Source organism: Pseudonaja textilis, chromosome 1 (genome assembly GCF_049901715.1).
Source record: "Pseudonaja textilis isolate UNSWEBS1 chromosome 1, rPseTex1.2, whole genome shotgun sequence".
NCBI lineage: Eukaryota > Metazoa > Chordata > Lepidosauria > Squamata > Elapidae > Pseudonaja > Pseudonaja textilis.
In genome coordinates, this window is record NC_141990.1 from 58,381,219 (window position 1) to 58,669,576 (window position 288,358).

At 36.9% G+C, this 288,358-nt stretch overlaps 3 protein-coding genes across 6 annotated transcripts; all 3 read left to right on the forward strand.

The window, feature by feature from the left end:
* The first annotated feature begins 6,082 nt into the window (after positions 1 to 6,082).
* GLO1 (glyoxalase I) lies at positions 6,083 to 15,761 on the forward strand. Its single transcript, XM_026695590.2, has 6 exons — positions 6,083 to 6,193; positions 8,864 to 8,946; positions 10,028 to 10,168; positions 11,844 to 11,911; positions 14,109 to 14,198; positions 14,794 to 15,761. Exons 1-6 carry the CDS (start codon positions 6,113 to 6,115, stop codon positions 14,880 to 14,882), a joined length of 552 nt encoding a protein of 183 aa, XP_026551375.1. The 5' UTR covers positions 6,083 to 6,112; the 3' UTR covers positions 14,883 to 15,761.
* A 2,776-nt stretch (positions 15,762 to 18,537) lies between these two features.
* On the forward strand, positions 18,538 to 173,755 carry BTBD9 (BTB domain containing 9). Of its 4 annotated transcripts, XM_087935180.1 has the most exons (12): positions 18,538 to 18,652; positions 23,293 to 23,504; positions 24,646 to 25,009; positions 25,834 to 26,098; positions 27,526 to 27,745; positions 28,976 to 29,095; positions 107,314 to 107,423; positions 126,843 to 127,032; positions 134,041 to 134,148; positions 160,845 to 160,923; positions 161,439 to 161,499; positions 172,035 to 173,755. In XM_087935180.1, the coding sequence occupies exons 2-12, from the start codon at positions 23,320 to 23,322 to the stop codon at positions 172,055 to 172,057; spliced, it is 1,725 nt and encodes a 574-aa protein (XP_087791306.1). In that variant the 5' UTR covers positions 18,538 to 18,652; positions 23,293 to 23,319; the 3' UTR covers positions 172,058 to 173,755. The 4 variants fall into 4 exon arrangements, with proteins under 4 accessions (XP_087791306.1, XP_026551374.1, XP_087791298.1 ...); XM_026695589.2 differs by lacking the exon at positions 161,439 to 161,499; XM_087935190.1 differs by lacking the exon at positions 161,439 to 161,499 and having other exon boundaries at positions 18,579 to 18,652; positions 23,293 to 23,355.
* Positions 80,522 to 82,297, forward strand: LOC148127630 (uncharacterized). Its single transcript, XM_087923483.1, has 2 exons — positions 80,522 to 81,034; positions 81,143 to 82,297. The coding sequence occupies exons 1-2, from the start codon at positions 80,522 to 80,524 to the stop codon at positions 82,295 to 82,297; spliced, it is 1,668 nt and encodes a 555-aa protein (XP_087779609.1).
* Positions 173,756 to 288,358: the final 114,603 nt, after the last annotated feature.

Below are 288,358 nucleotides of genomic sequence, written 5' to 3' on the forward strand. Positions count from 1 at the left end.
ATTATGCTTGTAAGGTTATTAGGGTTATTGTCATGGCAACAATTTATGAGATTTGTACTTTTGCCCACATGACTGCCTCAAATTATACAGTAGCATGTAATGCCAAAAAATATTAACAGAGTACAAAGAACTTTAAATAGTTAGATCAACAGGCAGGAATCAAGCCTAATTTTTGAGAGTTTAAAAGTTATTGCTGTGTTCATCATGATTACAAACCTGTTTTTCTTTCAGAGTTTCCTGCAGTGACTGAACTCCACTGTTACTTCGCCGGAATTTAGACATTCTACGGGATGCAGTTTCTCCACTTGTACGAACAGGGGGTTTCAAATGGGAACGGTCGGTTGAATCTGCATCTTTCAGTTTTGAGACAGGCTCATCCTCAGGTGATCCAGGGCCAGGCTCTATAACCTCTGGTGGAGCAGGGTCTGGATTGCTATCTGTTGCGTTCTCCATTTTTATTCCTGTGGTTTATAAATAAGACTTTTTGTAATTGTTGCAAAGTGACAGTTTAGAATAGAAGATACCAAATGTCTTAAAGTGTGTATCCCTTCCAAATAATTATATCTTATACCTAAACCTACATTCTTCAAATCCACCTCTAGGCATCTACCATAGCATCCTTAAATGAACACTCCTTCCTCCTGGTGTAGAGAGAACATCCAGGAACGGTTCAGATCTACTGCTTGACCATCGTGTCCTTTCCTCAATAGCCCACTGAGGAAAGTGATTGAGGGAGAAAATGAAGGATTGGTAGAGAAAGAAAGGAACACTTTGACCCCCTTTGTTTGTATCTGGCCCTGAACATAAGAGTCATGGTGGCACACTGGTTAGAATGCAGTACTGCAAGCTAACTCTGCCCGCAGCCAGGAGTTCAATCCTGATCAACTCAAGGTTGGCTCAGCCTACCATCCTTCTGAGGTCAGTAAAATGAGGATACAGATTTTTGGGGGTAATATGCTGACTCTTTAAACTGTTAAAAACCATTATGAAGCAATATATATGTCTAAATGTTATTTCCATTGCTATTATGTAGCCCTCAAAAATTTCCCTTTAGAATAATGCTTCTCTCCAAAATAAATAATTTTTGGTGGAATGGCATACAAAACTGCAAGGACTGTTTTATTCTGTTGTGTTGACATTGGGTGAGAAGACAATACTAAGGTTTTTCACATCAAGAAAATATTCTGAAAGAATACACTTTCTTGGCACTTGCTGCAGTGCAGTGATGCCATTTTGCAAAAAAGCCCCATAAAAATGACCTTTTAAGCAGTCTTCAGAATTTACAACTTTTCAGATCTTCCACCACATGCTAGGAAAAAATGCTAGTTCACATTGTTTTTTTCTGCAGAACAACACCTACTGGTTCCCAAAAATACTTTTTGGAAGCTCGGGCCACAAGGGTAATGCAACCAAAAGGTATAATAAAATAACAGTCTGGAATAATTGATTTCAGCAGATGCTGCAGAGGTGGTATTCAGCAGTTCTGACCAGTTCTGGAGAACTGGTAGTGGAAATTTTGAGTAGTTCGGAGAACCAGCAAATACCATGACTGACTGGCCCCACCCCCATCTATTCTCTGCCTCCTGAGTTCCAGCTGATTGGCTGGGTCTTCTTTTGTTGCCCTGCCCAGGAAAATGGAGCTGGAAAGCAGGTTAGTGGGGTGGGGAGGGAATGGGCATTTTACAGTATCCTTCCCATGCCATGCTCATCAAGCCACGCTGCACCCACCAAGCCATGCCCACAAAAGCGGTAGTAAATTTTTTGAATCCCATCACTGAGATGCTGGTATATCAGAGTGTCAATTCCATAGTTCAGCCATGAACTACAAATACTTTTTTCTATTAAGACTATCAAGTATGCCCAAATAACTAAGGTATTCTGTTGAACACCTCTCTTTTTAGGTCCTTGGTTTTTCTGTTTTTCTTTTAGAAAATATCTTCTTTTACAGGTAAAAACAAGGACATCCAATTGGACTGGAAGCTTACTAGCAATCAATACAGCTACTCTAAAACTGGTGTTCTTTTGCTAAACCTTCTCCTTCTGTTCAGCATTGGTGGCACTGCATTTTGTGATCAGTCATATGTCAAGAGCTACCTCTGCATGTTTTTGTTATAGAGAACAAAAAAGGCAATGTATGAAACAGTATATGAATGCACTGGAAGCTTGTTAGCAAGGACAGGGAGATATGAATGATGATGTAAATTAGTTTTAACTATATTCCCTTTTCTTTCTTGATGTCATGACTTTATTTTTTTTATTTATTGTTACTTGTTTTTTGCTCTTGGCAAAATGTGGTTTACCCCAATATGGAGCAGGATGATGGGTGTGTAGCAAAGAATTTTTATTTAATGCTGATTTATTCTATATTTGACCCTCTGAGGTATTTCAAAATTAGAATACTGAAAAGAAACGATCAGTTGCTTTAAATAAAATATATTTAAAATAGTTCTTTTCCTCTTGTAATATTTAAGATGAGATGATCCTTCACATATTGGAAGATAGGAAATTGATCACTGGAAACTTTAGAGTTGCATAAAACTTTAATTTATACAATTATCTTTAAAGAGCAGCACAACAGGCTATTGGTAGAATAAGAGGGCAATGAGCTTGTGTCTAAATGAACCAACTTTTCTTATCTTTTTCTCAAACCAAACTCAAATCAAAATTCTTTCTTCACTGACCTTGTTCAAAAGATGCAAGAAAATCGACAGACTAGGAAGTTCACTTCATCCACTGAGTGTTAAGCAGTTTCCTTCTTGAGCTAAAAAAAAAAGAACTCTAATAAAGATGGGCGGAAGAATTCAGAGAGAGCACATTTGCAGCAAAGCTTCAAAAGACTTCAAGCACTCAGCTGGGACTATAAGTGGAAGGACATGGAACTTTTAAGCTGTGCAAGGGCCTCACTGGCAGTTAAGCGCAGACTCTATCAATCTAATAATGGGATGGAATCAAAATGCAGCATTATTGCCCAGCAGTAGGAATATCTCATAGGTATTGTGCTGTTGCTGAAACAGATGACTCATGGAGTGCGGTCTTTTCCAACTTGCAAATATTCACAACATGATCAAACGAAAAAAAAACCAACACTTGAAATCAGCATATTTTTTTCCTGCTAACCACTGTATTATTGTACTCACTCTTGGAAGAACTATATGGAGATTTTATTTTATCTTTGCTTCTAACTTATTTGAACAATATTATAGAAACTTGAGCATTTCATTTAATTCCTAATATGTTCTCAGAAATATTAATTTTATATTGAATAATAAACTCCACATTTCAATTCTCCATCATATAATTCAGAGGTGGTATTCATCAGGTTCTGACCAGTTTTAGAGAACCGGTAGCAGAAATTTTGAGTAGTTTGGAAAACCAGCAAATACCACCTCCGACTGGCCCTGCCTCTATCTATTCTCTGCCTCCTGAGTCCCAGCTGATCGACTGAGTCTTCTCTTGTTGCCCTGCACAGGAGAATGGAGCTGGAAATCAGGTTAGTGGGGTGGGGAGGAAATGGGATTTTTCAGTAACCTTCCCCTGCCACAGTCACCAAGCCATGCCACGGCCACCAAGCCACGCCCACAGAATGGGTAGTAAAAAAATTTGAATCCCACCACTGATATAATATATAATAAATAACTCCTTCAAAGTAAATAATTTGTTGGTTAGCGTGTCATTCTAACCTCAAAATTGGTTTAGCTAAATCATGTTTAATCATGGGCATGCATCCTATTTTAACACAACCTGAGGTTGTATAAATAAAACATTGTCATTTATAAACCATGGTTTATTGTCTTATTGTAGTATATTAACTCAGCCAGTATCTTGGCATATCCTTCTAATCCCTTTAAATCTAGACTCTCTTGATCAAGCCTGTTATTTTGATTAGTGTCTGCTGATAAAGGATGACAACATGATTGCAAACACTGTATTATGTTGTTATGCAACTTTTTCAAACATCTTAACAAACATTCAGTTTAAGACTAGGGTATGTCTCTTCAGAACCTTCTGGAAAGTTTGTCATAAAGAAGCTAAAATTTGCAGTAAATTTGACTCAGATTATTAATCCATTTTACTCAATCTAGTTTGACCTGATTATTATTCGCTTTTGAAGTTTTCAGGTTATAATTTTGCCTCTCATAATTCTGCAGAGAATTCTAATAGATCTTTGATATGATGACTTGCAGTGCCTTGAATTAAAGGCAAAAATGTGCTTCACTGCAGGCAGGAGTGCAAGCATCATACTTCTCTGAATTCCTTAAAGCAGACACAGTTTTTTCTGAGATTGCACTGCAAACCCAGCTGCTTTAAGGACTTGAAAACATGCACTCTCCAAAGCAACTTTGAATCAGAAGCCCTGTATAGGCTGCTCTTTATGACAGTGGTCAGTGACTTTTTCCTTCCTGTGTGCATTTTTTTTACACCATGATGTTTTTTCCTGGGAAGTTGGAATGATTCAGAAGAAAAGTACACACAAGAAGGATCAGTCAAGAGAAGTTTAAATTGAGTGACTGAAAGACAGTAGTGTCACTCAAACAGGAAAAGCCCAAGGGGAAGATCAGGCCAGCCATAAAACAAACTTACATAGGAAAAGGAATCAAATAAAAGGTATTAAAGAATCCCTATAGACAAAAGCCTAAGTAATTAAGAAAAGTAGACAAATAAGAAAAGGAAACCCTTACAAACACAGGACAGACCAAATAAGCAAAACAAACAGACAAAAGACACAAAAAATATAAATTACAAAAGAGACAGACAGGAGATTGCCACAACACAAATATGAAAAAACCCATTATAAAGATAAAAGAGATTAGAAAAAACCGATAATACAATCTAACCACCTCGCGTAGTTTGCCTTCCGCACCCCGTGGAGTTTGCCCTCCGGCAGGAATAAAGACAAACTCAAACAGCATTTGAAACATTAAGCACAAATACAAACATTCATACGAAATCAACTCACAAAGGGAGAAAAGTGTATAAAAACCAGGGACTTATCATAAGAAGCTAGCTAGCCCAGGAACGCAGACTTCTCGCTGTCCACCGCCTTCCTGAAAAATAAAAAGATCCAGCTTTCAAGCAGTTGTCTGTATCCTTGCGCCGGAGCTCTCCCAGCGGGAAAATCGAATCCTCAGAAGAAAGGCATTTTGACACCTTTCAACGTTATGAATACATGAAATGGGTACATATAAGAAAAATAAAAGAAACAATAGGACAGGGACAATAGGCACGTTGGTGCGCTTATGCAAGCCCCCTACAGACCTCTTAGGAAAGGGGTGAGGTCAATAGTAGACAGTCTAAGGTTAAAGTTTTTTGGGGTTTGGGGAAGAAACCAGAGTCAGGTAGAGCCAACTGATACTTTATTAAGCATTTGGGCAATGTGTATGGGGACAGTACTAAGTTGGAGAGCATTGCTTTAATAACAGTTTCTTCAATTGCAGACTTCTGCTCAACTATTTATTACCAGATGCCTTATTTGCTATAATAAACACTGATTTTGAAAACCAATACTTCACAGCTACCATTAGATTTCAGAAAATTGGATGTTGTGAGAATACCAAACAATTTTCATAAAATTTTCCATTAAGTCTCCTGAAGCTGTGAAGCATTTTACTCTTTGCTTTTGAAGAGCATGAATGTGGTTCAGATTTGATCATGTGTATCAAATTGATTGCGCTTTATTGGATGTACGATATTAATGGAGTTTTTAAAAGTTTTCCTAGAATTCACACGCATAATTTTGTTTTGTTTTTTAAATCTATATTTCTTTTCTTTCAGTTCTCTGCAGTCGACTACTCTTGCTGTTGCTCTTTCAACTACTAGTCTAATTTTCTGGGCCGTAGGTCAAAAGTGAACTCGCGGTAGCCCTTAGCTTCCTCATCACTTATAGAGGATGAATCATCTTTTCTTTAAAAGGAATTGGGGACGCAAAGAAGGAGGGTTGAATTAAACCCCCTTCTGCTGCAAAGAATGCTGGGAATTGTAGGAACAACGGATTTGCCCATTTGTATGCCTTGCCTCTATTGGCTGGAGAGCGTCTTCGCCTCTAAAATACGCGACAGGGAAGGGACGAGAAGGGGCGTAATTTGCAGTGGCTGTTCGGCTCCCTGGTTGCAGCATGTCGGAGCAAGGCGAGGCGAGCGGTCTGACCGATGAGGAAGCCTATAGCGCCTGTGCCGACCCCGATCCCAGCACGAAGGTAAAGGGAAAGACGTGACTTGCAAGGAGGAGGAAACCGTTGAACAAATAGCGAGAGATTGCTGAAAAGTGGGAAGAACGGGAACACTTTTTGATTTCACTGCGAGCGACTTTCGCTCCGCCGAAAGAACGGATAGAGCTCGCAGGATTCAGGAATTGCAGAAAACTCTGGTGGAAGAGAGAGCCCTTAGCCAAGCAAAAAGTGACCTCAAGTCTTGGCTGCCCGAGGATCATATCCTGCCCGGAATGCTGTTGCCTCATATGCCAGCCTTTTGCAGCCTGTGGGGTCCTTGGTGGTCTCTGAGCTTGCTTGACGTTTCGTTATCCAAACTAAGTAATATCATCAGTGCTAGTCCTGATGTTAGCAGTGATGGTGTTACCCTAGTTTGGGTAATGAAACGTCTGCAAGAAAACAAGGAAGCTCAGAAAGCACCAAGGACCCCTCCTTTCAACCCTGAGCTGCAGATATTCTTTATTTCCCAGCCTGGTCCGTGTGCTTGGCCAGCACTTTTCATCATCTCAAATCTTGTACAGCGAGAGTTTAATTCAAGGGCCTTCAAACTTAGTAAGTTTAAGACTTGTGGACTTCAACTCCCAGAATTCCTGAATTAACATGACTGGAGGAGGATTTCTGTGAGTTGAAGTCCACAAGTTTTAAAGCTGTCAAGTTTGAAGACCCCTGCTTTAATTCTTATCTGGAAAGCCCCAAGTTAAGGAAAGCAATCATTTGTTAGCTATCCTACTAATCATGATAGATATGCATAGCCAATAAAGAATATTTGTAACTCAGAATTGAAATGAAGGGTCCTCATTTCATTTCATTATCCAAACGAGTGCCAGGCCTGATGATAATTACCTTTTTTCGGGTAATGAAACGTCTGCAAGAAAACAAGCAAGCTCAGAGAGCACAAAGGATCCCTCCTCCTCATATCTGTCTAGGATTGTAAGATTACACATTGCAACCTGAACTGATTACAGGTAATCCTTGACTTACAGCAATTCATTTAGTGACCTTTCAAAGTTGTTTTTCAGTTATGACCTTTGTACCATTCCCATGATCATGTGATCAAAATTCAGATGCTGGACAGTTGGTTCATATTTATGACTGTTTCTGTGTTCCAAGGTTATGTGATCACCTTTTATGACCTTCTGAAAAAGTCAATGGGGAAAGCATATTCACTTTACAACTGGGTGATTAACTAATTAACTGCAGTGATTCACTTAACTGTGGCAAGAAAGGTCATAACAGGGAAAAACTCATTTAACATGTCTCACTTAACAACAGAAATTTTGGGCTCAAGTGTGGTTGTAAATTGAGGACTATATTCTAGATGCCTTCTCAAGTGTTATCAGAATCCCTTGAGGTACTTTATATTCTTCTCTGTTAATAACATAGTTGTGTTGGTATTTCTACCAAGTTTAGGAAGATTTAACAGGGTAGTTAGTAGATTGTAATCTTATTTACACATACCTTGGGGAATTATCTTCATTTAACATAGTATAATATGCTTTTGAAAAGATAAGATAGAAGTATGTTGCAAGAGTTATTTAAACCAAGGCTCTCTCACTAATGGTTCCTCATCCTAGCACTCTGTTGCCCAGGAGCTCCTCAGGAGAAAAAGTGGTGAGAGTAGGAGTGACTTATGGGACTTCCTTGCCTTCCCCATTGACTTTGCTTGTGGAAAACTGCCAGGGAAGATCACAAATAATGATCACCTAACTACAGGACCCTGCAACCTTCTTAAGTGCAGGACAGTAAGATTACATTATCCGAATCACAATCATGTTACTGCAGGGACTCTTTGAGGACGTCAACTTTATAGATGGCTCATAGGTAACTTGAACAGTAATCGTAACCTGAATTTAAACAGTAATCATAACTTGAACAGCCACTGGACAAATGGTTGTACCTATCTGTAATTCTTTAAGTCAAACAAATCTTTTTGGGGGATTGCATTGCAGATGAAAGTACTTTAAGGAATAGCAGGCAGGCATTATTTGAAGCATCTTAGAATCTGAGCACTCTACAGCCCTTCATTATGTGAGGCTCTAATTGCTTATCTTTGCACCCCAATGCCCAATATTTTTTAAAGAAAGTTGGAGTAAGTAGAAAGAAAACATTTAAGAAAAATTAGGGAATGAATTTCAAGTCTTAAATTGAGAAATTGAAAGAACTGGGTTCATTTAAGTTGGAAAAACAAAATCTAAAGATAGCAAAATCACACTTTAGAAATCCCTGAAGGGGTGACATACAACTATCTTTTCTGGTGTTCCAGAGTGTACCAAATGGAATAATTTTCCTGAAGGCTCCAGTGAAAGTTAGAAACATTCTTATCAGTAAGAACAGGTGTAAATTGAACCAGTTATCAAGTAATATGATGTATTTAAGGGGCCCTGGTGGACAGTCATCTTTTACCATATTTTAATTTAGATTCTTAGGTTGAGAAAGAATTTTCAGCTTCAAAACAATGGCTCTTCGATTGCTATTCAGTACCCTAGGCATCAAAATAATAACATCCACCAGAATCCTGCTAAAACCATGCAAGTACTGACCAGATAGTTTTGTGCCGTCAAAACAAATACTTTAGTCTTGGCCATTTTTTTGTCTCAAGCAAAACTATATTCTATTTTGTTGAGTCTTCGGAGTTACCAAAGTTGTATTTTTCTATAGGATTTTCTTATGCAGCAGACAATGCTAAGAGTAAAAGATCCTAAAAAATCACTGGATTTTTATACTAGAATTCTTGGGATGACGTAAGTAAAAACAATTTACTTGTCTTCATTAGCATTTTAATCATTTAAAAACAAAAGAGTCTTGGATCTAGTCCTCCACTAATGAAAGATTTTAAGCTGCTTTATATTGCTCCAATGATAGGGAAGGCCTTTGAGAAAACTTGGCACAGAAGAGAAGAACTACTAAAGAAACAAAAAATATTTTCCCTTTGATGAAACCTTCAGCTGAGTAAAAGGACTCTTTGTTTGTGGGTGTAATATTTTTGTCAATCACTAGAGTGAGAAACATGTTTAACTCTGCCTTTTCTCCAAGGTTTGAAACAATGTTGTTCGTCCCTCATCAACCCTACCAGTAGACTGGAATATATTTAAGTATGAGGCAACATTATTGAGTGTTCTATTTGCTGCATGTGACAAAGGAATGTGCACCCTACATACTTGATTTTCTAAGAACAATAACTAAAAAACATTTGAAATAACAAGAAATCAAATGCCTTTGGCTACCATACTTGTTGTATGTAGTCTAAATTAAAACTGATTTGACATATTAAGTCAGGATTTGGGAGATATATTGTGAAGTGCACATAAATTGTTCCTCACAAATGTTCCTCCAAATATTTTCTGAGTGAAAACTAAATTTTATATAAGCAAAAGTAATGCATTTTCCTCAACATTGCCACAGTAAGGGTCCTTTTGGATTTGATCTATATAAGAAAATAATATCACTTGTATGCTTTTGTTGTCATTGTAAACCTCAGGTTTATTTTTAATTGATTTTTTTTAAATTTAAAAAATTGCCAACAGCAGTCCTAAAGCTGATCGTCAAGGGGCTTGTTACTATGTTACAATGAGGAAATTGGGAGGTGGGGTGGAATCAGCTTTATTTTGAGAAAGATTTGATTGCCTTCAATTTAAAGCTGTAGAGGTCTCTGAAAGCTTACGCCAAATGAGTTTATTGATCTTTTGAGGTGTGATGAATTTTGCTTTCTTGGTATATATATTTTTTACTTCAAGAAATCAGTAAATTTGCAAGCATGTGAAACAAAGTATGGCAAATCACTTCATGTTTAGGATGAAATAATTTGTGTATTTTTTTCCTCAGTTTACTTCAAAAATATGACTTTCCTTCTATGAAGTTCTCCCTCTACTTTTTGGCGTATGAAGATAAAAATGATATTCCAAAAGATAATAATGAGAGGATAGCATGGACCTTTTCTAGGAAGGCCACAGTAGAACTGACACAGTGAGTGTATTCTCTCAAATGTAGTGATTGTTGCATATTGGTTTTTCCCCAGTCCCCAGGTTTTCATGTATTATATCATCTTCAAACCTGGAGATTCTGAGAAATGAATAAGGAATGATTTTTTTGCAAACTATGGATCACCTTTAAAATGATTTTTAAAGAGGACACCCTTAAAATATTTTTTTTTTAAAAAAAGGTTTGGTTCCTGTAGAGCAGGGGTGTCAAACTCGTGGTCTGTGGGCCGGATGCGTCACACACTGGCCATGCCCATCCCGGTTTAGTGAAAGGTTAAAAAAAAATGCAATATGTTATGTGACAACAATGTGATGCTGCAAATTTAACATCCCTGCTATAGAGGGTTCGAAAATGGTCTTGAAGAAGGAAATCAACATCCATTATGCAAGCAATAATTATATTGCTAAAGCAATATAGTACTGTTAAAGTACTGTTCAAAAGTACTGTTCTAATAATTTATATTGTCTATGTCATAATTTGCCTACTTAAAGGACAGTTCCATACAAAGGAATAAATATCCTGCTTTTAATGTGTGCTGGATCAACTTATTGTCAGATACGGATTTTTTTCAGTGTGTGTAATCGCTTTTAAACTGGAACAGGTGTCTGACTTACCAGCATTCAAATAAAATAAATAAAAATGCTGGCCAAAGAATAAAAATAGCTCCCAAATCTACTCAGAATGGAAAGAAATTCCAATAGCTAATTGCTTAGCAGCTACAATTCATCACACAAATCATGTGACCATCAAATTAAAATAAATACTGGTAGTCTTTGACTTATAATTGGTTGCTTAACAGTCATCAGAAGCCTCAAAACTAATTATGGCCTGTTTCAAAGTTTCTATGACCATAATCCACCCATCTCCCTGTTAAATAATCACATTTTGGGTGCTGGGCAACCAGATCACCTTTCCAGTTACAAGACTGAGTTTGCAATGTTTATTTCAGTTCCCTGTATTTATTTCCAGTTCTGACAATTGTCCATTGGAGAAAATAGATTTGCTAATGACCATGGTGGCTGGGGGTGGCTGCTGCCCAGTGAGAGGGTGTACAAGCAGCAACTGTGGTTTTGGGAAATTGAAACACCCCTACAATTGTATATGCAAGTGGGCTGCCAATCACTTGAATTTTGATCCCCTGACTGCAGAGGCACTATATCAGTTGTATATAAGACTGGGTAGGGCCATTGTAACTCAAATAGTTACTAAATGAATGGTTGTTAAGCAAGTTCTGCCTGTAGTTTTACATGTTTGGGTAACAGACTAACTGCAGTGAAGAAGCAGATTCCTACCCAATGATTTACTTCCAATTTTATATCAGCGCAAATAAATCCCTGTTCTTTATAAGTTTATTTGATGAAGCTCATTTTTATGTGGATTCTTTTAGTATACAGTAGCTTTAATTTCTCTAGAGCAATAATCCCAATATAATTGAATGTAATTTGCTAATGATTCAAATTTATATATTTACTGTTCTCTATATTGAATTTAGGATTTTCTTTAGTTTCTTTAAGTTTTTTCAAAAAGTTTAGTTAGCCTCTAATTTATGCTGGAACTGCTTAATCAATATATATTTGTCCTCCACTTTTTCCATTTGTCTCCTCCCTTCCTTCCTTCCTCCCTCCCTCCCTCCCACCCTTCCTTCCTTTCTTCCTTCCAGCAACTGGGGCACTGAAAATGATGAGAATCAGGCATATCACAATGGCAATTCAGACCCCAGAGGATTTGGTATGTTTTGAAAAAAGCCAAAATGTATTATATGTGTGTCTCTTATTTCCAGAAAAGTGTATTAATCTTTAAAAAGTGGGGGGAGGGGAAAAAACTCTACTCCAACTTCATATTTTTTTAATCTTTTCATGGATGAAAACTTTCTCCATGAAATACAGCAATGGCATTGGCTCTAGGATCAGCTCTCCCCAATTTAATGCATCCAGTTGTATTCAGTTTCCACAATATGATGGCAGCATAAATTTCCTTCTAGGTTGGGCTTCATTTGTCAGAGAAACCATGTTTACAATTACTATGTAATTCTACTGGAGGAATTTCAGACAAAAAGAACATTATGCCTGATTATCATATTCATTACATGTGGATTGTATTAATTATTATTTTCATAGCACCACACGTTCTATAGGTAATTCACAAAACAAAATTACAAAACAGTAAAATCATAAAACTGCATTTCACAGTGAAAAAAGTATAATTGACAGCATATTACTAAATAAATGATAGACATACCACAACTCTGAAGGCTTGTCAAAACAAGTATGTTGTAATGGCTTTCCAGAAGGCAACTAATGTAAAAAATAACTGAATTTTGGAGAACAGGTGAGAGTAAAGATCAAGAATAGACCCTTCATAAGGTCAAGCCAGCAGTGCAGTCTGTAGTTAGCTCTACTTTTACCAGGCAGTATGTCTGTTTGAGCATTCTGTATATACTGAGGTGTCTTCAAGGCAGACAAAGGAATAGTGTACTGCAATTTATTTCAATAATAGTTTGAAACAGCTCCTTTAATTTTTTTTATTTGTCAGTTGACCAGAGTCAGATAAGGGAGATGGGCAACTATATAAATTGAAATAACTGAATAAAAACTAAACCGGAAGGAAGGAGACGGGTATAGGTTTGAGTAAAGTAGCATTTTTATTAAGAAGATGGTGTTACATGATGATAGAGTTGACTCTCCTAGGTCTAATTCTGACCAATAGGGAGATTGGTCAGAATTAGACCTAGGAATGAATGAGTCAGGCACTTTGAGGCCAAATAACTATGTTGTTCTGGAATTCACAAACACAAAGGAAGAGAAAAATGGTGAAAAATTAGCTAGAATTGAATGTACTAAGGAGAAAGATGGGCAGCGTGCTATAGCTTGAAATCTTAAAAACAAACAAATGTGGGACACCCTTAAAAACAAGATACTGCAAGCTCAGATCCAAGCAATTCCCAGGGAAAAACACACTGAATAAGCTTCAAGTGTGCTGCATGGGATTTGGAAACCAATTTTTAGGAAGAATAGTTAAACTTTCTGACTATATTTTGCTTACACAAGGAAGACTAAGGAAAGCCATAATGGTCTTCAAATATTTAGAGAAAGCCTGCTGTGTACAAGCATAGAGAGGACTTACTCTTTTTTTGAAATCAAGGACAGGAGAAGGAGTAATGACTTGATATTTTTAAAATGAGTAAAATAGAGTATTTGTTTACAACAATAATAGATGTTGCCCAGACATCTGTTAGAGACAATTAAAATGCATATCTAAACTGATACTGGTCCATGATCTGTTAGAAACCGGACTGCAGAGTTGGAGGTGAGTGACAGGCAAGTAAGCAAAGCTTCAATTGTTATTTGCAGCTGCTCCCCAGTGCTATTATCACCATCTCAGCTCCACCTCAGATAATCAGGCATTAGATTCATATAGTGCAAACCATACTATAAACTGCACATGCAGGGGATTTAGGTTGCATGCTTCTTCCACTCTCCCAGTCCATGGAAACATTATCTTCCATGAAACCATTCCCTGGTGCCGAAAAAGTTGGGGACTGCTGGTTTAGCATACTGCAGAAGCTAGGGATTGGACTAGATGTAGGATCCACACTGAAACTCTGGTTCATTCAGTAAAGTTGTATCTTCTTGATAATCTCTAAATTTATTGGACTATAATTTCCATAATCCCATCATTGAGTTTTAGAACTGGACGGAAATTATAGGAGTTGTGCCACTGCCTCTGGATCACATCAGATTGGGGATGTTCCCTTTTAAACGTAATTTTGAATGCAATGAATAGATTTCTTCTGTATGTATTATGGAATAATGGTTGTATTTCCTGTTTTTCAAAAAATGGATGGTTTACATCAATGCTTTATGAACAAAGGCATTCACATATTACCAAATGTAGCACTGTTTTTGATTATTCTGCTGTTCTTTAGGTCACATTGGAATTGCTGTTCCTGATGTAAATAAAGCTTGTAAAAGATTTGAAGAACTGGGGGTAAAATTTGTGAAAAAGCCAGATGATGGTGAGTGTGCTATGAACCAATAATTGCCCTTTTCTTTGTATGTAGTATTGAGATTAATGGGTGAATACATCAATCATGTCAAATTGTATATAATTATGTAGGGTAGCCTGATGTGTATCTCCAACCTATTTATCTATCTTCGGGTTGCTTTTTGCAAATAAATGATAAAAATCTTGTAACTAGAAAAAAAATCTTGGCGAAGATATTAATCTGGGAAAGTTGTAAAGTAGTATCCAATCTGGGTCTGTCACCAGACCAGATGTTTTGTCTTCCAAGCTTTCGGACTTGTGCTAGAGCCCATCTTCAGGGAACTTCTGGTAATCCCCTCAGGGTGACTGTGGTATTCCTCGACAAATATCCATCACATTGTGTCCCAATGTCTGATTTTCTCAACATAGACCACCCTGTCCTTGAATGGCTGGATGGACTGGACATTAACATTTGAACCACTATATGTCCATGTATTTGCCGTATGCTAAATAAATTAATTCTGGTGACCGACCTAGATTACATTATCCTGGGATACACACCTTGTAAAGGCTTGAAATGAGAATTACACTAGAATTTATTAAAATTATATATTCTTCTTTTATAGGTAAAATGAAAGGCCTGGCTTTTATTCAGGATCCTGATGGCTACTGGATTGAAATCCTGAACCCTAATCATATGGTGACTTTAATCTAGATTAGAAATAACAACAATGCACTGTTAGTTACAAGAAGTTGTGGGAGCGCCATCACTTGAGACCTTTAAGAAGAACTATTATAGCTTCTTTAAGGGAAAACAATTGATGTAATCAGGAAAAAAAAAAAGTAGCTGATCCTGTATTCTGTTTCTTCTCTCCCTACTTACTTCATGAATTTGGTTGTGAACTTGAATACTTTTAGCGTAACACAGCAGAAGAATCATTCAGATTGGTGGTTAGGGAGTGAGTAGCAGTATACTGATGGTCTAAAATTCCTTTCTTTTCCTTTTATGTGCAAGAAGAGATGGAAGGCCAATTTTGGCTCTTGCATGCAATTTCCCATTTAATCTGAATACAGAATATTGTAATATTTTTTTGGGGGGGGGCATATAAACCTGTGGTTTATTGTGAGTCATTCTCAAAACCAATGTTGATAAGATCTTTATCAAGGTTTGAATTTCCAAATCTACCATAGAAAAAAGCAGAGCTTTCAGCTTTTTTTTTTTAGAAATTTACTTGTTTCTACTAAACAAAAGAACAAACCTTCATAACTGTGTTTTTTTTTAAATGGTGAACCACAATTAGTACAAATCATGTTTAAGGGAAATTGAGCCAAGTTTTTAAAAAATAATATTATTTAGCTGTAGTGCCTGAATGCAGTCAAATGTTCTGAATTTTTTTTTCTGGAAAAACGTTCACTGTTGAACTCTTTTTATGGTTGGTGAATTCTGTAATGCAATACAAATTGATTCTTGCTCCTAGCTCCAGTAAATAACGGTTGCTGTATTTGGATCATTTTGAAGTGCTGACAAAAAATCAAAATGGCAATTTTAAGACTCTGGAAGAAGATGGAAAATATTAAATATTTGCATACTAAATTGTGAAGTTGTACTCTTTTTTTATTCTCTGCTGCTGAAGCTGACTCTTCAACTTTGTGGAATCTTGTTTATGCTTCCTTATATTTGGCACTAAAAAAAATAATTTCAGGATCTGTTGGTTGTTTGCAAATCAAAAACTAGGAAGCTAGTAAAACAATATTGGTTTTGGAGAGCCAGTTTAGTATAGATATTCCTCTCTTACCAACCACTTGTTCAGCAATTGTTACAAAGGTGCTTAAAAATAATTTTACAGCCAAGTTACCGCCATTTAATATCTTCACAGCATTGCTTAGTCAAGGACATTACACTCATTACACTCAGGACATATTGTCCTATGTCCGCCTTGTGTTTTTTTCTCCCTTCCCCCCACTGCAGAGAGTTTGGAGAGGAAGGGATTGTAAGAGAGTAAGCTGTTTACTCTTCTACACATTGAAACTAATGCAATCATGCAAGCAAGTTGAATCTGAAAGCTGCAGGCCCATTATAGATAGCTTACAGTACTGTTGTGAAATCTTTTCTTCTTTCTGCTGTGAGGATGGGGAAAAGAAAACGATTTCTATAGGCAATCTCTCCTTTGTCTGATTCTTTCCCATTGTTGATGCACAAACACACTGCTTTTGATATGCAGAAGTTCATAGTACTCTATTGAAATCCTTTCCTCATCACTCTCTGTTGTGTATGAGGAGTCAGGAAAAGGAGAGCTGGCAGGGATGGGATCCGACTACTGGTTCTGTTGCTCTGTGTTGCGTGCACATGCACGAGTCACGCGTATGCAATTTACGACCTGCTGAGCTGCCTGGACAGCTGAGCAGCACTGCGTGTGGGTGCGCAGTGGTTGGAAAAGCCTTTTGCTGCTTTTTTAACCCCAGCTGTGCCGTGCAAAGCAGCTGTGGTTGAAAAAGCAGGAAGTAAAGGACAGGTAAGAGCCCGGGTGGACGTGTGGGCCAAAACAGCAGCAGACACAGAACCGGTTCTGTATCTGCTGCTCTTCAGAGGTATTGGTTCTGTAGAGCCAGACAGAACTGTTAGAATCCCACCCTTGAGATCTGGCCTATAGAAATTACTTGGTTTGCCACTCTACAAGTGGAGCTATTAGAGAGGAAGAGTTTTCAAGAGAGTATTGTAAGATGTTTGCCTGGGATGTCAGCACATCCCACCTGTGAGCTGTCAGCGCAATCAACCAACTTACTAGTCTCTTTCTAGATGGAAAGCACAGTTGTGGTTACATGATTTCCCATTTATCATCTGCTTTGCTCAGCAGTGGAGTTCCTGGTTCCAATTAGGGTCATTGAGTGAAGGCGACTTGTAGTGGTTTTATTTATTTGATTTATATAGCTGCCCATCTCAGTAAGTGACTTTGGGCAGCATATATCATAAAACAAAAACAACTAAAACTCTATGAAATAAATATATAGCAAGGCATCATGTTACAAACTGGGAGTGAGTTTTTGAAGTCTCCTGTTACCCTCAGCCAGTCACTTTCTCTAGTCATAGGAAGCAGAAGCAGGTAATAAATCATTTCTGAAAGTCTGCCAAAAAACTGAGGGTCTTTCTAGGCAGTTTTTAGGGGATCAGCACTGATCTTTGTATTTCTTCGATAATCATAAAATACAAAGATCTGCAAATAGAAGTAGAATGACTGTGGTGAAAAAAGCAAAGAGTACCAATAGCGGTATGTGCCTTGGTTGCAATCCCAAAACACCAATTGAACTCTACTGGCATTGCCAAAATGATCATTGGTCATTTGCAAAAAGCACCTTTACATGCCTTGCATCCTGTAACAGTGCCTTTAATATCATCAAACATCTACTTGGGTCCTTGAGAAGGGCTTGATAGGTAAATAAAAATACCAAATCCAGTCTGACTGACTGGTGACCCATCTGGCAGACTGTGCAATCAACTATAATTGGAGGCTACAGAAATAAAAAGGTTAGTAATAGAAGTATCTCCTGTATACGTAAATGCGGTTTTCATCCTATAAACGTTGCTGCATTCTGAACCCTATATCATGAAGGAAGGAAAGCTCAGTTTTCACTGCATTATGGCATAAAAAGGGCTACGAGATTGTGCTGTGTCACATTTGCAAGGTTTTTTTTTTTTTATGTCACTATTCCAGTTTGCTTAATGCAAAGGATATTACTAGGAGGAAAGTAGTTTATCTACCTTTTACTGGGCAGGGAAATTGCAAACTATAGATGGAAGCAAGGATTCAGAAGGCTGATGATCAGGAAGAAAGACTTATTTTCTCTGACTCCGTGCTAATCTAGACTTTTAAGACCGTGCCTATGTATCCTAAACCAGTGTGACCCTCCTATAATGTATGTTGTGAAAGAAACTCCTTTTGAGGGTTGTATCCAAAAAAAGGAAAGCGCGACTGATCTTTCTTAGTAGCAATGGGCTAATGCCGAAAACAAGTTGAATCGGGTTGGATAGTAGAAGCTACGGTCCCGTTTAACCAAAAAAAAAAAGAAAAGAAATATTGAAATAAATCTCAAATTTCTTTTTCTTAATTTTCGTCGTAGTTCAAACAAGGAAGATTATGTTTTGACCGCTCACGCTGGAGCCCGTCCGTTTGGCTTGAATTTCAGCTTTGCAATTTCTCCATTGATTTTAAAAGAGCAAATATTTCCAAGGGGAGATAGGTTAAACGAGGGATGGCTTTTTTTTCTTCCCTTTTCTTTCCCTGGAAATTACGGTACCAGACTCCAAAAAGGGACAATCTATAAAAATGTGTAATCCAGCAACGTCAGAGTCTCGCTTTCGTTTCCGTCGCGATGACGTCGACGCGCCGAGCGCTGGCGTTGCCAGGGTGACGTCAGTGCTCGCGGCGACGCCTGAACGCCACGGCCGGCAGAGGAGGGAGGGGGGTGTCCTGCTCCAGCGCTCCACCGGTAAGTCTGGTGGCGAAAGGGCTGGGGATGGGGGGGCGAGTTTCCTCGGTGTTTCCCCCCCCCGTCCCCACGCGCTCGCTCGTAGGGCCTTGCGCAGGCTGCAAGCAGCCAAGGCCGTTTAATATCGGTTCGCCCTTCCTTGCCGGGTAACCCCGCGGCCCTGAGCATTTCTTAGCATTTCATGGCAGGCAAAGGGCACCCGATGGGTATCGCGAAGGGGTCGTTGCGAGCTTCTTCTTTTTTTCCCCCTCTTTCCCTCAAGGGCTCCGCCTCGGGATGTGCAGCAGGTTTTTCGCGTCCGGTTTTCCTGGGGGTTGCAAAGTGACGATGGGGCTTCGTTCATTCCATCATGAAAGCGTACGTCTGGAATTGAGGTCTTGGTAGAAGTGGGGCGTTGTGTGCAATTGACGCCCTTTACGTACCTGGGCCTTTAAGTCTATCCTTCGGAATGCAAAAAACCTTGGTAAAATAAAAGCTAAAGTGCAACATAAGGCCGTTCATGTGCCAGGATCGTATGTTTAATTAAATTGACCAGAACATAATTACACCCCTCCAACCCCCAAAACACAAGCTTAGGAAAACCATTCTAAATAGAGTAATTAGTGATAGTTCAGTAATGTTGAAACTACATTGCCCTTGTCCCCCAAATTTCTGATCAGCCTTATGAAAAGTCACAATTAGATTCTTAGACTGCAACTCTCATCCACCTTGTTTAACTCAGTTGGGTTTCTAAATATGTATGTACGGTTAATGCTGTTGATGTTGTGTATGGTACATGTAAAACTCTAGTTTTTATCTCTTATTTTCTTTTTTTAAAAAATATGCTAAAGTTTGTGCCAATGTAATGATTGAAGTCAGATCCGCCTTTAAATACTCACCCAACTATGATGCTCGCTGGCATAAACATATACAAAATGCACTGATGAAAAAGTGACATGTACCTTACGCTGTCATAATGCAAACTCAGGCCTTTCAAATTTGTTACTTGATGTTTGTTGGGTTTGCCCTGTGACATCACAAAACATGTTTCAATCATTTGTTCTTGGTAAATGAGGGTAACTCTTACTTAACCAACCAGTCAAAAGTATGGAGTATCTAAAAGGGGGTATCTATCCTTTGATAGAACCTTTTGAACAGATTTTCTTTTCCTTTCTGCTTTTCAAAACACACATCAGCTTAATCTATCTCATAGGGTTATGAGAAAAAATTATGGGGGAACTGCATGTAGTATCTTGACTTCCCACATGAGTGTGCAGGTTTTTTTCCCCATACAAATTATCTGTCATCTATTGTCTGTGGCCAGAGATTCTAGCTTATGTATCTGCTCCAAAGAATAGTCCAACATCCAGAGCAGGTTTTGTGGACATTAAAAGGGCTGCAGAAGGAAGAATTACTAATCTAGTTGACTGCTCTGCTGCCTGAAACATTTAATATTGTTCCATATATTTGACAAAGTAACACAATAACAGAGTTGGAAGGGACCTTACAGGTCTTCTAGTCCAACTCTCTGCTCAAGCAGGAGACCCTGTATTTTACCATTTCATACAAATGGTTGACAAGTCTCTTCTTAAAAACCTCCAGTCACGGAGCATCCAGAACTTCTGATAGCAAGCCATTGCACTGATCTAACTGTGAAGAAACTTCTTCCTATTTCTAGATTGGTTTCTCCTTGGTTAATTTCCATCCATTGCTGCTGCTTCTGCCTTCAGGTGCTTTGGAGAATAGGTTGACCTCCTATATAACTCTCAATTTAACACTTTCCCTCTCCTCCTTGACAAGGAAAGTAGGTAGAATTTGTCTGTGACCTGCATTACAGCTTCATAAAAAAGTTGTGAAAAAGCTATAAAAGTTATCAATGGTTTTTGAAGGTCAAAAGGATTTTAAAAATCATGTTTTAATTTTTTGTTGCTCGGTTTTTGTTTGTTTTACATTTTGTGTCATACAGAAGGAACTACTTTTCAGAAATCAACATTTCACTCTACTTTGATAAGAACCTCTTACTGAAAGTACAAGTTGTTTTTAAATGTGCACAAAGCTTTATTTCCCTCCCCCCCAAAATAGGAGTGCGGTGGGGGGGGAGTAACTTCAAGCTACATACTGTATAATAACATGAATGGGGGAAAAAGGCAAAAGTGTATGTTTTGCAAATATCATGTACTATAATGGTCCTTGAGTTATGAAATTCATTTAACAACAGATCAAAGTTATGACAGTGCTGAAAATAGTGACATGATATATTCTAGAAGTTATGACCATCACACCAGTCCATGGTCATGTGATTGTGATTTAGGTACTTGGCAGCTGGTTTGCATTTACAGCAGTTAAAATATTCTGCAGACATTTGAACATGATTTGGTATTTTCCCAACTAGCTTCCAATAAAGCAAAGTCAATAAAGACAGATTTACTTAATGACCATGTGATTTGCTTAATGACTATGGTAAAATGGTTGTAAAATTGGGTCTGATTATCTGATGAATCACTTAAGATCACATTGCATAATGACCAGAATTCCTGTCCCAATTGTTTTTATAAATGGAAGGCTAGTTGCATTCCTTTCAGAGGTTTGTTAGACCAGGATCGCCAACCTTTTGGACCTCAGTGTTCTGACCCAGCCAAAGTTTCTGAAAGCAAACACAGATAAACTCCAAAACTGAAACATTCACGGCTTTATTCCACAAATACCTCTTTGTAGTTACCAAATGGCTTGCAGCCAAGTAATCTAATTAGAAAAACCTTCAAATAAATCAAAGTCTGTTATCATCACACTTAACCCTTCCAACGCTTTTTGCCTTCTGCAAAGGCAAAAACCATTTGCAACCAAGCTTATATTCCCTAGAGGGAGGGGCCATTACATTGCCTCCTTACTCCTGAGTTGTCTATGCAGCTTCAGCTGTTCCCTCCTACAAAACATCCTGCGCTCACGTGCACTGAGCACAGGTTCTTCTGAAACCTCCTCATCACTGCTGCCAACCCCCACCATCTCTGAAGGCAGCAGTCCACTCCCTGATGGTCCCAGCCCCTCCTCTGAATCCTTGCTCTCCTTCCCCGTCTGCACCTGCTGCCAGCTAACCACAACACTCAGGGACCACCAAACTCATAATTTTAAATCCCGTGGACCAGAGACCCTGAGAAAATCCCCCCAAAAGTCTGCAGGAAAATTCCCCACCCTGTTTTCCTACTGATCGATCACAGGATACTGTCTCCAGCTCCGTTCATGGAGGCGGGGGGAGAGAGAGAGACTTTTGGCTTCATGCAAGGAAAGCAGCAGAAGCAACAGTCTTTCTCTCCACCAAATTCTGCCAGAAATGAGCCTTTGCGAGACTTCTCGCGCTGGCGCAGCCTCTTGGAGCAGGATGCCTTGCAGGGTCCCAAAGACTCATTTCTGGCAGAGTTTCGGGGAGAGAAAGACTTTTGCTGCTTTTCTTGAACAGAAGAAGAAAGAAGTGGAAAGAAGCAGCCCAGTGGCCAGGCGAGGCATGTGGGGTGAGTGGGGCAAGTTTTACCCCTCTGCCCTTTCCTCCCTCCCCTCACTACCTCATGTTGTTCGCGATGCAAGCCTTGTGTTCCAGTGGGCCATGTGGGTGGCACAGTCTTGTGTTCCCATGCAGCCTGGATTAATTGCTTTGGGGAGTGCTTTGGGGGTGACATTTCTCTGTGGACCACCAAAATTTTCTCGCAGACCACCAGTGGTCCTCGGCCCACTAGTTGGCAACTACTGTGTTAGACTATAAATAGTTGAATTTTCATTTTCTGTGAAGTCTGTATCCTCTGAGATTGTATCCAACTAGAGTTTTACAGGAAGTGAATAGTTAATTTTGCCTTGATTAAACTTATTTCTTAGGAAAATCTTCTAATATTAATAATTAAAATCATTCTTATCTCCATTTCAGATAATTAATTAGACTCTGGGGAGAACAATTCATAAATATTCATATTCTAGCTAATTATGCATAAAAGGTTCTGTTACAACCTTCAGTAGTTGATTTGAGTGCTTCTATATAGGGCCTAACTGATCTGCTGTGGTTACAGAATCAGTTTTAACTTGTAGAGAGTATACAATTGAGCAAGTACTATAACATAATTATTTGGTTTATTTTAATTTTTAGAAGGGCCTCTTTATATGGTTTATATATCAACATAACAGTTGTAGCAATGATTTGATGAAAATATTGCTGCATTTTGTTGATGTCTGCTATGTATGAAATTACATTGAAAAAATGATTGAAGTATTTGTTTTCCGAGGCCTTAGGATAGGGCAATTAAGTTTCATTTTTTTACTGCTACTAAGTTAATGAGTTTTGTTTTTTTCTATAGAAGTCGCTTCTTTTTTAATTGTAAGTCTCTCTGAATCGCTAAGAAATAGGGCAGCCTCAAAAATAAATTAATTGAATAATACTCTGCTTTATTGTCTAGGTGGTACTTTCTTGATGCATATATTTTTTTTATTTCTTTTCCCACAAGAACATTGTGAAATAGATTGAACTGTAAGAAAAAGACTGGCTTAAGGTCACCCAGTTAGCTTCCTTGGCAAGTTAGTGGATTAATTCTGGGTCCTAGTCTACTACCTTTACAAATATGTTATGTTCAATTTAACATTTATAATGATTTTCTTCATTATTCTTATGCTGTATTTTTTAGGTGTAGCGTAAACATTTCTTGTACAACATGAGCAACAGTCATCCACTCCGACCTTACACAGCAGTAGGTGAAATAGATCACGTTCACATTCTGTCCGATCATGTTGGTGTTCTGATGAATGGGGAGGAATATAGTGATGTTACCTTTATAGTGGAAAAGAAACGTTTTCCTGCACACAGAGTGATTCTGGCTGCGAGGTGTCAGTATTTCAGGTGAAGTATAGTGTCCTATCAGATGTACTTTGAGTTTCGGGGTAACCAAGATGAAATAAAAAGCCATTAAGAAATAACCTGATATTGTCTGTCCAACAATGCCTTTTTTAAATGTAAAAAAATGAATGTACGTTGCACAGTTATACTATTACTTAAGTATCTCAAACTAATAGGCTACATTTAAGGAGGATTGAAATTCAGAGTAATCATACAACTGTTTCCAGCAAAAACGGCTTTAACAAAACAGGAGTTAATGCTGTGAAGTAGATTATGAAATTTTCCATGTTACGTCTTTGTCCCCAACCCTTCAAAATGCAAGAATCTCATAAAATTAGTTTCTGGTTGAGATCTGATATTAAAAACTGAAGAGGAAGACAGTTTGGTATTATTGTTCTTTTGCCCTTTAATTCTGTTATCTTTTTCCTGTTATTTAATTTTTTTTAAACTTTTTAAGTACATAGATTATCATGGACCAATTTATTTTTTTCCTGCAGCATGTATAATTTTCTATAATACTTACACTGTTGTGTAGTATGTAATATTTTTGAAGAAAATGTAATAGTAATGATTTCAAAATTTGTAAAAATAGTCCCCCAAATTATCCCCAAATCTAGAGCAAATGGACTGTCTGTGATGAGTAATTTTACCCATTTCCAAGGAATTTAATTTTTTCCTCAACTTCCCAGATTACATATTCTATTTGGGAAACTCCTCCAAACCTTTGAATAACCATTCCTCAAAGGCTACAAGCCTTCAGGGGAAGGAGGGAACAGAGAGGACAAATACTGCAGAGTTCCTTTCGCTAGCATAGTGTTCAGTCTTGTCTTGTTCCTTGTTTCTAATGCAAAACCTGCTGCATATAGCCTCTGTATGTTAAAACAGTATATAACTGCATCTAGGAATCAACTGCAAGTAATTTTTAACTGCTTGATACAAGCTGTCAATAGCTTCAAATCCAAACAAAATACTACAATATTTGTCTTAAGAACTAAGTGTGATGATTTTACAGCGATTAAAATATCACTTGGAGGTTTTGGAAATTTTGGAATTTGTGTTACTTCATTCTTTTTGTTTTAGAGTTTGCATGATTTTATCAAATATAAATTTTAATCACTTTTATTCTTTCTCTACATTTGAACAGAGCGTTATTATATGGTGGAATGCGTGAATCTCAGCCTGAAGCAGAAATCCCTCTCCACGATACCACAGCAGAGGCCTTTACAATGTTATTGAAATATATTTATACAGGTCGTGCCACATTAAGAGATGAGAAAGAAGAAGTCCTGTTAGATTTTTTGAGTTTAGCACATAAATATGGGTTTCCAGAACTGGAGGATTCCACCTCTGAATACCTTTGCACCATTCTTAACATTCAGAATGTTTGCATGACCTATGACGTTGCTAATCTCTACTCACTACCTAAATTGACATGTATGTGCTTCATATTTATGGACAGAAATGCTCAAGAGGTACTTTCCAGTGAAGGCTTTCTGTCTCTTTCTAAGGTATGTCAGCAATTTAGGGTTTTTAAAGTTTTTTTAAAATATATATTAGGAAAATATGGTTGAAATGGTTGAAATAGAATTTAAAACTATTTTCCAAATGTTTATCTTTCAGTGGACCAGATGGTATTCAACAATAATTTTGCTTTCATTTTCCTGCATAAGCCCTTTCAATAATCAGTCATTCCTGAAATGTATTCTACCTGAATTGTTCCATTTTTCATTCACAATTATTCCGCAGTTCTTAATATTTCCTTCTCTGAAATGTATTGAAACCAGGAAGATGCTTCTTGAAAAAGCTCTGTGTTCAGGAGGTTAAAGTTTCTGTGCTTGCATGAAATTCTGTAATAGTTAATTAGAAGGAACAATATGTACTTATAATCTGCCCCATCCTGGAGGATTCTGGATTCGAAAAAATAATATAAACAAAACCAAAAGGAACCCACATTATAATAAAAAGCATCTTCACAAAACAAAAATAAGTTTCAGTAATGGGCCATGGGAACAGTTTTGCTCCAAGTTAATTTTGTTTATTAATTTTATTAATAGGATTGTATTGAATAACATAATTTATATCATAGAAATGAATATTCTCCTCTAGCTTCAGATACCTGAAAGTGGTTAGTAAAGAACTGCTGCTAATATTGCTTTTATGTTGGAAGGATAAAAATTTTATGCAGATATGTGGAATGTTTTTATAAGCAAACATTTATTGTCAACAGAATTTATTAGCTTACAGTGAAGAGCTTGTAGAATTCAAATAGTATAGTTTTACTTGGAGCTGACTGATCTATCTTATATTACTGCCATTTCTTTTTACTTTTCAGCCAGCGCTTCTCAGTATTGTACTGAGGGATTCATTTGCAGCTCCTGAGAAGGACATTTTTCAAGCATTGATGAACTGGTGTAAACACAATCCTAAGGAAAATCATGCTGAAATCATGAAGGCAGTGCGCTTGCCATTGATGAGCTTGACAGAGCTTTTAAATGTCGTAAGACCTTCGGGATTGCTATCTCCTGATGCTATTTTGGATGCCATTAAGGTTCGATCTGAAAGTCGGGACATGGACCTCAACTATAGGGGCATGTTAAGTAAGTATTTTGATACTTGAAAGGGAAGGTTTTATACATTTCTTTTTATTTCTTTTAGTTTAATTTCTTTTAAATTAAAAAGATTTTAATTTTAAAAATGTTGTTAGCCAACTGTTGCTATTAAACCAGCAGAAATATATACCCTATAATAACTGATTGTATATGCTAATTATATTGCCTGGTCCTAATTCATCTAATCCTCAGTAAACCAGTGAAATAGCAAAACATTTTTTCTTTGTTTCTTGATATTTAAAGGTTGAGTCAATGAAAAACTATTTTTGTAAATAATCCTATTCTTAAGTGGGTTGGGAGTCTACTGCATGGTGTAAGTGTCACAGGAATTAGGGGAGTATTTTGTGAACTAGTTTTGTTTTCTTTTTATGATATAGCTTAAAGAAAGTCACAAGGAAATGGGTGGAGAGGTAAATATTAGTTTGACTGATCTTCTATTTATGGAATTTTGAGATGTAGCCATCATTTTTCTGCAAAAATTCAAACAACGAATTCATGTTGAATATTTCATAATTCTAAATTTCATTAAAGTAACTAGCTGTAAATTTTTATGGTTGGGTTTTTTCTGTTCCCATATTCTGTGTTCCTTTATTAGAATGTTTTTATAAAGGGGCTGTTTCTATTCACTAGGTAATTTTTAATTAATCAATCAAATTTGATTAATTTCTCAGGAATTAGCATTTTATGCATTTTATAATCTGTATTCAAAGTATTGGAGGTTTCTAACATGATCAAAATATTATTATTAAATTAATTTGCAGCTTATCTTACCGTGAGGCTACTTTACAACAATAAAAAAACAAGGAAATAAAAAGGAAGTTTAAACAAAATGAAAGTAAAATAATAACAATAAAATAAACAATGAAAATGTAAAAGACAGTAGATTGATATGGGTAGTAAAAAGATGAGCAAGTGAGGAGCAGAAAGCAAGCACTAGTACTAGCACATAGATTGATACACCACTTCATAGTGCTTTACAGCCCTTCTACAGAGTCAGCATTTTGCCCCCAACAATCCGGGTCCTCATTTTACCAAACTCAGAAGGATGGAAGGCTGAGACAACCTTTAGCCATTCAGAATCGAACTCCTGGAGTGAACAGTAGGTTAGTTGGCAGCACTGCATTTTAACCACTGCGCCACCATGGCAAGGGAGGGAATTTAGTGTCTGCTGTCAATCTAGCAGCCACCTCCAGAATCAAATTCCCTCATTAGGTTCCCCAGAACAACTTGCAGAGCCGAGTCTTAATCAGTCAGGCTTTGGTTATCATGACTATCTTATTGCTTTCTTATTTAGTATTTATTGAAAGTTTCAGTGTTTTAACAATAGTCACAGAGAAGAGATAATGTATTTTATCAATCAATTGGAAATGTGCCAGAAAGAAAGATTAAACCACTTTCATTGCTGTTCTTTCCAGTACCAGGTGAGAACATTGCCACTATGAAATATGGAGCCCAAGTGGTGAAAGGGGAATTGAAATCTGCCTTATTAGATGGAGACACACAGAACTATGATCTAGACCATGGGTTTTCCCGACATCCTATTGATGATGATTGCCGTTCTGGTATTGAAATTAAATTGGGTCAGCCATCAATAATCAATCACATACGAATATTACTATGGGATCGAGATAGCAGGTAGGTTCTAAGTCTTTTTGTTTTTTATTCTTGGCCTTAAAAAAAGAAAGATGAAATGAGCTTGAGAATATGATCATTTTATTCTCTTCAGACTCTGAGAACTTCAGCTGACACTAAGAAATTCAGCTGAAGAAAACGTATCTGATTGGGAGTGATTTCAAGTACATAAAATCATTAAAATGAAATAACATAACATAATGAAAGATAAAGACTTGGTAAAAATAAATGGGAATATTCAGTTATTTTAAAAAATGATATTTATATTTTGTTACACAAGTTCTAAAAGTGTTTTAATTATGTTGGTTTTTAACCATAATAAAGATTTGTTTTGAGAGTCTTTTAAATGCCTAGTTTCACTGCTGCTTTTATAAAAAATACTGTTTTAAATACTTTTATTAACACTTTAATAATTCCTTATTTTGCTTTATGAGCAACAGTTTGGTGTAGTGATTAAGGCACCACGTAAAAAACAGGGAGACTGTGAGTTCTAGTTCTGCTTTAGGCAAAAGCCAACTGGGTGAACTTTTCTCTCAACCCTAGGGAAGAGGCAGTGGTAAACAACTTCTGAAAAATATTGTGAAAAAACTTGCAGAGACAAGTCAGGGTTAGTCACCACAAGTTAATATTGCCTTAAAAGGGTACCAAAGGGCAGGAAGAGATTTATACTTTTAGTTTTGTGTGCCTTCTGAACTGTTTATAGAAGTCAGGTAGTATAAAAATGTTTTAAATAGATACAGATGTTGATAAAATACAGTAAATGACAAATAAAAATTATGGGAAAGTGAGTTATAACACATCCACATGTTCAAGCTATTTAATGATGTCTATCATCTACTAAATGTTTTCAGGTTCCTATTGATATTTTATGTACAACTTTTCTGGTTAAGTTTAAATTTTAAAACTAAAAACTCAGAGAATATTTTCTTTTGTATCTTAAGTGTGTTAAATATTTGCATTTACCTGAAACTGAGGTGGATTTGTTGTATACTTGCCTCATAAAATTGATGGGTTAATAAGATTGTTCATCCCCTTTCTCAGAACTGTTGAATATATTTTGGATCTTTGTAAGGAATTACAGAGACAGAAGGAAGCAAGATTAGCTCATTTGGCCTAAATATAGATTATTTTGGTCTAAAATTGAATGTAACGTAGTGATCCCCAGAGTGTTTAAAATGTGTGAAATTTTTAGATAGATAACGGCAATATTTTTAATTTATTTGATCTTTAAAGGTCATACTCCTATTATATTGAGGTATCCATGGATGAACTAGACTGGATTCGCGTAATTGATCATTCAAAATATCTATGTCGATCTTGGCAGAAACTGTATTTTCCTGCCCGTGTCTGCAGGTTAGTGTGATGTGACTATTTTGATTCCATATTATTTTAATATTGAAATAAATTGTTTTACTTTAATTGATTAGAATTAGCTACAATGGTTAGTCCAGTACATATTAGAATAGAGTATACTAACATTTGAGTAGATATATTGAAATAATTTTAAGATAGTGGTTCAAGCTGCTGATAAAATGTTAATAAAAGTAGCTGAAATGTTAATAAAAGTAGCTGTTAGAAACAATCTTATAAAATATGGTAACTAATTGTTGCATTTGGTTTTTTTATAAATTAAATATTATAATAAAATAAAAAATCACCAGTATCTAGTACACTTGTTTAAAAGCAGCAATGGGCTTTTCTCCTCAATTTTCTCCTTAATTTTCAGCCTTTGAAGAGGTAGGTAGGTAGTAGGTAGGTAGGTTTGTTTCATTGCATAGTGTCTTTTCGTCAATGTTACAATCCAGTCCAAATTCCTTACAGTGAAATCTCAGTTGTATGGAATAGAACAATGTTCCATGTTGATTAACAAGATTGTGTAATGATATCATTATCAAAATACCACCAGTTGTGTACTGATATTGTACAGTCACTATAGATAATGTATGATTGCAGATGATAACGTTCTGTGGTTAAATAAATATACTTATCCACCCCATTTTAGTTCACTAAAATGCTGTTTCACTGCATACTATTTTATATTTTGCTATTTCGAGAATGGAAGTGGACAGTAATGGAGAAAAATCCTGAGATGTTATGAATGGGGTTAGTGAATACTCAACATAGCAATGACATGAAGTTGATTTATGTGTCAGATATAAATGCGGGAACTGTGGTAGGAAAAGGGGAGTTGAACTGACCTTAACTTGGAATATGATTGTTCATATTTCTTATGGCATTTGATATTTTTTATGGCAGTAATTGTCTTGAATCAAACAGTGCATTTGTGATTTAGTCCTACTACTACTACTACTACTACTACTACTACTACTACTACTACTATTATTATTATTATTATTATTATTATTATTATTATTTACTTTGTAGTGTGATTGTGATGTGGTGTTTGGGGCACTGTGCTGGAGTAGCTTTCAAATTTCATTGTATTCGTGGAATGCAATGACAATAAAGGTATTCTATTATTCTGTTAAAATATGGGGAAAGGATAGGAAACGATGAATGGGTCTAACTAAACATAAGATGTTAACAAAAAAGAATAATCCTTGGACCTGAATCGTTGGGTGTATTTCTGGTGATATCCAAATGTTGGGAATAGTCGGAGGATGGCAAGAATATGTAGTTTCACAGTCCCACTGTCAAGTGCAGTTTTGGAAATTGGAAGAAAATAGGCCACAACTTTATCACAAAGGAGATGGAGGATTATTTCATGGGGAAATATCCTTTCCCAAATCCACATATAGATATACTGTATTTTTTGGAGTATAAGATGCTTCAAAGTATAAGGTGCACCTAGCTTTTGGGGAGGAAAATGTCAGGCTGTTCTCCATTTAAAAACCAAGAAAGAGGATTTTGCAAGAAAGAGGTCTCCATTGATAATAGAGAAAAGGACTTTTACTGGAAATCAAGTGGTAGCATCAAAGTACTTCACGATCTGAGAAATTAGGCATGAGGATCACATATACAAAGTTATGGTAATGTTCCTACCCATAATAGTTCAAACTGGCCATCTAATCGGAAATATGTATAATGTCATGTGGGGCATCTTCAGGCAGACTTCTGGCTGTTGACTTTGGCCTAGATAGATAGATAGCTGCAGCTGTGCAGTAAGCAAGTAAGCATAAACAAGAAAGCTTTCCCAAGTTTTACCAGCTTAAGCCTCCAGCACACTCCCCCTCCACCAAGCCTAATGTAACCTTCCTTCCTCCCCCCCCCCCATTTCTATGGCAACCAGAAAGACAGGTAGAAGACAGATTCTTAAAGGCTGACAGAAAACAAGAAAAAAAAATCTGCCTCTGCCTCCCCAGCAATTTGCCTCCTTGCAGCAAACAGCAAACAGCCTGGTCAGTTTCAGCACAGCCTGATTAGCACAAGCAGCTGATTGTCGGTAGGATCGGCCTCCCAACGTTCAGCTGTTTCAGGCTGCAAGGATTGCTATTGCCTATTGCTGCCTCCGTGTGCCCCATTTTTGGCCTCTACATCCCATTTTCAGCCTCTGCGCACTCCATTTTTGGCCAGTTCTGGGCGGCGGGGATTGGAACAGGCCAAAAATGGGATGCACTGAGGCCAAAAATGGGGTGCGCTGAGGCCAAAAATGGGATGTAGAGTCTGAAAATGGGGCACATGGAGGCAACAACAGGCTATGGCAATCCCTGCAGCCTGAAACAGCTGATCGTCGGGAGGTCGATCCTATAGACAATCAGCTCCTTGTGCTAATCAGATTGTCCTGAAGCTGACTAGGCTGTTTGCTGTTTGCTGCAAGGAGGCAAATTGCTGGGAGCCATAGGCTGAAGAGTGGGGGTGGGCGGGGCTTCGGCAATATTTGCTGTATAAGATGCACAGATATTTCCACCCACTTTTTTTTTGGGGGGGGGGAGTGCATCTTATACTCCAAAAAATACAGTACTTTTTATTTATTCAAAGGCCTTCCATAGCTGCTGCTTTGGAATTGGTGAAGATGTCTGTGATAGAAGCTATGCAAATGGATGTTAGGGTAGTTTAGAAGGAATAAAGGAGAATGGACAGATAGAATAGAAAAGGAATTGTAAGCTATCTATGTTCATTTATATCTGTTTGCTCTTTTAAATGCAGCAAAACTATATTTGATATTGGGAACGTATTTTTATAGCACTGGAAATACTGATTGTTAAACCACGTTAAAGAGCTATTTGTAATCAAATGGACTAAAAAATAAAGCCATATATATTATTTATTATTTATAACACTATTAAGAGGCTAATGATGTAGGTCAGTAAAAATATTAATTGAAATAGATAAAAATAGATATATTTGTTGCATCTCAGTCTTGCTCATTCTGCTGGATGGACTTGTTTGCCTGGAGTTCATGATGCTAGGTGAGAAGTTAAATACAGGTTGCATTAAATTCTCACTAAGCATGACATCTTAATTTGTATGTAAATATGAGTCATATATACTAAGAAACACTTAGATAAAAATAATCTCAGTGCAGTATTCCTGAGGGTATCATAATTAGTTCAATTTCATAGTGTCTTGGAAACAACAAGGAACCATTGCTTGTGCTTGATTTCATTGAAGTTTCTTTGCTTTTAGGCAATAGTTTTGTGTCTTTTCCTAACTTCTTAACTGAGTTTCCAATAATAAAATATTATTGTGATGCTAAAGAAATTTTACAAGGTATTGTTTCACATAATAAACAAATCGATAATTTATTACTTTTTAAATGAATTCTAGAATATTTACAATCAACACAAACTGATTTAATCTGCTCAATAAATCATTTGCTGGATTATTTGCAATGCATTTTAATAGTGCAAAATTGATTTTTAGTACTGTTTTGAGAAATCCAAAAAAGTTTTCTAAGATATTAATTCTCTTGTTATACTCTATGCGGAATGTATTTTAGCAGAGCCTTGCACTAGACCAAGCTATTTGCTTATGGTTATACATGTGTTATCTGTGTTTGTCATTTGCTAATAGTCATTGTATTGGGTTTTTTCCTCCAAGTGCCAATGCACAGGACAAACTTATAGAAGGGACTGTACTGTGCTCTAATATTCTCTGATAAAAATGAAATCCAATCTCTATATATTCTGCTTATGCAAATGAAAATATGAGATTTAATAAATGATATCTTACTTATATGGAAAAAAACAGAATTTAATATTCAATTTAACCTTACTTTTCTACATGCATATAAAAGGGAAATTAGACAGAAACAATAATTCAATACTATTATAATAGTCCTAATAAATCTGCAGTTTTAAAGCTTACTTATTGGAGGAAACATTCTCCAACGCATCACTTAGCAATATGTGTGGAGTAACAGCAGGAATATTTTTCTTGGGTTTTTAGCTGATGGATTTCCTTCAGCATGAATCATAAGAGTCTATTATGGGCAACTGTGTTTCTTTGGTTTATAGAAATTACTTATGCCGAAGAAACTCTGGGAAAGTATAACATTTATTCCTAAGAATTCACTAAAACATTCTCATTGAGGTTGTTTTAAATGGAATGTTAGAATTAGATAATTAATTGGACCATTTTTATATTTAAAATAGTAGGGTTCTATTTTTTTTAAAAAATCCTTCATTTTACAGGATTTTATAGGATATTCACAATTCAAAATGCTTGGGATTGTTTTTTAAATTGAAATGCATGAAGTCAACAGTGTAGTTGATAAACAGTGGTTTACAGCTTAATGTGATATATGAACCGTGTCATAATTTTGGCTTCATGTACTTCCTTTTAAATCTTATTATTATGATTAAGTGCTATAGTCTTTTTAAAAACATTCTTGGGTTTTCTGATTATCTTGTAGCAAAAAACCAGCAGAATTTTACCTGTCATTTATAAATCAGTAAATCAATCTCATAGCCAAATAGAATAATAATTTTCTTGTCAGAATTGGGAGGGAGATTAAAACTGTTGCAAATCTAAATGTAAAATAGCTGTAGTAATAGTATCAATGGTAATATTATTTTTTCTCTGTGTAAAATGAGGTAAATTGCTGGCATAGTAAAGCGAGTTAATTTAGATGCTAGATAAATCTCAGTATGCTAAAAATTCAGGTGTTAATTATATCATGGGTGTCAAACTAGCCACATCATGTTGCGGTCATGTGAGGTTTCATGATGTGTTTCCCATTCGCAGAGCTGGGCATGGGCGTGATCTGTACATGACGCATCCGGCCTGTGGGCTGCCAGTTTGACACCCCTGATTTATATCCTTCTGGATAAGATTTTAGGTTTAGAAAATAAGTGCTAAATTGGTGATCAATATGCACTTTGGTGTGACAATACAAGAAAATAAGCTAATTTGGACAAACTTCCTTCTCTAATCCACTTTATTAGATTAGATTATTGATTTATTAGTTGTGCTTCTTAAATTGTAAATCAGCAAGGTCTCTATTTTCTTTCTGAATTATGTTTCTTTATGAGGTTTCATCTGTCCTACACAATGACAAGAAATTCAATTCAGCAGATAGCAAATTGGCATGTAGCCACATGGTGTCACTAAAATATAATTCAATCATCTAATGTTTTCTTTGCTATTTGGGGGGGATATGCCTAAGAAATTTGTGAGACTCTTTGTTATTATGGTTGTTCTATTTTTATCCCACCCACCCGCTCCCTCTCCCCCCTCCACCCCTCCACCCTTCTTTCTCTCCATCCCTCTCTGTCTTCTCTCTCTTTCTCCCTCCCCCTTAAATATATCTAATTCCTGCTCATTTCACCATGATAAAAGCCCTGTTAGGCGGTTTGGGCTGTGTCAGCCCTCCCAGATAAACCACAGGAAACTCACCTATATGAACTAATTATCAGAATAACAAAGCTGAAAGGGAGCTTGGAGGTCTTCTAATCAACCCCTTATTAAGACAGGGAATCCTATACCACTTTAAACAAATGGTGTTGGTGGTATAGTTTATGGTGATATCCTTTATTGTAAGGCTACAGTAACAGAATCTTGAAAATCTGAAAGTAGAAATTTCTTCTCTTTTTTGTTTGATTGTTTCCTAGGCAGCATCTCTTCTCCTTGTCCCCCAAGGTCATCCACACATTTTATTACATCTATTCACTACAGATCACTCAAGCTTTTGGTTAACAACATGGCCAAATAGTACACATACATTCACTTCCTCATCATTCGTCAGAAGCATTCCTTATACATTTATTCATAAATGCATTAAAGAACCATGGGGAAATTAGATATCTTTGTCTTCATCCTGTTCCTTATTGAACTATTTGCTAAGCGTTCAATGTATATCTCTCTTACACTTTATTTCTATCGTATACTGCTGTTATGACATTGAGTCAAAACTTTAACTCCATATTTCTGCAAACATTTCATTATTAAAATCTTTTCACTTATCCTATACTTCGTCTTCATTAGTAAACGTGCAGCATTTGTACAAACCTTTTCATATTCAAACATTCCTCAGTGATTATGTCTTCTCCTCTTCTTCCTCTTCATCATCATTTGTCACCTCATCATTTTTTCAACATTTTTAAAGAAATCCATTCATTTTGATTCCATGTTTCCACGCATTTCCTTTATAGACTCTCAAATATTATTTCCAGTATTTTCTTAACCCATTTTCTTTCTATATTATTTCCTCAGTTTTATTTTGAAATTCTGTTCTTTCCTTTACTTACTTCCCAAATATTTTTTATTTCCATCAAATTTTTTCTGCATTTGTTGTTTTTGATTACATTCTTGCCAACTGTCCTTTTTTCACTCTACAATAATTTTCATTCTCATTTTTCCAGCAGTCATTCTTTTTTAATGTATTTTCATCTCATCCGCAGTCTTTTTTGCTTCATCGTACTACTAAATATCCTTTTAATGCGGTCCTTGGTGGTCCTTGTGCTCAGAGAGCTACAAATATTCCCTTTTATTGGCACCCTTTATTGGCATCCTTTTTGAATCACCCATTTAAAATTTTCCACATACTTAGCAACTCACAAAAGGAAAGTTTACTCTTTTAACAGTTTCTACATCCTTTTTCCTTGTGGCCACTTTCATATTCATTCTTTGAAGAGATTAATTCTTTTCCTAATATTTTTTCTATATAGGATTTGCATATTTTTTTTCTTCTGGAGCCACTTTTATTTTTTGCTGTTGTTTTCTGTCATTTCATTTTTCTGACAGGACCCACATTTGACACTACCCAATAGCATTTGGTTCCACAATAACAGCTTCCTATTATACATCAAAATCTCCCTGCTACAGGTTGCTGACCACGGAGCTTGCAGAACGCTTCTGAAAGAAAGCAGTCACACTGATAGGTTGTATCAGGAGAAAACAGCTAGACAAGAAGACCGGCTGGAGAGAAAAAGAAAGGGGAGCTCAGATTCTTGCTTTTAAAAATCTAAGCCCCTGCCACGGTACATTATATGTAAGAGTTTAGAAGGAAAGTCATATTGTGCATATAGAGGAAACAGTGTAAAAAATTGTTTCTCTTCACCATTACAGTGATTGCAATACCCTGGTGGAATGTAGAGAGTTCACAAGCTGTAGGTTGTGTACTTGTGTTTATGGTATCATGTAACAGCTCTTCTGACAAAGCTATGGTTGCTGACACTATGGTTTCACAGCTTTGTACCTTTCATATTTCTTTTTTTTTTTGTAAATTTTATTTGAGTTTTTACAAAGAGAAAAAAAATAAAAATAAAACATCTTTTTTGAAAGCAGCATAATCCTGGGTTACATTTCTTCATACAGACACAAATTCAGGTTCATGCTCATTTTTATATTCTATTCCATATCTTATTACTATTTTACATTTTCTGCATAGCTTCTCCCCTCTTTTAATTTTCTCAATTTTATTTTAATTATCTCATCTCAATTCAGATCATTATATTTATATTTTTTGTCTGTCCTGTTTCAATTATCTATTATCTTTTCTCATTAAATAAAATTTCTCCTGTAGTTACTGATTGGAGTATGACGCCTTTATATCTTTTCCCTAAAGTTGTAACATTCAATATGATACATAACTTCCATTCGGATTCTGCTTGGTACATTCTTAAAATACACACTGTATTCTTAAAAAAAAAATTATAAATGTATATAATTAAAACAACATTCCATTCCAATTCAATTTTAATATTAATATTGATATTCATTAAAGTCTTAACATCTTTAACATTACTTTTCAATTAAATATCATACTTCTATGGGAACAATTATAAGCTTTCCATAGTTAATTCCCCCCCCTTCACTTATATTTTATAAAAGATTAACTAATTAAAATGTTCCCGTTCCTTCCTAATTCAATTTTCTCATTTATTTTATTTCACTTATTTTATTCACAAACATTTCACTAAATTACACTAACTATTTTATCCCTCATTTTAATCATACGTTGTTTCCAATTTTCTAAAATTATTTCTATTACTAATATAACAATACAGTCTTATGTACCTTTACAGAACCCCTTTTTCAGTTAAATTTTCACACATTATCTCTAAATAGGCCCTGTTTCTCTATATCTTGCTCCAGTCCTTTGTAACTTCTTTTCCTTTCCTTCTTCCCTCTCTTCTTCTCTCTCCCCTTTTTACCCCCTTGTCTCTCTACCTCTATTTCTCTCTTCTGTATTCCCCTCTTCTGTTGCTTTCCAGTGTTATACTTATTTTTTGAATTATTTTTCTTTTCTTTGGTTGTTTTTTTAAGTCTTAAATTCTCCATTCTCTTTCCCCTTTCCTTTTTCTTCCCCAGATAGAATTACTTGTTCATTAAAGATGGCTTCTTCTTTGTCCCAGTCTTCTTGTTTTGCAGTCATTTCTTGTTGTTTCTCATAGTTCCAAATCTCCTTTTCTAAGAATTGAAAAACGAAGCCAAAAGAACCCTTCACTTCTTGTGCATCTTCTTTGTACTTTTTAAGTTCCATTTTCAATTCATCCAGAAGTGGTGCCTTTGTATAAATTTTTAAACAACCACCCAATTGATTTTAACCATTCAAATATAATAACCAAGGATCCAAAGATCACCAAATAATCCAAATACACGCAAGCTGTTTCTTTTTTGCTCTTTTTTTCACTTTCTCTTCCTGGGGTTACTATTTAGTTGCAAAGTTTCAGTTAAAATGTATCTTTTAGAAGTCTTGTTGAAGTTTTACTGTAGATTCTTTTTAATTCCAGGCAGTCTCCCCCTCTTCCAGATCCTGCCCTTATTCTTTTTCTCTTCTTTCCTGCTTATGAAAAAGAAAAATTTTAATGTCCAGAAATCTTTATTATCCCTTTGGCATTTTGTTTTATTTACAGCTTAATTGCCTATTGATGTCAAAGCGGATTTTTCTGATTTCTTATTTAAGTCTCTTAGTTGTCAGTATAGGGAAGGAGAGAGAAGAAGAAAAAAGGCAAACCTTTCCCTTTTCACTTTCCTTCACTGCTTCCGACTCTTCTTTGGGAGCGATGTTATTTTTTGTAACTTTAAATTCCAGGGTACCTTAGTTGTTGCTTTTACAATTTAACCCGGTCAGCCAAAACTTTCACTTCTTATCTTCCTCCTGCACATTCTTTTCCGGTTGAGTTCTTCTTTGTGGTGGCCATTTCTGACCACCGCTGCAACCACCTTCGGGAAAGGGAGTAATGGCTGAGGAGAACAGATGCGGCTCTCCTCAACCCTGCTGGCGGTCTCCCCCCTCTTCACCACCTCTACGGCGTGGCTTAGCCCCGAAACCAGCCAGCTTGGGGCGCTCCAGCAGCGAACCCAGACAGAAACAGCGCACGATCGCAGATTTCTGTCTGTCGCCGAAGCCCTTCAAACCGGAAGTCGTACCTTTCATATTTCTGAAAGGCCAAACGTACTATAAGTTTCAAAGAGAAAGAGGAGCAATACCAAAAGGGACAAAAGCACTACTTCCAAGTGCTCTAATGCAGGACCAGCACAAGGGCGTTAATGTTTAGGATTTGAGCGAATGAAATCTGATTTTTGACAGGACTGGGAAATCAGTAGGATATTTGAAACTGTTTCTCTTTGCTATCGCTCCCCGCCCCCTGCCCCCAGGAAAATACATAGAGAGTATACAGTTCTGTCTCCTGAGACTCACTTGTTTGAAAAAGCTTCTTGAGATCTATAAGGTAATTAAGAGGTCCTTAAAGTACAAAGCAAAAATTTATGGAATGAGAAAAATATGTCCAATAAACGTGCAATAGACTGCACCTGGAGGGGCCATCCAGGTATAATCTAATGGTATAGATTAATTTTCCCTGCTAGTGCTTGATTTACAAGTATAACTGAGCCTGACATTGCATTGTATATTGTTAAGCAGATCATTACACAACCAATCTGATTTTATGACATTTTTTACGGCAGTTATTAAATGAATCACCATGGCCATTAAGCAAACACCACAATCATTAACGAACCCATACTCTATAGTGGGTGTTTTTTTTGCCAGAAGCTGGAAGTAAATATTGGTTTCTAGCCCCCGTCCCCCCAAAAAGTGCATTGTGATCATATGACCATGGATGTTGCAAATAGCTGTAAATTTGGGCCAGTTACCAAGTGCCCAAAATGTGATCACATGACCACAAAAAGAGTTTTAAAAAAATCTTTTTGGGGGGGTCCATTCTAACTTCAAATGGTCACTAAATGACCAGTTATAAGTCAAGGAATTCAGATATTGTGAAAAATTGGGATAGTAGCGTTTCATCAGCTTGTTAGCTCATATTGCCAGCATGTTGCCTTGTGTTATAAAGTCCTCCAGCTGATTTGCAACAATGTTGTTTTCTGACAAGAAAAAAATAAGTTTTGAATCAACTATTCAGTATAACATTTGAGGTCTAATTATAAAGCTGCTTGAAGAATTAATTCACACATTGCAAATATTAATAATTCTGCAGTATGTCACAGGTTTGCAGATTTGTTATGTGTTACACAAGGTTATAGAACTGATTGCTGAAATGAGCCCCCGCCCCCAATTCTTAAAGCCCTGTATGTTCCCAACATTATTTTTGCTGCCAGAGTTAGCTATACTAATCTGTCTAAATTTTTAATGGTCTAGTTTCATTTTGGATTTGTCCATAACTTTTGAGTTTATGTTGGTATGTTTATCAGTGAACGCTATCTGTTGAATTAGTCTAATGCCATTAGAAAAAAAAATCCATGTATGCCCATATTTCTAAACAGATGACTATAGTTTGTTGATAGATTTTTGAAACAAACTGTATCCTGCTTAAATTCATACTTGAAGTGCAATACAGATAATGATACATATTCTTGGTGATCATGCATATTCATACCTTTATTTTAGAATTAAGGGAAAATTGATGCATATTTGTTACTTTCAGGAGCCATTTTTTTCAAGCCAGCTGTCAACTAGTATTATGTTTGCTTTAATTGTTGGCATGATTGAATAGCTGTTAATTGTACATTGCTAGGAATAAATCTGGCCTTTTATGTTTCAGCTTGATTCTCATGTGTTATTTCAATGCAGAATCCCGTAAACATATTTTTTTCAATGATACGTCCCAAATAGTTTGTGATACGTACACTGAGCAATGCATTTCTGTAGAGAAATAAACTTGGCATGCCACAGAAGAAATTTTACAGTCATATTACAAATGCTTCTTTATTACATGTATTTTTTATCTTTTCTTATGGAATCTGAAGTGGCATATATGAGGACCTTTTATTTTATCCCCTCAAGAACTGCACTGTAAATTTGACTACAGATGGTGACTGGATTTCCTTAGATCTAGTGAATGTGTGAGGGGGGACAGCCCACAGTCTCTATCCAATCTTAACTACTATAATAGCTTATGAAATAAAAAGCATCCTAAATTGTATAAATATTTATTGCTAATATATTTTTAATTTAGTGTCAGTATGTAAATTATTTATTGTGAGCTATATATATATTACTTTGTTTGTAGATTGGCATAACATTTATATTTACACTTCTGAATAATTTTGACTTCTGTCAAAATTGTTGTAGCTCACAACAAATAATATAGAGTAGAAACATAAGAAAAAAAAAGGTCATGTTTTGGAATGTCCTTTATGAATGTGTCCAAAATATGAAATCCATTACTCCCATGAGATTGAAATTTGGCAAAGTTGCGGCTGCTTCAATCAGCTGCAATCATGTAATCATTTTCAACACTTTCTACCAGTTCCCACAAGGAAATTCAATAAGTAAGTCTGAAGTTGTTCCCACTTCTACGGCTGTTGTGTCCACCAATTACTCTGTTAAGATAAGGAAATATCTCTGAAACAATAATTGGGACATGGATTGACCATTACACTCTAAATGTATGCCTTTTCTCTTTTGCCAACTTTGTTTGACGTAGTTCTCAAATGCAGAAGTTCAGGATAATTAATGAGGTAGAATTTTACAGTGAGACCAATAAAATCATGATGCCTTGAAATAAAGGAATGAAGAATTCTAACACATTTTCACCAAACTGGGACAATGAGTATTAAAATGACAAAGGCTGTTCAGCATGATCTTACAAAATGTTTAATTGCACAATGGCTTGCTAATTTCACATTGTAAACAATTTATTTTCACAAGACCCTCTTTGGAATAACAGCCTTTATACCATTTGTTCTTGCTGTTTAATAATGAAGAATATAGCCTTGGGAAATGGCCACAATTTGGTACTGCACATGCAGCATATGCAGAAAAGGCTCAGTCATAGATATTTCTGGGAATGATTCTTGTCTTTGACCCGTAACAAGGCAGCAGAGGTTATGGAACAGTTGTCTAACTGAAAAATAACAGTTTCTTGATTCTTAACATTGTATGCAGAATTTTTCTAGCTTGCCTGTATTCCAGATTGTTCCTGTTTACATCTTCTAATACAATCTTTATGGCCTTCATGTATATTTTAAATAGTTCATATTTCATGTTTCAGTTTCTATATAATTGCAATGATGGATCAGAGGTTGTATATATTTATATTCAGCCACAGTTGCTGAAAAAGGGCTTTCCTGACCCATCAACAAAAATGTACTGCTCATTAAATCATTTTTAATAGTATATTGGAGGAATTGCTATTGATTTAATAGATTTAATAGTTCATATACAAGTCTGTATCACAGAAGTAATGTTCTGCAGTTGAATAGCTGCAGATTAATCCTTTAGATAGTTTCTAGAAGTATCTGCAAAACTGGAGCATTCCTTTTATTGTCTTTTATTTGTGCTACATATATTTTCAGAATATTTCTGTTTATAGTGTATTTGAAATAAAATTAAGATGGCATGAACAAATTTAAAATAAATATGGAAATAATATAACCTACCTAATGATTTTAACTAAATTCCACCTTTCAATCTATATTATTTATCTTTGTAATATATAAAAATGGCTGCCGTACTAAGGAATATATAGAAACCCACAGAACAAATAATCATGCTATGTTATTGTATAGGAAGCTTTGTTTTTGATGAGATAAAATTCACTAAAGAGGGAACTAATTGCATTTATTTCTTTGATTTTGGGGGAGATTCTCATAATTTAAAGATAGGTATGTGAGGTTTTTTTATATGCATGCACACACACAAACACAGTTTCTGGATTGCTAGCGTGTGCTTCAAAAACAAAGGTAAATGTGTAGTCTGAATACATCAAAATAATTTACTATAAATTACATTTAATTCTTCAACTTGATACAGAGGAAAACAACATGCTTGGATTCTGAATAGCTTTTTTAATTTGGTTGGATAATATCCTCATAAATAATAGTTTGTAGATGATAAAGCTCTTTACTTCTTTGTTCTGACTGAGGCTTATTGAGACAGTAACAAACACACGTTAATCCCAAAACCTTTTTTTTCTTTATTTCAACGGCTGTAAATTTTAGACATTCACAGCCCATAATGAGTCTCACACAGTTTGTAAATAGAGCCATGGAAGTTTGCCAAAGTCCTTCAGGATAAGTCTAATAAGCACACACCTTTATCTTCCTTGAAATGCTGCCAATGTCTCAATTTCCAATTAGTTATACAAGGCCAAACGGAGCACAAATTCAACACAGAGCTTCAGGTTTCAAACTGACCAGTACAAACATAGTTGCTTCCTGCAAAATTTCCTGTCCCTTTGCTCTGCCTTTATGTCTTATGGTAGGGCCAATCACCTCCAAGCCTTACTCCTGAAGTGCCCCTTTTGTCTTAACTGTTCTTGACTTCTGGCGCATTGGGAACAACCTTCCGTTGTTCCTCTGCCTCGCTGCTGTCAGATTCTAGAGACTCTGGAGTCAGCACATAACTCCCAGATGGCTCTGGCTCCATCTCTGTATCAGACTCAGTATCCTCATCTGAATCATCCCCAGACTCCAGGACTTGCCCCACCACCCGACTCTGCTGCCATCTGTGCAGGCTGCCGGCAGACCACAACAGTCTTCAGGGCTTTTTGCAGAATGAAAGAATCATAAATTGGAAGAGATCATAGAATTGATCCAGTTGAACCTCCATACTCCCTGTTGGTGCTCTAGTGGATTATATATGGTGAATGCTCTCCAGCCTCTCTATGAGAATCTCTAGTGAAGATTCACTGTGTTATGTGGAAGCTTGTTCTAGTAATTGGTACAGTAATTCATGCAGTCAGGAAGTGCCTCCTGATCTCCAAATTTATTACAGCTTTTTCAAAAAGAAAAGAAAGATTTTCCATAATAAAGGGTCTGCATTACTGGATTAGAATAAACTGGGGTTAGTACTTTTGACATAATCAATCCAGACACAGCCTTTCCTGGATCAGGAGTCCCTGCACTCAGTCATTCAAGCCATAGTCATCTCGTGTTCGGACTATTACAATGCACTCTATATAGGGTTACCCTTGAGGAACATTGGAAGCTACCGCTGGTGCAGAAAGTGATGGTGTGGACAGTTTTGGGACCCAAAGAATGGGCCATGTAACACCAATGTTCAGCTAACTGCCCTGGCTGTACTTTTACTTCCACGTGCAATTCAAGATGTTGGGAATTACCTTTAAAGCCCTTCATGGCATGGCTACTTGCAGGATTATTTCACTCACAGGGTTTGGCCTGCCCCACCTGTGCTGGCAGAGGGGGCATGCTTTGGGGCCAGGGTATTCTGGTGGGTGGTGTCCAGGAGAAGAGCTTTCTCTGCCATTGCTCCTGCCCTTTGGAACGTTTTGCTCCCCCACCCCGAGATCAGCTCAAACCTTCCTGCAAGAGCTTAAAGATCTGTCTCAGCCATCTGGCTGGGGCTCCAGTGGGAGGCAGGTCTTCACATTGGGGATGATTGACAGACCAATAAGAGATCTCCCGCACTCATCCTACTCCCTCCTTCCCCATCTTTGGGTTAGGGTTTTACATTTTCTTTCTTTTTTTTTATTTTTTTTTAATTTGTTTTTAAAAACGAACATAAACAAACAAAACATAAAAACATCAAGCTATCTTCCATAGGTGTACATACAGTGTGCCAGTTGGTTTACAAATTGTTTTGTGCTTCCATTTCGTAGTCTTCAATTACAATTACATTACATATAATCTCATATTGTCAATCAAAAATTAAATACCTCAGTATCATTATTAATCAATCATTTGATTGTACTTTTATTCATTCGTGTTTTACAAGATAACCATAATTTACTTAGTTTATTTTATCATCCCAAATCTATCGTAAAATCATTTTGTAGATATAATAAGGAAGAACTACATCTTTATATATTTATTATTTTCTAAAAGTCTACATATTTCATTACTGTACTTTATGTCTAACCATTGATAGAAAAAATCCCAAATTTTATAAAATTGTTTATCCTCTTGTTCTCTAATTTCAGATGTCAATCTACTCATTTCAGCACATTCCAATATTTTCTTAATGATTTCCTCCTGTGATGGTATTTTCTCATTTTTCCAGTTTTTAGCAAATACAATCCTAACCGCTGTTAATACATTTACAATCAGGTATTTCAAGTCTTTACTATATATTTCAGGTAAAATTCCCAATAAAAATATCTGGTTTCAAGTCTATATATTTTTTTGTCATTTTTTCCAACCACATGTGGATTTTAGTCCAGTATTTTTTAGCATCCACACTAGTCCACCACATATGGTAATATGAGCCAGGTGTCTGACGACATTTCCAACATTTTTCGGATTTATTCTTGAACATTCTTGCTATTCTTGTTGGGGGAGAATGCCACTTGTAAAACATCTTATACAGATTTTCTTTATATGCTGTTGACATTGTCATTTTATAATTTTGAGAGCACAATTTTTGCCATTTCTCTAGATCGATCCCATATCCAAAATTCTTCCCCCAAGCAATCATAGTTTCTTTAACTTGTTCTTTCTTCTAGTTTAATTTCTAATAAATATCCATACAGTGTCAAAATCTTATCTAAGTCAGTCAGTTTATCATAGAAACCTTCTGTTTTAGAATCTTTATCATACCTTGAATGTATTTGCGCATATGAAAACCAATTCATCTTTATACCTTGTTGTTCTAGTTTTTGCATAGATTTTTCACCCTTTTCATTCAATATTTCACCATATCTAACTGTTTATTCCTTTTTGTATATTATAGGATACGAAAATGCTTCAATAGTCGATAACCAGACAGGAATTTTCAAATAACATTGTCTTTTAATCTTCTCCCAGTTTAACCACAGAGACTCCCGTATATAATGTCTTCTAAAATACCCCTGTGTTTTAGTTCCTTTGTACCATAAAAAAGCATGCCACCCCAACAACAAATCATGTCCTTCTAATGTCAGCAATCTAGTATTTCTTAGTGTTATCCATTCTTTAACCCACATCAGATTTGTAGCTTGGTAGTACAACTCCCAATTAGGCAAACCAAATCCTCCTCTAATTCTAGCATCTTGCAAAAGTTTTAACTTAATTTTATTTAAATCTTCAAAGTAGTCTTTTCCAAGCCTAATTGGAATTGTTTGAAACAAATATAAAATTCTGGGTAATATATTCATCTTGATTGTTGAAATTCTCCCTATTAGTGACAGTTGTAAGTTTTCCCGTTTCACCAAATCTAGCGCTATCTGCTGTTTAAGTTTAATATAATTATTCTCTTTTAATGTACTACATCTTGCTGTCAAATATATCCCCAAGTACTTAATCTTATTCGTGACCTGAATATTCAATAGGTCTGCCAGTTCTTCCTTTTGTCTTAATAGCATATTCTTTGTCAAAATCTTTGTCTTATCTTTATTTATTTTCAAACCAGCCACCTTTCCGTATGTCTCTATCTTTTCTATCAATTTTGATGCTGTTTCTAAAGGGTCTTCTAAGATGAAAACCAGATCATCTGCAAATGCTTGCAGCTTAAATTCTTCTTTTTTGATTTTCATTCCTTTTATATTCTTTTCATCTCTAATATTTCTGTTTAACACTTCCAAAGTTAACACAAACAGCAAAGGTGATAGTGGGCACCCTTGTCTTGTTCCTTTTCTTATATTAATAGAGTCTGTCAATTCACCCTCTATCATTACCTTTGCCTTTTGCTTATAGTATATAGCTTCTATTACTTGAATAAATTTTCTAGCAAAACTCATCTGTTCCAACAGTAATAACATGAATCACCAATTCACATTATCAAATGCCTTCTGTGCATCTAGTAATATCAGAGCCATTTGTTGTTCAGGATGTGCCTCGTAGTATTCCAAGGTGTCCAAGATTACTCTCATATTGTCTTTAATTTGTCTCTTTGGCAGAAATCCATTTTGATCAGGATGGATAAAATTATTTAAATATTTTTTAAGTCTTTCTGCCAATATTGAAGCAAAGATTTTATAATCTGCATTTAGTAGAGAAATGGGTCTATAGTTCTTAATTTGTAATGGGTCGGCCTCCTCTTTTGGAATAAGTGTAATATAGGCTTCTGACCATGATTTAGGTATCTTCTTCTTTAACATAACTTCATTCATAACTTCTAGCAATGGAAGATTCAATGATTCTTGTAATGTTTTATAAAATTCTACCAGAAGTCCATCTGGGCCTGGTGCCTTTCCATTATTTTGCTTCTTGAGTGCTTCAGTTAACTCCATCATTGTTATATTGCTTTCTAACATTTTTTCGGTCTCTTTAGGTATCTGGGGTAAATTAGCATTCTGTAAGTACTGCTTAACTCTTTCCTCATCAATATTCTCTTGCATATATAATTTCCCATAGAAGTCTCGAATGATTTCCTTCTCCTCTTTGCTACCATGGCAAACTTGGCCTTGGTCATCTATTAATTGCAATATTTCCCTTGATTCTTTCTCCTTTCTCAGTTTGTATGCTAACCATCTACCTGGTTTGTTTGCATCTTGAAAGTAGTTCTGTTTAGCACCTCTAATTTTCTGTGCTAATTCTTCTTTTTCTATTTGACCCATTTTGTGTTTAATTATGTCCATTTTTAGCTTGATGTCCTTTTTCTGTGGCATTTTCTGTAGCTCTTTTTCAAGTCTTTTATGCTCATCCTCTAGGGCCTTAGAGGCTAGTCTTTTCATAGTATTCCTTTTCCTTGTATAGTCTGTTATCAAACCTCTAACATATGCCTTCATTGTATCCCATACATTCTGAATTGATGTATCTTCTTTTTTGTTTTCTCTAAAGAAAAAAGCCAATTCTTTCTCCATCCACTGTGTGAAGTCTTTTTCCTTTAAAATAGTATTATTTAACGTCCATCTAGATCTTCTTTTTTGTCCTTTCCATTTAATTGTCATTGGATTGTGATCTGCCCAAGTACTTGTTTCAATATTTATTTCTTGAATGTTAGTCATTAATTCTGTTGACATCCATATCATATCTATTCTAGATTATGATAAGTGTCTATTTGACTAGAAGGTATATTGTTTAGTTTTAGCATTTCTTTCTCTCCATATATCTTTTTAATTTATTTCATCTACCATTTAAAAAAAAGATTTAGGGAGAGTCTTTCTGTTTTGCGTTATTGTTTTCTGTGCTGTATAGTCCAATTTATTGTCTACAATTCCATTAAAATCTCCCATCATAACTATATTAGCATAGTCCAGTTCGATTATTTTCATATGTAATTTTTTGTAGAATTCTTCTTGTTTGTCATTCGGAGCATAAATTGCAATCAGGAGTGTTTTCATATTATTGTCCATTATTTCCACCATTAGTATTCTTCCATCATCATCGGTATAGATCAATTTTGCTGGGGTGGTCTCTTTAATATATAAAACCACTCCTCTTTTCTTACATTGGGTCAAGGAAGTAAATATTTTCCCTAATTTTGGCTGTATCAACAATTGCTCATATTGTTTTTTAATATGTACTTCTTGTAGACAAATTATATCAAATTTTAATTTCTAATTTATGAAAGGTTTTTCCTTCTTTTAACGGCTGAGTTAAGTCCATTTATATTAATTGTAATCAATTTTTTCTCTTCCATGGTTATATTTTAGAGTTAGGTTTAGCAGCTCTCATAGATCTTAGTTCACGTTGTTCTTTGTCTTCTACCTTTCCACCTACTGTGCCTTCTTCTTTTTCAGTTGCCATTTGGCAGTCCTCTTGGAATTCAATTAGTGAGATCTCTTTTTCGGCCTCTTCCTCTTTCCTTCCAAAAATTTCTGTATAAAATAATTCCGCTTTCTCAGTTGAGTCAATTCTATGCCTCCGTTCTTGCCATGTGAACATTAAACCTTCTGGAATCAGCCATCTATAATTCACCTCTTTTTTAAGTAGCATTTTAGTCAGGAATCTGTATTCTCTTCTCATCTCTCTCACTCTTCTGGGTATTTGTTTCAAGACCACAATCTCCTTATCTTTGTATTTCAATGTTTTCTCTTTTGCCATTTGCAGTATTTGCGTTTTAATGGCTTTCTTTGTAAATCTAATGTGAACTTCTCTTGGTAAGCTATTTCTCATCGCATATCTTGTGAAAACTCGATAAACCTCATCTATTCCACCCATCATCTTATCTCGAGTTATTTCCAAAGCTTCAGCCAGTATTTCTATCATTATCTCAGCTAGGTTTTGTCCTTTTTCTTCCTCTACATTTTGGAATCTAAGATAGAATTCTGATCTATCCATCTCCCATCTCAACATACCACTTTTATCTTATTCCACCACCATTAATCTATTATCAATATCTCCAATCTTCTTGTCTCTTTGTTTATCTTCTTCTTCAATTTTTTTGGAATCTCTCATCATACTTCAACTTCATTTGTTGGATGTTCTCCACTTTTTCATCAGTTTTCCCTGTTCTTTGTTCAATGTTCTCTGTTCTTTGTTCAATGTTCTCTATTCTCTTTTCAATATTCTCTGATCTTGCTTGAATATTTTGAATTGCTTGCATAATCATCTGCAGAGTTACTTTTTCTTGTTCTTTTTCTTGCTTTAACATTGTCTGTATTGAATGCTGTCCTCCAGATGGTGGAGAGAAGTAGAAATTGAAGAACCAGGAGCTGTAAATTTCCTACTCATTTTAAGCAATTCAAAATCTTCAGGTTCTTCAGGGTTGTATATCTTTTTTCATATTTAGCTCGCTCCTATTGTGTATAGGGTTTGTAAAATTTTATTTTTTTGATGTTGCAAACAACCCAGAGTTACCTTGTGGTAAAATGGGTGGTCAGTAAATGTAATAAATAAAAATAATTAATTTTACATAATTAAATAGAGTGATATGCTAGATTTCCCAGAATTTGTGCAAGGGACATTTTCCAACATTGTATCAGTAATGGCAGTACATTTATTTTTATGATGTTTTCATAGTGTCTCTTAATAATTATTAAAATTCTGCTAAGATGGTTGGATGCACTAAATACAGCTTTTTGTAACCAGACTAGACTGTCAAAACAGAACAAGCGAAGTAGTCATGTTTCCTTCATTATACTATTTGTTGGTAAACTGATAAAACTCAAGGATTATACAAGACAATAAATGGGAGTAGTTGATATTTTTCCTCACAGAGCCATTTTTTGAGTGCACCATATTGTATAACTATAAATAAGATAAGAATTTATAATGATAAATTTTGTAATGATAGTGCCAAACAAAGGAATCAGTTCCAAGATGTTCTTTTCTAATACAATTCTAGGGTTAAGGCTAGGGTTAATTATATTTGTGTTGTTGCTAACTACATTATAATCATGACAGTAAAAAAGTTAAATGTTTTGCTTAAAGTATAGAAACATTCTAATAATAAAAAGGAACAATGAAAAATTAAATGGTGTTTTTTTAGAAGACTTACTTTTGTTCCTTGTTTTACTCCTACTGCATTTTCTTCATAAGCACAAAATAACAAACAGCAAGTACTTCTTTAAAATCCAGATGAAATTGCTACCATGAATTCTCATGGTGTAAAAATGTTAATTTAGAAAAGGAAGGTTTTCTTGGCATGGATAAATTCAATTAATTCCAGCTGACAAGCTACAGGGTCCTCTGACATTCTTCTCCCTAATTCCTGCCCTTTTTCAATATGTGGAAAGTTATGATTTGTTACTGGTTTGCCTTTGGCTCTGGAGATCTCATTAAATGCTTAGGAAAATGTTTATATCTCTCACTTTGACACCTTTCTATTTTATCTCAACTTTTGCATCATCTCATAAAAAAGAGCACAGGAAGTATGAGGATAAAAAACTATTGCATGATCAAAAATGATTGTGGCATAATGTCTGAAATTATTTTAACTTTTTCTGGTATGTTTTAAATTGCCACCAGTGAAAATAATATTGTTCTTAATTCTTATGATTAAGAGTGCCCTTCTTAATGCAGGCATGAAGAAGAGATAGCATTTGACAATTTACAGACAATTCAATCAGACCTGCTTTCTAGATATATTTTACATAGAAGATTTGAAAGAGCTAAATTGGCATTCTAGTGGATTAATTATCCTACTGATTTATACAGGATTAATAATAGCATGTTGATAGTTTATATACATTAATATACAATTAGCAACAATATTGGGTAATTATCATAGTTAAATAATGTTATTTCATATTTCTTTTTACAAATTCAAAAGTACAGAAAAATATACAGAAGCAAATTACTCTGAATTGTGATTTTTATCTTGTGAAATAGGATTTTAACTTCTGCCTGTACCACTTGAGTTTATAATTATAAAATATTTTATTACTTTTAGGGAAGTTATTATAATCATACTGAAAATAAAATTAGTATATGCAGAAAATATAATATATACTGAATGTCATGTTGTAGGGAGCCTATCACCAGATTAAACAAAGCCATATTACTTACAGCTCCTTAAATATTGCTGGAGTCCATGTTTTAACTAATATGTATTAACAGTAACTACAAATGTGTGTGCACAGAGAAAAAGAAAACAAAGGCATAATCATTTGGAATTAGGAAATTAGACCAAAGATTGATGTTGCAGATATTTGTGGAGTTGAGCTGATTATGAATAATTAAACCTTATGACATTCAGCAAGGAATAAGTCACAATAGTGAAAAACATACATAGCTTAGAGTTGACAACAGGTAGTTATTGGTTATGATAATAATTGGAATTAGAATTTCTGTCATTATGTGGTCGTAAAGCAAGATGTCACATGGAGGCATTGTTCAGCAACAGCTATGCTGGCAGTTCCTGTTGCCATCTTTAATTGAATCTCATTGATTGCTAGGCAAGGACCTAATCTGAACCATTTCCATGCATTGTTTAGCAACAGCAATGGGGCAATGGTTCCCAGCTTGGCCCCCGCTTAGTCCCAAGCTTTGGTTAGATAAGGTATGCCTTCTGTGAACTCCCCCCACCTGCCTCTTCCCCCCCTCCCAGATTTCTGCCCTTTTGGCCACTCTGAACAACAGCACTACTTGGTGGCACTCCTCACAAAAGCACCACTAGAAGATGCTCACAAATGACCTTTTGGAATGTCTTGAAAGCATCACAAGAAGCATCTTGAGAAGGCAGTGAATTATTTGGAGAAATGTGCATGTCATATGCATGTGGAGAAGGGCATGCATGGCCTGAGGAAGAAGGCCTGGCACATCCAGCAGCTGTTTTGCCTCATCTGCAGCAGGTGAAAGAAGATGGTGAAGGCCAGCTGGGGGTGGCATGGCCTGTGGTGGGAATGGCAGCGACTTTATGCTGTGGTATCAGGTGGATGACTTTCCAGGGTGAGTTGTCATTCTGCAGTGGCATTGGAGCTGAAGTAGAGGCCCAGGGGTGGATGCCTGGCTGAGATTGAAGAAGGCCCTGGGTCTTTTCCAACTCTAGCATTGAGGCAGCACCACTCGGGCCAAGAAGTATCACCATGCAGGGCAGTCAAAAGGGCAGAGTTAGGGAAGAGATCGGCAGATGGAGGAAGTTGAAATACCTCTGCGGTCATGAGTGGACAAACTGTGAAGTGCCCAAATTTTGATCATGTGATTGTGGTAGTGTCGCAATGACTGTAATTTTAGGGACCATTTGTTCAGTCCTTCCATAACTTCAATAATGGTTGTTAAAGTTGTTTTTAGTTGACTTTTTTGTGTTCTTGAAGATGTTTTCTTTTGGCCTGTTCTTGTAATGAAAATCTGAAAGAAAAAGCAAACAAACATAGAGAACATACAAAAATACGCAACAGGATTAAGTTAGGTACAGTTGACTTCAATAACTCTGACCTGTATTTATTAGACCAGCATGCTAAATTTAATCCCCCATGCCAGTTATAGTTCTCAGGTAGTTCTCTTATTGCAAATATAGGAACTGTGATGATGATTTATTTATTTTTTATTCATATTTACACAGCATATCTATCCTACAGGAAATGATTCTGGGCAGTGTTCAATAATCAAATAAAAATAATATAAAAATAAGGAGGAGGCAAGTTTCCAATATTGGAAAAAGGATTTCCCCACTAGCATATCTCATAGTGTAATGAAAATCTTTGAGTTTTCTTATCTCTTTTACTCAGTAGTAAAAACTTAATCCTTTAAAAGGGCTACTATAATGAAAGTCATGTGTTAGTTTCAATCTAAATATGTAGTAACTGAAGCAGATCAAACTCAGCTGACTACTATTTTCACTGATTGGGACCAGCCACACACACAAAAAATCTGATGGTTTCTAGTTTACCAAAATACCAAAAATATTAATATTCACCAGGTTCTCTAACATTCGGTTTAGCAGAGATTAGATTTACCCAAATTCCTATCAGTGTGTATGTAATCATGAAGGATGCTGATGGCAAAAAAGGGAAGAATAATTCATACCTAACAGAGAGAATTTGTACCAGAGAAAAAAAGAAATCCGTATTAACAGAGTTGGTTCTTAATTTGCAAGCTGTACTTTGGAAGGAATAAGGAAATTTTTACACTGATTTATACAACTTGGAACTATAAGCTTATAAATAACTAAGCTTATAAAATTTATTTGATTTAATGGATTAATGGAAAAGTATAGTTTCACACACAAATATTAATGTGTAAACATAGGATTAGAATAAAACATATATAGAAACTAACATCATAAAGACTAGTTTTGCCATGAACAAACATTGAATCCAGTGATGTCCATTGAGTTCCATTAGTTGAGGGTTTACTCTGTGTCTAGATGTACAAGAATTTCAACACAAAAGGCTTGTTATTGTATTTTTCACATGTGACCACTGGAGGGTGCTGTGTCTCTTCAAACTGGTTTTTTTATTTTATTTTAAGGCTCAAATTCTTTCTTCTCTGTTCCCATTAAGGAGATAAAAAATTTATATTATATAATGTGAGACCAGTTTCTTAAATCTGGGTACTATTTTGAATAGCACTATAATGACCTTATAGAATATTAATTGAATATTTAATATTCAGCATAAAATAATTTATGGAAGATATAAAAAACTACATGAAAATAATTTACAATAACATAATTATAGCTAATTCAGTTAAAATAGTAAACTTTTTTCTCATTATGGTTTCATAATTAAGGTTCTTGGGTGCATAAACTATGAAAACACTTCATGCCATGAAGATTTTGTTAATTATACTTTTATCTTGTCTTATGCTCCTAATTATATAATATTTTAATTTATTTTGGTAAGTTGATTGTTTCATTACAGTACGATTCCATTAGAGTTGTAATTTACCTTTCTTTTGGGGGGTATTTATGAAAAGCCAAAGCTTATTTGATGAAAATAAATTATTATTGTCCAGTAAATATTAAAAAACTGAGTGAGTAATAGGAATTGCTGAATCCCATAGGATCTACATACAATTTTGTCTGTTATTTGATGTGATAGATTCATATAGTAAAATTGTACATAATCATTCAATTCAGAATTAGTTTCTTGGAGATCACTTCTGAGTGGAAATGTATGTACCTGTTGGTAGTTAATAACAGTTGCCAATTAATAACAAAAAGATATAAGTATTCGGGTATTAAAACTTCTCATTCTTCCCTTTTGACACATGATGCCTATTCAAAGGAGTAATTGCTACTGATGAATTCTGAGCTACAAGATATAGAAATGTGCTTTGATGGAGAATTGATGATTTGTAACCTTGCACTAATAAATATTCATTCTTCTTTGCTCCTTTATAAGGCAAGAATGTTATAAGTCTCTTTCTGAATATTACTTAAAATGTATTCCTATTTTAGATGCCTAACATTCACATAGTATTTCTGCAGTTTTTCTTCTTTTTGATTATTTATTTTTGCAGGGGAGGGGGGAGCGATAGAAGTTAGTGGAAATTTACCTTCTTTCTGCTGCCTCTTGGGCTGACCTCCTTTAAGTTGTAGAAATCAGTCTATGTCCAGTCTAAGGTTTTACCATTAAATTTTTGACTCATTGTTTATCAGAATCAGAGATTGTCAGGTAGACCAGACAGGAAATACGACCTGTACTGTAAAACTAATAGAATCTTGGAAATCTGCCAGTAACTGCTACTGTTTACAGCCTGAAAACTTATGGAGGGTACTTTCAGGCCTCTTGCTCCAACCGTGTGCAATTGCAGGCTATACTGTCTCTTATCCAACCATTCCCTAAGCCAGCGGCCCCCAACCTTTTGGGCACCATGGAGAGAGGTTTTTCTGCAGACCAGAGGGGGTGTAGTTTCGCATGCTGTCTGCATCCCGCGGTTGGGCTTTGCCTGTTGCATGGCCCGGTTTCTGGCAAGCCATGGCCCAGTGCTGGTCCACGGACCGGGAGTTGGAGACCCTTGCCCTAAGCAGCATCTTTTCAACCTGTCTCTCAGAGTCTTTACCACATATCATTACAGATATGTACAGAAAAAAACAGCATTTTCAAATTCTGCTAGGCCTTTCTGACTTAACACATATTGTGATTATTTCTCTTTGGTTTGGGATCCTCAACTGTTTTTCCAAATACCTTTACATACTCATTATTGTGCTCTATTTTCGTGTTTATTGACTATCTTCTATATTTAGTAGGGGTATGATAAAGTTCCAAAACGTTGAAGTCTTTAGGGAAATGATAACAATAACCATCGGATTAAATTAACACCAAAATTAGACTTTATTGAATATATATTCAATGAAATAAAAAACTTACAAAGTAAAAAACGTACTTCATTTGTTTTTAGCATTAAAGTCATCATTGCCCAATAATTGAAATATGTGGAGATTCTTTCAGTTGAAAAATAGTTTCCAAACTGAATATCCTTCAGGGTGCTTAGAAAATGTAACTGATATAAGATTGCTTAATACAGTGGTGTGTAATGCAACGTTTAAAAAAAATATATTTGGTGCATATAGAAAGGATAGTATGACAAAGGAGAAAAGTCACAGCAATCAGTAACCCAGAATATATAGTCCATAAGCAATTTTCTGAACCAGTCCCATTGTCATCTATGTCACCCATGAAAATTTTCAAAATCAGTTTCATGGTGATTATTGTAATGACAGAAAACAATCTTGAGGAAAACTTAGCATAATTATAGCTAGACGGTAATGTATGGAAAGCAGGAAAGATGATTATATAAAATGCAAATATATAAAGTAATTGCTTCTATATCAGGGATGGATTAATAGATGTGCCTGTATATATATCCATTTCTAGTTGGTCCTGCTATTTTCTGTTCTTGCCACAATGTTCTTTCAAGAGTTTCTTCTTAAATAATGCAGGTGCTTAATTTTGAATGTGAAGATGTTTTGAAAGTGAAGCTATGCCTATTAAAAGCTTTTTCTGATTTGAAGACTGAACTTTTAACAAGCTTGTTTGCATTGTTAATAAAACTGTGACCTTTAAGCTTTGAATTCTATTAGAAACATGCCTTCTTATCTAAGGCCTGCATTTTAAAGTTTTCGTATATATTTACAAGATTTTTTTTTCTGATTGGACATGATGTGCATGGGATTTGGTTCTTACTTACATTTAGGTGTTCTTTAAAATAACCTGCTATCATGCTGCTTTGGTGCATCCTCAAAAAAAAGAAAAGAAAATGTAAAAGTATTGTTTGTGTATGTGTGTGTGTGCTTGATTCTAGACTTTGTTATTTTTGATATCTAATATTACCTGCCCAACCAGAAAGAATTTATGGATTGTATTTTTAAGAAACAAATGAAAGGTTTTTTTTTTTTTAAAAAAATGCTATCAAGTAGTAGTGATGGAGAATTTCAATAAACTTGACATCTGTTGGAAGACAAACTTTGCCAGTGATCTCAAGAAATTCTGAAACTGTTGTTTTTGGATTATTTTGTTTTCAGAAAATATGGTAAGGTAAAACAGGGCCAGCTATTCTTGCTTGCTATTAATCAAAAAGTTGACATTTGAGGAAGAAGAAATAACACAACATTGGGGGAAATGATTATGAAAGTTCTTGATTTTAAGAGAAATTCATTACTTAGTAACAATGAAATGTCGGAAGAACTATATTGAAATCCTTTACACAAGATTATAGAATCATTTGTAGAGGGAGAAGATATACAGGACCGTACCCCATTAGAAACTGTTTTAGGCCTAGCAACAGATTAGCTGTCAAGCAGGAAAATAAATAGGCACAAATAAAATGTCTATAGAACTGTTTAAAATTGCAGAACAAGAGATGGTTAAAACACCTTAAACTATATGTAGAGAAATACAGGAAAAAAATGGGAAGAGAGAGTTGGGAAAAAGCCACCGGAATAAAGAAGTTGGAAGAGAATTTGCAAATTATGGAAGAGTTGCACTATGGTAATTCTTCATTGGATGTTTTGCCTAAGACAAATAAAAGTTAATCTATGTAGAGAAATGTCAGGTTTCTGAAAAGGACAAAATTAGATAGTTAATATGTGATAGATAATGGAGAAAAGATAATATGACAAAGAATTTCTGCTTCATTGATTACAAAAGGCTTTGACTGAGTTGATCATGTCAGAATAGAATAGAATAGAATACAATGCAATGCAATGCAATATAATACAATACAATATTGGCCAAGTGTGATTGGACACACAAGAAATTTTTCTTGGTGTAAATACTCTCATTATACATAAAATGGAATAAAAGCTGATGGAAGTGTAAGAATACCTGATTATTTTCCAATGGAATTTTTATAATAGAAAATAAGCTATTCTAACAATTAAATTTGAAGAAATAGAATCATTCAAAATATGGAAGGGAATGAAACAAGTATGTTTACTATCCCTATGTCTAGTTAGTATATATGGTAAATATATCATAAGAAAATTATGATTGGAAAATATGGCAGCCGGTGTTAATAAATGGAGACTGAAACTCAGTTTAAGATATGCAAAAGCCAATACTTTGTTACCTGAAACAAAACAAGACTGAGAGAATCTCATTAAGAAAGTAAAACAACGAAAAGTGAAATCTGGGTTAATGTTAAATATTAAGAGACAAAGGTCATCTTTCATGCTTAGTGAAGTTATATTTGATGGCAAATAAGTAAAATTCATAGCTAATTTTGATTTGTTAATCTGAAGAATAGATAAAGATGGACAGTGTGCTTGAAAAATAAAGAGATTAATCTTAAGGAAAGCAAGGGCAGATTTAAACAAAGTCATAAAGAGAAGGGTCATTTTTGATTTTGCAAACATTTGCACACATATACTATTGGAATAGTTAAAGTAATATTTTTTCTAGAAGTAATGCGTGGCTGTGAAAATTATATTGGTAAGAGTAAGAATAAGATGATAGATATCTTTAAAGTATGGATTTGGAATCAGTTAAGAGTACTATGCAGTGCAAAAAGCAAATGTACCAGATAAAGGTTAATTATTCCCTTAAAACACATCAGCAAACAAAAAGATACTTTGATATGAGAAGAAGATGAACTAGAAAAAGTACTATGTTTGGCAAGATTGAGAGAATAAGAGGAAGAAATTGTAAAAGGTGGATAGTAGAATTAGAGATGGATGACCATGGAAGAGCCACAAGACATGCTTCGGTTTATCAATATTCTTACTAAAATATCATGCTTAGAACTGGACAAAATATTTTAATGTGATCTGACCACCATAGAATATAAAAGAAGGATAACATCCCAGGAGATTAGATGAGCTCTGTTGCTAAAGTGGTTTTTGCAAGTTGGGGTTTGTTTTTTTAACCTTGTGTGGATTTTAATCTTTGTGTGCTGCCCAAAATCACTAGTGTGAGATAGGTGCCATATAACTTAGATAGGTAGATAGATGGGTAGATAGATAAGACAGATATATTTTAAGATGGGTGATGATAGCTCATATGTGTGCTTTTGCAGGAAAAGAAGTGAAATACAGCCTTTTGAATCATGCTTATATATTATTCAAACCAAAGCAAAATAAACTCTGATACATGCATATTCCGAAACTAGTGCTAGTGCAATACTTTGAGAATATTTTTCAGTTCCTTTAATAGTACTAATATTAAATTCTACTTTGTGTATAATAGTAAGAAATAAAAGCTTGATGCTATAAAATGTTTCCTAAATTACCGTCTCATCTAAAACTGCCCTTCAGAAATGATATGTAGCTTTAATCAGAATCCTATTACATGTTTCCCTGCTAATCAGATTAGACTGTTCTTTCTTAAATTGGAAATTGTAGGTTTCAAATATCAGGATGCTGGTTTAAATGGAAATTAAAGCTATACTGCATTTGATGTAAACATAATTCCTTTTTTATATTAAATAACATAAATATGCTAAGTTATTATCTATAGCATAAATCAGCACCCATATTTAATAGCGATAATGGAGAACATAGTTCAGTAAGTATGGTGGAGTACCAAGTTGGAGAGACTGGTTTATTTGTGCTCCAATTTGGTTATTATTCCAAAAACAATGGAAAGATATGTAGCAATCTATACTTGGCCAAGGTAGGGGAGATTCTTTACTCATCAAGAATCTTCTGTGTGAAGAAAGGAAGAATGAGATTCAGAAGAAAAAAAGAGTATCTGAAAAAGAGAATGATTAATTCTTTCTATTTTAGATCCCTGGCCCACTTTGTCCTACTGCATATTTCAGGTTCATCAATCATTGATATATTGCTCCAGTAAATTACCTCAAAGGGAATTTGATGCTAGTCTTAAAAAGATTGTATTGATTCTGGTTTCATAGCAACAACACATGGTATTAAACAGAGGTATCTCTTTTTTATGTGATAGAGTTGATTCTCAGAACCACTTAAATCTCGATTATCATGGAGTTCACAGAAATCTATGCTAGCATACCACATGCGAATTCAAGTACTGAGAACTTAATACATTCCAGTCATTTATTTTAGAAGCTAAACATTCATGATGCCAAAAATCTTTGCTTTTTTTAAAGATAAAAATAATGGCTAAACTAGAATGAGATACATGACAAATCCCAAAAGAGCTGCTTCCTTTGGGAATCACTATCAGAACCATACAGTTTGTATTTCAGGAATGCATTAATGTTCCCTTATCCACTTTACTTGTGCTTTAATAAATCTGAACTGTGTTCTTTTCTGTCTTACCTGTGGCTAGGCATGGAAATTAGCTTAGTGAAAGCTAGTTTGAAGATGAGGTTGCAGCATACATGTTCATATTTTTCTCTTTGTTCACTTATTAGTTACTGGTGGACATTGATTGTGCATAATGCCAAGGGGAATGTTTGAAAGAATAGGGGGGTGTACCTTTTTGTTTATTTCATTTTTAAATGTTAATTTATATTTACATTTTTAACTTTATTATAATTTTTTACTTTGTTTTAATTTTTTTAAATTTGTGTATATTTTTATAATAGCAAAATCCTCCCTCTCCAAATAAGTTGCACGTCTGTTTTTCCCATTGGTAATACCATTAAGACTGCAACTCTTTAAGTTCCCAAAGGATGGAATAATGAGCTTGACTGAAGCCTCTGTAAGACATTTGCTATGCTTTTTAACCTTCCTACTCTTGAATGCAAAAAATGTACAAAATTTCCAAACAAACAAAACAAAACATAAGGTCTGAAAACATCAGCCTACTTGTAACCTCATCCAACTCTTTTCTGGGCTGGATTTACAGGTAGTTATTGACTTACAACAGTTCATTTAGTGACCATTCCAAGTTACAACATCTACAGAAAAAAGTGACGTGACCATTTTTCACACTTATGACCATTGCAGCATCCCCACAGTCATGTGATCAAAATTCAAAACGGACTTGGCAACTGACTCATATTTATGACCTTTGCAGTATCTTGAGATCATGTGATCACCTTTTACAACCTTCTGACAAGCAATGTCAATGGGGAAGCCAGATGCACTTAACAACTGTGCTACTAACTTAACAACTGCAGTGATTCACTTAACAATTGTGGCAAAAAAAGTCATAAACTGGGGCAAAATTCATTTCACAAATGTCTTAGTTAACAACATAAATTTTGGGCTCAACTGTGGTCAAAAAATTGAGGACTACCTCAAATCCCACTTGTACAAAACCATAATGAATATGTCCATATATCATATTCACCTGAAAACAAATTACAATATCATTTGTATCCTACCACATTATCAACTACAAATACTGATTTAGCACATGAATTACTTCATGACTGTTTAAGGTGGAACTAATATATTTACTCCAAAGCCAGAAGTAGCTATATAGGTCTAAGTGAAAGCAAAAGCTGAATTTTATATTTGATTCCTTAATAACTATTGTATGGTTTCTTAGAATTATATATGAAATGTATGTATGTATGCATGTATGTATGTATGTATAATATTATTGACACGACCTATGGAATGATACCAAAAAAAATCTGAAAAATCTTCTTTTGCAGCCTGCAGAGTTTTAGAATTCTGTGGCCAATGATTCTTGATTAATAGTGTTTTAATCTTGTTTTTTGCTGTTGCTGATAAAAGCAAATGACAACTTTTTTGTCATGGTTTTCTTCAGTGACTTAATTATTTTTAAAAAAGTAAGCAGCTGAAAATTTGAGATTTCACTTTATACCCAAGAGGTAAGACATATTAACTTGTTTTACATATAATATGTTATTTGGATGATATAACTGCATTCAAGGTAATATAACACTCTAAAATAATATTGAAGAATTAGTACATAGATGATCTAATTGTGTCTGTTTAATTTCAGCTCCCATTCTTATATAGTTACAATATATACATTTAAAGAAAAAACAATTAACTGGGTTTAATTTTCATCTTGAGTAGAACTGACAGCTATGAAGAGAATTTCATTCTGATTCTGCTCATTATTCAGAGAGTCCTAGTGTTGTGAAAAAAAATTGTGAACAGTAATTCCTATATTGAATAGGAAGTAGTTTTCAAAACTATATCAGGAATAAAATAGAAAAGTAACCTGAATGTGATTCCTACGTTAGAGTTAGTTGGTTTTATTAAAAAACAAAACTATCTACCTACTTTTATGTGTGTGCATGTTTGCGCTTATAAGATTTTGTCTGTTCCTACAGCCAATATAAATGTAATTTATTGGTTCACGAAAGTGAAAGGTAGATAGGTCTGTGACCTGTGAAAATATAAAGTGTACTTTAGCTAACACTGCAGTACTGTAAATGCATGAGTTCCTAAATTATTATATATGTAGTTCCACCATGGTAAATTATTCTTGAATTCTATTTGAAATGCTTACACAAATAGAAACAAGAATAAGCAGTTCTCAATTTAGAATTAGAATTAGAATTCTTTTATTGGCCAAGTGTGTTTGGATGCACAAGGAATTTGTCTTGGTGCAAATGTTCTTAGTATACATAAAAGAAAAGATACATTCGTCAAGAGTCAAGAATCATAAGGTAATAATAGTCATAGGGTACAATAAGCAATCAAATCATACTAGGAAACAGTCAATATAAATCGTAAGGATACAAGCGACAAAGTTACAGTCATACAGTCACAAGTGGGAGGGGATAGGTGATAAGGAGTGATGAGAAGGTTAATAGTAATAGTAGTGCAGACTTTGTAAATAGTTGGACAGTGTTGAGGGAATTATTTGTTTAGTAGAGTGATGGCATTTGGGGGAAAAAAAACTGTTCTTGTGTCTAGTTGTTCTGGTGTGCAGTGCTCTATAGCATCGTTTTGAGGGAAGGAATTGAAACACTTTATGTCCAGGATGTGAGGGGTCTGTAAATATTTTCACATCCCTCTTTTTAACTCATGCAGTATGTTGGGTATATGGATACTCCAACTGGTTTGGGTGAATAAATATATGAACCTAGGATTAAGTGCTATGTAGCTTTAAGCACAAGAAACTGCAATGTCATTGTGGGTGCGGTTGCAGGCAGCCATATAGGTAGGAGGGGAAACGTAATAGCCCCGGCTTCTGGATGCAACTGTCTGAGTCCGGCTTCTGGATGTACCTGGTTACTGTTCCAGGTATGCTGTCTACTGTTTTTGGATCGTCTATCTGCTTACTTTGGAGGCTACTGTGCCAGATACCATTTTACCTGAACACAAGGACTGTTTACTGGTGAGCTGTGGATTCAGCGTTAGTACTTGAGAGAAGGTATCTTAAGAAGAAGATTTACAAGCAGATAAAGACATTGTATTTACTGTTTAATGGACTTGATAACTGGATAGATATACTGGATACTGATATATGGACTGAATGACTATTCTTAATCTCTGTATGAATTAAATATCTATTTACAACCACAAACAGTGTTTTTGTCTCAAGTGTGTGTATACTCTAGGGCCCAGCCTCACTCTCATTTGGCTGCCTGGCTTGACTGCTGCTGCACACTCTGCTAGGGGGTTTATCCCCAAACACTAACATTGGTTATGGGCCCAGCAGTGTGCACAGTCTAGCTAACCAGGATATACCAGTGAGAGTTTGGTCAAGAGTTACACATTGCTGTAAAGACAAACTGTTTGTTGAATAGTTATTTTTCTGCAGAGCAATGGCACAAGTTAATTTGCCAAGTCTGTCCATGATAGCCAGACTAGATGGAACAAACTATGTTTCATGGTCACTGAAGTGTAGTTTACTGCTACGAAGAGAAGGCTTGTGGGACATAATAACAAACCCACCAGATATATCAAACTTAAATCCTAATGATGAAGAGGATTATAAACTGATACAGGATTATGAAAGAAAGAATGAGCAGGCTTTGTGCATCATAGGTCTCACCCTGTCTGACCAGCAACTCATTCATATCCGTGGAGTGGAAAATGCTGCAGAATGCTGGGATAGTCTTAGAAGGATTTATGTTCGAGACAGTGTAGGAGCTCATATCAATCTTACACGGAAGCTGTTTAGAACACATCTTGAGATAAATGGAGACATGTTAACTCATTTAAACTGTATGAAAAGCATTTTTCAAGAACTGCAAGAAAAAGAGCTTGTATTTAATGAGTTGCAACAAGTATACATCATATTGTCTTCTCTGGATCGAAGCTATGATGATTTTGTGACTGCCTTAGAGGTATTGCCTAAAGACAGTTTATCAGTAACTGAGATAACTGGCCGGCTATTAGAGGAAGCCAGGAGAAGGAGTGAACGTGAACAGCTGAGGGAAGATAAATCTAAGGAAGAGAAATTATCTTCAAAGCCTGAGAGAAACCAGCTGTGTAAAGTAAAGCACCCGGAAGAAGAGAAGTTATCTTCAACGGCATACACAATTAAAAAGTGTTTTAATTGTGGAGGCAGAGGACATTTGGCAAGATTCTGCAAAAAAGGAAAAAGCCAGAATTTAAAGAAGCCAAAGAAATCCTTTGAACTGGCCATGTTTGGCAATTGTGATATTAAGAATAATAAGTGCACACTGGAAAGGGATAACAAAAAGGTAACTGCAGCTTTAAATGGAGCATTGTATGTCTTACATGATAGTAAGAAAGGGGAGGCACAAACTGTATTTAATAATATCAAGCCTCATGATGAATGTATCCATTTATTGCATAGACGTTTGGGGCATGTAAACTTTAAAATGCTAAAACGTACAGTTGAGTTATCTGAAGGGATAAGGTTAAAACCCTGTGATAAGTATTTGCGTTGTAATGTCTGTTGTGAAGATAAGAGTAAGATATTGCCTGCAAATAGGCTAAATGGTTTCAAAACTAAAGAACCTTTAGAAGTTGTATTTGCAGACATTATAGGTCCAAAGAAACCCAGTATGGGGGGTGCTCGATATATACTGAGCATTATGGATCATTACTCTAGATATGGGTTTTGCTACTTAATGAAAAGCAAAACTGAAACATATCAACATTTCTTCAACTGGTTAAAGTTTGCAGAAAGGAAAAGCAAATGGCAACTGATAACCTTGGTGACAGATAATGGCACGGAATTTGTCAATAGCAAATTCCAGAATAGATTAAAGGCAGCTGGAATAGCTCATAAGAGATCTGCACCATACAGACCACAGCACAATGCATATATAGAAAGAAGAGGACAAACATTGCAGGCGATGACCCGTACTATGTTAACTGATTCTGGGTTACCTGATTCTTTGTGGGGGGAGGCAACAATGTGTGCTAATCATTTATTAAATAATGTGGTTAACTCAACCACTGGTGAAATACCATTCACCATGTGGCATGGCAGGAAGCCTGATCTGAGTTACCTGCACACATTTGGTGCACCAGCATGGGTGCATATCCCTACACAACTCAGGCGTAAAGGACAACATAGAGCTAAACAATTATTCTTTGTTGGTTACCAAGCTAACCATAGGGCATATAGATTTTGGGAGAAAGGCACATCTAGGGTGTTATGTAGTGCCAATGCCCAATTTCTAGAGCACGTAGGATGGGATAAGTTAGAGCAGGATAACAATAAAGAGGTGGTTATTGAATCCTACAGAAATCCCATTAAGTATCCCTGTAACTTTAAGAAAGAAGTAAAGAGTGAAGTACAGGAAGAGATAGTGCCCATAGAAGTAGAAAAGGAAGAAATAGCTCAGCAAGATGAGGAAAAGGACCAGGTAGTAACTCAACCAAGCCCAGTAATACCCAGAAGGACTACACGTATTTCTAGACCGCTTGATAGATACCAGGCTAACACAGTGTGCCAGGTAAATAGAGTTCCATCTACTGTGGATGAGATAGAAAGATATCCTTCTAAAGAGAAAGAAAAGTGGTATGCAGCAATTAATAAAGAATTGAAGTCTCTGAAGGATATGAAAGTGTATGAAAACGTGAGATTACCTAGTAATAAAAAACCCATTGGCTGCAAATGGATTTTTAAAATAAAAACAGATAAGGATGGAAACACAATCCATAAGGCAAGATTAGTAGCCCAAGGCTTTAGACAAAGTGCAAAAGACTATGATGAAGTATTTGCACCTAGTCTGAAAGCAGCAACTTTAAGGGCAGCATTAGTGTGGGCAGCAAGCAAGAAAAATATAGTTAACCATTTAGATGTGGAAACTGCTTACTTGCACGCTCCACTAAGACATACTGTGTATATGAAAAGGCCTAATGGATTTAAAGGAGACAATAATAATGATAATGATTGTTGGTTATTAAAGAAGAGCCTCTATGGTCTTAAACAATCGGGCTATGAATGGAACCAGTATATTGTGAAGGAACTGAACAATATAGGGTTTAAATCTGGTTTAGCTGACCCATGTCTATTTAAGAGAGAAAAGAATGGGAAGATATCATTATTATTGTTGTTTACTGATGATATTGCTCTGATAACTAAAACTAATGATGAAGCAAATGAAATAATTGCATCATTAGCCAAGAAAGTGAAAATCAAGCAATTGGGAGAGATAAAGAGATATCTAGGATTGAATATACTGAGAACACAGAAAGGGTTTAAGATATCTCAAGAAGATAAGATATCTAAATTGCTAATGGATTATAAAATGGAACTTTGTAAGCCTGCAAAGACTCCAATGAGTCAGGATATTTGCAAAATGGATACTCAAAGTCCCAAGTTTGATAAGGAACTGTATCAATCCTTGATTGGTAGCTTATCATATATTAGCAATTGGTCAAGGCCAGATATTGCTTTTAGTATTAATCAGCTGGCTCGACACAATAATGATCCGCTTCAATGTCACTGGATAGCATTGAAAAGAATCCTAAGATATCTTAAAGGAACATTACACTATGCACTGTATTTAGAACCAAAAGGTGACCTCATATTGAGTGCTTATGCAGATGCTAGTTTTGCATCAGAAAGAGATACAAGAAAGTCGACTTCAGGAACAGCCATAATGCTGGGTAAGACATTAATTGGCTGGAAGTCAATAAGGCAACAGCATATAAGTTTGTCTACTATGGAGGCAGAATTCTCCTGTTTATCTTTATTGTGTACTGAGTTGATTATGTACAAACAAATGTTGAAGGATATGGGGATAACTGTAAATTACCCTGTAGTTGTACATGAAGATAATCAGGCAGCAATTCAAATGGCCACTAGTATTGCAGTTAAAACGAGAAGTAAACATACAGATTTGAGGTATCTTAATGTAAGAGAATCTGTACAGAGTAAATTGATACAGCTGGAATACTGTATGTCGGAGGACAATGTAGCTGATCATTTTACTAAAACCCAAGGTGCTATTAAGCATCTAGAGAGTTGTGAAAAATATGGGTTTAGAATGTAAAGGTTATATATTTATATCACCCAAAAGGGGAGAATGTTGGGTATATGGATACTCCAACTGGTTTGGGTGAATAAATATATGAACCTAGGATTAAGTGCTATGTAGCTTTAAGCACAAGAAACTGCAATGTCATTGTGGGTGCGGTTGCAGGCAGCCATATAGGTAGGAGGGGAAACGTAATAGCCCCGGCTTCTGGATGCAACTGTCTGAGTCCGGCTTCTGGATGTACCTGGTTACTGTTCCAGGTATGCTGTCTACTGTTTTTGGATCGTCTATCTGCTTACTTTGGAGGCTACTGTGCCAGATACCATTTTACCTGAACACAAGGACTGTTTACTGGTGAGCTGTGGATTCAGCGTTAGTACTTGAGAGAAGGTATCTTAAGAAGAAGATTTACAAGCAGATAAAGACATTGTATTTACTGTTTAATGGACTTGATAACTGGATAGATATACTGGATACTGATATATGGACTGAATGACTATTCTTAATCTCTGTATGAATTAAATATCTATTTACAACCACAAACAGTGTTTTTGTCTCAAGTGTGTGTATACTCTAGGGCCCAGCCTCACTCTCATTTGGCTGCCTGGCTTGACTGCTGCTGCACACTCTGCTAGGGGGTTTATCCCCAAACACTAACACAGTATACAGGTCCTCAATGGGAAGGAGGTCGGTAGTAATTGTTTTTTCTGCAATCCTAATTATCCTCTGAAGTCTGTGTCTGTCTTGTTGGGTTGTAGAACCAAACCAGACAGTTATAGAGGTGCAGATGATAGACTCAATAATTCCTCTGTAGGACTGTATCAGCAGCTCCTTGCGCAGTTTGAGCTTTCTGAGTTGGCGCAGAAAGAACATTCTTTGTTGTGCTTTTTTGATGATGTTTTTTATGTTAGCTGTCCATTTTAGGTCATGTGATATAATAGAACCCAGAAATTTGAAGGTCTCTACTGTTGATACCATGTTGTCTAAGAGGTGGTAGTATGGGAGGGTTTCTTCTAAAGTCTACCGCCATTTCTACGGCTTTGAGTATGTTCAGTTCCAGATTGTTCTGGTCACACCACGAGGCAAGTTGTACAACCTCCTGTCTGTATGTGGATTCATTGTTGTCTCGAATGAGACCAATCACTGTTGTGTCATCTGCAAACTTCAGTATTTTAACAGATGAATTGTTTGAGATGCAGTCATTGGTATATAGGGAGAAGAGAAGTGAAGAAAACACACAGCCTTGGGGGGCCCCTGTGCTAATGTACAAGTATCAGATATGATTCCGCCTAGCTTCACCTGCTGCTTCCTGTCTGTTAGGAAGCGTATGATCCACTTACAAGTGTGTCCAGGTACCGCTAGCTGGTTTAATTTTGTTAGAATAATGTCTGGAATTATTTTAAATCTGTACCCTCCTTGAGCTTAGTTAAAACAAGAGTATTGAATCTATCAAATTGTAGCTTGTATTAACATGTGTCTTTTGAAAGAGAGTCAGCATACCTTAATAAAATGTTGGACTACATGAGAATCATTCATTCAAGCCCACTCTCATTCAAGAGAAGCTCACTGGATGTCTTGAGTCTTATAGAGGGAAAAAGGGAGGAGAGTGTTATTTATACGATTTCAAGTGCCTGAAGAAAAGGTGGGATATAACTAACAAAGAAAACAAAATTAGAGATAACTATTAAAGAAGAGATTATGAATTGTAGGCTTGATTAAATCACAGTTTGCTCACCTGGGTCATCATAGCAAATTGCAATTTCCTGAAGGAATTGAAATTAGAATGTATAAATGTAGAGGATATGCACACATTGGGAAGATCAAGGTACTAAATGCAGGGGTGCTAAAAGCCAATTTATGAAAGAGCTTCATAACATTTATTTGCTACTTGTTTCATGGGAGCAATATCTGTTTATTTTGATAATTATTTCTAGATTGTCTAGTTCAACAAGAGGGCTCAAGGCAGTTAACACTAAACATAAGAATTAAAACAAACTTGAACCTAATCCAGCTAATGATTTGTTACTGAAGAATTAAATACCTTTTGTTGAGAAAGAGATTTGATTATATCTTACTTTACTATTGATTTTATTTTAAATACATGAAACAGTCTCTATGTAAACTTATCCTAAGCAGCCATACTAATAATATGGGCTAACACTTTCTGATTTAAAATTATATGGGGTTTTTTTTCAAGCAAAAAAATAAAAAAAATGAATTCTGCCTTCTGTATAAATTAAACAGGTTGCAGAATCCTGCCCAGTTCAGTTTATTTTACATATGTCATAGATATATAGACATATCTAGTCTCCTGCTCAACGGAGGAGTTTTCATCTTGGATGAATGGTTGTTCTAATTTCTTTGAAAACCTCTAGCAATGGAGCGCCCACAACTCCAGGAAGAAAGCTGTTCCACTGCTTAATAGTTCTGTCAAGAAATTCCTCATTTCCAGTTGGATCTCCCTGTGACAGGCTTTGGCCCATTGCTTCTTGTTCCACCCTCAGGTTGCTATGGAGAATAAATAAATGCCTTTCATATATTGGAATATTGCTGTCATGACTCCCTTCAATATTCTCTCCATTTAACTAAGCATACATAGTTCCTTGAGCCATTCTTCATAGGATTTAGCCTCCAAACCCTTTATCATCATTGTTGCTCTTCCCTGCAATCTTTCTAGAGTCTCAGCTTCCTTCTGGGAAGCAGGACTGCATTAGCTTTATTGGCCGCTGCAGCACACTTATCACTTATGTAAAAAAAATTGGCATGACTTGTTCTTACTGTGAGATGTAAGAACCAAATTTTTTAATACTCACAACACAAGAACAAGTCTGGTTTACAATTCAAAGGTTTATTAAAGAAAATAAGTGTTTGCAAACAGGCCTTCAAGTCCCTTCCAAAGTGGATTGGGTACAAGAAGAGCAAGCTTCCATATTCAAACAATACATTTTATACCCCTGCACAGACCATGCCATGCCTAAGAAGCCCACCCCACCCCCCCACCCCTTATTTTCTATATTCTAAACTATAAGCTTAAGGGTCAGCATGACATTGTTTTCTGTGTTTCAGTGTCTTATCTTAGTTTTGCTGCTGGGTGGCTGGGCTTTACCTTGGGAGGATGTCCCTTATCTTACTTACTTGTTGCCTAGCCCAGGCAGATCTTCCTGTTTTCAAAGAAGATTATAACAATGTATCATGTACTTGTGACTGAACACATTTTAGGTTATAGAGTGGGAGAAAAAGAGAAAAAGAGGAAGCTAATAAAAAGCATCAGCAAGAGCAAAAGAGAATCTTCTAGTCTATGTAAATTCCATTATAAAAGAGTAATTTATAATTTTTTCTCTTATTACCAAACTCATGCTGGCTTCTAATAATTACCCAATTCATTCTAGGTATTCATAAACACACTGCTTTTCCAGGATTTTGCAGATATTGGTGTGAAACTGATTGGTTTTCCATCTTCTCAAGTATTTTTTTTTTAATTTTAAAGCTGTAAATTTAGTTTCAAGTGAGTCAGCTACTTTTATTGCCAAGTGGATCAAACCTTTTCTGAAGTATATCTAATGGAGTTGCTTTCTTTGCAGGCTGTTGTAACAATTCTTTTCTCTCCTCCAATAATGCAGCTTTGCAAGTTATCATTGTGTTGCAGTCTAAAAGTGAAAGTTTCAAACAAGAAAAAAGGAAAAACAAAACTCCCCCTTTCTTTTCTTCTACTTTGTTGTACCTTTAATACCGTAATTGTTGGCACTTGATACATTTAGAATCTTCATAGTTACAGTTAGTGATCTAGTCTAGTCATGTTGCCCATATCTTTTGTTTTATAGATTCCAACAATTGCCTACAGTCTTTAAAAGAAAGCAAAAAACATTCCAGAGAATGTCTAAGTAAATTATCTAATTCAATTACAGTTTCTCTGATGCAGTTTAATAGAAAAAGTAATCTTTTAAAAATAACAATTCCCTTTATCCGTTTTAAGCTTTGTTAGATAATCCCTTATTAAACCTTATGCCAAATATTATTTTATATTTTAAATCTTTAAGTCTTCTTTTAGTTTTGTAACCCTGAAAGAAATGAGACTCACTAAGAAGAATTCTTATCTGCTGTAAAAAGAAATGGAAATGACATTAATTCTTTCAGGAAATTGGGAATCACACAAAGTTGTTGCAAGTTGAGTGGTCATCAGAGTCAAATAAATAAATAAATAAGCCAGTCAACCTAGAAATTAGACACAAATAATTTCTTATAATACTATAATTATGTCTACCTTCTCCTTGCTAATAATGCAACCTCCTTATCTATCTCAGATTACTACATTTAATGAAAATAAAATATAGTAAGGGCCCTCCAAAGAACTTAGAAATACCCCAACACACAGTTCTAAAATCATAGGCATAAATGGGGTTTCAGATTAAAAGTCATTGAATATTTTTTTAAAAAAGTATTAGCATTTAAAAATTGCTGTATTATTTGTTAATACATATGCATATTTTCTGGTAGGGCTACCATTTTCTGGGTAACAAAAAATTAGATAACCACTAGATATCATTGGTTATAAAATATTTATAAAAATATTTCTTAACTTGGTCATCCTGATTCCTGTAACTTAGATTTTGCCTTATTTCCTGAAGATAAAATTTTTATTATTTTTTTACTTGACATTATTTGTAGTATAAAAAATAATTAGGGTATCAAGAAAATGTCTTTATATTGCTAAGTATTTGAAGGCATATTCTCCCTTATTTTATTTTTTTTGTATCTGACAAAATGTCTGAGAGATTGCCAAAGCGCATTTCCTGATGCTAAGGTCTATTCAAAAAATAGAGGAGAAAAACAATAAAGCATGAGCAACTTTATAGTACCATTTTCATCTTTGGTTTTAAATATAATCTTTATATTATACTTTCTATAACCTTGCCTTCTAGAACTCATGGATTAAGTATTCACAATTCTTATAAACCTTAGAATTTTAAATAATTACAATAAAGAGTTGTATTCTGCTATAATATGAAATATTTTTATTTTTCCAATATGTTTCAATTATTACAACATTGTGGCTGATTTCTCATTTCAAGAAATTGTCAACTGTTTCTTCATCAATCAGTTTCTGTAATACAAGGTGAAACAAAATTATAAGAAGGTAGTCTATTTACCTTTGCAGTACCTACTTAATTTATTTTGTGTTTTAGCTAACCAATTACTTTAGAGAGATCAGTGCTGACTAACTAGAATCAAATGCCACCTTGGTATTTTCAATCAATTAAATTCAGAGAAGCTCTTCAGTTATTTGCTTATTTAAAGGGACTTAATTCAGAATTAATGTGAACTGATAGAATATTTGAGAAAAATGGATGCTCAGTGTGTAAAGGATGAGCATGAAGTATACCATATGTGATATTATATTCTGAATTTGTTTAAATTACACAGGTCAAGTGTGTAACAGAGAAGGCACAAGCTCCACATGCAGTTTATACATTAAGGAGTTGACAACTTGCAGCCTGCATATGACAACTGATTATCAGCAGGAAGCTGCTGATCAACAATAATTTCTTCCATTTTCAATTAACAAAAGGAATGTAGTATTCACTTAGACTTTGGAAAGCTTGAGATCTTAATATTGGAAGATACACTCAGGTTTAAATCCCTTTTTCCAGTAAATGATGCAAAGGCATTCCAAACCTTGCCCAATAATAGTGAGGTGCTTCCTCCTCCACTCGTCCTTAAAAATAATATTTTTTAAAGATTCAGAAACTTCTCCAATGAGCTGCTCCGAGCATCCAGTAGTGGGAGGTGCTTAGACTCTGCTCAGATAGGCTGGGCTTAATTGATAGGACACTCCTCCTCCACAGGCTCTTCAGCGTCCCCCAGTTTTTGCTCAGCCTTTGTTGGATAGGCAGCTTTTTTCCTTGGCCAGAATAGGAAGAAAAGAGCAGGTTTGATTCACCGTCTTGAAAACGGGATCTCTCCAAACTTTAAAGTAATTACTTCTGACAGCAATTTGGCAATTATAGCCGTGGGAGTGAAGTTTGGCTCCTCGGGGAGCACTCAGCCACTTTTGCAGTGGTCTGAGGCATTTTAAAACCACTCGCCATTGCAAAGCCCTTGCTGCCACGCTGTTTTAAGGAGCACGCAGTCAGTTTAAATCTGCCTGAGGCATTTCTCTCCCATCTCAGAACACCTACAAGGGAGGGGGCATCTGCGCTCGTGTTCTCCCTTCCTCACCTCTAAACTAACGGCACAGTTCTCCTGATTGAAAGAGGCGACCTTGCCCAACAACAATGAGGTGCTCCCTCCTCCACTCATTCCTCAAATAATAATTTTTAAAGATTCAGAAACTTCCTTTCTCCAAACATATATATTCTATGCCAGTGGCATCTTGTTAGGTTTTAAATAGATACTCTTCTTTTTTTAAAAAAAGATGGTAGTTAATTATTTAACAAACCACATGTAGGTTGTTTTAGAATATATCTCTCAACAATCACAGAGATGCAAAAATTTTATTTCAAATTATATAAATTGTGAAATGCAGTATTATTGCAGTAAAAATGCTGATTTTTAAGTTATATGTGAATGTTTAACAGATTAATGCCAAATTTAATAACAAATCCTGATTGTGCTGTTGTAGGATTATGAACATTAGCAAGGAATAATATAGTATTTAATTATGGAAGGTATGCTTTGTTTTAGTTTCATTCTTTAAAAAAAATTGAAAGAACATTCAAAATGATTATTCCTAACCTAGTGTACTTCTTAGTATTTATAATTAGCAAATTCATATTAGTAGTTTTCTATTTGCAAATCTAGGCAACATACTAAGAAGCAGAGACATCACCCTGCCAACAAAAGTGCATATAGTCAAAGCTATGGTTTTTCCAATTGCTTTGTGTGAAAGTTATACCATAAGGAAGACGGAGCACCAAAGAATTGAGACCTTTGAACTATGGTGCTGGAAAAGACTCCTGCGAGTCCCTTGGACTGCAAGGAAATCAAACCGGTCAGTCCTAGAGGAGATCGACCCTGACTACTCTTTAGAAGGCCAGATCCTGAAAATGAAACTCAAATACTTTGGCCATCTAATGAAAAGGAAGGACTTACTGGAGAAGAGTCTAATGCTGGGAGCGATTGAGGGCAAAAGAAGGGGACGGCAGAGAATGAGGTGGATGGATGGAGTCACTGAAGCAGTCGGCATGAGCTTAAATGGACTCCGGGGGATGGTAGAGGACAGGAAGGCCTGGATTGTCCACGGGGTTGTGATGGTCAGACATGACTTTGCAACTAACAACAGCAATTTATTTTGAACATCGCCCCCCCCCCCCGTTTCTTTTTTTTTCATCTGATACTTTTACATTGTAAATTTCATTCAATAGTTTCCTCTGCTTTTAGACTTCAATTAAATCCCAAGGTATGCCATCAAAAGGGAGCTTTTTCTTTTTCTTTTTCTTTTTTCTTTTACCATAGCTACTGCATTTAATGAAGCTTATGAGAGACTTCCCTCTCACATAATATATATGGACACAGAAACTTATGAACTTTTATTATAATCACGTACTCAATTTGCTATCTTATTAACAAAGAATCTCATCTTAGACTTTCTTGTAGCTGTTTAAATGTCTCATAGGCTATACGCTAAATGTTGACTGAACTCAGTGGAATTTACATCCCAAAGGATGTAAATGGAATTGGCCTGCCTGGTGACATTTTAAAGAAAAATGTTTTTTTTTTCTATTAGCATTGCACATAAGGAACATTATAATTACAATTAAAATGTCCTGGCCTCTAGCACCGTCCTAATTCTGTTCTCATTAAAACTCACCGATTCAGATCAGTTTCAAAAATCATCATATAGACTCCAGTCTTTGGGAAGTGTTGCTTAGTAGAGATGCTGGAGAGCTTGATAAAAGCTAGACTAAGCTACTAATCTCTGCCAATAATTAATGGTTAAAAGGGAGCTTTTGCTATTGGGCATTTTTAATCACCTCTTGAAGAGAGATTCTTACCCTGAGAAATTGCTGGAACTTTCTTTTTTTACAAATGAACATTTACATTTCCCAAAGAATGGACATATAGTTCAGCTGATATACATCTTATAAGCCAAATGTCACCCTATATAGCTCACCTGACTTGTCTCATTAATCATGTTTCTCTGCAGTTAACTGTTTCAACCTTTTACTAACTTTTCTTCAGTTCTTCCCCCTTTATCTTTTCAAATTCATGAAACCTGTTTTTGTAGGATTGAAGAGTTAGAATATAACACAGAGCAAGATCAACAATATCTCAGTAGGAGTGGGCAATTTTCTTCCTCTTTTTTGTACCAGTTCTGGGTTAATTTGATGAAAGAGAATAGTTGTCAGCAATGTTAAATTCAATATTAAATATCAATATTACTTATCTTTTAAAATAAGTGGTGTAATAGATAAAAATATAGTGAAAAATTTACATTATTTTGCATAAAAAGTTTATGTTTCAAATTTTACTTGCTGAGCAAAATGACCAGGATGATTATAAAAGACATACTGATAATGTTACTAGATGTTTCCAATCTCTAAAAATTTCAAAATATATATTTGAGAGAAACAAAGAGAGAGATGAAAAGATATGTTTGATACATGTGTGTATAATTCTACTGTTTTATATTTCTCGCTTTCTTTATATCTAAGAGTAAAAACTCTAAAAGTTTATGTTGTAATATTGTAAATATGAATGTACGTACAGCCATCTTAACTATTAGTAGGATTTAATATAACTAAGTCTATTGCATATAATGCTACTGGTTCTGGTGCTTTGTCTATTGCTGATTAATAACCCTTAAATATTGTATGCCATTTGTTGGCAATATATTTTTTGTAAGTCAACAGTAATTAGCTGTTAGCTGTAGACTACACTGAAGATTTCAGGAATATGTATGTTAGTGAGGTTTTGCTGAAAATAAGATAAATGATACTATAGTAAATATACATTTGGCTAGTCAAGATGAGTTGCTGAGTATAGGAAATGGGTTTTTTTCCCTGACTGGACTCTGAAAATCAGCACTTTGAAAAGGATTGATTTTGTAGTATGTTACCTTTTACATTTTAAGGTTAAAGCTTACTTGACTTCCTTAGAATGGGGTTTTGTATTATACGCAATGGCTCTTAGCTTTAGTTCATTCAGTGGATAATGTGTCCTACCTCTTCAGTATACTGTTCCAAGTATCCTAATGCATTTTAGCTCTTACTTTCTCTGCCTTAGATAGTTTTTTTGAATCAATTTATCTCCCTCCCACCCACCCAGGTCAACTTAAGTTGGTTCTTGACATTAAAGGAAAACAATTTACAGGGGAAAAAATTCATAGTGTATCTTCTTCCTACCTTACTTTCTTCTAAAGAAAAAATATTTAAAAGCAAGAGGCTAATCTGTTTCTTTTTTTCTGTAGAAAGAGAACATTTAAGAGCAACAGTCATCTCAATTGTTTCCATTTTCAATAGGCATATATAACAGGACAATTTATTTTCCATTTAAATATAATGAATTTATGTTTCATTAGTGTGTGATTGTTGTAATAGTATGAATGCCCAGTGAGGAGAAAGGCACGATATAAATAGTGAAAATAAATAAATAGTAAAACAAAACTATCGGTATAAGACCAATATTGCAACAAAATGATTGGGCTTTATTGCAGTATAACAACAGGACTATCTGGTTTTCTTTCGTTGTGAAGGAAAACTGTTTTCTATGATTAAGAAATCGTTTTATAGGGGAGGTGCCCTCATTCTCCACACAATTTCTGTGTTGGGACTGTAAATAGTAGTCTTTTCATCCCATATCTCATTTTTTATCTATTAGCAAATAATAAATCTCGTCATTCAATTTCAGTCAGCAAAAGTTCATTAAGACCTACCTCTGTGTGTGTGTGTGTGTATTTATGTGTGTGCATGTAACCAAGTAAATCAATTTCATATTCTTTCATATTCCTTTCATATTTACTTTAGTCAGCAACTTATGATTTTCTCTAAAAATACAAATACATCTCTTCTTCCCATATCTTATCTCATGTGGACAAACAAATTTTAAAGCCTCATCATTCAAAGTTAATCAGAAAAGGTTCCATTAAGGACTATCAGAAACAACAGCATACTGAAATTTAATCTGATCAGATAATGTTCTACAAATTAATTTTTTTTATCATCTTCTCTTCATCTCTTCAGAAACTCATTTGTCAGTTTAACACTTTCCTTTAATTTAAATACTAGTTTGTTTTCTCTAAAAATATTTTTTTTAATTTATTAATTTTTTTATGCTCCCCATCTCTTCAACATGGTGACTCTGGGAATCTTCCCATATCTTACCTATAAACAAAACTTTAAAGCCTCATCATTCACTCCTGGTCAAGAAAAACCTATTAAAAGCTGCTAGAAAAAAAGTATTATAGTTTTTATTGATATTTTTCCAACCTAAAGGATTTCAGTTTGTTTTTCAATTGAATTGTGTAGCATATGTGTTATATTAAAGATGGAAAAAACATCTGATTTATTGTGGTATATTTTTACATGTCAAAGACCTGCATTTTAATAGGGATGTGTAGACTTTCTATATCCACTGTATATTTTAACCTTGGTCAAATAAACAAACTTTATACTACTTGTTTTTACTTTTAAAAATCTTGATGTTAATTTCTTTTAAGTAGTATCTCAGAAACTTGATTTATTTTCATTCTTATCTTTTCTCAGGAATTCTTTCATAGGTACAACATATCTCTTTTGTAAATCCAAAGTTAACAAAGTTGTCCAAGATACTCTTCTTAGTTAAAATACACCCGTCTAAATCACTCTTCTGATTTATTACTTGTGCATCCATTTTAATTATTAAAATATTAACTGATTTCATTTGTAAATCTTGTATAACTTCTTTGTCAATATCATTCTTACATCCTGTCAATTTTAAATTCATATCCAAACAACTTGATTTTCAGTTGTATCCTCTTTTATCTCCCCTTGTGATCCATTTTTATAGTAATGGACAATCTGAGAAGAAAGTTCTGTGTATGTTGTTGTCAAATATTCTTGATTTTTCCAGAGTTAAAATACTTGTATCCATTCTGTATTAATGGACCTTCTTTAATTATGGCTAGTTCTTTCTAGTTACTTTTAAAAACTACCCTTCAAAGTCTTCTCTTACCTTGTTTTTCTCTAATCCACAAAATAATCCCAGAGAAAGATTCCTTTCACTTAAATTCAAAATCTTCATATATTTTAATAAGATTTTAAACAAACCAAAGATAGTGTTATATTTATTTAAAAATCTTATTTCATGTCAATCTGACCTGATTGTTTATTTAAAGTCTTTCCAAAATCAATGTTCTCATCACCTTTTCACTGTTTATTTTCAAATAAAAAAGCTTTTCTTTAAGTTCTTAAACCTACAAGAAACATCTTTTGCTGAGGATTGAAAGAAAATCACCCAGCATAATAAAACTTGTTATTTCTGAAGATTATTAGTATTTGAAAAGCAAATTACAAGCCATTTTCAGTGAAATCCTTAATCAAAGAAAGGAAGTATGTCTTTAAAGACTATGAATTGTGGCTTGGACAAAGCTGACTCTCGCCATGGCCAGAGCTTTTAAATTTGCTGGAGACCCCTGGTTTATGTTCCAGGAGTGGGAAATCCAAGAGCCCCTTCTTTCTGCTGTGGCTATCAGTTCTGCTCTCACAGAGTCATCTTCAGTTCACTATGCTTTCCCAGAATTAGACTTGAACTTGCTTTTAATGCCAGATTGTGTGACAACAGTGATCGGGGCATAAATCACGAATTATGGTTCAATATGTATGAACGGTGATGATTTAACAGGTGTGAAAATATATTTTCTTCTCCTGAAAGAAAAAAAGGATTGTTCAGTATTTAGAAGAATATTCTTTTCTCTAAACAGCAGTGCTTTGTTATTTTGAATAAGTTTGGTTCTTAAATTTAAAAGCAGTACTGCAACAATGAGATATTAACATGCTTCTGAATATTTAAATGTAATGAAGTATATTATGACACAATTACAATATATTACACCGAGGAAGTATTAGTTTCAACTGCATTCATCAATAACATAGTGAATGTAACTGTATTAGACTCTTTGGGAAATTACTGACTAAAATAATCTATTCTGTGAGTAACATTATGCAGAAAGGATTATGCCCAGTGATGGCTGTTTCTCAGCATATCATAGCAAGAATGTTTCACCCTTCTCCCAGTTTTGCAGGCTTTGGCTCTTTTCCAATCCCATTTTAGAGGATTAGGAGGTTAGGGTTCCAAGGCAAATATGTAAGAGGCATTTATTATGTACTATCAAATCAGTGTTCACTTTTAGCCACCATATAAATGTTCTATATGACAATCTTTCCCTAAAGCTAATTCTTCAGGTCTTCCAATGGTGCACGCTCATCATTGATGTATCCATCTGCCTTGTTGCTGGTTGCTCTCTTCTTTTGTTACACCTTTCCCAGCATTAGAGCTTTCTCCAGAAAGCAGGGCGTTCACATAATGTGTGTAAAATAGGATAATTTGAGCCTGGTCATTTCTGCCTCAAGTAAGAACTCTAAGTTGACTTGTTTGGTGATCCATTTATTTATGTTTTGGCTACGCATGGTATTCTCAGGAATCTTCTCTAGCATCAAAAGTGTCAATACTGTTTCTATCTAGCTTCTTTAAAGTCCAGTTAATTCCATAGTGTCACCGGGAATACCTTAGCTTTCATAATTCTGACCTTTCTAGGTGTAGACATATGGCATCTGATCTTTTTCCAAGGCTTCTGGCTGCTCTACCAAGTGCTAGCTTGTGGTGTATTACTTGACTGCTTGTTTATTTACTGTTGATGGTTGATCCTAAAAGGCAGGAGGTATCTAGCACTTCAATATGTTCATTGTCAATTTTAAGACTGGTTGTTCTGTCTGTTGTCATTAGACACAATCAAAGTTTTGTCTATAAACACCGAAGCACTCACTGACTTCCTTTTGATACTCTTTGGCTTTGTCAATTATTTAGCAAACAACAGAAATAAAATCTGATTTAAAAATTTTCTAAAACCAACTTGAACTGCTGGCTTCTCCACTGAGCCGAAGGGAGAATCCAGGATGGGTAGTCTCTAGTCTCCTAGCTCTGCAGACCAAGTTGAAAAACTGAGGACACACCCTCTGGTAACGGTCCCCAGTTCTTCACTCAGTCTCAGCGTGTTCAGACCACCCTTTAAGGGCTCTGAATAGTTAGGATTGTAGAAGAATATTCACCCCCTGGATTAAGCTATTTTTCGTAAAGAGGCTTAGATCAGGTTTGACAGCTAGCTGGCTTGCCAGTTTAGCACTTTCATTTTTTCGCGCCTTTTTTCCGGTTCACTTTTTTTGCTTGTTATTTTAATTTTTTGACTTTCCTTGCTGGTGGACTGGTTTTTGTTTTGTTTTCTGCCAAAAGTTGAGTGGAGGTGACCCCGAGAGCCCGTGTGGCCCGGGCTGGGGCGGGAGTTGGCGTCTTATTTAGCTTGCTTCTTCCAGATACACTTTCCCTTGCCTAGGACGAGCCACAGCTGCCACTAAGCGCTTCTGTCCCTTTTCGGCAGCAGCAGCCATTTATTTCGTTTGGGGACAATCTTGCAGTTCGTCTCCAGGATTGTCCCTTGGGGGGGGGTTGGCCATTGGGATTAAATCCTGACCCCCCCCATCCAGTCCCCAGAGCACCGTGGCAGCTGCGAGACGCTTGAGTCTGCCTGATAATTGCGGTGCAGCCAGCGCCAGGCTCGCAAGCCTCTGACCTGTCAGAGCTTGCTGCAATTCAAAAAGGCAGCCGTTTTTTTCAACTTTTTTTCCTTGACTCGGCTTTTGAATTGCGGAGCTGGGTTGAGCTCACCACTTTGGGTCGCACTGGCCTCCTGAAGTGGTAGACAGCTACTGTGGCTGTAGCTGACAGCTTAGGCTGAATATTTTTTATTTTATTTTATTTTTACTTATTTCTTCCTCTCTCTACCCTGTCAAGTGACAGTTATTTTTGGCAGGTTCAAAGATGGCCACCAAGGGAGCTGATCAAGAATTGTCAGTTCCTCAGCAGGGTAGAGAGAAGGTTGTAGAGGGATCTCCTAAGCCCAGGTCTGCTGGTCTAGAGGCAGCAGCTAGGATTAGAGCCAGGACTCTAGCCCCTAAGAGATCCTCTAGGGCTGAGGATAGACAGGCCAGGTATAGACAAAAAGCCATAGACAAACAGTTTGACAGGGTAATGAAAGATTCCAGGATGGCTGAATGCAGAGCCACCCCTCAAACTTTGCCTCCTCAAGATGACAGGCAGCCAGACCAACTGGCAGATAGGCAGTATATGACTGCCTGGTCTCCTGGGGGCTCAAGTACCTACGATTTGCAGGGTAACCTCCAAATCAGGGCTGAGACCTCTCACAATTTTTCTGAGCCGCCTCAGGGGAGCTTGATGGCGGCACCTGCAGACCAAGTCTCCAGTGGCCAGACCTGTGCCTGCAGCAACCTTTGCACCTATGGCAGCTGGCTTACGACCGGAGGAGACCCAGATGCAAGAAATGCTATCCTTCATGAGAGCCTGGATCTCCCAGACAATAAGACAGGAATTGCAGGCAGAGGTCAACCAGTTGTGCCAGCTATCTTATTTGGAACCTAGCAGAGGATCCTGCAGGGGCAGGCTTCTGCTGAACAGCCAGTCCACTTCAGAGAGCTCTCGGCCTCCCCTTCAGAAAGCAGCCAAATTTATGGCTCCAAGAGGGACCTCCTTCCAGAAAGAGATTTTTCGGATGAGGAGTCGGAGGTAGCAGGTCCCCCCTCCTTTAAGGGCCTTTTCCAGCCGGCTCTTTTCAAGACTCTGCTGGTTAAGGCCAAGAGCACGGCTCATCTCAAAAAGGACATGGTCACTCAGGACCTTCCCACTGAGGGAGAGGATCAGGAGGATTTCCTGTTCACTGAGAAAGCATCTGTGGTGGACACTGTACCTGTGCCCCAGATGTTTCTGAACCTGATCAAAAAGCAGTGGGAATCCCCTGGGATGTACATTCGCTCCAGTGGGTCTGAGTCTACCTTATTTAATGTGGACAAAGACCTTTTGGATATTATGGAAGTGCCAAAGGTAGATGGCCCAGTGGTAGCCCTAGCTTCCTCATCTGTCATCCCACCTGATGCGGAGGATGTTCTAAAGACAGAGGACCGGAAGGAGGAGATGGCGCTTCAGAGAGCTCATCAAGCTGACTCCTGGGCCATCAGAGCATCGACAACTGCATCTTTTTTTACTCGGGCGTCTTTGCGGTGGCTGAGGCAGCTACAGGACAGAATCCCACCTGAGGATCTCAGGGTGCATCAGGACCTGAATAAGATTATGGCTGCAGCTCAATTGACTGCTGATGGCACCCTCACGTCAACCAAATTTTCTTCCAGAGCCATGGTCTCTTCCATAACAGCACGCAGGCTTCTCTGGCTAAGAAATTGGCAGATGGACGTAAGAACCAAATGGAAGCTGGTGTCGGCTCCCTTTAAGGGAGAGAGACTTTTGGGGGAAGCCCTGGACCCCTTTTTGACGGAAACCAGTGACAAGCGAAAGATCCTGCCCTCCCAAGGGAAGCGCTTTGATTACAGGTCTCATCCCTACTACAGGAAGCCCTCCTTTAAACAGGGGGAAGCTGGGGCAGGCTTTCACCATCAAAGTAGGCCCTTTTTCCAGAGATCCTCCTCTCAGGCCGATAGACAGGCCTTTGCTGCCAGAGGGCATCAGAGGCAAGAGGGCAGAAAGTCCTTTAAGGGTTCTAACAGACCCTTCAGGCACAACAAGTGATGCCCGAGCCTCATCCCTCATAGGGGGCTGTCTGGGACTGTTCTGGCAGAGGTGGGAACAGACCACAATGGACATTTGGATCCTGTCAACCTTATGGTCAGGTCTCTCTCTAGAGTTTCTCTCCCCCCCCCAAGAGCCTTTGTGTGCTGCCCCACTTCCAGGGACCTCTCAAAGAGGGATCTCATGGAATCAGCGATCCACCATCTGCTGGACATTCGGTCCATCCAGCCGGTTCAGGTGGACCAGGAGAGACAGGGTTTCTATTCAGTGTTGTTTGTGATTCCAAAGGCCTCGGGAGTGGTGGCAAGCAATCCTCAACCTGAAAGGGCTCAACAGACATCTAATCTACCGAAGGTTCAAGATGCAATCCCTCCGCTCCATTCTAGAGGGACTGCGGGAGGGAGATTTTTTGGCCTCAGTAGACTTGACGGAGGCTCACCTCTATGTGCCCATACACCCCAACCACCATCAGTTCCTGAGGTTTTGCTTTCGCGGCCGCCATCTTCAATACAAGGCTCTCCCGTTCAGCCTGTCATCAGCCCCTCGGACTTTTACCAAGCTCTTGGCAGAGTAGCGGCACATTTCAGAGCCTTACCCATAAGGATCCAATGCTATTTGGATGCATCCTGATAGCATCCTCTTCCAGACCCCAGGCGGAGGAGGATCTGATGTCGACAATCTTCGAGAGCATGGGTTCTTGATAAACCTGGACAAATGCCATCTAGTACCATCAACTCAGACCTTGCATTTGGGGGCCATTATAGACACCTTGGCCGGACAGGTTTTTCTCTCACAGGAGTATCAAGACATTATCAGGGAAGTCACGTCACTGATCCTGTTTTCCAGAGAGGTGCCTATCATCTTGCTGTCTCAACTCAAGCCATGGATCAGGGATGCTTGTATAGGAAATCCCAGAGGATTACCATCACCACCGATGCCAGTCTCTATGTTTGGGGGGCCCACTTGGGAGCCCAGGTCACCCAGGGGAGGTGGTCACGAGAGGAGCTCGCCCACAACATAAATTGGCTAGAGCTCAGGGCTGCCTGCTTAGCGCTCAAGGATCTAAGGCAAGAGGTGGTGGGGAGACATGTGCTTCTCCTCACGGACAATGTGGCTACCAAGGCCCACATAAACCGGCAGGGGGGCACACGCTCCAGATCTCTAATGCAGGAAACAACTCAATTGTGCAGGTAGACAGAGAGAAACCTGTTGTCCCTACGAGCAGAACATATCTCAGGAGTATCCAACGTGCAGGCAGACTGGTTGAGCAGGGCCACAGTCGACCAGTCAGAATGGCAATTTCATCCCAGTCTATTCCAGGAGATGATGGAACGCTTCGGCCGCCCGATTCTGGATCTCTTTGCATCACCAGAGAACACGCACCTCCTGAGGTTCTTTGCTTGATTCCCTGCCCAAAGAGCAGAAGGGGTCAACGCTCTCCAGTGCAGGTGGCCTCAGGGACTATTGTATGCCTTCCCCCCATTCCCTTGATTCCGTGGGCAATCAGGAAAGTACTGATAGAAAGGGTGGAAGTTCTGTTGGTAGCCCCTTACTGGCCCAGGCATCCTTGGTTCGCCAACCTGGTGGGCCTGTCAGTCGCCAGACCCTGGAGAATTCCCCTGCACAAGATCTCCTTCAGCCAGGGCCCGCTCAAGCACCCAGATCCAGCCTGGTTTCGGTTGACTGTCTGGCGCTTGAGCAGGGGATCCTGAAACGGGAGAAGTTTTCCACAAAGGTCATTCAGACCATCCAGGCGGCCAGAAGACCTTCCACGACCAGGATATATAACGAAACGTGGAAGATTTTCAGCAGTTGGTGCTCTTGTCACCAATTGGAACCCACTGGGGTTTCTGTTGCAAAGGTATTAGAGTTCCTGCAGGATGAGTTGGATAAAAGTCTCATCCCCAATACCTTGAAGAGACAGGTGGCTGCCTGGCCTCGGTGATTTTGGTCAAGGACTCTACTACTCTGGCCCAACACCCTAGGGTAAAAGCCTTCCTTAGGGGAGCCACGAATCTGAGGGCACCGGTGGTCCACCGCTACCCCACCTGGGATTTGCCTAAGGTCCTGCAGGCACTGACTTCTCCCCCATTTGAACCCTTACATGAAGTCTGCCATCGCCTTCTCACGTGCAAGGTGTCATTCTTGGTGGCCATTACCTTGGCCAGGCGTATTTTGAAGTTGGCTGCTTTTATCCATCAGGAAGGATCTGTGCGTATTCCATGCAGACAGGGTGGTTCTGCGGTTGGACCCCACCTTCCTGCCCAAAGTGAACTCCTTATTCCATCGTTCACAGGAGTTGATTTTGCCTAATTTCTGTCCTGAGCCTACCCATGCACTAGAGAAAAAATGTCACACCTTGGACATTAGGAGGGCCCTCTGTATTTACATTAAAAGAACTTCTTTTAGGAGGATGGAAGCCTTGTTTGTTTCCTTTCAGCCATCAACTTTAGGTCACAGGGTGACACCTTCCACAGTAGATTGCTGGCTCAGAGCCTGCATTGCAAAGGCCGATGAGTTACAGAGCCTTCCTGTGCCCAGGAGGATCACAGAGCATTCAACTAGAAGTGCAGTGACCACCGTAGCCTGGGCAATGCAGGCATCGATTCTGGACATTTGTAGAGCTGCAACCTGGTCATCGGTGACCCCATTCATAAGACATTACAAAATGGACTCCTTTGCCTCAGCGGAGGCGTTCTTTGGAAGACGAGTCCTGCAGGGTATGCATGTGGACCTCCGACCAATCCAGCTCCCACCTGTAGGACAGCCATCAGCCAGCTTTGGTATGTCCCATCCTGGATTCTCCCTTCAGCTCAGTGGAGAAGGGGCGTTGGTCCTACCTGAACGCTTCTTCTCAGGGAGCCGAAGGGAGAATCCAGTCCCACCCTGTATTCTGTCTGGTCGGAATAGGGAGGAAATGTCCCTTTTTTTCGCAGTATCAATGAACTATCTGTTTGAAGACAAGGAGCAGCTGAATTCGCTTCAACGTCGTTCAGAACTGGGGACCGTTACCAGGGGGTGTGTCCTCAGTTTTTTAGCTTGGTCTGCAGAGCTAGGAAACTAGAGACTACCCATCCTGGATTCTCCAGTTCCCCAAGAAGAAGCGTTCAGGTAGGACCAATGCCCCATCTCTTCCATGTAGGGCTCTGATCTTTGCTAGATCATTCTAAGCATTATTTTTATTAGCTTCCAAAATTAGGGGTATTTTACAATAGTTTGTGTACTCTGTTAAGTTTCCTTTTTGGTATTGCAGGATATTATGATACAATTATTTAAAAAGTATAGAGTTACAGTTTTACAGCTATGCTTTTTATGATTTTAAAATACTGATCAAATATCAAGTACCTGGCATTTCTGTACAAAAGCATTATTCAAAGTAAATAATGGTCCTTCAGAAATGTATCTTTGTTATATTGTTATCCCATTTTTCAGTCAGAGGTTCAAGGTGGTAGACATAGCTCTCCTCCTCTCATTTCTCCAACAAGAGCTTGTAAAGATAGATTGGGCTGAGGGAGTATCTCAGGAAGCGTCCATGGCTGGGATCTGTCTCTCTGGTGCAACTTCCAGTACAATATTCATATTACTAAAGAACTAAAAGATGCCAACTTTTATATTAATTTTGCACAGAAAAAAATATAATCTGCTGTTGCTAATTTAGTTAATAGATTACTGATTTTGCCCATGTTACAAGTTATTTAATCTACATGGTTTAGGTTATCTGAAAGAAATTATAGATGTCACCATTCAGATACATTTAATTTTTTATTTAAATTTTTATATACTCCTCCCCCTCTGCTGGCCTCAGTTTACTTTCATTGTCCTTTTTCGCCAGCAGAGGCAGCTGCTGATCCATGCATCATTTTTATGCCTTTCCTCCTAATTCTGTAATAGACAGTAGTATGTAAAACTGAGGTTATAATACTTCCCATTGAACTCAATGAAAATAAGTCACTAAAATAAATGTTGGATTTATCTCTAAATGTCTGAAGAATGGGAACGTAAGTATTTAGTGGCATATTTCCTTGAAGTAAAGCCATACTGGTACAGTAGCCCTCACTTAATAACCCCAGTTGGGGGTGGAATTTCTTATCGCTAAGCTAGGAAACATCATGTGACTGCTTTGCTTAGTGACTGCGGTTCCGGTAGTCCCAGTTGTGATTGTTAAGAGAGCTTTGCGCCAGGCAAGTACTTCACATTTTTCCTGCCCTGCAATGCTCACCTCTACTTAACTCCACCCATCTTCCCCATCTTTCTCTTTTGGGCTGCCGTTCACTCTGTCACAACTCCCACCCCCCAACTGGCCTCAGTTTACTTCCATTGCCCTCTTTCGCCAGCAGAGGCAGCTGCTGACCCATGCATCATTCTTATGCCTTTCCTCCTAATTCTGTTTTTAGATCTGTGTTGATTTAACTCCAGATTGCCATCATTTTTCCTATACATATATAACCTTTCTAAAAAAAGACCTGTTTCCATGAATATATAAACCATTTTAATTTTCAATTAATAATTTCAACAGTAACACACAGGCTTGTAGCTGAGCATTATGAATGATTTGATAGTGAAAGTGGAATAAAGCACGACATGAAAGGTTCAGGAATTACTCAGGAAAATAGCCCAGGGTAATTTTTTTTAAGTCCCTACTAGATATAAAGGTCAGCTTCAATGTTCACTTTGTGAGCTTCTAACATTTACAAGGCAGTGATGTCCATTGCAATACAATAAAGACTGTGGCTTTACTGAGAAGGACATTTCATTTAAATGGGTGTTTTTCTAATTAATATTTTTAATAATGATTTTGTTCTTTCACATATCATCCTTTCATGTATGTGTTGATTCAGCTGTGTGAGTTATAAGAAATGTGCCCTTCATCTGGCAATAAATAGCAGCTTAGATGGTGCTGAATGACACCATTTCCTTTTTTACAGAGACAATGAAGAATTGCCTTTTAATATCCTTGAGACTTGGTCTGAACATGATGTAAATTGAAGAGCATTTCTCTTGCCTAAACAACTTTGTAAAGACAGTAATTACCAGATTGTGAATGTTGTTTGATTCTAATTGTCTTAGTCATGTCAGCAGCTCTCTATTGCTGGTAATAGCAATTGTAAAATACCTCTGTAGAAAAGAAGATTGAAAAGAAATTTGGCCCTTTTATTTCTTTGGACCTATTGATCCGTGATATATTTAAACAAAAACAAAATGAACAGCAAGATAAAATGAATGCTTGCCTCGATAGAGTGTACAGACAAGTTTTTCCCACTCATTTACTTTAACATTCTATTTCATAATGCAAAATGTATGTAAAGTAAAAAATTCCTGCATATTCTTATATATCCTCCCAATCACTGTACTTCAATTTCTATTTGTTACCAAATCTTTTATGTTTATAATATTGATATTCAACTCCAGCGTGCCTGCTTTTTAGAGTTAATACAACAGAGCTAGTATAAAGGAAATTCAGTTCTGAAATTCCTGTGACCACTCATGGGAAAATTATATTTTTCTTTTCCCAAGTCACCCCACTAATTTATTCTTCAAGAAAATTAGACTTTTCCCAAACAGGCAACTGATCATATGGCAAAACTTTTTTTGATGTCTGTTGTTTTAGTAGAGATTTGCAGAAAACAGAAAAGTATTTTGCTTTCAGCTTGGGACTGAACTGCTCCACTGGGGAAACCTGTCAAAATAGCCTGAACATTGTGCACCCTAAAGAATATAAGTGTTCCACCATTGGGAAAATAATAGGAACTTAAAAACAAGTTCTACTGTTTTATTTATTTCACTAGGGCCATAAAAGGAATCTATTCTGAGGGCTTTTTTATTATATAACTTTTTTGTGGGATGGATGGAAGGAGGTAATGGTAAGAAATTTTAATGTACACAAAAAAGAAGAGTTTTAATTCCTATCCCTAAATAATGTACTGGAGCAGGAATAGGTTGTTGAATTGGTGGTTGCTGGTGCTGGGTATGAGATGGGAAGATCTTGCTGTTCTCACTGGTTTTAAGGCCCTGACCACTAATTGCCACTGTTTTCCTATTTGAGCACAGCTGTTTATTATTTCACTGCCACCATGAAGAACGGTTACAGGAACTGGGCATGGCTAGTCTAGTGAAGAGGAGGACCAGGGCAGACATGACAGCAGTCTTACAATATTTGAGGGGCTGCCACAGAGAGGAGGGGGTCAAGCTATTTTCTAAAGCGCTGTAGGCCAGACAAAGAATAATGGATGGAAACTGAACAGGGAGAGATTTAACCTGGAAATAAGGAGAAACTTTCTTTTTTTAAAATAAAAGTTTTATTTAAGTTTTCACAAAACGTATACATACAAATAAAATATCTTTTTTTTAGAACAGCGTGACCCCGGGTTATCACTTCTCCATACAGACATAAACTCAATACATATTTATCTTATACATTCTAATCTGTATCTTATAACTATTTTTGCAATTTTTAGCAAAAAATTAGCCTTATTTTAAATGATCTCATTCCTTTCTTAATTCAATTACATATCTTTTTCTAATTTTAAAAATCTTTCTAATCAATGTTTTTATACTTTCATCTGTCCTGTTTACAATTGCATATTATCTTTTCTCATAAAACAAATTTTGCCCTGTAATTACTAGTCTGGAGTGTAACACTTTTGTATCTTTTTTCAAATCTTGTTTAAAAATTTAAGTTACACCTTTACAGTTATAACATTCATTTTTTAACCTCTATTTTATAACACATACCTATTTTCAATAGAATTCTGCTTGGTACGTTCCCTTAAAAATACACACTAAATTCTTAAAAGAAAAAAAAAGTATATATGTATATATATCTGTATGGCATTCAGCTTTGTTCGGGTATTTTCCCACGTCTTTGTAGTTGTGCTTTTAAAGTTGTAGCAACGTTTCGGCAGAATCTCATCTGCCATCATCAGGCTTCTGTATAGTGTTCAAAAGTTGTGTTTAAAAGCACAACTACAATGACATGGGAAAATACCCGAACAAAGCTGAATGCCATACATGTAAGTACCCGTGAAAACTTAAGAAAACAAGTATCTATATCTATATCTCTATCTATCTATCTATCTATCTATCTATCTATCTATCTATCTATCTATATAACAATAGTAAATGGAATAATTATTCTATTTATGTACAGCTCTGCCATTAATATTAATAACAATCTTTTACATTTCTATTTCTTTTAACAAACATTACCTTTCAGGTTTTTTTTAACTTTCTTTTTTAATCATTAAGAGCCTTATTCTCTTTACAAACAAATATTCCATTACACATAATACATTTTTTTTCGATCACTTTAATCATATAAACATATTTTCTAACCCTTTTCTATTTCTAACATAACAATTCTATCCCGTGCACCTTTGCAGAATCCTCTCCTTAAGTTAAATTTTAACCATTGTCTCTGTGTCTTTTAAATAGGTTTATACCTTTAATTCTGATACGCTTTTCCTGTAGAAATAAGGAGAAACTTTCTGACAGTGAGAACAATCAACCAACGGAACAGCTTGCCCTTGGAAGTTGTGGGAGCGTCATCACTTCAGACTTTCAAAAAGAGATTGGGCTGCCATTTCTCAGAAATGGTGTAAGGTCTCCCGCTTGAGCGTGGGATTGGACTAGATGATCTACAAGGTCCCTTCCAACTCTGATTATCTGTTATCTGCCTTCTAGATTATGTCTTTACTAAGGGTCCCTTTTAAAACTGGCATGTAAGGCAGATGGGTAATCTTACAACCTGCATGCCTGACTAGCCTAAACTTGTGAACCACCACCATCATCTGAATTATCTTACATCATCTCATCTCTTGTCTTTTAGTAATCTCCTCTGCCCCTTAGGTTGATATTAGGTTGACTTTTCTGAAAATAATGTTGACTAAAAATAAGCTAAGATGTAAGTAGCCTGAAGCAAAAACCATCACTGTTGGAAAAAATGATTCTATAGCACTGTTAAAATAATATAGAATATCAACCATGCAATGTTTTACTGGCTTATTCATTTTTTAAAATCTTAAATAAAAGAAGTTACTTTAAATTACTTAAAAAAATCAATTCATTTAGCAGACTACAGAACATAGAAAAAATAAGTTCAGAAACAAAAATCTCATAAACATTAATGCATTTAACTGATGGATACACATTAGAATAAAAGGACACCAAGTAAACAGTGTTGGAGGGTTCTTGACTAGCCTCTTCACTTATCTTACTGGCTTTGAATCATAATAATGATTGATTGATATTACATGTACCTCAGAAACTAATGGATTTCTGTCATAAAGATTCCTATCGTCTTTTCTAAATCTTCGAGACTCTCAAGTGGTTTTTAAATTTTAGTCAAATCAATTTCTTCCTATTCCTGTTCACACTTCAGCATGTTGCTTGACTCTCTGCTCCCTACAGAGATCACTTTCCTCCTGCCTCGGTGATCTGCTTCAAACTAGTCAAATATTTTTCTTACCTATATTGGAAATGGTTGCAACATCTGATTTATGTAATTCTCCAGAGGGAATTGCAAACAGACGTTAGTTGCTCATTTTAAAGTGGCAAAGTGTATTGGAATTTGTGAAATCAGGAAAGGAATGGAAAGATTGCCATCTAATACATAACAGTTATCCCTTTTTCTTATCATTTTTATTTTTATTTTAGCTTATTTTCTGTAATTTATATTTTCTATTATTTCTTTTTTTTTTTAAATATAGTTTATTAATTTTTACAATTAAAACCAGTCACAATACATACACAAATAAGCAAAAGAAAGAAAGAAAGAAAAGAAAGAAAAGAGAAGAGGAAGAGAGGGAAAGAATTTTAAGAAAAGAAAGAAAGAAAGAGGTTACAGGATTAAAAGTATTCTTATTTTAACAGTTTGCAAGATCTTCTTTTGTTTTCATCACCTTAACTTGTGTTATATAACCACACCTGTTTTTAACTTATATCACTACCTCGCTGTTATGTATTGATACTTTTCTTTTATGCCTTATAATATATTATTTATCTTTGGTCAATCCAATTATACCAACAATTCCAGCTGTCATAGTATAGTGAAGTGTCTTTGTTTTTTAGCGCCAAAGTCAATTTATCCATTTCTGCGCATTTTGAGATTTTTTCAATAATCATTTCTTCTGATGGAATTTGGTGTTGTTTCCAATGTTGAGCGAAGGCTAATCTGGCCGCTGTTAAAATGTGTATTGTTATGTATTTGGTTTTTTTGGAAATTTGCTTATCAAAAATCCCTAGTAGGAAGGACTCTGGTTTGTATTCGATCTGCTCTTTGGTGATTTCTTCCAACCAAGTTTTGATTTTCTTCCAATACTTTTGGGTTTCTGCACAGGACCACCACATATGGAAAAAGGTTCCTTCTTTTTTCCTACACTTCCAGCAATGCGGACTCATGTTGGGGTGCATCTTCGCTAACCTCGAAGGGGGAGATGCCATCTATAGAACATTTTATAAAGATTTTCCTTGTATGCTGCCGATTTGGTAATCTTATTGTTTCTGCCCCAAACTTTCTCCCATTCCGCTAATGTGATGCTGCGCCCTACATTCTTACTCCAAGCAATCATATTTCCTTTTACGATTTCTTCTTCTAGTTCTGTTTCTAATAAGTAGTTATAAAATTTTGTTATGTTTTTTTTATTTGATCCTAATAAAATTTTATCTAACTGTTGCAGTTTGTTATTAATTCCGAATTCTTTTTTGTCTTGTTTATATCTGCTTTGAATCTGAAGATAAACCCATTGATCAATTTTATGTCCTTGCTCTTGAAGATCCAGCCTCGGTTTCAAATTTCCTTGTGGGTCTAATAAGTCTTTGTATTTAATCATTTTGGTAAGCTCCAAATTGTTTGGGTGAATCATTGCCTCCATTGTTGAAATCCATACTGGTACTTTTGTATAATGTTTTTTCCTTATTTTCCTCCAAATTGTTAATAGTGCGTCTCTAATTAAATGTCTATGGAAATATTTTTGACTGGTTTTCCCTACGTCCCATAGAAAGGCGTGCCACCCCCTTTGTAAATCATGGCCTTCTAGAAATAGTATTCTTTATTGGTTAAACTCACCCAATCCTTCAACCAAACTAATGAGGTGGCCATATGGTATAACTCCCAGTTTGGAAATGCTAACCCTCCCCTGCTCTTCATATCCTGCATTGCTTTTACATTTATTCTGGTTTTTTCCTTGCCAAATAAATTTCAGGGTTGTTCTATTGAGTTCTTCAAAAACTTTTTATGTAATTTAATTGGGATCGTTTGGAATAAATACAAAAATTTAGGGAGAATGTTCATTTTAATAGTAGCAATTCGGCCTAGTAGTGAAATTTGAAGTTTCCCCACGATTCTAAATCTTTCTTTACCTGATGTATCAGTTTATCATAATTGTTTTCTTTAAGTGTCTTACAGTGTGGGGTTAGCCAAATTCCTAAATATTTCACTTTCTTTGTCACTTGTATCTGCATTATTTCTTCTAGTTCTATTTTCTGTTTTTCTGTTAGGTTTTTGGTCATTAATTTGGTTTTTTTTGTTTATTTTAAGTCCCGCTACTGCTCCAAATTTCTCTAATTCACTCATCAATTTTGGTCCCCTGTCTTTTGGTTCTTCAAGGAAGAAAATCATGTCGTCCGCAAACGCTTGCAATTTATATTCCTCTTTCTTAACTGTTAATCCCTTTATATCTGAATTCCGCCTAATTCGTGTTAATAATGTCTCTAATGCTAATATGAAGAGCAGGGAGAGAGTGGGCAACCCTGTCTCACTCCTTTTTCTATCTTTATTGGGCGGGTGCATTCCCCATTCACTATTATATTAGCTTGTTGTGTGTCATATATAGTTGTTATAATATTTTCAAATTTGGTACCCAGATTCAAATTATAAATTTTTGAATTAAAAATTGCCAATTCAAATTATCGAAAGCTTTTTCTGCATCTAGAAACATGAGTGCTACTTGTTTCTCTGGGTGGGCTTCATAAAATTCTAGTACATCTAATACTATTCTTAGATTATTCTTTATTTGCCTAGTTGGAAGGAATCCATTTTGATCTTCATGTATATACAAGTTTAGCAATCTTTTTAATCTGTTTGCTATAATAGAAGTGAATATTTTATAATCAGTATTTAAGAGTGAAATCGGCCTGTAATTGTTTATATATCTGGGATCTGTATCCTCCTTCGGGATCAGCGAGATCAGTGCCCCTCCATGAGTCCGGCATCCTAGCTGCTAGTAAAACGTCATTAAAAACTTCCACCATAAGTGGTCCGATTTGATCTGCTATTGCCTTGTACAGCTCCCCTGGGATCCCGTCTGGGCCCGGGGTTTTATTATTTTTCTGGCTCTCTATTGCTGATTTCAATTCCGATTCAGTAATGTCTTTATTTAATAGTTCAGCCATTTCTTCCCCAATTGCCTTATCCTTTACTTCATCTAGATAATTCCTTATTCTATCTTCACTGACATCCTCTCTTTGTATAAATCTTCAAAGTATTTATGAATGATTTCTTTTTTCTGTTCTATTTCCTGGTATGTATCTCCTTTGCTATCTATTAACTGGTATATCAGTCTCTTCTCTTTCTTTTTTTCAATTTATAAGATAGCCATCTTCCTGGCTTGTTGGCATGTTCAAAATAGATTTGTCTAGTTAAGTTCAAATTCATAGTCATTTTCTCTTGATCAATTAAATTCAGTTTGTGTTTGACTATACTTATCTGATTTTGCAGTTTGGATTCTTTTGGGTTATTTTGTAGAAGGGTTTCTAGCTCCTTAATTCTCTGTTGTAATTTGTTTTGTTGGGAATATTTTTCCTTGTTTCTCTTAGCATTATAAGAGATTGTTGTGCCTCTTATAACCGCCTTCATCGTATCCCAAACGTTTTGTTTCGTGGTTTCTCCGTTATCATTTTCTTTAATAAAAAAATCAATTCCTCCTTTAATTTATTAATATATTCTTTCTCTCTTATTAATTGAGTGTTTAAGGTCCATCTTTTCTTTGGTTTTGCCCTGCCCTTCCATATTACCTGTATTGGATTATGATCTGCCCATTCATTAGGCAAAATTTCCACTTCTTTTGTCTCATTTGCTATCTCTCCACTCATCCATGCCATATCAATCCGTGTCCATGTTTGGTGGGGATTTGAATAAAATGTAAATTGTCTTTTTCAGGATGTAATCTTCTCCATATATCTGTCAGATTTAGCTCTTTCATCATTTCCCTACAAATCTTGGGGCTCTCTCTTCCCCTTTTTATTCTTCCCGGCATTACTGTGATCCTTTGGAAATCAGCAATGGAGTTGAAGTCCCCTACCATACAAATATTTCTTTTTGCAATTCAACCAATTTTCCATATAGGTGTTTAAAAACTCTTTTTGGTCTCCATTTGGGGCATATATTACTACTAAAAGAATTGGAATATCATTAATCCAGATCTGCAAACCCAGAGTCCTTCCTTCTAAGTCCGACCATATTAGCTCAGATTTCAAATCCTCTTTCACATATACTGCGATTCCTTCTTTTTCTCCTCATCTGCTGGTGTGGTAAATAATTTTCCTAATTTCGGCATTCTAAATATTTTTCATCCTTCTTCTTTATATGGGTTTCTTGCAGGCACGTTATATCTGCATTATGTTTAATTAATTTAGATAATATCCTTTTTCTCTTAATTGTTGAATTTAAACCATTTATGTTTATTGATAGTAATTTTTTTTCTTCTCCCATCTATTTAGTTTTGTTTTGCTCTTTGTCGTGTAACAATTCCTCTCTCTTCTTGCGCTTGTATTGATGTAGTTCCTTCTGTCTTTTGTTGTGGATAGGTATTTTCTTGGTTTCCTACCGCTCCAGTTCTATTTTTATGTCCACTGTATTCTTCTTGAAACTTTGTGTCCAATTTCTCCCTACTACTTTGCTCCTGTGGGCCCACCATCCGTTCGTAAAAATCCTGGGCTTTTTCCATAGTATCTATTTTGATTTTCCTCTCTTTCCACGACACTAACATTCCTTCTGAATAAGCCATTTAAATGTGATTCTTTTTTATTTAAATATGCTGCCAGGAATTTATAGTCACGCCTTTGTTCCCTTATTCTCCTCGGTATCTGTTTAAGAATCACAATTTCTTTCTCTTTGTAGGTTATAGTTTTATCTCTTGAGGTTCTATATATCATGTCTCGAACACATCTTCTAGTGAATCGTATATGCACTTCCCTAGAACAATTGTATGCCTTGCATAATTTGTATTGACCCGTAGACTTCATCAAACTCTTTTTGAATTTCATCTTTATCCATCTTCAATAAACCGCCAGTATTTCTGCCATCAAGTATTCCAAGTCTTCTTCTTTTGATTCTGTCACATTTTGGAATCTTAGGTAAGTTGCTGCCTTGTCCATTTCTAGGAGGACAAGGGAGTCCTCCATTTCTTTGCTCATGCTTTTGAGATCTTCATCCACCCTTTCTAATTCCCTTTCTGTTCGCTCGGTTCTTTTCTACTTCTTTATTATAACTTCGTTTTTCTCCAAGGCCTGCTGCAACACCCCCACTTTATCCTCTACTTTAGAAATGTCCGCTTTCATTTCTGTCTTTAGTTTCCCATTTCTTCCTTCAATTCATTGATATCTGCCCTTGTTTCACTGTGGTTTTTAATCATTGTTTCTTGCAATCTTGTCAATGAGTCCTGTAAAGTTAGGAACATTGCTTGGATATTCACATTCGAGATGCTAGTTGACTTCTCTGTTGGTAGTGTTTCCTCTATTGTTTTTTGTGCCATGGGTGAAGTTGTTGTCAAAGTAGACATTATTGTGGGATTAACCTTCCTACCAGATTTCAAAGCAGTGGTAGTTGTAGTAGTCATTTCCTTTAAAATTTGTTTTTGTTGTTGTACAATATTGAATATATTATTCCAAATTGGCATTCAGTATTCTTAGTTCTGTAACTAAAATTGACCAAGATCTATCAACCTATTAAGTAGCTATATTCTTGACTAATTAGTAAAGTGTATATATTTTTTCTCTAGTTTAACTTCAATATAAAGTAACCTTAACTATAAAATATATTACATTCACAGATAAACCCACACAAAGAAATATAATATTGGTCTAGAGAGCTCTAAGCTTATTAAGTAACTAATGCTTAATATTCTTACTGTCTCCCCTATATTCCCATTCAAATTATAACAATCTCTATTAATAATAACTTAACTAAATTAATCCAATATTTTAACACTCTAATATTTCATTACTAAATGTACATATTTATCAAGAGGAAATCAGAGGGGAAAAAAAAAAAAGCAAGCATATTTCAACATAGCATACCATCAACAAGTAAGAAAGAAGAGAGGCTATTTTAGTAAGTATGTACACACAGAAAAGGGTTGAGGAAAAGAAAAAAGAAAATTCCAAAGACAAGAGTTTTTGTTTCCGCTTTTCACTTTGGAAGCTTCCACTTCTAGCACACCGGAAATGGCAAATGAAGATTTGCTGAGTAACAGCTGCCAGTAAGCAATATTCCCACTCGTTTCAGCGTTCTGGGTACTGCCTATGGAGTTGCTCTGTCTTTCCCCCCGATCGGCTTCGTTCTGCTTCTGGATCCAATTTAATAGCTTCAATCCAAATGTTAGTGATAATAGAGTCTTCAGACTTCCAAAATTCTCTTTACTTCTTTTTTATTTCCGACTCTCTTCTGCCTGCCAAGCTCTTTCACATTCACTAAACCAATTCTTTTGTAGCCGCTTCGTCTTGGAGCTCACAGCTGGCATTCACACAGTATTTAACAGCCTGAAATCAGTCTATTGTCAGTCAAATATCTTCTCTGCCACGACTCTCTTTCCCCCCGAGCTTGCAAACTTTCACTCACTTTTTTCTTCCCATCGGTGGCAGTCCGGACTTCGGAGCCTCCATTGTTAGGAGGCTGTTCTTGATCGTTGGGCTCTGGAGGGCTTCCTCTTCGTTACAGGGGGGTTGCTTTCCCCACACTGCAGCCCGAGGTTCCCCCACACCGGCACGGGTCTCTCCAAGACTCGAGCACCCCGAAAGATCGCACCAAACTCAAGAAAAGGGAGGCTAGAATCACGAGCGGATTTCTGCCCCTCTAACCGTCCTTGCCTTGCCACCGGAAGCTCTTTTCTATTATTTCTATAAGTCCAACACTTTCTAGTATTTCTCTATAAATTCTTTTTTTTTTATTTTGTTTTAATTTCTAAGCCCTATGTTCTTTTTTGTCTTTTGCTCTATATTCCTATCTTAGTTGGATTTTCTATCTTGAGTTTATTATATATTTATTGCTTATATTTTTATTGTTACCAACACCTGGGCTCTTTGAAGATGTCAATACCTGGCCTTATTGATACTTGCTGGTGCCTTGGACCTTAACTAACTTTGTTTCCAGGTTGCATGATTTTGCCAGTGAAAAAAGACAAAAGTGGAGATAGTTAGCTTTGTTGCTACTTCTGTCTATTGCTGTCTTTCTCCATGCTATGCTCAGTCCTGCAGCTGTTGTCATACTTTCTTTAAGTCCTTTAGCCCATTTTTAGAATGTTATTTTCTTTGTTCCTATTTTCCTTTTCTTCCTCCTTGCCACTTCTCCCCTCTATTTCTCCTCCTGTTGCTACAACAATTTTCACTTCAGTAGAACCTTTTTTCAATAAGGTCTCTTTCCAGAAACATTAAAATCATTGTTTCCTTAAGTTTACACATATTCAATTTGATGTTTGTGTGATCATAAATATTATGTGGCCCTGTAGATTGCAAAGGGGCAGAGTAAAGAATCTTTATTACATATCCTATAATGTACTAAATACTTATAAGTAGTATAAATATATGTCACAACTGTTAAATCAAAATGTTTCATTCAATAGTTTTGTCAACATTTTACAATTTTATCTAAGGAGTAAAAGTATTCTCCGCAAGAAGATACTGTCTGGAAAAATTGCATAAAAATGCAAAATTGATACAAGGATCGGCATTTTTGAAAAATGTCCTGATTCAGTTATCATATTAAAATCATGTTTCAGAAATAGTAACATATTTAGGCAACATAAAAAAAACCCTCATTCTTAGAATGGTGGTCTATACTGTATAACATTGCGATCTTAGATAATTATTATAACCACTATTATTACTTTATTATAGTAAGAGTCAATTTGTAATGTTGTTGAAAATCTGAATATATCTGCAAAGTCATTACTAATCCTCTGAAAATCTCCATCACTTAATTTTGTTTTTTATTATCACACTAGATTTGTGTAATTGAACTTATCTTTTGGCTAAATAGACTCAACATTGATTGAATTTGTCATTCAAATATGGTTAGTTTGTTCATAACTAAAATATTCCAAGCATGGAATTTATTTGGTTCACTAGAAGATTAGGTTCCTATTGTCAGATATTGACTTTTGAAATTATTTTGTAGTATTGACTGAATGAGAAGCTGGATTTAGTGTACTGTATGTCCGATTGAAAATTCAATTTATAAATGCAAGCATAACTGTTAACATAGTAGATTTAATTATTTTTATAGAGAATAAATTCTTTCCAAAATACTTTCTTCTTTAAGTATAATTACATCTTGAAGACTTTTTAGTATTATAAAACATGACAATCATTTTGAGAGATGAGGAGGGGGAGAGGGATCTTTACTATTTTTTCCAGGTGATTCTAGTTCTTTGAAACACTTTTTGATTTACGAAGATCTGTTGGCAGCCCTATTTATCTTTCAAATAAACAGCAAATGTGATAATTAATTTAGAGTTGTAGTTAACTACAATAGTTATTTTGATTCCATTCCTGCAGGTTATGAGATGGCAATGCTGAGACAAAAGTGTTGATTAATATAGAGCATAGTAAACATAGTGAGGGAATATTTTTGCTGAGCTTTAGGTTAGTACTTTGTGCAACCAGCCTACTTTTGTATTTTGTCTGGTTTTGGAGTGCAAATCATTTTTATGAGGATTAGATTTTATATATCTTACTGAAAGCTGCAAGAGGAAATTCTTGCCACTTAGTTTTCTTCAAAAATGTAATTTTTTAAAACAATGTTTTAAAGAAATTGGAAATGGGAAACTGAATACATTATTGTTCCTTTTTTTCCTTTAAGCTTTGGGGACTTGGAGTTACCTCCAATATTCAAATATATCTATATAGCATGTAAGAGAAAGTAATCCAAGCAATCTCTTGATCCTCAGCAAATACTTGAGTTGGTAACCTAATGACTGGACCTAGCAAAGAAGTTAAGCTGTTGCCCTTTTTTCCAACCTAACAATCTCTTGGACGATTAAAATTACATTCTGAGATAATCCAGAATGTAGCAATGCAAGTAGATGTCAGCTTGCTAACCTTTAAGAGAGCATTAAAGATCTGGTTCTTCTAACAGCTACTGGCCTGAAACTGCAGTTTGAGATGGAACCAGTTAATTTTTGGAGTTTTTCACTGGTGTAACTGTTTCTTTCTTTTATTGTACTATATTTTCTGTTTTTAAGTTAAGTGTTCTAGATTGTTAGTAAGTCAGCTGCCTTAGAAATTGAAAATATAAATAAGTGAATTTGGTGTACTAAGTTGATATATTATTGGTGTATAATATAATAATAATTTTAATAAATTAAAGAATACACACACACACACACACACTAGCAGAATTTGAGTTGGAAGATTTGTTAAGAAATTTAGAATAAATATGAATATAACAATTGTAGGATTAATGTATGTAAATAAGCTATGGGAAGAGGTAAAAGAGAAAACTGAATTTGATATTTTTTCTTGTCTCTTGAAATGTCATTAAGAAAAGCTATCTTAGTAGCTTTTAGAAAAACTATCATGATACTCAAAGTCAGCGAAAGTCTTGGGCAACAAGAAGGATGGATGGTAACTGAAAAAAGATTTCCAATGTTAAACAAGAAAGGAACGATTGAATGAACAAGAAGCGCCTAGAAGTACTTGATCCAGAAAAATACAGTGGCACAAAAACAGAAAGGGAGATAAAGAGATGGCTGTCTAAAATATTTTTAAAAAATTAAGATACAGAAATGATACATTTGGAAGAATTCATTGTGGAAATAAAAAATAGAAAGTGAAAATTTTAAATTGATATTAAATAATATAAAGTCAGGTAATAGTGCCTAAGATGATAAATGAACTAAGTGTTGTGGAGATATGAAGATGCAAACTGTATTTCTGGCTACCTACAAATGAAAAAAGTACTCGAAACACAGAGAATAGTTTGAGAAAATAAGGCTGTGGCTATCAAGATCATAAAGATGCAGAGATTTCTCTGCCAGTAAAGATCAAAATGGTTAAGGTAATGGTTTCTGTTGGTAATTTCCAGTTCTGAAAGCTGGATATTGAGAAAGAGTGGACAGAATAAGTGCTGCTAAATTAATGGATTTGGAAATGATTAATAATAGTATGGACAACAAAAAGTAGGAACTAATAAATCTTGTATAAAATGATGACTGGTTGCTACCTTGAGATTAAGAGCTAGAGGTAACAATTCACAGAGTATGGGCATGTGATATAAATCTATAAGGAACTTGATTTGGCGGGGGCTTCGCAAATAGATGAGGAAAGATAATACGAGGAACAGATAGGGTCAATGCAGTTCTTCTAAAAAATATTCTTAAAGAGTAGTGTCAATAACTGCTGAGGTAGATTCATTTGGTGAATATTGGATGTAGTTTAAAAAAATTAAGTATTGAGCATTTTAACTATTGGTATTATATTTATCTGGAGTTAAATAGTCTCTGTGTTTATCCTATTTACAACAGATGTATTGTTATTCTTACTGAAACTTTGATTTTCATCAAAGATAGGCAATCTGTTCAATATCTGCCATCTCCAGCCATGTTTAAGGTTTAATTATCTTCCGTCTGTTTAAGTTGTTCTGGTAGTCCTTGGAGATAATAAAGTATAAGCACACATTTTTTTTCTCCATGGAATATCCCCCAAAGATGGATGTAAATTGTCAGCAATGCCTTTTTTAATTTCGAATATCAGAATGCAATTGGAAATGCTATCTAAAAATCTCATTCAGATACACTATTTTATATGTTATAATATGAACTGTTATTGTCCCTGTGCCATTACCAGGGACAGAAGGTTTTAAACCAATTAGTTTTCTCACACTATTTCCCTTAACCATAACTTGCCATTATAGCATTTTATCACTTGTATCGGACAGGAATTTTTCCAGCTATTAACCTTCATTTTCCTCCCCACTTCACATTCCCTTCTCTCTAAGGGAGAAGGAATTTTTTGTCTTTGCCCAAATTTTTCAGTTCAGATCTTAATATGGTTAGATACTATTTAATAAGAACTTAATTAAACCATTGTAGACAGTAATCAGTAAGTGAAATCTTAATAGATTGTATTTATAGTCATCATCTAGCCAAAATACAGTTGCTTGTATTTCTATAAATCTGAGTTCTATTTCAGTTTGGTTTACATGTCATATATAATTAACAATTTATAGTTGACTAAAGAACAGTCATATCTGTGAAAGCATACATTTTTGCCTAGTTGGGATTGTAGATCCAATTGTTGTTATTTGTGCTTGAACATGATAGCCATACTTTATATTTTACTAATGATTTCTTAAAATATAGTTTGATTCCAATACTTTGGATGACCAAAGTATTGACCAAATTTCAACTTTCTTTCTCTTTTATAAAGCTTCCTTTTGAAGGGTTTTTAAGGTCTGGAAAATTCACAGGAGCAAAAAGAACTTTTCAATTAAAGATATATACATACTATTACTATTTCATGTAATTTTTGTAGTTTCTGGAGAAAAAAAATAATTTTAAGAGAGCAAAATGTTCATTTTAAAAGAAAGGATAGTTAATGAAGTACTTATATTTTGGTGTTGAACAGAAAAAAGAAAAAGGAATGGAAGAAATTCACAGTATTGTTTAAATAAAGGAAGAATCCCACTGAAACACAGCTCTTGAAAAAAAATTGTGGTAAATTCCCAAATATTCATAGAAAATCCAAGCATTAAAAATATTAATGAAAATCTAGTTTAAAAAACCTCTTTTCAAAAATCTATTTTTAATCTAATCTTGTCAACATTAATAGTATGGCAAATAGCCCTGAAGTTAAATTATATCATCCTCAAGGAATATGTAGCAAAATCCTAATTGTATTCTTAAAATGTAATTTCTTTTATGTAGATAGCTGTTGATTTAATAATATGCATTTTTCACTTTGGATGATAGGAAATTATATTCTAATAGTTTTGTGATTTTTTTTTATTGCACAATAAGATATTGTATATTACTTTGCTTGGGATTTTTCTGAACATTTAATAATCTAATTTCATTAATATCTGGACTCATTCTCCCATTAAGAGCAAGAGGAACATATTGATTCAAGGTTAATGCTTGTAGAAAGTTAAGTCCTAGGGCAAAAGAGCCTGCCTGTCTTGATTTCTGCAGTATGTTTCACGTAGGGCTGCTCTTGAAGAGCATTTGAAAAAGGTGCAGAATGCAGCAGCACATGTAAATTGCATAAGTTATTTATTCCCCAAGCGCCCTAGGGTATACAGAGGCCTGCTTCTGAGTTGCATTAGTAATTTGGGTTATGATGTTTCCTTCCTGCTTTGTATTTTTTTTCACTGCTTCTAATCGTGTTTATTTAATGTTAATTCTGTTTGCCACTTCTTGGGAGAAATATCCATCTGGTTCAGTTCCAAGTGAAAGACACTGGGAACATGGAGGCTGATTGAAAAGATGGTTTAATGGTGAACAGGACTACCAAGCACATAGTCCTGGTGCAGCTGATTATATGGAGTTGAAAAAGAGGTATTTATACCCTCTCTTTGGCTTTGCCCTTGAGCTTCCTGTTCCTATGGAAAGGGCATGTAGTCTATTGTGTGCTGTCAGACTCCCATGAGGCTATGCAGGGTTCATAGCTGATTTTGTAAGGTTTTCTGTCAACCTTGGTTGAAGCTGGGGCTGATGCAATGAAGGGGCTTTGTTGGGTAATTCCTATTGTAGCTAAATGGCTTTGCCCTGAAGGATAATCCAATCATCCTGGAGCTAAAGATCTTTTGTTTTGTAAATAGGCTGGCCCAGTCCTTACAAAAATATGTGCTGGGAGCAGGGAGCTGTAGCTCTGAGTTTTTGTCTTTAGAAACACGTTTCTTCTTTAGGAAAATATAATATTCTGCCTTTTTAATATATCCTAAATATTTCCTTTTTAATATTTCCTAAAATACAGTATCTCACAGAAGTGAGTACACCCCCTCACATTTTGTAAATATTTAAGAATATCTTTTCATGTGACAACACTGAAGAAATGACACTTGGCTACAATGTAAAGTAGAGGGTATACAGCTTGTATAACAGTGCAAATGTGCTGTCCCGTCAAAATAACGCAACACACAGCCATTAATGTTTAAACCCCTGGCAACAAAAGTGAGTACACCCTAAGTGATAATGTCCAAATTGGGCCAAGTAGCTGTTTTCCCCTCCTGGTGGCATGTGACTTGTTAGTGTTACAAGGTCCCAGGTATGAAGAGGGAACAGGTGTGTTAAATTTGGTGTTATCGCTCTCACTCTTTCATACTGGTCACTGGAAGTTCAACGTGGCACTTCATGGCAATGAACTCTCTGAGGATCTGAAAAAATGAATTGTTGCTCTATATAAAAATAGCCTAGGCTATAAGAAGATCGCCAAGACCCTAAAACTGAGCTACAGCACGGTGGCCAACACCATACAGCGGTTTAACAGGACAGGTTCCACTGAGAACAGGCCTCTCCATGGTCAACCAAAGAAGTTGAGTGCCTGTGCTCAGTGTCATATCCAGAGATTGGCTTTGAGAAATAAATGTATGAGTGCTGCCAGCATTGCTGTAGAGGTTGAAGGGATCAGGGATCAGCCTGTCAGCGCTCAGACCATAAGCCACACACTGCATCAAATTGGTCTGCAGGGCTGTCATTTCAGAAGGAAGCTTTTTCTAAAGATGATGCGCAAGAAAGCCCGGAAACAGTTTGCTGCAGACAAACAGATTTAAGGATATGGATTTCTGGAACCATGCCCTGTGGTCCGATGAGACCAAGATAAACTTATTTGGTTGAGATGGTATCAAGCGTGTGTGGCAGCAACAGGTGAGGAATACAAAGACAAGTGTGTCTTGCCTACAGTCAAGCATGGTGGTGGGAATGTCATGGTTTGGGGCTGCATGAGTGCTGCCGACATTGGGGAGCTACAGTTCATTGAGGAAACCATGAATGCCAATGTACTGTGATATACTGAAGCAGAGCATGATCCCCTCCCTTCAGAGACTGGGTTGCAAGGCAGTATTCCAGCATGATAATGACTCCAAACACACTTCCAAAACGACCACTGCCTTACTAAAGAAGCTGAGAGTAAATGTGATGGACTGGCCAAGCATGTCTCCAGACCTAAACTCTATTGAACATCTGGGGGGGATCCTGAAATGGAAGATGGAGGTGCGCAAGGTGTCTAACATCCACCAGCTCCGTGACATCGTCATGGAGGAGTGAAAGAGGACTCCAATGGCAATCTGTGAAGCTCTGGTGAACCCAAGAGGATTAGGGCGGTGCTGGAAAATAATGATGGCCACACAAAATATTGACACTTTGGGCCCCATTTGGACATTATCACTTAGGGATATACTCACTTTTATTTCCAGCAGTTTAGACATTAATGGCTATGTATTGTGTTATTTTGTATAACATTTACAGTGTTATACAAACTGTATACTTACTACTTTACATTGTAGCCAAGTGTCATTTCTTCAGTGTTGTCACATGAAAATTTATACAAAATGTGAGGGGGTGTACTCACTTCTGTGAGATACTATATTTCATTCTTCTAAGAGAACACTTGTTGAGATGGGTGGCCATATAAATTGAATACATACATAGTACAAAAATTGAATGGGACATTATTTTCAAGAATTCCATCTGGGTTTGTAGTGGTATCCAGGAGTTATGTTCACAATATCTTTAGCTAACAAAATCCAAAAGTTTAGCAACAAATAATAGGATTTTACACACATTTCGGGCCTTTTGTAGGATCTCACATATAGCTAAAAATTTGGTAAATATTTGTGATCCTTCATCACAACTATGGTAAAGAGATTGCAGTTGAAAATTAAAAAAAAACAGCTTGTAAAATAAAACTTTTAAACATACACAAAATACAGTGTGTGTCTGTGTTTATAGGAGAGGGGAGAAACAGAGGGAATGTATTTATAGTATGGAATGAGAGTAGGGGCAATTAAAAAGAGAAAGGTTTATTCTCTTGAGGTGAGGAGGATTGATTTATTGTCTTTGTCTTTGATTTATGGAACCTTTCATTATGATGAAAAAGTGGTGAATAATAAAATTTCTTTGTGTCTACAATGAAAAATGGAAGCATGCATCATTTTGTAGTTTGATATGAGTGTGTATAATGGGCATTAGTATAGTACAGTGTATAAAGGGGTTGGGTTAAATTGCCTTTTCTCTGCTTGTTTTTTGGTTTATAAAATTCAATCTGATTTTTTTAAACGTAACAAGAAGAAGAATAAATTCAGGTTTTATCTTTAAAAAATCCTTCTCTCCATCTTGCCAATTTATCTTTCTCTTACGAGTACGTCTTTAAAGTTTCTAGATGTAATGTGGAACATTATAATGTAAAACAAACATATATGCCTATCACACTGTACTTGCTGGAATAAGCAACACTATGCAGACAAAGAAACTAAAGGTGAAAGATGAAGATAATTACATAAAGAAACAGAATTTATATTAACAAAATGCATGTATTTCCCCTTTTCCTTACAAACCATCCCTGCTTCCACTGGGTCCCTAAAGTACTTCATATGTTGCCTTTTTTTCTTTAAACTTCTCATCTTTCTCCAGCTCACCCCAAATTTCTTAGTCTTGTTCTTCTTCTCAATCCATTCACTCTCTCCCCTACCCTTTATTTCTTTGGCAGTTTAATCCTTATTTCTTCTCTAGGTCAGTGTTTTAAACATTTTTCATGCCACAGGATACCTTTTATGGGTGGGACATTTGAGTCATTAAATTGGAAGCCCCATGACATCACAAAGTTGCTGGGACTTGGGAGAGGAAATGAAGTCAATCCACCCCATGATATCATAAAAACGGGGTGCTGACTGTGGATCACTTCCTGTCATTTGTTTTGGCTTGCTGATGTGGCACAGCCATAGACTTTTCATGGCACAGAATGTTCTACGGCCTAATGGTTGATAACTATTGCTCTAGATGATTAAAACATCATTTTTTAAACATGAAATTCTAGAATATTATGCTCTTCAATTCTTCTGTACAAATGTAAACACTGATGAACAGTGTGTATCAATAATCCAATATTGTATATCATATAGAGTTAGTTTCTTTTCCTCATGCTGATTGGTGTGATGATATACTGAATTATAGTTTTACCTCATTCCTGAGGTAAGCAGCAGTCTATCTTTTGATTTGATTGCCTCATTGGTAACTAGATTTTTTTAAAATCTACATTATTGACCTACAGTGGTTTTTGTTTGATTCATCAAGGCCTGAAATCAAGAAGTCAGAGAATGCTAGGCTTTTCAGCTCACCCTATTGTTCTACAATATAAAAATTCTGATTCTGATATTTTATCTGCGTAAAATGAACATTCTACAACTGTATATTGCAGGAATGACTTTTTAAACAGTGAAAAAGTTGGTTAAAGAAAAGTTTGCTTCTCTAATGTTATGTAATTGTTTTCTTTCTTTAATATTCTAAGTTTTGACTCATTTTTACTAAGGTTTGCCCTAAAATCTTGTATTGTTGCTGCCGTAGTACTTAAAAAAAGTTTTTGCCAAGTACTCCTTATTAGATTGGATGGGGTTGGAAAGGAGAAAACATTTCTCACATGGCTCGAATATTTATGTATGCATTTACCTACAAGCCTGTGTTTTTTATTCTCTTGGTACTTTAGTCTCTCAGTACAGAAATAAACTAAACTGATCCTTGCAGCATTTGTAAAGATCAGTGCTATGTTGTATATTCCATTCTGTTTATTTTTATTTGCTTTGTTCTAACTTACAGGTATATCAGAATAGTTGGAACACACAACACAGTAAACAAAGTTTTCCATATTGTGGCTTTTGAATGCATGTTCACCAACAAAACCTTCACTCTTGACAGAGGACTAATAGGTAAGTGATATTAATGGGAATTACAATGGCGATGATAATGCCAATGATGCCCTTTATTATTTGTTTAAAAAAATACCCAAATCAAATAATCTTTTATTATTTCTTGTAACTCAGCCTCCTTATGGTGGTCTTTGACCTTTAAGATAGGCAAAGACCAGCATAAGGAGGATGAAGTATAAAACATGCAAAAATGAAATTACTTAAAAAGCTAAAAAAAAAAAAAAAAAGAAATCTTAAAAAAATCTAACAGAACAAATCAAAGCAATGAATAGACTTGAAATATGACAAATCTATCTAGTACAAATAATAAAACAAATCTAATACAAAACACTATAATAATGGTCTAGATCAGGGGTGTCCAACCTTTCACCTTCCCTGGGCCACATTGGAAGATGAAAATTTGGTTTGGGCCTCACATAAAATAAAATAACAGTAGCGATACCTGATCATCCAAAAAAAACATAGAAAACATAGTTAACATATTAAATTTACTTGGAAATGAAGTTAGTGAGATGTTTTTATTATTTATTATTAATTATTTATTAAAAATTGTTTATTTTTTATCACAGTTTTTTATCACAGATTTTTTATCACAGTTTATTTTCCGGCCAAATTTTGCGGGGGTGGGGGTGTGGGGAAGAAAGCTCGCCCGCCTCGCGCCTACCTCTCCTCCTGCAAATGGCCCAGCTAGATGCGGCAGGACTGGAAGGCAGAAGCAGCAGCGGCGGCGGCAGCAGAAGCAGCAGCAGCGGCGGGGGCAGAAGCGGTGGCGGTGGTGGCGGGGGCAGAAGCAGTGGCGGCGGGGCCGAAACAGTGGTGGTGGGGGCAGAAGCAGCAGCAGCGGTGGGGCCAGAAGCGGCGGCGGTGGCGGGGGCAGAAACGGCGGCGAGGGCAGAAGTGGCGGGGGCAGGGGCAGAAGCAGCGGCGGCGGGGACAGAAACAGTGGTGGGGGGGCAGAAGCAGCAGCAGCGGTGGGGCCAGAGGCGGTGGCGGGGGCAGAAACGGCGGCGAGGGCAGAAGTGGCGGGGGCAGGGGCAGAAGCGGCGGCAGGGGCAGCGGCAGGGGCAGAAGCAGCAGCGGGGGCGGGGGTGACGGGGGCAGCGGGGGCGGGGGCAGAAGTAGCAGCACCCGTCTTTTCTGTTGCTGCTTGGTGTGGCGCTCCCCTCGCCCCACCTCACGCCTGCCTCTCCTCCTCCTCGTTGGCTCTGGCACGAAGGTTGGGGTGGGCACTGGGCCGCATTATGAGGTGACCTGGGCCGCATGCGGGCCGCGGGTTGGACAAGCCTGGTCTAGATCATCAAACCCCTCCGCAATCTTTTGGGCACCAGGGACCGGATTTTTTTTCCCCTTGGACTGGGAGGCATGGTTTCACATACTACCGTGTTTCTCATAAAATAAGGCTGGGTCTTATTTTTTTTTTGAGCCCTGAAAAAACATCTAAGACGTCTTTTTGGGGGTGACTTAATCCCCCCCTTGCATCCTTGGGTGGGTGGGCGGCGGCAGCGTGGATGTTGGCCTCAGTGGAGGTGGGTCATTTTGCATCGCAAGTTCTTCGGCGCCCACCGCTGCTGCTTCCTCTTGGAGCATCCTCTTCCATTTGGAGCGTAGCCACCACGATTGGTGCATTGCCACCGCGTTTGGAGCTGCTGCTGCGTTTGGCGCTCCAAACCCGGGAGCAGCAACTCCAAATGTGGTGGCGACATTCCAAACAAGGCGGCGGCAGCTCCAAATGTGGCAGCGACTCTCCAAACAGAAGATGACGCTCCAAGAGGAAGCAGCAGCAGTGGGCGCTGAAGGTCTTGCAATTCAAAATGCCCCGCTAAGGCCGACATCCACATCACTGCCACCCACCCACTGATCCAGCCTGCAGGCAGCACCATTCCCGGGTCTGCAGCAAAGGTACTTGGCGGGAGTAGGGAGCTGTCCGCACTCTGCCATTAGGAGTGGCTGGTGGAGAGGCATGGCTGCCCATAGGGCACTTCTAATGGCAAAGCCTCCCGCCCTTCCTCCCCATTTTGTATGTTTTAAAATAGGCCTAAATTTGGTGGGAGGGGCTTAATTTCAGAATTGGTAAAGTAGCAGAGAAATGTAGAATTTTCCTATAAGTCTTGAGTATTTATGAAATAATGATGAGATGAAGCTAAGGTATAGAGTCTGTCTGGCAGTCTGTCATGTAAATGCCAAATGTTGCTACAAATCTCGCAATAAAAATTGATCAGTTAAGAGGGTGGAGCTGGCATCGCGGTGGTCCGACCTGTGATCTTGATCCTCCAAGATCGCTGTCAATATCTTTGCTGCTGGACGGTCCCGACGGACCTAAACCATCCCGTAGAGACGGTGATCGACAAGGGCATGTCCTGCTGATCCCAGGGACATCACAAAGTCCCTGGTTGATCCAGGAAAAGCCCTTTTTTCTGGCGGCGAAGAGGCAGCCATTCAAGCTGCTGAAGCTGGGATAGTTCTGGAACAGAAGCAATTGAAAGAAAGTATGTCAGTTTGGTGAGATGAACTTTTACTTATTGTTTCTTGATGAGAACACCCTGAAAGATTTAAAGTGGAATTAAAAGTGAAAAGAGTTTAAGCGGCGAGATTAAGCTAGTTAAAGTGAAAGTTTTTTTCCCCCTTTTTATTGGAACTTTGAATCTGGCAAAGCTTCTTAATTTTAAACTGGACTGGTCTTTTTTAAATTTCCTATTCTCATTTTTATTTTTTTGACAATTCTCTTGAAAGTTTGTTTTGATTAAGACTCTTCTTTCTGAATTGAAATTTACCTCTTTTTAAAAGGAAATATTTTACTTTTTTTATGTTCCTGGCTTTGGATATATTAGGGGGGAGTGAAAGTGAAGAAAAATAAGTAGCACTGCCATCTAGAGGCTTAGATACATTGTTTTCTTTTTTCCTTTACTTGTTTGTGTATTTGTGTTATACTCAAGGACTCTGAGCTTTGCACTGGAAAAGATAGTGGGATGAGCATGGCAGATTGTTTACGCAGGTGCTCATCTGTGAAATTATAGATAGCTGGAGTCTGGAGTTGAAATTCAAAGAAAGAAGATTGAAGTGACCTTGAAAATACTGGAACTGGAAACTTTGACGTGATTTATTAAAGAGCCTTGGATATTTAGTGGCAGAGGCTTGCTTCACATTAGAATTGTTTGTTACCTTTTACTTTCTTTTCTACTTCCCCTCTAGTTGGATTTTTTTATTTGGATTTCAACCTTTCAACCCAGGATCTAGAATGTAATTTTTTTATTTTGCTCTCTCTTTTTCTTTTTATTAAGAGAAAAAAAATAGACTATTTTTTTTATTTTTCCTTTCCCCTACCTTCTTTTTCTCCAAAAGAAAAATATTTTATCCCCTTTTCCATATCTTTTCTTTTTTTCCTCTCTTCTCGCATATTATTGCAACTAATTGGATTAAGATATACAAGTGCCTAAAGATTTTTTTTCCTTTTTATTTTTTGGAGTGGCAATTGCCTGCCTTTGCTCTTTTTCTTTTTCCTTTTTTTTCTTTTTCTTTGTTCTCTCTCTTTCTTTACAGATAAGTACCACAAGATGAGCAGAAAGACAACAGCCCCAGCTTCCTCAGTACCAACCTCTTCACTATCTGGAGGACAACGATCTATACAAACAATGTTACAACAGCAGAAAGAAAAGGAAGTGACATTGCAGATGATTATGCAAAGAATTCAGAAGATTGAAAAGAGAATAGAGAATATTGAGCAAAGAACTGAAAAAACAGATGAGAAAGTAGAAAATATTCAACAGATGATGATGAAATATGAAGGCAGATTTTAAAAAATTGAAGAAGATATACAAAGAGAAAAGAAAACTGGAGATATTGATACTCAATTGAACGATGTCGAGAAGGGCAGGAGTGAACCATTAGGATGGGAAATTGATAGATCAGAATTTTACCTGAGATTTCAAAACGTGGAAGAAGAAAAAGGTGAAATAATGACAGAAATACTGGCAGAAGTGTTAGAGATAACCAAAGAGAAGATGATGGATGGGATGGATGAAGTGTTCCGTGTCCATATGAGATATGCAATGAAAAACAGGTTACCAAGGGAAGTTCACATCAGATTTACTAAGATTATCAAAACACAGATACTGCAGGTGGCAAGAGAGAAAACATTAAAGTAGAAAGACAAAGAAATTGTGGTGCTGAAACAGCTACCAAGAAGAGTAAGAGAGATGAGAAGAGAAGAGAATACCTATTTTTGACTAAAGAGTTACTTAAAAGAGGAATAAACTACAGATGGTTGATGCCAGAAGGCCTCTTGTTCACTGGCAGGAACAAAGACACAGAATTGACACAGTAAAAAAAGCTGAATTATTCTACTTAGAATATTTTAGAGGAAAGGAGGAAGAAGCAAGAAAAGAAGAGTCACTAATTGAATTTCAAGAGGAGAGTATAGCAATAATTGAAAGAAGAAGGTGCAGTAGGTGGTGCACCCAGAGAGCAATGAGAATTAAAATCTACTAGAGCAATAAAAACCCCTTATAAAGCTTAACATGGATGAAAGAAAATTGATTACAATTAACATAAATGGACTTAATTTGGCTACTAAAAGAAGGAAAGTATTTCATAAATTAGAGAAATTAAAATTTGATATAATTTGTTTACAAGAAATACATATTAAAAAAACAACATGAATATATATTGAAACAAAAAACTAGGGAAATTATTCACGTCATTGACACAATCTTAAAAAAAGAGGCGTGGTCTTATATATTAGAGATATAATTTTGGCAGAACTAATTTATACAGATGACGATGGAAGGATTTTGATGGTTGAAATACTGGACAATAATGTTAAAACACTTTTAATTGCAATCTATGCTCCAAATGATAACCAAGAAGAATTCTACAGAAAATTACATATGCAAAAAATAATTGAATTGGACTATGTTATTATTTGTATGATGGGAGATCTTAATGGAATAATTAATGATCAGTTGGACTATAAAATGCTGAAATCAACAAAGAAAGCTAGAAAGATATTACCAAAATCTTTCTTTCAAATGATAGAAGAACTAAAATTAAAAGATGCATGGAGAGAGAGAAATGTGGAAAGTAAGCAATATACTTTTACTCAAACAGACATGCATCATGGTCTAGTATAGACATGATATGGATGTCAGCAGAATTACTTACCAACATACGAGAAATTGAAATAGAAGCAAGTACTTGGGCAGACCAGAACCCAATGACAGTTATCTGGAAAGGACATAAGAGGAGATCTAGATGGACTTTAAATAATACGATACTAAAGGAAAAAGACTTTAAACAGAAAATAGAGAAAGAACTGGTTTTCTTTTTTAAAGAAAATAGAAAAGAAGATACATCCTTACAGAATCTCTGGGACATGATGAAGGCCTACACAAGAGACTTGATAATAGACTATATAAGGAAAAAAAAATAAAGCAGAAAAAGACTTTCAAAACATTGGAGGATGACAATAAAAGACTGGAAAAAGAATTACAGAAGTCCCCGCAAAAAAAGACACTAAAAATAAAATGGATATAATTAATCATAAAATGAGACTAATTGAAAAAGAGGAACGAGCACAAAAAATTAAAAATGCTAAACAGAATTACTTTGAAGATGCAAACAAACCAGGCAGATGGCTAGCCTATAAATTGAGACAGGAAAGAGAGTCAAGAAGGATTAGTCAGTTAATAAATGAAGAAGGACATGTTTGCTGTGGAAATTAGGAGAAGAAAAAATTATACAAGATTACTATGGAAAACTGTATTTTCAAGTGAATATTCAAGAAGAAAAAGTTAAGCAATACTTACAGAAAGCGAATCTATCTCAGATATCCAAAGATATTGAAACAATGCTAGAAGGGAACATAACGATGATGGAATTAACAAAAGCTTTTAAAAAAACCAGAATGTTGGAAAAGCACCAGGTCCAGATGGATTGCCAGCGGAATTTTACAAGCCCTTTCAAGAAATATTGAATATTAGAAGTTGTGAATGAAGTTATGTTAAAGAAAAGAATACCCAAAACATGGTCAGAAGCATATATTACACTTATACCGAAGGAGGATACACACCTGCAGCAAGTTAAAAATTATAGACCTATATCCCTATTAAATTCAAATTATAAAATCTTTGCTTCAGTTTTGGCAGAAAGACTGAAAAGATACTTAAATAATTTTATCCATGTTGACCAAAATGGATTCCTGCCAAAGAGACAAATTAAAGACAATGTGAGAATAATTCTGGATACTTTGGAATACTATGAGGCACATCTTGAAAAGCAAATGGTCTTGATGTTTTTAGATGCACAAAAAGCCTTTGACAGTGTGAGTTGGCGATTCATTTTACTGCAATTGATACAAATGGGTAAAAAATTTATCCAAGCCATTGAAACGAGATACTATGAACAAACTGCAAAGGTCATGGTAAATGGAGAATTAACAGAATCTATAGATATAAGAAAAGGGATAAGACCAGGTTGCCCACTGTCGCCTCTGCTGTTTGTGTTAACATTGGAAGTTTTGAATAGGAATATTAGAGAAGAAAAAGAAATAAAAGGAATGAAAATCAAAAAGGAAGATTATAAATTGCAAGCTTTTGCACATGACCTGGTATTTATATTAGAGGATCCATTGGAAACAGCACCTAAATTAATAGAAAAGATAGAAGAATATGGAAAAGTTGCTGGTTTGAAAATAAAGATAAAACAAAGATATTAACAAAGAATATGTTAGCAAGAGAAAAGAAAGAGTTGGAAGAAGTTTTAGAAATACAGGTCACAAATAAGCTCAAGTATTTAGGGATATACATTACACCAAGATGAAGGAGCACAGTTATTTTAAACTCAAACAGCAGATTGCGACGGATTTAACAAAATGGGAAAATTTACAATTATCATTGATCGGGCGAATATCTACAATTAAGCTGAATGTATTGCCTAGAATTTTATATCTATTCCAGACAATTCCAATCTGACTAGGGAAAGAGTTTTTTGAAGATTTAAATAGAATTGTGCTGAAATATATTTGGCAGGGTAAGAAAGCAAGAATAAAACTTAAACTGTTACAAGATGCAAGAATAAGAGGAGGGTTTGCTTTGCCCAATTAGGAGTTATATTTCCAGGCGACAAATTTGATGTGGGTAAAGGAATAGATACAGATGGTATAAGGGAACTAAAACACGGGTATATTAGAAGACATTACATTTGAGAGGTACTGTTTTGGAACTGGGAGAAGACAAAAAGACAATATAACTTAAAAATTCCACTATGGATATCTACCATTGAAGCTTTTTCCTATCCAATAATATATAAAAGGGAACAAACAGTTAGATATGGTGAGATATTGAATGAAAAGGGTGAACTTAAATCTATGCAAGTGTTGGAAGAACAAGGGTAAAAATGAATTTGTTTTCATACTTGCAAATACAATCTAGATTTGATAAAGATTTTAAAACAGAAGGTATTTATGATAAGTTGACTGATTTAGATAAAATTTTAATGGGTACTGATGAAAAGGTAATTAAAAAAATTTGTGGACATTTATTAGAATTTAAATTGGAAAAAGAACAAGTTAAAGAAACAGTGTTTGCTTGGGGGGGAAATTTTGGATAAGGGATTGACTTAGAGAAATGGCAAAAATTGTGGTCCCAAAATTATAAAATGACAATGTCAACTGCATATAAGGAAAATTTGTATAAGATGTTTTACAGGGGGCATCTACCCCCGACGAGAATTGCAAAAATGTTTAAGAATAAATCGGGTAAATGTTGGAAATGTCATTAGATACTTGGTTCATATTACCATATGTGGTGGACATGTTCAGATCTTTTTATTGGGAATTATACCAGAAATATACAATAAAAAGCTGAAATATTTGATTGTAAATGTCTTAACAGCGGCTAGAATTGTATTTGCTAAGAATTGGAAAAATGATAAAATACCTCTGCAGGAGGAAGTTATTAAGAAAATTATGGACTGTGTTGAAATGAGTAAATTGACATTTGAAATTAGAGAACAAGAAGATAAAGTATTTTATATGATGTGGGATTTGTTTTATCAATGGTTGGACAAAAAGACATGGTAATGTAATAGATTTAGATAATTTTGTAATAGAAGTTTAATAGATTGATATAAAATATAATATAGACATATATAATCATTGGATGAAAGTATAATATAAATTTTAAAACAAAATTTGGATTATCTCGTATAAAATGGTGGAATAAATAGTTTAGTCGTGGATGATTAATAATTGATAAGTATATAAGCATATGTTAGGCTGACAATGAAAATTTATATAAACTGTGAGTAATGACTACGACAGGCTAGCACAAAAGATTTGTAACCAACTGACATGCTGTATGTATATAAAATGGAAGATGTTTTTATGATTGTTTGTATATCTTTTAAAAAATAGCATTTTTTTAAAAAAAAAATTGATCACTTAATTAATATTATCCGTAATGGTATCACTTTAGATAACAAACCATGCCTGGATTAAAAGGGCTATTCATAGAGCTCAATTGTTAACCAGTAACTGGTTTGCAATTGCAGTGAACATTTGGCATGATACTGAAAAAGAGAGACTTTGCCAATGCTAGAAACCCAGAAGAATGTGCAACACTGGCAAAGCTAATCATATTTTCATAATCAATCCAGATATTATGTAAAATGGTTTTTCAACTTTTGCAATTTTCCAGAACCATTATCAATCAGAAGTTTACTTTTATATTGATGCTTTTCCTTTTATTGTACTGGAAGGATGTTATTTTCTTCTAAATAATCTTGGATGTTATCTGCTATTCCTGTGAGTATTTAAACATTGTCAATGAAGATTCTCAGTCATCCAGATAGAGTTGGGTGGAAATTGAGTCATGGCCACTGGACTTATTTTTCTGTTAGTTCAAAATATTTGGCTGCTTATTCTAATTGCTTCCTCAGTCTGAACATGTTGGTTTGGAGGATTCCATAAATGTCCTCCAGGGTGGTTTCCAAGGATGGGATTATACCGATTCAGACCAGTTCTATAGAACTGGTTGTTACGATTCTGCCAAGTTTGGAGAACCGGCAAATCATGCCCCTAGCTAGCCCTACCCCTTTCCACCCTCCCCTCCCCGCCCAGTCTGTCCTTATCATGCATGCCCGACATCGTGCGCATCACTAACTGCATTTTCCCCCGCCAGCCCCGGCCCACCCAGTCACTTCTTACAGTATTTCTTTTTTTCCTCCTGACAATCAGCTGTTCTGGGGATCAGCTGTTCTGGCGATCAGCTGTTCCGGGATCCCCCTCGCTGTCTTACTGCTTAACCTAGGAGGCTTCCCTGAGGCCCAGGAGGCAAAAAACATGCTCTGTTTTTTGGCCTCCTGGGAGACTGTTTTTGTTCCAAGAAGGCTTCCCTGAGGCACAGGAGGCCAAAAACATAGCGTTGGGGGGGGGGGCGGTGCTGCAAAAAGAAAAAGAAAGAAGACCCCCCAGTCACATGACCATGCCCACCTAGCCACACCCACAGAACCAGTAGTAAAAATATTTGCATCCCACCCCTGGTGGTTTCTCACCTAATCTGAATAGGCTTGTTAGGTGAGTAGGCAGAGAGTCATTCAAATGTAAATGTTCCAAATCTCTAAATCCCTTTCCTGTAGGTGAGCTGTTAACTGTAGCCCTACTGTTGAACCTATGAAATAGTCTTAATCTTCCTGAAGACTGATGAAAGAACAGCATAAATAAGGGGCGGATCATGGCCTCCACCTCTATTGAGGGAAGGATTTTTCACTTTGGCATAAATTGATTCCTTTACTCTTCTCTCATACTGTATTTTCCCTATCTTAAATTTAGGAGTTGGAATATTTACATCCCAACAACTCTTTGCCTACTTACCTAAGAAGCCTATTCAGGTTAGGTAACAAATGAAATTATTCTGAAGGAAATATATGAGGTCCCCCTGCTAGTTTGCTCTTTTTAAATCAGATACATTTTGTCAATTATTAACCAATTGCAGGTGTCTCCTTTATGGAATACTTCATTAAGCTGTTAACTATCATTGGATGTAACTAGTTAAACATTTGAACCAAAAGCCATGCAATTGATCATTTCCAGGAGATACCCAATTTTTAATCCCTTTTACTTGATTTTAACCCTTTCTGCTATTATTATTAGGTCTTCCATTCTGATTTTTGCTAAATTCATCTTCAACTTCTTTTATCCATCCAGCATTTATGTTATAATCATGTTGAGTTTCCCATCGATCTTTCCAAACTAGATTGTTTCCTTTTTTGTTCGGTTTTCCATTTTCAGAATTTCTATTGCCATTTATATAGAATTGCCACTGGTCTGTTTTTTGTTGTTGATGATATTCTACTATCTGCTGTATTATGATTTCATTGTGGTTGTAGCATTTTATTTACCATCCAAAGTCACTCCTGTGAAATGGTTGTTTTTAGTCGTGAAGTTGTGTCCGACCCATCGCGACCCCATGGACAACGTTCCTTCAGCCCTTCCTGTCCTCTACCATCTCCCGGAGTCCATTTAAGCTCACACCGACTGCTTCAGTTACTCCATCCAGCTACCTCATTCTCTGCCATCCCCTTCTTCTTTTGCCTTCATTTGTTCCAGCACTAGGCTTTGCTGTGAGATGTAATTTGCTTAAAAGGACAAATGAATAAGATTATTTGCTCAGAGAAGATCTAAAGTTCAAAAAATGTACAGGTTTATTTTTTTGTTTATAAAGATAATGAAAGGCATAGAAAAACATTATTTTATCCAGAAAGGAAAATTACTTTCTTAATATGTTTATGTTTTGTATTCTGAATATCTATGACATGCTGAAGAATAACAACATTTACCGAATACATAGACATGAAGAAGTGCTAGGAAAATATCTGAACTGAATAGCTAGGTAGACTAGGGGTTGCTGATGAAAACAGAATATAAAACGGAAGGTGAGGAGGAAAAAGGAATATGTTACATCTCTCCATTTCAGAAGACAAACAAATTAAACAAATAAAAAAGCAAAGGAATCTTGGTATGGAAATTGGGTTTAAACTGACTGCAGCAGAGATAAAGTTTTTGATTAAAAAACCCTCATCAACCGTTGTACTGATTTCTTGTATAAGACAAATGGCAAGAAAGACAAAAAAATAATGCTAAGCAGTGCTTCATCTTAGATCCAAAACTACACTTTTGAGGGAAGCTATGCATTCTCCCCCCTCCCCCCCAAAACCCCCAGTTGTGGACACGTGCTATGTTCACATCTTGAATGTGGTGAAATAGCTTTGGAGACTGCACAAATCTGCAAGGAAGGAGAAAAGTTGCATGCATATAATGTTTGAAGTAATGTGTAGAAAACTATAAATGTATATAATAGGATCAAGGATGTTTTACAATAAAAAAAGCTGTGGAGAGGAGTAGTGTAGTGAATGATGTTGGTGTAAATGAGTCCTTATCTTAAAAACAAAACTATATAGCAATGTTTTCTTTCAAAATTCTGGAAATTTCTGGTGTAGTGGTTTCCTGTAGTCATTGCACAATAAAACATGTGCAACCTATAGATAGTGGTTAGAAGCTTTTCCACAAATTGGCAAATAATGTCTATTTATTTAAACTCTATACACTTAGTTTGCTTTAGGAAAAAAATAGGAACTTGTTAACTTTAAACAATTGAATAACTCTTGATCATGTAAAATCCATTCAAACTACAGTATTAAAAATACCGTTTATGGTTTGTTAGATTTTTTTGAAGGCAAAGTTTTGTTTATTTGTTTATAGGCACAACTGAAAATCTCTTATCTTTTCAGGTACCCAAATTATAACCCCTTCTTTATGCTAGTTCCATAGTACTCTGAGAGAGAGAAGAGTAAATAATGGTTGCAGACCAAACAGTGGATATAAAAAAATGGGATGTCCTTGGACATCCTCTAGAGAAAGTTTTCTAACCCTTATGAATCACTAAGGCTTCATTTGCGTATCTTTTTGTGCCTGAGAGAAATGGTTTAAAATGTCAGGAAAAGGAGAAAGGGAATAAATGCTCATTTCTCTCTTGCTCAGTAGTGGTTATTTTAGAAATCATTTAAATGTCCAACAAAAGGAAGAAGTCAAATCAATTTCTAAGTAGCATTACCTTGGTGTTGTAAAATATTGCTCTATTTTTCTCTTAGTGAGGCATTCTTTGACCAATTTAATATCTTCTCTATATGAAGCTGTTACCATTCTGTGGTTGCATTTTTTTCTAACATAAGAGATTAATGCAGTGAATTTGTTACTGGCACATTCTGTTGCATCCAGATAGGTATACACTAATCTTTTCCAAATTCTGAATTACACAGTCTTCTTCAATGTTTGATGTCAAAGAGCTAATAATACTTGAATAGCATCTTCTCTTACAATTTTTAATAGTTTGATGGATCATCTGTGTCTGATGCTTTCACGTTTGATTTATTTGCTGATTTATTACCTCTTGTACTTCTACTTTTTAGGGTTTCTCTAAATGTATATTTCTTTTTGTAAAGGGATTACATGTAGTCTTTCATTCTGTATTTAACTTCATTTGCCACTGTTTTCTTCCATAATTATTCTTGAGTATCCCTGCCTTAGCTGTAAGTTTTCCCATGATTCCTCTAATCTGTTTTTTAAAAATATTTTATTTTATTGATATTTTCCTTTATTTGTTGAAATTCTTGCTTGAGGTGGCTTTCCATATTTATTTATTTATTTTGTCAAGCGATTGTTAGATAACAGGTATAAGTATAAACATGTTTATGAATACATGAAATGGATATGAATAAGAAAAAAGAAAGAAACAATAGGACAGGGACGGTAGGCACGTTGGTGTGCTTATGCATGCCCCCAACAGACCTCTTAAAAATGAGCTGAGGTCAACAGTAGACAGTCTAAGGTTAAAGTTTGGGGAGTTTGGGGAAGAAACCACAGAGTCAAGCAGAGTATTCCAGACATTGACCACTCTGTTGCTGAACTCATATTTCTATATTGAAGTCGTATATACTATATTGATAGTATATATATGTGTGTGTGTATGTTTTCTGAGGTTCTTACGGATATTTGTACGTGGGTCTTTGGTTATTTGGGTTTTCTCCCGCGTAAAATTGGAAGTATCTAGGCAACGTTTCAATGAAGTCTCATTCATCATCTTCAGGCTTGTGTCTTCGGCTCTGTGCTTCTCAGAGTAATGTGAGCTTGCAGCTGCTTCTTCCTTTTAACTGCTAGTGGGGGTGTGACTTGATTGGGTGGAGGCTTGGCTGTGTTCCTATATATATGTATGTATGTATGCATGCGTGTGTGTGTGTGTGTGTGTGTGTGTGTGTGTGTGTGTATATATATATATATATATATATATATATATATATATATATATATATATATATATATATAATCAATATTCTACTTGCTTAAAACTGGAAGTATTGATTCAGTGGCAAAATATCATTTTTGTTGCTCAGCATATTCATCTTCCCTTTGTGTATTGCATGTGTGCGCATGCATATGCTATCATACCGTGTTTCTCACAAAATAAGGCCTTATTTTTTTTGAGCCCCCCAAAAATGGCTAGGCCATCTTTTCGGGGGTGATTTAATTTTTTTTCCCCTTGCATCCTCAGGTGGGCAGGCAGTGACGGCTTGGATGTTGACCTTGGCATTGGTGGGACACTTTGTATTGGGAGACCTTCCGCCACTATTGCTTTCCCTTCTCCCCGTGCTGCCGCAGCATTTAGAGCAACGCCGTGGCGTTTGGCGCAGCCATGTGCGGCCAGCCAGGGCTCCTCCCTGCAACCGGAGCTCGGCGGAGCCAGTCAGCTTCAGGTGCTCCTGTCACCGCCTTCCCTTCGCCTTCGAAGATAAAGCCAATTCTTTTAAAAGCGACTCCCTACTACTGGTACGACAAAGCCTCCTCTGCCTGAGAGGGCAGCCCAACCCCACGTGGGGAAGCGAATCTCCCAGGGCCACAGCGCAGGATCGGCCCACCCCGGGAGAAGCATCCAGCCACCATCCCTGCCTGGAGCCAGGCAGAGGGTGAAGAGCTTTGCCTGGGGTGCCCAGTGCAGCTGACAGGTGGGCCCTCCTGCCCGCCAGCGGAGCTCTCACCAAGGCAGTGAGTGCCTCCCCGCTGGGCCCTCCACTCATCCTGCCAGGGCCTCGCCAGAGCCGTGCGGGCTGGGCAGAGCCGGGAAAGCGAGCCAGGGGTGTACGCCCACCTGCCAAGCGAAAGAGCTGGGGCGACCTGAGCTTGGCTTCCTTCCCAAGTCCCTCCACCCCAAACCCAAAGGGGCCACCAGGAGAGGCCCCCCCGAGGCAGTGATAGCGCCCACCCATCCATGGACAGGGAGGCAAGGCGACGGACTGCGCCGCGTCCTCCAAGCTGAGCCCCACCGAGTGAGCGCCTCTGCCTGATGCCCATGCCGCTGCAGCGTTTGGAGCTGCCGGCACGTTTGGAGATGCGTGGGGACGGGGACAGGCTGGGCAAGGGGGGTGGAAAGGAGTGTCTCCGCCGAGCTCTGGTTGCAGGGAGGAGCCCTGGCTGGCCACGCATGGCTGTGCCAAACACTGCAACATTGCTCTAAATGCCGCGGCAGCACGAGGAGGAGGGAAAGCAACGGTGGTGGAAGGTCTCCCGATACAAACTGCCCCACCAACGCCAAGGTCAATGCAGGCAGCACCATATCTGGGTATGGAACAAAAGTACTTCCTAAAGGCAAGCCCCCCCCCCCATTCCCCCCATTCCTAGATCAGTCTTCTTGATGCTCCTTATATATTTCCATGGTTTCCTTATATATGTCCATATATTTCCATGGTTCCCTTCCATGTTTTCCAGGACATACAGGTAATCCTTGACTTATGACCACAATTGAGCACAATTTTTATGTAGTTAATTGAGACATTTGTTAAATGAGTTTTGTTCCATTTTATGACATTTCTTGTCACAGTTGTTAAGTGAATCACTGCATTTGCTAAGTTAGTAACCTGGGTTGCTAAGTGAATTTAGCTTTCCCATTGTCTTTGCTTGTCAGAAGATTGTAAAAAGTGATTACAAAACCCTGGGACATAGCAACTGTCATAAATATGAAGCAGTTGCCAAATATCTGGATTTTGATCATTTGACCATAGGGATGCTGCAAAGGCCATAACTGAGAAAACTGGTCATGTCGCTTTTTTCAGTTTGAATGGTCACTAAAAGAACTGTTGTAACTCAAAGACTACCTGTACTTTACTATTTACATCTACTCTCTTTAAACTTCAATCCATGTATTTAACCCTAAAAGCCTATGATCTTTTCATGCACCTGAAAATAGTAACTGGATTGCATTTTTCCTTTTATTTTGTATTATGCAATCTACTTGATTTCATGTGTAGAATCTGCATTGATGTTGTATGTATTATTAGCAATAAAACCATCTCAGTAAAATTCAGGTAACCTATCTCCTATATCAGGGATCGCCAACCTTTTGGACCTCAGGGACCCCCAAACTCATAATTTTTGATCCCAGGGACCACTAACCAATTCTGTGGTGTGGCCTAATTTGTGGGTGTGGCTTGGTGGTCATGTGACTGGCTGGGCATGGCTTGTTTGTAAATATTATAAATATTTATAAAAATATTGATTTTTTTATAAAAAAAGCAACTTTTACCCCAAATCAGGCAAAGCAGGATTGAGTTGCTCACAGAATCATAGATTCATTCAGAGATCTATCTATCTATCTGCCATTGGCTAGCTCAGTCTGTCACATAAAATTTGCTTGCAAGCAAACTCATAAAATTTGCTAGCAAGCAAACTCACAAAATTAATTCACAACACACCATGTATTGTAAATATTGTTTTTTTATTAAAAAAAGAGCAATTTTTACACAAAATCAGGCAAAGCAGGCAGATTGAGTTGCTCACAGAATCATTCAGTGATCTATCTCTCTGCCATCGACTAGCTCAGTCTCTCAAATTTGCTTGCCATGAGTTTGCACTGAATTTGCTTGCAAGCAAACCTTCAGTCCTAAGGGAGGTTCGGCAGTATTTAAAAGCAGTGCCAAAGATCTAAGGACTAGATAGAAAGCAAGAAATCCAACCATTTCCTGCTTCCTAGCTAATCTAAATCTCCCGGCATAGCAGAACACATGATGGTCGGAAAAAAGGAAAAATAGCAATTTTAGCAGGCAAGTTTTCCGGGTAAAGAGTGAGTGGGCGGGGAGTGTTTCTGCGGGCCATGTGGGTGGTGCAGCCTTGTGTTTCTGCGCAGCCTGGATTAATTGCTTTGTTGGGGTGCTCGGAGGGTGAGATTTCTCTGCGGCCCACCAAAATTTTCTCAAGGCCCACCAGTGGTCCGTGGCCCACCGGTTGGCGACCGCTGTCCTATATTGTTGCATTTACCAAATCAAAGAAATTCCAATTGCCTCCTGAAAAAGCATCTTTGGGACAACTATGACCTTGATGACTAAGAATCTCTACAGACATTTACCAAATAATTTTTTCCTATGCTTCTAGAATCCTCTACTTCTACCTAACAACTAAATTGAGCTCAGAAGAGGAAAGCTTTAGCAGCAGTCTGAATTGTTGTATCATATCAGTTTTCTTTTCCATTATCTTGTATTAGACACTCAATCCCATGTTAGCTCATGTTAAAATGCTGTATCAATTTAATAATGATGTCTTCTCCATTGTAATGATTTCATTATCTCAGGGTGATTAGAGGTCTTTCTCTGTCAGTTCTAAAGAGTGATTATCTCTACTTTTTTCCACTTATTGTTCTATCCAATTACAACCAGTAGTATTGAATTGCCTCTGACTTAGTAGTTATCAATATTTCTTGAATTCCCAATTTCTACCAATTGCATATAAAAGAATGTACTAAAGGTTAACACAGTAATTATTTTTAGTCTTTAATTATAATTATATATAAGAATGTCAATTGTTTTGTTATATACAGAAATAAAACTAAAATAGATATGGAAGATGGCAGCTTAGACATTTATCATCATAAAATTGTCAGACATTGTGGGGAAACCCTGTGCTTTTCTGTTCACATGTAAAGCATAGAAGAAGTTTCAGAATGTGGACAGAACAAGACAGTATTTTATAACTCATGGAATTTATAGTTCAGCCATTGTCTAAAATGCGTGCTTTCATTAGCATTTTCCTAATGTATTGAAATAAATATAAGAAATTTTAGTCAAAATCCAATTAATGCAAAAAATATTTCAGTAAATAATATTCTGACTTTTTAAAAAATGATTGTCGATTAGAAAAGAATTAAAGATATATGTCTGGTTTTCCCCCCATTTTGCTCATTTGTCATTAGGTATTACTGAAGATACATATTTATATATGTATGTGTGTGTGTATATACATACGTACATACATACATACATATATACATACATACATACACATATACATATACATATTTATGGCATTCGGCTTTGTTCGGGTATTTTCCCGCGTCATAGTAGTTGTGCTTTTAGAATTATAGCGACGTTTCAGCAGAATCTCATCTGCCATCATCAGGCTTCTGATGAAACAACACTGTCTGATGATGGCAGATGAGATTCTGCTGAAACGTCACTACAACTCTAAAAGCACAACTACTATGACGTGGGAAAATACCCGAACAAAGCCAAATGCCATATATGTAAGTACCTGCGAAAACTTAAGAAAACATTCATATTTATATTTATACACACACACATACATAATTTTAAGGTCATGTCTTGGAAATAACATCATTTTTAAATGTTACTGTGTCATAATATATTCAGTCTATTGACTACCTGTTGCCTAATATGAGCCAGAAAGAATAATATGAAATTTATCTACCTATTTTTATTATTTTGAAATTTTTATTTATTGAATTATTTATTCAGTTTCTATAACCGTCCAACTTAACCAAGTGATTCTTGGCAGCTAACAATTCTAAAATTATAAAACAATTTTAAAAACATTAAAACAAACTTTTTGTTTCCTTCAGCATTGTATTTAGATTATTTTGGATTGTTTTCCATTCTAATGATACATTCAATTTATGAAGAAATAAGTTCTGGAAAATATATATAATAAGATATAATTCATATTCTGTTTTCCATCTTATAGGGTGTTACATATAATATTTAGTTGAAGAACAAAAAAAAACCCTTCAGAAGCAAGACAGTGTTATTTCTGGTAGTGCATTTTTATAAACAAAGTGACACAGATTGAGACAGAAATACCCTAGGGAAAATCCAAGAGAACCAAAAAACCTGAAATGCTTCATGGAATGTCATCCCTTCCAGATGGTGTTTTTAATACATTTATCCGATGGATATGAAAGACAATAATGAACATTCAAAATGGGGAGTGGCAATCCTCTCTTGGGAACTGAAACAGCATGATAACTTCTGTGTGCTGAAATTATTTGATTAATCTCTAATATCCTATTGTATAAAATAGTGCAGCAAGCTTTTCCTTGGCATGTATTAAGAAACATAATGGACAATATTACTCATAAGTAGTCCAAAAGATCATTTTTAATAAATATAGTTTGTTTTCATATAGACAGGAGACTAATTAAACAATAAAAGCAAGTTTTAGGAACACCTTAGAATAAAAACACACCTTATCAAGTTTGATTGATTAAATTCATTTATGAATGAAATCCTCTTAATATAAAAGCTATTTAGAGTAGCGATTAAGGTGCCAGCTGAGAGCCCAGGCAACTGGCACCTTAGGCATTCCCCAGTCAGTCACTTTCAGCCAACTGACCTCAGGGATTGCAGTTGTGGGCAGAATAGAAGAAAATATTGATATGTTCCTTCACCTTGTCTTATATATGCAAAAAAAGAGACTAAAAATAAAAAAATCTTCAGGTATATAACATCAATTGAAAATGTGAGAAAAATGAGTTAATAGATAAATAATTACGCTGCATCTTCTTATCTTGAATTTTGTTTCTAAAAACTGGAATCTGTACAATGCATGTTTCGATTCAATAGAAATTTAACAATACTTAAGAAGCTTGGAAAGTAACAGAAGGAGGACTGTTTAACAACCACACTTACATTGTGGCTATGTCTATTACATGTCTGGTGTGATGGTTATTGGTCTCTTTATTTCTCTCCTTGACAGTCTATTTAGCTTCATTTACTTCTTCGAAACAATTTTTGATTATGGATTTTAAATGCATAATTTAAGTTTGTTAATCACAGTAATTGTTACAATATGTCTAAACGTTTGTTTGCTGAATGTTTTGTTGTATAACTAGTTTTAAGTTAAAAGATTTCTGGCCTTCACTGCTACAATTCACTCATTGCTCATTCATTTTTAATCTTGCCCCTGAAATATATCCGTGTTTTCCTGTGTGTGAGCAACATTTTTGCTTATTTTTATTTTTCCCCAGATAGAGAAACTGATGGAACTAAGTTGCCTGTGCCTGCCTCTGATTTCTTTTGTATTTTAATTTTCAGTTCCCGCTGAGAATGTTGCAACAGTTGCAGATTGCGCCAGCGTGATTGAGGGTGTGAGCCGTAGTCGCAATGCTTTGTTGAATGGAGACACAAAGAATTATGACTGGGATTCCGGGTATACATGCCATCAACTAGGCAGTGGTGCTATTGTTGTACAGCTGGCACAGCCATACATGATTGGATCAATTCAGTAAGAAGATTTATTTTTTCATGTAAAAATAGCTCAATAATGAGAATAATGCATGCTTCCTGATAGCTGCTGTGAAAAGTTCATATTTTCATGCTCTGATAGTATTCTTAACATACAAAACCTAAGTTGGAAAGCCAACCAGTATGTGTATGCATATAGACACATTTGATATGAAAATAGTGACATAACTTGAGGGCAATCAATTTATTTTCTGCTGAGAATAGCATCAGAATCAGAATGCCTCCAGTTTGTCTTATTTTATATTGCTGTGTGATTTTTACATCTGCATAGCCTTCAGCTGATGAAATATTTATTTTTCTCCTCAAATTTATCTTATGAGTCAATGTGAACAAAATGAAATGTTAATGTGTTAAATGAGAAAAAGGCATAGAATAAAGTTCCTGGGTATCTATGAAGCTCAGTATATAATTTCTGATCAACTGCTACCTCCCTTCTAATAGAATTTTTTTAAAGCTTTGGTATGGGGGGCAAGTTGGAGGAAGATAACGCTATTTATGGAATAAACCAAAGATAAATATGTGAATTGCTTAGAGGTCTTTGAGAAGGAAAAGGGAAAGTTTTTTAAAGATGTGTGATAAGGGTTTGGAGACTACTTCAAAATATTCAACTCTAAAAAAGAGTTTAGGATTTTTCTCCATGTGTAAGTTATTATAATATTTTAAGAAACAAAAGGATTTCATCATAGTATATCTGCAATAAGAAACATAAAAAGAACACTTCCTTATGATAAAATAAAATGCAAGGAATTATGCTTTCTTTATTTTGAGTTTCTTATAGTTTGATATTAGAATGAAGATATGAGAGGCACTTACATAAATGAAGGACAAAATAATTTTTATATTTCAAAATGCTTGACATTGAAAATATATGCATAAAGATGGCATTTTTCAGATGATTTCCCACACTTTTTTTTGTAACAGTGGTCATTGTGCTGGCCACATTGACTTCAGTGATCCCAGATTTGCCATGTCTCTCAGTTCCTGGAAATGGTGCAGATCTGCTTTCTTACTGCACAAGATAGACCTTTTCAAGTGCCAGTAATGTCATTTATGCATTAATGATAAATATCATATTTGATTAAAACAAAATACTGCATTCTAACAAAACCCAGTTCTAAAGCATGATAGTAGAAATGTTGTGGATTGGCACTGTTTTACAGCCTCAACACCTGGATGATTCAAAATTACTGAGAAAACAATGAATTCTTGATTATACCAACAAATCTATAAACTAAGATATTCTCCAAGGAGTGGAGTATACTATCAGGATCTGAACTGATCTCAGGAAATCGGATCATCTACAAAGAGAAATGTGGATCATTTACAGCACCAGATCAGATGGACATAGTTCTTTTCTTAATTTAATTTACATTTCTAGTTCTAGAGCAAGTAGACCGATATTTTATTTCATGTAAGGCAGAATATTAGCTATTTTATAGCCGTCTGCTGATCTCCATTAATGTCTGTAGTTCTTCCCTTGCTCTAAATATCCAGCATAACCCATACATGTTGTCTCAGAAAGGTGACTTTCTAGAATCTTTGCCTTCATTTCTCCCATCACTTTGTGAGTAGGGGAAACCACACCATAACAATCATAATATCTTCCTTCCTTGAGGGAGGTAGAATTGCAGTTCTCCACTGATAGCTAGGTAGCCGGATGTTTCAGGGCATTTAAAATAAATCCTCTTTTTTTTCCATAACTTACAATGGGAAAGCTTATCAAAAGCTTTTTTTTACCATGCCTAAACAACCACCCAGTTTGACTTTTGCATCCTCCCCACTCCAGTCTTGACATACAGTTTCCTTGGACTTTATTGCTGTTTACCCAATCATATCTCTAATAGGAACATACAATTTACAACTCATTTTTGCAAACTATATTTCACCTTTAAGATGTAACAATTCATCTGTTTTCTGCCTCTTGTACGCAGCTACATAAAGGGACAAACGTTACTTTAGAATAATACCTTTTTGTGTATACTGACGAGACAGTTGGCTAGATCTTTTAATTAAACCTTAAATTGCTTATGATAATATAGACATATTGTTATTCAGATGTCACCATTTCAAGTCACCTATAGGAGCCATCTAAACCAGCTGCCAAATGCTTCGCAGTTGTCCACAGTTCAGAAACCTCCCATTTTTTCCAAGAATTGTTAGCATTTTCTGAAACAGCTGGATCATGCCAATGACTTTTACATTTGCTGTGCTGACCATTATTACTAGAGAACTCATTCCTGCTGCTGTTGGAAGCCACATATGGCTTTCTATCAGAGTTCTTCCCTTCAAACAACTGTCTACAAATCTGGAAGCCAACTTTTTGAACCATTCTCCATAACTACACAACGGTCCTGTAGCTGTTATCTATAACTTCCAACCACACTGAAAGCAAATTCCATTTTCTATTGCCCCTCCCTATACCTCCTTATGCAATTCTGCTCCACGATTTCCTCCCAACTTGAAGGAGAGAAACAGTTTGAAGTGGAATATATTTTGGATTGTCAGTATAGGAAAGGCCAATTAGAATATCTGATTCATCAGAAAGGATACCCAGATACAGAATGTTCATGGGAAGTAGCAGGTGATGTACATTCCTCTTATCTATTTTGGCAGTTCCATTTTCAGTGCCCTCAGAAGTCTAAATCAGCTGGTGGATTGAACACTCGGAATTCATCACCTGCCAACATTTCTGTCATTGAGGTGGGAAGAGGACATTGAAGAAGGAGACATTTGAACAAATACCAAGAGAAAAACAATTACAGTGAGATAGAGATTCCTAGAATGGAAGGGAAAATCATGACAAAGAAATACAACAGAAGAGATATCCCTCCATTTCTGCTGACTTTACCTTTTCAGACAGAGAGAGAGGCACAATGCCCAGAAAGGAAAGAGAGTTCATTGGCTTCAGCCAAAAAAGAAGAAACAAAAAGAGCAATATACCTTCTAGCCATCCATGATCAGATACGGAAAGGGGAAGAAGCATCTGATGAAGGGAAAGGGGAGGAGACAACCTCTGGTGGCATAAAGTATGAAGTTAATAAAGCATGGACTAGTGATCTTCCAGCTAGACAGAATTTTTCTATAAAGACTAAGAAGCTCATCTTCTAATCTCAAGGTCTAATTTCACACACTGGTAAAAGCAAGAAGAAAATAGACCTTGAATTCAAGCTTTGGAGAAAACATATATAAAGCTTGATTTCTGCACATATATGGTTTATGTCCTGTCTGCAATAAAACAACTTACCTAGCATTGTCATGTATGTGAACCACTGCTATAAGCAATGTCCTGATTGCAAAATAAAACATCTGGAGAGTCAAGATTTATTGCTGGTTCTGGTGTGAAGTCTGATACACTTTTCTAAAGCACACCTAGCACATAAAATTTCAGAAAGAATTTTAGTGGGAGATTAAAAGGTTGTATTTTTATCTTTGATAGAGAGAACCCTAAGGATCTTTAATCATTATTCACAAAGGCAAGAAAAGGCTGTTTATAAAGTATATAATTTATCTTAAAGCAAAATTATTGAAAAGATTTATGTGTTCAAGTATTCAAGAAACATTATTCTAGGGTATTTTCTAAGCATCTCAACTTGCCATTTCAGAATAATGAGAAAACATTCAACAGAAATAAAAATTCTTGTTCCAGAAACAGACAAACCTGCAGGATCAGTGGTCCAAAGGCAAACTATTAAAAGCAGGACCTCTGACATGTTTAGTAACACTTTTAAATGCAATCTGGAGGTAAATTGAGTCTAGCAGAATATTAGAAAGCGATAGAATTGCCAAATTTCACTGATGAAAAATATCAATAATACAAATAGTCATACACAATATATAATACGTATGGTCAATCACGTATATATTTTAAGATGGGATAAAAATATTATGCTCAATAAGTCATAGTATAGAACTGGGATTGCTAACCAAGGAAGATTAATTTAATGACTACTCATTTTTAAGGTATAGCTCTTGTGCTTCACTTTTTTTAACAGGTGTACATGTTTTCCCTTAAAGGAGTAGGCTCAGAGGGGCTTTCTAAAATGTGAGTGGATGTTATCCCATTTTTATTAGAGTCATTGTTATTTATTTTAATTAATAAAACATAAACAAGGTTGCTGCAAGAAATGCAGATGTTTAATATTCTATATAGTATATATTGATGAAAGTGAGCTGGCTGAGTTTGCTGTGCCCCCAGCAAGCTGGTATTAAAAAACAGTTCATTGTACTATTGGGAAGATTTCCTAATATATGTAGAAATACATCCTTCTGCCCCCCTTTTCTTTTGACCTTAGCCTATCAGTCACATAACTTGGTTTTTTCAAGCTCTTTATTCCTGTAATTGCTCAACATAATAAACAGATAGTATTATGCATACTGATCTTACCAAAGGAATAACAGAATTCAGAAGTTTGTAGAAAAATAGTTTATTATACCAGAACATTCCTTTGAAAGATGCAGGTGTTCATTTAATTTTTGCTCTTGTGAAAAGTTAATATATTTATTCAGCCTGTATTTAACATTTAATTGAATTGTTCCTGAGTTTAGATTTTGCATTCTATTTTATTCATTCTATCTATTTATGTTTTACAAATTACTCATTGTTAACCATGTGTGGAATCTTTTATTGCTGTCTGATCTTAACCCATGCATGCAACACTTGCCAACTGAGGAAAGCATTTCTCCTCCTTCTTCATAAAAATTTAGGCTGTAATAAATCAGTAATTTTTAACCTGTTACAAGACACTTTATACTCATCATGACATTTTGGAATAAACTGCATTTTTTACCTGACTGAATATTTATAGTCTTACACAATTGGCATACTTCCAAGAAACTAATATAGCTTCAAGCACTGCATACATTATCTATCATTTTGTTAATACGGGATAAATATTCTGTAATGATCAACCATTCTGCTCTTTACGTAAATGTTCCATATATGTACATAATCTTTTTGTTCTGAGACTCTCCCCTGCTAAATTGGTTTTTTAGTTAAGGTATTAAGCAGCAAAATCAAATTATCTACTGATGTTCAATTCAAAATAATTGATTTTTTTTTGTATAATTTCTGTTACTCTGACAATTTGAATCAAGGAAACTGCAGAGTCCCCAGTTACAAAAAATGATTTCACTAGAAAATCTAATTAGATTATTTCCTTTTTTACATGTTTTTGTTTCAGTACTTGTAATTCTTCAAAAGATTTATCCATAATTAAAACTTCTGCATTGATTTACAACTATGTTTATAAGCTCAATACACATTCGAGATTCTGTCCTTAAATTGACAGATTTTTTAATAAGCAAGTTAGCTACAGTTTTGATAAAAGCAACCAAAAGACATTTGTGCTAAACAAAAAGCCAGTGAGTGAGAAAGTAGAACTTTAGATAGCTGGATGTTTATTCTAACCAAATGTGGAGTGGTGCTTTGGGGAGCTTTAATGGAATCAGCTTTGAATTTTTAATTTGCTGAAACTCAGCATTAATGAGAACTAAAAATCTCTTTTTTCAGAGTTCTTTTATTTTGGCTCTTAAAATTATTTATTAATAATACCCCAGGTTTATATAGAGGGTTCTGCAGTAGGTTTTGGAAATCTTGTTTGCCAGTATATCAATCTAATCAATATTAAAAGATTTACAATTCTGCAGAATGAAGCTTTTTCTTATTTTATATAACATTTAATATTTTTATAAAATAAGCCCAGTTCTAAATCAGTGATTATTTCAAACGAATAACTTTCTTTCCTTAAAAAAAGCACCAATTTTTACAACAATCCTTCAGCATTAAAACAAAGCATTTAAGATAGCTACTAGTGAAGAATGAAATGGTTTTGTAGAAGCAATACTTTTTTCATCAGTTGAAAACAAACAAGGAGACTATTGGGGAGGAGGTGATTCATCATATGAAATATAAATAGTCTAAGAAGATTGTTATAATTGCCAGTGCAAATAACATCTTTTTTTCGTAGGTTTTAATTAATATTTGCTTATTAAACTTCAAGTGTCCATTTATCCAAGCAGTCATTGTTCTTCAAACTTAAAAAAATAGGAAATTTCAGAAGATTAGGGAAGGATGTTCTAGCATGCCTAATGAGTGAACTATGAAAGCTGCTATGGTTATTGTTGATAGCTTTTAAAAATCATCTATTCCTATTTATTATTTCCAAGATCTAGAGAAGTGTGTGTGTGTGTGTGTGTGTGTGTGTAGAAACACACACACACACACACAATATTTGGAATTCTGAGAAGATCTCATTGCCATTTTAATAAAAAGTGCTGCCAAAAAACAAAACGGCTTCAATTTAAAGTACCTCTTACTAATCCCCATATATACAAAACTAATTGATAAATTCAGTGCACAGTAGCTTTAATTCTTTTTCAGAATTACTATGTGCTAGGAAATCTGAAGCAGGATAATATTGGAAAGCCAGATTATCAAAAACTTCCTTAGTACAAGTAGTCCTCAACTTACAACGGTTCATTTAGTAACTGCTCGAAGTTACAACGGCACTAAAAAAAAGTGACTTATGACCATTTTTCACACTAATGACCATTGCAGCATCCCCATGGTCACATGATTTACATTTAGATGCTTGACAACTGGTTCATATTTATGACAGTTGCAGTGATCTGGAGTCATGTGATCACCTTTTGTGACCTTCTGACAAGCAAAATCAATGGGTAAGACAGATTCAATTAACAACCATATTTCCTGCAATGATTCACTTAACAGCTGTGGCAAGAAAAGTTATAAAATGGGGCATAACTGACTTATCAAATTTCTCACTTAACATAAATGTTTGTGGTCGTAAGTCAAGGACTACCTGTATTTGAAAGGCTTACCTATATGTTTAAATTTTTGGTCTTGAAAATTTAAAGCTAAATAATACATGTTATTTATGACAAATATTCTGCAATTAATTTAAAAGCTCAATTATTAATACAAAATCCCATATAGAGGTGACCTTTGAGTTGTTTATCTGCCCTTCAGATTACTCCTCTGGGATTGTGATGATAGGAGCTACAGCTATTACATTGAAGTTTCTACAAATCAACAGCAGTGGACCATGGTGGCTGACCGAACAAAAGTTTCTTGCAAGTGAGTTTCATTTAAATATCTAATTGTCTGGATCAGAAAACATATACATAATAAATACAATAGAAGTTTTTTATTTTTATTTTTTTTAAGTTTTTATTTTTTACTACAAACATACAAACAAAACATAAAAACATAAAACCCTCTTTCAATTATATACATACAGTGTGTCAGTTGGTTACAATCTTTTGTGCTATCCTTTTTTAACCATTACAAGTTATATAAATTCTCACCTTATCAATCTAGCTTGTGCTTATATAGTATCAATTATTAAACATTCATTTGGCTAACCTATTTTTCCATCATTTTATAAGAGATATTCTAAATTTCATTATGATTTAATCTTATACATTCATCCAATTGTTATATATTTTATATTGTATTCTATATTAATCTATTAACTTTTATTGTAAGGCTTACTAATCTATTTCTTTACCATGTCTTTTTATATAACCATTGATAAAATAAATCCCATATCACATAAATTGTTTATCTTCTTGTTTTCTAATTTCAAATGTCAATTTACTCATTTCATCACAGTCCATAATTTTCTTAATAATTTCCTACTGCATAGGTATTTTTTTCATTTTTCCAATTCTTAGCAAATACAATTCTAGCCGCTGTTAAAACATTTACAATCAAATATTTCAATTCTTTATGGTATATTTCCGGTATAATTCCCAATAAAAATATCTTTGGTTTAAAGTCTATGTTTTGTTATATCATTTTTTCCAACCATGTGTGGATTATAGTCCAATATCTTTTTGCATCCAAGCATGTCCACCACATATGGTAATATGAACCAGGTATCTGATGTCATTTCCAACATTTATCTGATTTATTCTTGAACATCCTCACGATTCTCGTTGGGGGTAAGTGCTACCTATAAAACATCTTATACAAATTTTCTTTATATGCGGTTGACATTGTCATTTTATAATTTTGAGATCACAATTTTTGCCATTTATGTAGGTCAATCCCATATCCAAATTTTTTCCCCCACGCAATCATTGTTTCTTTTAGTTGCTCTTCCTCTAATTTAAACTCCAGCAAATGTCCATAAAGTTTTTAAATTGCTTTTTCATCAGTACCTGTCAAAATTTTATCTAAAATCAGTCAACTTATCATAAATACCTTCTGTTTTAACATCTTTATCAAATCTAGATTGTATTTGCAAATATGAAAAGTAATTCATTTTTACACCTTGTTCTTCCAACGCTTGCATAGATTTAAGTTCACCCTTTTCATTCAATATCTCACCATATCTAACTGTTTGTTCCTGTTTACATATTATTGGATGGGAAAAATCTTCAATAGTAGATAACCATAGTGGAATTTTTAAATAATATTGCTTTTTTTATCTTCTCCCAGTTTAGAAACAATGCGTCTCGAATATAATGTCTTCTAAAATACCCCTGCGTTTTAGTTCAATTATACCAGAGGAAGGCAACCCTAACAGCAACTCATGTCCTTCTAATTTTAAAAGTCTAGTATTCCTTAGTCTTATCCACTCCTTTACCCACATCAAACTCGTCACCTGGTAGTATAATTCCCAATTGAGCAAAGCAAAAGCTCCTCTTATTCTTGCATGTTGTAACAATTTAAGTTTTATTCTCGCTTTCTTCCCCTGCCAGATGTATTTTAGCACTATTTTGTTTAAATCTTCAAAAAATTATTTCCCTAATCTGATTGGAATTGTCTGGAATAAGTATAAAATTCTAGGCAATACATTCATCTTAATTATAGATATTCTCCCAATCAATGATAATGGTAAATTTTCCCATTTTATCAAGTCTGTCACAATCTGTTGTTTGAGTTTAAGATAATTATCCTCCTTAAGTGTGCTACATCTTGACGTTATATGTATCCCTAAATACTTAACCTTATTTGTGACCTGGATCCCCAAAACTTCCTCCAATTCTTTCTTTCGTCTTGCTAACATGTTCTTTGTTAAAATCTTTGTTTTATCTTTATTTATTTTCAAACCTGCTACTTTCCCATACTCTTCTATCTTTTCTATCAGTTTAGGTGCTGACACCAATGGATCCTCTAATATGAATACCAGGTCATCTGAAAAAGCTTGTAATTTATACTCTTCTTTTTTAATTTTCATTCCTTTTTTTCTTTTTTCTTCTCTGATGTTCCTATTCAACACTTCCAGTGTTAACACAAACAGCAGAGGCGACAGTGGACAGCCTTGTCTAGTCCCTTTTCTTATATCTATAAAGTCTGTTAATTCTCAATTTGTTATAACCTTCGCAGTTTGTTTACAATATATCATTTCTATGGCTTGAATAAATTTTTTACCAAAGCCCATTTGGTCCAATTGTAGCAGCATAAAACACCAATTCACATTATCAAAAGCTAATAAAATTCCACTGGCAAACCATCCAGACCTGGTGCTTTCCCAATGTTTTTCTTTTTTAAAAGCTAATAGAAGCATTTTAGAGATGGTATTCAGCAGGTTCTGACCAGTTCTGGAGAACTGGTAGCAGAAATTTTGAGTAGTTCAGAGAACCGGCAAATACCACCTCTGACAGGAGAGTTTACAGTATCCTTCCCCTGCTACGTCCACCAAGTCACGCCCACAGAACCGGTAGTAAAAAAAATTGAATCCCACCACTGAAGCTTTTGTATTGTATTGTACTTAGGCCAAGATTAAAGTTAAGAATTAAAATTTTGTGAAAGAGCTTTCATAGTTATTCTATAAGCATTCATCCTTTGAATCACAGTACAGAAGGACATTTCTGGTGAATCCAGTTTAAAAAGTAAATTTTTAAACAAGGACTGTTTAGTTCTGTGGGTTTTTTAATGTTCTTTACTATGTGATTGGATAATGGTATTCTCCTTCCTTGCTGCTTCCTATTTGCTTAATCCAGCATTGATGAGCTAATCCTTTGTTTATGGAATTAGATTATAGTATAAAGAGTACCTGTAACGTCTCAGCAGGAAAAAATAAGACAACACCATTTTCAGCAAACCTCTTTGATCAGTGAGAGTGCCAAAGAAAATAATGAGAAACAAAAGAGAAGAAAATGAAATTCAGTACACATGTCAGAAAATGCATTTGATAGTCTAGTCAAGTATGAAAACTTGTTTTCAGGTCTGCATATGCTGCCTTTGGTTGGTTTAATTGTGCTTTAATGTATTTTTTGTGTAAATTAATTTTTTAGAACTCAGAGCCTGAAGTGACAGGTTATTCTTAAAGCCCTCTACCTTTCTTACTAATTGTCAAAATGCTGGTGATGGAAATGTTGGCGTATTTATTTTTTTTTTTTTATATATATAAATTTTTATTATTTTTTTAACATAAAAAACACAACAACAAAACATAAAAGTATCAGCTCCCCCATATTTTTGTACACACCGTAAGTCGGTTGGTCCATCAGTTTTGTGCATTCACCTCATAGTCACAATTACAGTTACTTTATATAATACTCTTATCAATACAAATTTATAAATCCTAGTATCTCTATTAAAGAAAAAAAAAAAAATTGACTAAACTTTTATTCGGTCATGCCTTTATGAGATAACTATATTTTAAATATTTTATTCTAAAACAAATCTTATAATCATACCAATTCTATCCCAAATATGAAAAAGAAAGAAACAAAGAAAACTATTATATAAATATAGTATCAAAAACCAATAAAAGGAAAGGGAAAATAAAGTCATTATTATTCCTTATTATCTAACTTTTATATTTTAATATTTCATCATTCAACCATTGATAGAAAAGATCCCAAACTAAATAAAATTGTTTATCTTCTTGCTCTCTAATTTCAAAAGTCAATCTACTCATCTCAGCACATTCCAAAATTTTCTTTACAACTTCTTCTTGCAATGGAATTTTCTCATTTTTCCAATTTTTGCAAATACAATCCTAGCAGCAGTCAATACATTTACAATCAAATATTTCAACTCTTTACTATAAGTATCTGGTAGTATTCCCAATAGAAAAAACTCCGGTTTCAAGTCTATATGCTTCTTTGTCATTTTTTCCAGCCACATGTGGATTTTAGTCCAATATTTTCTAGCATCCTCACAAGTCCACCACATGTGATAGTATGAACCAGGTTTCTGATGACATTTCCAGCATTTTTCGGATTTGTTCTTAAACATTCTTGCTATCCTTGTCGGGGAAAATGCCACCTGTAAAACATCTTATACAAGTTTTCTTTATAGGCTGTAGACATTGTCATTTTATAATTTTGCGACCATAATTTCTGCCATTTCTCTAAATCAATCCCATATCCAAAATTCCTCCCCCACACAATCATAGTTTCTTTAACTTGTTCTTCCTCAAGCTTAATTTGCAATAAATAACCATACAATTTTTTAATCACCTTTTCATCAGTACCCATCAAAATCTTATCCAAGTCAGTTTGCTTATCATAAAATCCCTCTGCTTTGGAATCCTCATAGTACTTTGAATATATTTGCAAATATGAAAACCAATTCATCCGTATACCTTGTTCTTCCAATTTTTGCATCGATTTAAGTTCACCCTTTTCATCTAATAATTCCCCATAGTTAACTGTTTGTTCCTTTTTATAGATTATAGGATAAGAAAACGCTTCTATCGTCGATAACCAAACTGGAATTTTCAAATAACACTGTTTTTATCTTCTCCCAATTCAACCACAGAGACTCCCGTATATAATGCCTTCTAAAATACCCTGTGTTTTAGTTCCCTTGTACCATAAAAAAAGCATGCCAGCCCAACAACAAATCATGACCTTCTAATGTCAACAATCTGGTTTTCCTTAATGTTATCCATTCTTTAACCCACGTCAAGTTTGCAGCTTGGTAGTACAACTCCCAATTAGGCAGTCCAAACCCTCCTCTAAATCTAGCATCCTGTAAAAGCTTTAACTTTATTCTTGCTTTCTTACCTTGCCATATATACTTCAAAACAATTTTATTTAAATCCTCAAAATATTCTTTTCCAAGCCTAATTGGTATTGTTTGAAACAAAAATAAGACTCTGGGTAAAATGTTCATCTTAATTGTTGAAATCCTTCCTATTAATGACAATTGTAAGTTCTCCCATTTTTTCAAGTCTTGAGCTATCTGTTGTTTAAGTTTAATATAATTATTCTCCTTCAATGTACTACATCTTGATGTCAAATATATCCCCAGATACTTAACCTTGTTTGTAACTTGAATTTTTAACAGTTCTGCCAACTCTTCCCTTTGTTTCAGCAACATATTCTTTGACAAAATCTTTGTTTTATCTCTATTTATTTTCAAACCAGCCACCTCCCCATAGACCTCTATCTTTTCCAACAGTTTCGAGGCTGTTTCTATAGGGTCTTCCAATATAAAGACTAGGTCATCTGCAAAGGCTTGTAGTTTAAATTCTTCCTTTTTAATTTTCATTCCTTTTATAGTTTTATCTTCTCTGATATTTCTATTCAACACTTCCAAAGTCAATACAAATATCAAGGGAGAAAGAGGACAACCTTGTCTTGTGCCTTTTCTTATATTAATAGGATCTGTAAATTCTCCCTCCATCATTACCTTAGCTGTTTGTTCATTATAAATTGCTTCTATTGCCTGAATAAATCTTCTAGCAAAGCCCATCTGTTCCATTAAAAGTAACATAAATCTCCAATTCACGTTATCAAATGCCTTTTGAGCATCTAAAAATATCAAAGCCATTTGCTTTTCAGGATGTGCCTCATAGTATTCCAGGGTGTCCAGAATTACTCTCATATTGTCTCTGATTTGTCGCTTTGGCAAAAACCCATTTTGGTCTGGGTGGATAAAGTTATTCAAGTACTTTTTAAGTCTTTCTGCTAATATTGAAGCAAAAATTTTATAATCAGCATTTAGTAAAGAAATCGGTCTATAATTCTTGATTTGCAGTAGGTCCGCCTCCTCTTTTTGGAATAAGTGTAATGTAAGCCTCTGACCATGTTTTAGGTATCATCTTTTTTAACATAACTTCATTCATAACTTCTAACAGTGGAATACACAGTGATTCTTGAAAGATTTTATAAAATTCTACAGGAAACCCGTCTGGACCTGGTGCCTTTCCATTATTTTGTTTCTTAAGTGCTTGACTTAACTCCATCATTGTTATATTACTTTCTAGCATTTCTTCAATCTCTTTAGGTATCTTAGGTAGATTTGCATTCTGTAGGTATTGTTTAACTTTCTCCTCATCAATGTCTTCTTTCTTATACAAATGCTTATAAAAATCATAAATAATCTCTTTTTTTTCTTTGCTGCCATAACAAATTTTACCTTGGTCGTCTATTAACTGCGGTATTTTCCTCGACTCTTTCTCCTTTCTCAATTTGTATGCTAGCCATCTACCTGGCTTATTTGCATCCTCAAAATAATTCTGTTTAGCATTCCTAATTTTCTGTGCCAGTTCTTCTTTCTCTATTAAATCCATTTTATGTTTAGTTATATCCAGTTTCATTTTAACATCTTTTCTGTGTGGCATTTTCTGTAATTCTTTTTCAAGTCCCTTATATTCATCATCCAAGGCTTTAAGAGTTCGCCTTTTCCTGTTGTTCTTTTTTCTTGTATAGTCTATTATCAAGCCTCTAATATAGGCCTTCATTGTGTCCCAAACATTCTGTATTGAGGTGTCTTCTTTTCTGTTCTCTTTAAAGAAGAAGGCCAATTCTTTCTCCATCCATTGTATAAATTCCTTATCCTAAAATGTTGGCGTATTTATTATCTTCAGAGAGGAAGCTTACTGTCTTTTTAAATTGAAGCCAATTAATGCATATTCCCCTTGTAATTGTCATTTTAAATGTTGCATACAGGTTTTAAAAAAAAGTCCCTTCTGGAAAAATTATGTCTTCTCTACACAGTGTGACAGTAATGAAATAGATTCATGTTCTCTTCTCTCTGAAAGGGCAAATATTTCTGATGTTTGGTTTCTTGGCTCTAATAAGAGAAATATGTGCTGTTAAAAAATTGTATAGAAAGATACTAAACCTATTTCATACAGGAAGATAACCAAGTAAATAAATAAATCTGAACAATAACAAACTAAAATAATCCGAATCAGTAAAACCATTTTAAATCTGCCAACCCCAAAGGCCATAATGTCTGAAAATATTAGGTTTGAAATTATGTTGACCTTCTTAGGACAGAAAGTGATCTTCCACATGAGCAATGCACTGAAGTTGATAAATCAAGCTTTTAAACATTCTTTGCCCATTCTCAAACATACTCATGGTTGTCTATAAACTTTCAGACTGTTCCTAATCTTTAAAAAATGCATTTTTGTTCTTCCATTCAATTGTATCCAGTTCTCAGAGGCTGCTTGAACTCCTTGCAGTTTTCTTGCAAGGTTTTTTCAGAAGTGATCTGCCATTGCCTCCTTTCTAGGGCTGAGACCAAGTGATAAGTGCAAGGTCACTCAGTTGGCTTTGTGCTTAAAGTGACTCACAATCTTGTGGCCTGATGCCTTAATGACTACACCAAAGTGACTCTTATTGTAATTATATCATCTACATTGGATCAATCAAAATTATTCAACTGATCTCTTTTTTGATGCCTGCTTATTTACTTCTCTAGAACTGGAATGACAATTTGTTTTGTGTGACAGGGCTACCTTTAAAAAAAAAATCAATTTTGGCTGCTGAGAGAGAAAATAGTGGGTTGACCACATTACTGGAGAGAATATCTAGGCCAATTAACTCCTTTCTTTGGCTTTGTTTAAAAATACAGGAAATGTTAATACATTCATCTAATCTGTCAGAGATTTAATGCAATAAATTGTTTTGTTTTTCTCCAAATGTGAGTGCAAATTTGATCCAGTTTTTTCAGTTGTATTATTGTAAATCTGGCTGGGAAGAAAAGGATTGTGGACTACAGACTTTACCCAAGCCTTTCAGTACATTTATAGTCTATATTCAAGTATTTAGTTTTTCAGTTTTGCAGAGACTAAAATCTACCTCTGTTACAGAATCCTATTTTCAAAACATTGTCATTGCACTCAGGGGTGGGCTTCAAAATTTTAGCAACTTGTTTTTGGCCTGGTTGCTGAGTGGGCATGGCCATGGTGGGCATGGCTTAGTTGGCCTCCTGCACCATGGAGGGGGGTTCGCTTTTGCCCTTCCCGGGCTCTGGAGGCTTTCCTTGAGCCTCCAGGAGGGTGAAACTGCCTCCCTTGCCTCCGGAGGCCCTTGGGAGGCCGGAAATGGGCCTCTTTCCGGCCTTCTGGAACTTCCAGGAGGCCCATTTTTCACCTTCCCTGAGACTCCGTGTGGGCTCTGGACTTAACCTGGCATCCAAAATAGGCCATGTGGGGACTCCTGGGAGGGGAAGGGCAGGGTGGGTGGGGCCAGCCAGGGGTGGGATTTGTGGGTTTGCTGAACTGCGCAGAATCTTAGCTAGAGAATCACCCAAACCTGTGCGAACCCACAGTAGCCTGCCTGTGATTGCACTCTATCCAAGTTGTGTAACAAAATAGTTTCCTTCTAATATAGGCTAACATAGACTTTTTAAAAATGCACATTATTTTGTAGATAAATATATTCTTTCTCTAGCTTTAAATATCAGCATGCTGTAATGTATACTGGTTTTTTGTTTTTAGTTGAAAGAACAAAATAAGGGGAAAATACATAGAGATGAAAAGAAAAGGAAAGAAATCAGGGACAAAATTAATGGTGAGAAAAGAAAATAGAAAAAAATAATATAAAATATTTATACAAATAAATTATTCTGTTAATAAAAACACCAGAGTCTAATAAAGTTATAAGTGTGTTGGATAAATGTAAACTTCATTGTAGTGTTTCCCAAAGTTCTTTGTTGTTGTGTTCCTTTTTTATTTATAAATTATAATTTTAAACACTCCTCATCCACTGGAAGATACATTTTGGTTTTGCAGTATTTTATAAAGAAAATAGGCAGCTAGCAATAGAAATAGTTTATTAGGATGTACCCCGTTTATATATCTTAGGAAAAACAGTCAATATACCAACAGCAAGATCTTGTAGGGTTGCCATTTTCCATTTCCTCAAAATCAAATTATTTGGCTTTTCATAAAATATGACATTGTATAAGATAGAATGGGAAGTTAAATAATATCCCAGAAGAAGGTGCTGGCAAAACTGTTCAGTAGCCATCAAACAAAATTCTTAAGACTGAAGCCATGAAGCCACTAATGATAAATCTGAGTGAACTTTTACTTTTTATAAAGCTGTTTCCACACCATCAGCAAAATCTTGACATATTACAATTGTTTCATATGATCAAAGTCAGTATATTATCCAGACTTTTGTTGGGTTTTTAAAATGAATTATAAAAAGTCACAAAAAAATGAAAAGGGTTTTTTGTTTTGTTTGATGTATGTATGTATATATGTGTATATGTGTGTGTGTGTTTTGTATGTGTGTATGATAATTAAAAAAAGAAAATTATTAAATATTTCCTATTTTATGAAGGAAACATTCATATTATTGTGTTAAACTATATGCATAGGATAAATGTATGCATTTAGGAAAAATTAAATTCAAAAGAATATGCATGATTAGAATATGAAACAAGGAATAATTACAGGGATAGTCTAATTATGGATGTAAATTGCAAGATGGGGTCACTGTAACATCCAGAGTTTACAGTGTTTAAAATTTAATTCACTTTCATTTTTAGCAAAATCTTCTAGAAAAGAAAGACAAAAATTGTATTCATTACATGAAATTATGGGGCGGGGACCCTTTGGCAAAGTTAGCAGCAGTTTAATTATGTGATTCTAGCCTCACCTGAACTCCTATTAGCCAAGTTAATTAAAGATAATTTGTAAGATTTTCAACTATGTAATAATCAAGTCCAAATATTATAGTAAGAAAGGAAATCTTTATAGATGTTTAATAAGGAGCAGATATTCCAGGGAAAATTCCTTCCATATTTGGATGAAAAATAGAAGACAGCAATCTGAAAGTCTCTATACAAATCTAATTTCCTGGAAATACTCATCTATGAAAAGAAAATGAGGAAAATGCTAAAACAAAAATTAAATAGTGAATTCTAAGCCCTTCAAACAAAAAGTAAGCAAAATAATAAAATCAGAGTGCCATATAGAAGAGATAAAATTCAAAAATTATGTTTGTGGAAAGAAGCCTAAATCTATTCAGACATGCTCAGGCTAACCATTCTGTCCCAAAAGACTAACTCAGGGAAGCTTGTCAACAACAGGAGTAAAACTGAAAAAAATAACAAATTTAAAGTAAGAAAATATTTCTTCTCTTGAAGAGTCAGCCCAAAGTCTCAAGGGCCCAAAATAGAAAACATTTTTAATTCTCAAGAGAAGAAAAGATAAAGGGAAAAAAGTTTTTTTTAAAAGATGAATCCCTATAATGGGATTCAGTTGTTGGATTTTTCTGGTGATCTATCTGATCTATCACTGTATGCATTTGTTTGTATTTCAAACTGTCACCAATGCCTAAATGGGATAACAAACCCTGTAATTTTCATTGTATTAGTAATTGTAGTTGTGTGCCATATACCTTTATCCTTGGTCCTTCATCAAAAGCACTTGCAAGATCCACCACTACCTTGTGGTCAAAACTACTGAAGCCCTGCTATTTTTCTACATGTGTGTGATGTCATGGTACATGTTGAAAAGGGAAAGAGCTTGCATTAGTTCAATGCAAAGCTGGTTTCATCATTTGCACCTCCCTTCTCCTCCTACAGTCCCCTAAAGTGTGTGATGTAGCCCCTGACACCTCCAAAAAGGTGTTGCTGAGTTTAGGACACTGCAAAGTGTGCACTCACCAAACTAGTTGTTATGCTGGTAGGATCACACCTCTGATTGGCTGCCATAACTATTTGGTTTAATTGTGAGAAGATAGAGTCTCTTCTGCATAAGCATCAAAATAATGTGTCATTTTTTTATTTACTTAAGCAGAATTGAATAATGGATAATGTAAATTTATTTTTCAATTCAGATCCCATTCAAATTTAGATACATTGACTATACGTCTATGGAAGTTAAACCACTTTTAGCCCTTTGTATACAGACAGACACAGTGAGTTTTTGGGTATATACAGTACAGTGTGCTCTTTCCTTTCTGTCCAAATAATTGAGAGAAGGGGCTTAGAACTTTAAACTTCTGCTTAATAATAATTTGGTGCAACCTTATGGTTAATTTCAAATAAATATCAAATTCTAGCTTTGGAAAGTAATTTTAGTTAGTGCAAGAATTTTTCAGAAGAGTTTAATTGACCCTTTTTTGTCAGCCACCTAGAATAGAAGAAGGAACCCACAAATCTAAAATTAATGATCATTTTTGCTATGAAATGCCACTTAAGAAAATTAAGCCCTACACACCCTTTGCAGACCAAATAAATATATAATGCAGTTAAAACAATCCATCCAGCTACATTTACTTGGAAAATGTAGTGTACAAAATGTTATCTTCCATTTGTTCTTTTAATTTTCATAAATGTTAACCAATGTAAATTATGGGATTTCTGAAGCTGAATAACCATAGTGAAGTCAAAAATGTTAAAATGTTTTTCTAAGTGGTGTAATAGCAACCAGATTCAGCATTTTTCTTAATTCATATTGCCATCTTTAAAAAGCTCTCACTGTTAAGATTGCATAAGTCTTAAGTTTATACAACTTCCTAGTCTAGCAATAAATTATTGTTACACATAACTTAAAATATAAGTGCTTATAGATCAGTGGAAATTCACATAATATGCTTAGCCATTAGAACATTGAATATTCAACTTTCAATTCTGTAAACTGTGGAACATATACAATTTTTCATGGTGCAATGAAAAGAAGTGTAGTTTATTATAATACATTAATACATTTGTTGCGGGACATAATTTTTCTCTAAGTTGCTAGTAAAATAAAAAACCCTCACTGTTTATATATGATTACACTACTTTTGTCTCATTCACCATGTACTGCTTGTGAATTTAGACATTCATATTTCAAGATTTCAAAGAGTGCTTGCAGGTTTTTTCATTATTTCATAGCTCTTATTTTCAGTAAGACCCATTCTGTCATCCATATACAAGTACTTTGAATCCTGGCAGTATGTCATCACCTAGAATTAGAAAATGTTGCATTTTGCTTTAAAAGTCTAAACACAATTCATGAGCAATTGCTATATTTGGCTTATTCCACAACTGAGAAAAGTGGTACATTGTGGTTTTTTGAATGATTCAGGTTGCAGCATTCTGTGGAATTGTTACACAAGCTGACAAGAGTCCAAAAATTTAAAAAAGGACCACATATTACGAATCAAAATTATTTTTTTAAAAAAAAGACCTCACAGAATACAGTAGTTCCACTATTGCCAAGCTTAGGTACTAAAAAAACCAATCACTTACCTATCCCATAAAGGCAGAATACAATTGAAATGATGATGAGAAGGAGGATGACAACAACAGTACAGTATTCCTCAATATTCCTCAATTTATAATCACAAATTGGGACTAGAGCTTCAATTACTATGCGATGTGGTTGTAACACGAGATGTCACAAGACCACATTAGGTGAGTTTAAATTATAAGGAAATGGATTTCCACTGGAGGTGATGGACTCTTCTTCATTGGAAGTATTTAAACAGAGACTGGATCTATCAGAAATGCTATATTGTTTCCTGCACTGAGCAGGATATTGGATAGAGGATCGCCAAACTTCCTTCAATTCTTACATTTTTATGTGATATAATAAGAGTAACTCACACATATCTTAAACCAAATATAATTTCCCCTATTTATTTTTTCAAGCACCATGAGAATATTAACACATGATTTTCAGTATTAGAGTATGTCTATGTTTGAGTGATAATTTTATAGTTAATGACAGTTGTTTTATCACCAAAGAAATTGTACAGTATTATCTGTTAAATGAGAAACTGCACAAAACACCCAGATATATCAGTATAGCTGATATACCACTTCAGTATGCTCTCTTGTTCTATGAAAAATATTTTAGAGAAGTATGTTCTAATTGTCCTTAGAGCATTAAAAATAGAGACAACTACAGATAGTGTGTATCAGTTACATGTAATGCTCTTCAGAGCACAAAACAATTTGCTTCCAGCGAGGATTGATATTGAATTTCTGTAGTATCCATGAAGGAATGGGAACAATATTGCAGCATAGATTGGTGTCCAGGTGATAAATTCTGGTCAGAAAAAGATTGTCCATGCATTCCTGACAGCTGTTCCTCATGATTAAATTGCACGAACTGAAGTTTTTATGATTGACTTGTGAGTCAAGCAGTGTGTGATGACTTGGGGCGTGGCACAAAAATAACGAAGTCACCAAAGTAGAAAAATTCCTTTTAATGCCTCCAACTTGGCCCCAATGTCCAATTATCCTTGGTGGGAGATTAAACTCTTCCAAAAACAGTCCACAAAGGGAAGAAATGCAGTCCGAACCCAAAATACAGATAAAGTAGAAATAAAAAAAAAAACACAAACCTCGCTGAAGTAGTTAACACAACAGACCAGGATAATAACTTGCAGACTTTCAAAAGATAACGAGGCATACACAGTTGGGAGGATGCCAAAACCCAGATAAGCCTCCAAAGATAATGCACGCTCCATTATCTATTCCTCCCTGCGTGCCCTAGGATGAAGGGGTGGGGGGTAGGCCTGGGTCTTCCTCTGGATGCCCAGCCAGCCTGTGCTCTTTCCCCAATTTCCTCCACAGCCACCGAAGCAAAACTCCCACTCCCTGTCAGCTATTCCATCTCTCCCACAGAATCAGATTCCAACTGGGGCATGACACAGTGGGAGTCATTTTCACCCAAGCTCACAGCTGTAATGTAGCCTATATGGACATAAGGTTCACCAGCCTCATTTCTTAATCACTTTCATGATTAAATAGCAATAGCATTTAGATGTATATACCACTTCATAGCCTCTCTAAGCAGTTTACAGAGTCAACATATTGCCTCCAACCATCTGGGTCCTCATTTTACTGACGTCGGAAGGATGGAAGGCTGAGTCAACCTTGACGCTGGGGAGATTTGAACTACCAAGTTGCAGGCAGCCGGCAGCCAGCAGAAATAGCCTGTAGTACTGCATTCTAACCACTGCACCACCATGGCTCTTAAGGTTGATTAGAACATTGTTTCTGAAAAGTTACAAACATACTAAGGGGCCAATAAAATTTTGGAATTATGAGAATCCTTCTTTGAGGGAAAATGCTGTTGTTTTGGATTCTTTTTTTAAAAAAAGATTAGGATGAAAATCTTGTCCAAACATTTTTTTAAAAAAGAATTCAGTCTTTCGTTCCAGGTGGAATGAAAGTTTACAACTAAAAGATTTCATTTAAAAGTACAGCTTTTGTAATTTTAAGTAATGAAGCAATTGACAGCTTCCTAAAATCATTTGATTTTTTTCATTCTTATGCAATAGTTTATATTCTAACTAGAATATTGATTGCTATCGAAAATTGAAAATCATAGTTCATACTAACTGCTGATGTAAGTCTTGTGAATCTTTTAACATCATCTATCTGACCTAATGCAGTTAAAATTGTACAGTATTAAATTATTGATTCATTTTACAGAAGCTTTTACCAGTATAAATTAAATACATGAATCATAGAAATCAAAAAATAAAGGAATTATTAGGTCTTAAATTTTTCCCCTGTGGGGTTATTGTGAGATTATTCTATAAAGTATATTTCCTCAATTTATATTATCAGTCTGGCTTCATAGGTCTCTAATGATATGGCTTTCATTGCTTCCCATGAACAATTAAATCATAATTTAAAAGGTAGTAGTCACAAGTTTCTCTCTCTCTCTCTCACTCTCTCTCTCACACACACACACACACAAACACACAAACACAAATATGCATACACACACACACATACATTGAGATATGTTATTTCAGGAAACTTCACTATTTTTTTCTTTTCCATCTCTAGCAGCTTCTGTTCCCTTTTGAATTTTACATTCTAGAATACTACACTTGCATATTTTCATCCTAGTACCATTGATACCTCAATCAATGGTAACTAAATTAATACTATTTTATTCACAATGATTAGAATTTAGTAATTATTTTGAATTATCTTATTCTAGGTAAAGGAGACAAGTTCCTCTACCAGAGTATGATGATAGCTCCAAATTTATCTCTTCTCTGAAAGTACAATTAAGGCTTATAACTGGTGCAATCTTTCCCTAATTCCTTTATTTCCTTTATGTGGTTTTCCTCCTGTCAATGCTAAAATTTATATCAGATATTTCATGTTCACACTAATAAGGACTTTAAATCAGAATTTGAAGGTACTTTAAACATCAGGGTCAATATAAAATATTATGATTGTGTGAAGAAACATGCAGCAGATTGATCTCCAAGTGCTCTTTGAAGCATTTTTTCTTGGAAGTAACTCAGCCACAATTCTTATTAGTTATATGGCTTTGTGGCTTTGTTTCTTAAGCTCGTCTTAGCAAGTTGGTTAAATTGAATTCCTTCATGTTAGCTACATGTGGACACTTATTCATCTTTTGAATTCAGTAAGTTTGTACAACTTGCTGGGTCTCATAGAGGTTTGAAATATCAATTAGGCAGTTTGACTACACACATTCACACATATACACATACACAGAGCATAAAACTTGAGTTAGGGCCAATAAAGCTTGGTGAATACCACTAAAAAAATCTGGCTTGGTTAATACTTGGATAAGACATCACTAGGGAATCCCAGGACAGTTATCTATACTTCAGAATTGAAAAGATATCCAGAAGAAAGCAATGGCAAACCACTTCTGAATTCTGTCAAGAAAATTACATGAATCATCTTCCCACAGGTACAGGGTCTGCTTTTCGGATCAGTGAACACTATCTTGCCCAATCAAATGCAGCATCCGAGTCATGTCTACATTTTGATTGAGATAGCTGTAGATTCATTGGATATAACAAAAAAAACTGACTGGCTGGCTTGTTGCCTGGGCTTGATGTTAGAAGATGATTTCTTGAATGTGCCAGAAAATAACCAATTGTTGAGCTTGTCTTGCTTCATTTTTTTAAAATAAATCATTTCTGATAATTATTGGATTTTGTATTTTTTTAACTGAACATACTATAAATTAATAATATTTAGTTTTACTTATTGAGTTATACAAGAAGCTATGGGTAGTGAGGAAAAGTGCAAATAAAAATAATAACTGGGTAAGAAATTGCCTCAGATAACCTGGACCTGTGCCAAGAAAGTCTTTAAAGGTGATAACCAACACCTTGAACTAGACCAAAAAGGAAACTTGCAACCAGTATAGCTTGTGGAACAGAGATGTTACATGGCTACACTAGGGGCCCCAAGAATTGCCCACATGGCTGCCTTCTGAACTAGCTGAAGCTGCTGGATACTCTTCAAGGGTAGTCTCATGTAGAACGAGTTACAATAGTCCAACTATGAGATGACCAGGGCTTGAATAACTAAGCAATGTCAAAGTTCTGGAACCTGTAGCTCCAGACACCCAAGACACTCAGTCTTAACTAGGTTTCACTCAAACTCTGTCATCCCCCATCCAGATCCTCACTGCCTCCAGGTACCACAAGATAGAAGCTTATTAAAATATTGGCAATTGTGTGGGCTACAAAGCTGAGGGAATTGCTGAAATCTATGTCTTGAACCTTTTCAGGTATCAGAAGTCTTCAGTGGATAGAGGAAAAACTCAGTAGTTGGATTTTGATTTACTTTTTACACATTTTGTTCTGTTTCATATTTTAACATTATTTCTGTATTTTCAAGCATGTTAAGAACTTTATAGAAAAATGCTAGAAGTTCAATCCAGATTTCATTAATTCTTTTTGATAGATTTTCTGTTGCAATAAATATACATTGTTCATTCTGATTTATTTCTGTTGTAAATCACTGAGCATAAAATGTTGTCTAGTTTTACACAAAAATCCCCTCATTGATTGTCATTCTCATACATGGTAAGTAGATATTTCATGAGTAGAGTCTGAATTATATGAGCAATCTGTAAGGATATTTCCTGTCTATAAAATCATGATAACACCTCACTCAGAGTGAATATTGAAAAAAAAGTCAAACTGTAAAATTTGACTGAGTAAATAGGGCCTTGGGTGATAGCCCAACATGGGCTCATTTGCCATCTAAAGATGAAGAACCAGAGTTATCTTTATGGGCCCAAAGCAGAGTTGACAGCATCTGCCACTCCCTATGCTGCTGAATTCCGATTCCTATCAGCCCTTCCCAGCAAAAGCACATGGGGAACCATACATTGCCCACTCTTTGACCAAAACGATGATTGTTTTTATTTAGCAGTGGGAATTTGAAAGAAACATTATTTTACAGATCGAGTATCACAACATTGGACTTATTCCCAAAGTGATCCTTTATTCATGAAAGTTTTGTTATCTCTTGCAATTCACAATTAAAAATAAATTATAGCTGTTTGCTTACCAACTTCTTTTTCTCATTTTCTGATTGTAAGTCTTTGGGGCAGAGAACTGTTGGGTCTTTCTTTCTTTCTTTCTTTCTTTCTTTCTTTCTTTCTTTCTTTCTTTCTTTCTTTCTTTCTATAATTGCAAACTTTCATGATGTATAAATCTGTTATATTGGAGTAGTTTTCTGGGCTGAAGATCTGAAACATAAAAGTAGGAATATAAGGCCCTAGCAGATTCATTTTGTACAGACATGACAATGTCTCACTAAACAGTACTTCACAGTTGTACAGTAAACAGGTGGACAGATACCTCAGAAATTTTTTATGGGTTTCATTTTAAGTAAATAAAATTCTTATGGTGTTTGGCTAGTTGAAACATAGACAACACCTTAAATATAAATGTATTAAAATAAATTAGATTGGAGATGCAAAATATTATTTCAATATTTGCAGTGTTTTGCTAAATATTGTTTCATTGGCCCAGATAGAAAAATAATGGATTTGGGGATATTATAATATTTGACATGTTAAGCTTTTTGAGCTATTTCAAAGCTAATCATTTTTTTCTTTTAAAACTGGAAACTTTGGTCCAAGATAGCTGTGTAAATTATGTTACTTTTTTCATAACATTTTATGATCTTTCAATAACTTATTTACTGTTTTTGATCTTTGAATTAAGATACGAACTTACATTGATTTTGTCCGATTTCATTGAATAATCTACTGTATATGTGGATTCAATGTGCACTATTATATTGCAGTTTGCAATTTCAAAGCTTAAATGGTTAAATAATTTTTCATTAGAATTATTGCAGATAAGTTTAAATTATATATTTCATGATCTTAAAGGCTTTCCCCTGTGGTGATGCATATTACCTCATGTATTTCAAAGGCAAGCTATTTATCCCCTCCTCTCCATGATTGTAAGCTGTGGTATTCATGAATAGTTGTGTGAATAATTTGAGAACTTAAATATATAGAAGGTTAATTTGACCCAATTACCAAACATAAAAAAGCCTAGAATATGTACCTTGGCTGGTCAAACACAGTATGTTCACTATGCCTACTGAGTATCTATTCTAGAATTATCTGAAGTCTTGAATATGGCAAAGAGTAACAGTTTATTCCTTCATTAAATGAGGCATGATAAACTAGTATAATAACAAAAAGTTATAAGAACTTTGCTGATGTAAATCTGGCACAACACAAAATGCTTAGGTTTCACCAATAGTTTAGCATTTTGGAGTTTCATTTTCCATAGTTCAATTTAGCTTCTAATTAAAAATCAAAGTGGTACTCTAAAAAAGAAAATTCAGGACTAACAATAGAAATCCTATTAAGTTTTCAATTCTCCACATTTTGAATTCTATTAATTTATGTCAGCAACATAGAGGCAGATTGTTCTTTTTAAAAAAACTGGAACAATATTGTTTTCTCTTTGAGTATTTTGCCAGAAGATCACATTTTGCTCCCACTCATCCTCATCTTCTGCCACCTCCATTCAACACATCTCATGCCCTACCAAACCTGCTCTACTAATTAAAGCATTTTTAAGGGTAGACTTGGTATCCATGCAATAGAGAAGACAAAGGATAACATCTAGTTGTGCAAACAAAAGACCAATTGTGGAATGTTGAATGGAAGCTATAATTAGGGGAGAATCACTGTGACCAAAAGTAGTACAGGGGTCTTCTGCTCATCTTTCACTTACTCTAACTTTTGGCGACATTGTATGAAACAGACTTAGTTCTCTTTGTATCAATTTCTTTGATGCCGTACTGTTACATTATTCTTGACAGAATTATAACAAAGATCGATATTCTAAATTGATAAATCGTAACGGATGAGTTTGCTTTCCAAATATTTGGAGTCACCTATTCTGCAAATCGGCATAAATTCTTGGCTAATAAGGGAGACAGAGATCTCATCTTTTCTAGGTCACATGCTGACTCCTGTATATGTTCTTGTAATTTTTGCAAATTTAAAAAACATTGCTATGTTAAATACTATTAGTCTCAACATACGTTTCCATCATTCACCCATCTCTTACCTTCCAAAGTTTATCAACAGGTATTTTTACCTAAAGTTTGAATATAAGATCTTGCACATGAAAAACATGTGTTCCACATTGTGCAGCACAGCTTCTCAATAGAAGTCATTGTTGCATTATTAAGAATCAAGAAGTTGAAGTAGATTGATACAGGATTTTTATAGTAGAATTTTCTTCCTGCTTTCCTGTTTATGATTTATTTGGTTAATATGAAGACAGTATCAATATAAAAAAGGCGATTTCAGTAGCAACCTTTTAAGTTGTAATTATTATTACCGATTAATGGCTGATTGTTGTATCCCTTTAACCTTGGTTTATCTGAAGAGAAACTTCAGGGTAAATTAAGAAGATATGTGAATAATTAATTTCATTTATATTCTGACATTTTATCCAGGAGTTCAAAATCTCCCAAATATCAATTTTATAAGAAATTTGAGAGAAAATAGCTGGCTCCTGGTCATCCAATGAGTCCTATTTTCCTGTGAGGATTTGACTCTTCTTCTTTCTAATCCAGGACCAATACTTTAATCACTTTACTAGCTGATATCGAGTATTTAAATGCCAAAAACATTTAAAGTTTTAAGGAACAAAAAAACTTTTATAGGCAACTTTTATCCTTGATAATTGTATTCTTTTCTGCCTCCCAAACAAAACAGCAGAAAGCATGAAGATTACACTTTCAATTGATTGGATGCACAGAGCCACGGAATTTCTTAGTGACAGCTGTTGCTGTTCGAGAGATGAAAGTACTTGGCCCAAGAGTCTGTTTATGTGTTTGAGCAGAGAAAGCAATATTCATTTCAAGGAGCTCTGAGACAGACAGATTCTGAGAAAGAGAACGCAGGGGATAATTATCTAAATTATGTTCAGGCTATTATTGAAGACGAATCTAGTTAAAATGTAATTAAATATGACGGGCTCACAGGATGCAAGCATGACTTTGGAATGCTAATCAACAATTGTAGCTCTCCTTGGGGGACTCATGCAGAACAAGAGAGTTGGGAGGGATGGCTGAGGTGAAATATGGAGTATTACAGAACGTACCCTAGGGCTGCCACAAGGCTAATTTATTTTAAAAGAGGAAGCTGTGGCACTGGGAAACTTGTGCTGGTTGTTCATCATGCAGTGTTGCCTTTCAGGTTGAGGACCCTCATATCAGCATAGGCTCTTGATTGCTGGTCTTGTTGGCTAAGTGTAAGCCTCAAATGAAAGTATTGATTTCCCTAATTATAAACCTTTGATTTTTATAAGTATATGTTTTGGAGGTTCACAAATCCCAGCAGATATATACACTTCTCAAAAAAATAAAGGGAACACTTTAGAGAAATGGCAAAAATTGTGGTCTCAAAATTATAAGATGACAATGTCAACAGCATATAAAGAAAATTTGTATAAGATGTTTTACAGGTGGCATTTTCCCCTGACAAGAATAGCAAAAATGTTCAAGAATAAATCCAAAAAATGTTGGAAATGTCATCAGACACCTGGCTCATATTTACTATATGTGGTGGACTTGTGTGGATGTTAAAAAATACTGGACTAAAATCCACATGTGGTTGGAAAAAATGGCAAAAAAAACATATAGACTTGAAACCAGAGATATTTTAGGGGGGAATTTTACCTGCAATATATAGTAAAGACTTGAAATATCTGATTATAAATATATTAACAGCAGCTAGGATTGTATTTGCCAAAAACTGGAAAAATGAGAAAACACCATTACAGGAGGAAATCATTAAGAAAATATTGGAATGTGCTGAAATGAGTAGATTGACATTTGAAATTAGAGAACAAGAGGATAAACAATTTTATAAAATCTGGGATCTATTCTATCAATGGTTAGACAATAAAATACAGTAATGAAATATGTAGACTCTTAGAAAATAATAAATATATAAAGATGTATTTCTTCCTTATTATATCTACAAAATGATCTTAGGATAGATTTGGGATGATAATATGAACTGTTAGAAAATAAACTAAGTAAATTATGATTATCTTGTAAAACATGAATGAATAAAAGTATAGTCAAATGATTGATTAATAATGATACTAAGGTATTTAATTTTTGATTGAAAATACGAGATTATATGCAATGTAATTGTAATTGAAGACTACGAAATGGAAGCACAAAACAATTTGTAAACCAACTGGCACACTGTATGTATACATATGGAAGATGGCTTGATGTTTTTATGTTTTGTTTGTTTATGTTTGTTTTTAAAAACCAATAAAAACTTAAATAAAAAAAGGGAACACTTAAGCAACACAATGTAACTCCAAGTCAGTCACGCTTCTGTGAAATCAAACTGTCCACTTAGGTGGCAACACTGATTGACAATCAATTTCACATGCTGTTGTGCAAATTGAATAGACAACAGTTGGAAAGCATAGGCAGTTAGCAAGACATCCCCAATAAAGGAGTGGTTCTGCAGGTGGTGACCACAGACCACTTCTCAGTTCCTATGCTTTCTGGCTGATGGTTTGGTCACTTTTGAATGCTGATGGTGCTTTCACTCTAGTGGTAGCATGAGACGGAGTCTACAACCCACACAAGTGGCTCAGGTAGTGCAGCTCATCCAGGATGGCACATCAATGTGAGCTGTGGCAAGAAGGTTAGCTGTGTCTGTCAGCGTAGTGTCCAGAGCTTGGAGGTGCTACCAGGAGACAGGACAGTACATCAGGAGATGTGGAAGAGACCATAGGAGGGCAAAAACCCAGCATCAGGACCACTACCTCTGCCTTTGTGCAAGGAGGGACAGGAGGAGCACTGCCAGAGCCCTGCAAAATGACCTCCAGCGGGCTACAAATGTGCATGTGGCTGCTCAAATGGTCAGAAGCAGACTCCATGAGGGTGATATAAGGGCCCGACATCCACAGGTGGGGGTTGTGCTTACAGCCCAACACTGTGCAGGACGTTTGGCATTTGCCAGAGAACACCAAGATTGGCAAATTCGCCACTGGCGCCCTGTGCTCTTCACAGATGAAAGCAGCTTCACACTGAGCCCATGTGACAGACATGACAGGGTCTGGAGACACCATGGAGAACATTCTGCTGCCTGCAACATCCTCCAGCACGACCAGTTTGGCAGTGGATCAGTAATGATGTGGGGTGGCATTTCTTTAGGGGGCCACACAGCCCTCCATGTGCTCGCCAGAGGTAGCCTGACTGCCATTAGGTATCGAGATGAGATCCTCAGACCCCTTGTGAGACCATATGCTGGTGCGGTTGGCCCTGGGTTCCTCCTAATGCACGACAATGCTAGACCTCATGTGGCTGGAGTGTGTCAGCAGTTCCTGCAAGACGAAGGCATTGATGCTATGGACTGGCCTGCCCATTCCCCAGACCTGAATCCAATTAAGCACATCTGGGACATCATGTCTCGCTCCATCCACCAACACCACGTTGCACCACAGACTGTCCAGGAGTTGGGGGATGCTTTAGTCCAAGTGTGGGAGGAGATCCCTCAGGAGGCCATCCGCCACCTCATCAGGAGCATGCCCAGGCGCTGTAGGGAGGTCATACAGGCATGTGGAGGCCACACACACTACTGAGCCTCATTTTGACTTGTTTTAAGGACATTACATCAAAGCTGGATCAGCCTGTAGTGTTTTTTTCCACTTTAATTTTGAGTGTAACTCCAAATCCAGACCTGCATGGGTTGCTAAATTTGATTTCCATTAATAATCTTTGTATAATTTTGTTGTCAGCACATTCAATTATGTAATGAACAAAGTATTTAATAAGAATATTTCATTCATTCAGATCTAGGATGTCTTATTTTTGTGTTCCTTTTATTTTTTTGAGCAGTGTATTTTTGATCTTTTGGATAACATCTTCATTTCTATTTTCTCGCTATCATGTGTGGTAGAAAAAAATAGTCTATCATCCATTGCTGTTTTGCTAAACCTACTAGACTAGTTCTTTACTTATTAATGGCTGTTCCTGGAGCAAAGTAGCACAGAGAATTATTGACACAAAGGGATGTTGAGTTTTATATTGCATAAAAACTGCATAATGGTCTCTGTCTATTTGTAAACAAAATTCAGTTCAATCTTACCGTTCAGTTTGTATATGTAACGGTTTCATGGACACAGTGAGCATGCATTTAATACATCTTCTCATTCTGTGTTTCTAGCATGTAGATATTAATATCTTCTATGTCCTAAATTCACTTTTGGTTTTTTTTACACAGACACTGGAAAGACTCTAATTCATAACACCAGGAATTAGAAATGTCTCATATTTAGTAGTTCAGGTGCTCCCTTGAATATTTTTACACACCACCTTGGAAGACAGAATTGTATCTCCTAAGGTGTATTTTAAATATTTATTTTAAATAGTCTGTGGATGAATCCATTTTCCTTTTTACTGCATAATCATTTCTAATTTTGCTAATTTGTATGTCACTACTTTCCCTAGAAAAATGCATTTAGAATGATATATTGGAAATAAAAAAAAACTTGCTGAGATTTAACTGATTGACTCAAAAATAAACAATTAAAATTATAATCCCTGTTAAATTTGTAATTATCTAGATTATATAAAGTTGATAGCATATAGTTAAGAGCTAATCTTCAGGAATTGTTAGACTGAAAATTGTCTTTTGTCCTAAATTAATTATGCCCCACACAGCTTTCTTAGGTATATGCCTCCTGCTATTTATCAGAGATAGAAAAGGCTCAGTTAGAATTTGGATAAGCTTCTATGCCCTTCTGAGTGCTTTTTATCAGATGTACATCTTTGCGCTTTGGCATTTTAGGAGAGCAATTCTTGTGGTATCCAATTAGATGGGCATAATGCCGATGTTTGTACATGCAGTTTTCTTGTGCAAATTGATTCTGTTCTGCTGCATTCTAGTATTAGTAAATAACATACTAGAAGTTCCAGGATTTCCTAAGAGACTTCATTTTCTCTTTAATCTTTAAAATGATATCATAGGCTTGTAAAGGGCATAACTCTGTTCTTTTATGAATGTCTACATAAGTTCCCCCACTCCCTTTTTTTTGTAATCAGCACAGATTTCAACTATAGAGAAGTAGTTTTGTAGCAAGTGGCATATCAAAACACTGTTTTTTAAAATTGGGCTCTAGCTATAGCTGATTTTGTACTTTCCTATCCCAAGATAAAACAAACACCAAATTTTTCAAAAAACGATAATGCAAATGAGTTTGGTAACACATCTGGGCATCAGGCTAGAAACTGAGAGATTATGAATTCTAGACCCATCTTAGCCAGGTGAGTGATCTTGGGTCAGTCATTTTCTCTCACCTCTAGGATGCAAGTAATGGCAAACCATTTCTGAAAAGCTTCCCAAGAAAACTGCAAATAGTAGACCAGGCAGTCACCAGGAATCAATACTGACTTAAGGGCACCAGAAAAAAATGTGGCATATTCAGGAAATTGCAATTAATTTAGTCATCAGTTAGAGTAGATGTATTAAAATCAGTGTGACATAACTAATTTACATGTTTGCCCTGTGTATGACAGCATCTAATGTGCCTAAGCCTTTTCTATCCAGCTAGATGCTTTTCTACCAAGTCTGCTAAAGTTTTGCCTTAATAAACCAACACTATCAAAATTATGTTAGAACTAATGTAGATGGCATTAGAAAGGTACAACTGTTGCTGGACTGTATTCATGTGATTTTGCATAGCGGAAAGCAATTTTTGTGTGTGTGCTTATATTACATTTCTTTCTGGTGAGGTTGATGTCTTGAATTTATAAAAGTGGAATTATTTTGTTTCATTATAGTTCCAGAGCCCAATGGAATTAAAAGAATAAGTATACAAAAATGTCATAAAAAGATCAGATCAGCTCTTTCTTACAGCTTTTTGCTATACTGTACAATATTCCAGCTCAAATCTTGGTTATAAATGGAACCAACAGTGTTGCAATTCTTTCAGTGTTTTCCTTTCCTTTCTTTTTCATTTTGCTTTTTAGTAGTATGTATCTTTTGAATGCAATGCTATCCAAATGATAATCTCCTTCAAAAGTTCATCAAATTGCTTTAGCTATCTTATTATCATTTCTTTAATTATATTAAGCTCTATTATGCATAAAGTTTGTAATTTTATCTTCAAATTGACTTCGGGGAAAAAGATAATCTGATTATGTATTAATCCAATGTAATGATGTCTACTGTTTATAAGGAAATATTCAAATCTTCTTGCTCTTTCCTTCTTGAGAGAAGAAAGAGGTGCCAAAAATTATACTTGCGTAAAGGCATGGTCATGAGCCTTTTCCAGCACCATAAAAGAAAATAGTATCGTGTTAGACTGTAACAATTTAAAAATCATTATGTTAGGTCCTTGAGGTACTTCAAGTTTCACATTGCTGATTCCTTCAGTATGAGCAATTACATCCTTTTTGTTAATAAAATTCATAAATTATGCTAAACATAGTTGGTTTCAATTTAATGTGATGCACAAACCCAGTTGTAGTTTGGTATAGAGAACACACAGAATTGTAATTTAAGCTAAGAAAAAACACAGTTCTTTTCTAAAATAGTAGAAGAGGAGGAATCTAGAAAGTCCAAGGTTTGAGGCCCACAGGAATAACATAACCCCACATTTTTGCCATAATTATCTGTTTGAAACCTTAGGTTTTCAAAAGCCAGGTGCTTTTTAACATAGATCCTTTTTATTATTGATCCATATTTATCTCCAGAATAAGTTAAAGAAATTGAATTCTTCCATTTATAGCAGTTACAAGAAAAGGCACTTTTATGTAGGATAAGAAAATTTCTACTTTCTACCTCTTCTGAGCAGTTATTAGAACCATAGAAATTCTTGTTCTTCTTTCATTCAGTTATTCCTTCATTTTGTTTAAAAGTGAAACTAGCACCAACAGAATGTGGCAACTGCCAGCATTTCAACTACTTCCACTTGTGAAACCTGACATTAAAAGAAGACCAATACCATATGCTTGAAGTGATTTAGTTTTGCTTAAATGTTTCAGCATTTCTTTTACATTGTTCTCATATTCTATTTTCCAGAAATACAGTACACTAATATACACTTGCCTTACTAAAGATGCATTGCTCTTTTGAATTTTGTGTTCTATACTTCTGCCTTGAGATGATCTGCTTTTCTGATTTTATTTATTATATAGCTGTTTGTCTCCCCCAGAAAGGTAATCCTAGCATTGAACAAATAAAAAATAAGTGTGCATAATAATGCAAGAATATGTTGGATCACTATAGGAAAAATTATCTATGTTTATAAAAAAAAACAAGTGTGCAGTTGTTTTAATTTTCTGTATCCCTTTTCTTTCTTGTGCAGATCCTGGCAATTTGTAACTTTTGATAGACAACCAGCATCTTTTATCAGAATTGTTGGCACTCACAACACAGCTAATGAGGTAATATAATAGATTAAATTCTGTGGCATGTTAAACACTGATATATAAAACATGCCACCAATTATCCTTACTCAAAAGATTGTACTAGTATTAACTTCTTTCAGTTTAAAAATTCAGTGAAGAAGAAAAATACTTCTTTTAATGAAAAGATACAGAATGTATTGGGGATTGAAAATGTTTCCTGCAAGTGTCGGGATATATACACAATCATTGAATATATATACATAACGCTACTTAAAGTTGCTGAAAAAAGCTTAAAAAGCCAAGAAGCACTGGGTTAGAGATAGATTGTCATGGATAAAATTTGTCTATGTGGTCTCTGAGAGTTAGCATTGCCATGCAGTATCGCAAAATTGATGCATCACCTATGTATTTTAATTTGAACAATAATATTTGCAAACTGTGTATAGAAAATCTCCAAGAGAAATAATTTACTATTAAAGTTATAGTGAATTGATCATCTAGCTAATGATAAGCTAATTTAATAGGAAGCAACCTACTCTCTTTATTCTAAGTGTTGTCAAGGATTCCATTCATCCTCCGAGGATCAAGTCAGAAAGATGAAAGAATCTGAATGTGAGTAACTGCAATTGGGTTACCACAGCAGATCAGAGATTTTGTGGCATATCAAGTATTTGCAGACAGAGGAGCTGCAATGGCTGAAATTATTTCGGGGATTCTTCAAAGTTTGAAAGTTTGATTTTGTTTTTCTTTTGCCTGCTACCACAAGCATACCAGGATATCTGGAAATATTCTAGCTGCACTAGAACCTTTGTGGGTGATATTTATGTCCCCTTTGTGCAGGGCTTAAAAGGGGGCAGATTTGGCAGGCAGATTAGCATGGGGGAGGGGGGCTGCTTTCTTTGTATGCTAGGGAATATTGTCTACCAAGCAAGCAGAATGGTTGAAGATGCTGAAAGAAAGAACGAAGTGGAGCAAATGAAGATATCAGAACTAGGAAGTTCTGAACACCGAACAAATGTGTGTGATGACCTCAAGCAGTTTCCAACCTCTGAAAGAGAGAAGAAATATTGGGCAAGTGAACAGAATGGCAAAAAAGATGGGATGCCATGAAAAGGAGTTGTGGAGCAGAAGTGCTGAAGAGGATGGTCCAGGTACTGACTTTTCATAGATTGGTTTAGAGGGGAATGTAGTTCAGAACAGTAAGTAAACCTGGAACTACCCCTCCTCCTTCATGCCCATTTTTAATATAACAAAGTAGAATGTAGAGTTGTAATTGCAGGAATGTTCCAATCTCGGATGGCAAACCTCAGATAAAGAATGTTTCCAAGCAAATACAACTCAGGTAAACAAAGTCACTAATCTAAAGGAGGATTAGAGAGAGGAGGTAAACATATGTTAGACTTTAACTAGAGATAATTAATTGTATGGATTACTGTTCAAAACAGTAACGAAAGTTAAGCAGTAACCAAAGCAGTAACCAGTGATGGAGGATAACTAAAAATGTATATAAATACAAGACTAGACTCCAATAAAGATCATCATGATTCAGTTGTTCATGATCAAACAACTCGACTGCCTCGTCATTACAACAGTAGAATACTTAGTAAAATTATTAAGAACAGAAATAATCTAAAAGGGATGAATTTAAAAACACTTAGGTATTGATTTATTTAAACATTAGTAGAAGGGGGAAAAGTTAAATCAATAATAATAAAATAGAATTAAAAGCAAGATCTGTAAAATTACTTGAGGCTATTATTAGAAAATGTATGCACATAAGTGGAAGGAGATAACATTTTATTCCAAAGACAAAGGCACAAATTGTTCAATGTAACAATTTTGCATTGTCTAGATCTCTTGCTGTCCCTACCCAACAGTAAGAGGAGTTGATATCAGATTTGGGGCTGAGATTCCTCCACGGTGCCATTGCTTGGCAATTTCAACATCCATGCCAAAACCAGTCTGTAGAATTGTATTAGGATTTTGTGGCCATTTTAATTAATTAATTTTTATCTCACATTGATTGGTGAACATGCATAATACTCTTTCGTCTTCCTATTTTCTCCACAACAAACCATCTGTGGGGTAGGCTGTACTGAGAGAGAGTGATTGGCCCAAGGTCACCTAGTCAGTGGGTGGTTTCATGCCTAAAGTGGGATTAGAACTCACATCTCCTAGTTTGTATCCTGGTGACTTAACCATTAGACAAAATTGGTTCTCAGTCTCATGACCATCATGAGTTCAGTAGCCTTGTCAACAGGTGTACATACATACACAGACACCCAAGTATGATACATGCTAAATTTAGTTTTGTTATAATGAGTTGACTGTACCATACCTAGAGGAATCCAAATTTTGGATGCATTCTATAAGTTAACTTCTTTGAGGTACCTTGGTTGAAAAAAAATTGCCCTATGGTGCACCATTTCGCTCAATTAAAAGCTACAGGAAAGAGAGCTTTAGTAGTTTACATACTGTTGAATCCTAAACCAGGGGTCCCAAACCCCCAGGCTGTGGCCTGTTTGAAAGCTGGATGCAGGAGAGATGGGCAAGCGCACACACACAAAGCGCTATTAATGTGTGCAGAGGATGCTCCCATTATTTGCATGAATGGAGCTTTGCTCACAAGCACCAGCACCCTCCGCTCAAGTGTCCTCTGCTCATGCAAGTGGAGTGCAAACACCCTCATGTGCACGTGTAAGCACCCTCTGCTGAAACATGGAGCTTCGTTCACATGAACAGAGGGCGTGTGTACATGCACCTACCACTCACATACCCCCCTCCCAGACCGGGCTGGGATGCTAAGCTGGAAAGGTGGGGGCTGATGTCCTAAACCATCATAGGCTGGCTTTTGGGGAATATGCAGGTATGTATTTGATAAGAAATGGATATAAAAATAAAAGTCAGGACAAAAGATAAATCATAAGGTAAATATTTGATAAGAAAATATTATATAAAAGAAGATTCAAAGGAAACTCATCTATCTGAAATGGATAACTCGATTCCTTCTTACTTGCTGATGTTTCAGATAAATATTTTAAGCAATTATTTTAGAAGCCTTTTGTAGTAGTGAGTTGATTGTGTGGATGCCCTATCATGCTAAATTAACTTTATAATCTTGCACATAATTTTTGTCTGTTTTAATCTAAAACAGAATTGTGTTTTACTAAAAAGAAAGTTATTCTTTGCACAATAGAAAGTTAGAAATGAATGTAAACATTTAAGATTCCGAAGAGATATATGCCCTGCAGAATGTTTGACAATATATTTTGAAAACAACAGTTCATCCCTGAGCTATAAATATTCTCCCCTATCTTTGGTTTCAAGCTACATATTTATTTTCGGAAGACAACTTAACTACAGATAAAGACACAGATACAGATGTTTCTCCAGATGAAATCGTAGGCTTTTGGGGGGAAAGTGTATGCCTGTAGGACATTCCCTGTCTTCTATTCATTTTTTTATTGTGTTTGGTATTAGAAGATGCTTTGATCTTAGAAGTGTTTATTCATTGTGCTACTGGAACCTGTATGCTTTTGTATATTTTTGCATATTTTTATAATGATTGCATCCTTTTGACTAAAATAAGAGTACATAGATTTTCAGTTGTTTCTATCTAGGCAAGATGTGAATTATACTGAAAAATAATTGAGGAATGCCATATTTTTTGCTCTCTTATTTTCACTTGTGTAACTGCAGACACCAAAAATTTTATAGACCTCAGTATGATTTAGGTAGAAAAACAAAACTGAAATAAAACTATATGCTTACGTGTCTGAAGAATACGAATATATAGAACTAATATGCATATCATTTTAATGTTTCAGGAATATAGCAATAGCACTTAGACTTATATACCATTTTACAGTGCTTTACAGCCCTCTTTAAATTTAATTGATACAGTATATCAATTCTGTGCTATTCTTATTTGGAAAAATACCACTCAAGTATAAAGATGGTCACTGAATCCCTTGAAAAACCTTTATTAGGTAATCCTAAAATCACAAAACTTTTCTAAAAAAAACCAGTTGGAAGCCCGTTTCTTTGGTTCTTTACTTGACCTTTGTATTCTCTGTGCAATTCGACTTATACATAAGCTTCTTGGTATATCCCAAAGGTGCTTTTTCAATAGGCAACTGGATTTTCTTGTTTTTCTTTGAAGATGTTTCACTTCTCATCCAAGAAGCTTCTTCAGCCCTGACTAGATGGTGGGGAATGGAAGAATTTTTACTCCTTACAGACAGCTGGTCCTTGATGGCTGGAGGTAACCTCAACAACTCTCTAAAAGAATGCAAATAACCAGCTGTCTGCAAGGAGAATAAATTATTCCATTCTCCACCATCCAGTTAAGAGTTGAAGAAGCTTCTTAGAAGCAAAATGTCTTCAAAGAAAAACAAGAAAGTCCAGTTGCCTCTTGAAAAAGCACCTTTGGGTCAACTATGACCCGGATGACTGAGAATCTCCATAGACTTTTTGTATATATGAATTGACTTTATAGTTTCAGTGAAGTAGTGGTAGTTGTTAGCTATTAACAAATTTCTGTTTCTTCATATTTTTATTGCCTGTTTACTGTCTACTCTGCTTACCACCTGGTATGTTGCTTTTAATAAGAAGCTTCAAAGACTAACAAAAATTGTAATTATTGTGAGGTTCTTTGATGTTGCTTTCTTTCTGCTTCCCCACTTCCCCCAAAAAAGTTGGTGTTTCTTGAACATTCCTTCCTATTTCAGTGGTATTTTCAGTTTTATATAAGGCAACTCTGAGATTTTGTTAGGCTATTAATGATTTGATTTCTTGATCTCCTTTGGGACATATATGTCAACTTTTGCTGCAAACTCAGTGGCAGTAGCATAAGTTGACTGGTGGTATAATATTGTATACAATCCAATTCTTCCAACTTAGATACTTTATGGGGAAGTGTGCCTTTGAGTCAATTTTTGACTCCTGGCAATTACCTGAACAAAACCCTGCAGTTTCTTGGCAAGGCTTGTCAGAAATGGTTTGGCATTGCCTGTTTCCTAGAGCTGAAGAAAGAGGCAACGATCCAGTTGGCTTTGTGCCTAAGACAAAACTAGAACTCAATTCATGGTCTTGGTTTCTAGCCTGATGACTCAACCACTACACTAAACTTGCCTTAAATACATATTGTTGTAGCATAATTATTATTTTTTTAATTGCTTGGGAAATGCAGAAACTTTCCAGCTGTTCTTTATCTTTCCCATGTAATCTGCTGTCACACTTGATAATAGTATGTCATGTTTATTTTTCATTTTGGATTCTTGTTTGAAACAATATAGACTAAAAATGAAGATGCCCTCAAGCTGAGTTTGTCTGTTGATGACTGTCTGGACAAAGTAATCCGGTTTTCTTGGCAAGAATAAAAGGAGGTTTGCAACTGCTTTCTCTTAAGATACTTTTCAATTTCCCATCATAGCCTACAGGTCTGGAATTTCTTGGCTGTTTTCCAACCCTGCTTAGTTTCTAAGCCTAGACGATCTTGGGCAGCTACTGTTACCTGCAGTATATCTTTGTTTAGTTAACAGAATTGTTTCTCTGTTAATCTCTGGGGAGAAAAAGCATACGCACTGTACAATCTCCATCATATACCAAGAAGATGTTCACATGTTTGAAAAGGCCTGTTGGGTTTCACTCTTATTTATTTTGTATCTTTCATTACTTTGATCTTACAATGTTTGTCCCAATTTTCTAAGCTTTTCCCTTGTAAAAGATTATTGTCTCATTAACATTCCTCAAATTCACTTAGTGCTGCAATCATCATGTTCTTTTCATACTTAGGCTTTTTTTTTCTGGTTATTCCTGTAAGATTTCTTATAAAAATTTAGAACTTTGCTGACTTAGAACTCAGGAGACATGTTTTTTATATTAGTGCCAGATTTATTTTCCTATATATGTTGTTTGGCCCAAAGAAGATTCTTAGATAAGATTTACTCTAAAGCTGATATTCTCTGTTTATTTTATGATTAGTATCTGCTGAGTCTTGTAATTGTTGAGAACTATATCACAGATGTACATGATCTGTGACCTTTCCAGTTTTTAAAATTTCAGGTCCCATAATTCATAAGTGATTTTCAACTCCAGAGTTTTTGGATGAAATAGATATCCCCTTCATTCTAGCTTTAGGCTGAGTTATGGGACTGAAACAGTTTTATTATCTTGGATGATAGACCTTGACTGATGAACTAGATTAAGAATGTGCTCCTATTGTCTGAGGTTTGGAACATGTTGCTGTCAACTAAATATCTTTCCTTGCTGTCGCTTAAGGATACCTTTGAAATTGGCATGAGACTGAATAATATAAGCAAAATGGAAGATTTAAGAATGTTTCTCCTTGACATGAGAGGGCAGCAGTGCTCCTAGCCTCCAAGCTCTTGCCTCCATTGGCAACAACTCTCCCACTTTGAAATTGTGTTCTTGTGCTCTTTCTCCTTGCTCTGATTCTGATCTTGGGTTGACATTTGGACCAGTTGATGCAATTCTGTGGCACTTGAACCTGGGCTGTTACCACTCTTGTAACTTTCCCTCCGTTTATCTCCTGTTTGCAGATTGTTAGAAGCTCAAGTTACCAAGTTACCATACAGGTTACAGACTCTGTGAACTTTCAACTTTGCCTTCCTTTCTCCTTTACTTGCTCATATGCATGTAGGCACCATGTCCTTATTCCCGCCTTTGCTCGCTCATGCCTATCAATATCCTCATTCCTGGGCCTCCCAGTACTTGCACACACAACCACGAACCATAAGTGTCCTCCTTCTGTGGCCTCCCTGCACCCACACATATACACCCACCCACCAGTGCCCACTTTCCCCTTTTGCTCAGTCATACCCTCCAAGACCCTCCTTCCTGTGCCTCCATGTTCTCCCTTCTTTGCCCCTGTGCATTTGCGCATTTGTACACACCCAGCAGTACCATCCTGTCCTGGGGCTCCCTATGCTAACACACATATGCACTCATCAGTGCCTTCCTGTTTGGGCCTTCTTAGAGCCTATTGGTGGCACAGTGGCCAGAATGCAGTACTGCAGACTAATTCTGCCGTCTGCCAGCAGTTCAATCCTAACTGCTCAAAGTTGACTCAGCCTTCCATTCTTCCAAGGTCAGCAAAATGAGGCCCCAGATTGTTGGGGATAATATGTTAGCTCTGTAAACCACTTAGAGATGACTATAAAGCACTTACAAAGTGGTATATAAATCTAAGTGATATTGCTAGTGCTATTCCTGTGTTTGCATGCCCAGTATACTTTCCTTCTCCAGCCTTCTGAAGCTTGCAGTGTTTGCACTGCAGCACAACAGCCCTCAGCCCCAACTTGCATTCAGCCTAATTTCCCCCTGTTGCTGCTTATCAGGGAGTCCCTCCACTTCCCACTTGTCATCCCATGATGTTTGGGGTTACTACAACAACTAGAACTGCCTGGATTGCTGTTGCTAAGTAATGTGATCATATCACAACATGCTTTTGGGCCACATTGCCTATTGATGGCAGTCACAGTCTCAATTGCTATCTGTAACTGAAGAACTACTTTTTTTTTACTTAAAGTTGCAGGAGTAAATAAGATGGCTTTTAAATTGATTAGAGAAGTAAATGGCACTGAATGTGACCTTTCAAGCCATAAATACTTCAGGGCTAAAATTCCTGGAAGACTACAGATAATAAACCTTGTTTGGCATTAATATGGGTGTTATTTTCCAATATGCTTGCTGATGCCAGATATACAGCTTATGGATTGATATTTCCTCTGAGAAAATTGTTTCCTGGGGGTGCTGGTTTTCAGTGTATCGGTTTGAAATAGATATCTTCAACTGATTATTTTATGTGATTAGTGTTGTCTTTGTGTTTATTAGAATATATTTTGTTGTGATAATTTTATTACATTTAGTTATGTGAGAAGTTATTATTACCTGCCTAGGGCAGGATCATTTTGGAAAGGAATTGCTAATATATTAACTACTAAAATTGTGCTGAAGCAGCTTTTAGACCTTCAGATTTAACTATTGATTGTGCAACTTTTCCTGTGAAGAGCACTGTGTTTGAGATAATTGATCAATTTACTGAAATTCAGTTCCCAGGTTGTGATAAATAGAAAAATGGCAGCAGCTGTTGTTAAAAAAAATGAAAATTGTGTTTTGTAAAGTGTCTTCAAAGCAACAGATCCCCACATTTGGAAATGAGAAATCACTCAGATAATTGAAGGAAGAACTGTAATGTAAATACAGATAGAACTCTGGAAGTACATGGCAATGTAACAGCTGAACAAAATAATAAATAAATGAACGAAAAATCTCTGAGGATTTGACAGTAGGAATTTTTCCTTTTTCTTTTCTTTTATGTTTATATTACTTTATCAGTAAGAAGATACCAGCATTTACATAATCAGTAACAATATGCATCCCCTCCCCAGTTAAAATTTAGTTACAAGAGCATCCTGTAATAGGAACGTTTTCCTTGTGCTGTTTCTCTAAAGAACATGAGGATCCAGGCAGAGATGGAATAAGGAGAATAACATATTCAGGCAGCTCTCCACGCCAAACCAATATCAAATGTAAACAACCCCAAGTTAGATATATGATGACACACATTCCTGAGTAATGGAACAGCCCATTGCTATTGGACTTTAAAGACGTATCTTCAATTACTGAGCCTGCACATCTTTTTGAACAACCAAACATCATGTCTAAAGGTTTAATTTAATTACTATTAAACGAAGGCTGGAGATCATATTTCTACAATCCACAGATAGAAATAAAGTGGCAGGTATGGTCAAGGTATTTATTTTTTTAACTGCTTGGATAACATTTATTCATTTCCAGTGTTCTTCTGTAAAATTAATTAGCATTAACTATTCAATCAGACAGGAATGTTTAAAAGAACAATTTACAGAAGAAGATTACAAAGTAGGGTCATTTGAATGATTCCTTCTGGTGCTTTACAAAAGATTTACTTGTATTTTAAATCATAAGCAGAAAGATGTTAAGATATAGGATATTATTTGCTAATCTGTTTCTGTGTTGGTTTAAAAGGAAAAAAAAAACCTTTTCTAAATTATTCAGCATCTTCCTCATCGATTTAAAGCAAGTGTCCAAACAGACAGAATTCTTATAACTGTTAATCATAAAAGTGTATTACATATTTCCCCCCTTGAGTGGCAATTTTATTCAACTAGAAGTATTTTAACCACTTTTTATAATTCATATTCAAGTGGTATTAACCAAATTTCAAGTTTGATTAATATCACTGGTGGCACTAAGGTTCTTTAAGCCTTTATAATCTCACTCTAGTGGCACATATTATCCAGTTGTCTTTTCCAATATATATATAGAACAAATAGCAATCAAAACTATATTTTAAGTCTTTGACAAATTATCTCTTACAAGATATATCTTTGCCAACAAGGAGTCTGAGAGATAATTTTCAAAGCTTTTGTTCAAGTGACATGATCAGAGAATTACTGAAATTCTCATTTTTCAGAGAACTAAAAGCAATAGATGTGCTTCACATATCTATTTAAAGCCTTAAAGTCTTACAGATGAGATCAAGCTGAAACAGTAAATCTGAAGCCCCAACCAACTACTGAATTCACAGAGCTCAGATGTGCAAAATACCACCAGTTTTATTTCAGAGTAGGCACAAAAGTAAAAAGGGGCAGGTTTCTATCATGCTGTTTCAAATAATTAAAGTTGGTTAAATGTCTTTCCATACAGTGTTCTAAGTTGAAAGGGTGTGTGTGTGTGCATACGTTTGATGTTGCTTATTAAAGCATATTTGCACTTGATTCTAATAATTCAAATTTTGTTTTTGTTTTCATTCAAAATTCTACTACTTTTGACCAGAGCAGGTACTGCTCTCAGTGGCATAGTGTAGAAATTGCTACTTTACTCTACAGATGGGAATAAATATTATTATATCATGGAATACAATTATGTGTCAATTATCACCATACGCTGGTGGTGATTATATCAACTGCAAATTAAACCTTTAAAAGAGTTCACTTTAAAAAAAAATATACTTATTCATATAATACGTTTTACTCTTTTGAACAATTATTCTTTCAGAGAACCTTTTCCACATTTAAAGACAGCAGTAACAAAGATACCTTACCGAGAATATTAGGAATCACTAAATTATCATTCTCTGCTTCATAAATCTGTTTGAATTCAACAATTGACACTGTAACTGTACATGGTTGGAGTCTTTGGCACCGAGGAATAAATAATTTTGCAGTTTTGGATTCTTTTATTATAGCACGTTACATTTATACCTGTCATATATAAGTCTTTATTAGAGAAAACGTTGATACCATGTTGAGTTTTCCCAGAGTTGTTGCCAACTTTATAAATAGGCTATAAAATGACAGCTATCAAATATAAGAATTATGGTTTTTCAGCCCAATATTTATTCATACTTAGAAATTCAGTTTGGACTATGAATTAAAGTGCAATTTATGTTTGTCACAATTATTTAATTTTTCTGTCAAATTTAAATAAATAATTGAGACAGCAAAAAAAAAAATACAGCAAATTAAAACAATTTAAAACTTACAAATAATTTTATTAGGGCAATGAAAATTAAATACAATGCAAATGCATCAGCAATCAGAAATGTATTGTAAGTAGACACATCTGAAAAAATCTGATGGAAAAAATAAGTACCAGTTGTTTATGATCAAATGAGTAAATTGTGAAATTCAGTCAACTTTGTATGTTTTCTTGGTATCATTATAGCAAAGGACATTGCCATGACAAAACATCAGAAATTGTGATCACATGAGCACAGATTGCTGTGATGTTGTAATTGTGAGCCAGCACTGAATGCCCAGATTGTAATCATGTGAACACAAAAATGCTGCACAGCCAGAACTTAGAGAATAAGTTATAACTTCCACTTGTTCTGCACAGTTCTTTGAACCGTCGCTAAATGCGTGGTCATTAAACAAGGACCACCTTTAATAAAACACTTCGGCTTTTGTGAATTATAGCAATAGCACTTAGACTTATATACCGCTTTACAGCCCTCTCTAAACAATTTACAGAGTCAGCATATTGCCCACAACAATTTGGGTCCTCAATTTACCCATCTCGGAAGGATGGAAGGCTGAGTCAACCTAGTAATTTAAGTTTCTCTTTTGTTCTTTCAGGTATTTCATTGTGTACATTTTGAATGCCCATCCCAAAATACTCTACAGAAGGAAGAGACTAATGAAGAAGAAGCTGGCCCAGGTGGACAGCACCTGGCAACCTGCTCGCCTCAAGCTTCAAGCACCAGTTCTGTGCATTCTCTCCCAGGATCTGTTTCATATCCATAATTGCAGCAGCTTTCTATGAGAATGGAGAAGAACATTTAAAATCTCAGTGTCACAAAAACATTTTTCACTTTTAACCTGCAAGCACCTCTTCATTTTCTGAATGAATTTTTCAAGGGGATCAGAGCATCAAGCAGCTAGAGGTGCTTCGATTTATAAGCCTGCCTGGAGACAAAACTGGGCCAACACATTGCACTTTTCATTGATTAAAATCAGAAGTATGGGGGGAGAAAATAGTCTTTCTCATCAAGTTTCCTATTTGTACCCTACCTCTTTAAACCAAACCAAATCAGATAAAGCAGAAAGAAGCAAAACCCCATCATTTTGTTATATAAATAGGTTGTGTGTACCATATCAAAATATTATTACATGTGCTTGTAAAAGGAGTATTAAAAATTAATCTTTTTTGAGATGTTTATTAAAAAAACCTATGGAAACCACTTTTTATTTAACTTATTCTTAATCCATATCCTTTGTAAATTATAAACCATTTTCATACTGTGTATATATTTATACAGCATGGCATATGTGGTAACTCCACTTGAAGAGATACATCTATCTGATAGTTGGGCATCTAATAATCTTACTCCATTACTCTCTTTGACAGAGAAAAACCCTTAAAAGAGATTGCGCATTAAATAATTCAATCCAGGGATACAGTATTGGAATTTTTAACTATTTGACATGATTTATAAAATTGTCACTTTTTATCCCTGATTACCTTGTACCCAAGAAGAGAGATGTATTGATCCTGTTAAAAAAATATTAAAGTGCTTTAATTCCTGCAGTAGGGATTGATAGATATTTCCAAACATTTCTTTTCTTGAAAAACATTTTTTTACAAATATTGAAGCTAAGCTTCATGCGTGGGAAGACATTGATAGCAATTTATATTTGGGCTACCTGGTCTGGGCTGCTAAAAGCTGACATCGCTAGATGGCATTAATGAGTTGTTATTTGCATTTGTTTTCTGCCATCCAGTGGTCATTCCACATTTTGCACTCAGATCCGCTAGATCTAATGGATATTTTACTGAAATATCATTTTTAAAAAGCACAATAATATTCCAGTATGATTTTAAAAGAAATCCTTCTGAGACTCTTTTGATAGAATTGTCATATGCATAAATTGAATTTTATGGTTGGGTTTTATTTGCATTTGAGTAATTTGCATTCAAGCAGTAGCTATCCTTTGTACTTTAATCAGATTGTTGGTTTCATTATTCTAAAAATGTTCACATGTAGCATTCTCTATTTTTTCTGCCTCTTTCTTTTCTAATGGGGGGTGGGGGGAGTTTAAAAAAAACCCTATACATTTGCACATGAATATCAATGCCATTAATTCATACTGTTAGGAAATGAAATGCATTTGTAATGAAGTTCGTGATTCTGGAAAATATTGTTAATTATTTTTTAATTTGTGTGAAATAATTTGGTGCACATTGTTTTGAATATGGTGATCTATAAATAACTTTGCAATAGTTAAATGTAAGTACTTGCATTCTGCTGAAAACTGTTTATAATAAAACTGAGAATTAGATTACAATTATGATTGCAGATCAATAAACTAATAAGAGGTTTTTCATCTGCTATTATATAACCAATCTGGCAAAAGAATTGCAGTATGAAATACAATACCAACATATGTTTAGTTAATGAGTGAACAGCCCAGCAATGATTGACATCCATACAGGCTGGAGAATGAAACCTTTTGGTGTATCTGCAAATGGGCAGTTATGTATCTGTTCAAAACCAAAATGAAATAGTAATGGATTTTTTGGTACTCTCTACTAAGCTTGTTGTTTGCTTGCAAACATTTCCTTACCCAACTAGGTAACATCATCAGTTTGAATCCTTTAATGCATGGATCCCCAACCTTCGGTCCATGGACCTATGCCAGGCCGCAGCATGCCAAAAACCGGGCCATGTAATCAAACAAGGCCCCATTTGTAGGATGCAGGAGCACACGAAACCATGCCCCCCTCCACTCTGCAGAAAAACCTCCATGGAACCAGTTCCTGGTGCCCAAAAAATTGGGGGCCACTGTTTTAATGTCATCTACTTGCATAATTAAATGTCTGTAATCAGCCAAGTTCAGAGAGCACCAATTACTCCACAATTCAACCCTGAACTACAAATAATCTCTTCTATTGGAAGGAATAATGCTTATCCTGCTAATGCATGTAGATAAATATCATATATAGTTAAAATTGGACAATATCAGTAAGACTCAAGTTATACTAGACTTTCAAGGAACCCTAGTAGTACTAAAACCAGGAGGGAGTGTTGATTTTAATAGTCACCTAGAAATTTATTTAGTGAAGTGTAGTGAATAGGTGTGAAATAGATTGTTAACAGCAATCAAACTGATTCCGAACAAGGGGCTTTCCAATCTGTTTAAAAGTCCTAAAGCTGCAAAAAAAATTCCTTTCATGTTCCTCTTTGATAGAATTTTCATCTTAGAAATGGGCCTTCCTGTGAAGATAATATGAGATATAGCTATTTAAAAGTACTGCTTTCTCACTCAAGCAACACAAGTTTCTTACGTATGATTTAGAGATAGAGCTTAAGGATAGGCTGCAAGGTAGTCCTAATCACTTTACAAAGCTGAAATATATTTACTTGATTTATAACCTGCATTTTTCTCCACACCGATACTCATTATGGCTAGCGCTATCTTATCTAATCAGAACCATCATTCTCTAATCTGAATTTGTCTTCATTCAGCCCATGGATTCCTTCAACGTCAATCTTGTGAAACTTAAAAAGTCTTTTGCTAGTTATTCACCTTATGAAATCACCCATGAAAAGTGGCATCGCATTTTCAGAAAAGTGAGGAAAGAAAAAAGGCTGCTCAACTGGATCTTTGGTCTTTCTGCTGCAGTTCAGAAGTAGGATGTCAAGAACAAACCTCTAAAGTTGTATTGATTCTTCTTATTACTATGGATGCTTTTAACTGACTCCCAAATTTTTAACAACCTCATAACATAAGCATTTCCTTTATGGAATGATGTAATAAAGTATATCATCCTCAGCAGTAACTGCATACAGTTCTCGCTAAAACGTATGCAGCTTGCAATTACACCAATCTACGCTTTTAAGAATGGATACTTTTACCCTATCAATATGCCTTTTCAAATGTGATTTTCACTTATATAAGTTATTTTAACTGAGCAGAGGCTTCCTCCCCCCACCCCAATACACAGCATTTTCAGAGTGGGGTGGGGAATGCAATTGTTTATTTTCATTTAACACTAGGAAACTTTTTAAAATCTGTATCCATAATGGAATGTTTTCTTTCATATTCAAACTGCTTCTTTGAATACTTCCCACAATTTTATTTTTTGTAAGTTTGGTGATTAAGCAAGAGACTTTTTCACCGATGAAGACCTCTTAACTGTTTATAAGAGCTCATGTTAGTGCAAGCTGCTGTGAAATGTAATTAGAATATTCTCCATTGTGGTGGAGATAGCATCCAGGACCGGTGGGATCTGACAGGGTTAACTACCAGTTTGGTGATTTACAAGGTTCAGTGATTTACGATGTGCTTCCCTGCATGCTGTGCGTGTGCCTGTAAATCATCATCAGCTTGCTGCCTGGACAGCTGAGCAGTGCTGCATGCAGAGAAGCAGTGTTTGAAAAAGCACCTTTTTCCTGCTTTTTCAACTGCACCTGTGCCTCGCACGGCAGCTATGTTTGAAAAAGCAGGAAATAAAGGTCAGGTAAGAGCCCGGGCAGGCAAGTGGGCCAAAACATCAGCAGACATAGAACCGGTTCTATGTCTGCTGCTCTTCAGAGCTACTGGTTCTACAGAGCTGGACAGAACCAGTAGAATCCCATCCCTAACCCAGGATTGGGTTATCAGTCGCTGCTTGCTGATTGGACTGAGTCTGTCAGCTCTTTGAGGACACTCCCCTGTTTCTAAGGGTGCCCCAGAAATTGACTCAGCTAGCTGGACGATGTATATTTGATTGCTCCTAAATTTGATGTTTCAAATTTACTGAGAATTAAGTCTAAATTAGGTCAAAAAAAAAAAGAAAAACCAATACTGAATGCTATTTCCTTGGCAGCTAGACTCGTCTAGTTAGGTGGCTGTCAAAAGCAAACAATCGGTTGGGGCTTTGGCCCAAACCATCCGGGAACGGATCGGCTGAGGGCCGATCTGCATCAATTCTAAAGGTATTTCACAGCCACCTTAGAAGCTTCGGATCTTCTCCACTTTTGGTGGTTTGAGAGTTGCCTCACACCCTTTGATGGTTTGAGAGTTGCCACAGGGCAGTAGCTCATAGAGAAGTTTGGAAACCAGGGACAGTTAAAAATGGCGGATTCTACCCAAAACACTGGCTGCATGACTAGGAGAGCAGAGGAGATGGCTCGCAGGCCATCACGCTCTCTCAGCCCTGCAGCTCCGAATCTTTCAACCTCTTCAGAAAGCCCCAAGCCAAGTGATAGAGCTGCAGGGGCTCGAAAGAACTCCAAGGCAGCTGAGCGGGATGAACACCCTAGAGATAAGGCATTAAACAGATTATGGGCTAAGGGACAAAAAGTGGCCCAAAAGAGCTCAGAAATGGCATCTACCAGCTTCATGTCAGACTCCCGCCAATATGAGGAGCAACTGTTAAGCCAGGCCTCTTCAATCTGACAAGAGAATATTACCAGAAGTGGACACTGGGGGAGCTGAAGAGCAGGATTTAATGCAAGATCCCTTTGAAGGCTCTGACATAAGAAATTTCTGTCTGCCCAGCAAAAGAACAGTTACCAGCAACGGCCCAGAGATCCAGAGTGGCCCCTGAGGCTATGTTTACTCCCACGTTAGTGGGATTTTGTCCAGCAGTGGGACAAGAGCCTGAATTTCAATTAAACATGCAGGCTCTGTTAGCTGAGGCAGTAAAGCAGGGCGTGTCAGCAGCCTTAAAACAAACCAGACGACCACCTTCTGAGGCTTCCTTTTCCCCCTCAGAACAGCAGGACAAAGGTCCCATTATGAGGATCTCTCCATTTATTCAGGGTCTACTTCTTATGCTCCTGCTGGGAATGTTCATTTTAATCCAACTGACATGGGGCAGCAGATGGATAGAAATTTTTCTGATGATGAAGGCCTTGATTCTGACCAGCCTGCAATTTCAGGGCTGTTTGAACCTGCCATATTCAAGTTGCTCCTCTTTAAGGCAAAGAATGCCACAGGGCAAGGCATGGCTCCTGAACCACCAGAGTCAACAGATCCTTCCGAAGACCACAATGACCCATTGTTCTCAGAAAAGACCATAATGGCAGATGTCATTCCTGTGCCAAAGATGTTCACAACATTCATCCAAAGGCAGTGGTCTTCTCTTGGGTGGGGTCCAAGCCCGTCTTCCCTGGACAGGAGGCTGTTCAGTCTTTCCAAAGCCCTGGAAGTGACCACTGTGGACACCCCAGTAGCGGCTCTGCAATCCAACTCTGACATTCCCAGGGAGCCCGAGGACTCGTTGAAGGCAGAGGACAAGAGAGCCAAACATCTGCTCCCAGAACATTTACGAAGCTATTGGCAGCACTGGCAGCCCACCTTAGGGCCATTCCAGTCAGAGTCCAGTGCTGTCTGGTTGATATACTGGTCCATCTCAAGCAGCAGGGGATTTGGAAATCACCCTCCAGATGTTCCAGGAGCATGGCTTTTCTGTCAACGAGGCCAAGAGCTACTTCACTCGCACCAGTATTGCTCCATCTGGGAGCCGTAATAGATTTCACGCAGGGTGTCCTTGTCCCAGGAGCGCCAGGAGAGTATCAGGGAGTTGATTGGGCAAGTAAAATCTAAAAACAGGGTACCCCTGGCTACGCTTTCTAAGGTCAGGTTAACCCCAGAAGTTATCAAATCCTTTAGATGGTGGTTATCTGAGGCCCTTTCCTTCAGGCTCTTATTCAAGGACGCTGACCAGCTGGTGCTGACCACGGATGCCAGCCTTTATGGCTGGGGAGCTCTTCTCCAATCCAGGATGGTCCAGGGACAATGGTCCCAAGCAGATTTAAGCTACAACATTAATTGGTGAGAACTTAGGGCAGTCTATTTGGCCCTAAGGCAATTACAGGACTGTAACAGATAGGGACATCCTGGTCTTAACTGACAATGTGACAACCAAGGCGCATATTAACTGCCAAGGGGGAACACATTTAAGGTCCCTGATGCTGGAAGCAGAACAGCTCTACCTCTAGGCAGAGATGCACCAGGTACCGTTCAGAGCTTAGTACATTGCAGGCATATCCAATGTAGAAGCTGACTGGCTTAGTAGAACCATCATAGACCATGCAGAGTGGCGTTTGCACTCCGCTTTGTTTCAGGAACTGTTGGAATGATTTGGACTGCCAGCAGTGGACCTCTTCACCTCTCAGGACAACACGCAACTCCTGAGGTTCTACTCCAGGTTTGTGGTTCTGGGAGCAGATGGGACGGACATCTTACACAGTCCTTGGCCAAGGGAGCTTCTCTATGCCTTCCCCCCTCTGCCCCTGATCCTGAGAGTGATAAGCTACTGGGGAAAAGAGCAGAACTCATACTTGTGGCTCCTCATTGGCCCAGAATACCATGGTTTGCAAACTTAGTAAACCTATCTGAGTCCCACCCTTGGAGGATGCTGGTGGACAGAATGTCTCTCAGCCAGGGACCAGTTTTACATCCGGAACCCGAGTGGCTTCAATTGACCACTTGGAGATTGAGCGGGGATCTCTGATCCAGGATCATTACCTCTCCAAGGTGATTCAAACCATTCAAGCCTCCAGGAGGCCTTCCACCAATCGTATCTACGATGCAACCTGGAGGGCTTTCTGTGAATTGGGTTCTGGATCAGGGATGGACCCTTCCGAGGCTTTGGTCGCCCAGGTGCTGGACTTTCTTCAAGATGGCCTTGACGAAAGCCTGTCACCCAACACGTTGCGGAAGCAGGTGGTGGTCTTCTGTACTTTCTTTGGGGGGTGCAGAATCCCTATCTAGACATCCCACCGTCCGCAGGTTTCTGAAAGGGGCTACAAACCTGAAACCTCCAGTGCTATCTGACATGGGACCTCTCTAAAGTACTGCATTTGCCGACTGAGGCCCCATTTGAACCACTGAGGTCTACCTCTCTGCAATTTTTGTCTTGCAAGGTGACCTTCCTGGTAGCAATCACTTCTGTCAGGAGGATTTCAGACTTGGCTGCCTTATCTGTCAGGAAGGACCTTTGCGTTTTGCACATCAACTAAGTTGTGTTAAGACTAGACCCTTAGTTCATGCCAAAGGTGAAGTCTTGGTTCCACAGAGCCCAGGAACTGATTTATCTGATTTCTGTCCACATCCTGTACATTCTTTAGAAAAAAGGTGGCACACTCTGGACATTCAAAGGGCCCTGCATATTTACGTTAAACGAACTTCTCCCTTCTGGAAGTCTGAATCTGTTTTTATTTCATTTTAACCTTCTACTATCATCACTTCAACAACTGGATAAGACTGTGCATATCCAAAGCCTGCCAGTCCCAAGGACTTGCAGTTCCTCCAAGAATAATGGCCCATTTGATGAGAAGTGCGGCCACGTTGGCAGCGTGGGCCACTCAGGCCTCTATGGAGGTTTGCAGGGCAGCAACCTGGGCCTCATCTTCTCCGTTCATTAAACACTGTAAGCTGGACTCCTTTGCATCTTTGGGCAGAGAGTTCTTCAAAAGGTCCACACTGTTTAGGGGATTCAGACTGCACTAGGCTCACCTGTAGGACAGCCAGCTTTGGTATGTCCCAATCCTGGATTCTACCTCCACCACAATGGAGAAGGGTCATTGATTCTTACCTGGTACGACTTTTCTCTTTGGATGAAGATAGCGTCCAGCCCCACCCTGATGGAGGTCCATTCCGAATCCAGTGGAGCATGAAAACATGTCAGTCTGTCACTATTCCTTTGCCAATTTCTGGGGCACCCTTAGCAACAGGGGAATGTCCTCAAAGATCTGACAGACCCAGTCCAACCAGCAAGCAGTGACTGATAACCCAATCGTGGATGCTATCTCCACCCAAAGAGAAAGGTCGTATCAGGCAACGACCCATTAATGAATTATGGAAGTGCCATGGTTCATTTTTCTGGAAATTCAGTTTCAAATAGTACTTTCATCCCCATGGTATCTTTATCAGAGATTGAAGAGCTCTATTTTCTTTAAGTAAATAATCTAGATAATATTATATTTGTAAATTTCTAGAAATATATGGCACAGCAAAAGTGTCCTTTAAAAGTTGCTAAGAAAATTCATTTCTTTAGCTGAGCAGAAACTACTCAGTTCTCTTGTTTAGTCATACTTAAATTATTCAACAAAGCACAGGGGGAAAAGCATTTGTTTTAATGTTATGTGATTTAAGGAAGAAAAACTATGAATGCATGCCTGCTTTATTCTAAACAATTGTGATTTTTCCCCCTCATGGCTATAGACATTTAGCAGCATCTGCTTATTTCTTTTTCCCAAGTTTCCAACTCTAAACAGCAAACTTACACAGAGCCCACAGTGGATTAAGCTCTGAAAACAAGTACGCTGAAGCCATTTTATGTTTTATATTTAAAAAGGTAATAACAATATGGAGTGAGTGGATCAGTAGCAACCTCAAGAATCAGTTCCCTGGGGAAAGACAACCCAGCCAAGCACAGCAGTAATGAAATTAACAAATGAAATTAAAATATCAGCAACATTATAAAAGAACCAGGAAAAACAATTCCAAGTTAGACAATCAGAATTAAAGCTGCCAATATGATAAAAATGTACAGGTAGTCCTCAGGTTATGACTGCAATTTGGGATCCATATTTCCATCACCAACTTATGTGATCATAGAGCAAGATGTCACATGACCACATCAGTTAGCAATGGCAATCTTGGCAGTGAGTCCCTATTGCTGCAATAATTGTCTGGATGTTAAGCAGGAAGAGGAAGGAGTCCCAAGTAAGTGTGGGGAGGCCACAGGCAGATTGGTAGGAGCCACAGGTGAGTTGGGAATGACTGCAGGTTGACACTGACATGGGTGGGTCAATGGAGACGCTGACTGGGATGATTCACACTATGGAACACAAGTGACTGGGGGCAGTGGTTTCAGGTGCACAGGTTAGCAGGGGTATATGTTGCTATGGAGTACAAGATCCCTTGGGAATAAATGCAGCTAGAGTGACTTACCTGAGCAACCAGCAACTTTCCTTACCAGCTTCCCTACTGATTTTGCTTCTGGGAAACCAGCAGGGAAAGTCACAAAAGATGATCATATGACTGTGGGATACTGCAACCGTTGTAAGCACAAGCTGTGCCCAGGTGCCAAATTGCAATCCATGAAGATGCTGGGACAATCACATTTTGAATGGTCATAGAACAAGTGGTCATAACCTGAAGACTAACTAAACAAAAGACCTAAAATGCACAATAAATCCAGAAATCATTAAAACATCTAAGGGATGAAGATAACAATATGAAAGGTTTGTGAGAATGGGTGATTAAAGGAATTTATTGTATTGTAAAGTCAATTATTTGGGGAAATACTTCCAAATAGGGACTACTTGGAAGAAGGTGTTCCTCTTAATTATGCTCTGGGCTGAAAGACAAAGAAAGGTTACCTTGGAAATTGGCCTTAGGACCAGGATGACCATCCTGTGATCCCAATGCTGCATGTGGCCCCTAATTGTCCTGAAATACTCTCTCACTCCCAGTGTTTGGAAAGAATGTCCATGTTTAATGTGACAGAAAGCAAACAAAATTCATAAAACATCAGATTAACTGTACACAGCTTCACTTTTACCACAGTACATCAAGTTTCATTCTTATCCAGGTTCAGGACCCATGTGCCATTTTGTTCATTGATTTGGAGTGCCAATTACTTCATCACAGTAGGTCAAGAAAGAGACTTGAGTAAAAGTCCTCTGAGATTCCAAATCTCTTTCATTATGGGAGAACCACTCTGTCTGTCTTGGGATAAGGGAGTGTCAACAAAGGATGCCTCTTTCTTGTCCAGGCTGAGCTTCAGTTTGTTTTGCCTCATCCAGTCTAGCACACACATAGCCTCATTTGCCTTCCAGAGAAAGCAAAGTACATTCCTGAAAAGGATCCTGAAAATGACCTATGTATAGCAGATGAATGGGTTTTTTTTTTTAAGGCAGAAGATGAATGGAAGAAAATAGGAATTGTTGAACACTACACTTTATGGGATTCTGGGAGCTGAAATCCATACATCTTAAAATTGGTGAGGTTGATACATAGTGCTGTATACCAATTGGGGAGAATTAAAAGGAGCTGAACTTCATATGTGTTTCTTAATGGAAGATAATTTTAATACAATGAGGAAGATTGCTCCAGTGCCAGAACTCAATTCTTTGACTTTCAGACATAATTCTATTACACACAAAATGCAGCTCACAACTTAGAAGAAGACAACATTAAAAATAGCAGTTACTTTTTATATTTCTCTCAAATGATTCTGATGAATGAAAGTGGATTCAGGTAGCAAGGAAAAGTAAATACAGACATAGAAATAGAATAGAATAGAATAACAGAGTTGGAAGGGACCTTTGGAGGTCTTCTAGTCCAACCCCCTGTTAAGGCAGGAAACCCTACACTACTTCAGGTTATCCAATCTCTTCTTACAAACTTCCATTGTTGGAGCATTTACAACTTCTGGAGGCAAGTTATTCCACTAATTAATTGTTCTGTCAGGAAATTTCTCCTTAGTCTTGATTAGTTTCCACCCATTGTTTCTTGTCCTGCCCTCAGGTGCTTTGGAGAATAGCTTGACTCCCGCTTCTTTGTGGCAGCCCCTGAAATATTGGAACACTGCTGTCATATTACCCCTAATTCTTTATTTCATTAAACTAGACATACCCAGTTCCTGCAACTGTTCTTTATATGTTTTAACCTCCAGTCCCCTAATCGTATTTGTTGCTCTTCTCTGCTCTCTTTCTAGAGTCTCAACATCTTTTTTACATCGTGGCAACCAAAACTGGATGCAGTATTCCAAGTGTGGCCTTACCAAGGCATTATAAAGTGATATTAATATTTCACATGAAAGGTGTGCTTTTTTTAAAATTTCTTATTCATCTTGGAAACAAGTTCTGTATCATGCAGTTTAAGTTTACTTGATTTTTTTCCAGCTCTTTCAATTCAGTATTTGGTTATTTTAGAATAAAGTATCCAAGGTTTTCTGAGGATTGCTTCTGACAAAGATCTGTAGTTTTCATATCAAACATTGACGTCTGCCAGTATTAGTTCCAAGGCCTCTTATTTTCTGTTTGGAGGCTTTTATTCCTTTCTCTTTGTCTAAGAAGTACTATTTGGTTTCCCTTTCAGCATATCATAATAAAATAACTAGGTAGCACTGAAAATACATACATCGATTTGAGGAAAAATAAGTTCCTAAATCTGTCTGATATGCTGATTTATACCTGTTGACTAGCTTATGAGGTGAATATAGAGGAAAGATAAATGGCATTCTCTGCTATTTTGTGTTTGGCACTTGCGCATATCTACTTTGATATCTCAGTTCCCAATTCACTTTTGTCACCAAAAACCTTGAAACTCAGGAAGATGTGCCACAGAAGAAGGTCATGAGAACTGGGAACAATGGTTATCAAAATATGTTGACATTTCTCAACAGGATCTATTCCTGGCCCAGCCCCCTTCAGCCATTGTACAAACAGATATATGACTGGAGATTCAGAAACAGGCATTTATTCCCCTCCAAAAACACACCTTCTTTTCTGAACCAGATCAGAAATCATGTCCCTTTTTAGTTCTTTATTTATTAGGTTCAGACCTCCAGAAGTCCTTTAGAAGCCCTATACACTCATATAGGGCATGGTGCCCTATACGCTCATAGAGCGTGTCAAATTTTTCACCTTTCAATTTCCAAGCAATAGGGGTGCTCAAAAGTTGTGGCAAGATTTGGGGATTGTAAATATATCTTGGTTACTTTAATATAGTTTAGATGTGCTTGGTAAGTGACTACATAAATATAATAAAATTTTAACATTTTGTTTGTTTCGTATGCAGCATTACACCCTCTCATTTTTGCCTACAATAACTGTCTAGCAATGGTTGGGCCGAGTTATTAGTTCAAAGTCATCCAGTAAGTTTCCATGGCAGAAAACAGATTTGAATCTGGCTGGTCTAGCACATTAACTGAAATGCTGCACTGCAGTGAATCTCTAATGGATAGCATTTTGTCTAAAAAAAGCTATAAAGTGAAATGCAGTTTTTGGAAAATATTCAACTACCTTTACAGAACAAGCATTCTGAAAATTAGAAATTCTGTGCATATAAAATATATTTGATGCAACAGTAATTGATACAATCTTCAACAAAGAATGTTTCCATTTTCAGGAAATTGAGAATTGACCAATTTCTTGCTAAACTTTCATTGATAAATGAAATGTGATAAAACTGCTAATGACTCTCCTAGATGCCCATTAACTACAGGGAAATCCGACCTCATGAATTGTTATGGGATTGTTATTAGTTTGTTTGTGATTAGTTGTGATAAAATTTAATACCCGTTATAACTGGGAAATAACATTAGTTTAAATATATTTTTACCAGAATGTGTACATGTAAACCTGATTATGATTCATTGGTGTGTTCTGATATGAGAGTTTAAGACAAATCTTCAAAAATGTACAGTATTTTGAACTAATTTGATCTAAAATATATTTTTTTAAAAAAAACACCATCTAACTACTCTCATTTAGTGATGTAGCATGATAAAACATCATCAGTGCACAATCATTAATCGATCTGAAAAGAATCAACCTAGTTGATCTGAAAACCATATAAAAATAATACTTATTATGGCAAATAACACAACAATCAGATATTTATCTATCCATTGTGAGATTTTGTTATGGGAAAGCATGTCATATCTGATGGTGGCTTTGTAATGCACCCAAGGAAGAACATCTTTAGTTGTGGAACTTGCCTAAGGAGGTTCGAGGGACAGGGCTCAAAAATGTCAAAATCATGGTTGCAATTGCAAGAACTAAAACGCCATCGCACTTTTTTTAAAAAGTCCATATTAAAAAGAGGTAGAGCTTTGACTGTGTCTTGTGTCTTCCATCCTCACTTTTTTGGCATCTCCCTCCCCAATGGACGCCCCCTCTGTTACCTTGTTTCAGTGATTACCACTAGTGCTGTCAATATTTGGAGAATGATTTGGTTGGGGTGCTTTCAACTTTGCACAAATTTTATTCATTCATTTATGTATAAGATTTAAAAATACCCAGTTATATACTGCATGCTATATACAATAAAACCAGAACGATCGATAGTAACAAAAGATGTAACATGGAACCAAAATATGTGAAGGAAAATCTTACAGGGGTTCGCAGATTATTCTGTCCCCAAACCAGTGAAAAATAGCCAATTGTTTTGTTGAACATCTTCAGAAGGATTGTAAAGATCTCTGGAGAAATATTATTCAAGTGTTGGGCAGTGCCACAGGCAAGACATGTCTCTGAGGCTCCAATAGATGACTCAGTTTAATAGACAGAAGTACAGCCTTCTGCCAGATCTGCCAGATGGGCAGACACAACTGGAGGCATGAGTGACAATCTGGAGAGCCTCCCAATCAGGAATGGGCTCAATTGGTGCAATTTGAGCAAAAACTGTCTTGACCACAGCTGCCACCTGCTCCAAGACCTGTGAGTCCAAGACAAGTCACAGACAGTACACCTATCTCAAATGGGGGAGGACTGCCCCATCCAAGAATAAAAATGGAAGCTCCCCAAGATCCGGTGTGTGTGTGTGTGTGTGTGTGTGTGTGTGTGTGCATGTGTGTGTGTGTGTGTGTTTGTGCGCGCACACACAAAAATCCACAGAATTCCTGGGTATCATCAGCAGAGTTATCCTTTGGTAAGATGAGCAGCCAATAAATTTGATGGATGATAGATAGATAGACAGACAGACAGACAGACAGACAGACAGACAGACAGACAGATAGATCTGGAGATAGAGATAGAGATAGAGATAGAGATAGAGATAGAGATAGAGATAGATAGATAGATAGATAGATAGATAGATAGATAGATAGATGATAGATAGATAGATAGATGATAGATAGATAGATAGATAGATAGATAGATAGATAGATAGATAGATAGATAGATAGATAGATAGATGACGGATGGAGGGATGGATGATACTGGATCTAAAATTGATGGGTGACTTCACCAAGCACTTCCATCTAAATGTTGAAAATGTGTGAGGGCATCATGCATCTGCTATATTAAGGTGATTGCTCAACTGGCCATTTTTCAGACTTCTGTGCAAACTTGGGAGAGAAATGTTGTTGCTTTAAGAGACAGATTTTAAGAGACAGATTTGCTTGCATGAATTCATTTTTTAAGCAACAACTTTATTTTTCTGACTCTATGAAATAGAAGCCTAGTGCTGTGAGGGTACAAGATCTGAAGGATTTTTGAATTGCTTTCAAAACAGAACAGAACTTTCTCCTGGTTTTGTTTTTATTTAAGGTAAATGATGTCTTGTATTTTTTGTTGCTGGAATTGTTGCCATCAGCAAGTGAATTGCAGTATTTCTATACCTTTTTTAGATCATGCCTTATCTCAGGAAATAATTTTAAATAAACTTATCACAGGACATTTTTCAAATCTGTGGGTTTAATAAAGGTGACTGAGGTGTTGTGGGAGTTTAGCTTTCCTTATTCTTAAAATGTTACAGTAACAAAAGTGTTTTTTTTTTAAATCAGTACACTATTTATTAACACAAGGTATTTTAACTGACAGCTGCAACATTTTTGCAGTCTTGTGGGAAAAAGAATATTGCTTTGTTTCCACTGGATGACTACAAATCTCACCAGATGGCAGTTTGCTTTCACATCACTCATACTAATTACTCTCATTTTTATTTCTTTAAGCTACATGAATGGTGGCAAGCGAACTGAAAAAAAGTACGCTAGCATTAATTTGTATTCTCCCACTATAACACCCTCAAACAGCTTCTTTTTGTATTTTGTAATTTTAGAGTGTATTCTTTACAGAGATCAGATCAATGAAGGTATTAGTTCAGGGATCAGATGAAATAATACAGCCAGGGACAAAAGCTATGTAGTTGGGGAAAACAAATATAGGTAAAGAAGCTTAAGAAAGTAATTGTTTCCACAGAGGGATACCTATGGCTGTAAGCATTTATCCTTTTACTCTCTGTGATGGTACAATAATATTAAGAATATAAAAGAAATTTAAAAAAAAACATAATTGTCAGATTCATCTTTTTAATCTCAAGCCACAGACCAGTTTCCTGAGGTGCAAATTAGTGAGAGAATTCAAATTAATGTTAGCATACTTTTTTTTAGCTACCCTGAAATCTGTGGAAATGCTTTCTTCTTACAATTACTATCTCTTCCAACTTCTATGCTGAAAGAAGTTAAATTGGGGTGTTTTTTAAAAATTTCTTTTATATTCTTAAGGTACAGTCAGGGAAGACGAGAAAAAAGGCTTACGGCCATAGGTGCCATTCTGCTTTTTAGCACTTAGATTTCAAAGTAGTTTGAATAATCATGACTAGGACCCTCCTTGATTTATAGCAGCAGCCCACAGAGTGTTTGAGGAAATGGAGATGCCGCAAATGGAAAGCTAGACCTGTAGAATGAGTCATTCTGAAATCTCAAAAGTCTATGGTAGTGAGGTGAATGCAGATGACACTGTATATATTAACCCACAATTCTGGTTAGGTAAGAGCAAAAAGAAAGCCAGTGCATTGACAAAAACTACTAGGAGAAACCAATTTCCTTTCATAAAAATACAGCGCCTTCCTGTCTCAAAACCCTTGAAAATCCAGACCAGTGTAATAGATGACAAGCAGGTTTGGCCTGTGTGAAAATGTGCCTCTTAAGAGTGGTGATACTATTCTTATTTTAGGGGCAAAATTAACAGTGCATTTGAAGGAATTATCCTGAACAGTTTTCTATGAGAAGGTCAATCAATGTATATGCTTTTTTATAATAAAAACTATGACATTCAGACCTGCTGTTCTCTGCACATTCCTGTTCAGATTGCTTTTCTCAGTTATTGTAATAAGAACATGAGACAGAAGAAAATGATGGCAACAGGGGTGGGATTCTACCAGTTCGCACCTATTCTCTAGAACTGGTTGTTAACATTCTAAGCAGTTTGGAGAACTGGTTGTTAGAAGAAATTGTAAGGAAGGTAAGGAAGGCAGGAAGGAAACATTCTGGTGTTGCTTACAGAAATTGCCTCTCCATTAACCCTTATTACATTCTTGGCAGGAGTAGACTTCCTGTCTCAGGAACATCTCTGGAGTTTTTCCCCCCTCCTTTGCTGGTACTTTGCTTGTGTGGAGTGACCATTCAAAGTTACAATGGCACTGAAAAAAGTGACTTATGACCATTTTTCACACTTATGACTGTTGCAGCATCCCCACAGTCATGAGAAGCCAGGCAAGGAGATGCGTGCCTTGATGTGAGTGATATTGAGTTGGCCACGTCCAACCAATAATATGACCACCAAGCCATGTCACCCAGTCACATGACCACCAAGCCATGCCCACCACCTAAGCCATGCTCACAGACACGGTTGTTAAAAATGTTGTATCCTGCCCCTGGATAGTAGTCTTCAGAATTAGGACACTCTTCTCTATATAGATACTCTATATCGATAACATGAAGAGTAGCATAGTAGAGGGACATGATTTATAGGAGGAATTGTTGATAAGATTTAAATCAAGGATAGGTGACTTGGTACCCTTCAGGTGCTTTGGATTTCAATTCCAGTCTCAATGTTTAAACAATGGCAAAAGGATCGTGGAAGTTGTAATCTAAAACATCTGGAGGTCAGCTTGCCTGTTCCAAGTCTCTAGGGAAAAAAATAACTTTAAAGACCTGTGCACTGTAAAGGTTGCTATGAGATCTATTAAACTGTTAAATAAGAAATCAGAGCATTAGCTCATGAAGTTCATGAACTACTTCTGTCTGCACTCAGAGTATGCAAAATAAACAAGATGAGCACGAACTCTTAATACAGGAAAGCAAACACAATTTAATAATTGAGTCTGGTAGAACGACTTCCCATGGCTGGAATGTAGCCACTGAAGGATACAATTTGTTCCAAAGAAAGAGAAACAGAAGTAAAGGTGAAGGATTTTTCTCTGTATCGTAGAAGTATTTGCTGCAATTCTGCTGAATGAACTTGGCAGTAAAAAACATCACAGTTAAAATATGCCTATTTTTACCTATTATTGTTTACCCAACCAAGGAGAATGTGCTTTTTAGAAAAAAATAGATTTTTCAAAGGCTTGAAGTAGTAATGATCAGGTAAAAGACTAGTTTTGCCAAACATAAACTTCCTTGGAATTTTCTATCATGTTAACAAGTTTCTCTTTCAGACAGTGAAGAAAAGTGTGAGAAGATCTGCTTTTCTTGTCTATATATTAGATACTAGGGAAGAAGGAGTCGATGAAGTGGAAGCATTGGGAGAAACTGACTGTGTAACTCTTGACTTCTTGATTTTAAGGGAAAATAAAACTAAATAAAGACAAAGTCTCTGCGGTTTCTAAAAAGCAGATTTTAATAAAACTCTGAACAGTTATAAGTAGGATTTCTCGGCAGGAAAAGCTAATGGGAAAGGGAGTACAAAATTGTTTGGAACTCCTAAAAGCAAGATGGGAAGACTGAATTGCAAGCAATCCTAATGAAGAGGAAAAACTGATGGCAGTAGAAAAAAACTTACTGACAACCCCAAAATAGAAAAGGGCACACATAGGAGGCTGAAAGAGGAATAAGGAGGAAGTCACAAAGAAAGCTGAGAAGTATAATCAGAAAGGCTGAAAATCAGAATGAATTGACAACAAAAGGATATTGAGAAAAATGAAAAGGGTTAAAAAAATGTTCACAGTAAAAGTAAGAAAAGAATCGGTATGCCAGCTATTAATTACAACTGCAAAATGTTAACAAAAAGTCCACTCCTGGTTTCATTAAATCTATGCAAATGCAGGTGTTTTTACCAGGCATTTGTGAAAAACAGAACAAATGGGCAAGATGTAAGTTTGAGATTGATAGAAACATATATTTACTTTGAACTGATTTACAATTCTAGTTCCAAATGAATTACATTCCAGAGAATTGAAGGAAATTGCTCATGGTCTGGCTGAACTTCATAATCTGAGAAATTCTGAAGAATGCATGAAATATAAAAGATTCTACCTTCAAAAAAGTGAGGGAAAGAAGCAGCAATGTAACTGCACACCAGACAGTCTGACATCAAGATCTGGAAAGTTTCTAGAAGGGAACAGAAAGCAATCATCAGTAGATACCTTGAAAACAATGTGATCCATATCGGATAGTCTTGACATACTAACTTTGTCTTGTTTTTTGATCAGAATGGAGTTGTAAATATATTTTGTTTTCAGCAAGCCACTCAGGAAGTAATCCATAGCATTTAATTGTCAAGTGAGCGAAGCGTGGATGGATCGCCCAAGATTTAAGAAGGAAACTATCTGGTTCAAAAATGACAAAGACCTCATCAAGAGCTCTTCCTCGAATGGAAGGGATGCTCATCATGCGATACCATAAGGTTAAGTTTTGTAAATTTCAATTTTTCCTCCTTAACCTCAATGAGCAAGTATATTTATAACATTTGCAGATAACACAAAATTGAGTAGAATAATTAAGGCCCAACAAAGTGAAATAAAAGTTAAAATGCTCTTAAGATTAGGGAATGGAGTGAAAAATAATAGATACAAAAGGCTTAGAAAACAAAAATCAGATACACAGATATACAGTGAGTATACTGGAGTCTGGAAATAGAACATTTAAAAAAAAGTAGAAATAAAGGTTGATTAGAAACTGGCTATAATGTGACTGCAAAAAGGCAAATTCAAATGGAAGCCTCAGAATTAAATCACAGAAAACAATAATTCCACTTGGTTTTGGATAATTACATTCCAATACAATGATTACACCCAATTTTGAGCATACACTTTAGGAAGAATTCAGACTAGCTGAAACACTTTCAGAGATAGGCATCAAAAACTGAACTGTAATTGAATCTGGGCTGAAGGAACTGGCAGTGGTAGGATGCTGCCGGTTCGCACTGGTTCTAGCAAACCAGTAGCTCCATTGAGCAGTTGGCCCTGCCCACCCACCCCCGCTCCTTCCTGTCCTATATTTCCTTGTTGTTTAGCTCAGCTGATTCGCACAACAGAATGGATTGCTGAATCTCAGCTGTTTTACTCACCAGCGCTGAATAAAAGGTAACTTTTGAAGCTTAAAATCAGAAGTTTTTGAATGCTGTGCACACGCAGCACATTCTCATGGAACCAGTAGTGAAAAAGGTTGAATCCCACCACTGGGAACTGGGAATGTTTTAGGAAGAGGGAATATGATATACCAAAAAGTTATTAAAGAAGGTGATTCTTGAGCCTTTGTATTCTCTGCCCTATTCTCAATCCTCCCAAGGGGCAGGACATGGAAAAATGGATTTCAGTTATAGGGAAGGAGATTTTAGTTTTCTAATAGCAAGAGAAATTTGACTGTGGAGCCAATTAATAAGAGAATTAGATAAACCAGCCTTTCCCTGAGTGAAAGAGACTGGACTGCCACCTGTCATGCAAACTTTAATTTGAATTCCTACTTGGAAAAATTTGAACTTAATGGTGCAAAAGACCTCTTTGATGTCTATGATTCTACCTAGCATGATGATATTTGTAGTTTAGAAGTCCACACCTGACTATTTTACCTGTCACAAGCATACTTATAACTACCCATCTGTTGCATCATCAGTTTGTGGAACTGAATATATACTATTGTAAAAATGCCATTAATGAAAGTGTACATGCAGTCCTAGCATAATGTTTCCTAACTCTCAGAATTTCCTCTTTATCAATCTGTCTTCACTCCTAACTGCTTCTCATTTTCTGTTTCTATATATACTGCACACATTTTGCTCTCCTTTGCTCCACCAGCTCCCACCTCGGCTTTTGATCACACTTGGTATGTGCTTCTTTTGAAAAATGATAACATTATGGAAATTGAATGCTCCAGGGGACTTCCGGTTGGGCGCTGTGTCGGTGTGGAGCTGAGGAGTGGATCGCTGCACTGAAAGATTCCGATTTTCACTAGTTGGTGGCTTTTTGAAGTGTGTTGGACCCCGGAGGGGTAGTCAAAAGAAAGGGGAAGACACAGAGGTCTTGGGGAGGTGCCACGATCTCAGAGACTGGAAGAAGAACCCCCTGAAAACCAATGGTAGAAGAGGGAGATCGTGACAACCGTGACAATCGGAACCAAAGACGCAGCAGCCCAGCCAATTAAAAGAAGCGAAAAGAGGGAAACAGCAGGCTGAGCACTGGAAAGGTGTATTTAAAGAAGATTTTCAGAATATTGATGTATATTGTAAAGGAAGCTCTGAATTGAGTGGTGTGGTGAAGTGGCGGAGTTATTGACAGGAGCGCTGACTGAAACAATGACAGAGATTTATGCTGACTAATGGAATCGTGAAACCTGAGGAGATGAAGGGTGAGATAATAACATTTGCTTTGCGAGTGGAGGAGTGAGCTATAGAACCTTATTGTCCGTTTATTTGAGAAGTGTGGAAAGAAAGAAAAAGAAATGAAAGTGATTAAGTGGTATAGGAAAACAAAAGGACAATTAAGAGTGTAAAACTTGGAAATGAACTTTTGACACATTGAAAGGTCAGAAGAAAGCACTGGGGAAAAGAAACTTTAATTTGATAAATATTAATAGACAATCCTGACAACAAAATAAGAAAGATTTATTTAATGTTCATAAGTGGAACTGTGACTGTTTGGGAATAAAAGAACAAAAGAATAACAAGAAAACACACAAATGGAGAAAGTGACTGTGCAACTTGGAATGAGGACATTTTGAATTAAGAGTTGTTGTAAGACAATTAACAAAAAAAAACTCTGGATCTGATTTAATAGATATTGGTAAGATACAAACCTATTTAAGTGACATTGGTAGAAAACTAATTTGATAGAGGTAAATATATTAGAAATTTGTATACAGAATATTGCTTAATACTGATTGAACTTTTTGGATTAATTGAATAATTGTTGGAAAGTGATTCTATAAGCATATGAATTGGATAATCAAAGAATAATTATATAGTATTATTATTTTCATCTTATTGTTCTACTGATAAATTATACCAATCAATTTTTGTTCAAAAGTACTATATAAGAAATCAAGGGAAAGAAAAGAAATTAGACTTATTCACTTTGATTAAATATATATTCTTAAGGAAATAGAAAAATTAATATATTTTAATATATTAATGAGTTGGGTGCTTTAAGTATTTACATTAATTATGTGATTATATAAGTTTGGTGTTTTCTGGTTAAGCATACCAGTATCTATTTAACTGTATTTATAGTGGATTAACTATATATATATTGGATTAATATTTAACTTTAAACCTTAGAATATTTGACCAGTTAAGAAATAGAAATAAGATCTGTCTGGGATTATCTATAATAAAAAACTTATTTAACAATATATGTATAAATACGTATATTGTATTTAAAGGGGAAGACAATATAAGTCTACTAGGGATAGTTGATGGTGGATTGGAGAGAGATTCTACAAATGGTTAAAATGGCAACAATAACTAATGTAAAATGTAAAATCAGGGAAGAAACCTACAACAGTGACATCTTCACCTCTGGGACAGAGATTGATTGACGCAATATTACTGGCAGAAAAGACAAGTTCCGCCCAAAATTTGCAGGCAGTACAGTCAACACTTGCTATGATGCAGGAGATGATGGTAAAAACCCATGAACTGATAGCGAGGAATCATGAAGACATGAAATTAGAAATGAGAATGGAAATAGGAGGAGTGAAGAACGAGATACAAAATTTGGATAGCAAAATTGGAAAGATGTACGAGACAATGACAAAAAAAGAACAAAAATTAAACACAATAGAGGCAAGAATTGAGGTGGTGGAAAAGAGATTAGAGGAATCGGAACAAAATTGGAAAGTTTTATATTGTGAACTTTGGGATTCCGTGGTCCATATAGAATTAGAAAAAGCATCATTTTATTTGAGATTCCAGAATGTTGTTGAAGATAAAAAGGAAGATCTATGTGAAATAATGGCGAATCTGATAGCAACAGCCCTACAGAAAGACAAACAGGAAATTGAGAATGACATCGATGAGGTCTACAGAGTATATACCTATTACACCCGAAGACACAGACTACCCCAAGAAATCCACATCAGATTTGCGAGAAAGATGATATGAGACATCTTATATGGCAAGACCAGAGACGAGCCACTGATATATAAAGATCATGAAGTGGTAACATTGAAGCAAATACCTAGGAGAGTTAGGGAGCAAAGAAGGGGCTACCAGTTTTTGTCATCTCAGTTAATTAAGAATGGTATATCGTTCAGATGGCTCACCCCAGAAGGGCTCCTAGTAACATGGCAGGATAAAAAATATAAAATTGATAAAATAGAGAAAGTGCATCAATTTCGCGAACAATATCTGGGACCTGAGGGAGAACGTGAAAGTGGAGAAGATTTAAATACAAGAAGTCAGGAAGAACAACTCTACGAACAGAAAGAACTTGCACCACAGTCAGAATCTCAGAAACTTAGAGAGTATGAGGACAACAGACCAGGTACAAGAGAACCCAGAACAAGAAAAGAAACAAAAAACGCTCTACACAGACAGTAACACGAACAGAGAAATCACCTTATTTTCAGTTAATATCAATGATTTAAACTCAACATTAAAAAGAAAACAGTCATTTGAAAAACTTAAAAAACAAAATGCAGACATAACTTGTATACAAGAAGTACACATCATAGATAAACAGGCAGACCTCCTAAAGGATACCAATTTGGGGAAAATGTATTGGGCTCTTAACTCAAAGGAAATTGAACGCTCCAGCTTTCGGTACTATATCTGACTGTTATGTAGCTCTCTTATGCCATTCCTTATTAAAGAGAAATTGTCTACCAGGAGTTTCCAAACCTAAAGTTTATGAATTCTGAATCTTTTCTCACAGTGCCATCAATTTAACTCTTGCCAACTTTTGATTGCATGCTCCTGGGTTGTGCTTTTGATTTCTCATCACTCAAATCAACAGAAGAGGGTTTACCTGGACATTATGCAGATCTGTATCTAGGAATTGCTATAGTCTCTAGTATGTGTCCAAAGAAATATGGGATGGAATAGGGCAGAGTGCTGGAATACTGGACAAGAATACTTGATTGATTGATTGTGTACAATCAAGTCAGTATCAGCTCTTAATGTCTACATAGTTAGATTTTCTCCATAAAAATCTATTTCTAATCCAGTTTTTCAGGTTTTCTAATGGTGCACTCACCACTGATGAAACTGTGGGTATCCACCTTGCTGCTGATCATCTTTGTCTCTTTCTTTTCACCTTTCCCAGCATTAGAACCTTCTACAAAGAGCTAAATCTTTGCATAATATACCCAAAATAGGATACTTTGAGGCACATTGAATTAGTAGGCATGGTAATTTGTGCCTCAAGTGAGAACTTTGGCTTGATTTATTCAATGATCCAATTGTTTGTTTTGTTGACTGTACCCAGTATTTTCAGGAATCTTCTCCAACACTGAATTTCAAAAGCATCAATATTATTCCTACCCTGCTTCTTCAGGCCCAGTAAAAAATGAAATGAAATGGAACAGGGTGTCTGAAATCCCTGACAGGAATACTTTATATACCAACACTTATGCATAGGAATTATTTTTGATCAGTCCTTCAATAATGCTCAGCCAAATGTCCCTGGGAAGTCTGCAAGGCAAACAAGATCATGCTATCTTCTACTATTTTATCCTCATTCAGTCAAAGGTTGTTTTCTTAACCATCATGGCCAGCGGTGTCAAACTCATGTCATCACAGTGGCGTCATGTGACTTATTGGGATTTTTTCCCCATTCATTAAACCCAGTGGGGGAGTGGCCAGTGCATGACGCATCCGCCCCGTGGGCTGCAAGTTTGACAGCCCTAAACATGGCAACACCACTGACAGGTTTCTCTTTGAATATGGTGTGGTCCTCTTTAAAAATTGTAGCAATGACATCTGATAGTGAATTTGGTCCTTAATGCATTCTATTAAATAAAAATAGAAGTTTTAGTCCCACCTGAGGCATGAAACCAGCCTGGTGACCTTGGGCCAGGCTTTCTCTCTTAGCCCTAGGAAGGAGACAATGACATATCACTTCCAAAAAGCTTTGTCAAGAAAACTTCAGGAACTAGTCCAGGCAGCCACAAGAAGTCAACACTGACTTGAAGGAAAACTCAAGATGTAGAGCATGTTGGCTGGGGAGTGCTGGGAATTGAGACCCACAAGTCTTAAAGTTGCCAAGGTTGGATATCCCTGCAATCTGCACTTCTAATTCTTCAGCTGTGGGAAAGAGAAACTGAGGTGCCAAGACAACACCTTGAATTGAGGCTAAGAGGACAGTTGACTGGAGGCTGACAGGTGTGGAACCATTTCTTTTCAGCCCATGATTCACAGTGCTAGATGAGATTAGCAAGATGTTGTCTTCTTTCTAATAGTTGTTCTCCTGTTGTACACATGGTGAACAGGGTGTGTTGTATAATTCTGGCCAGCTGAAAAGTCTGGACATTTCTTTTCCTTCCCTCCTTGTTGAAAAATTATTGTGGGTAATTTCTAGTTTTCTTTGCACCCAGAACAATCCCTAGGTCTAAATCAGAGCAGCTATACACACCACACAGATCAGCTATCAATTTTTTCCCCCTTCCATTCATCTGATTCTTGAAGACTGCCTAGTCGGTCCCTGAAGTTTTCTTGGCAAAGTTTTTCAGAAGTGGTTTGCCATTTCCTCCTTCCTAGAGCTAAGAAAAAATGACTGGCCCAAAGTTTTCAAGATGACTTTATTTTTAGGGAAGGACTAGAACTCACGATCTCCCAGTTTTTAGCCTGATACTTTAACCAGTACACCAAACTGGCTCTAGCAAAAATATAGCCTGATGTTTATTTGCTATCTGGGACAAAAGCTAGGGAAAACCAGGGAAAGAGAAAGACAGATGAGCAAAAGACAAATATACATCTCTGTATATAGCTATATCAAAAGGCCCAGAACTTTCCAGACCTATTGGAAACGATACTCAGGATTATTATCATTAACAGACTCCAGAGGAAGTGGCCTTTGGTTATTCTAGTCTCAATCTCCTTTTTGAAAAGATAATGTCAGGAAAATAGAGACAAAAAGTAGAAGCAGGTGATCCATTCTGCCATTAAAAATACAACCTGGCTGCCAAAGACTTTAATTTTAGATGTCTGGAGATGGATTTTGTTTTTCTTTTAATATGCCAAAGGGAAACTGCACCAAAATAATTTATTGGCTTGAAATCCATACATCAGGACTAGGGCACTTATCTAAGAAAGTGCATTATTACATTTTTGAACTTTGATTTGAGAAAGAAGAGAAGAGTCCAGGAAATGTTGGACCAATTCAGTTTAAACCCTCAGTTTAAACCCTCAGTCATATTTTAAACATGATTTTCAATGCCAAATCTTCACACTTTTCCATTCATTTGTAACAGCAAAATGCCAAGTAGTTATTTTCTATGTGGCAGAATATATTTATTTAGTCAATTATTAGTCTGTTTTCCATGAAAGGTACTCTGAAATTGAGCTCATTTTTCTATAGCCTCTTAAGTGAGGGTGAAACAAGCCAAATCGGAGACAAAACAGTGGTTTTTTTTATCCTTTAAAAAAATTGCCACTATTTTTTTTTTCATTTTTAGTGGAACTGGAAATGATGCTTAGGCATTATTGCCCCTTCTGAGGAGATACATTTTGTCAAATTTCATAAGAATAGGTCAAGGGTTTTATCAGCACCCAACCAATATTGGTATGCAAAATAATGAAAAATGCTTCCAGATATTTGGCAAAATTGAAATGGTGGGAAAACTGGCTCCATTCCACAATCAAATCCAATAACTTACATCCTTTAACACCATGAAGCATTAACATCTGTCTATCATGAACCCTAGGGTTTAGGATGATAGGTTGATAAAAATGTCAAATCCAGTCTAAACATCTTGCTGACTGTGCAACCAACCATAATAATCCTTCCAAAGATAGTCCCTTGTTGTGAGGAACAGTTCATGATGCTCTGATGGGGCTGAAATCTATGCTGACAATAGTGTATTCTTTCAGAAGGATCACCCACACCAGGCAGGTCTTAGCAGAAGAATCAGTCTAAGTGTAACCATAAGTCCAGTTACTATGGTGACAAAATAGAAAAAGAATCAGATACTGGCTTAGTCATTGCCCAGGTCCACAAAGACAATGTCAGATGTTAAGAGTTCCTGGGCATGGAAATGGGCAATAGAACTCAGGAGCTATGGCTAAGTAACTAGGGCTTAGCACTGTAGGATTACTGGTAGAACAGCAACTATTGACAAGGCAAAAGTATATTGTGTTTGAAAATCATACCATGACCAATTAGTTTTATTTCTACTTGGAAACTGTTTGTGGACTTTATGCTTGAGGTAGAGAGAAGTGAAACTTTGATTTAGGTTTTTGCTGATTATATAGGTTTGTTGATATCTTAGAAATGGCTAGTATATATTATCATATAGAAGTAAAAAGTTGAGGCTTTATCTTACTATCTTATTCTACTACACCTAAAGGAATCAGAAGTCAAATCCTTTCTTTTTCTTTAGCCTACACTTTTTTCTCTTCCCCCTTTCCCCCCTTATTTTCCATTATTTTCATTTTTTCTTTGTACTTCTATTTTATATTTTGATAAATTAATAGAATATTAAACATAGACAAAAAAAAAATCTTACTATTACAGCCTGTTATTAGAAATCATGACCAACAAATGTGATTTTGTTTTCAGGTGGACCAGCACTTGCCTTTGAAAGGCTAGTGCTGGCCCACCTGAAAACCATCACAGATCTGCTGTTAGACTCCAATTTGCCTACTCAGCAAATAGATTGACAGATGTTAATATGACTTTGCACTACATCCTGCAACATCTTGAATCTCCAAAGACCTATGCAAGGATCCTCTTTGTAGACTTTAGTTCAGCATTCAATACCATTATTCCAGATATTCTTCTAACTAAACCAGCTAGCTGTACCTGACCACACTTGTAAATGGATCATAAGCTTCCTAAAAGACAGGAAGAAGCAGGTGAAGTTAGGCAAAATCACATCAGATACCTGTACAATTATCACAGGACACCCCCCCCCCCAGGGCTGTGTGATCTCTCCACTTCTCTTCTCTCTATATACCAATGACTGCATCTCAAAAAATCCCTCTGTTAAAGTATTGAAGTTTCCAGATGATACAAGTGATTGGTCTCATTCGAGACAATGATGAATCTGCATACAGATGGAAGGTTGAACAACTAGCCTTGTGATGCAACCAGAACAATCTTGAACCAAATACACTCAAAACCGTAGAAATGCTGGTAGATTTTAGGAGAAACCCTCCTATACTACCACATCTTTATTTTATTTATTTATTTGATTTGTCAATCGCTTGCAATATAATAGGTATAAGAATAAACATGAATATAAATACAGGAATTAGGTACAAAAAAATGGGGACAATAGGACAGGGATGGTAGGCATGATTGTGTGCTTAGGCACGCCCAATAATAATACTATACTTTACAATTATATATATAGGTTTGTTGATGTAGTATTGTCTAATTTATATTAGACAATACTAGACAACATAGTATCAACAGTAGAGACCTTAAAGTTTCTAGGTTCTATCATATCTCAAGACTTAAAATGGACATCTAACACCAAAAACGTCATCAAAAATGCACAACAATGAATGTTTTTTCTGTGCCAACTCAGAAGGCTCAAACTGCCCAAGGACCTGCTGATTCAGTTCTGCAGAAGAATTATTGAGTCTGTCATCTGCACCTCTATAACTGTCTGGTTTGGCTCTGCAACCAAACAACACACACACAGACTTCAACATTAGAACTGCAGAAAAAACAATTGCTACCAACCTGCCTTCCATTGAGGACCTGTATACAGCACGAGTCAAAAAGAGGGCTGTGAAAATATCTACAGACCCCTCACATCCTGGACATAAATTATTTCAACTTCTACCCTTAAAATGACACTATAGGGCACTGAACACCAGAACAACTAGACACAAGGACAGTTTTTTTCCCGAATGGCATCATCATTTTTCTTTTATGACTGTTGTCTTAGGTCTTTTCCAGTTCCTCAAGGTTATTTCTTCTTTCCGTTACCGGTTGAGAAACACTGTTCTATGGAAACTTAATTTGAGTTATAGCTATCGGATTTCAAGTACTACTACCAGTAGTTGGCAGCAAAAAATTAGAGTTTATTTCACTTTGCCACCATCTAACAAAAATCTGGATGTTTGCAGCCCCAGTCCAGTAGCCCAATTATCAAACAGATTTCTGTTATGTCTTCCAATTCCTGCAGTTTGAAAAAGAAAAGGAAAGGTGAATGGCAGACCAGGAGATCATTAAATAAAGATCTTAAGTGAGTAAATACTGAAAAAGTGACTCCATAATTAAAAACACTGTTAGCTAGTCAGGATGAATTCTCACATGGGACATGCTGCAACATCTTGATCTGAATCAAGTCAGAAAAGGCATTTGTGCTTAACCAGTAAGTAGAGAGCCTTCTTGAGAGTCTCTCAAGGAATCTGTGGTGCGTTTTCATGCTGTTTGTCATTCAATGATACAAAACTAAGCATCCGAGTTGGACTGCAAACATGCATGGAGTGCAAATATATTAATTTATGAACTTAACCTTCATTAGTTTCTTATTACATATAAACACTTCAACACAAACATTGCAATCTGAATTTCTTCTCCCCACCCCCGCCCCCGCTTCAGTGTAATAAATAAGAAATTCAAAAACTACTCTTGATAGAAATAAAAATAACCACGAAAGAGTCTTGAGGCATCTTAAAATCTCACCAATTTATAATAGCAATAGTTTTCACATCTGCTTTCATGACTGTTTTTCAGCAAAATGAAACTAGTGAACTAAAAGAGATTATACTATTGCCCTGTAACTGCCCCCAGGTCCATAGCTTCTAGGTTATTTCTGAGCTGAGCTCTCCAGCCCTTTTGTTTTCTTGCTTTTTGAGCAAAAAAAGGTCAATGGTCAAAGTCTTTAAATCAAGTCCTATTCTCAAGTGATGCTTCTCCCAGATATGAATTAGACAATCACAGAAGCTAAAAAGAAAACAGGTCTAAGCAGCTCTGGGATAAGACATTAGTTATGTGTTCCACAATAAGAGCTATTTTATTGCTGGCTTGTAAATCTGAAGGACAAATGAAGCAGTGGATGTTTGAATCTTTTACAAAACAGGCTCTTCTTCACTGGGTTAAAGGTCTTATTCCCAGTCCTTAAGGTGATAGAAAAGTAAGATAGCATAATTTGCACCATCATCACTAATGCCTATTATAGGCTAGGAAGGGGTGTTGTCATTAAAGTTTTAATATGGGACAAGTTAAGGGCACTAATTGATAGAGATACCCATGGTTTCCCACCAAGCATCACCAGTCAGCAATTGCTCCCCTCAATACCTGGGTCTGGGTCTGGATCTAGTGCTGGGGCTGGGGCAAAAGAGGAGGCAAGTTTTGGCAGATGGCTGAACAAGAGAGTTGAGACATTGTCAAAACATGTGCTGGTTTTCCCAAGTATATTCCATGAATGTGTTCAACAGAATATCAGTTTTGTTCCTTTTGGAAATAGGTTTGTGCTATTATGAAATTATGCTATTCAGAAAGAGCATTTCAGCTTGTCCCAAAGCTGCTTTTCAAAAGACAATTGGACTTTGTTTCTTCTTGAGGACATTTAACTTCTCATTCAGTCAGAACTTGAAGAGACATCTTATATGAGAGGTGAAATGTCTTCAAGGAAAAACAAAGTCCAGTTGCCTTTGGAAAAAGAACCTTTGAGACAACCATGACCTGGATGACTGAAAATCTCCATAGACAACATTACAGATTATTAAAAAGATACTTGGGCTCTCTTTGAATGCACCTGCAGAAAACACACTAACCTTAAGTTATTTGTGCAGGGAGGAAGGGAGGAAGAAAGGATGAAAGAGTCAGTCCTTTCCTTCTCCTCAATGCTCCTTCCAAGTTGCCCTACCCACCCCCAACATCAGTCTGGAAAAATGTTTACCTCTCTTTCTTCTATCTCTGTGCAAGAATTACCTATCACCTGGATTCTTTCAAGCTGCAGCCATCTTAAAGAGAATGGCCTTGAAACCTCTAATTGTGAAGAGAGGAAGGTTGGCAGCAGGAAGGTGAAAACATTCCTTTTAAGCTTTGCCAGTTCCTGCAAGAGGATCCCTTGCTCTTAGCTGTCCCACCTGATACATTCTCTTCTCTCTCCATTTCTCTCTCACGACACATCAAATTTCTTAACATCATTTGTTTCATTTGAAACAAAAGAGGTATATATATCTCTTCACTTCACTAAGTGCTAAAGGATACTGTACGTTTCCAAGTAGATATGCACAACGGCTATTCATTTATTTTAAATCCAGCGTATTTACCCCTGTTGCTCTTGCCTGTTCAATAATTTCAGTTTGCCATTCCTGAATCAGAAATGTATTAGAAGGACAGCTGGAAGTTTGATATAGGAAGACTTTAGGCTGAACCACCATGAGAAGAAACAGGAACCTGGGGCCATAAGAGGGTCTTCTGAGTCTCTTCTCCCTACTTCCTGTTGCCTCTGCAGAAGCCAGGTATCTTGGACTTAGACTTAGAATAGCTTTATTGTCACTTGGTACACTAATCAGCATACATTAAAATGAAATTTCATTGCATATGGGTCTCAAAGGGTCACCACCTACAATATACACTACATAAAGATGACTAAATAAATAAATATGCATATACTATATTATATGACACAAAGAAACAGCACAGTCTAGTTTGGATGTATACATGTACATGGTGAGAAAAACAAATCTTACGAGTTTATCAGACGGATGGCATAGGAAACAAAACTGTTACAGAATCTGGTAGTCCTGCTAGAAGTACTTTAAGCACATCGTGTTTATAACAGAGGTGATATTCAGCAGGTTCTGACCAGTTCTGGAGAACCGGTAGCGGAAATTTTGAGTAGTTCGGAGAACCGGCAAATACCACCTCTGACTGAAGATTTTACAGCAACCTTCCCTTGCTATGCACACCAAGCCACGCCCACAGAACCAGTAGTAAAAAAAAAATTGAATCCCACCACTGGTTTATAAGTAGTATCCTGAATAACAGGAAGCAATCTTTCTATAATCTTCTTGGCTGTCCTTACTGCTCTCTGTATGGACTTTCTATCTGAGGCACTGCTGCCACCAAACCAAACAGTGACACAGTTTGTTAAAATGCTCTCAATTCTGCCTCTGTAAAAAGTGGTCAGGACAGAAGGAGAAAGGTGTGCTCTCCTTATCCGATGCAGGAAATGCAGGCGCTGGTTTGCAGGCTTCACTAAGGATGATGTGTGGAGATACCAGTTCAGATTGTTAATTATCTGCACCCCCAGATATTTAATACTGTTGACCACCTCTACAGTTGCATCCTTGATACTCAGTGGAGTATAACTATGCCAGCTCTTTTTAAAATCTACAATGAGCAATGAGCACAGTAATGCTATTCAACCAAAAGCATGGGGATATATCAGCCTAAAGTGGCCAATATAAACTGGGCAGAACCCACCCCCTGATCATGTCATCTCCAGCACTGTTGATGAAACATTGTAGAGCATATCCATGTCAAGATTTGTGCCAAAAATGCCATTTAAGCAGTACAGCAATTGTAATAAAATCTGCCTTGCAGTGGGCTGGAGAATAGAAAAGGTGTCATGATGAGGACATGTCCTCTAAAAACAATTAGCGGGACATCTTCATGCTACAGTAAGCATAACCCATCTATCAGTTTATCACTTTAGTGAAACAGTATATTATTACACTATTGCTATTTGCTATTATTCTAGCATGGCATGACAATTGTTGAATGATTCTAGCAACTTCCTTCCTTCTTTCCTTCATTCCTTGCTTCCTTCCTTGCTTCCTTGCTTCCTTCCTTCCTTCCTTCCTTCCTTCCTTCCTTCCTTCCTTCCTTCCTTCCTTCCTTCCTTCCTTCCTCCTTCCTTCCTTCTTTTCCCTTACCTCCTTTCCTTTTTAGCATTTGTACGGCTGCCCAACTCAAACCACCAGATCTGGGTGGCATACAAAAATCAACAATTGTAAACTATAAAGGAAAACAACACATAACATTAAAAACCTATGCAATGGCTCAGAATGTTGTGGATTGGTCTATTCTTAAGCCCTTCTCTCCTGATCATTTGTATGGTTGCCGAATTCAGCTAACAAAGCCATGACTTAGAGCAGAGCTACTAGCAAGAGGACAAGAAGAATTCTACTAGCCTGCTTTCCCTACCTTGTTAAGCCTCCAAGAGGCTTAACATTTATTTTTTTTATTTTTTTAGTCACAAGGCAACAACCCAAACATACTGAAATAACCCTTCCCATTATATTCTAACTGAATCATTTTGCTTCCTTGATCCAGCTTAACATTTGAAATATTTAATAACATTTGAATGGAGCCTCTTTCATGTGTGAGGACCAGGACAATGGCTCCCATTTTAAAAAAATCTGGAAGAGGATTATAGAAGCCGTTGCAGGGATTCATCTCTGCTTGTGTCTGTTTTTCACTCATGTGTTCATATGTAGCAGGAACATCCCTCTATTAATGTCCACCACGGGCTATCAAAAAACCAACAATAATTCTTCTTATTTAATAGTTGCTGGGTTTCCTTGAATGCTTTGTTTCCTCTCTTGTTCTGGGTTTGATTCTGTATAGTTGATTTAATTCTTAGCTAGATATCCTATTTATAACCACTCTTGTTTGATTATATTGTGATATTTGTGATTTGATCTTTCATGGATTTTCTTGGTTTTCATTCTCTGGGGTTTTCTTTCAATGGAACACAACCAGGACTTAACAGAAAAGCAAGATATTAACAAAATAGAGGAAAAAAGAAAAAAAAAGTATTGATCTTTGTGGACATGTTGGCCCATAGGCTTATCTTGTCAGAGGCAATATGTAATGCAAATGTAAATGCTTGAATATTGTTAAAGCCAAAGTTACAGTAAGGCCCAACAAAATGTCACTTGCACATTCTGCCTGGATCTGCCTTGGATAGAAAGTAACTGTGATTATGAGACATGGTATTTTCAAAATGAGTAATTTTTTTTCTTCCTTGGTGACATATTGCTGAGTTGGATTGAAACAGATAGGATAAGTAGCTCTATTTGCAACAAAATGATTGGGTGGGTGGATTGGGGAAATGGTGATTTCCAAAAGGATTTTTGTCCTGAAAAGAATTCAATCCCACTGTCTAGTTCCTCAGGGCAATCAAAGTAAAGTTCAAATCAAGCTGTACTCCTAGTGATCTCATAAATACATCCACATCTTCTTGACAACAATATGGAAGTGGCTTGCGATTGCCCTTGACCTCAATTTTGTCTTACTTCCCATCTAGCCCCATAACTCGTATTATTTTCACCCATTGAAGTACCAACCAAGCCTGACCCTGTTTATCTTCCAAGACAAGGTCCTATAGTTACTACCTTCTGATAAGATCTTATGACACTGGGACAATCCAGATTATCCATTCCCTTAACCACCTCCAAATCAAAATTATATGTTTTTGCTGTTTCATAATATCAGTGTGTCCACATTCTGACTCTGTCATTTTTCCAGCAAAAGGACAAACAAATGGAAAGTAGAGTTATTGATTTCTGTTGGCCTGGAAAGAAGAATCGTAGGAAGACAGGGCCCCCTCTGCTATACAATTCATTTATGGCATGCTCTTTCCAAAGAGACCTGAGTATTCCGAGTTGTCCCCAGATACTCTCTTTCCAGCATTCATTCCTCAGGCAGTTTAGGCTTTCAATTCTAAAATGTATAGAGCAATTTAAATGACCACTTTTTATATCATTATGCACTGGCTTTCTGTTTCTGCTCTGATATTTTATTGATCAATTTTGCAGAGTCTTTCTGCTTTTCATGTAATATTAACAGATTAGTGGTAAACAAATGTATGCTAGAATCTGTTTCCTTTTCCATTAGACTGAGAGCTATGGACTGTGGATCAAGAAAGACCTCCCTGTATTGATTTCCTGTAGCAGAAACATTCAGATCATGAAAATGGGAGGTACCAAAGAGATAATCTCATCCAATGTCTTATCTCAGTCACAGGGTCCAATAGAACAGAGGTCTCCAACCTTGGCAACTTTAAGACTTGTGGACTTGAGCTTTTCTGGCTGAGGCATTCTGGGAGTTGAAGTCCACAAGTCTTAAAGCGGCCAAGGTTGGAAAATCCTGCAATAGAACATATCAGACAGATGTCCATCCAGCCACTATTTCAAGACCTCTAGCAAATAATTCATTATTTCATGTAGCAGCCTCTTCAACTGGTTGACAGTTCATAGTCAGGAAGAAACTCCTAATTGCTATTTTGCACTACTTCCTTCTAGTATCAATCCACTGGTTCTGATCCTGAGCACTGGAATAATAAAAAATGATTCCACTCCAGAGGTGGTATTCATCAGGTTCTGACCAGTTCTGGAGAACCAGTTACAAAAATTTTGAGTAGTTCAGAGAACCAGCAAATACCACCTCTGACTGGCCCCATCCCCATCTATTCTCTGCCTCCCGAGTCCCAACTGATTGGCTGGGTCTTCTTTTTTTGCTCTGCACAGGAGAACGGAGCTGGAAAGCAGGTTAGTGGAGGAATGTGGATTTTGCAGACACCTTCCTTTGCCACTCCCACCAAGCCACACCCACAGAACCGGTAGTAAAAAAAATTGAATCTCACCACTGTTCCACCCCCATTTCTGGGTGTCAACACATCAGATATTTGAACACTGCTATTCTTAGGTTAGAGCAAGTATTATTTAACTCTTCCTCATGGGAATTGGACATTTCATAATGAATTTGGCAGCGTACCTTCAACAGTGCTGTGCTTTTAGGTGATTGTGCCGATAAGCCATTTTTCCTCCAGTTTGTCCTCTAAATCTCTGCCCCTTCTAGAAGCTATCCACATGCTGGGTGCTATTACAAGTGTGTAGAAATAAATAACCAGTGTTGGGAGAAAGCGCCTTTATTGACTATTGAAGACTTTAAAATTGAATCTTGATTTGTAGGGCATATGTAATTGTGAAACAATATAGGGTTTTGCTATATTTCCATCTTGTATTCCAAAAGATCACCATTTTATGTGGCATGCACCACAGCTGCTTTTAGATGGCCAATGAGATAACATCAAACATGGCTTACTGAAACCTCATCCCTTTCCTAGCTTCCCTGTGCTTGTCTTCCCCCACCCCACTCAGGAAGACCTCCCTCCCAAGGGAGAAAAGGATGTTGGCCCCATGAGGATGGAAAGCATAAAGTACCAATGAGATGAGAGGATTGGCACAATTTCCGACCAATGGGAAACTGACTTGCTCCAAGTCCTCATATTTGGGACAGTCAAAATGGAGAAAAATTTGTTCAGTTTTTTTGTGGAACACTAATATAGACCTCAGGAGCTCAGTGCTTCTGGGGGGACCTGCTAAAGCCCTTGTGACATGCCTAAAGAGAAAATGAGAGCCAATTTGGCCTAGTGGTTAAGCAGGAGTGTCAAACTAGCAGCCCGCGGGCCGGATGAATCACGCACAAGCCACGCCCACCCCAGCTCTGCAAATGGGAAAACTATCATAAAACATCACGTGACTGTAACGTGATACCATGAGTTTGACATCCATGAGTTAAGGCATCAGGCTAGAAACCAGGAGACCCTGAGTTTTAATCCCATTTTAGGCATGAAAGCCAGCTAGTTGATTTTGGGCCAGTCACTCTCTCTCAGCCCAACTCACTTTACAGAATTGCTATGGGGAAAATAGGAGGAGGGGGAAATATTAGGTATGTTCTCTGCCTTGCATTATTTATAACAACAATGAAGGTGGGGTAATTTTTTTAAAAGTATAAACTTCAATACTATAAGCTAATAAGAGTTCTCACTGAAATGGACTCTCACCCCACCCCATTGCCATTTTTTGTATCCAAAGGGCTTTTATACTCCAAGAAAGGAGGTTTTCAGGAGACAAAGAAAATCACTTTGAGGCAAAGGAGGAGAAATTTTATTTCTGTAGCTTCCTTACTTTCACACTGCATTATATAATATGCAGAATATGCCAAGCCATGGGCAGCTCCTGAATTGGTGCCTAACTAAGCAGAGGCTAGGCTTAATGTGCTCATGTCCATGTGTGTGTGTGTCACACATAGATGCACACATATACTCACACATATTGATGGATGGAAAAGTAAGACGTTTGCCCTGGGCAAGGTTGAAGCTGTCAGCTGGCAGTTTGATAAGTCCATCTAGTTTAATGAGGCATTAAGGTATCATTGCATCACTGGGACAAATTAACATAATTGAAGTTTGAAGAATGACTTGTTATCAAGCCATTTAATAATCCAAACATATTAGTTTTCTGCCTTAATAATTGCTGGGCTGGAGGTGCAGGAAACCCTTTTTAAAAACATTTTCTTTTCCAGGCTTCTAGAAGAGCACCCCAAAGCCATCCTGTTGCAAATTGCACGGTGGGTAACTTTTGGGGAAACAAAGATGTATTGTCAGTTAAAGAAAAGGACCTGTGATATTCCTACTTCCTTCCCTCAAGGAGGCTGTGTACCATGTGTCCTTGCAGGTTCCTTCTCTCTTCCCATTTTCAGGATCTCACAGGACAGACTCTTCATCATTCCTCTTCCAGTGACAGCACTACAAGCTAATAGATCTCACTAATGGCAACTGCAAACTGACAGCCATCTATTACTGTTAAAATAAACTGGCCAAGCAATTCTTCAGGGAGTTTTTTATTTTGAATCTATGTATGGAAAGATTTATGGCCTCTGGACTGACTGACGCTGATGGTCATGTTGTTTGTAAACTGAAACAGTGCCAGGATGTTGTTGTTGTTGTTGTTGTTGGTGGTGGTGGTGGTGGTGGTTTGTTTTGGGTGGAGCCTCCTAGTGAATTAAAATATTATTTGTCAAACTTTCCAATATAATAATAACAATAATTTTTCTGTCTTCTGCACAGAGGTGGATTTGTAAACTGTGCAGATGCAGATAGATAACAAGACGCCCATAACAAATTACATTTATTGGTTCCTCAGGTATCCTCATAACTCATGTTTGTGACGAAGTTCTTCCTTAATGACTAATCCTTTGTATATCTGCCTTGTAGTAAAAGACGGTTATCCCCTAGCCCATCTCGTAGTGACAGAAAGAAGCTGCCATGAGTTTGTGAGTTCAAGCAAGAATGAGGAAAACTCCCCCAACCCCTCGAGGGGTTGCATAACTGATGTGTAGAGTCTGTGATTGAGATTCATCCCTGTGCCTCTCTGGTTGTGGGAGACTGCTAGGCAACTGAGGCAGTTCCATCTACTCATTTTATAGTGAGTGTTGCTTGTCCATGTAGGCCTTGACCCATGTATCTGGGCTCTCTTCTTCCAACTCTTCGAGGTTGAATTGGAGGGAGGTGTTGTCGGCAATCTTTCGCCATGCTGTGGCACGTGCCATCTTTGTTGCGGCATCTCTTTGCCATTCGGCCAATTCCAATTTTGCCTGTGCTTTGGCCATTTCCACCTGTTGTCTGGCCTGGACTTTGGCTATTTCAGCTTGTTGACTGGCCTGAGCTTTGGCCTGTTGAGCCATTATTTCAGCCTATTGGGCCACTATTGCTGCCTTCTGCCGTGTTACCTCCTCTGTGGCACATAGCTCTGCATCTGCTACTGCAGCTTTTACTTCAGATTCTGAAACTCTTTCGATGTAACTTGCTGCTTTGGAGGCCTTAGATGCACCACTGCAATGGGAGGATGCTCTGGAAAGATGGTGAGAGCCAGCAGCAGAGGATTGGCATGAGACACTGGAAGCTGCTTGCGATCTAGCCAGTTTGGGATGGAGAGAGGAGGCTTTCTTTGAGTGGTGGGAAGAAGCTGCTTGTGACTGAAGATCTGGTCTTCTCCCTCGGTGTTTGCTCCTTCTGTAGCGCAACAAGGAGCACAGCCTGGAGGGAGTTTTTGCCTTCCTGAACGCTGTCTTCACATTCTTTGTTTGCCTCCTCAAAGCAATAAATGTGTTCCTGGAACTCTGCATCTTCCAGGTTTGACTGTATGTATTTAAGCTTATTTTCACTGTCTCTCCATCATTCGAGGTGCTCCACTAACTCCTTCCGCATCAGGAAGAGGCTCTGGAGGGGAAACTTGCTTTTGGGGGTGTCACTGATTTTGACCAGCTCTGTCCATGCATCTGCATGACAGTGATACTGCCTTTCCTAATCTTCCCTGAAGTGTGTCACCGCAGGTGAGGTAAGCTTCCTATGCTGTTTGAGGTCGTAAGCCTTCTGAGGTATCGCGGCTTCTCCAGCGGGTCGGACATTTAAAACTGGGTTTTGGGAATCAGGCTCCACATTTACAACAAGGGTGGGTGAAGGAATTGGGTCTTCTGATACATCAGAGACATTTGTCATGGCTGAGGAAGTTGCTATGCTTCATATTGGCAAAGAGAGAAATTTGGAAAATTTAGTGGTTTCCATGCAATTCCCTTTTTTGTGCTAGGGTGCACTGCAAGCAGGTAGCCGAAAGTAGAATTGCTGCTGAATTTAATACTTGAGCACATAGGTGGCACTGCAGAGTCTGGGCGATGCTAGCATAGCACACAGTACAGCTGCTTCTAGGGTGCATTGTGAGCTTGCAACACAAGGGGGCACTAGAGGTTGCATCGTGAAGTCTGAAGGCTAGAGGGCTGAACACAGAAATATGCATAGTGTAGTCTGAAGACTTGAGGGCTGAACACAGAAATATGCCTATTATTGTCTCTTGCTTCACAAGGTGGCAGCAGAGGGTCTGGAAGACACTGTTGCTACGCCCATGTTAGGTTGCAGTTACTCTTGGGACCTTTGAATTAAGTTGATTAAATGGTCCATGATAATTGCAAAAAAGGGCTTATAGTTGGAGAAACACTGGTGAATATTTGAGAAACTGTGTAAAAAAAAAAATCAAACTCTGGGAAATTTCTCCTTGAGCCCCAGATGTAGCAGTGGGCTGTGTTGCTTAGGTCTTGCTTCTTTGTGCAAGAAAAAGGAGGGGGAGAATTTCTTGCCCACTCTTGAAAAAAGGGAAAAAAATGGTAAGAATTCTTTGACTTCACTGTAAATTTCTTCTTGACCCCCAGATAGGTCTGTAGGCTGCTTTACTTTAGTCTGTTAAGTTGCAGTTAATCTTGGAACATTTGAATTAAATTGATTAAATTATCCACAAGAGTTGCAAAAAGGGGTCATCAATGGATAAACACTCTGCTCAATCTTGAGAGACTTTGATAAAAAAAATCATATAAGAATTTTTTTTGACCACCAGATGGTGGTAGAGTCTAGCAGTTGAATGGCAATTGAAAATGCTGGAAGGAAAGGTGAATACGTTGCTGCACTGTGGTTGCTTTAGATTGCTACTAATTTTGTTAAAGGAAAAATCCTTTAATAGCAAAAGGATAGCAAAAGACAAATGCTGACTGTTTAAATCATTGCTAGATTAGGTGTGTCTCTTCAGGGGGAAGGAATGTGCCCATTGCTGTGGAGATGGCTCTGGCTGGAGGAATTTTCATAACTGTGTTCTCTTTATTCCTTTGCCAGAGGAGCAGAGGAAGATCAGCTTTGTTTTACCAACAAGCATACAGGCATGATTTCTCAGAGTCTCTCACTGCATTTGTAGAAGGTTTAAAGACAGAGGTGTGATTTTCCTTTGAGAGCTGGGAAATATCTTACTCTCGTTGTTATGCAAATTGAGTCTTTGAGATAGCAGGAAGACAAACTGAGCAAAGAAGAGGGGAGTGGGTGGGTTACTGGTTTTCAATTCTGCGATTAAAAAGTTCTCTTGTTACTAGCATGTGGGAAATTCCAGCCCCTCCCACCATCCAACCAGCATGTAAAAAATTCCGATGCTCACAGGGAGAGACAGAGATGATGATACATGCAGGTTTAGATTAACATTGCATATTCACTCCCAGCTTCAATATTACTTTGCTTTATCACAAATCCAAATTAGCAAGCTTTATATTGATGGGCTTCAGGAGATCATCTTTTACTTTTCTGTTTTCTGCACAGAGGTGGATTTGTAAACTGTGCAGATGCAGATAGATAACTCAAAAAGATGTCCATAACAAATTACATTTATTGGTTCCTCAGGTATCCTCATAACTCACGTTTGTGACGAAGTTCTTCTTTAATGACCAATTCTTTGTATATCTGCCTTGTAGTAAAAGATGGTTATCTCCTAGCCCATCTTGGAGAGATAGAAAGAAGCTGCCATGAGTTTGTGAGTTCAAGTAAGAATGAGAAAAACTCCCCCAACCCCTCAAGGGTCAATTTAGTGGCCAATCAGGAGTACATATGTGGCCACGTGACATGAACTACATTTCCCAGGATTCCTTTAACTACATTTACCATGATGCATTCCCTTAAGGGGACAGCTCATAATTCCTAAGTAACTACCCAATTCCCATAGACTGACTGGGAAATAATAATAATAATAATAATAATAATAATAATAATAATAATAATATGATGATGATGATGATGATGATGATGATGATGATGATGATGATCTTGTGGGACTTTTGAATACAGATGGATCATCATTTGGAACACAACATGCCAAATATCACAGTTGTCGAAAACTGAAACATACAATTTATTGATATTGCTGTACCAGGAGAAGCCAGGGGCAAAGAAAAAGAACTGGAGAAAATCATGAAATATCATGACCTGGCCATCGAAACTATGCGGTTATGGATGAAACATGTAACAGTGATACCATTTGTCATTGGGGCACTTGATACCATGTCCAAGAATTTTGCTAAATATATCAAGAAGTTGCAGCTTCCTGCTGTAGCGCCAGTGAAGCTGCAAAAGACTGCAAACAACATACAGTTTAAGAAGATCTTTGGTTGATACATAGAATGCTGGCAGCAACCCATATCAACCATCAGAGCTGCCCCATTTAATGTTGTGTTATCTACAGATCAGATAATCATACCTTCTACTGCTTCATCCAGTCAGTAATAAAAATGTTAAATGGTAAACTTACTAAATCTCATTGCATACCATCCAGTCTAACTTAACTCTTATGCCTTGTACTTAAGTAACTTCCAATAACCGTGCCAACTAAATATAATATGGCTACTGTGATCTCATGTGTCTCATATGAAAGAGCCCTGTCATACCATTGATTGTGGCATTGTGGGCTGACAACTTAGATCTCTCTTCCTCTCCCCCCCCACCCTCAAATTCATTCCTGATAAGTCAGAATGCCTCTATTCTGCAAGCCGGTTTCATTCTCTGGTTTCTCAAAAAAGGCTGTTTCCTTCAACTTTCATCCCCTCCAACTCCTTCTGTTCTGTTTCACAGAAAGATAACTTGAGTGCAGTGCTGATGACGAGGCATCCCTTTATATGATAGATGTTTGTTTTTATCATAAAAGCTTTAAAAACAGAGCATTTTACTACACTTAATCATTTTGACAGATGACAATACTAAGTACCATTTCCAGACAGATGACACTCGACAGCTGACAATACTAATCCTGCAGACGCTTCTTTCAGAAGATACTTATTGTAAAAATTGACATCTATTGCACTAGGATACTCATAACCCATTTAGCAGCACCAGGGTATGCTGCATCCTTAATCCAAAGTTTCTGCTTTTTTGAAAGTCAAGCTTTGGTGAACCAGGCAGATCTTTTGTGTCAGCTTTTTCCCTGAAAATGCTGCCAGAAACTGTGATGTATAGGGAAGGCACAGATGTTTGCTTAATGGTTGTTTCCCCCAAGGACTTCTGCTAAAAGTTACTAGCAGAAGAGGAACATGTGTGCATATATGTGTGACTTGAATGTTAGCTGTGCCTTTTCTAAGTGCAAAATTATCACAGAACAAGCAAGGGTAGCCACAAACTACCCATAAGGGTCCTAAAGTAAACAACACAGAAGTTTTGCTTCCCTTTCCAATATAAAATTTTTTTTTTCTAAAAGGACATTGAGATCTGAAAGGAGCATCCAATTTAAAGCAATAACATTGCAATCTTTTCATAGCCAAATAGTTAATGTGTTCCTTTGATTTCAATATGGCCCTAATAACAACTAAATTGAATGAGCTCAAGACCAACATTCTTTAAAAAAGCAGATCTAGTTGATTTTAGTGCCAGAAATAGACCCTCCTAAAAAACATACCTGTGCCATGTGCTATAAAGGTGATCTATATGAGGACAGGGAAAATGAAACTGTTTTTTTCTGCAGAACAGCAAATTTCTTTCACATCAGTTGTAGATTTTTTTTGTCTTTTAATCATATCATATTATTGCTTTCTCTGCTTAAAGGAATGAGAAGGCACAAGATTAAAAGCCCAGATCAATGATGAAAGTCAGTGAGTGTGTTCTTGATCAGTCATGGACCTCCTCACAAGGTTTTGAGAATAAAATAGAAGGGCAATAAGAATGTGTGACTGTCTCAGCAGGAGTGTAAAAAATGTGATCCATAGAAACCCTGCTGTCTGGTCCAGCATTCCCCAAGATGCCACCACATCCTCTAACTTCTTCTGCTGTAACACATCAAAGGAAATTCCTGGAAGCTTGGCATTCAGACAAGTTAGCCTTCAATGGACACATAGAGACAACCCATGTTTACACACCTTTCAAAAGTGACAATAAAAAAACTAAGAAGACAAAAAGACCAGAACTTCTCTCTCCAGAGGCCAACATCTAGATAAGCGGTGATTATTAACGCCAAGCAAAGCAAGCAGAAAACAAAATTCTAATCAAGGAACTACCAATGAGAAAACCACATCTCCACTAAAACAGGTGGGGCAAGATACTTTATATAAAAAGAGAGCAAACCCTACTCTTTTTACAATGGTAAATCTTCATAGTTAAGTGATGAAATCTGCTATAAAACAGCCAAGCTCAGCAATCACCAGGAATTTCACACCTACAAGAGCTATGTTGGTGTAGTGGTTGGAATGCAGTACTGCAGGCTACTTCTGCTGACTGCCGACTACCAGCAGTTCGGCAGTTCAAATCTCACCGACTCAAGGTTGACTCAGCCTTCCATCCTTCTGAGGTCGATAAAATGAGGAGCCAGATTGTTGGAGGCAACATGCTGACTCTGTAAACTGCTTAGAGAGGGCTGTAAAGCCCAGTGAAGCGATATATAAGTCTAAGTGCTACTGCTATTGCTATTGATACTCACTCACTCATCTATGTAACTGCCTTCCTACCTGCTGCATTCATGATCGAGTTTCCTGCTTACTTGTCTTCTTTTTCAGTGTTTTCCTGCTTATTCATTCAGAATAAGCAGGAGTTATCAGAAGCTATCAGTTTGGGCATCTTCTCTAAAAGGAGAGGAAAAAAAGTGGCAGCTCTTTTTCTATCAGCAGAGAGAACTATAACACTAACTGTCCTTTTTTCAATCCCATTGAACCTTTTCCTACTGGACCTTCCCACCCATTCCCACCCCAATTTTTCTCCCTTTAAAATGGATTTTAAAAAAAAAAACCATTAAAAACTATTGTAAAAACTATATACAGATAGTCCGTGAGATATGACCATAATTGAGTCCAAAATTTATGTTGCTAAGTGAAATATTTGTTAAGTGACTTTGCCCCATTTTATGACTTTTCTTTCCTTAGTTGTTAAGTGAATCATTGCATTTGTTAAGTTAATAACATGGTTGTTAAGTGAATATGGCTTCCCCCATTGATATTGCTTGTCCAAAGGTCACAAAAACTGATCACATGACTCTGGGACATTGCAACCAACTGTGAATCAGTTGCCAAGGATCTGAATTTTGATCATATAACCATTGAATAGTCCTAAGTGTGGAAAAACAGTCATAAGTCACTTTTTTCAGTGCCATTGTAACTTTGAAAGGTCACTAAATGAACTGTGGTAAGTAAAGGACTACCTGTATTCATCCCAAACCAGTCAAATAATGAGAACTAATGAAGACAGGATGTCTAGTGTTCTCTACTGATGAGGCAAAATTTCTAAACATTTTCCAAAATGTCAGACATGACGTGAAAATAATGTAAATGTTAAAACATTCAGAGAATGGGCCCTACTCATTTTGAGTGCTGTCTCTGTCCATTTTTTTGCGCATAGCTCTTAAAAAGCTTGACAACATGTAAAAACTGAAATAGCTCTTGAGTCGATCAAACCTAGAGCACACAACCTAGAGCAGTGGTGGCTAACCTTTTTGGGCTCCTGTGCCAAAAATTGTGTGGGTGCTGGTGCTTGTGCGCTCGTGTGCCAGCACCCAGAAGGCAACGCACACCCCCATGCTCCCTGCACATGCACGCGCCATTCCCCCACCCCCCCTTACCTGCACTGCATCTCACAGCTGATTTTATAGGAAGTGACTAAACAGGCCGATTCAGCCTGCAGAGGTTTTTTTCAAGCCTCTGGGAGGCTGAAAAAGCCTCAAAACAGCTGAAAATCAGCTGTGAGGCATGCGCATGCGCAGTGAGGTAAGTTTGCCTGTGGCTCACATGCCAGCACAAATGGCTCTGTGTGCCACCTAGAGAGCAAAATGTAACATTCGTATAATTAAAACCCTTCCCAGTGCATCATTCTCTTTTTTAGTAACTCATATGATTGGATGCCAACGGGATTGGAACAAAACAGTATCATGTAGAAACTAAAATTAGAATCTGCAGCTCTTCCATATAATTTAGATTACAATTCCCACACCCTTTACTTTTTTCTGGGATGGACAAACCATAGAGCCATAAGAGTTGGAAGAAACTTAGATATCTTCTCAGTCCAGGTGTATCCAACTTTTTCACCTTTAAGACTTGTGGACTTCAACACCCAGGATCACCCAGTCAACCATCTGGGTGGGGAATTCTGGGAGTTGAAGTCCATAAGTCTTAAAGTTCCCAAGGTTGGATACCCCTGCTCCAGTCCAATTCCTCGCTCAATGCATTTCTGAGAGTTGCCCATCCAGCCTGATCTTTAGAAATATATATGATATATCCTCCCCTTGGAAGAAAAATTGGTTCGGTCTAAACTGAAGCCCCTTAAACATAGTGGTACTACACTGAAATAATTGTTCATATGTAATTACATGTTATACTTTACTGGGTCTACATTGCTGGTTTACTGAATTACTGCCAAAAAATACCAATAATTTTTGAATCTCATGTCTTCTATATGATCCTCTGTCTGGTCCTTAAGGAATTGCTTCCTGGTGTAAACATATGTTCAACAGTCCTGTATAAATTGATCTTCTCACCATCACACTCTAGCACATGTGTGCTTCTTCCACAGGTCACAGAATAAACATTTTTTCAGCCTGCCTGATGTTTGCCATATGTTGATGTCTTTTGAGATATATTTTCTCTCTTGATTTTGCTGATGTATTCAACATCACTATCCCCATATGGTATTTTGTAGCTGCTGCTTTTGTGTATTCCAGTGGGAGTTTGTCTTTTGCCGTTCAAAGGTTCATTGCAGAGACAATCCTTGGTAGAATAACACGTGCGCCTGGTTCATCTAATTATATTACCTTGTTAGAGATGCATCAGGTTTTTTTTGTTAAATTGATGAAGGTTTTAAAAGCTGAACATCTTAGCAGCAAAAGGCACAGAAGCGTGAGAGAACAGAAGGCTCCCAACATCGAAGAGATGCATTTGGATCTGATTGAAAACAGGTTTGTTTATTCTCCCGTTAATTGGCATGACTTCCGTCCAAGTTCTCTCAGTTTAGAGATATCATCAAGAGAAATCCTCCAATAAAACATCCTTGGGAACCACCTATTATTTATCTCTCTATTTATTTATTTTTGCCACAAAACACTCAGGAAGAATTGCTACCTGTAATGTGCTTACAAAAAAGGCCTCTGTAAAGGGCAGACCTGATGAGATGAAGAGAATAATCTTTTACAAGTTGGAAAATAATGGATCAGGGGCCAACACTTACCCCTAACTGCTTGTAGCTGCTCCAGGGATTCACTTTCTAGAATGTTGGGTTTGCACATTTTTGTCAACCTCAGGGTCTTGTGGTTTGTGATATCGTTGAATGTAGGAACTGGTTCTCCAAATCTTTTTAGTGGTATGTGGAAGTTGAAAAGTTTACAGTGGCAAATCGGCACTTTACATCTCATAAAGGGTTAGCTCACATATTTTGCACCTCTTTGCCTTCAACCTGTTTTTGTTTATTTATAAACTTTCAGTGCTCTCTTGGCAACCAAAATAGGGCTGAAAGTCATATATGGCTATTAGCCTGCCTCCATTCTCCTAATCTTCCATCCGTTCTCTTGTTACATTATGGCCAATTGAAGATTGATACTGCTCAGAGAACTGCTGCTAAATCCAGATAAACTCTCCATGGTTTTCTCAACAAGGATAGTCCTTACCAAAATACCACTTCTCCAAAGTACCCATCTACAGGAAACAGCCCCATCTCCTCTGGAGATGTAATCTTTTCTGAATTAGAAAGGATACTTTAAATTTTTTATTATACCAATAAAAGCATCACTGTCCATCATGGTTTCCAGTTGAGGGCAAACCCAATACAGTTTCTTCCCCAAGAGAAAAACAAGGAATCTAATATTAACACTTGAAATTTCCCTCAAGGTCAGAGCAGTAGTAGCTGTCCTGAGGAGATTAAAACAAGTCATGATCTAATTATCCTGTGAAGAAATGCAAGATGTTCTCTAATTAAAGAATATACTGTGGTTGAGCATGGAAAGGTTATTGTAATTTTATATTTCCTGGCAGCTGAATTCTTGGTATTTTCTTACAGCCTGGTCCTTCAGGGAAGGGATGAAGCAGCAGCCTGCTGAGGGTGTATGGCCTCTCTTGCTATTAATTCCGATAGTAGAGAGAGAGGTTATGCCTACAAGCTTGGTTAAAGCTGATGCAGCAGAAGAGAACAGCCTATAAAGATTGCAACTCAGGCTGGCCAACAACCGTAAGACAAAGGTGCCCAAGGAAATATTCATCATCTAAAGAACTTCACAATCTGAGTGACATGTTGAATTATTGCAATGGTTTGTCCTTGGTAGCAATTTTGCTGGAGCTAAGTAAAGCTGAGATGGAAAATGTTGGCTTGCTCACCCTTCTGGTGGAATGGCTTATTGTATCATCATTTTCAGTTGAAATATTAAGCCCAAATAATAGGTGACTATAAACAAGGAAGACTCTCTCCTGTTTGTCCATAATTTATGAGTTGTGTATTTTGCACCTCTTTGAAAAGATAACTCAAGGCTATTAGGTGACATGATGAGAAAGGTTAATTTGGCACAGTCGGACCAAAAGAAAGACCTTTACATCAGATAGTATGGCATTTAATAAAGCAATCAATGAAACATTAGCAAGATTGTGTTCTTCATACATTTTACAATTGATTCCAGGTAATTTTTATAGCTTGCAATAAACCAAGACGCTCATACAAAAACCAGGGAAAAAATGGCTAGGCAATAAAATGCTATGCAAAGGAATAATAAAAAGCTGATTACCTATAAATCCGTTCGCTTCTGTTTCAGTGACTCCAAACACAGAACATGGAACAATGTATAGAAAGCATTCATCTGAAATTTAGGCAATTCTTGTAAGAAAAGAAGGTAATCTTGGTGCTAAATGCTGTCAATAAGTGATGTTTTTATTTTAAATATGTATAACATTTCTTATATGTGGCTTTTATTAAGTGGCCCTGTTGCCCAGATTAAGAAAGGGTGATCATGGTTATACTCTCTCTTTACCCACATATTATTTTTGTTCCACAACAAGCCAACTCAACCTTCCCATCCCTTGAAAATAGTTGAACCCAACAACTTTTCTTTCTTTTTTCCTTGTGGGTCACCAATCTCCTAGGTGCCCTTCTCAGAAGAAATCTAGTTTGTCTCCCAAGTTTCTCTCCAAAACAATAACTACAACAAATTTCTGGGATTAGACTGAACTAGGCCAGGAGGGCAAACAAGATTTTTGCTCTGTTCTTTCAATAGACTGAATTTTTAACATTCTAATTTATAAGTACTTATGTAGATTTTTTTTTTTTAAAAAAAAGCTAGCTCTGGTGCTCTTTTCTCTGTTTCCACTGAACAGTATTGAACTGAGTTGGAAAGTCTGTTTTCCCCACATTAAACCCACTTTATAGCAACTATATCAAACTACAAAGTTCTTGCTAGATAAATGTAACTCCTGACAAGCTCTTGGCTGTTACTTTTCACTTTCATTATCTAGCAAGTCTTCTACGCTTTCGTTGCTTGCATTAGAAATCACAAATCTTACATTATCCAGTGCCTCATAGCTTGTGGGTGAGAACCTGTGAACTCATCTTCCCTGGAATAAAGGTTTCATAGGTTTTATATCACTTCACTGCATCAATATTTGAACACTAGCAAAATACATATTATCAATTATAACCATTTACAACCAGAAGAAAAAGAAATCTCAGATAATTCCAAAATCTGCAGGATGCTCCCCCCCTCCCCAATTCTACATCAAAGAAAAAAGCTCGAGAGAGAAAAATACCATTGGGAAAAGAAGAAAATGAAGATTAATTTATTTGTGAGTAACTATAGGTAGCTAATAGCAGTGCAAAAGCCAATAGAAAAATAGAGCAGAAAAATGCTACTAAAATCAACAGTAATAGCATAGAGTCACACATGTGACAAGTGACTCACAACCCCCTAGATACCAACAACAAGGCAGAGAAGGCATGTTTCCTGGGTCTCACAAGATGGTATTGTTTCACAGAAGGGACTTGGAACTGGTTCATTTTGTTGAATCTGGTGGAACAGGTAGAAATGATGGAAATTGAATTTCCTTTATAGTATGTGGAAAGGGAACTTCATGAGGACAGTGGTGACACCCAAGCAGGAAAAACCCAAAGGGAACATCAGGCCAGCCATAAAACAAACTTGCATAGGAAAAGAGATTTAATAAAAGGTATTGAAAGAAGCCCCCTAGACAAAAGCCAAGTAATTAAGAAAGCTAGGGAAACAAGAAAAAGAAATCCCTTACAAACAACAGGTCATGCCAAATCAGCAAAACAAATAGACACAAAATATATTGCAAAGGAGACAGACAGGAGATTGCCACAAAACAAATATAAGAAAACATTAGGACGAAACTGAAAATCCAATCAAACCACCCCGCGGAGTTTACCCTCCGCTGGAAATGAAGACAACCCCTGACAGGATTTAAAACATTAAGAAATACAAACACAAGCACTCACACACAAAAGGAGAAAAAAAGTATAAAAATCAGGGGTTTATTATACAAAGCGAGCTAGCCCCAGGAATGCAGACTTCTTGCTATCTCTTGCCTTCCTGAAAAATAAAAAGAACCAGCTGTCAAGCAGTAGTCTGTATCCTTGCACCGGAGCTCTCCCAGCAGGAAAATGAATCCTCAGAAGAAAGGCATTTTCCAGCCTTTCAGCAAGTATGTTTAGATATAGCCCCGATTTTTCCACAAGGCTAATATTAAATTCAAGAAATTGACTCCAAGTCTGTATTGAATCCTTTTCTCCTGCCCAACACACATTACCAAAGTCTGCTGCCAAATTTTCAACCAGGCATTACTCTTACCTCTGCAGATCCAATAAGAGTCCAAGACAAATTTATGGCTATGAACAAATGCCTTTATTGAGTTACTTGTATTCATAACTAAAGGTATTAAACAGCAATAGCAATGTATAGACTGATTGGTTCATAAACAAAAATAATTTACCAACCCTAGACACCCAGATTCGCAACACCCGTGTCATTTCCTTATTTCTCATGACTGTATTCTTTCTGATGAATTTATGGTATGTTTGGGTTCCATGTGTGACACACTCAGTTCTATGGAATTCTTGGTGTTGTCTGAACTTGATGTTCTCTGAGCTTGGTGATTTTCTTGCAGACATTTCATTACCAAACCCATCAGGGTGTGCGTTTGCTTTTATTTTTATATACTAGTGGCTTGCCTTGTCCATGTTGTTGGGAGTGTTCTTGGTGGCTCCTTGACATTGAATTCTAGCAGAAAAATCCTGTAGCTGGAGACTATGTTGTAGTGGGGATATGATAATCTAACATAGGGGTGTCAAATTTACCTCATCATGGTGGCATCACGTGACATATTGGGGCTTTCCCCCCCTTCACTAAACTGGGCATGGGTGTGGCCAGCATGTGACATATCCGGCCCATGGGCCAGGAGTTTGACAGCCCTGATCTAACATTACTGAAGCCACCATCAGTAGAAATACATAAAAGAAAATTGATCCAGGATTGTAGAAAATCAGGCATCCCTACTAAGGAATTACACTTGGTAAGCACCAGGATAATTGATGTTCCTCATGTCTTCATTATGATTTGTAGAGTAGCAATAGGGCTCGATCCATTGCAGTTTTAGGCCTGATCCAATGCATTGAAGAAAATACAACAGCCAATAGAAGTTTTTCTGTGAACATGCTCACTCCATTTAGTTTTCCTCTTTTTTCTTGAGTGAATTAAAAGTCTAATTCAGGAAGATAGGCATATTCTCTAGTGCATTAATTGCCCTGTATGCTTAGGAACAGACCTGGAAAATCATGCTGTATACACATAGATGTATACACATCTATAAAACAGTATGGGGTATGTAAACTTTATGCTTATTTTCTTTTTTAAAATACCAGTCTCTGTCCTTTGGTCTCTTTCTCTTAGGAAAAAAAAACATGTGAATTCCTTGGTGCTCCCTGAGCATGATTGTTTTCTTATAGGTATTTCATTACCAAACTGGGTAACACCATCAGTGCAACATGTACAACATGTAAGCAGCTTCAAGATAGAACAGTGTGATCTAAAATTATGAAATATGCCTGTGTATTGTTTAAGCTCCAAATTCGTATTCTAGCACCTGCATTTTTGAAATTAAGCATTACTGTCTTGTAGCATCTGGTTATGGAAGCAGCAAAACAGAGGATTATGGACAAAAGACTTCTTCAGCCTTCTTGTTAAGCCAGTTAATTCACCTAGCAAAACACAAAGGGTGTTTAAGTCTACCTTCCTCAGAGAAGCCATTTCCAGCAAATAGATGTATTTGCATGTAGCTATAGGAGCAATGCAGCAATCTCTCTATATATAAAAGCGAAATACCACTCATGCATCATCACAAAATCCCCAGAACCATAAAGCCTACAAACTTGAAATTTGGTACGTATATTCCTCTTGGCTTCTAGGTGCTTACTAAAAAAGGATTTTTCAAAATGACCATCAGAGCATTGGTATTTTGTATATTATTATTAACGTGCTCTGATGCTAAGGAGTTCTACTCCCCCTCCCCACCTGAAAATAAATCTGTTCCAAATGCAAAGCAGAGGAGAGGAATTTCAGTTTCAGTTTTTTTTTTCACAGCAGCAACCACTTTAGTACAGAACAGTTGAGCTAAGCCATGCCCAGTTTCCTTGCTGTCTCCTTGCTCACACAGCAAATACCGTTTCAGTTTCCAAACAGTCCTCAACTCTCTCACACACTGATGTGATGATAGCCAGATGAATACAGATGGATGCTAATAGGCAGAGGTACATTTCCCCCCTCATTTTCTTCCCCCAAAACTAAGCCTGATCATACAGTTTCATAGCGAAGCATGGGTATAGAGCTAGTATCTAGTAACAAACAGTTGCTAATAATTTCAAAGGAGAAATATATCAAATAGGAGAAGGAAATTGATATAAATGTGAAGATAATTCATAGCACAGTTGCCTGCAAGGCCGAATCATCACCACCGTCCTGTCTGCTTCAAAATGCTTGTGTCATAAAAAAAAATGTTGCAGAGACTATTGTGAGCAAGAGCAAAATTGTCTAGCTAGCCTTCCAATGAAGATTTTGATCACTGAGAAGTGAAAATAATGAATTTTTACATTGAAATTCACATTGCACTGAACTGCAACTGGAAGCAGCAGTTACGTATGAGATATGACAGCTTTCCCTGAGACCATAGCTGACCTTTAGAGATGAACAGAAATCCTCAAGTATATTACTGAATGCTTTATGAAATGCAATATAAAAAGAATAACATGCCTATTTTTGCCATTCATTTTGTACACTCTGAAAATTTATCCAACAAGATTGGTTTAGTCTAAAGTAGTTAAAAATAAAATCTCCTTCAGACCAAGCCTGGCTATAAGCAATGGACTTTCCCCCTTCAACTGAAAAGAATGAACTTCTGAAAGCTAGGTATTTCAAAAGGAATTCTTTATCGAAAGGAAGTGAATCCAGTACTAATCAAAGCAGAATCTAAGATGCTTCCAGGCATACAGTAATAGATAAAGGGAGTTATTTAGATGTGGATTTAGTCAAACGAAGAACCAACATGTTAATTTCCCCCTCCCCTTCTCTGGGAACGTATCTTAGAGGATTTTCCTAGGGAGTATCTTCCAGAGCTGAAATTTTTATGATCCCTTCTCCTTTTGCTATCTCTCCAAGAGGGGACAAGTTTCTAGACATCTGGCTCCAGTCCTCCAGTTGTATATCATGTGCAAGTTATACAGTTTCAATGAAAGATTTAATATATTCAGGTTACATCAAAAAGAATTACTTGTACTAACTTCCCCCCCACCCCTTCTTCTTCCATTGAAGAATGGCAGATACACAAATCTCACACCGGCTTCTCTCACTTTATGAATACATCTCATAGTTTTCTTGGTGACAATATTAAAGTGGCTTGTTATTACTTCTTCTGGAGTTTGTTTTTCAACTTCCAATCCAACATGGTATTTTTCTGGGTGGTATAGTACAAACCAAGGTCAAATTCTGTTAGTTTTTCCAAATCAACCAAGATCACCTAGATATATAAGCCTAGGAAACCATTAGCATTAAAAAGGTAAATATAGTCAAAATCTCCCAAAGGTACTTTTTGTAAGAGGCAACTGGACTTTCCCATTTTTTTTGAAGATATTTCACTTCTCATCCAAGAAGCATTTTGAGCAACAAACAACCACTTCATGAATGCATGGCACAACATAGGAGAACAAACCTACTAGGACTAGACTCAGCAGTCCAGCTGCATTTAAAAGACAAAGCCCACTCTTTTGAAGACAGCAAAATCCATATTTTGGACAGAGAGTGCTGCTGGTTTGAAAGAGGGGTCAAAGAGGCCATCTATGTCAAAATTGAATAGCCCTCTTTCAAAAGAAAGGGAAGGATACAACATCATCTATCTCCAGTCTAGAACACAATTCTTTCAACAGTCCCAAGAAGACTCTGCACCCATTTGCATCACTCAGGTGACCCTGACAACACAGATAAACCTCAAGGTGGCCTCAATGACTCTGTAAAAGAATGCAAATGACCAGCTGCCTGCAAGGAATATAAATCCTTCTGTTCCCCACCATCCCAGTCAGAGCTGAAGAAGCTTCTTGGATGAGAAGTGAAATGTCTTCAAAGGAAAATGAGAAAGTCCAATTGCCTCTTGAAAAAAGCACTTTTGAGACAACCATGACCTGAATGACTGAAAATCTCCATATATATTTATAGTCAAAATATTTAACTGGAGCAGCTATGACTCCCTTTATTTCTGGTTCAAATCTACTGTATTAATGAAACAATAGCCTAAAAAATGTCACTTACAAATAAGATCAAGGTATTAGGAAACCTTACTAACTCTAAAATTTGCTACTTTCTTCAAAATCATCTTCCTAAAGCTGTACTGAAAGGAAACACAAGATCTACTCAATATTTACTCAATAGTACAGAATGTTAGTTAAACTGGGTGAGAATAGAATCAACAACTAGGAAGATTACAAATGGAACGTAGTGGCTGGAAAAGAAGAAAGAATTTGGAAAAGGAGAGATATAATGACCATTCTTATTTTCTGGATAGGTTTTAGATTTCCAGACACAGGGAGAAAATGTTTTTAAAAATGCTCTGAAAAAGAGAATTAAATTAATTGAAAAAAGTATGTTAATGTTAATATCCCTGAAATCGGCACAATACCCTTCAGCCCTCAAAAAAGAAACATTTTTAAAAGATGGAGGGAGACCTAAATCTGGATTAATTAAACATGTTCAATGGATGCAGAAGGTTGACTGGCTGGGGGAGGAGGGCTGCAAAGGAATGGAAAATGCTGTAGCTTGATGCTCTGCAGGGATACTGTGAGTGATCAGTGATGCCAATACCAAATACATTTTAAAATATCTTTCATGGTCAACATCTCACAAATCATCATTATTCTGTAAAATTCTGACAACATGAGCTGTCATTCTCACAAAATTTCAGACAGAAACATCATCACCTCTTGATAGGCAATCTAATGAGATTTGGGACAGTTTTTTTATTATTTATTTGATTTATTTGATTTGTCAATCGCTTGCAAAATAATAGGTATAAGTATAAACATGAGTAAGAATACAGAAAATAGGTACGATTAAATGGGGACAATAGGACAGGGATGGGAGGCACGATGGTGCACTAATGCACACCCCTTTTAAAATAAAGTTATTTAATTTGTATAGTTACACAGATAAATATGGATTCCTATGTGCCATGTGCTAACTGGTGTCATGTTGCTGACTGGTTGATATTGCGGTCTTTTCATAATGCATATGGAAAAGGAAAAAGGTGCACTTGAATAAAATAGCTGGAATGCTAAATAGTAATATTCCCCAGATAATATTTTACTGAAGGCTTGATTCAAAGGAATTGTATTGTGCTACTTGAGACTAGTGCAACTCAGATCTTATTTTACCTATCGACACGAATCCTTTTCTGTATTTCCTAATGCTAACTTGAAAATTTTCTTCCAGTAGAACCATAGAAGAGTTGGAAGGGATCTTGGCAATAGCTGGTCCAACCTCACAGTCATTGCAGAATTTGCCTGACAAATGACTGCCCATGTCTGTTTCAATACCTTTATCAAAGGAAGTCACATTTTTATTTTATAGGCAACTCATCTTATTTTTCTTAAACAGCAAAGAGAAGACAAACAAGCGAAGCTCCATCCATGGGATGCATGCAGCACACAAAACTATGCCCCCACCAGTCCATGGAAAAACCTCTCTCCATGGAACTGGTCCCTGGTGCCCAAAAAGTTGGAGGCCACTGTACTAAAACATCTTCCTGGACAGACTGTAATTCTTCTTGAAGACCATCACAAAGAAGAAAGTAGGTTGTTATTCAGATTGGATTAAAATACAAATCAGAGATGGATATAAACCTTCCTACCTCCTGCCACCCATCCATGCACAGATGAAGCTCCTTCCACCACACCTGTACCTGTTTTGTTGCTCTACCTATGGAGATAGAAAGGAGAAGCAATTTCTCCTCCTTTCTTTTGCTTCTGTTTATCCTTGATGTCAGATTCACAGGTAATCTCATTTTCTCAGGACAACTAACAAGGGTCAATAACTGTGTGTGTGTGTGTGTGTGTGAATAATGGAGTCTGGGGGGGCAGGAGAAAAGAGAAAAGGTAATCTCCTTCCTCAGCTGTGGTTGCTGCTTCCAAAACCATAGTAAAGGGGAAGGAAGGAAGGAAGGAAGGAAGGAAGGAAGGAAGGAAGGAAGGAAGGAAGGAAGGAAGGAAGGAAGGAAGGAAGATGGACTGGAAGGAAGGAAGGTAAGAAGATGGACTGGTGGGCTGTACTAGATCTCATGAAAGGAGGATGGAAGAGCAGAATAATTGGGTCACCACAGTTATGGGCTAGGGAGGAGTTCCAATGGGAGATAAAGTTATATTTAGAAGTGTTATATTTATATTCAGCAGGTTCTGACCAGTTCTGGAGAACCGGTAGCAGAAATTTTGAGTAGTTCAGAGAACTGGCAAATACCACCTCTGACTGGAGATTTTACAGTATCCTTTCCCTGTCACACCCATCAAGCCATCCCACAGAACCGGTGGTAAAAAAAAATTGAATCCCACCACTGGTTATATTAAACCTTAGCATCTTCTCCTGAAATCTAACTAAATGTATAATTAACTAAATGTATAATTTGCTTCAGGTTTTAAAAGGTAAGAGTGGGAGATGCTAGATTGTTAACTGGTGAAATGGCCCATAACTTTGCAGTACAGTTGCTCCCCTGTCAGACTGATAAAGGGGTGATTCGTTGCAGAAAGCAAAGCTATGGGCCATTTCACCAGTGAGCAATTAGCATCTCCTCAGAGTGCTCTTTCCTCGGACATCACAATGTTTGAAATGTGGAGGCCTTTCTTGGCTCCTCATTTTGCAACCCAATGGTCACCAAGTCCTGTTCTGCTTCTAACTAACCTCCCTGCACATTCAGACCATACGTGAACTGAATCTAGTGGCAAAGTAGCTCAACATTCACTGCCATAAATCCTCGAATTCTATGCTAAAGTTACATTATACCCTCCGCAGCATTACACTGTAAATCAGCGATGTTTCAAAGAAGTTGCAGCATCAGCCACTTGTCTGTAGGCTTGATATTTATGGGTAGCAGATATGATCAATGTGCTATCGCCACGGCTCCAGTGAATGACAAGATACAGTTGAAGGGTTTGCATTATTTTTGCTTTGGGCAGTCCCTTGTGACTCCATCAGTGAACCAGGTCAAAGAGGCTCCAGATAGGCTGGTGCGGGGAAGCATTTGCTTTCATTGGAGCTCCTGGATCATTTCATTACTTTCTTGTTTAATCTTCAAGAAAGCCTCTTATCTGATTTCCTATCAAAGCCTTTGTATATATACCAGGCTGGAGATGAATGGCTTAAAATGCCAAGCAAGATCAGAGAGCTACCATGAAGGCAGAACTGTAAAAGCTGTGATCAAATCAATATCCATTTTAGCAAGGAAAAGAAAAAAGAAAAAAAATATATTTAAAACTCAGACAAGCCGAAAAATGGCAGCTTTCTGCAAAGAGGTCACTCTATTCAGCAGAGTTGCAAAAAAATAAGTTTTATTTCTGTGGGGTCTTTGCCTTTTCTTAGCCCCTGAAATCTTTGCAACACTGAAGTTGATGCTTTCTAGTTCTGAGTGGAATGGCCCAATCCACCAAGAAAAGAGTGAGCAGAATTTGCACCCCTGTGCCTATTAACTAGAAACCAGAGACTGCACAAATGCAAGTGAATGCATATTCCTCGGATGGGTTCTATTCCCATTTCAGTTCACGTGCCCATTATATACGTCTTCTAATCTGAATCTTGAAATTGGTGGAACTAGTCCAATTGTGAAGGAGGGGAAGCCATGAGGCTTCCTCTCTGTAATGCTGTTCCGACTCCTGGGTTACTGATGTCCTTGGGAAGTAGTGACACAGAGGTCTTGAAAAGGGAGGTAGAGAGAAATCCTTCCTTATCCTCTCCAGCAACCCAGAGCACAACAAGTTCTTCAGCAACTGTTGAAGGTCAACATGGCGCTCTTCTAAAGGCACGGCTGCTTTAATTGACTGGCCAGCTCTTTGCTGATATTTGTTTCTAAAATAGAATACTTTATTGATCAAGTGAGATTGGACACACGAGGAATTTGTCTCCGGTGCATAAGCTCACAGTGTATATGCAAACATCAAAGTGATAAGCTACCAATAAGAGAAAGTAGTAGAAAATATGAGAAGGTTAATAGTAATACTGCCATACTACATGAGTAAATATCTTTAGACATAAGACAGTATGGTGGGATAGTGCAGCAAAGAAGGCATGAGGGAATTCTCTTTGTGTCAAGTTGTAATGCCCATATAGTGGCATCCTGAGGGGAGGAGTTGAAATAGTTTATGTGCAGGATGTGAGGGGTTTGTAAATATTTTCTCAGCCCTCTTTCTGACCCGTGCAGTACACAGGTCTTCTAGCAAAGGCAGGCTGGTTGCAATTGTTTTTTCAGCAGTCCTAGCTATCTGTTGAAGTCTGTGCCTGTCCTGATTGTGGCAAAACAGACACCAGATCCTTATGGATTGGTAGTTTGGCAAAAGAGCAGCCTTTTCATGGAGGACAGATCTCTTCCAGTCATATTACTAATCACAGAAGTACTGAAGTGAAAGAGCTGAAAGATCAATTTATCATACCTGTTGCCAGAACATGCCTAATCAGTGATCAAGTCTGTCTCATCCTCAAATAGGTGATCCCATGAGGTACCTGATGAAGAATCTCTGATTTCATTGATGGGGGTCTTTTCCCTCCAAAGTAATTGAGATCAAATATACCCTACCATTTCCATGTAATAATTTTCCAGATATGTGAATATGACAGTTAATGTTTTTCTCTAGAATATATGAGCTGAAAGAGACCTTGGAGGTCTTCTAGTCCAACCCCCTGCTCAAGTTGGCAATCCCATACCATTTCAGACAAATGACTGCCTAGTCTCTTCTTAAAACCTCCAGTGATGAATCAGTTACAACTTCTGAAGGCAAGGAATTCCACTGATGAATTGTCCTCAACTGTTAAGAAGTTTCTCTTTAATTCCAGGTTGCTTCTCTCTTTGATTAGTTTCCAATCATTGTCTGATTATGTGCCATTAAGTCAATGTTGATTTTTAGTGATCACATTGATATATATTTTTTCTGGGGCAAAATTTTGAAAATTTGAAGGTGATAAGTCATCTCTTAATTAATTCTTATTTCATCTAATACATACTCCAACCAGATTTTCTTCAAGGGACTGAATCTTCTCTTGTTAGAAAGTCTTCCATTTATCATTAAAATGTATCCATTCCAGGTAAGTCCAGCATTTTATCCAATGCCTATTTAGTGCCCAATTTTGTAGATTATTCCAAATTTAATCTCTAGTTTCATATAGTTCTTTTATTTCAGGCTTTTAAAAAAAATAAATTTTATTAATTTTTCAAATTTAAAAAAACATAAAATAAAACTTTATACATTGTTATCAACATCAAGAAATCTTTTGTATCTCCTTACATTTTACAGTATATTTATTTACTTACTCCTTTAGCATTACATCTTACTCTTGCTATAAATCAATATCTTTTATCCTTACACATCAATCTTCTCTATGGTGTATTTACATATTTACATATTCCTTCATTCTTTTCCTAATTGCCATTTTATTTTCTTTTTATTTGTAAACCACTCATACCAGGCATACCAGGCCCTATAGTAAATTGAGTCTTCTCTGTCTTTTATTTTCATTGTTAACCTATCTATCTCTATACAATCTATTATTTTTTTATAACCATGCCTTCTGGTGGGACCCCTTTTTCTTTCCAGAGTTGTGCATACGAAATCCTTGCAGCTGTTAATATGTGTACCATGATATACCTATCTGTTTTATTGCATTTTTGTGTTATTATACCTAATAAAACAGTTTCCAGATTAAATTCAATTTTTTGATTTGGTGTGAGATTTGTGTATCTGCCATTCTTCAATGGAAGAAGAAAGGGGGGAAGTTGGTACAAGTAATCCTTTTTGATGTAACCTGAATATATTAAATCTTTTATTGAAATTTTATAACTTGCACATGATAAGCAACTGGAGGACTGGAGCCAGATGTCTAGAAACTTGTCCCCTCTTGGAGAGATAGCAAAAGGAGAAGGGATCATAAAAATTTCAGCTCTGGAAGATACTCCCTGGGAAAATCCTTTAAGATACGTTCCCAGAGAAGGGGAGGGGGAAATTAACATGTTGGTTCTTCGTTTGACTAAATCCACATCTAAATAATGGGAGGGATTCTAACTCCCTTTATCTATTACTGTATGCCTGGAAGCATCTTAGATTCTGCTTTGATTAGTACTGGATTCACTTCCTTTCAATAAAGAATTCCTTTTGAAATACCTAGCTTTCAGAAGTTCATTCTTTTCAGTTGAAGGGGGAAAGTCCATTGCTTATAGCCAGGCTTGGTCTGAAGGAGATTTTATTTTTAACTACTTTAGACTAAACCAATCTTGTTGGATAAATTTTCAGAGTGTACAAAATGAATGGCAAAAATAGGCATGTTATTCTTTTTATATTGCATTTCATAAAGCATTCAGTAATATACTTGAGGATTTCTGTTCATCTCTAAAGGTCAGCTATGGTCTCAGGGAAAGCTGTCATATCTCATACGTAACTGCTGCTTCCAGTTGCAGTTCAGTGCAATGTGAATTTCAATGTAAAAATTCATTATTTTCACTTCTCGGAGGATTTGCCCAAATTAATGGCAGATCTCATAGCAGAAGTGTTACAAAAAGAGGGCCAAGAGGTTTGAAGGAGAATGGACAAGGTATATAGAATATATACAAGCTATACAAGACATTTTAAACTTCTAAGAGAGGTTCATATACGATTCTCAAAGAAACAGCTGAGAGATGAGGTATAGAAAGTGACAAGAGATGGACCGCTGATATTTAAGGGAACAGAAATTGTAACGTTGAAACAAATTCCAAGAAGAATAAGGGAACACCCTTCGATACACGGATCTCACACCTGCTTCTCAGATACACGGATCTCACACTGGCTTCTCTCACTTTTTGAACACGTCACATAGTTTTCTTGGTGACAATATTATAGTCGCTTGTTATTACTTCTTCTGGATATAGTTCTTTTATTTCCAGTTTTTATTTACCTTATATTTTCCTCTTTATTCCCATTTGCCGTTCTTCCAAACAAGAATTCTTTCTTTCTGCTTTTTGGGGTTGTCAAAAAACGTTCAAAGTCTTTTATCAGGTTACACGATGCTCACCACTTCACCACTCCAGCACACACTTAAATCCTGGCAGCTTCCCATCTTAAGGGCAGCCATTAAACTGCTGCATCTCCCTGTCTTCTAGGGGAGTATACCAAGCCAGGGAGGGGAGATGCGGCTCCCCTCAACTCACCTGGCAGTCTCCCCCTCTTCCCCCACCCCATGAGGTAGGTCAGATGAATCCGGTCCCTTAAGGACCCCTCCAACAGGGCAAGCACAGATCAACGCAGTGCACGATTGCAGTCTCTGGTCCTTCTTTGATGGAAGCACCACCAGAAGTCGAAAGTCTTCCATTTCTATTTATAAACAAGTATGTAAACTGATCCTTCTAATTTCTAGTTACAAATAAATTAGACATTTACCTGACTTGTTTTTCTACCAGTTTTCAGTCCACTTCATTCTTGAAATGAAAGCAAGAATGAACTTACTTTAGAAATTATTTAACAGAAGAAATTTTGGAGAAATTTTCCCTGGAGGAATACAGGCAGTCCTCGACTTACAACCATAACTGAGTCCAACATTTCTGTTGATAAGCAAAACAGTAATTAAGTGAATTTTATCCCATCTTATGACCTTTCTAGCCACAGTTTTAAATGAATCACTGTAGTTGTTAAGTTAGTAACACGGTTGTTAAATGAATCTGGCTTCCCCGTTGACTTTGCTTGTCAGAAGATCATAAAACATGATTACATGATCCCACAACACTGCAACTGTCATAAATACAAGTGAGTTACCAAGCATCTGAATGTTGATCACGTAACCTATGAGGGATGCTGCAAGTGTCGTAAGTGTGAAAAACAATCATAAGTCACTTTTTAGTGCTGTTGTAACTTCAAATGGTCACTAAATAAACTGTTTTAAGTCAAGGACTACTTATAGAATAATATTGTGCTTGTTTAATGATGAGGTGATCAAAGATCAAAGGTGATCTTATCGCTCAACAGTCACCTCTCCAGTGATTTGCCTACCTATCTATCTATCATCTATATTGATCTATCATCTATCTATCTATCTATCTATCTATCTATCTATCTATCTATCTATCTATCTATCTATCTATCTCTCATCTATCTCTCATCTATCTATATCTCTCATCTCTCATCTCTCTCTCTCTCTCTCTCTCTCTCTCTCTCCTATAATATTCTCTACTATGGTGACAGCAAGGAGGAATCCTGAATGTATAATATTTCAAAAGAAAATAAGAAAACTTCAATTGCTCCATCTACAGATTTGATGGAGAATTGTGAACAAAGTGCTGTGTTCTTGAATACAAATAGTCACATATAACGAATAGAGCTGGGATGATCATCCAGATGTTGATGAATGGTGATCTGTACATCTTTGTCCATAAAAGCACTTTTCATTGTTATCCTGCTCCTTTGAGGAGTTTATATTTTATTTTCTCACAAAGTGGCCTCATGTGGTTTACTTCTGAGCTATACTTCTTCCCTAAAGTGGTAAAAAAGTAAGGTGAGCACTGAGCTTTGGACACACAAAGGGATACATTGACAACTGAAGTGGTGTTGTCTCCTATAATCTTCTCATACGTTTTCTTGGCATACTCACACTTCTAATCCACAGAGATTTGGGAGAAATTTCATTACATTTAGTGCTTATTTATATTATAGCAGCATCTTTTCACACCTATCCACCCAAGTTTTCCCTTTTTAGTGGTAAACTATCAGGAAATCTAAAGCTGATACCCAAACCACAGCTGATGTTTTATTAAATGTCCCCACCATTAAGGGCTTTGAGTAATTACTAATCCATCTGTCTGTCTGTCAGTCTGTCTGTATGCCTCTATGTTCCTTTTAAACATAACTGATTTAGAGCTGCCATTATGAGTAAAGTTCCTCAAGGTTATCTATGCTAATTGAAATGCTGCATTTGCCAAAGAATTTAAAATCAAAACAAATGTTGTAATATGGGGTAATCTTGCTTAAGTACCTGCCTCTTACCCCTCATTTCTCTCACTCTTCAAAACTGTCACACAACATTATCTGATCAGTAAACCCATTCTGACAGCCCTCATCAAACTGTTTTGCTCATAGTTTTTGTTTCTGTTATTTAATAATTAACCTTTACTTCTGAAAGATAGATTATGGAAATAGCCAGTGCTTTTCATAGCTTGCAGATATCTGTTGGCTGTCTTCAGAATGTACCTCTTAAGATGCCAACCCTAAATTTTATTTATTTATATATTTATTTCTATAGCCACCCACCTCAAGGCAAGTGATTCTGAGTGATCAACAATAATAAAATAATTAAAACAATCACAATATAGTACAAAAATGCATTTATGTCAGTCAAGAAAAGTTCACATCATAAATGTCAATATAGCCAGGGAAACAGGGCCCTTAACACACTTGGGGCCACAGGCCAGACACATAACCAGATATTCATGGCCTTAAGAAAGGCCAGCAAGTTGGGTGTTCCTAATCTCTGACTATGGCAGAATAAGGCACATCTCCTAGTTTCTGCCAGCTGATATTCTTCGGTTGACAGGACCTGTAACATGCCCAATCTGCCAAACTCAACTGGAGAGGTAAAAATAACTGGGAGAAGACAATAGCTCAGTTGTCTTAATTCATGAAAGGCTTTAAAAGTGCAATCAGCATAGTTTCTACAGCTGCATTTCCATCTCAAGTGTGCAGCACACAAAATGGGTAACTGCACTATAAATAGTCCTTCCGTAGTGTCTGCAATTGTGATTGGCAACTCAGTTACTAAGCACCGCATTTACTAAACCAAAAATCCCATGATCATCATGGGCTTACTTTCCACTTGGTCATTAAGCAAATCACCTCAGTTCATTAAGCAAAAGGAAAACCAGAATCTCCAGTTCCCTCTTGAAAAAAACACCTTTTGGACAAACATGACCTGGATGACTAAGAATCTTCATAGACAAACATAGGAATGGAACCCAGCAGGCATGAATTTGGGCTTCTGTTCCCAGCATCCTTCATCCAGCACAGTCATTGCTGAAAATGTGGGGAACTGAAGTCTACATGGTTGAAGGATGCAGAGGGAACTATATTATGCCCTCTCCCGACTTGGTAGCTTTGAGCAATGTCAAGGCTGCAAGTTTCAGATTTCAAAAAATGGCAGATTGAAGAAAATTGCATTCAGAGAGCTCTTTTAACATAATTGGCACTAACTTTGTCATTAATGATTATTAACCAATGGCTGTGAATCAACAAAAATTAATTGAATGCCTGGGCAGATTGGCTACATCTGCTGTCAAAATTGAACGACAGAAAGGTGGAATACCTTCCCCCGGATATATATGATCTATTAGTGGAAATTACACAACAATCTCTTATTACTAGACACATAAAACCATACAAATTAAAGAAAGTGCTCATCCACATAAGTCTTCTGTCCCTGCAGCATACAGTAGTAACTCCAATGGTTATTTCGTTGCAGCTGAAGGAGTATTCTTTCTTTTTTTCATTCTTCCACTTTACTGTTCCATGAAATGCTAATGACTGCCTTTCAAATTTGTTTTCCATTTTCATTTTAATACCCTGGTAGTAAGAGTTGAAACTGATACATTGGGGGAGGTGGGGTGATCAAAAGAACCACGACTATCCTTCAGGTGAAGAGTTGACCAACTCAATACAGATTAATCTTTCTTCTTTCTTCTACTCTTCCTCACAAGAAAGTAAGAATGTCTTGCATGGGAAAGGGGACCAGGACATTCACTGTGACTCTTAAGGTCCTCTTGATCATGAGACATGGAAGAATTGCTGCTCAGACAAGTACACAAAGATCAGTTCCCCAGTTGGTAAGTTACTATGGTGCACTGCATTCTGGAGGCAGTGTGAATCTAGATCAGGGGTGTCCAAACTTGGCAAGACTTGTGGACTTCAATTCCCAGAATTCTCCAGCCATCATGGGAAATTCTGGGAGTTGAAATCTACAAGTCTTGAATTTGCCAAGGTTGGATATCTCTGATCTTCATCCTTCAGAGTGCAAAAGAGCACAAAAAAGTACCTTAAACAGATCACCTTTGTCTGGGGACCTCTACAGCTACCTCACAAACTTGGAAAAAGACACCTGAGGAGGCATAGTCAGTTGTTTATGCTTCTATGCACTTCATAACACCTTTCTCCAGGGGTGGGATTCAAATTTCTTAACAACTGGTTCTGTGGGCCTAATTTGTGGGTGTGGCCTGGTGGTCATGTGACTGGCTGGGCGTGGCTTCTTTGTAAATATTATAAAAATATATGTAAATATTGAATTTTTTTATTTTAAAAAGAGCAACTTTTATCCAAAAGCAGGCAAAGCAGGCAGGCAGATTGAGCTGCTTGCAGAATCACAGCTTCACTCCCAGATCTACCTTTCTGCAATCTGCTGCCTGAGTCTGCACTGAACAATAGAAGCTTCAATCCTAAGGAAGATTCAGCTCTGCTCTCAGGCCACTTCTTCCTCCCCCAACCCCCTGAATACCACCCAACTGGGCCTCTGGGAAGACTCCTGGGTGGGGTGGGTGGGGAGGGGAGAGGCCAGCCAGTGATGTGATTTGTTGGTTCTCCAAACTGGACAGTATCATAACAACCAGTTCTATAGAACTGGTTCGAATTGGTAGAATCCCACCCCTGCCTTTTCCCCACCTTTTTGCTGGGAGCAATGTTTGGAATAATACGTGGCTTGATTGCTATCATTTTAAATATTGTTTGTAAAAGCAATTGCCTCCCTCTTGCCTATTTCTAAATAATAAATAAATGCATAATTGGATATTGAGTTTTGAATGTCAGTTCAAATCACAGCAATGGGAAAAGCAGGAAGTAAAAATAACTAGGAAACAGGGTCTCATATATTAAGGATGGGCAACCTTCTTCTCTTCAGAGGGTGCTTTGAATTCTATTTTAATTTTTTATGGCCGTCTGTAAATGCAAAATGGATAGAGTACAAGTGAGTATAGCAGATATTTTTCAGTTTCCTGAATTTTTAGAGAGTGTTTTAAAAGTTATTTTCAACCTATCTTAGCTGACACTTTACAGCTACCAGGTTTCTCATTCAAAGGGACAAGAAGTTATGCTGCTGTTTTTGAGAAATGTGATTAGAAGTGGGCATTATAAAAAAAGGGGACCAGGAGCTACTTGCAGTCCATTCCTCTTGTACAACACTGTCTAGAATCAACCCATCTGCTCTTTCTCCTAAACGTTTTGCTTCAAAAGGTCTTTCTGGAACAGGGGTCGCCAATCTTTTGGACCTCAGGGACCACCAAACTCATAATTTTAAATCCTGCAGACCACTAATATGAATTTTGAGTGACAGTGGCTTGCTGATGTTGGTGGGAGACAGAGAGAGAGATCCAATATAACCTCAGAGGGCTGGCGATGATGTTCTCTCTCTCTCTTACACACGTACATGCACACACGCACACACAGAGACAGACAGACAGACACACAGAGGTCCCTCACACACACACACCTCCCCCAAGGCAGCCACATTCTTAACCTGCTTTTCAACTCTGTTCTGGGCAGAGGGAGAGAGAGAGAGAGAGAGAGAGAGAGAGATGGTATCCTGCGATCCCAAATAAAGAATGATCGATCAGTAGGAAAACGAGGTGGGGTATTTTCCTGCAGACTTTTGCAAGTACTGTTTAACTTTCTCCTCATCAATATCCTCTTTCTTATATAGATGTCCATAAAAATCTCGAATAATTTCTTTTTTCTCTTTACTGCCATAACAAACTTGACCTTGGTCATCTATTAACTGTGATATTTTCCTCGACTCTTCCTCCTTTCTCAGCTTATATGCTAGCCATCTACCTGGCTTATTTGCATCTTCAAAATAATTCTGTTTAGCATTCCTGATTTTCTGTGCCAGTTCTTCTTTCTCTATTAAGTCCATTTTATGTTTAGTTATGTCCAGTTTCAGTTTGATGTCTTTTTTCTGTGGCATTTTCTGTAGTTCTTTTTCAAGTCTTTTATACTCATCCTCCAAGGCTTTAATGACTTGCCTTTTCCTAATATTCTTTTTTCTTGTGTAGTCTATTATCAAACCTCTAGCATATGCCTTCATTGTATCCCACACATTCTGTATTGAAGTATCTTCTTTTCTATTTTCTTTGAAAAAAAAGGCTAGTTCTTTCTCCATCCATTGTATAAAATCTTTCTCCTTTAGAATAGTATGATTTAACGTCCATCTCGATCTTTTTTTTTTGTCCCTTCCATTTAATTGTCAATGGATTATGGTCAGCTCAAGTACTTGTTTCAATATTTGCTTCTTGAACGCTAGATATTAATTCTGTTGAAATCCAAATCATATCTAATCTGGACCATGATAAATGTCTATTTGAATAGAAAGTATATTGCTTAAGTTTAGCATTTCTTTCTCTCCATATATCTTTTAAAATTAGTTCATCTGTCATTTTAAAAAAAGATTTAGGAAGAATCTTTCTATTGTACTTTGCTGTTGTTGCTATATAATCCAGTTTATTATCCACGATTCCATTAAAATCTCCCATCATAATTATATTAGCGTAGTCCAGTCCAGCCATTTTCATATGTAATTTTTTGTAGAATTCTTCCTGTTTATCATTCGGAGCGTAAATTGCACTCAAAAGTATCTTTATATTATTGTCCGTTATTTCCACCATTAATATTCTCCCATCTTCATCAGCGTAAATCAATTTTGCTGGGGTGGCCTCTTTGATATATAAAACCACTCCTCTTTTCTTACATTGGGTCAAAGAAGTAAACAATTTCCCTAATTTTGGTTGTACTAACAATTGTTCATGTTGCTTTTTAATGTGTACTTCTTGTAAACAAATTATATCAAATTTTAATTTCCCTAATTTATGAAAAATCTTCCTTCTCTTAGCAGCTGAATTCAGTCCATTTATATTCATTGTAATCAGTTTTTTCTCTTCCATGGTTATATTTTATATTTAGGTTTAACCGCTCTCGTAGATCTTGGTTCCCGCTGATCTTTAATATCCACCTGTCCACCTACTGCACCTTCTTCTTTTTCAGTCTCCATTTGTTCCTCTTGGAATTCAATTAATGAAATCTCTTTTTCTGCCTCTTCTTCTCTCCTTCCAAAAAATTCTGCGTAAAAAAGTTCTGCTTTCTCAATTGAATCAATTCTGTGTCTCTGTTCTTGCCATGTAAACATCAATCCTTCTGGGATCAGCCATCTGTAATTCACCTCCTTTTTCAATAGCATTTTGGTCAGAAATCGATATTCTCTTCTCATCTCTCTCACTCTTCTGGGTATTTGTTTTAAGACCAAGATTTCTTTGCCTTTATATTTCAACGTCTTCTTTCTTGCCGCTTGTAAAATTTGTGTCTTGATATATTTTTTAGTAAATCTAATATGGACTTCTCTGGGTAAATTATTTCTCATCGCATATCTTGTAAAGACTCGGTATATCTCATCTACTCCATCCATCATCTTTTCCTCTGTTATTTCCAAAGCGTCCGCCAAAATTTCTATCATTATCGCAGCCAAATCTTGCCCTTTTTCTTCCTCTATATTTTGAAATCTAAGATAAAATTCTGACTTCTCCATCTCCCACTTCAGCATCCCACTTTTTTCTTGTTCAACCACTGTTAGTCTGCTACCAATATTTCCAATCTTCTCCTCTCTTTGTTTATCCTCTTCTTCAACTTTTTGGAGTCTCTCATCATACTTCGCCATCATCTGTTGGATATTTTCCACTTTTTCCTCAGTCCTCCCTGTTCTTTGTTCAATGGTGTCTGTTTTTATCTTAAGGTCTTGAATTCCTTGCATAATCATCTGTAAGGTTACTTTTTCTTGTTCTTTGTCTTGCTTTAACATTACCTGAATTGAACGTTGTCCAGATGGTGGGGAGGCAGAAGTAGACACAGAGGCACCCGAAGGTATAAGCTTCCTACTCATTTTAGATGGTTCGAAATCTTCAAGTTCTTTCAAATTTTAATCCAATTAAGAAAATATCCAGTTATAATCCAAAATGGAAAAGTCCAATAATAAAAAGCCCAATAATAAAGGAGAAAGAAGAGAAAAGAGAGAAAAAAATTCTTCAGGTTCTTCCTGACCCAAGTCCAATTAAAAAATAATCCACAATAAAAAATAAAAATAATAATAAAAAGACCCAATAATAATAATAATAAACAAGACCAAAGCCAAAAAGGAAAAAGAAACAAGGATAAATTTCTTCAGGTTCTTCACACCTTAATCCAGCCAAAAAATCTCAGTTGAAAAAAAAAAGAGACCAAAATAATCCAAAAGCATAGATAAAAAAAGCAAAAATCCCAATGAAGAAAGAAAAAAACAAAACAAAATAAAATAGAAATGAAAAATTCTAAGGCTTCCCCTTGAAAATAAGTAAAAAATAAGTTGGCTGCCCAATAATATAATTCCCAGTTTGGAAGCGCTAGCCCACCTCTACTTTTTGCATCTTGTAAGGCCTTAATACTGATTCTAGCTTTTTTCCCTTGCCAAATAAATTTAAGAGTTACCTTATTTATATCATCAAAAAAAATTTTTGGTAATTTTATTGGGATTGTCTGGAATAAGTAAAGGAGTTTTGGTAAAATGTTCATTTTGATTGTGGCAATCCTGCCCAGTAAAGAAAGCTGCAACTTATTCCAGGATTCTAGATCTTTCTTAATTTGCTGTAACAGTTTATCATAATTATTCTCTTTGAGTGATTTACTATGTGGTGTTAACCATATGCCTAAATATTTGACCTTTTTGTTGCCTGTATCCCCATGGTTTTTTCTAATTCTTTCCTCTGGTTCTCTGTTAGATTTTTAGTCAGTAATTTCGCCTTATTTCTGTTAATCTTTAGTCCTGCTACTGAACCATATTGTTCTAGTTCTTTTATTAGATTATGTCCTTTCTCCATGGGATCCTCTCAGGAAAAAACCAATCGCCTGCAAACGCCTGTAATTTATATTCCTCTGCCTTGACCCTAACCCTTGAATTTCAGGATTTTGTCTTATCCGCGTTAACAATGATTCTAAAGCAAATATAAATAAGAGGGGTGAGAGAGGGCAACCCTGTCTAACGCCCTTTTCAATGCTTAGTGGGCCTGTTTGTTCACCTCTAGTATATTGGCTTGTTGTATACAAATTGTTGTGATAATATTCTCAATTTCCCCCTGCTCCAATTCAATAATTTTTTGTAAAAAAAAAAAACACAGGAAGTATATACATATTTCTCCGCACAAGAAAAAAGAGTAATCAAATTGTTTCTCTAGCCTAGGAAAAAAAAAAAAATTCAAAGGGAGAATAGAAAAATATATATATAAAAAAGAACAGTCTGGTTATCCAGTAAATAACAATGAAGTCCGATAGCGAAAAAGAAAATAAAAAAAAATAAAGACTCGCTTTGACGTCTCCCTTTAAAAAAACGCCGCTTGATCAATTTTGTCAAAAACCACACAGATTTCTTCTAGCAATCAAAGTGTCCTTTCAAACCTCAAAAAATTGAAAAAAAAAAGTTTCTCACCCAGCCGACACACTTTCTCTTTCAGCCTCTTCCTTTCTGGAGCTGCCCCGACTTCAGCAGCTTGGGGGCTGCCTCTCCGCTGCCAGCAAAAGGGACTTCTCCTGGGTCATCCAGGGACTTTGCAGAGTCCCTGGAGTCCACAGGGTATACCCTTCACAATAGCCATCCCTACGGGACAGTTTAGGTCCGTTTGGACCAGGCAGAAGTGAAGATATCGGCTGCAATCGAAGAGCTCGATTGCAAGCCGTATCGTCACGGCGGCTGCTCCTCCCCTCTCATTTCCTGCAGACTTTTGGGGAGATTTTCCCAGGGTCTCTCAGAAAAAGCAGAAGCAGCAGAGACCCGGGAAAATCCCCTCAAAAGTCTGCAGGAAAATACCCCAACCCGTTTCCTACTGATCGATCATCATACTTTATTGTCATTGCACCTCGTACAATGAAATCAAACACCATCTTCAGTGCACATCATGACCATGACCATGAAAATAAACACAAACACACATCCTTCACCCTTCACACATTAAACTGGAAACCCCCGACACCACACCAACACTGCACTATACAGCAGAATTCAAAGAGCTACTGCCCTGGGATAGAAGCTGTTTTTCAACCTATTTGTCCTTGTTTTTATTATTCTGTACCGTCTGCCAGATGGTAATCATTCAAAAAAAGGGTTCCCAGGATGAGATGGATCTTTGAGAATGTTTTGAACTTTCTTAAGGCAGTGGGAGCTATAAAGCTCATCCAAAGAGGGGAGAGGGCAACCAATGATCTTCTGGGCAATGACATTAACCCTCTGGAGTGCTTTCCTATCTGCCATTGTGCAATTGGCAAACCATACAGAGGTGCAATATGCTAAAATACTCTCTATGGTGCAGCGGTAGAAGGTCACCAGCTGTTTCTTATTCAGTTGTTGTTTTCTGAGAAGCCTCAGGTAGTATAATCCCTGCTAGGCCCTTTTGACCAGGGCTGCAATGTGGGCACCCCAGGTCAGGTCATCTTTTAGGGTAACACCCAGAAACTTAAAACTGGCCACTTGCTCCACTCGGTCTCCATTGATAAGCAAGGGCTGGATGTCTGGTCTGTTCATTCTATAATCCACAAAAAGCTCCTTGGTCTTATTGGTGTTGAGGACCAAGTTGTTGTCTCCACACCACGAAAGCAACCGGTCCACCTCATCTTGGTAGGCAGACTCATTCCCCGCCCCCCCAGAGATAAGTCCCACCACTGTTGTATCACCTGCAAATTTAGCAATAGTATTATTAACGTGAGTGGGAATGCAGTCATGCACATAAAGAGTATAGAGTAAGGGACTCAACATGCAACCCTGTGGTGTACCAGTGTTAAGAATAAGGGCTGCAGAGGTATGATTACCTAATCTGACCCCCTGTGAACGGCCAGACAGGAAATCAATAATCTATAATCCAAAGGCAGATTGAATTAGAAAGCCCAAGGTCCAGAAGTTTAGACACTAGTCTATGTGGAAGAATTATGTTAAACGAGAACTAAAATCCACAAAAAGCATCCTCACAGTAGCCCTCCCACTGTTCTAGATGAGTCAGAGCAGTGTGAAGAGTGATGGCTATAGCGTCCTCTGTAGATCTATTTTTTCTGTATGCAAACTGGTATTTATCAAATGTATGCGGAAGACCAGAAATGATGTGTTGGCAGACCAATTTCTCAAAGAACTTCATGATGATAGGAGTGAGTGCCACTGGTCTGTAATCATTGAGATTATTGATAAGGAACTTCTTGGCAGCGGAACAATGGTGGAAGCCTTCAAACAAGATGGAATAGTGGACTGGGATAAAGACCAATTGGAGATCCTTGTAAAGACTCCAGCCAACTGATCAGCACAGTTTTAAGCACTCAGCCAGAGATACCATCAGGACCGGCAGCCTTCTAGGGTCCACAGCCCTCAGAATGCTCCTCACTTCCTGTTCCTCCACAATGAGGTGGGGGCTACAACTGGCTGGTAGTTGTGTTTTATCTGTCTCTGATGTCTCCACTTCAAAGTGACCAAAGAAATGATTCAGTTCCTCTGCCAATGAAGCATCCCCTTAGCAGGGATGACATTACTCGAAGTTGATGGTTTGTAATTTATTGAATCCTCGCCACACCTGCCTCATGTTATTAAGCTTTTCAAAAATTATCCTCAATCTTCCTCTTTAATCAGTTTTGACAGGAAAATACCCAACCCGTTTCCTACTGATCGATCATCATACTTTATTGTCATTGCACCTCGTACAATGAAATCAAACACCATCTTCAGTGCACATCATGACCATGACCATGAAAATAAACACAAACACACATCCTTCACTTCACACATTAAACTGAAACCCCTGACACCACACAACACTGCACTATACAGCAGAATTCAAAAGAGCTACTGCCCTGGGATAGAAGCTGTTTTCAACCTATTTGTCCTTGTTTTTATTATTCTGTACCGTCTGCCAGATGGTAATCATTCAAAAAAAAAGGGTTCCCAGGATGAGATGGATCTTTGAGAATGTTTTGAACTTTCTTAAGGCAGTGGGAGCTATAAAGCTCATCCAAAGAGGGGAGAGGGCAACCAATGATCTTCTGGGCAATGACATTAACCCTCTGGAGTGCTTTCCTATCTGCCATTGTGCAATTGGCAAACCATACAGAGGTGCAATATGCTAAAATACTCTCTATGGTGCAGCGGTAGAAGGTCACCAGCTGTTTCTTATTCAGTTGTTGTTTTCTGAGAAGCCTCAGGTAGTATAATCCCTGCTAGGCCCTTTTGACCAGGGCTGCAATGTGGGCACCCCAGGTCAGGTCATCTTTTAGGGTAACACCCAGAAACTTAAAACTGGCCACTTGCTCCACTCGGTCTCCATTGATAAGCAAGGGCTGGATGTCTGGTCTGTTCATTCTATAATCCACAAAAAGCTCCTTGGTCTTATTGGTGTTGAGGATCAAGTTATTGTTTCCACACCACGAAAGCAACCGGTCCACCTCATCTTGGTAGGCAGACTCATTCCCCCCCTCCCCGAGATAAGTCCCACCACTGTTGTATCACCTGCAAATTTAGCAATAGTATTATTAACGTGAGTGGGAATGCAGTCATGCACATAAAGAGTATAGAGTAAGGGACTCAACATGCAACCCTGTGGTGTACCAGTGTTAAGAATAAGGGCTGCAGAGGTATGATTACCTAATCTGACCCCCTGTGAACGGCCAGACAGGAAATCAATAATCTATAATCCAAAGGCAGATTGAATTAGAAAGCCCAAGGTCCAGAAGTTTAGACACTAGTCTATGTGGAAGAATTATGTTAAACGCAGAACTAAAATCCACAAAAAGCATCCTCACGTAGCCCTCCCACTGTTCTAGATGAGTCAGAGCAGTGTGAAGAGTGATGGCTATAGCGTCCTCTGTAGATCTATTTTTTCTGTATGCAAACTGGTGTTTATCAAATGTATGCGGAAGACCAGAAATGATGTGTTGGCAGACCAATTTCTCAAAGAACTTCATGATGATAGGAGTGAGTGCCACTGGTCTGTAATCATTGAGATTATTGATAAGGAACTTCTTTGGCAGCGGAACAATGGTGGAAGCCTTCAAACAAGATGGAATAGTGGACTGGGATAAAGACCAATTGGAGATCCTTGTAAAGACTCCAGCCAACTGATCAGCACAGTCTTTAAGCACTCAGCCAGAGATACCATCAGGACCGGCAGCCTTTCTAGGGTCCACAGCCCTCAGAATGCTCCTCACTTCCTGTTCCTCCACAATGAGGTGGGGGCTACAACTGGCTGGTAGTTGTGTTTTATCTGTCTCTGATGTCTCCACTTCAAAGTGACCAAAGAAATGATTCAGTTCCTCTGCCAATGAAGCATCCCCCTTAGCAGGGATGACATTGGTCGGTTGATGGTTTGTAATTTATTGAATCCCTCGCCACACCTGCCTCATGTTATTGCTTTAAAAATTATCCTCAATCTTCCTCTTTTAATCAGTTTTGGACTCCCGAATACCTTTCTTCAGATTAGCTCTGGCAACACTGCATCTTGCCCCATCACTGGACCTAAAGGCCTTGGTCCTGTCATGCAAGAGGCGCTGGACTTCATTGGTCATCCAGGGTTTCTGATTGGGATAGATCCTAATACGTTTATCCACAGTGATAGTATCTGTGCAGTGTTTGATGTAGCACAGGACAATTGCAGTGTGCAGCAGAAGTCTTTCTTTCTCTCCCCCAAACTCTGCCAGAAATGAGTCTTTGTTGGTGCAGCCTCTTGGAGTAGGATGCCTTGCAGGGTCCCAAAGACTCATTTCTGGCAGAGTTTGGGGGAGAGAAAGAAAGACATATGCTGCTTTCCTTGCATGCAGCCAAAAGCAGAAGTGGAAAGGAGCAGCCCAGTGGCCAGGCCAGGCATGTGGGGGGAGTGGGGCAAGACCCCCCCCAAACTTTCCCCCCTCCTTTCACTACCTCGTGTTGTTCACAATGCAAGTGATGCAAGCTTGTGTTCCCGCAGGCCATGTGGGCGGCGCAGCCTTCTGTTCCCATGCAGCCTGGATTAATTGCTTTGGGGGGTGCTTTGGGGTGACAGACCACCAAAATTTTCTCGCAGACCACCAGTGGTCCCCGGCCCGCTAGTTGGTGACCACTGTTTTAGAAGACTGGTAGAAGTAAGCCCAGCATTTTGAGGACCATTGGCAGAAAAATCCCTCTCACTTATTAATTGGTAATATTTATATCATCCCATAATGACACAAGTTCTTTGATGAGCTTATCAAAAATATAATATCAAAATAAAAATAATATAAATTATAATGATTTGCATACTGTACAAATTTATAGTTGTACTATTTTAAATATCTTAGGTGGGTGGAAAGCTTTTCATTTTGGGGGACTTAATATAATGTTAAGGTTTTGTATGACAATAGGATGCAAATAGGGAGAGGCAGGGGTGGAATTCTACAGGTTCGCACCTATTCGCTAGAACTAGTTGTCAACATTCTAAGCAGTTTGGAGAACCAGTTGTTAGAAGAAATTACTGGCCTAATCCTGTAAGGAAGGCAGGAAGGAAACATTCTGGTGTTGCTTACAGAAACTGCCTCTCCGTTAACCCTTATTACATTCTTGGCAGGACTAGACTTCCTGTCTCAGGAACATCTCTGGAGTTTTTTTCCCCTCCTTTGCTGGTACTTTGCTTGTGTGGAGTGGCCATTCAAAGTTACAATGGCACTGAAAAAAGTGACGTATGACCATTTTTCACACTTATGACTATTGCAGCATCCCCACAGTCATGAGAGGCCAGGCAAGGAGATGCGTGCCTTGATGTGAGTGATATTGAGTTGGCCACATCCAGCCAATAACATGACCACCAAGCCATGCCCACCACCTAAGCCACGGCCACAGAACCAGTTGTTAAAAATTTTAATCCCACCCCTGGGGAGAGGCAATCTATCTAGGGGTTATCCTCCTCTCTCCGTCTGACAGAGGCACATAGAAGAGAACCTCTGAAAAGGTTCTTAAAGCTTGAGTGTGTATGGGAGAACACAGTGCCAGTAATTGATAAGAAATTTAGCCCTTCACAAATTTGTTCTATTTGACTCATTGAAATTATTGGGATCATGTAAAATACATTAATTATGTTTTCTGGGTTAAACCAAGCTCTTACCTTCAGACTGTGTTCACTCAATATTAGACAGAAGAGTAGGCCCACAATCGTAGGGCCCATGAACCCCAACTCTCTATAAGTCACTTTCAATAATCAAGAAATCTCCATGATTATGGATATATGGGAAAAAAATGCCTTAAGGGCTGTCAGTGTGAGAAATTTGTTTCTTCTAAGGAATACATAGAGAAGTTGTCAGTAATAGAGATGGTAAAGTCTCAATGACCATCAAACTTGGCTAAATCCTATCACCCACTGAAGATGAGTCAGGTGGCTATAATCCTATTTTCCCGCTTCTAATTTAAAGAAAATAGGTATAGCATTTTGGATACTTCTGATTTGAACATGGAATTATTAGCTGAGATGGCTTAGTTAAATGTTGTTGCATGGAAAGATTGCTTTGACACAATCTGGTTGTTAAGAACTTGACTAAGAGATTCAGTCTTATGGTTCAGCAGCTGTGGTGGAGTGCTGAACCACCATAGGAGTGCAACAGCTACATATCTCATGTAGAAAAATTAGGATACTCAAACATTTAAAGGCAGAAAAAGTGACTTTCATCTGTTACTATCATGTATTTTCCTTCCTAGGAGGAAATCTCAAACTACAAGGAGAGCAGCATTCCAGATTGTTTACTGCTAACATAAACATCATCAGATAAACTTATTCAGTAAAGCAAGGAACAGGATATTAAAATTAATAAGCAATGATCTCAGTGAAGCAGCTGTGCTATCACATTGCCCATTGCCAGGCGAGGGAGAGTAGCATTTTCATTCCAGCAATGCTTTTAAAGTTTTTATCTTAAAAGATTTTTTTCAACTGTAGATAACTGGTACCTATTTTTGCCACTGAGATTCCATTTGAAAATAATTGATTCATTTATCTGACTCACTTAAGTCTCTCTTCTTTAATAGAGGGAAGAAAAGTACAGAAATGCCACCTGAAGATATCAATATACTTAAATTTTTAAAGTAGGAATGGATAGACAACCACCGTGCCTTCTGCTCTGCTTTTCCACCCCTACTGCTGTCCATGTTTCCTTTGCATTTGACTCATTTCCTCTTTTCCCACATCTATCATGGGCAGAAGTAGAGTTAAAAATGAGATGCAGTCTTGGTCCATTGAAATATATCACTGATAAATGAAGACCTATGGGTAGAATGTAAAATGCTTATTTTTAAAAAAGGTCCTTTTGATGTTAGAAGATCTTGAGTCTTAAATCTGTTCTTAAGTACAAAATAGTGGGAGATCTTTAAGAGTTATGTTTCAAAATAGTGAATGGAAAAGCCAAACATTTTAACGTAGACTCCGTTTACTTTGTTCAGGTGTCGATCTCACAGGAAGATCCTGATTAAAACGTAACTCACTATAACAGCATTGCCAAAAATTAACCTAATTTTGTGAAGCTTCTTCTCTGGTAACATTGAACTGCAAACCAGATCAGACTATAGGTCAAAACCTTCGCCAGACCAATTCTCGAATACAGCTCATCTGCCTGGGATCCACACTGTATAATGGACATTAATACAATTGAACGAGTCCAGAGGTATTTCATGAGAAGAGTTCTCTACTCCTCAGCTCGCAATAGATTATCTTATGTGACCAGTCTTGAAATTTTGGACCTAGACAACTTAGAACTATGCCACCTATGGTCTGATCTAAGCTTACTACACAAAATTGTCTGCTACAATGTCCTACCTCTCAATGACTACTTCAGCTTCAACACGGGCAAACAATAGATACAAACTCAAAGTAAACCACTACAAACTCAATTGCAGAAAATACGACTTCGCCAACAGAGTGGTCACTGTCTGGAACTCACTATCTGACTCTGTGGTTACATCCTCAAACCCCCAAAACTTTAACCTTAAACTGTCTATTGTGGACCTCACTCCATTCCTAAGTGGTCCATAAGGGGGCATGCATAAGCACACCAGTGTGCCTACCATCCCTGTCCTACTGTTCCCATATATTCGTACTCATTTATTATGTATATACTTATATCTGTTTATACTTATATGTTTACATGTTATGTTCATACTTATGCTTGTTTTCTCATACATGCCTGACAAACTAAACTAAATAAAAAAAATCAAAAAGCCTAAGGGGAAACAAGAGGTTCAAAGCCAGAATCAGAGGAGAGAAGGGGGTGAGGGATGGAGGGAGAGAGGGACAGAAGGAAGGGGAGAGAGAAGGCTTGTCAAGGAGTCTCTTTATATATACTGGGGGGGAATCAATATATATATTATTCCTTAAAGTACTCATCTCCATCCCTTTATAAAAAAAATGAATGAGGATTTTTTCAAAGATAACACCAAGTATCTGTGCTGAGCTCTGCCTTTTCTGAGATCAAGATCTGGCTACCCAAACTGAGTTGCTTCAGGAATAACTTGAAGAAGGCAGAAAAATTATGTTCTGATCTTGTGTTCCATACAAGATTGATATCCTGGAAATCATGATCCCCAATGTATACTATTATATTATGAGCCACAGTGGTGCAGTGGTTAGAGTGCAGAACTGCAGGCTACTTCTGCTGACTGTTGGCTGCCTGCAATTTGCCAGTTCAAATCTCACCAGGCTCAAGGTTAACTCAGCTTTCCGTCCTTCCGAGGTGGGTAAAATGAAGACCCAAACTGTTGGGGGCAATATGCTGACTCTGTAAACCGCTTAGAGAAGGCTGGAAAGCACTGTGATATATAAGTCTAAGTGCTATTGCTATTGCTATATCCTGTTTGGGGTTCTTCATCAAGACATATTTAAGCAAAACATGGATTACCTCTCTTTGATCACAGATGTCCCCACATAATGCCTAAACACATTTTGCCACTTCTCTTCCATGGACACAGACCATAATGCCACCTAGGCATGGTTGTGTGTGTCTCCTTAGCCCAAGCACTCACCAGGTGGTTCCAATCCCCAAATGCCTTGTCTTTGGCTCTCCAGTAAGCCAGTCATGCCTTTGGATGGCATGAAGGATCTTGCTGAGGCAAAGCATGGCCATTCCATACACCCCAGCATTTATAGGGGGCCACCAATTGTATCAGATGTCTGACAGAAAGCAAGAGGTCCACAGCCTTCAAATATAAAACACACCATGAAGGAAACTGAGGCAGGAGTGGACCCTGGAAGCAGAGCTAAATAGGGGGGCAATACACATCTTCATCTGAAAGTTATTGCAAGAATTGCTGAGATAAGGTGCTTGAAATGATCTTCTTTAACTAAAAGGAAATACTTACTATTTTTAATAATTAATCTGATGCAAAAACAAATAAAAAACAAGTGATTTAAAGACTCTTTGAAGAGTCCCTGGGAAGTGAAATGTGCTGAACTGACTACTTTGCCAGAATTGTAAAGAGACCCTGATGCTTTTTCTCCCCCCAAAGCTCCTCCTTGCCCCCTCCCCACTGGGAAGCTGCTCAAAGTGTTTTTCAATCCATCTCTCCTGAGCTAATGTAGCCTAAATATATTTTTGTACACCTCATGTACTGATAGCAGCATTAATGCATTTTAGCAGCCACCATTTCTAGTTACCAAGTCACTTTGGCTCTAAATGATCCAAATATCTGCCAGGATTGAAAACCCATTTTGCTATTTCAACTGTGACATCACGATAGGGCAGGTGGTAAACAGATCTCACTGGACAGGCTCGTTTGAAAAATACACATACTTCATTTTGGGGAAACATTCAGGAGCTTAATTTGCCCTTTATTCACCCTTCTACTTCTTCTGCCTTCATGTTCCTCTTTCCAGACCTGGTGCTTTGGGACTGGGCAAACCAACTGCAGATGTTCTTGTAGACAGGTGAGATCTCAGGGCACCAAGAAAAGAGAGGGTAGGTGCTCAAGGCTATTTGACAAGCTACTTACAGCTCAGGATTGATTCCTGAGTTGAGTACATGTACCTTTTCCTGCAACCAGATCACAGATTCCATGTTAGCTTTTTCACAAATCATTTTTGTAAGTTTCAATAGTACCCAATAAACCCTCTGACTGAGCACTTTTTTTTGGGGTGGGGGGAATTCAGAAATCCAAGATGCTGGGAATTGCAGATTCTATTGATGAATCAATTCACTTGTAGAAGATTGGCACATTAAAGACTTGAGTTACAGGAGCAGAACCAGACACACAGATAACCAACTGGGTAATTATTGTCTAAGAACTCCAACTCCACCTCCTATCACTTCAACAACCTGGTGGTGTGCCATAAAGGTGGCAGGAACTAGAAAAGGTTACCCGGGAAGGAGTGCTTTTATCTCCAAAATACCACTGAGTTTTATTTATTTTTTATTATTTTATTTGTTTTATTTTTTATTAGTAACATTCAGTCATTTGAGTCATTGTCCTACAGCAGTTACCATTTTACTCAACAGTCATAAATGGAGGGGGAGAAGTAACTGCACATTGCATCCCTGCTCTACTCACGCTTTCATTAGTGCCCTGGTTTGTTACATCCACCTTGCGATTAACAAAACCGGGAGATTGGTTATGCCATGTAAACAGACAATTATCCCTAAGTATAGAAAATGGATATTGCAGAAGCTTTCATCGGTATCTTCCTTGGATGATTATGCTGCAGTGTTAACAGGTAAACCAATTGCCTGTAGGTTCAGAAGCAAGTCCCACTGAATTCCTCCGGAGCTAAGGGACCATTGCAAACCTGGTTCAGGAATATGTAGAAAATTAGCACCCACTCATCTCCTAGAAGAATTAAATATTCTAGGAAATATTAAAAAGGTAGAATATTATATTTCCCTGGATGAGAAAAGGAGAAACATGTTTTAAAGACAAAGCAGCTTCCTGCAGTTCCTTGCCCCCTGCCTCCCTTCAGCTCCAGGGTGGTGGGATTAAGACATGGCCCTCAGGACATGATAGGATTACCCATCTCACTACATGCCACCTGGCAAGATTACATCACCCAGAAGGATTCAACCAAACTTAGCACACATACATCTTACAAAACTAGCTATGACCCCTGACAGCATCCAATCAGGATACTCTTCCTGTGCCCAGGAAGTGCAAAATTTAGAGAGGGCATAAAACCAAGGGACTCTCAGTATCTCTTCCCTTGTCATTCAGGAGCTCCAAGGCATGTGTCCACCATTAAACCTTCTTTCCAAGCAACTTCCATGAATCCAATGTTTTTTTCCCCACTTGGAACTGAACCCAGAAGGATATTTCTTCCAACAGATAGAAGGGTGCTATTTGTCAAAATGCTATTGGCTGGCACCTCAACCAAGCCTGTATAACTGCACCAATTGGAAACTACTCAAGAGAAGGTAAATGCCTATTTTTCAACATGATGAATGGTCTTGGAGGGAGGGGAAGGTATGGAGGAAAGATGTTACCTATTCCAAGACTCTAAATACATTATTTAAGCATGCAACCTGTTTATGTTCTCTCCAAATGAAAAATTAATGCACCAGAGGCTCTTTTGTGTTTTCACGGGAAAATAAATATATTTGGAAACTTTTCCCTCTTGAAGAACAAAGAAAAGGCCTTTCTGTTGCCAATGTCAGAAATTCAACTATCAATCGTCTTTCTGTGCGAAAGGGGGACAACTCTATTAATGAGTAGCCAGGTATTAACATAACAGAGCAGCCCCATTAATCTCCTAGCATTGTAAGGTGCTGACACAAATAAGCTGAAGCAAAGCTTTGTTGTTTTACTTTTTAATGGGAAAATGAAACAGCAGTTGCAGTTCACCCTTTATTATCAATTGGAGCATGCCAAAGACTCTCACTAATGCTGAATGTTTGAGCCCAAAGGCCTAAAATTAAAACCTACAAGTGTTTTCAAGTAGGCACACCTATCACAGAATTAACCTTGAACTCTAATTTACAAATAAAGAAAACAGTCTGGTTTTACTCAGGGATGAATCTGAACAAGATTGGCAGTGCTGGTAATGGATGCTTCTTATTGGATATCATAGACAATCCAAGCATGACAGAATGAGTGCTGGGCCCTGAATTTTTCAACATTGTTGTTAGTGACTGGATTTATAAACTTTCTCATTGGACAGGGTGATTAATAGCCTAGAAAGTAAAATAAAATTCAAAACCATCTTTGCAGATTGGTAAAAATTGGCTGGAAAAAAATTGCATGACCACTGTAAGTACAGACTGCTGAAATAGATGGACCAGGGATCAGATCTAGCAGGGCACTGCTTACATTTTTAGGCACTAGCCTAAGGTGCCAATGCTTAGGGAGTGCCAGTGCTGCCCCTCCTTCTAAATCATTCCAGAAGTGAAAATCTTTGCCTTAGCAGGAAATGACCCCATCAGTCAATGAGAGTCTAGGGGTGCCATATACTCTTCAACCAGCACTGCCAACTTGTTGTTTTTAACCATTTAGTCGTATCCATCCCTTGGTGACTTGGAGCAAGTGCTCTCCATGCTACCCTGTCCTGGATGTTCAACTGCATTCTAACTGCTGTGGTGGCACATTGGTTGGAGTTCTGTATTGCAGGCTATTTCTGTTGCCTGCCTGCAATTTGGCAGTTAGAATCTCATCAGGCTCAAGGTTGACCCAGCCTTCCATCTTTCTGAGGTTGGTAAAATGAGGACCCAGATTGTTGGGGGCAATGTGCTGGTTCTGTAAGCCGTTTAGAGAGGGCTGGAAAGTATTATGAAGCGCTATATAAGTCTAAGTGCTATTGCTACCAAGCCAGTGTGTTCTTTGCTTGCCCCTTCTTCTTTCTCCACCTGACACTGCCGACAGAAGGGATGAATTTTCAACTTTCCAGTTCTTCAGATTCAACCCTGATTTGGATTTCCCTCCTAATTGCTATTATGGAAGCCAAGCTGAACTCTGTGACTGTGATGTCTCTCCGCAAAACACTTAGAAATACTATCTTCAAGAACTCAAAATAAGGTGAGAAATTTGGAAAGGGTGAATTGCCCAGTGAGTTTCTTGGCCGAGGAGGGAGTTTGAACTCAGCACTAGTCCACTACTGTCACCATTATGGGCAGTTTTGGCTCTCCAACAATATTTGGGGTCAGTGTGAAAAGAGAGGGGCCAGAGGAAGTTATCAACTTTATTAGTTGCAGAATGGTTCCTCATTCTGAAAAGGGATGCACGGTTCAATTATTTAAATGAAGTAAATGGATGCTGCATATGAGGCCTGCGGAGGAAAAGATAGACCATCAAGGAGTGGAGGGTCCCAATTCTTAGACTGGCTGTGACAACTGTGTTTGTGAGCCTGTGATGATAGCCACAAAGGTCTCCTCTCTTCTGTCTCCGAGTCCCTCTGCTTCAACCTAATTTCTTATTTATTGCATTTAGAAACTTATTTGGCTGATTCTGCACTTGTTGCTTTGGTACACCTCGTCCTCTGTCATGCATCTCATACATTTTAAAGACAATTTTTATTAAAAGTAAAATAAGATGAAGCAGGTGAATTAAATAACACCCTGTCTAGCCTTGGACTCAGAAAAGGAGATTTAGGGGAGCTGCAAGATGTACTTTGAAGGAAGGTGACTGGGACATGTTTATTTTCTTTCTTTGCTAGAATTTATTATGGATCCTCAGATATAAGTGTCAATTTGTGACAAGGCAAGGGAGACGCCCTTTCAATTAGTGAGCTGTCTAGATTTTATGAACTGTGAACCTCTGACTTGAGCTAAAGGCAGAGTGATGAGCAACCCTAGTATGGTACACTTAATATGCTTAACAGTTATTAGTCTTCTCTGCAACCCTTAAAGAGTATTTGATTTTCTCTGTTACCCTAAGGGTTATTTTATTTAGTTTTTAAATAAAATCCTAGCAATGTGATGGAATCTGGTCTTTAAAAAGCACAGACAGGGCTCCCTTTAAAACAAATCTTCCTATGCACAAGGGGTAGATTTCAAAGCAGCTTTCCCTAGCCTGGTATCCCACAGAAGTATTGGGACTGTGACTCCCAACATTCCCAGCCAGCATAAAATTGTCACCTGGGAAAGGTCAGCTCCAATACTAGTCAGCATCTTCCTTAAGTATGAAACCTAGGTCTGCTTCAAAAAATAAAACTCTTGCGAGAGCCTTCTTCAATATTTATTACTTTTTTATTGCAAGTATTAACACTTATATCCCAATTCCCTCTCCAAATTTTGGGGCAACGTAGTTAGTTTCTCACCCCATTTACTATTTATTTATTTAGTAAGTAGCGCTGCTGCCCAGAGGCTTGGATACATTGTTTCTTTTTCCTTTCACTAGTTTGTATTATAATCAAGGGCTCTGAGCTGTGTATTGGAAAAGATAGAGATGAGCATGGCAGTTTGTTTATTCAGGTGCTCATTTATGAACAGATAGCTGGAGTTTGGAGTTGAAGTTGAAAAAGAAAGAAGATTGAAGTGACCTTGAAAAGCTCTGAGCTGACTTATCAAAGAGCCTTGGATATTTGGCGGCAGAGGCTTGTTTTATATTAGAATTGCTTTCTACCTTTTGCCTCCCTTTCTACCCCACCACCACTAGTGGGGCTCTTTTTTTCTTTTTAATTGGATTTTAACTTTTTAAACCAGGAACTACAATGTAAACCTTTTATTTTGGTTTTCTTTTTGTTTATTAAGAGGAACATATAAGATATTTTTCTTTTTTCTTTTTGCCTTTTTATTTTTTACATCTACCATTGCAAATAATTGGATTAAGGTATACAAGTACCTGAAGAGTTACTTTTTCCTTTGGACTGGCAACTGTTTGCCTTCATTTTTTTCCCCTCTTTTTTCTTTTTTCTTTTCTTTCTCTCTTTCTTTACAGATAAGCATCACAAGATGAGTAGAAAGACAACAGCCCCAGGTTCTTTGATACCAACTCCCTCGCCATCTGGAGGACAACGATCTATACAGACAATATTACAACAGGAAAAATAGAAAGAGAAAGAGAAGGAAGTGACATTACAGATGATCATGCAAGGAATTCAGAAAATTGAGCAAAAAATTGAAAAGACAGATGAAAAAGTGGAAAATATTCAACAGATGATGATGAAATATGAAGACAGATTCAAAAAACTTGAAGAAGATATACAATGACATAAGAAAATTGGAGATATTGATACATGTTTGAGCAATATCGAAAAGGGCAGGGGTGAATCATTAGGATGGGAAATAGACAAATCAGAATTTTAAGATTTCAACATATAGAAGAAGGGAAAGGTGAAAACCTTGCTGAAATAATGGCAGAAATATTGGCAGAAGCACTGGAAATAACTAAAGAAAAAAATGATGGATGGGATGGATGAAGTGTTTCATGTCTACACAAGATATGCAACAAGGAATAGACTACCAAGAGAAGTTCACATCACATTTACTAAGAAGATTATTAAGACACAGATACTCCAGAGAGAAAACACTAAAATATAAAAATAAAGAACTTGTGGTGCTGAAACAGATACCAAGAAGAGAGATAAGAGAGATGAGAAGAGAATATTCATTCTTGACTAGAGAGCTACTTAAAAGAGGAGTAAACTATAGATGGTTGATGCCAGAAGGCCTTTTGTTCACTTGGCAGGAACAAAGACACATAATTGACACAGTTGGAAAAGCTGAGCTATTCTACTTGGAATACTTTAGAGAAAAGGATGAAGAAGAAAGTAAAGAAGAGTCACTAATTGAATTCCAAGAGGAGTGTATAGCAGTAATTGAAAAAGAAGAAGAAGAAGGTGCAATAGATGGTGAACCCAGAGAACAACGAGAATTGAGATCTACTAGAGCGATAAAACCCTCTTATAAAGCTTAATATGGATGAAAGAAAACTGATTATGATTAACATAAATGGATTTAATTCAGCTATTAAAAGAAGGAAAGTACTTCACAAATTAGATAAATTAAAATTTGATATAATCTGCTTACAAGAGGTACATATTAAAAAGCAACATGAATATAGACTAAAACAAGGAAAATTAGGGAAATTATTTACATTGCTGTCACAATCAAAAAAAAGAGCTGTGGCATTATATATTAAAGAAACAATTTTGGCAGAACTAATTTATACAGATGATGATGGAAGGATTTTGATGGTGGAGATAATGGATAAAGTGTTAAAACACTTTTAATTGCAATTTATGCCCCGAATGATAAACAAGAAGAATTCTATAGGAAATTACATACAAAAATAATTGATTTGGACTATGTTAATATCTTTATGATGGGTGATTTTAATGGAATAATTAATGACCAGTTGGACTATAAAACACAGAAAACAACAAAGAAAGTTAGAAAGATACTACCAAAATCCTTCCTTTGAATAACATAAGAATTTGATTTAAAAGATGCACGAAGAGAAATGCAAAAAGTAAGCAATATACTTTTTATCCAAATAGACACACATCCTAGTCTAGAATAGATATGATATGGATGTCAGCAGAATTATTGACTAATGTATGACAGATTGAAATAGAAACAAGCACATGGGCAGATCATAATCCAGTATCAGTTATTTGGAAAGGATACAAGAGGAGATCTAGATGGACTCTAAATAATATGATTCTGAAAGAAAAAGACTTTAAACAGAAAATAGAGAAAGAACTTGTTTTCTTCCTCAAAGAAAATAGAAAAGAGGATACATCTTTACAGAATCTCTGGGACACGATGCAGGCCTACACAAGAGGCTTGATAATAGATTATACGAGGAGAAGAAACATAAAACAGAAAAGACATTTAAGACATTAGAGGATGACTATAAAAGACTGGAAAAAGACTTACAGAAGTCCCCACAAAAAAAGACATTAAATATAATTAAACATAAAATGGGACTAATGGAAAAAGAGGAATTAGCACAAAAAATTAAAAGTGTGAAACAGAATTACTTTGAAGATGCAAATAAACCAGACAGATGGCTAGCTTATAAATTGAGAAAGAAAAGAGAAGCAAGAAGAATTAGCCAATTGATAAATAAAGAAGGACAGGTTTGTTATGGAAATGAGGACAAGAAAAAAATTATACAAGATTAGTATGGAAAACTATACTTTCAAGAGAACATTCAAGAAGAAAAAATCAAGCAATATCTTCAGAAAGCGAACTTACCTCAGATACCCAAAAATATTGAAACAATGTTAGAAGAAAGTATAACAATGATGGAACTAACAGAAGCCTTAAAGAAACAGAATGCTGGGAAAGCTCCAGGTCCAGATGGGTTGCCAGCGGAATTCTATAAGACTTTTCAGGAAATATTGAATTTTCATCTTCTAGAAGTTATGAATGAAGTTATGTTAAAGAAAAGAATACCAAAAACATGGTCAGAAGCATACATTACACTTATATCGAGGGAAGGTACAGACCTGCAGCAAGTTAAAAATTATAGACCTATATCTTTATTGAACTCAGATTATAAAATCTTTGCTTCGATTTTGGCAGAAAGACTAAAAAGATACTTAAATAATTTTATTCATACTGATCAAAATGGATTTCTGCCAAAGAGGCAAATCAAAGACAATGTGAGAATCATTTTGGATACTCTGGAATATGATGAAGCACACCCTGAGAAGCAAATGGCCTTGATGTTTCTAGATGCTCAAAAAGCCTTTGACAATGTGAGTTGGTGATTTATTTTACTGCAACTGATACAATGGGCTTTGGTAAGAAATTTATCCAAGCCATTGAAACAATATATCGTGAACAAACCGCAAAGGTGATGGTAAATGGAGAATTAATAGAATCCATTGATATAAGAAAAGGGACAAGGCAAGGCTATCCATTATCACCTCTGCTGTTTGTGTTAACATTGGAAGCATTGAACAGGAATATCAGAGAAGAAAAAGAAATAAAAGGAATGAAAATTAAAAAGGAGGAGTATAAATTGCAAGCTTTTGCAGATGACCTGGTATTTATATTAAAGACCCAATGGAAACAACACCCAAATTAATAGAAAAAAATAGAAGAATATGGAAAAGTAGCAGGTTTGAGAATAAATAAGACAAAACAAAGATATTAACAAAGAATATGTTAACAAGACAAAAGAAAGAGTTGGAAGAAACTTTAAAAATACAGGTCACAAACAAGGTTAAATATTTAAGGGATTTATATTACACCAAGATGCAGTACCCTGAAGGAAGATAACTATCTTAAACTCAAACAGCAGATTGCGACAGACTTGAGGAAATGGGAAAAATTGCAACTATCATTGATTGGGAGAATATCCACAATTAAGATGAATATATTGCCTAGAATTTTATATTTATTCCAGACAATTCCTATTCAATTAGGGAAAGAGTTTTTTGAAGATTTAAATAGAAATGTTGAAATATATTTGGCAGGGTAAAAAAGCAAGAATAAAATTAAAGCTGTTACAAGATTCAAGAACAAGAGGAGGATTTGCTTTGCCCAATTGGGAGCTGTATTACCAGGCGACAAATTTGATGTGGGTAAAGGAATGGGTAACACTAAGGAACAGTAGATTATTGTCTTTAGAAGGTCATGACTTGCTGCTGGGATGGCATGCCTTTCTCTGGTATAAGGAAACTAAAGCACAGGTTTTTTTAGAAGACATTAATTTGTGAGGCATTGTTTTTGAGTTGAGAGAATATTAAAAGACAATATTACTTAAAAATTCCAACATGGATATCAACTATAGAAGCTTTTTCTTATCCAATAATATGTAAAAAGGAACAAACAGTTAGATATGGGGAGTTATTGAATGAAAAGCGTGAACTTAAATCTATGCAAACGTTGCAAGAAGAAGGTGTAAAAATGAATTGGTTTTCTTATTTGCAAATACAATCTAGGTTTGATAAAGACTCCAAGGCAGAAGGTATTTATGATAAGTTAGATGAAATTTTGATGGGTACTGATGAAAAGGTAATTTAAAAACTTTATGGACATCTATTAGAATTTAAATTGGAGGACAAGCAAGTTAAAGAATTGATGATTGCTTGGGGGAAAATTTTTGGATATTGGATTGATTTGGAAAAATGGCAAAAATTGTGGTCTCAAAATTATAAAATGACAATGTCAACTGCATATAAAGAAAAATTATATAAGATGTTTTACAGGTGGCACCTACCCCCGATGAGACTTGTGATAATGTTTAAGAATAAATCAGATAAATGCTGGAAATGTCATCAGATACCTGATTCATATTACCATATGTGGTGGACATGTTCAGACGCGAAGAAATATTGGACTAAAATCCACACATGGTTGGAAAAAATGATAAAACAACATATAGACTTTAAACCAGAGATCTTTTTATTGGGAGTCATACAGGACATATACAATAAAGAACTGAAATATTTGATTGTAAATATTTTAACAGAGGATAGAATTGTATTTGCGAAGAACTGGAAAAATGACAAAATACCTATGCAGGAGGAAGTTATCAAAAAAATTATGAACTGTGCTGAAATGAGTAAACTGACATTTGAAATTAGAAAACAAGAAGATAAGCAATTTTATATGATATGGGATTTGTTTTATCAATGGTTGGATTAAAAGGCATGGTAATATAATAGACTAGATAATTTTGTGATATAAAACATAATATAGATATATAATATAGATATATATAATATGGTTGAAAGTATAACATAAATTTTAAGATAAAACTTGGAACATCTCGTATAAAACGATGGAATAAATAGTTTAGTCATGGATTATTAATAACTGATAAATACATAAACATATGTTAGTTTGACAGTGTGAAGACTGATATAAATTGTGAGTAAATGACTACAAAAGTATAGCACAAAAGATACGTAACCAACTGACACACTGTATGTATATAAAATGGAAGGGGATTTTATGTTTTTAGGTTTTTGTATGTGTATGTTTGTGTTTAAAAATAAAAAAGTTTATTTATAAAAATGAACTGCAATGATTCACTTAACAACTCTAGCAAGAAAGATAATAAATTGGGGCAAAATGCACTTAACAAATGTCTCACTTAGCAATATAAATTTTGGGTTTAATTTTGGTCGTAAGTTGAGGACCACCTGGAAAATCAACAACATAAACCATGAATTTAAAAATATAAATAGCTGGCAAAAGGAATCTTTTATCTAAATGTGATCACCTAGGATTCGTAGCCATAATCTAAGGCAGCGATCCCCAACCTTTCCAACTTGGGAGACCAGCAGGGGAGGGGAGGGGATGGTTCGCACAAGTGGAGCTGCACCGCCTGTCTGCAAACAGGGCATTTCCAAACAGGCCACAGCTTGGCAGTGGGCCAGGGCCCAGAGGTTGAAGGCCCAGAATCTCAGAGTCACAGAAGAGAAGGGCACTTTGTTGGCCCCAACAGATGAGTGCCTGAATATAAAGCACCTCCAAGTTCTCCGTTTCAGACAGATTTACAATGGGACATGAGGTGACTGAATGGTCATTGCTTTATTCTGCACAGAAAGCAGGCAAAAATAACAAGCAAGAAAAGTTGTATTTGCAAAACTGGAGTGGCACTTTGCAATCCTCTCTTTTGGAACACAGGTCCTGTGTGAGGTTTAATCATGCAATACCCAAAGTGTGTAGACTCTGAGAACATATCCACAGAGAATGGGGGACATTTGAAAAAAAAAGTGAAACTGAACTTCATAAACAACAACTGTTAGAAGAAAGAAGAAATAAATGGCAAATATCTCTCATTAGAGTGAAACATAAGAAAATAATATTTCATTGATGACAGGTCAGGAGAGGAGGTGAAGATAGTGGTAATTGAGGTAATTGAGGAATGGAATGAAAGTCCCAGAAGAAAAGGAAGTAAGAAGATATAGTTACTAAATGAAACCATGATTGAAAGAGGAGAAGATAACAATTTTCAAATAGAGAGGTGTCATAATGAAGATGGAATATACTACGTGGTTGGACAAGCACAAAAAAGAATTGATTTAGGCAGTGGTGTGGTCAATTTAGATTAAATATTGCTAGAAAATGTTGAAGGAGCTATCTAGGACAGTTGAAAAATTATTGTCTACAGACTGTAAAGGAAAAGCTTACACCTATATCTCCAGAGTGAAGTCAAAGACAAACTTGGAGGACTTTGTGAAAAATGTCTAGGGATTTGCCATCAAGAGGAATAATCTTGATGCCACATCCTGGATTATTCCTCTTGATGCCACATTCCTAGGCATTTTTCCCAAAGTCCTCCAAGTTTGTCTTTGACTTGCATGTGTCTTGTATGTGTAAAGCTTAATGGAATAAGAGTCTCGTGAATTTATTATGCCATGTCCCTTTGTGAAAGTACAAATGGAAATGCATGAAAGATGGGTACTTGACACTCAAAACAAAGCAGAATACTTTTTTTCCTGATAGATTTTAATTTATGCTGCATGTAGAAATATATCAGAATGAAGATTCTTTAAAAAAATAATACAAAAGATGGTTCTGTGAAAACTACTATATAGGAAGTAAGGCAAGGCAAATGAACAAAATATCAGGAGGGAAAACAAAAGTTCCACTTGATAACTACTCAAGTTTTTAAGATGTTTAAAAAGGGAGAACTTAATTCTTTGGAATCATCATATAGGATCATGTATTATTCACACACTGGGTTTCCCAGCTGAAACTCAGCCCTCCTGTGGTTGACAGTTGCCTAATTATCCATGAATGTGTGAATATCTGAAACCTTTAGTTATGAAAGTGAACTCCTGCATTGACTTCTATGTGTCTAAAGAAAAAAAAGTAGTAGTACAGTGAAAATGTTATGAAAATCTTTTTTATTCTATGTGGGACATGTCTAAAGTAGTTTATATGTTGAATGCTGGTATAGTCCAGGGAGAGTATGTTTGATGGCTTAGCAAATCTTTCTCCATTGCTCCTATGTTGGTTCTGGTTTTGGCACCACAATTTAAGAGAGAAAAACATCAGGTAAATTGGAATTGATCCAAAAAGAAGAATTAAATATAATTAATGGATGAGAAACCAAGACCAACCAATGCAACTAAGGGAAAGGAGCATGTTTTGCCTTGAGAACAGAAGAGGAAGGTATATATAATATGACTTTTTCAAGTGCTTGAAGAGAAATCACAGATCTGCTCTTTATAATCCTAGGGTGCAGGATATGGAACAATGGTCTAAAGTTATAGGAAAGAACATTTCAGCTGAATGTTAGGAAAAACACTGTAAGAGCAAAAGCTTTTTGACAGTGTGGTACTAATTACTTAGTAAAGTCAAGGCTGTACAACCCTAGATGTGACAGGGAGGCTTCACTTTGGATCTCTGCCTTGAGCAGAGGTTTGGATCAATGAGCTAAAATATCCCTTTTTAACATTATGAATCTATTCAAGTCAAAGCCAAGTCAACCCCCCAAAACCTGTCACATTATTTGGTCACCTGAGGCAGAAAATGCTATAGTTCCCTGACAGTAGAAACATAACTGTAATAAATTATATAGTCTACAATCTGTTGTTTCCCGATATTCAAAATTTGTGACGGCTGCTTAAATGTGAAGCTGTCAGTCTCCATGATAAAAACTATCACCAATAGGCATATATGATGAATATGCATTTGATATCTTGAAAAGAAAGGAAAAGGTGAGAAGGAGAAGGGGTCACCTTTCCTGAAATATTTACCTGAGCACCATCTATCTTCCATAGCTCCTACCCACCCCATATAACTTGGCAGCATTGACATGTTCTGGGTCCCTTTGATTAAACAGAGATACCTGATGTAGTTTATAAAATAGGACTTTTCTCTGGAATACATTTATCTTGACTTCATTTAAGCAAGACTTTAAAATTTAGCTCTTTCTTCAGACTTTAGGACGAGGGTGGGTGGTGGATGGTTTATTGGCTTTTGTTGATTTTTCCAGACATGCTTTCTTTTTGGCTTCCTGTGATACTATTTCTTGTTAGTTTATATTTTATATGTTAATAAATCTAATAAACCAATCAATGTGAAGTGAGTGAGCAGATCATTTAAAAAACTGCAAGGACTGTATATTGCAAAGAAAGTGACTGCATGGTACAGGTGAAAATATCCTAACTGACCATCTAATTGGTAGCTAGGTCTGCTCTGAATATTAGTGTGTCGTTATTAGATCAGATGGATTTTTGCCCCTTCAGCCGAGAACTAGAGTAGGTCTTGTTTTATCCAAGCACTATGAGTTGAAGATTAAGCTTCAGGAGTTCCTGAACTCCAGTGGAATTGCTTGATGGATGCTTTGGCAGTATCACTGCTGCTAAGACCTCCCCCGCTCCATCCATCCAAGTGAGAGATCTGGCTGGCTGGAGGTTGATGAAGAAGATGCTTTGTGGAGAAGATGCTCAGTATGCTGTAGGCTTCCTCTTGGCATTTCTCATTTCATTCCGAGTAATCAATTGGGCTGCTTCTGAAAGGTTGTTTAAGACCTGTAATTTGTATAATTTGATTTGACAGTAATTCTATTGTCATTACATTTATTTACATGACACCCTTTTGCCTTATGATTTTCAATCTTTATTTGGGTGGTTATCTCTATTATTTATGTATTTGCTTTGTTATTATTGCTTTTCATAACTATCAATTGCTTTTTCATTCAAAGAAACTACAACAGAAGGACCTATGTAAGATTAAGTCTTTCATTTCTGCATTCCTTGAGGGCAGTTATTGAAGTACATAGGGGAATTTTTATTGAGCAGCCTAGTCAAGCCAACTGGTTATTGTACAGTCAACTATTCCTGAATTGAATCACACCAAATTCCTAGTAGAGATTTAGATTCATCAAGGCCTTTTTCCATTTTGTTTTTTTCATAGAGAAAGAATAAGATGAGTGATTTTCCCTTTGTTATCTCTTACTTTCTGAAATTGCTTGATTAATGACTATAATTATTGTTGGAATGGGGGAATATAAAATATTTTAAATATTTTTAAAGCCTGATCTATTGCCTATTTTCTTTTGTTTCATCACTGTGTGAGCGATTTAATACATAGAAGTGGTTTTGATCCAAAATGAATTCCATAGGTTCTCATTCCTAGCAATATAATTTGCAGTTTTGTTGGGAGAGGAGCAGAGAAAACTTTACAGGATTCTGTTGTGATTTGTACAGCTGAAATGGAAACCGGATATGTTTGTGTGGGGTAGTGACAAATAACAATAACAGCATTGTTCATATTCAGACTCTAATGAAATAATATATATTTAAAACAATTATAAATTTATTACTATTATCCCTGAAATATTTTTCTAATCCAGAGTCTTTTGTTAACAATGAATACAGCATAAGCATGTCACTTTGATGTTTATTTTACTAAAAATTAAGCATTGATAGCTAGCCATCCTACTGGCCCTAACCCTACTGTATTTTCTGAAGAATGTTGAACTCAAACTCTTGGCATTTCCTCCCTCCCTAGGACAATCACATGGCCAAATATTCCCCTCAAATGTTTCATGATAATATCCCCCTAATATTTTAAACCTTCAATGAGATGGTACTAAAGTAGTTTATTGCTCCTAACAAAGATTAACACAGTTTGAAAACATGGCTGGCAAAGGTAATTTTGGCTAAGGTTTCACTGGAGGAAAAGGAGCATCCCCCTTCAGTTCTTACAAATATCCAAAAAGGAAAAACAACAACAACAACCCAGTGATCAGCTTGGCTGCACTGTCCATATGCAGAAAAATGGGCATCTGTGCATACAAATGCACGAAACCTGCCCATCCCTGCTTTGTGATTCATGTTTTGAATGTAGCATGTTTGTTCTACACAGCATCATTTTTCTACATCTACATTTCACTTGCTGGAATGAGAGAAGTTGCATCCGCAGTGGAATATGCAGTGTCTAGATGATTATACTATTAAGTTCCCCTTAGCATTTAGAAACGCTATAAAAATGGAAGGACTAGTTTAAAAGCGGAAAAATAAATATTCTCCACAGCGCACAAACGTGCATGCCATATCTCCCTATGTTATTTTATGTCTGCTCAAAATGGATGGCAAAATGGTTTGCTGCAAGGGCAAACATGATTAGTTAATCAATAATAACAGCAGAGAAGCTCACAGTAACCAAATATACAAAGCAATTTTGTATTTCATAATAGTCACACAGCCATATACCAGTGATGAGCACTACAGAAATTGCGATGATGAATGTACTTGTATGGAAGTGTTCTTTGCCACTTTCCAGAACAGCAGTGCTCAGGACAAAGTAGCTAAATCATCTGTAGATGGAGCAACTGAGCCAGGATGATGAACCTGTGTAGCCCACAGCCTTCACAAAAAGAAGACACTGGATTCAGAATTAACTGAGTTCAGTTATAAAAGCCAATTCCCAATTAACAGGGGAGCTTTTGCACCAAACAGCTGTAATTCAGAAAAGCTTCAAAGTACACACAGTACCACAATGGAAACTTCAGATAAGAGGACTCAAAGAGAGCATTTAGTTCAGTTTTGTATCCTTTGGAGGTTTAGAGATTACAACCTCTGGAATTCCCAGTGGTCAAATCAGGGTGAAGGGGGATATAATTGCAAGAAAACTGGAAGTCACCAGGATGAGAATTGCCAGCTTTTAAATACTCCTTTCCATGGAAGTATTGGACAAAGCCATTCACAAAGTGATTCTATAAGAATCAATGCACAGCTTTGCATACTGAGGTTTATTATGTTCTTTGAGATGAATCCCCCAGTATATAATATATTTGTGCTGGAACAACTGCAGTTAACATGGGAAAAGAAGTGGAAAGCACCAGCCATTCAGTTAAAGACAACGGAAGGCTCCAAAAACTATCCAGTGAACGTTTTCTAATATTTATTTATTTATTGAGCGTATGGCATACAAGACCAGGGATGCTGCAATGTTACAATGTCCTGACAGCCGACTGTCACTAGTCCATTTGTTGCACATTCTAATAATTGAATATAATTCTAATAATTGAGCCTCTATTCTAGTGAATTTGACTTATAATGAATGAACTGTTGGGATATTTTCCCCGATATCGTTCATTCAGACTGGCAGTGATTCTGCAAGCCAGTAAGCTAACCTTTATTACCAAAGATTTTTTTTAAACTGGAAATGCCAAATATTGAACTTTGAAAAAGGTACACAAAAGAAAGTGCGCTACCAATTGACTGTGATTACCCAGGATTGGTAAAGTGCAGGCTAAATCTTTTTTATTTATTTTTTTCATCTTGTTGATCTGAGCCTGAGCTGCTTCTCATGGCAGGATAAATATACAATAATGTCAACAAACATAAACTAAGGCAAACAATGGGAACCTAATTTCCAGAAATAGATTGAGAAAATACAGAGGATTGTATTAATACATATTTGATTAAAACTGGCTATTAATTTCAACTCTCATCCCCCTGTCCTTCTTTCTGTATACTAAAAACTTTATTCAGAGAAACACAGTGAAGAAGATAGTACTGTATATAATGGAAAGACCTGGATAAAAAGTTTGACATAAACAATGAAATTCTTAGATGCTTCATTCCATTATGAACATTCTGACCTCTTTTCTGAATAAAGCTGTGTATCACTATCACTATTATTATTTGTTGGATGAAAAAATGGCATATTTCATTACAGTAAAAATAGAAGTGCAAACAGGCCCAGTTTGATCTCTGTGGCATCTCTAGCATAGTAACAAGAGTAATTCCAGCAATTAGATGTTAATTGATGTCTGAGTGGATCTATTCCTAGAAACAGCATGACTGTGGAAGGCATAACTAACATCATTAAACATCATCATGGTCCCTCCGGGCTTAGCAGGAGCTGAGCTGGAAAGAAGGAGAGTTACTCACAGAGATGCCGTGTCCAGGATAAAGCAATCAGGAGGAAGATGGTGTGGGAAACTTGTCCCAGAGAGACTCGTACAATGGAGGCCTTTCCTATGACCAGTTAGACGAAATTGGGCTGTTAAAAATGCTCTGCTAAAAATACAGAGACAGACTCTCTCTTCCCAGCATAAGCTTCTCTAATTATGCATGTCCTTAATCAGTTTCATAAATCTTTTGGCTATGATTTAATTATTCTTGCTATGTGCCTGGCTTAGTTATTGTGTTCTGCAAGAATAAGGGGGAGTGAAAGAAGGAAGACCATATACCATGCCATGCAGTGGTGGGATTCAAATTTTTTTTACGATCCGTGGGCATGGCTTGGTGGGCGTGGCGGGGAAAGGATACTGCAAAATCTCCAGTCAGAGGTGGTATTTGCTGGTTCCCTGAACTACTCAAAATTTCCACTACCGGTTCTCCAGAACTGGTCAGAATCTGCTGAATGCCACCTCTGATGCCATATAGCTAAGCCTTATTCTGAAATACCAGGTGGAATATACTGCACTGAAAAAGACCTCAGGAGATTGCTATCCATGATTACTTGTACGCCAAGCTATCTAGCTTTATTTACAGAAATAACTGTTACCATAAAAGCCATTTTGGCCTCTTTGGTAAGAAGGACATTTTTCACTGAAAGGGCCAAACAAAATCCAAAATACGAAAAGGGGAAGAAGCATCAAGAGAAGTAAGACCATTTTTCCAGCTACCAGTAGACTTTGCATTTCTTCTCCCTACTCCCCAAAATGGAATCAAAGCAGGCATTGGGCTAATGCAGATGTGATGAGACCTGGTTTATTACAAGCTCAGTTTTTGGGGGGGCTTTCTTACCTTCCTTTCCATTAGCCAGCAAGGGATTGGAATCTCCCCAAGATGAAGAAATCAGTGCCTGTGAATTTGAGTGATAGGTAGATGGATCTAACATATTTTTTTATTTGTTGGTTAGAATAGATACAAAAGAATGAGTAAAAGCCCAATTATTTCATTAATTCATTAATTCACCGATTATTACACTAATAATGTTTAATTTCACTAAAACAAGTGAATAAATTGTTTTCTTCATATTTTGTTATTTTTGCTAGAAAGGAAAGGGGGTGTTAGAAAGCTGGAATTTTCCCCTCATATTTATTTCCATATTTTCTTCTAGGAGGAGATAACCGTTTGGATAATTGCTTTATTTGAAAAAAAAAACATGAAATTGCCATAGTTAGCAAATTAGTGTTTGGGAATCTGTCCACTGTGTTTTAGAAATAAGGCTTCATTGACTAAGATGCTCATGAAAATTTCAGCATTTCATTCCAAAATCTTTGAGCACTTAAACCTGGGACTCCTTCCTGATGCTGGAGGCCACCATCCAATGAGCCTTCTGCAAAGAGTTCAAGGATAGGGTCATTTAATATGGACCTTGCTAGAAGAGAAATATCAATCAGGTTACCAGGAAGTGTACAAGTTGGTGTACAAGCAATACAAAACTGTCTATGTAAATTGGGCAACAGTCTGGTTCAAACTGAAAGGGGAGAAGAATCCTGGCTCAGCAAATGAATGTTGAAATAGATTATGGAGAACAATCAGGGGTTGGATTCAAATTTCTTAACAATCAGGTCTGTGGGCATGGCCTAATTTGTGGGTGTGAGTTGGTGGTCATGTGACTGGCTGGGCATGGCTTGCTGACTGGGCATGACTTGGCGGTCATGTGACTGGCTGGGCATGGCTTGCATATAAATATTATAAATATTTATCTAAATATTGAATTTTTTATATAAAAAAGCAACTTTTACCCAAAATCAGGCAAAGCAGGCAGGCAGATTGAGTTTCTCACAGAATCACAGATTCATGCAGAGATCTACCATTCTGCAATCTGCTACCTGAGTCTTCACTGAAAAATAGAAGCTTCAGTCCTAAGGAAGGTTCAGCTCTGCTTTTAGATTAGCTAGAAAGAAAGAAATCCAATGATTTCCTGCTTTCTAGCTAATCTAAATCTCCCGGCACAGCAGAACAGCTGATGGTCGGGGAAAAAAAATAAAAAATAAAAATAGCAATTTACCAAAGGCAGGCAAGTTGGATGGCCCACATGCCAGGTAAGATGTGGATGGGGAGAGGAGGGGCCAGCTAGGGGCATGATTTGCTGGTTCTTCAAATTGCACAGAATTGTAACAACCGGTTCTGTAGAACTGATCTGACCAAGTAGAATCCCCTGAGAACAATGAGGAAAAACAAAATCATGAAGAACAGATATGGAGCTAAACAAATTCTGGCTTGGGACTGTGTAGTACAGACCCTGTTCATGATGATTTCGATATTATGAGGACATCGGCATCAGATGCCAAACTGAAAGGCACCAATAGCAAAGCAAAATTGTACAATAAGCATTGGCCTCATTACTCCCTCTAAAAGGGTACATTCTTTCTTTCTTTAAAAACTATCTTGCCCTAAGCCAGTTACTATTTGTTAAAATGTCTTCCTCTTTAGCAAGAACACTTAAAGTTAAATGAATATTGAAAATGAACTGAGTTATTATTACCACTACTTTCCCATACTTTCCCAGGGGATTCTAGAAGATACCTTTCAGATCTCTTGACTATCTTATTCTTAATCCAGTCACAGATCTGTCCAGGGTAGTTAGACATCACTGTTTCTGAGCATAAAGCTAGAGCAATAGTTCTCAACCTTTTCTTCACCATGGACCCTCTTATTGTGGCCAACGGCCATGGTCATAGACCCCCAAGACTTAATTCAAGATTTAAGTCATAACATTTCTTCAAGCCTTCACGGGCCCCCATGACAACATTGTATCTCCCCCAGGGGTCCATGGAACACAAATTGAGAACCACTGATCTAGAGTATTCCTTAAATGCATATAACATTTAGTAGAGCTTGGAAGGTCACTGGGAGATCCTTAAATGAAAGATAAGTGACTTTCTAAGAAATATATGAGGGTTGATAGACTTCACATTTATTGTAGGAAATTATTTTAGTTACTCTGTAGTAGATGCAACAAACTTCAAACAGAACTCACATGCAGTTCAGAAATGCAGATATTTCACTAAATCAATGAATAAAACACAGGGGTGGGATTCAACCAGTGTTATTACCAGTTCGGTCAGAGTGTGTTTTGCACCTTCCATTGGGGCTTTGGAAAAGATGGATCAACTTGTCTGGTGAGTTTTTGTGGAAGACAGCCCTTTATGATTACCTTGCACTCTGTCATATCTTACAGACACAAGTATAAACAGCTTTAATTAGACCATTCTGTATAGTGGTGGGATTAAAAATTTTTTACTACCAGTTCTGTGGGCATGGCTTGGTAGGCATGGCAGGGGAAGGAGACTGAAAAATCTCCATTCCCACCCCACTCCTAGGGGAAGGTTACTGCAAAATCCCAACCCCTCCCAACCCCACTAACCTGCTTTCCAACTCCATTCTCCTGTGCAGGGCAACAAAAGAAGATCCGGCCAAAAAGCCGGGACTCGGGAGGCAGAGAATAGATGGGGGTGGGACCAGTCAGAAGTGTTACTTGCTGGTTCTCTGAACTACTCAAAATTTCCACTACTGGTTTTCCAGAACTGGTCAGAACCTGCTGAATACCACCTCTGATTCAGTCACCACAGAGCTCAAATGTCAGTTGATTAGAATTCAGAAAGGAATGAAACATAAGGCAGAATGAATTCAAGAACGTATGTGAATCACTTCTTTCACTGCACATGCAGCTGGAAGGATCACTTAACTCTAGAAAAATTGCATATGAGAGGCAAAATCTTGTTTAATTATTATTATGAATATAAAATAAGGGGGAACTCCCATGGTTGCATCTGTCTTCTCAAAGTTTTGGATGTGGCTTTGGGGCCTCTGTAAAAATTAATTTTTAAGGGGGCAGATAGAGAAATTATTAAATCCCATTATAATTTAACAAAAACAATTGAAACCTAAATTAAATTAGTTTTTGTCCTGTTCCCACATCACATTACCCTATTCTCTCTCACTTTGGGGGGGAATGGAAGCCTTAGCATGTCAGCTGTGGCTCCTGTCTTCCCCCAACAAACGTTGAACCTCTGATTGTAAGATTAATTCACAGACTGATAAAGAGGTATATAAAAATATCTAGGTAAGTCACTTAGAATTGTTTTGATTGAAGTGACATAGAAATAGGTTTAATAAATAGGTAAGTAACCAGCTGTGAGATTCTGTGCTATCAATCAAAAGACCTGCCACTCTGTGCTGATTCTCAATAGGAAGAAGCTAAAAAAAACACCTCTCCATCATGATGTACTTGGAGGAATGTATTCATTTTTGGATGGGAAGTAGTTCCATTCAGTGGTGTATGCAGTCCCAAAAGTCAAGATAGCATCCATAATCGTGAAATTGAAGCCCGATCCCTCTTTTACATGTGTCATGATATGCATAAAAAAGGACAAAACTTTGATCATGTGGTTAGGCTAATGGTGGGATTCAATTTTTTTTTGACTACCAGTTCTGTGGGTGTGGCTTGGTGGGCGTGGCACGGGAAGGATACTGTAAACTTTCCATTCCCTCCCCACCCCACTAACCTGCTTTCCAGCTCGGTTTTCCTGTGGAGGGTAACAAAAGAAGTCCCAGCCGATCAGCTGGGACTCGGGAGGCAGAGAATAGATGGGGGCAGGGCCAGTCAGAGGTAGTATTTGCCAGTTCTCTGAACTACTCAAAATTTTAGCTGCCGGTTCTCCAGAACTGGTCAGAACCTGCTGAATACCACCTCTGGTTGAAGCCACAATTTTGATTTTCTACACTCCCCCATGCTGCAGTCCTCCCTGGTTCACTTGCTTGCATTTTTGTTACCCCATCCTTTTTTTCCTCAATCAGTCTTGCTAGAGAGATTGTAAGATTATCTTTCTTGAAAAAGGATTACGTTCAGTTAAACAGATGCTGTTTAACCTGGCAGGAACAGTGAGATAGAAAGAAACAAGTTTCAGACAGTGTATATATTTGTAGGACTTTTTGTCTAAACTGCAGGTAAACAATATTTCAATAGCAGGTGTAACACTGCAGGAGCTTCAGCACTGACACAGATGCAGAATGCATTAATCTACCAGTCATGGTTTTATACATGTGTTTATTTAGAACTGAGGGTTACTGTAGTCTACATCAATCCACCTACTTTTACTGAATTATTTAAAGTATTATTTTAATAGTTCCACCATATCTTGTTTTCTTATTACTTGGGGTGCCTTTGTGCCTTTGATTTTGCAAACATATCCATTCTTAACCTTCTTGATAATCCCATTCCAGGCTGACAGATGGAATTTATCCTCAGATTCTAGAAAAATAGGCCAAATGAAATGTTGGATAAAACATCCCCAAAACATACTGTAGTTCTAAAAATATGATATTATCATTTTTAGAATATTTAAAATTGGAGAAAGCTATGCTACCAACCCTCAAGCTGAGAGATTTAGCTAACAAATTCCCAGTGGTTAAGTATTTCAAGTTGTAAAAAATGGCAACTTGACAAAAATGCACTAATACTTTCAAACTAACATGCCATTAACAAGGGGAAGAAAAGGAAGTTTGATTGCAATTAACAAAAATCTATTAGGTTAGTTCAAAATGCATTGCTTCTACTTCTGCATGCTAGCTTCAGCACCAGAGATTGATTAGGCTGGCACAATTTGAGAGTGTGCAGGCTATTGATCTCCATGAAAATATATTGGTGAAGACAGAAGTGGAACTGATTAGACAACAACTCTCTCCTCATTGGGTATTTGGAAAAAAAAATGCTAAGCAAGGAGAGACTTCTGTTGAGCAAATGACAAACTGACTTCCTGAAGTGGGAGACATTACAGCCCCAACTGCTGTAGGACTGCCAAATCTCTCTAGAACAGTGGTGTCAAACTCGATTTCTTCATGGGCCAGATCAGCATTCTAGTTGTCCTCCATGGGGCAGTGGTGGATGAGAGGAGTTAGCAGGCACGTGCACATGCAGGAGTTGATGAGCGCATACATGTGCAGGATGCGGTGTGTGCATGCAGGTACAGGCCCCATCCCCGCCATCCCAGCCTCCTCCTGTGCACACACACGCCTGCCAGAATGGCATGGACTGCGTTTGTGTGTGTGTTCAGGTGCCAACTCCTGTGAGTACATGCACCTGCCGTGATAGAATGGGCCAGGCCAAAACTTCCTGGAGGGCCAGGTGTGGAGCCCCTGCTGCTGGACATTCCCCCCACCATGCAGACACACCTGACACACGTGGTAAGTGTGGTCATCCTGGAAACGGTAAGGGGCCAGCCCACATTGCTTTTGGCCAGGCCCACCTAATCCTGGATTGCATGCGTGTGCATAGGAGGAGGCAGGCACACATACACACAGACCCAGCCCACCCCATCCCGGCTTGCACATGTGTGCCCACCACCTCCTGTGCACATGCATGCATGCCAGAATGGGGTGGGTCTAGATGAAGCAATGTGGCCTGGCCCCTTACCATTTCTAAGATGGCAGTGCAGGATCTGACCACATTGTAGGCCGGATTTGACCACATCGTGGGCTGGATTTTGACATGCTTGCTCTACAGAAAGGAGAGACCATGAGGTTGTCCATACATATGCTGGAGAGCTTTTTTTTCTTATCCTTGTAAAGAGCTAGGAATTGCAGAATTCCATTGAACATATACCCACCACTGTAGCCTTTTGTGGACTCAAGGCTTAACCAAACCTCACTTCTTAATCACAATTTTTTCCTACTGTTTTTTAAAGAACTTTCAGAACCTCAGTTTGGTTGTATCCACTAGATCAGTTTTTCTTCAACCCTTTAAGAAAGAAGTTTTAACTATGAGTTTAAGGTTTTGCAAAAAATAAATAAATTATTATGTAGCAAAAGGGTGATTACAAAGCTGATTTTAGAAAAACTGATAAGACATTGAAGGTTGGCAGATAGGGAAACAAATATATCAATGGATCTGTTAAGAGACATCAACGAATATTATATTAATGTAATTAATATTAATTAAACCATATTTGAAAGAGGGGTAAAAGGCCATCTAAATTAAAATTGAACAGCCCTGTGGGATATGACACCAGTTATCTCCTGACTACAACACAGTCCTTTCAGCAGTTCCAAGGAGGTTCCTTACTCATTTGAAATCTGATTCAGATGACTCTAAGGTCACAGATAAATCCCAAGGATTTATCAAGAATTCTCAGACAGCAAAAAATTTAATATTTAACACCAATAAGGCTAATGTGATATGAAATTGAACAAACAAAATGAATAGGTAAACATGGTCATGTTTATATTGAGATGTGAAACCTTGAACCATACTGCTTGCCAAAGGAGATTTTTTTATTAAAAAAAATTGAGGAGGAAATTGAATAATGAAATTACTAGGTATGTTTAACTGATATGGTGGTTGGCATTGGGAGAGAGTATTGAAATGTTGAAAATAAGCAAGGAAGGATTTTGATTTAATGTGAATATGATTGGTATTATTAAGCTTGTCTATACTAAATGTATGATATATTGATGCCACACAGATAAGGTATTGTTGTGTATGTGTAGATTGAAATAAAAAATAATAATAAAGAAAAAGGAATTCTCAGACAGCTAACAACTGATCTTCATAGTGCAAATGACCAGATGACTATTAAGGAATATAAATCCTTCCATTCCTCACCATTCAGCCAGAATCAAGGAAGCTTCTTGGATGAGAAAGGAAAAGGAAAAACAAAGAAAGTCCTGTTGCCTTTTGAAAAGCGCCTTTAGGACACCCAGGACCTGGATGACTGACAATCTTCATTGACATTAAGTTCAGAAAATACTTTTAAAGTTATCTGCTATGATAGAAAAAAATGGATGTCATTGAAGAGGAACAAGCTACACTGAATAAAACAAATCATTTTGAATATGGATTTTAAAATGATGGCTTACCAAAGAAATGAAAAAGATAAAATAGTAGATATACACAAAAGTGAAATTTTGGATTTACAAATGAAATTGTTTGATGATTTAACAAGTAAAAAAATTACATAAAAACTAAAGTTCTGTGGATAACACCTTTACACAGGATTTGCCAAAGGATTTGTCAATGATTTTGTGAAAAGAGACAAGGTGAACATGAACAGTGATAGGGATAACCATTTATCACTGGAATGACAAAAGGGGTAATTCAGAGATGGTAAGTCGGAGGTGCCAATGATTTGGAATAAGAGACAAGGAGACTACTAGAAGTAATCAAATGTTGGAACATTGTTCGAGGTGACTGTTAGGGATACACCCTAGCAGAATCTGCACGGCAGTCAGTCAGGCAGGCACAATATGTGAGATAAACGTTTTTGTAGCTTACACTCAGTAAAACAGATACACTGTGCTAGTTAAATAGTTTATTCCAGTAAGAGTTTTTAGCATAGTCAAACAGTCCATATATCATTTACTAATTCAGTCCGTCCGGGGATTATTCAGTTGCAAAGTCCAGTGTCGAAAAAGAGGTCAGTAAACTTACAAATATCAGTCCAGTAATATATCTCCTCGCAGTAGAGATATGAAGAAGTCAAACCTCCTTTCTTCCTTCAGCAGCAGGGAACACGCAGTTAACAAACCATCAATCAGCAAACCAGCAATCGTCAGCAATCAACAGGTTCTCTTGCTCCCTCTTATGGCGGTTTCACATCGCACCCAAAATTACATGCTTTGCAGTTTAAAGTGACACACACTTAAACTTACTATCATAGTTTATATATATTATTTTACCCAAACTACGTTAGGTAATCTTGTTATTCCTAACAGTGACTAAAAAATTTTGGGAGAAAGAGAAAATAATATAAAATTGATTTTTTTGATCAAGACTAAAATAAATGGGTGGTTATCTTGGACAGTGTTTAATGGATTTTTATTGACTGGGACTGGATGATGATATTTTAAAGGCTTTGTTTATGTGAAGATAGATGGGGTATTTGTTTAAATATAAACAAACTGGGTTTTTAGATGCAGTTTATAACAGTTACGTTGCTATTTCTGATAACCTTTAATGGACGTTTGCTATTAAGATGAAGTGATAAGGTATTAAAGATTGGTTTATAGAGAAGAGGGTGAGATATGGAATAAAAATATTTTTGGTTTAATGATGCTAAGCTGTTAATGTTGATTATTTATGCTGGGGATGAAGGGGAGGGGTCTTTTTCTTTTTTTCTGCACTGAATTTTCTGTTAAAATTATTTTATATTGCATAGATTGTATTTATTAGTTTTATCTGCATAACGTAATTTTAATAAAAACAATATAAAAAGAAAAATTTCCAAGCAATATGGTCATTCCAGAAGCATTAAGGGAAACATGTTTGCACATATCCATAACCCATAAAAACAGAGCATCTATTTGCAAGCAGCTGAAAATCTTGCAAGTGCTCACAGATTTTACAAATTTTGCTACCCAGGCAGCTATTCTTGGCTTCATCATAAAGAAAAGGAGCAAAGGAATGAACCAGCCCATGACCTTTCCCTTTCTTATGCAAGGCAGCCCAATTTGCATTGTGAATGAAGGGCATATATAGTGAAGGTTGCCCAACCCCAGGTCTTAAGCCATCTGACACACGCTACTAAACTGTCCATCATCTGAGACCCAGATATAGCTCCTTGCTCCTGGAGACCTTGCATTATCCAGGTTTCTTTATTACTGTCATTTGTAGACATCAAGAAAGAAAGATTGCAAAAATTGTTTATTTATGGGAAAAGAACCAAGCCTTGTTTAAATTAGTAATTGATTTCATTTTGGGTAGCAGGGAGAAAGATTTTTTTTTCATCCATGCAATTTCTTCCCAGTCACCATTTTAATCTTTACCAAATTAGCAGTTGTGCTGTGCAATAACAACCGTTGGCTTCCCTAGTGTTTGCCTTTTTTCTCTCTTGAGGATGAGGAGTTGGTAAAATACTAGTCTTACAGAATGTCTTCTCTAGGGCTTTCTTGTCTAAAAAAATGATAATTCAACATGTAGAGTTATAATTGCAGGAATGTTCCAATCTTGGATGGCAAACCTCAGATAAAGAATGTTTCCAAGCAAATACAACTCAGGCAAACAAAGTCACTAATCTATGGATAAAGGAGGATTAGAGAGGGGAAGTAGACATATGTTAGACTTTAACTAGAGATAATTAATTGTATGGATTACTGTACTAAACAGTAACGAAAGTTAAGCAGTAACCAAAGTTAACCAATGATGGAGGATAACTAAAAAGGCATATCAGTGCAGGACTATACTCCAATAAAGATCATCATCATAATTCAGTTGTTCATGATCAAACAACTCGACTGCCTCGTCATTACAACACAACATTATTAGGAAATCCCATTTTATCAATTTGCAAAATCCACCGGTTAAATGGTGCAGCTATGAAATAGCTGATGGAATCTACATAGTGGTGGGTAATCTGACCCCCTCCCCCACCAGATCTTTCAGAGTAAAATTTAAAATTCCCATACCACATCCTGCCTAACATCTTCCTACCAGCATATACTTCACTTCAGTTTTTCTCCTTCCATTTTCCCATCTTTACTAAACAATCTTACAAAGTATAAAGATTCTTGCTCTTTTTTACTATTTATGTATACATTCCATTTTACCTGTTATCTACTAACTATCTCGGTCTTTGATACATTTCATACGATCTAACATCTGCTACAAATCATTCAGCTTCACAGATATTTCTCTTATTGTTTCAAATATTGAACTTCAACTCCATGGTTCTACAAAATATTACATAATCCGAGCTTGTCCATATTGTCTTCTGCTTTCTCTAAAAGACATACACTGATTGAACTTTCTTCCTCTCATTCTCACATTTTAATGACTTGCTGCAGAGCAAAAATCCAGTTTGCCCACTCCCCTACCCAGCACAGAGCTTCATTGTATTTTTGTTTCATTCTTTCTCATTGTCACCTCTCATTCCCTTTCTGTCAGTATTCTGACAAATACCTTCCAAACACACTTGACAAATAAATCCTCCTGTAGATTTTATACTTGCTTTGGTGGCTACTTTTGAACAATTCTTACAAGCACTTGCAATGCCAAAATGGATTCCTCAGAAGGAGGAAGGTGCTCCTTAACTACATTTCTGGGAGTAAAACTAGCGCTGCACAATGTGGTACAGACCAAACCCATGCTGCCATTTAATCAAGAATACAGTTACCACGGAAATGTACAACTATAGTTATTGCCATTCTTGGTGAGCAGGCTTGGTATTAAATAAAGCACATTGAAAAGAACCACCTATGCATATTAGTTACATTTGAATGCCTCAACATGCTCCAATCAGACATACCCATTCAACCATTAAGCAAATCTTCATATAAAAGGAGAAAAAGCTTTCATTTCGCTTTATGAAAGGAGGTTTTAAAACTAAAGGACGTGGAAGAAAAATCTTGGAAGGTTCACAGAGCTAATATATGAGCCTTTATGGACCTGTCCTTGATTTATTTGTACTTATCACTGCACAAAAGCAGCTATTTTTAAATGATGGAAGCAGAGATCCCAGACAACAAATATTTCTGAAAAGTGGTATTACTTTTTACATTGTTCCTGAAGAGAAGAGGCAGTTTAGTGTCTCTTCTATATAAAGACCATTCTAAAGGGCAAGACAAGGTTAAGAAAATGCAAGAGGGGAACTTCAGAGCAGCATGCTGTTAAAGTCTTTACAAACCCAGAAATCTCTATGGCTCCATAAATGTACAAGTGGTTCTCAATGCCTTAATGATGCAATTCATTGGTTTGTTTTTCAACTTTCAAAACTGAATGGTTTAAAATTGTGACATTTGGTAGAGGCAACATGTTTTTCCAGAGTGGTAAGACACATTCTTCAACCAATTCCTCTTACACAGCAAAATTGCACAAGTCATTTGCTAATGGAAGTGGGAAGAATCTCATACAGGAGAACTCTGGGGAATAAGGTGACCTGTTGGTTTAACCAAGAATATAATTTATTTTGACCAAACACAAGAAAACCCATTTGTGGATTTACTCTTCTCTCAAGCACAAGCATCACAAATTCAATAATAATAAGTTTCTTCAATTGATTGCTGGGGTAAAGATAAAAGTCAGCTGAAGCCTTCCCAAGCCCTGACATTAGGTGGAAATTTTAGCCACTCTAGGGGAAAAATTTAGTTTGAGGTTACTAAAAGCTGAACCAGAAACTCCTTTTTATTTAACACAAAAGCAGTGAACTTGCTAAGAAATGTAGCTGAAGAAGATACTATACTGAAAATAATGGCATTGTCCCAGATTCTAGTGGACAATAGGAAGTTACTTTCTGCAGGTTCTATAATAAGTTGCTTTCAGTTTTGCCTTAAAAGAAAGTTACAGAAGCACATTTTGAATTATTTGCATCTCACTCAGAGATAAAGCAATAAGTCATGAATTTTGGATTTAAAGATAAAAGTACAACCAGAAACCTTCTATGGGGTCATCTAGCTATAGAAATAAAGATTAATATTTTGTCTAACAACACTGGTCTATAATTTTTGGGAAATTGTCGACCCCAAGTTAAAGTGTGTTAATTTTACATATCTTGATTAGTTGAATTAGAAAATAGGTTGGCTAACGTTTTTAAGATATTTCACAATGAAGGTTTATACACTGGTGAATATATTTGCCTGCAATGGACGGAGGTGTCTAATGATCATGTTGCCTCATAAGTTCTTGTATGGTAGAACAGTGAAAATGGTATCACATGGAAGTGTATAAATTTATCTTCATTTTGAAAAGAGCAAGGCAGGTGACTATGAAAAACATGTGGAAAATACACTTAGGTCCCACAAAGCAGTGGTCATCAACCAGTGGGCTGGGGACCACTGGTGATCTGCAAGAAAAGTTTGGTGGTCCACAGAGAAATGTCCCCCTCAAAACAATTAATCCAGTCTGCGTAGGAACACAGGGCTTGCGTTGCTTGCATTGCGAATAACACGAGGTAGTGAGGGGAGGGGGGAAAGGGCAGACAGGGGGAATTTGCCCCACTCACCCCACGTGCCTGGCCTTCTTCTTCTGCTTTTGGCTGCATGCAATGAAAACAGCAAAAATCTTTCTTTCTCTCCCCCAAACTCTGCCAGAAATGAGTCTTTGGGACCCTGCATGGCATTCTGCTCCAAGAGGCTGCACTGGTATGACAAGTCTCACAAAGACTCATTTCTGGTGGAGTTTGGGAGAGAGAAAGAAAGACTTCTGCTGCTTTTCCTGCATGAAGCCGAAAGTCTCTCTCTCTCTCTTCCCCCCACCCCTGAAGACAGAGCTGGAGATGATATCCTGCAATCCCAAATAAAGAATGATTGATTGGTAGGAAAACAGGGCGGGGGATATTCCTGCAGACTTTGGGGGGGATTTTCCCCAGGTCTCTGATCTGCGGGATTTAAAATTATGAGTTTGGTGGTCCCTGAGGTCCAAAAAGTTTGCGACCCCTGCCATAAAGCACTTGGTGCAAATATGTAACTGAACATTCACTTCTTACACTTGCATTTAGACCAGGAGTCTCCAATCTTTGCAACTTTAAGACCTGTGGACTTCAACTCCAAGAATTCTTTTGCTGGCTGAGGAATTCTGGGAGTTGAAGTCCACAAGTCTTAAAGTTGCCAAGGTTGGAGACCCCTGATTTAGACTATTCCCCTTTGAACTGTGGGACAGTGAGTGATGAGCATGGGGAGAGGGTCCATTGGGGTATCAAGGGAAATGGAGTCTGTCCATGCTTGCCAATTGCTCGAATCTCCCCAGGGATGTTCCTACTGCAGTTCACAAGAGAAAAGCCAAACAGCACAATTTAGATACCAAATAAAGATGGAATGTTGTTTAGTCTGATGTTAGAGCTTGTTACTTTTTCATGCAAAAAGCATGAAAATGTTACATGAAAAACCAATAAATGAACAGAAAGTTATGTTACTGGTATCAATAAAAAGATAAATTTATAATTGGTGTGGCATGATTCTCATTGCTATATCATATTTTGCAGAAAGGTTATGGAGCATAATCACACATCCCCTTTGTAATTTTGAATAGATTTCTTTTAGGTGCAGGATATTGGTTTAAGCATGATTGTTCATTTAGGCTTCATACAACACCAGTAATGCTAACAACTTTATGTGCTCGGGTCACAGGTCAAGAGCAGTATTATACCTCAAGGGAAATAGAAGAGAAAGTAGGACCCTGGACTGTGCTTGAGAAGACAACACACAGTTGATTCATTTATGTGAATATTACAGAAGTCAATCACTTCTGTTATGAGCTCAGAACAGTAACCATATAGTAACCATTCTGCTAGAACAGGTGTCGCCAATCTTTTGGAGTTCAGGGACCACCAAACTCATAATTTTAGATACCAGGGACCACTAACTGGTTCTGTGGGTATTGTCAAATTTGTGGGTGTGACTTGATGGTCATGTGACTGGCTGTGCATGGCTTGTATGTAAATATTATAAATATTTATATAAATATTGAATTTTTTATTAAAAAAGAGCAGCTTTTACCCAAAATCAAACAAGGCAGGCAGGCAGATTGAGTTGCTCACAGAATCACAAATCACAGTTCGATTTATCTGCCATTGGCTAGCTCAGTCTATCGCATAAAATTTGCTTGCAAGCAAACTCACAAAATTAACTCACGACACACCATGTATGTAAATATTGATTTTTTTTTTATAAAAAAGAGCAAATTTTACCCAAAATCAGGCAAAGCAGGAAGATTGAGTTACTCACAGAATCATTTAGTGATCTATCTATATGCCATCGACTAGCTCAGTCTCTCAAATTTGCTTGCCGTGAGTATGCACTGAATTTGCTTGCAAGCAAACCTTCAGTCCTAAGAGAGGTTTGGCTGTATTTAAAAGCAGAGCCGAAGATCTAAAGACTAGACAGAAAGCAAGAAATCCAACCATTTCCTGCTTCCTAGCTAATCTAAATCTCCCAGCACAGCAGAACAAATGATGGTTGGAAAAAGGAAAAATAGCAATTTAGCAGGTAAGTTTGCTGGGTAAGGAGTGAGTGGGCAGGGAGGGTTCCCTCGGGCCATGTGGGTGGTGCAGCCTTGTGTTCCTGTGCATCCTGGATTTGGGGGGGTGCTCTGGAGGTGAGATTTCTCTGTGGCCCACCAAATTTTTTTCACGGACCACCAGTGGGCCGCGGCTCATCAGTTGGTAACCACTGTGCTTGAAGACTCCTATCATGTCCTCTCTCAACCTTCTCTTCTGAAAGCTACGCATTTTTAAACCATTCTTTGTAGGACTTGGTTTCAATCCTTTCAGTTCATCCACATAATAAACCCATGCTGGACTGTGAGACAGTAAATATACAGTACTATGATTCAGGACTTGTTGCTTCTCTGAGAAAGAAGCTATAGCTGCAGCTGTGGTTGCTTGCTATTCCTTCTGCATCATGATTCCTCTGGCCAGCAGCATAGAGTGCCAGAAGTATATAATATTAGCAGTAAGCATAAGCTTCTGTATGAATCTATAAAACAAAGGGTTGCCAGCAGTGAACTCTCTGGACAAGGGGCCTCCAACCTTGGCAACTTTAAGTCTGGTGGACTTCAACTTGAAGTTGCCAAGATGGAAGACCCCTGCTCTGGAGCATTTCCCAAAGACATCGATCTTCTTAAAAGATGCCCTCTTTGCATTTCCTTGTCTTCCTTTTGCATCTCATCATAACATTCGGGGGAATTTAAAGATTGCAGTGGGTAGAGCAAATAGGCAGAGCAGTTGGGACTAGAATTTCTGCATTTTCTAGATGGGGGGGGCATGTCAGTTGTTACATGTGTAAAGACTGCATTTCACCTTATATTATTCTTTTAAGCATTTCCTATCTGAAAATGGCAGGAAATTATACTGCTCATTTTTAGCAATTGTGTTTGGAGTAGGCTCTAAAGGCAAAACCTCCCTCCAAATCTAGGCTTAAAATGCCTCATTTTTGAACTCTGAGATTGTCCATTTCTATCAGCTGCCTATTATCTTGTGTTCAAGTCAATGAGAAGTATTTCAAAGCTCACCCAGCATTCCCTTTTCTTTGGAGCATCCCCAATAGAATTTACAGAGAGACATCTACAGTATATAAGTTCTCCATTATTACTTATTTTTAGAAGTTGGCAGTAAGGGCCAATAAATGAAACTGAGGTTTCGTCAATTATTTTTTAATATGGTTTTTCCTCATGATTGGCTCTCCATTATTGCCCATGTAAGGTATATTTATAACAACAACTCTCAAAAGAACTACAAAGATATCAAACCATAAAATTAATGCTTCTCATTTAAAAAAAAAGTTGAAGAAATTCAGACCAAACCTATAAGCATTTTTGTCCAGCTGAATGGCTGCAATAAAGTTATCTATCTATAAGAGTATTCATTCTAAAATCAATACTACTAATGCTTAGGCCTGCAGCCTAAGGCAACTTTTTCAAAATTACAAATGCAGTGATGAACCAATTAGAAGTGAGGGATTGCTGAGCTAAAGGGTTTTAATGAGATAAAAAAAAAGTCTGGTCTGTTAAAAAGAAAACCTCTGAGCACAAACCCTACCCTGGTTTAAAAGGACTTCCATTTGTTTTCCATGTGCAGAATGGTCTAATTAAATCTGTTTACACTTGTGCCTGTAAGATATGACAGAGTGCAAGGTGGTCATAAGGGGCTGTCTTCCATCAAAACTCATGAGGCAAGTTGATCTGTCTTTTCCAAAGCCCCAATGAAAGGCTCTTCTATGCAAATTGCAGTGTTAAGAAACATATGTTCCCCTTTTGCAGTGGAGGTTCTTTGAAATATACTTTACATCAGTGGCCCCCAACCTTTTTTGTGACATGGCCCGGTACCACAAAATGATCCACCGCCCGGTACTGGCATCAGCACGCATGGCAAAACGAGCTGAGCGACCGGCCAGCCAGCCATCCCCTGCTTCTCTCCGCCACCTTCAACTCCTCCTTTGTACCTTTGTCGATGGGCTTCGGGATGGCTTCGGGACGGTCCCTCGGCTCGCCTTGCCTTGGATGCTGAAAGAATCCTCGCGCCTTAGTTTTGTTTGAAGCCGCCCCCCCCCTCTCGATGAAACTAAGGTGCGAGGATTCCTTCAGGACCCAAACGCTGCTTTCCAACTGGAAAAGCTCACCGGAAGCACTTTCTCATCAAAACAAGATGGTGGCGCCCAGCAAACCGGCGGCCAGGTAGAAAATGTTCCACGGACCAGTACCGGTCCAGGGCCTGGTGGTTGGGGACCCCTGCTTTACATGACCCTCTTGATAATAGATAACAGATAATCAAAGTTAAGGGACCTTGCAGGTCATCTAGTCCAACCCCCCACCCAAGCGGGAGACCCTACACCATTTCTGACAAATGGCAGTCCTATCTCTTCTTGAAAGTATCAACTGATGATGTTCCCACAACTTCTGAGGGCAAGCTGTTCCATTGGTTGATTTTTCTCACTGTCAGAAAGTTTCGCCTTATTTCTAGGTTAAATCTCTCCTTGTTCAGTTTCCATCCATTATTCCTTGTCTAGCCTACAGGCGCTTTAGAAAATAGATTGACCTCTTCCTCTCTGTGGCAGCCCTTCAAATATTGGAAGACTGCTATCATGTCTCCCCTGGTCCTTCTCTTCACTAGACTAGCCATGCCCAGTTCCTGTAACCCATGTTCCATGTTTTAGTCTCCAGTCCCCTAATCATCTTGGTTGCTCTTCTCGGTACTTTTTCTAGAGTCTCAATATCTTTTTTATAATGTGGTGACCAAAACTGGATGCAGTACTCTAGGTATGATCTTACTAAGGCTTTATAGAGTGGTATTAGTACCTCACTTGATCTCGATTGTATCCCTGTTAATGCAATTTAGGATTGCATTAGCTTTTTTGGCTGTGGCTGCACACTGCTGGCTCATATTTAGCTGGTTGTCCATTAAGACTCTAAGATCCCTCTCACAGTTACTGCTATTAAGCCTGGTTTCACCAGTCTATATGTGTACTTTTAGTTTTTCTTGCCCAAGTGTAGGACTTTACTTTTCTCTACATTGAATTTCATTTTGTTAGATACGCCTAGTGTTCTATCTAGTCTGTCAAGATCCATCTGGATCTTGAGCCTATCTTCTTGGATGCACATGTTGGCTCTAAATCAACCGATATGTGTGAGCATATTACCACTTATATATAGGATTGCGTGCTCCTGACAATTAGTAGTTGGAGGGCATTTACTTTCTTCTTAGTGGCATGTAATGGTCATTTCTGAAATAGAAAGCTAAACAAGGCAGACCCTCCAGCATTTTATCATATTTTGTTGGAAGTTAGAAATAACCTTTCATGAGGACTTCTGATGAGAAATTCAGAACAGACAGCCCATGGACAGCTGGAGACATTACATCTGAAAATTGTAACCAGATACTGGATCCATTTCTCTGGGGAAATGGGAAATCTTGAGATTGCCCATATATACTCTGGACAACTATTTTTTTTGTGTGAGTAGATGGTAGAAATGATGTTTTTGTATTTGCTTGCAAACATATGGAGTTGTGGGATTCCATGGAGCTCATAGCTTTTAATATAGCCTTTTTATGGATTCAAGGTTCTACCAAACCTGACTTCTTAATCATAATTTCCTTTTTTTCTCCTACTGCTTTTTAAAAATTGAAAACATTCAAAACCACAATAATTCATATTCACTGAGAAAAATTTTCTTCAATCCTTAAGGAAAAAGTTTTAATTACAAGTTTAAAGTTTTACAAACATTTTTATTTTGCAACATACAGAAAAACATACAGATTAACAGGCTGATTTTACAAAGTTTTAAAGAGTTAAAGGGTCCAGATGGACTTGAATTAGAACTTTAACTATCAAAATCCTTCCCATGTGAAACTTTCTATGCTTATATTTGGAACTGATTAGATGGCTTTGAAGATCAGTCACTACAGTACATCACAAGAAAATAAACATCTCAATAGATTTGTAAAGAGAAATTTATGACTATTGGGCCCAGAAAATAATGTTAAAGTTATCTGCTATGATAGAAAAAGTTGATTTATAAAAGGAACAATTTCTATTGAATAAAACTGAAATTAATTTGAGGGTGGATTTAAAGAAGATAGCCTATATAAGAAAAAAAATGAAATAATGGATATAAAAAACCCACAAAATATTGGATGTACAAATTAACCCAGTTGTTGATTTAACAATTGAAAAAGACACACAAATATTAAATCAGAAGATTTGGATATCTCTTTACATTGGATTTACAAAAGGAAATTATTGAAGTTGTCAGTGAACTGTGATGAGGGTAACATTTTATACTAGAACTACAAAGGAGCTTGTCAGAGATGCCGACAATTTTGGGATTGAGGCAAGAAAAGTATGAGGTGTAGTCATATGTTGGAACATTGTTTGAAGTGATTACAGATTCTTGGGAGAAAGAGGAAACAATATAAAATGATTAATTTGATCAAGGCTAAAATAAATGGGTTGCTATCTTGGATAAAGTTTAATGGATTTTTCTTCACTAGTACTGGATGACAATATTTTAAAGCTTTGTTTATTTGAAGAGAGAAGATAGTGGGTTTTTTAATTGAAAAAAAATGAAATGATTTATTAGCTACATTTGTAATATTTATAAAGTAGGATATAGCATATTTTAAAAGATGGTGATAATCTCTTAATGATGATTAAACTTGCTAGGGATGAAACGGGATATGTCTTATTTCTCTGCATTTTTTATTTTTTTATATGTTGTATCTGTTTATTAAAGCCGAATTGTGTTAGCTTTATCTGTATAACATAAGTTTTAATATTTTTAAAAAATTAAAATTATGTTTAAAAAA

Coding starts and splice junctions, on each gene's coding strand:
- GLO1 (XM_026695590.2), top strand. CDS start 6,113: ATGTCGGAGCAAGGCGAGGCGAGCGGTCTGACCGATGAGGAAGCCTAT. Junction 10,169..11,843: donor GCCACAGTAGAACTGACACA/GTGAGTGTATTC, acceptor TCTTCCTTCCAG/CAACTGGGGCACTGAAAATG. Junction 14,199..14,793: donor TGTGAAAAAGCCAGATGATG/GTGAGTGTGCTA, acceptor CTTCTTTTATAG/GTAAAATGAAAGGCCTGGCT.
- LOC148127630 (XM_087923483.1), top strand. CDS start 80,522: ATGGCCACCAAGGGAGCTGATCAAGAATTGTCAGTTCCTCAGCAGGGT. Junction 81,035..81,142: donor CGACCGGAGGAGACCCAGAT/GCAAGAAATGCT, acceptor GGAACCTAGCAG/AGGATCCTGCAGGGGCAGGC.
- BTBD9 (XM_026695589.2), top strand. CDS start 23,320: ATGAGCAACAGTCATCCACTCCGACCTTACACAGCAGTAGGTGAAATA. Junction 26,099..27,525: donor CAACTATAGGGGCATGTTAA/GTAAGTATTTTG, acceptor TGTTCTTTCCAG/TACCAGGTGAGAACATTGCC. Junction 107,424..126,842: donor TCTTGACAGAGGACTAATAG/GTAAGTGATATT, acceptor TTTAATTTTCAG/TTCCCGCTGAGAATGTTGCA.